Here is a 288,358-nt window from a genome sequence, read left to right as displayed (position 1 = left end):
CTAGGCAAAATGAGATCATTATTATTATACAATAGAAATTTATCCTTCTCAAAAAGGAGGACAATGAGCTGAAGCATAAGTTCCAAGAGCTAGAAAAGAGAGTAAAAGTGGCTAAGAGCAAACTGAAAAAGGCAAGTCCCATTGTAGCTTTAAATGATGAAGTTGTCTTTAGTCAAATGGAAGAGATGCATGAGAATCTCAAGGGAGCAATCCAAGACAAGATCAAATGAGAAGTAAAGAGCTCCTTAGATGCATAGATGTCTACTCATCTATAGAAGGAAGTTAAAGAGCAAGAAATAGACTGCACAACTCAAGACTCTCAGGCCTGGGGCGCCAACTCAATAGGTAATATATTACTACCCTCATCCAAAATCTAGGGTATGGGGGGGACAAGGTCCATATAGAATATGCATGGATTTCCTTTAAAATTTTCAAATATGCAAGGGAAAAATATGAAATTTTCATGTCCTCGCTCCCACAAATTATAAGGTATATACCTTGAAAAATATGCAAGATTTTAAGATTTGTACATATTTTTCATAATATGAGAGACCCAAGGGGGAGGGTCTTTTGAATGAAGGGAAGTAAAATAAAAAATACACTAAAATATGAAAACCCATCTCCTTTCAAATTAATGTAAGTTTTTCATGTGTTACCCAAATTTCAAGGTGTAAAGACATATTTGAAGCTCTTTTAGTGTAGAACACAACCACCTTAATTTGACTAATTTTTACTCATGGCATATTATTAAATTCATCTCATACTCAAGATTTTGATAAGTTTTCTTACTAAAGGAGTTGGTGCCCAAGGTTCTCAGGATCGGAGGTTTACTATACAACTGGTACATAGTATAAGACTCTTATAAAGAGACTCCTGAGAAAATCAGCAAAGCTTTACCAAGAGTTGAATGGGAAGACTTGGAGTTTAATATTGGGCTAAAAGGAGCACATGCAATCATTACTTTCGAGTCAAAAGCTAAAAGAACTTAGATTGTCGGACAATCTAATAAGCTGAAAGGATTAGGAGTGTGGATGGCAGAGGAACTCACAAAATATCAGCTAAAGACTAAGACCTCGAAGCTTACAAAGGTAAAGACAACAAAAAATGAAGGTAAATGGGCTGTCTTTTGAGATGGCAAGGCTTTGATCAAAGACTTTAAAGCCAAGTCTGAAGACTCTCAATCTATAGCTATCATCATGTGGATCCTCTTCATCACTATCCAACTCCTTGCCTATGTCTAAATAAGTGCACTCGAATGATCTGCACATGCAGCTGAAGTTTTTTGGCTCTCTTTCTTAGAATAGTTGTAAAAGTCAGACGACCCCTTCGTTTTCTTGTAGTTACATGTAACTACATCCATAGATAGTGTTGTTGTTGGTATATGTGCAATGCCCACCTCTCATATGTAACCACCAATGTTCCATATTGCCCTTAGGTCCCCATTATGAGGAGAAGCCATGGTGTGCACACTGGACATTGGTAGGATCCTAGTTTTGACACTAGAAGAGGTCTCATGGTGACCGCTTGATGGTTAGGAGATGGTAGAAGGAACAACGTACTCCTTGGGGATTCGGAGGTAGCACCCTTGATCCTGGGGGTTTGAGGGCAACGATCTCCGTAGTGGGATTTGAGGTCTACCAGTAGGCCTTGACCCGTGATGATATGACATTTGTTGCATGTGCACGAGCATTCGCATGTGAATTTGCTTACGCACGCATGGTCGATGGTCAATGGTCAATGGTCTTTGGCCGGTGGTGAAATTCAAGCAAACATGTGCCACCGTCCTCACACTTAGTCACACAATGTGCTAAGTCAATATGCACGTGCCACCGCTAGCCCACCAGTGTGGTGGAATCGGTCTACTACGAAGGGCTATATAAGGAGGCCACTTCTCAAGCCTCAACATCAAATCCACCGCTAGTCCACCAGTGTCACTGTAATCGGTCTACTACGAAGGGCTATATAAGGAGGCCACTTCTCAAGCCTCAACATCAAATGCCAATACCCCTATCTCAAGTCCTTCTTCATCTAGAGTCTGCATAAATTCCCATCTAAGAGAGCGAGAGTCTATCTAGATTCCCATCTAAGAGAGCGCACGAGTGGATAGCACCATCAATTTTGTAACTTATTTGGTGATATGAAATTTTATTTTGCTCTATTGTGTCTATTCTTTGGTTATTGTACTGTCATTGTTGTCAAACGATCTCTTCATTGCGTCATATTTCTATAGTCGTTATAGCCATAGATGGTGTAACTACATTCATAGATGGTGTACTAACAGTCGTAGATATTGTAGTTACAGCCAAAGATGCTATTGGGGATACAACCTCAAAGCAAGATGCTATCAGTGGCGTACTATCCCATATTTTTCAAAGTGATTCCAAGGCATTAAGAGATCCTTTTTTTTTTTGTGAGAAGAACACAAAAATTTTATTAAGGGTAAGATTTTTACAGAGGAAATAAAGAGGTGCCTTAAGAAAGGATAAACTAGTGCCATAACCGGCTGATCAAACTACAAGACTCATTTTGAATTCCAAAAAACTGCTCTTCTAATCTCTTGAAGTTTACTGTCAACCAGTATCCTTTGAACAGAGACATCATTTATGAAATTCCATAAATGCATCAGTGCTAGCGATCTGAGAGCTTGCAACATTTTGTATATGAGATCATTTTGTCCACCCTTGTCCCCAAGCAATGCAACGTTCCACTTCAGCTTCATCCTGATATTCGAGAGATATTAAGACTATTTAGTTTGTTTTCCAGGCTTGACCAAAGTTCTTTAGACACTGGGCACTCCAAAAAATGATGCATGTGGGCTTCTCTGAAACCTTTGCACAGTGCACATGAAGGTGGTACTTTGGGGTTCCACCTTGCAATTTTGGACTTCAATGGCATTTTGCCAATCAAGACTCTCCACAATAGGAAGTTCAGCCTAAATGGTGGGGTTGCTTGCCAAAATTTGGAGAACCTGAACCACCAAGTCACGAGTCTAAACATGGGCACAAAAGACTTCCATTGATTCTTGGTGCTCAGAATTGCAGCTGGTCTTGGGTCATCCCTTAAGTCTTTAAGCGTCAATTTGGAAAAAGTCTTGCCATTACAGCAGATAAAACCTTTAAAATCAGGCGCCTCTCTGTAGATATAACTGGTCAGTCAATCCACCTTAACCCTGCTCAAGATATCTCTAATCAGCTGCGTCTTTGACGTACTAAGATCAAACAATTCTACCACTTGTTGTGGCATCCTCCATTTGCATCCTCGTGGGTCCCATACTTGCCTGAAAGTCTTCAGTCCTTTCTTATAGAGTCTAACTACCATCCTCATGTGTGTCTTAGTTATTTTTTGGTCCTTGTTTGAAAGCCCAGTCTGCTAGCCGTAGTGACCTTTCTAGAGAGGCATCTCCATACAAGTTTCTTGAGCCACCCCATTTAATACCTTTTAGCTTGCTCTTCCAGATCTGCACGAGTTTGGAGAGAAGTTTTGACTAAGGTATTATGATTTTACTCTCAGACAGAAGGACATCTTACCAGGGGTCCAAAATACCTTTCAGGGCATTTCTAGAGATTAGTTAACGAGCAATGATGGCCCATGGTTGATTGCTTCCAAGCTGGAATAGACTCTTAAAGCAAAGAGCTTCATTCTTTAATTTCATACTAGACAACCCAATGCCTCCCGCTTGTTTGCAAGTGAATAACATATCTGATTTAAATGAATGCCATCTCCCCTCCCAAATGAAATCAGTGATTTTCCTGTCAGCCTTTCTCAGGCAAGCATTAGAGAATGGCATCATAGATCAAACATACACTAGAAGTGACTCAAGCACATGCTTTGATGTAGTGATCCTCCCTATTAGAGGGATTGTCTTGCCAATCCATTTGTCGATTTTGGAAGTAATCCTCTAAAAGTACCAATCAAACTTGCTCTTAAGTCATATGGCTACCCCTACAAGGCATCCCAAATAGCAAATAAATTGCCCAGCACGTATCCAATTGGTCAGTAGGCTCTCTGCCCCCAGTCTGGTTTCAGCCCCAAGTCCAGCCATAATGCCTCAGTCTTGCAGCTATTGACTTTTGAGTCTGAAGGCATAGCAAACTCATTGAAGGTCTCTAGGGACTTGCCAATGTTTTCCTTCATTCCTTCCAGAATACTAGTGTTGTCATCCACGAAAAAACTGTGCACGAAACACTGAATTGTCTGGCATTCTCAGCCCTTTTATGCAGCCTCTATTTAGCTGATGGTCAATTTGACATAGAAGTGGCTCTATCACTACAACAAAGAGGAGGGGGCTAATGGGCAACCCTACCTCACTGACCTTTGCAGAGTGAAGCTCTGGTATTGGCGAATAGGATTTTGATCATGTTGCAGAATTTACTATTTTATCCGATTTTCAAGTATCTTGGCTACTATTGTATAGATGGTGTTAAGCATGGTCAATGGTCTCCAGTGGTCTAGTCTACTCCTGTCATGGCTCTTTGGAATTAGCTTAATGGTTCCAATATTTAATTCCCTCGGCATCTCTTTTCTATCGCAAATGCACTGGATTAAGCATACCAGTTCTCTCTGCTTCCAATAATGTTGGTAAAATTCCACCAAAATGCCATCGGGCCCAGGTGATTTATCCTCAGGCATTTACATTACTACAAACTTGATCTCATCCTCCAAGATGCGTCTCTGCATGTGGCATTACCCTTCTAGGCATACCTCTGACAAAATATGAAGAGGGGAGAGGAGAAGAGTGGAGATGAGGAGAGAGGGCACAGCTAGAGAGCACACCACAAATGACTAAATGTACACTAGATTTAGTTGAAAAAATAGAATATATACAAACCCTTTTAGGGTTAGGGTTAGGGGATCTAACCCTTTCCTTTATAGCACTCTATAAGGTTAGTGCTATGCACATATGATCACGTGATGGTGCTATGCACACATGATCACATGATGTTGAGCGTGAACACTCAACACCTTCCCTCAAGATCAACATCATGAAGTAGCCTTCCCTCAAGATGATGATTCTGGGGAATCGAAGAAGGACTGAGCATTACATTCCATTACACCCCTTTAATGGGAATGTCCTTCCTCTGCGTCAAACCAAGAGCTAGTCGGTGTTTCTCGAATAGCTCTTTACCGAGTGGTTTGGTAAAGATATCCGCAACATTTTCTTAGCTATCACAATGCTGCAGTGTGATGTCACCAAGTAACACTCTTTCTTTGATGAAGTGCTCTCTGACATCGATATGCTTTGTCCTGGAGTGATATACTGGATTTTTGGCCAATGCTTGAGCCGATTGATTATCACAGTATATTGTTGTTGGCTTTGACTCATCAAAGTAATCTGTTTCTGACAATAGTCTTCTGAGCCATATAGCCTCACATGCACCTGTAGTGAGTGCTCTATATTCTGCTTCAGTCGAAGACAAAGAAACAGTTGGCTGTTTGTTGGACAACCATGATATAGCACCTTGACCAGGGAAAAATGCATATCCCTGTGTCGATCTCCTGGTCTCATGATCTCCGGCATAGTCATTGTCACAGTATCCATGCAACCGTGGATGACTTCCTCTGTATTCTATCCCAAACTGTCTCGTTTCTCTGAGGTATCTCAAGACTCTTTTGGCTGCATTCCAGTGAGACTGTTTTGGATTTGCCATAAACTATGCTAGTGAGCTTACTGCATAACAAATATCTGGCCGTGTGATTGTCAGATATATAAGAGATCCGATGAGTTGCATGTAGTATCTGTTTTTAACTGTAGGATTTTCTGGACTTTAGTAAGTTTTAAACTCTGTTCCATGGGAGTGGCTGCAATCTTGCAATCTGCCATATGAAACTTCTTCAAAAGACTGTCAACATACTTGAGTAACTCATGAATGTGCTATCTGAATCTCTCCAGAACTCAATTTCAAGATAATAGTGCATAAGTCCAAGATCTTTCATGTCGAACTCTGCAAATAAGTCTTGTTTTAATTTTCTGATGAAGCTATCCTTGCTTCCTGTCACAATCAGATCATCTACGTACAAAAGTGCAATAGTAATGTCTTCCCCTTGAACTTTGTAGTAGAGAGTATGATCTGCATTGGACTTCATGTATCCCATATCAGCAAAATACTTGTCAATTCTGCTGTACCAACTTCTGGGTGCTTGTTTTAAGCCGTAGAGACTTTTCTTGAGATGGCAAACCTTGTTCTCATTTCCTGGTTCAACATAACCTGCTGGTTGTTGCATGTAGACTTCCTTGTCTAGATAACCGTTGAGAAATGCATTCTTGACATCGAGCTGATATACATTCCATTTACTAAGTGTCACTCGTGCCTTTCTGAGCATATGTCAATCTGGCTGGTGGCCTGCTTTCCCTAGTAGACCGTCTGAGCTGCTGTGGCACTGCTTGGGATGTTGCTGGCAATTCTTGCTCTTCTTCATCAACTTGTTCTGTAGATGACTGTGAAGTCGATGCTTCTATCTCCTGTGTAGGTGAGGTTTTCCATTCTGATTCCTCATCAAAGATTACATCTCTGGAGATAATGACTTTGCGGTTGATGGGATCATACAATTTGTATGCTTTGCTTTCTTCACTGTAGCCAACCATGATGCATTTGCGTGACTTCGCATCCAATTTTCTGCAATGATCATCATGTATGTGGGCATATGCTATGCAACCAAATATGCGGGGATGCCCAATGCGTGGCTTGTGTCCAGTGAATGCTTCATAAGGAGTCATACCTTGTATCGGTTCAGCCGATTAAGCAAATAGTTAGTTGTAGCTATTGATTCTGCCCAATACTGATTCGGAAGATGCTTTTCACTAAGCATTGCTCTAGCACTGTCTGCTAAAGTCCCATTCTTCCTTTCAGCTCTTGCATTTTGCTGAGGAGTATCTGCACATGTGAATTGTCTTCGAATGCCATGATGTCTGCAAAAGTTCATGAATGCTGAAGACATGTATTCACCTTCTCTGTCTGATCTCATGACCTTGATCTTTCTGCCTGTTTGGTTTTCTACCATGGTTTTGAATTCTTGAAATCTGGAAAACACTTCAGATTTCTCTTTCAGAAAGTAGACCCAACAATATCTGCTGTAGTCGTCGATGAACGTCAAGTAATAAAGTGAACCATTGATGCTGCGGATCTGGGCATAACCCCATACATCTGTATGTATTAAATCGAGAATACCTCGTGCACGAGAGGTACTTTTGACGAAGTTGGTTCGCTTTTGTTTGCCAAAGCAGCATGCTTCGCAAACCTTTCCAAGAAACTGTAGCTTCGGAATCCCAATTGCCATATTCTGATTCCTGAGATCTAACAAGTACTTGAAATTGACATGACCATATCTCTTGTGCCATTTTGTAGATAGTGGCATCTGTTGCATTTGAGGTGACATGGCATGCTTATCAAGTACTGTAGCTAGCATTCTGTATAAGTGTCCTTCCTTGACACCTTTTGCTACTAGCTGACATCTTTTGGATTTGTCTTTGATAATGCATTCATCACCGTCAAAGATGACTTTGTAGTTGTGTTCTATCATTTGACCTACTGACAAAAGGTTCTTACTGAGCTTCGGAACATAGAGCACATCTTTGACTAATCCTTTTGTACCAGTGAAATTGTTCATAGGGATAACACCTGTCCCTTGAACTGGATTCGGTGTATTGTCTGTTGTGTAGATGACATTCTTCTGTCCTTCTAATGGTTTCATTTCTGTGAACCATTCTTGATGATTTGTCATATGAGATGATGCACCACTGTCTATGTATCAAGGATCCTGTTCCACTTGGTCGACTTGATAGCTGAAATCCTCTTTGGGATTGAAATCAGTGTCTAGGTGCATTGTATCAGTTTGATGCAATTCCTCGCTTGCAAGAAACATATTTCCATGTTCATTTGCAAAATGACTGTGACTAGAATGTCCACCACGATGATTTCCTCTTCCTCGGGAATTCCCTCGATTACTACTGAATTGACCGCCTTGGTGACACATCCCAGCACTCCTGAAACCCCTGATCTGCAAAAACAACCACACACAACATCAGAACAGAGCAGGCTGCTCACCACCCAACCGTGACATCTACGGGATGTGATCCCGAATCAGAAGATGTCCCCTCCGAGCCACGAGCTGAGCTACTGGCACGAACTTCCAATCAGATCCAAACCAACCTGGTGTCCCATACCACCAGGTGGTGTTGTGAAGCCCTGGATCTGTCACTGGGCCTTGGGCTACGCTAAGATGCAGGCGCGCGTCCGCGACTCAATCCAGGATCAGACCTAGCACCTGGAAACGAGACTTGCTCCCAACTGCATACTGAGAACTGAACCCCCTGGGCCTCTTTTATAGACTTGGGCCCCGGCGCCAAAAATAGCGAAGACCTATAAATAGTTCGTACCCTTGCCACTCAACCCGAGAATCAAGCCTGCCTAGCTCTAAGCCTCCCTAGGCTAACCTGAGCTAGTTCTGTGTACCTAGTACACGTCAGATACCAATCCGTGCACATGACATACTCCCCCTCCTCTAAGAACTCACTCCTGAGTTCGCTAAGAAATCCGGAAATGTTCTTTGGAGGTTTTGTAATGTCTCCCATGTTGCATCCTCCTCAACACGATCCTTCCACTTAATCTTGTATTCCGTGATAGTACGATTTCGAATCTGTCTTTCACGAAATTCAAGAATAGATTCAGGTTCGTAAGGAATAAAAGTCAAATCTGTAACTTCTATAATCTCATGAGGAGAAACAAGTTGATCATCTGCACCCAATACTTCTTTCAGTCTACTGACATGAAAGCTTGGATGTACTTTAACATCAGGAGGCAATGCTAGTCGATATGCAACTGGTCCAATTCTTTTAATGACCTTGAATGGGCCACAGTATCTGGGGGATAATTTCGGAACCAAACCAGTACTTAGGCTCTTGGATTCCTTAGGAATTCTCAAATATACCATCGTTCCTTCAGAGAACTCTCTGGGTGAACGATGTCTATTAGCATAAAATCTGTCCCGATCTTGGGCACTTCTAATAGACTCCTTGGCAAACTGCAACATTTCTTGCATATCTAGCAAGAAATTCTTAGCAGCATCATTTTGAATCCCTTTTAATCCAACCATAACTGGTGACTTAGGTTGAAACCCGTACATAAGCATAAAAGAACTGTAACCTGTACTAGAATGCTTTGCACTGTTGTAAGCAAATTCAATCATGGGTAGATAATCTTCCCATGAAGACTGTCTCTTAGATACATTTGCCCGAAGCATGTCTTCAACCAACTGGTTGACCTTTTCTGTACTGCCATCAGATTGTGCATGATCCGAGGAACTCATACTTAGAGTAGTTTCCAACTTCTCAAATACAAGTGTCCAAAAGTTACTTGTAAACTTTGAGTCCCTGTCACTGACTATGTCAGATGGCAAACCATATAGCTTGAACAAGTGGTCCACAAACTCGTGAGCCAACTGAACAGCTGAAATAGTTGTTCTTGTAGGTAAGAATCTAGCCATTTTTGTCAAACGGTCGACTATGACCCAAATAGAGTCATGACCCTTGCGCGTGCGAGGCAAACCAGTAATAAAATCCATGGAAATACTTTCCCATTTATTACCTGGAATCTGTAAAGGCTGTAATAAGCCCGCGCTTCTAAGGCGTTCAGCCTTAGTAACCTGACAAACCCAGCAACCTACTACATAGTTCTCTATAAATGCACGCATCTTAGGCCAATAAAAGGTATGCTTCACAAGAGACAGAGTCCTATGTATACCTGGATGTCCCGCACTAGGAGCATCATGACACTCCCAGAGAATCTTGGATTTAAGGTCCAGAACATCAGGCACACAAATCTTTTCATTCCGGAACAGCAAGCCGTTCCTAATCATCCAACCACTGACCTCCCGCCGCCTGTATCCTAGGTGGCACAATCCCTGAGTCCTGGTTAACCATGGAGCTCCCATCCTGGACTCTCTGCCAATAAGAACTGAAATGACTATCAGTTGCGTATAGCCCTCTCAAGGATTGAAATAGGTCTGAGGATATTTCCGTAAATGACAAAGCATTTACAAACTTAACTCGACTTAAGGCATCCGCCACACTATTCAACGAACCCTTACGATAACGTATTTCGAAATCAAAATCCTGCATTAGCTCTTCCCATCTAGCTTTCCTTCCTCTCAATTCTGAGCCATCACACACATACTTAATTGACTGGTGATCAGTCAATATAAGGAACTTTGAACCATACAAGTAGTGTCTCCAAACCTTGAGAGCATACACTACAGCATAAAGTTCCTTCTCAAGTGTGGGCCAACGATACTGAGTGTCATCTAGCTTCTTACTCTCGAAAGCTACAGGTCTGCCCTCTTGGAATAGAGCTGCCCCAATCGCATAATCACTCGCATCGGCCTCCAAAACATAAGGCCGGGTAGGATCAGGTAATGCAAGAACGGGTGCTTCCTTGATAGAAAACTTCAAGGTTTCAAAAGCCTTGTTCATTGCATCATTCCAAGAAATCGGCTGGGTAGACCTGCGTCCACGGCCTTTCAATATGTTGGTCAAGGGTGCCGTGATATGTGAATAATCACGCACTGACTTCCGAAGAAATACCGTAAATCCTAGGAAAGAACGAAGTTGTTTCACAGTCTGAGGGATAGGCCATTCGAAAACCTTCTGGATACGATCCAGATCAATGCTAATACCTTCAGAAGAAATCTTGTGTCCTAAGTAAATGATCTCCTTCATAAAGAAGTCACATTTACTCATCTTGGCATAAAGCTTATGCTGTCTTAGAACAACTAAGACAACCCGGAGATGTCCTATGTGATCCTCAAGCGTTTTACTATATACCAAGATATCATCTAAGAACACTACAACAAATTTGCCCAGAAAATCCCTGAACAAATCGTTCATCATCTGCTGAAAAGTAGCAGGAGCATTGGTCAAACCAAAAGGTAATACGAGGAACTCGTAATGACCATACCTAGTCCGGAATACGGTCCTATCTATGTGTTTAACATAGATACGGATTTGATGATAACCCGTGCGCAAATCAATCTTAGTGAAATACTTCGCTCCGGCCAAACGGTCTATCAAATCATCAGAACGAGGTAAAGGATAGCGGTTCTTAATTGTAACTTTATTTAATCGTTTATAATCTATACACATGCTCCAGGAAGAATCTTTCTTCTTTCTTAAGAGAACAGGTGCACCCCAAGGTGATTTACTTGGGCGGATATAGCCCATACTTAGGTAATCCTGAAGCTGGATAGCTAACTCATCCTCCTCTACCTGGCTCATCCTATAAGGTGGTACACTAATAGGTTGAGCCCCTGGGACTAAGTCTATGCGATGATCTACTGCCCGTTCTGGAGGTAAACCTTCCGGCAGTTGAGCTGGGAATACGTCCTTAAAATTATCTAACAACATTCTCAATTCCCGGTGTTCAAACACACTTAATTCATTCTTGTTAATTACCGAAACAACAAATGAAGAAAGTGGAATCAAAACACACTGATAGACATCATAATGAGAATTGTTTAATATATTCCGAAGCTGCATCGCAGATACAATAGGCCCCTGAGAAGGGGGGATTTGATCACACTGAATACAAAATTGGGTGTCCTTATCTACAAAAGAAAGCGTATGCTCCGTCCATCCGATCTGAATATTGTGGGTTTTAAACCACTCTATCCCAATCAACAAGTCTACATGCTCTAGATGCATAACATAACATGTAAGAGCTCCCGTGTAGGCCTGAATCCGGATAGGAAGCGCTTCAACCTTGCGATCCCAAAACTGCTTCCCAGCTGGAAGCTGCACCTCATAGGTGTGGTCGCTAGGTACTGTGGACAGCCCCATCTTCTGCACAAATTTGTAATTAACAAAATTGTGAGAGCTGCCCGGATCAAAGAGAATGTGAACCTGTTGGTCCCTAACTTCTCCATAAACTCGGAAAAGATCATGGGAACCAAACAACGAAGTATTGAAAGTACAATTACAAGAAAGGGGGCAGGTAATGACATTTACTGAAATACTTGTCATCGTGACTTGGTTTGCTCCCTTGGCTGCGGTACGTGGACCCGCCTGGAGCTCGGTCCTAGCACCAATTTTTGGTTCTTCCGCTTAGGACACTCATTCTTTGTGTGGCCCCGCTCCTCGTAATAGAAACATTGGCCTTCTTTCTTGAGCCTAAGAGTGCGAAGGAAACGGACCTTACCATTCTTTGCTGGAGTTAAGCTTTTCCTGGAGGCGTTGTCCGTAGACTTCGTCTCCGCAATACCAATCGTATGCTGAAAGAACTTGCGTTTGTTCTTTCCACTCGTATCGGTAACTGTGGTTGCCTTGGTACCGGCCATGGTATCATCATATATGCGCGCATATGTCATGGCCTCCTACAACGTTGTGCACTTGTTGTTCTTTATCTGCAACTTATAGGAGTCTGGCAAATCATCCACGAAGAAACCTAACAAGGTCAATGGATCCATTTTAGTGACCCTCGTTTGCAGATCCCTAAATCTTTGAAGATAAACTTTAAAGGTCAAGTTCAATTTTGACATATCGAGGGCCTTGAGCTTGCCAACGATATCGTAGTTATCCTCCTTCTTCAGGAACTCCTTCCTGAAGATGCCCTCAAAATCTGTCCAAGTATCAGGCTTAGGCTGGAGTTCTTTCCACCATAGCAAGGCTTTACCTGACATAAACCCTGCTGCAAGCTGAATCTTTTTCTCATCTGGATAGGGGTGAAATTGGAAGTGTACCTGCCACTTGTGCAACCAAGTGTCAACTACCTCCTTTGTTCTTGACTTTTGGTCACCCGGAAAAGGATCTGGAGTTATATTCGGGCCTAGCACAAAAGCCATGGCATCCACATGCGTGAGTGCCTGTACAGTGCTAGCCAGAAGAGTGAGAGTTGCTTGTATCCCCTGGAGTTGCTGTGTCAACCCCGATTGATTAGTATTGACCTGCTCGAATTTGCCATCAAGAGCAGTCGTAAATTCACTGAAGGCTTTTTTAGTTATCAGGTCGTCATAGAGACCCTGATCGTCCTCTCCCACAGGAGTGTAATCCAAGTCCTACTCTCCCATGGTGAACTCGGGATTTTGAGCATCAGACATGGCTGAAATCTGATTTGAATACAAACGGAGAGAAATAACTGACTGCAACAAAGCACAGAGGAGGATGGAGTAGAAGAAAACCGTCCCGAAAGATGCTGACGGAAGGAGATGCTGAAATCTGGCGAATCGGAAGCCCGCGAATCCCGAGGCTTCCCCGAACCCGCAACCCGGATGCACGTGCTGCTGGAGTAACTGTACGGTCTGCTGACGCAGGCCGTACAAAGGCTGACGGAGGCCGTACAGTGCTGACGTAACTGTACGGCGTCCGTACAGTGCGTCAGGTACAGGGCGCAGTCGAGTTTTGAAGCAGCAGCAGGTAAAGGGGCTGGCAAAAGCAGTCCGTACAGGCTGTACGGGCTGATGCAGGGCCTTCGATGGCTGCGTAGGCTGACGCAAGCAGGGGGTGGATGCAGGAGACTGCACGAGGCAGGGCGGTGCTGGCGCAGGCAGGGTACGGACGAGGCTGACTGGCTGGCGTAGAATTCGAGGTGAAGGCTCAAAGCTTGAGGCTGCTTGTGGGGAGACTAGCACCCTGCCCTCACCTATATAGGGTGCAGGGCAGCCTTATTTGGAAGCTGGGCTTCCAAAAAAGGCCAAGCCCCTCCAGCTTTGGAGGGGTGCTTTTTCGGAAAAAGCACCCCCCTGCGCAGGCTGCACGCAGCCCTGTGCGCAGGCTGTACTCAGCCTATTGCGCAGGCTGTTGACAGCCTGTTGCGCAGGCTGTTAAGCCTCTCCTTGCCCCGTCTACTCCGTACCATCCTAAACGCTACATCCCCGCCTCCCTTGCTGCCTTTTTCCTGCCCATCTCTCCTGCTTTTCTGCTCTCTTTCTCCTTCCTCTAGTCTTCTCTCACAAGCCTTCAGAGATCTCGATTTTCTCTCTCTCCTATTCTTCTTTCTTTTCCAGATATCTCTCCACCCCTCCTATCCCAGGTAGCCAGCAAAAACGCAGCAAGGAATTTCGAAATTTAGGGCATACCTGGAAGAGAAATCCGTCAAAATTCTCGCATCAGAAGTTCCTACCTCAGGAGTTGGCTCTGATACCAACTGACACATCCCAGCACTCCTGAAACCCCTGATCTGCAAAAACAACCACACACAACATCAGAACAGAGCAGGCTGCTCACCACCCAACCGTGACATCTACGAGATGTGATCCCGAATCAGAAGATGTCCCCTACGAGCCACGAGCTGAGCTACTGGCACGAACTCCCAATCAGATCCAAACCAGCCTGGTGTCCCATACCACCAGGTGGCGCTGTGAAGCCCTGGATCTGTCACTGGGCCTTGGGCTACGCTAAGATGCAGGCGCGCGTCCGCGACTCAATCCAGGATCAGACCTAGCACCTGGGAACGAGACTTGCTCCCAACTGCATACTGAGAACTGAACCCCCTGGGCCTCTTTTATACTGACATCATCTGTGCCACCTCAGCACTGCCACCTCAGCAGTCCAATTAGCACTGACCCTCTGCAGGCACAGTCTCGTGCCTAGCATCATCCTCAGCAACATCAAAATCAGCAAAGAGGAAATCATTCCAATCGAGGAAGATTCCAAGGACAAGGGAATGCATCCACCAATGTGTCAAACATTCAGTGCAACTACTGTCACAAGTTTGGACACTATGAAAGAGATTGTCGCAAGAAGTAGTACGACCAAGTGTCATGTGCACGGATTGGTATCTGACGTGTACTAGGTACACAGAACTAGCTCAGGTTAGCCTGGGGAGGCTTAGAGCCAGGCAGGCTTGATTCTCGGGTTGAGTGGCAAGGGTACGAACTATTTATAGGTCTTTGCTATTTTTGGCGCCAGGGCCCGACATGGCAATGCTGACGTGGCAGCTGATGTGGCAATGATGACGTGTCAACTGATGTGGCAGTCGATGGTGACGTGGTAATCGGAGATAAGATGACACGTGGCTGGTCCTTGACCAAGTCCTGTGGTGTGGTTGAGTAAACTCCTTGAAGATAAAAAGAAGGCCACGTGTCCAAAGGTGACCACTTTATCTAGTATTGACCTAGGGTTAACAGTACCTGCGTCAAGTTAACCAATCTCACACCCACGGTTAACTATCCCAACCTTGATTAGATCTTATCTTCCACCTGTCATCTCCTAAGGTCTGAGAACCTTGGAGATGTGTTATAGAAAAAAAGTGATGGCGGAGACGGTCGGCGACGAATTTGAGAAGAACAAAGTCGGTTGCCCCGGAGACTTGCGGTCGCGACTTTCTCCACTCCTCATGTTCAGGGCGCCGTTGGCGATGGCGAAGGAGCTGTAGGAGCCTTAGGTGGTGAGACCGTTGCTGGATCCTTAGTCCAGCCAAGGCATAATGAAGCTATTGCTTTGGACCTTTTGGAGTGAGGCGGCTTTTCTTCTTCATCTTCTCATCAGAGCTGCTACCATCGCCATAGCCTTTGGCGAGGCCGAGATTCCTCTCCTGCGCAGCTATGGTGCACGTTAGCTTCTATCGCAATTATGGAAAAACATTCAAAATATGAAGAGGGGAGAGGAGAAGAGTGGAGATGAGGAGAGAGGACACAGCTAGAGAGCACACCACAATGACTAACTGTACACTAGATTTAGTTGAAAAAATAGAATATATACAAACCCTTTTAGGGTTAGGGTTAAGGGATCTAACCCTTTCCTTTATAGCACTCTATAAGGTTAGTGCTATGCAGATATGATCACGTGATGGTGCTATGCACACATGATCACATGATGTTGAGCGTGAACTCTCAACAACCTCTTAGGTAGTCATTCATTTTGTCCTCATAGTTCATGGGGAGAGAGGTTTTGAGCCTGCAATACGCCCGAAATATTCAGCAAATGCCTTAGCAATTTGCCTATCTCCTGTAATCAGCCCCCCATGTTCCTCTTTTATTACCGTAATCATACTCTCTCTCTTTCTTTAGCCTTATAGCTCTGAAGAAAAAAGAGTTTGGTTTGTCCCCGTCTTCAAGCCATAATAGTCTTTTTTGAACCTTTGCAGCCTTGAGCCTTTCGTGTTGCTGGAGTCTCAGAAACTTTTCCACTTCCGATAAGAAGGGTTGAAAGAACATTGTCCTTGGGATTCTCTTGAATTGCTTCGAAATAGAAAGCCTGGCCTCTCTTTCCAAACTTACTGAGAGCCTTAGGTTTCTCGTTGTCTGTTGTAATCCTTCGCAAAGGCAACTGCTGCATTTATACAATTCCGCCATTTCCTGAGCAGCATCACTGGCTTCCCTGCTTCCCTGCTCCATGCAGAACGTATTCCTGTGTCAAACTCACTTTTGCCAAGAATAGATGTGTTTAGCTTAAACGGTAATGGGCCCTTTTTGCCTTGATCAACTTCCTGCAAGTCAAAGCATACCAGCAACAGAGAGTGGTCTGAGTCAAGCGTATCTCTCGAAATCTCGCCTTGTATGATAGGCACGATCCAAGCGCCCAGTTTGGTGAAGTAAATTCTATCTAATCGAGCTGCCCTCCACAAAGTATCTGAGTGTCTGTTGTGCCATGTGAAGCATTTCAAGTCTTGCATCCCATCAAAATAGGTCCAATCGACTAGTTCGCAGCTTGACTCAAGGTCCCTCCAAGCTATCTTCTCTTGATACAGCATCTCAACTCCCTCATGGGATCTATCGTGCACACTTACAACGTTGTTCCAGTCCCCTAAAAGGATTGTATTCTTGTCCTCGGTTGCATGCCTTAGTCTTTCCCACAGTTTTACTCTCTGCATCAATGTAGTTTTACTCTCTGCACCAATGTGTTCAGAGCATACACTAATGCAGCTGGAGAGAACGTGATACCTTGGAACGAGACGTCTGCTAGAATGGACCCCCTCGCAAAGTATGTAATTGACTGTGAGGGTGCCATTCACTAAGAGGGTTGTTCCCCCATTACCGTTTAGGGGCAGTTGCTGAAAAGGGAGTAACCCGTAGTCTGAAGGGCTTCAATGCTACACGAGCCCAATTTGAGCTCTTGTAACACAAAAAATTTTGGTCTATATCTCCTCGTGAGCTTTCTAACTACATCTTGTTTCCAGTGGGCACATATTCCTCTTACATTCCAGGACATGAAGGCTAGTGCGGGCCTTCGACCGCTCCTTTTATATGCTCTCATTTTCCGAATCTTGATGCATATCAACTGCCAGAGGCGCGTAAGTATTGACAAAAGAAAATCCTTTACGAGCCTTACCTTTGGACAATCTAAGAGAATTCGCTTTTCTTGCAGATGCTAGAGATTCAAGGTCTGCATGAGTCGGAGGAGGAGAACCAGAGGTTGCCCGCATCAGAGACTTGTCCTTCTTAGCTTTTCGCAAACTCTCGTTGAATTTGGTGTTCCAGGCCCCACTTCCTTAGTGGCTTTTGTTTGCACTGTGTTGGTGCTCGAGGCTAGTTGTTCTGCTTGTAGGAGGGGCTCTTCCCCCTTCTGGGGATTTTCTCTCCATGGGAGGAGTAGGTCCGCTTGATGACTTTTGCCTTTCATGGAGAGTAGTTTGCCGCGTCAAAGTGTCTTCCACTCCATCCACCTGTACCACCAAACTTCCCGCTCCTTCTTTCTCATTTGCATTCCTGTCTGGGCACTCCCTAGCAAAGTGCCCACTGCGTTTATAGAAGTAGCACGCATCGGGAAAGATCCCAAAGCGGACTTCAGCAAATACCGTGCAACCATTCGGAAGAACCAGGTCAAGGGCTTCAAGAGTTTCCTTACGTCTGTCTCACAATAGGCTTGTAGAGGACCTTGCCGAGGACTGAGGCAATCGTGCTGAGCTCAGGTAGAAGAATCTCGTAGGGCCTTGGGAAGTGGATCCAGATAGGGCATTCGTGATGCAAAACTTCCTCAGAGGTGAAGCATGCGCTCCACGGTATAGCATAGACAAGGTTGCCCCTATAGCCCACCGCGCTCAAGACCAACTACTCTCTCTGTCCCGTGCTAAGCAATGTTGCTTGGTAGAATCCTTTCCCCACAAATCAAAAATCAGTAAGGGTCGCTTTACCTTGATAGGCAGCTTGAAACCATTTTGGAAGCTGGTCTTCTATTGGTTCTCTTCCCAGGAAGAGCATGATGATTATGTCACAAGGACACCTAATTTTCTGTCAGAAGTCCTATCTCCTCATCTGTTCTCTGAACCTTACGGCCCAAGGTTGGGTGTGTACCCAAGCTGCTGCACAAATCTGATTTGTGCAATAGGTTGGGGGTGCATATAACATGTTGCACAAATCATCAAAATTTCTTGATTCGTTCAATAGGTTAGGGGTGCACCCAACCTCTTGCACGTGAAATAGGTTGGGGGTGCACCCAACCTATTGCACGTGCAACAAATTGAGGGTGCACCCAACCTGTTGCACATGCTACTAATTGAGTGTGCACCCAACTTGTTGCATAAATCATCAAAATTTATTGATTTGTGCAACAGGTTGGGTGCACCCTCAACTTGTTGCACATACAACAGGTTGGGGGTGCACCCAATCTATTGCACAAATCAATAAATTTTCTTAATTTTTGCAATAGGTTGGGGGTGCACCCCCAACCTGTTGCACAAACTAAGATATTTTCCAAATTATTAATTGCAATTTAGGGGTTAGGTAGGGTTTAGGATCTTAGTTTAGGATTTAAGGTCTAAGGCTTAGGATTGAGCTCATAGGATCTAAGATCTAGGTTTTAGGGTCTTAGAAGTAGCGGCAAGGGTCTAGGGTCTAGGATCAAGGGTCAACGGCAAGGGTATAGGGTCTAGGATCAAGGGTCAAGGGTCTGGGGTCTCGGGTCAAGGGTCTACGGTTTAGGGTTTAGGGCTAGAATTTGGTCTAGGGTTTAAGATGTACGATTTAAGATCCAGGCTTTAGGGTTTATAGTTTAGGATTTAGGTTTGGGGATGTTTTATTTGCTCAATTTGTCATAAAATTTAAGTGTTTCTAATGTTAATAATTATAAGTATGAGATTTTTGGGAGCTTTTTTAAGTTACTAATCTATTTCTTCTAAAGCATGTATTCACCCTTACAGAGGGCATGGATATGGTGTTATACAAGAAGAATGAAGTGGTTGCCTTTGGGCAAATTCATATTCTTGATTTTATGAATGTGTGTCATTTCCAATGTTGTGGTGAGAGAAGATGCGTAGCAAAAATCACCAATGTGATTGTCCCTAATGTATACTTAAAATATCCACATGGGGACTTTGAAACTTTGGGTGATATCTTGCAATGTGACATTTTGGATATGCAAGTGCATAGAGCTCTTTGGGATTGAGATGAAATTGTTCCAAGATATACTTTCAAGATATTAAGAAAATTTATTTTAAAGGGAAAAATAAATATAGAAACTGGGACATTTTAGTACTATGCTCAAAATTTTATTTGCATAGTGGAGATAATTAAGCTGAATAGCACAGGTGTCATTGGAAATCCAATGCATAGTATGTCACATCTATAGGTCCATAATGCTAAATCTCATCCTACAAGTTCATAATACTATCAAATGTAGATTAGCTTTCTTAAAATAAAACTTTTCTAAGACAATTTCCTTCAATTTGGTGGAAGACACAACAACGTATTATCATAAGAAAAGAATAGTAACACAAATGGGCTCCAAATTGAAAAGCAATCATAGAAGCTATGAAGATTACCATAGTCACATGCTCACAAGTATTGAGGATATTATAACAAGTGATGTTGACAATGAAAATATTTCTTGTATTACAAGTGACTTGAATATGCTCATTGGTATAGAAGAATTGACTTGTGTTAAGAGACTCGAACATGCTCATTGGTATACAAGACTTGTCTTATGTTGCAAGTGACTCGAACATGCTTACCTGTATCGAATACTTGTCTTGTGTCAAGAATGATACTTAGATAGGACCACAAAGAAAAATAAATGAAATGATTGATGGGATAGGCGATGCATAACATAAATTGATTATATTAGTGATAATGGTCATGATGTTCCCACTGATGGTAGAACATATAAGACTTGTGATGTTATCCCTAATGTTCTTAGTAGTGTAAATCAACTAGATGGAAAAATATATAATTATGAAGGAGATATAATTCAACCACACCATTCAAGAGGCATTGGTAATAACAGAGTGACAGATTCAATGAACTTGTCTACCAAATTGCCAAATTTTCCAAGATATCATAGAGCATCAAATAATTTGCAAAACCACTCAACATTTGAATTTGCAGATGAAGATTCAAGAGAAATGGATTCAATGGGTAATGGTCTTACAATTGGGAATGTAAGACACTGTTAACAAAAAGAAAGTATGTGAGTGTGAAGAGGCAACGAATCATGGCACTGATTCCAAAACCCAAGGGACATGTAATGTTATCTAAAGAGAATATGGAAAGGGCTCTTATGCAAGTTTGCTACTTCAAGAAATTTTGAATTAGAAGATTTAAAAAAGACAATTGTGTAGCCATACATCTTGGTATTTGGAGTAAGATACGGACCAATAGACATAACCATCTTCTGCAATTTTTTTCTTGCTTTCTTCATCAAGGCAATCATGATTTGAGGTCAAGTCTCTATAAAGCTAGGTTGAAACCCATGGTTAATGGGAGAACCATTTGCAATTGCGGATATCAATGGTTAACTAGACTATCACATGGCACATACTAGACTATCTTGACAGAGGTGAAAAAGTGATTTATACAATTCATGGAAATGTTGACAAGATGAAACACCATGGAAGTACTATAAATGTAGTTGCAACATTAAATCATGTCCGTGTAGCCCATGCATTGCCATAGCCTCATCTTCACCAAAGAATGCTAGATAAAAGTGTGGAATGTCAACACCATCTTCCTTTGGGAATGACAAAGAAGGTTGTCCTAGAAATTGTCAATAAAGCTTTACAAGACAGAGATGAGAGCATCATTTCAAGGTCAGCCCTATATAAAATTTGGCATGGACAGTTTTGCCATGTTAAGACACCATAAAAGAAAAGTATGTCAAATCTAAGACATGCGATGAATAGAAAAATGCTGCTCAACATAGTAAATGTGAACTACAGCGAGGAAAATATATGAAATGGTAAATAATCCATTTACGTCATGTGCAGGATGCTAGAATGTTGTATGCTTCTTGGAGCTCTCTTGGAGAGAAGAAGCTATTTCACATGTTGATAACTCCATGTGCATCACCATTGATGGCATGGATCAAAACACAACAACTTTTCCAAGCTACAGACATACTCCACCACCGTTGGAGGGTAAACGTGGATTAAAAACACATGTGCGTGGGGTATTAGTACATGGATACCGACTCTTTTGTAGCGCATGGACTGATAATTTTGAATTCCCTCCCTCCTTCTCTCTCCTCCCTCCCTCCCTCCCCCTCCCTTCCTCCCCCTCTCCCTCCCCCTCCCCACTCCCTCCTCCTCCTCCCCCTCCCCCTCCCCCTCCCCCTCCTCACTCCCTCCTCCTCCCCCTTGCTCCCTCCTCCACACCTGCTCCTCCTCCCTTCCCCCTCCCTCTCTCCCCCATGCCTACTCCTCCTCCCCTCCCCCTCCCTCCTCCTCCACACTTGCTCCTCCTCTCCCATCCCTCCTGTTCCTCCCTCCCTCCTCCTCCATGCCTACTCCTCCTCACCCTCCACACGTGCTGGTCCTTCCCCCTTCCCTCCTCCTCTAGTCCTCCCCCTCCATCCCTCCTGTTCAACTGCTCCCTCATCCCTCCTCCTCCTCGCCCTCTCCCTTCCTACGTGCTGCTCCTTCAAGCCTCCTTCTCTACACCTTCTCCTTCTCTACACTCCTTTACTCATTGCACCACTCGAGAACGTCTCCAACAAGTACTAGGTTCTCTTAGAGTTGGAGGCTGAATATGCAAGCACACACAGTCTGGGATTGAGGGGAGCTTCTAAAATCCATAGTCTTCGTTTGCAAGGAAAGAAGCATCTCGACATTTGGGTAGAAGGATCCTTGTATCCTTTAGATCCTTCCAACCAAAAGAGCCCTTCTTTTCATACAATGCATGAGCTAGTCTGGTTTGTTGGAAATAGACATGCGGGGTTGCTTGGTTATTGCAATTGGAGATGCGCAGAGCCCAAGCAGAGCAGCTAGCACATTTAGGAAATAGCACCATTGTTGCAATGCTTGACTCTCTATAGGAGGTTCAAAGGCAGAACAAGGATCTTCATGATAAAGCCAAAGCATTGGACTTAGAGCAAAATGCATTGGACTTGGAGCGACATAAATTAGAAGAGTCACTCTGTAAGCTAGCTGAAACCAAAAAAGGCTTGGAAAGATCTATATATAATTAAGTTCAACGAGCCATAGAGAAGGAATGAGATAAGGCAGGAGAATGAGTGCAAAAGATGAAAGAAACACCTTTGGGATTGAAAAGAAGGTACTTAACATGGATGCATTGCCTCCCACTAGTGGTGCTAGAAAGAGAAGAATCTGGGCTACAAGGTTGGTTATCAAATGTTCCAATGAAATTACACTCTTTTGTGCTAAACTATTTGTGACTAAGTTTTGCTTGTGTTCTTCTTTAGGAACTTCATGGAAGATATGATGGGACGAATGGATGGGGATGATATTGGCTGTTCATATGCTCTAGCTAGTTTTTTGAAGTCAAGCAATGTCATTGAGATACTAAGGGACCCAAGACACAAGCACCTACGTGTGCAAGTTATTAAAGAGGTGATGAAGGACTTCAAGGACATTGTGGACACAAAGGAGATTCTGCAGCCTATTATACTACCAGTGTAAGTCGTGAAGCTTACACATCTGTTTTCAAAATTTTCAAGTCTGCTATTTTGGGAAAGTTATAAGAAGTCTACAGTGCCCCTACCCACACCTTGGTCTGTGAGACGTGCATGGTCAGAAACAAACCAACGTGCAAGGGAAATGCTTGGAGGGTACCATTGTGTAAGGGGCACAATGACTTGGAAGAGTAAAAAGAAATCTGGTTTGCAAACCTTTGAGATGAATGCTTTTAACATTGTCTACTTAGATGTTGAGAAATTGCAACAAGAAATGGTCAAATTCTATGGCATGAGAGAAGATGGTAAGAGGAAATCCATTACAACATTGCACTTTACTAAGTCCATTTCCTATATTGTGTTTATCCAAATGATTTCTCTCTTTTGTTGTACAAAATGCAATGGAAAGCTCATATTTGTCATCAAAATGGATGAAGCTCAATTGGTGAAAGAACACAAGTCAGAGAGATTGAGCATCTACATTATGAATAAAGCCTTAGCCTTTGTTCAAGGGAACAAGGAAGTAGAGGAATATTTCTTAGTGCAATTAGAGATATATATGGTGGCATGTAGCATTTGAGACTCCGAAAGAGTGCCATGAGACATTGAAGTGGGTTCTAGATAGAACATGAATCCCATCGATGATACAAAGATAAGAGGAAGGGCAAACACTAACAGTGGATGGACATGGAATATTTCGAGTTGAATAGCATCTTGCTGGTGATTTGGAAACCCTCAAGTGCTTGCATGGTTGTGATACAAGGGAAAATGCAATGTTCACATGTCTTTATTGCATGTGTTTGCAATGTAAGCAAAAGGCTCGATTACAATGGGAGAATGGCCTTCTATCTTGTAGCCAAACGTAAGCTCCCAATCACGACAAGAAGGATCCAAAGTGGGATCCCATCTTGCCCATCCCCCTAGATAGAGTAAACATATGTACTTTACATGCAGAATTGCACGTACTTGATAAGCTGTTGTATTTGCATCTTGTTTATGCTTGGAATTTAATTCCACAAGAAGTATCTGCACGGTGCATTGCAAAAGCTGAGAAGTTGTTATCAAAGATGGGATTCCATGGAGGACATGTCAAACTTAAGGAGGATAAGAAAATGTATGGGGCAATGCAGAATCTTCTTATCAAAGTGTCCATGGGTGGATCAAAGGCAAGGAGATTCCTATCTAACCACAATCTCGACAAAGACAAACATACATTGTCTCAAAGCAGCTTAGATTGGGAATACTAGAAAGTAGTGTGTGAACGCACGACAAATAAGGCTTCTCACCCTCAAGTAGCAACTTTGAGAGCTAAAGTATGGACAAAGGTAGATGCATTGATAAAATTTCTTTGCCAAGTTCAAATCGATGAGATGCATTATGAAAGGTTCAAGATGGCTCTGAAAAAGTTTATGCAATTAATGGTGAAAGCATGGGGGGAGTCATACATTATGCATTACATGGTAATCTTGTCACCATGGTAATATTTAGCACTTGCTTTATTAAAAGCTTTTGTTGCTGAAATGATGCTCGTCATGTTTGCAACATATTCTCTATGCACACGGACCACGGTTTGTACAGAATTGAGGCCCTTTGTCCATTTGGAATACACAAGGCATGGATAAGTTGCACTATAGAGCCAAGGCATCCTACTTCAAGAACTCGAGGAATGGTGGTGGTGTCACTCATAGCAATGCATTGCATGAGATGTTTGACTAGTTTTTTAGATGTTTACTTGGCAGGACTTTGAAGTGTGAAAAGGCAAAGGCATCAGAACTTGCAAAAGTAGTTCAAATTGTATCAAGAATAGAAGGCATAGTGCTTAGAAAGCATCCATAGGGAGATGAGGAGTCACATGTTGGTTGCAAGCTAGAGTGAGACAAGGGAACAGATAGGTCCAACCAGCAACATAAGCTATGGTGTAATTGTATACAATTATCAAATGAATAAATTGCCTATTTTGACCACAATTTGTGTACTCACTCTTGGAGTCTAGGGTCTGTGTGAGGTAAGGAGCTTGGGGAATGTGGGGACAGGGTGAGGGAGGGCGAAGAGAAGGGAGGAGCATGGGGAAGAACAGGGGGGGGAGTGGTGGTGGCAAGGGTGGGGGGGAGGGGGTGTTGAGATATCGAGCTCCACTCGTGATATGCCAGGGTGACCGTTGTGCATTTATGTCACCGACTTGTTAGCTGCAGATACGGTTGGTACACCGCCCACAAATAATAGTTGGATGACAGCTATCCTTATCTACTCTAGTTTGTGGCTTAGTTAGTATGCCACCTTAGTTAATTAAGTTTGGTTTGAGACCCACATATAGGGTTCTTCTATTTCTTTGTACTAGAGTTCTTTTGGCTTTCACAACTAAGAAGAGGAAAACTGTTTTCAGCCTCCACCTGTGTGTGTATTCCCCCATTATGTATGTGAGAAAGCCGCAAGTGAGACTCCTTCCCTCTCTCCCACTATCTTCACATGGTATCAGAGCCTTGTTCGTGGTAAGGAGCTCAAGAAAGCAAACCAACAGAGCCTTGTTCGTGGTGTCCTGGTAAGAGGACCAGTGTTGCTTTCCTATTTCGAGTTTGGGAGAAAATCTCTGTAGGTAGCACAGCCAGAAGTGCAAGAGTACACTGTCTCAGATTGAGACGCCCTTCGCGGTGTGGCGAGAGGGCAGTATATGCTGCGGGCACAGGCAAAGCCCTCGGTGACTTTATTTTTCTAATTCGAGGCCATTTCGGGGCCCGTTTTGAAGGTGGAAGTTCTTTGCAGGCACTCAGAAAAAGGCCCTGTTTTTGCTGTGCGACCACTGCTCGACTGGTCGGTGAAAAGTTGTCGCAGAAATTGCATCGTATGCCTGTGTGCAGAGATATTGGGAGTTGCAGAATCATGCTTGTTGCCTGTTGATGTAAAATCGTCACTAGGAAGTGACTGTGTGGTCAAATACCACTTTCGTCAGTTTTGCAGATCTGCCCGTGTGAGGCAAAAGCTATGTTTTTCGCAGTGAGAGAATATTTTGTAGTGTTCTGTAATGGCGTCTGATTCTCTTTCATAGATTGTCACAGAAAAGCTTGACAAGAACAACTTCCAGGCATGGAAGTTTAGAATGACGAATTTCCTTATGGGAAAAGGCTATTGGGAGTTTATTACAGGAAATGAAGAAGAACTAGTTCTTCCTAATGTTCCCAATCAACAGGAAATGCAGGCATTTAAAGGATGGCATGAGAGAGCCAGAAAAGTTATGTACTAGCTGTCTATCAGTATTTCGGATTCTATGATTGTGCATATTCAGGATGCAAGTACGCCAAAGGAGGCATGGGATACTTTGGCAAAAATGTACAGCACAAATACGCAAGCCAGGAAAATGCAGCTCAAACAGGAGTTGCACAATGTGCAGAGAGAAAATTTGAGCATCAACGACTACCACATGAAGGTGAAGAAAATTGCAGATGCACTTGCTTCCATTGGGTCGCCACTGGAAGATGATGATCTAGTTTCTGTGACCTTGAATGGTCTAGGAAAGGATTATGCACAGTTCTGGACATCCATTGCTATCCGTGAAAAATTTCCTGATTTTGAAGAGTTGTTTGCTCTTCTAATTTTTGAAGAGTAGAGAAATGGGGGTGCATCTTCTTCAGGAGGAACTTCAAAAGAAACTGTCTTCTACTTAAATTCTGGAAGAGGTAGAGGCAGAGGTAGAGGAGGCCGATCTGCAGGCCGTGGTAGAAATCAAAATATGCAGCAAACTCAAGAAAGCTAGTCCTATGGAGGAGGACGTGGTAACTCTAGAGGCAGGTGGAGCCAAAGAGGCCGTGGTGGATGGCAGAGAGGCCAAAATGTAAACAACAATGTTGAATGCTACTACTGTGGTAAAATGGGTCATATGGCTAAGGACTGCTACAAAAAGCAGAATGACATTATGAATGAAAATTGCAGCAAGGCAATTATGCATCTTCTAGTAGACAGGGCGATGACAGAAATGAGCATCTATTTATGGTGCAGCACATGACCAATTCTGTGACAACTGCAGAAGAACGAAATGATGTGTGGTATGTTGACTCAGGTGCGTCAAACCACATGACAGGTCATGCAGAGTGGATGCAGGATGCAAGGAAAATGGAAAAACCAAGATTTGTGGAGACTGGTGATGATACTGCACATCCTATTGTGCAGATTGGTAAAATTCCTTTGTCTATGCAGGATGGGAAAAAGAAATACCTGTCTGATGTATTTCATGTCCCGAACATCACCAAGAACCTGGTTTCTATTGGTCAAATTGTTGAGCAGGGCTTGCAGGTCAGATTTAATCCTCATGGATGCTTTGTTGAGGATATGAAAAATAACGGTCGCTTGATAGCAAAAGGAAAGAAGAAGGGCAGGATGTTTACGTTGGATGTGGACATGCCTGAATTGAGTGCAGCAATGTTTGCACATGGGACCGGTGTAGTTGCAGATATTGATATCTGGCATAAACGCATTGGTCATGTTAATATACAGCGACTTAAATCAATGCAAGCCCAAAATATTGTTGCAGGATTGCCTAAATTCAAGGTTGCAGAAATGCATAAGGTTTGTGAAGCCTGTCAATTTGGAAAACAGGCAAGGAAACCATTTCCTAGGCATGTTCAAGAGGAGGCTATCACTATTTTGTCACTTTTATTGATGACTTCAGCAGAAAAGTTTGGGTGTATTTTATGAAAAAGAAAAGTGAAGTGTTTGGGCACTTCAAAGCTTTTAAAGCTATGGTTGAAAAAGAAACAGGCCTGCAAATAAAATGCCTAAGGTCAGATGGAGGGGGAGAGTACCTCTCAAATGAGTTTGCAAGGTTCCTGCAGGAGCATGCCATAAAGCAGCAATATTCATGCAGTCATACCCCACAGCAAAATGGACTTGCAGAAAGGAAAAACAGGCATATTGGAGAGGTATCTAGGGCCATGCTAAATGAGAAAGATCTACCAGATTATTATTGGGCTGAAGCAGTTGCTATAGCAGTTTACATATTGAACAGGACTTCCACTGCAGCAATACATGGCATGACGCCAGAGGAGATGTATACTGGTAGGAAACCAGACATTTCTCATTTGAAAATTTTTGGTTGCATTGCCTATGTTCATGTGCCAGATGAGTTGAGGTCCAAGTTCGATCCAAAAGCTGAGAAGTGCATCTTTATTGGTTATTCTCTACAGCAGAAAGGGTATAGATGCTATAACCCTTCTACTCGTAAGTTTACAGTGAGCAGAGATGTTGTTTTTGATGAGATGAGCAGCTGGTATAAACCAGTAAATGTGATGATTGATGTAGATGCACAAAATGGTAATGCTGCACAGAATTCACAACAGCAATCACAAAATATCAGTGGACCTAGAGTGTCCTCTAGCAGTGGTTCACATACTTCGCCATGGACAGGCAGATTGAGATCAGGAGAATCTCCTCAAAGCAATGCAGATAGTGGTATGCAAGTATCACGAAAAGGAAAAGAGAAGGTAGATCAGCCCATGTTTGATGTGAATGCAGGTCACTCTTATGTGGATGGTGAATCCAGTGGCTCAAAACAGAGCATTGATGATGAGTTGGGTATTCCTTCTGTTGTTACACCTGGAGTAAGGAAGACCAGGGATGTTTTGAGAGCACCTGGAAGTGAGCCTATTTTGCGCAGGTCTACCACAGCTAGGTATCCTATGGATAGGCTGAAATATGATGGATTTATAGCCATTCACTATGCCTATATGGTCAAAGTGATACAGGAACCAGAACCCACTTCTTTTGAGCAAGCCATGGGAAATGAAAAATGAGAGAAAGCCATGGATGAAGAAATGGATGCCTTGGAAGCCAATGCTACATGGGAATTGGTGCCTTTGCCTTAAAACAGGAATGCAGTGGGTTTATAAGATCAAGCATAATGCAGATGGTTCTGTGAATAGATACAAGGCAAGATTAGTTGTCAAGGGGTATGCACAGACATATGGCATTGATTATGAAGAAACATTCAGTCCGGTTGCAAGGATGGCAATTATAAGAGCAGTCATTGCTATGGCTGCGTCAAAGGAATGGTCTTTACATCAGATGGATGTAAAGAATGCCTTCTTGCATGGTGATTTGCAAGAAGAGGTCTTTATGGAGCAGCCAGCAGGTTATGTTCATGCTTTTCATCCTGAGTTTGTTTGCAGGTTGAAGAAAGCCTTGTATGGCTTGAAGCAAGCACCTAGAGCATGGTATGACAAGATAGGAAAATATCTTGTCACTATTGGCTTTCAGATTTCCAAGGCAGATTTCTCACTCTATGTGAGAAAAACAGAGAAAGGGATTATGTTGCTTGTCATTTATGTTGATGATTTGATCATCACAGGTGATAGTGATGAAGATATCCTTCATGTGAAAATGCTATTGAAGCAGAAGTTTGAGATGAAGGATTTGGGAGAGCTACGTTATTTCTTGGGCATTGAGGTGATTAGATCACTAAGTGGGATACAGCTCTTGCAAAGGCAGTATGGATTGGACATGCTGTCCAAATATGGGATGACAGGCTGTAAGCCTATTTCAGTTCCTTTGGAGCAGAATGTGAAGCTAAGCACAGATGCAGGTGAGCTTCTGGAAGACCCTACTATGTACAGACACATAGTAGGAAGTTTGATTTATATGACTATTACCAGGCCAGATTTAAGCTATGCTATTGGATTGGTAACTTAGTTTATGCAGGCTCCAAGGAAACCGCATTTGGATGCGGCTAGATGCATACTCAGGTATGTGAAGTCCACATTGTAGTATGGACTATTTTATGAGGCTGGGGTTCAGATATAGTTGCATGGATACACTAATGCTGATTGGGCTGGTAGTATTTTTGATAGACGATCTACCAGTGGATATGTGTTCTCTTTTGGGAGTGTTGCAGTCACCTGGAGCAGCAAGAAATAGCCTACAGTTGCCTTGTCGAGCATAGAGGCTGAGTACAGGGGTGCAGCAATGGTTGCATGTGAGGTAGCTTGGTTGCATAAGCTACTCTATGATATGCATCAGTCTACAGATGGGCCAGTTGTCATTTATTGTGACAACATGAGCAGTATACACTTAGCAAATGACCCAGTCTATCATGCTAGAACAAAGCACATTGAGGTGCATTATCACTATGTGCAGGAGAAGGTTTTACTAGGTCTTATTGATCTAGTTTATGTTAGCACAGAGGATCAGGTAGCTGACATATTCACGAAGGCATTGGGCGCAGAGAAGCTGCGCAAGTTCAGAGACCTGCTTGGTGTGCAAGGATTGGGATTGAGCTCAAGGGGGAGTGTTGAGATATCGAGCTCCACTCGTGATATGCCAGGGTGATCGTTGTGCATTTATGTCACCGACTTGTTAGCTGCAGATGCGGTTGGTACACCGCCCACGAATAATAGCTGGATGATAGCTATCCTTATCTACTCTAGTTTGTGGCTCAGTTAGTATGCCACCTTAGTTAGTTGAGTTTGGTTTGAGACCCACATATAGGGTTCTTCTATTTCTTTGTACTAGAGTTATTTTGGCTTTCACAACTAAGAAGAGGAAAACTATTTTCAGCCTCCACCTGTGTGTGTATTCCCCCATTGTGTATGTGAGAAAGCTGCAAGTGAGACTCCTTCCCTCTCTCCCACTATCTTCACAGGGGGAGGGGGGAGGGAGGCAATGGTGGGAGGGCGACAGGGGTGGGGGGGATTGGAGGGGTTAGGGCGAGGGCGAGAGGCATGATGAAACCCTAACGTAATTAAAAGGGGTGTAAAAAGATGATGGGCCTACATAAAAAGTTTTTAAAAGCCCTAACTCTCATTATTTTGGCACAAGTGAAGAACACTCCTAGACCCATAGGACGCCGCATCCACCCTTTCTCCAACTCCACCACCTCCATGGCATCTCCACACACAAACCTCTTTGGGTGTTGTGGCACCTCATCAAACTCTTGTGAGCCCTCCCACAACTCTCCTGAGCCCTCCCTAACTCTTGTGAGCCCTCCCCCAACTCTCAAGAGCGTGATCCTTACCCTAGGTCCTATGAGCCCTCCCCCAACTCTCGTGAGCCCTCCCTCGAGTCTAATGAAAGTCTTGTGAGCCCTCTCTCAAGTCCCGTGAGCCCTCTCCCAAGTCTCGTGAGCCTTCTCCTCCACATGAGCCTTGCCCTCTCCACATTAGGGGAGAATTGGGGTCTCAAAAGGGCCTCCAATTAGTGTTTCCTAATTTCAAGGGATTAGAGAGTGATTTGAGTTGTACCAATGAGAGTATTAGAAGGTGTGGGGCAATGGTATGTTGAGGTGGAGGGTGGGCAAGCCTACAGAGAGCCCCTATTGGTTGCTCCCCTTACACTAGGGACCACCCAAACCATCCCCCCCTCTTAACCCATGTTTAACCCTCCTACTAGGTGCACCTCCCCCAGATGAGCCCAAAACTACCTTCAATGGGATGGTAGGCCCTTGTGGCAAATTTTTCTTCTCCCCTCCCTCTTTATAGGGCCTCTACCCCCCACTGTTCTGGTCCAGCCTGCCAAATCACTCAGATTTGAACAAAATCCCATGCACTTTCCCTCTTCCCCCTCTTTCTCTTCTCCCTCCTGCTTTGGCCTGCTTGCTACAGCTCCTCTCTCTCTCTCTCTCCCCTCTCCCTCTCCTGTGCCTCTGTTGGAGTTGCTCCATCCCTCTTCTTCTCCCTCTCCTGTGCCTCTATTGTTGTTGCTCTGTCCCTCTCCTTCTCCCTCTCCTGTTCCTCTGTTGCTACTCCTCTGTCCCTCTCCTTCTCCCTCTCATGTGCCTCTGTTACTGCTGCTCTATCCCTCTCCTTCTCCCTCTTTTGTGCCTCTGTTGGAGTTGCATTGCCTTGTGTAGGAGTCCCATTCTTGTTGTTGCAAACTTTGTAAGCATGGTGAGGAGAAAGGCTACAAGACCACGCAATGTTGTGACCTCTTGTGTCTTCCACAACACCAAAAATGCATTGGATGAGTGGATCCCTTGCACCTATAGCTTAAATGACTGGATAGTGATGAAAGGATCGGCCAACGGTCCACATAAGCTTCCCAAGAGCAAGAGAGGTGACATCTTGCATGAGTGGAAGGGGCGCATCTTGAAGTTCAAGTTTGGGAAGAAAGGATGGCTCGCAAAAGTGCAACATGTTTACATGGGAAAAGATATGCGGCTTCCTCCATTCAATCAATCTAGGATACCATCACACTGTGAGCCTTTCTATCTATGTACCTTTTTCACCTGTAAGTGTAATGAGTCCATTTGGAAATTTTGTGTTTGGTTTCTAAGAGCTCTTATTCATGGTGGCAGATGTTTTCCCTTCGGACCTTGATGAGTGGGAACTAGTTGAATCATTCATAGGCAAGTTCACTGCGATTCATGAGGATTTAGGTAAGCAAATGCATGCCGGGGAGAAGTTGGCCTCTTTGCGGATGAAGAATGTGTATTGGGATAATGCAACATACATCACTCCAACGACATCATCAAGCTATGGCTGTCTGCAAACCATTGCACCACCACAACTTCAACACATGGATTGCAGCAATGTGGACTTGAGGACATTGCAATCGTACAAGGACAAGATTGCAAAGGATGTGGCCATGGCCATGAAGTCTACATTTGGATCCAGATCCAAATGGGCAAGGTTATCTTGGTTTATTCCTCTGCACATTTTTGCTTCTTTATTTCAAAATATACATATGCATAGAACAAAAACTATGTGGTCCTGCACGCGTGTAGATGAAAATGCTCTTGAAGATTTACTTGGGATGAATTGGGGAACCAGGTCAAGTGACCAAAAGGGTGATGTGTTTCAATGTCATGCATATAAAGACAATGTGATTATTAGATACCATTTGTCATGCCAAACATTGTATTTAGCTTTTTAGTACAGGCGCTGGAAGAAAACAAATGGCTGGTAGCTTCCCCTAGACTCTAATGATGAAGAAAATATGGGAGTAAGTTTGTCTATTGATGTTGAAGAGGGAGATGTCAAGAATGTGAATGTCACATCACAATGGACTCTAAGGGATGTGCGAGAACACCTATTGGTCATGGAGGATGGCATGTCAGAGTCCTTCTACTTTACCTTAAATGGTGGTAAGATCAACCGCCATGTGGAGAAGTGCATGCATAGTGCCAATTCCATTCCTCCTGCAACTTTGAAGATTGCTAACAATGTGTTTGACTAGTGCAGCGTTTAATTTTTTTGTCTATCAAATCCTAGTTATTGCTTCAAAAGATGATGGAAAATTAAATTAAAATGTTATTTCTTTTAACGTTTTATCCTTTCAGTTCATAGCAACGGTTATGTCTTTGGCAACAGGAGAGGAAGATGTTAGTGTTGTTGCCTAGATTTATATCTAGGGATCCACTAGGGGATTCAAAGACCCCTATTCTCTATGAACTCAAACTAGCCACGAAGAAAGATAGCCTGTGACACCTTTTGTATATATAAACATATATTTAAATGGATACATGACTACATGTCTTTATTATTTGTTTTAAGTTATCATTGCTCATCATAAATTCCATTGTATTTTGTTCAAGTCTTTGATGAGATATTTTCTCCATCATTTTAATTGTGTCAATTTAATACATTTCTAGGCACAACACGAATTTGGGCATTCAGGCAAGTCTGCTGCTGCAAGTGACACCACCACCATGCCATGTGTTCATTGCATTTGCCCCTGTATCACAACCATGGAAGCACTTGAGGGTTTTCAAATCACCATCAAGATGCCATTCAACTTGAAAGGTTCCATGGCCATCGACTGTCAATGTTTTCCCTTCCTCTTGTCTTTGGATCATTGATGGTATTCCTGTTCTATCTAGAACCCACTTCAATGTCTCATGGCACTCTTTCAGAGTCTCAAATGCTGGAAGCCACCATATATCTTTCTCTGATTGCACTGATAAATTTTGCTCTACTTCTTCGTCCCCTTGAACAAAGGCTAAGGCTTTATTCATAATGTAGATGCTGACTCTCTCTAACTTGTGTTCTTTCACCAATTGAACTTCATCCATTTTGATGACAAATATGAGCTTTCCATTGCAATCTGTACAACAAAAGAGAAAAATCGTTAGGATAAACATGATATAGGAAATGAACTAAGTAAAGTGCAATGCTATAATGGATTTCCTCTTACCATCTTCTCTCATGCCATAGAATTTGACCATTGCTTGTTGCAGTTTCTCAACATCTAAGTAGATATTGTTGAAAGCATTCACCTCAAAGGTTTGCAAGCCAGATTTCTTTTAACTCTTCCAAGTCATTATGCCCCTTACGCAATGGTACCCTCCAAGCATTTCTCTTGCACATTGGTTTGTTTCGCACCGTGCACGTCTCACAGACCAAGGTGTGGGTAGGGGCACTGTAGACTTCTTATACTTTCCCAAAATAGTAGACTTGAAAATTTTGAAAAAAGATGTGTAAGCTTCATGACTTACACTGGCAGTATCACAAGCTGCAAGCATCTCCTTTGCATCCACAATATCCTTGAAGTCCTTCATCAGCTCTGTAACAACTTGCACATGTATGCGCTTGTGTCTTGGGTCCCTTAGTATCCCAATGACATTGCTTGACTTCAATAAACTAGCTAGAGCATATGAACAGTCAATATCATCCTCGTCCATTCTTTGCATCACATCTTCCATGAAGTTCCTAAAGAAGAACACAATAAAAACTTAGTCACAAACAGTGTAGCACAAAAGAGTGTAATCTCATTGGAACATTTGATAACCAACCTTGTAGCCCAGACTCTCCTCTTTCTAGTACCACCAGTGGGTGCCAATGCATCCATGTTATGTAAGTACCTTCTTTTCCTCTCCTTCAATCCCAAAGGTGTTTCTTTCATCTTTTGCACTCGTTCTTCTGCCTTCTCTCATTCCTTCTCTACGGCTCGTCGAACTTGATTGTATATAGGTCTTTCCAATCCTTTTTTGGATTGAGCTAGCTTACAGAGTGACTCTTCTAATTTATGTCGCTCCAAGTCCAATGCATTTCACTCTAAGTCCAATGCTTTGGCTTTATCATGAAGATCCTGGTTCTTCCTTTGAAGATCTTGCATAGAGTTATGCATTGAAACAATGGTCCTATTTTCTAAATGTGCTAGCATCTCTGCTTGGGCTCTACGCATCTCGCTTGCTTGCATAGCCATTGACTGAGCATTGTTTAACCGATTGCAATAACCAAGCAACCCCACATGTCCATTTCCAACAAACCAAACTAGCTCATACATTGTATAGAAAGGAGGGCTCTTTTGGTTGGCAAGATCTAAAGGATACAAGGATCCTTCTACCCAAAGGTCGAGATGCTTCTTTCCTTGTGAACGAAGACTGTGGATTTTGGAAGCTCCCCTCAATCCTAGACTACATGTGCTTGCATATTCAGCCTCTAACTCTAAGTGAACCTGGTACTTGTTGGAGACATCCTCGAATGGTGCCGTGACTAAAGGAGTGTAGAGAAGCAGAAGGTGTGGAGATGCAAGCTTGAAGGAGCAGCATGCAGGAACAGGGAGGGCAAGGAGGAGGAGGGATGGGGGAGGGAGGACCAATAGTTAAAGAGGAGGAAAGGGGGGCAGACTAGCAGGTGTGGAGGGTGAGGAGGAGTAGGCATGGAGGAGGAGGGAGGGAGGAGGGAGGAGCAGGAGGGAGGGGGGAGGAGGAGGGAGGGGGAGGGGAGGAGGAGCAGGCATGGAGGAGGGAGGGAGGGGGAGGGCAGGAGGAGCATGCATGGAGGAGGGAGGGAGGGAGGAGGAGGAGGAGGAAGGGGGAGGAGGGAGTGAGGAGGGGGAGGGGGAGGGGAGGAGAGGGGAGGGGGAGGAAGGAGGGAGGGAGGGAGGGGGAGGAGGAGGGAGGGGGCGGAGGGAGTGAGGAGGGGGAGGGAGGGAGGGGAAGAGAGGAGGGGGAGGGAGGGAGGGAGGAGAGAGAAGGAGGGAGGGAACCAAAAAAATTTTGAATTTTTTGGTTCCCACCTAGGAGTAAGAGTTGTGTAAGAGGTGGGGTCACTTTTGGGCTTAACCCACCTAGGTGAGAGGGGGTTAGGACTTTTTGGGACCTACCTTGGCCCTTTCATTAGGACTAATCCATTTCTTAATCCATTCCTTATGAGGCCCTTTTGAGACCCCAATTCTCCCCTAATGTCTAGAAGATCTAAAGAACTTAGGTAGCAAGCCTAGAATTGAGAGGTCATTGAAAGGTTCATGTTGACCCATGACAAAGTGAAACAATTGTGGGGAAGTGTGGGCTATTACAACAAATTTCATCGAGTAACTCCATACGAGTGGCGTAGTTTGGTGGTGTCCTTGAAGACAGGTGTGTGGGATACACAATGTATTTAGATATCTACTCGTATTCTTTCTACCTTAGTCAATGGCTAACATGTTTTTGGAAAGAAGATGAAGATACACATCCTAGCACAAATAGTTCTTGAAACAAAGGAATTGGCTACACCTTACCATGAGAACTGGTGTGGTCTCAAAAGTAGAGTTCAATGCCCAAAGGTGACTAGGAGAAGTGTCAACCATCCAACAAGGGCAAAGAGTGCGAGGAGAGAGACTCAATCATGCTACCTTAGGGCTTGAAGGTAATTACTATGTAGAGCTAGAACGACAAAATGCTGGTCTTGGGTTGAGGTGTTATGACGCCAAATTTTGATATTTTTAATTTGGCATTGGTATTGTTTCTCTCTATGTTTGATAAGAGTTTGAGTATCAAGTGATAGCCTAGTGGCTCTCACTTATTTCTATTTTCTATGATATTGTATGGGATTGAGAGGATGAGTGGAATGGCTCATTGTAAATACCATAGGTATGAATTATAAATACCTTGGTATGGGGTGAGAGTTATTTGTGTATTGGATATTATGGAGTTTTTAGAAAATAGGAAGAGTGAGTCATATAAAGAGGTGGGCTCATGTCCATGTGTTCCAATAATATAAGAGAGGCCACATGCCAAGCGTGTGGAAGGCATGTGGAGGAGGGTGAAGTCAAGAGGAATCCTTCTAGAATTCCTATATGGAATAAGGAGGATTTGGACATGTGGAAAAGAGAGGGTCCCTATGGGCTCCATGTGAGGAGACTCTTGACTTTCTCAATATTTTAAGAGTGTTGAGCATCTTGTGATGGGACACATGGCAAGAGTAGCCAAAAAGGACATGGATGGTGACATACAGGCTTATGTGATTGATGGGGAAAGGAATCTACAGGCAGCAATTGTAAATGGGTGAAGGAGGGTAACACAATCTCTATAAAAGGAGCCCTCCTCTCCCTTGTTCATCAATCTCTTCCACCATTAGGCCTCATGTTGCTATAGCTCTAGTCTCCTCGAGCCTCTTCCATGAGCCTTCTCTCCCTCTTATAGATATTCTCTTATGTAGACTCTTGAGTCCATCTTTCTCTAGTTTATTCTCTCTCTATGAGTAGTCTTAGAGCTTCCGCTCCCTCTTATATGTATGAAACCTCTTCTTCTCCCTTGTGTTTGTAGTGTTGGAGTGGATTCTCACTCTATTGGTAATGAAGGTCACTTTAGGTTCTCTCTCTCTTGAGTGTCTCTTCCCTTTTCTTTCTTTCAAAGCCTTAAAAGTTCTTTCTATTCGGCCGCTCATTGTACACACATGGTCCATTCAAAGCCTTAAAAGTTCTTTCTATTCGGCTGCTCATTGTACACACATGGTCCATCGGTTTCCCAAGCCACTATGCAAACTTCTTACCCTCTTCTAGGCGAAATCTATGAGGGGAGGATCATTGATGAAGGTGCAGTCTTGAGGGAGCATCCTGCTCAGGCGAAATTAGCATGGGTGGAGGGCAGTTTTTATGATAGTTTGACCCCCTGTTAGTGTTTTGCTCATAACTTTCTGCTTGTTAGTCCAATTTTAATGAAATTTATATCAACGCAAAGCTCTCTTTAAGGAACATGTTTCTATGTGATCAGATCTTGAATCAGATACTGCTGCAAAAAGTTATGAGTCTCTGTGTTTAACAATCTATTTTTATGATAGTTTTTACCCCCGTCTAGTAAGTTGTCCGTATCTCTTCAACCGTCTATCTGTTTTCAATGAAACTTATATCAGCACGAAGCCCATCTCAAGGCACATTTCTTTGTGTTTGAATCTCTGATATCATGTCTCCACTGAAAGTTATAGGCCTCTGTGTCTAATGATAGTTTGTAGAGTGTTTTGAGCTGTGTAAAGGTGTCTATGGAGGTGCAATGTTTCCTCGGAATCTACCCATCCAACCCAATCAGCCCCTTCAAACTCCACGATATATATCAGTTCATGTCATATTGAGCTGCAAGATCTTCTTTCAACAATGTATCGCTCTTCTCTTTGGCACAGACTGACTCGTTGAGATTATGGCCTCTGTTGATCCTTTCCTTCTCCCTATGCTTGAGTAGAACATCACTTGGGATGTTACCATCTTCATTCTCATCTGAGGGAGGAAAGTATGGTGTGGTATCTTGGCATAAAAGCTTATTTTTAATGTCCCATTCTCAATGATAAATATCTTTGTCAGTCAGTTCGGAAGCAGCAGGAAGTGAAGAGGTGCGTGAAGTTTATTACCCCCAACTTCATGTCACATCTTCTGGTGGAGACGCCGGGTACATTTGGTATTGGATTCATCCCACCTTACTTAATGGTCTCAGGTGTACTTGATTGCATGTTATGCCTAGTATAGGCATGTGTTTCTGATGAGATAAAGAAGATGCCTGGAAGAACTCCATTAGAAGAGATTGTAGCCCGTTTAAGAGAACTTGAAGATTGCGAAGGTGATGCTTAAGCTATTCGCACAGTCACCATGATCATATCCTTTATGTTTGCACTATTGAATATGTTGGTGAATCAACAACACTGGCATCAGGCACAATGATAGATTGGGGATTGTTCCATGCATTGGTAGCTTGGTGTGAAGAAGAGTTGAGTCTTTGGGTAGTTTTTGACTATAACGTGGACTGATTTTCAATGCTTTCAACTTCTTTTGCTATGAAAATGATGAAGAGTACAATATCTTGAAGCTTTTATGTGCACTTCCTATTGTGAGAAGGGTGATTCTAGAATGCATGTATACACAATGTTTTCATGGTGCTGATTGGTCACTTATTTTTGAAGATTTTGTTGAGGATCACATTGTGGAGGGTTTTCAACAAATGGTTGTGCATAATAAGTTGGTCTTGGTATACTAAGGCTTTGTGGGATCTTGTTTGGATCTTATTTGGAATATTATTTAGATCTTGGTGTTTCCTTTTTGTGTTTCATCATGGTGAAGATTCCAGTGTTTCAAGGGATCCAAGGGGAAGACCCGGAGTCTTATCTTCAGGATTTTGTTTGAGGATGCCGGCTTTTTGGATGGTCCATGAAGGATCGGGCGGAGATTTTGCCTGATTTTCTTGAAGGTAGCCTTGAGTTGGCATGAGACCTTGCCAGACTCTACCAAGGAGGACTGGGACCAAGTGGTGGCAGTAATGAAGCAGAGATTTGGGGGCAGTGGAGTCGCCAAATGCTTTAATGTTGTAGTTGGACCGGTTCTATCAAGGAGAGGGTGAGATGGTCTCTGCGTTGGCAATCCGATATGAAACTTAATGGACAAAGTATGAAAGGGTAGTTTTGCGAGCTGTGGCATCTGCATCATCGGCCCCTCAAAGTCTCTCAGGGATGGAGCACTTAAAGATGAGCAAATTTGTTATGGCTTTGGAGCCTCGTCTTCACTCAAAAGTAATGAGTAAAGATCCAACAACATACATGGAGGCACTTTGCGTTGTGACCAAGAAAGAAGCTTCTCTAAAGATCGAATCCTCTTTTGTGTCTTCAACAGTTTCAACTTCTAAGGTGTAGGTAATGGGCACTCCTCAAGTACCAAAGTCCTCTGAGTTAGATTATAATATCTCCCAATTGATGGCAGAGTTTGCTGATTTGAAATTGCATTTGGTTAATGCACGACAACCTAGAGCACCAAAGAGTGAAGATAGGCCTTAAGATAAGAGTGGGGTCACTTGCTATGAATGTAATGAAAAAGGTCACTATCGCCCCGAGTGTCCTAGATTGAGAAAGAAAGAAGAAAAACAAGTATCCTTGTTAGAAGCTTCTTCAGGGGATGAGGAAAGAGAGGTAATGATGGCTAAACGGGGGCGTGGTAAAACAAAAGAAGAAGAAGAAAGCAAGGAAGAAGTAGATGAGGAACATCAGGGAGAGAAACACCGTAGTAAGAAAAAGAAGGCATCTAGAAGGAGAATTAGCCAGTCTGAATTTCCTTTAGGACAAGGAATTGGAAGCTATGACTTGTTGTCCGACCTTAAAGAAAAGGAAGCTCATATCATGTTTGATCAATTACTTGCTTTGTCTCCAAAGCTACAGAAGGAATGGGGAAAGCTAGCAAGCACAAGAGTGTCAAAGAAGAAAAAGAAAAGTGCCATTCCTATTGTTCAAAAGGTAGATATAGATGTTGGTGATGATGTACCTGTGGTTGATGTGATCATTGATGGTCAAGTAATTTCTAATGTGTACATTGATGGAGGTGCATCGATTAATGTCATGAGTGAGAAGACCATGATAGATGCTGATTTAAAATACTCTAGTACTACCTCTCCTTATTGCATCAAATTGGCTAACAACACTAGGGTTAAGACCTTGGGAGTTGTGAAGAATCTAGAAGTGGATGTATGTGGAATTTCTGTGACGAATACTTTTCACGTGATCCCTACCAAGCCAGATGCATGTGCCTATCCATTGATTTTGGGAAGGCGTTGGCTATGCAAGGTAAAGGCTATTCAAAAGTGGGATACTGGAGAATTGATTTTGTAGGGAAATGATAAGAAGGTGCACTACAACATCAGAAGCCGCAAAAAGGAAGTTGTCAAGGAGGAGTCTTCAACATCATAGAGTTCAAGCTCTGACTTAACCGATGAAGAAGAAGAGATAGGATGTAGCTCCGAGGAGTCCAACTCAAAGGGTGAGGTGGAAGGAGTGGCCTTTGGTCTTTGTCTTAGTGCTGATTGGGATGAGTCAGGAAGGAACAAGGTGGTGGTGCAAGAAGATCCTGTAGAGACACTTCATGTGGAGGATGTGGAGCACACTAAGCCACGCCAACACAATGAAGAGCTTCTTGGTGATTCTCTATCAGGTAGTGAGAAGCTCAAATACTTGGATATGTTAGATGATTTTCCATGTCTCTTTGCAACAAGCTATTCACAGGTTCGACTAGTCTCTCTTGTGGAGCACAAGATTGAGTTGAAGCTAGAAAGCAAGCCAGTTGTGCAACGCTTAAGGCGATTGGGGTTGATCCAAGCTGAGGCACTAAAGAAAGAGGTAACACAACTACTTGAGGCAGGATTCACCTTTCCTATCGATGATTTCGGAATGGATATCTCCTATAGTTGTCACAAGAAAATAAGTGGCAGGTTTGTGTGGACTTTCATCCTTTGAATGCATGCACTAAGAGGGATCATTTTCCTTTGCCATTCCAAGATGAAATACTAGACCAAGTAGCAGGGCATGAGATGTATTATGTATGTGATGGGTATTCTGGGTACTTTATTGTATTCGGGAGGAAGATCAAAAGAAAACATCATTCGTCACACCTTGGGGAGTTTTTGCTTACAGAGTGATGCCTTTTGGGTTGACCAATGCACCAGCTACATTTCAAAGGTTCATGAGTCAAGTCCTGGAGTCTTACTTGGGAAAGTTCATAAGGGTGTTTTTGGATGATTTTTGCATTTATTCTCGGCGGATAGGTCACATGGAGAAGTTAAAGATGGCCTTAGCTAGGATTGATGAAGCAAAAGGGTGTCTAAATCCTAGCAAGTGTCATTTGGCTTAAATAAAAGTAGTCTTGTTGGGGCATATTGTGTCTAAAGAAGGCTTGCAAATGGATCATGACAAGGTTCAAGCAATCATGGCATTGCCAAGTCCTGAGAGTGTCACTGGTGTTCGCAAAATTCTAGGAAAGAGCAAGTATTATCAACGCTTTTGTGATGATTTCATAGAGATAGTGCATCCCATGAACTTGTTGACAAGAAAAGGAGTTTCTTTCCAATGGGGTGTGGAGCAACAAGAGTCTTTTGAGCAACTTAAGGAGGCCATGAGTAAGGGCCCAATATTGAATCCCCCTGGTTGGTCTCAAGACTTTTATGTAAATCCAAGTGTATCTTTGCATTCAGTTGTTGCTGTATTACTACAAAAAGGAGAGGCAAGTAGAATGCAACCCATCTATTATGCCAGCCGACAGCATACAGATGTGGAAACAAGGTATGAAGAAATGGAGAAGCAAGCTCTCTCTTTGGTGTTTTCAGTCAGAAAGTTTCACTCCTATTTATTACCTCGACCATTTTTCTTCTTTACCTCTCAGTCTATATTAGCATATCTAGTTCACAAGCCTAATCCTTGGGGGGGATTTGAAAAATGGTTGTCAGACTTCAAGAGTTCTCTTTCTCTTTTGTCACTGAAAATACCACTAGGTCCACTATGGTAGATTTGCTCACAGGACGGGAGGATCTAGGAGAAGAAAAGAAATGTAAGGAGAACATTAAAGATAAAAGAGATATACCACCAACAGCTTTTGTTTTGTATTTTGATGGGGCTTTTAGTCCTTCACACCAACAAGGAGCCGAGGGGATGGTCTTGATGAATTCTAAAGGTCAAGAAGTATGGGCAAGAGGACAAGAGCTTCCAGGTATCACAACTAACAATGCGGCTGAGTATAATGCTTTGATTCTTGGTCTGGAGGGTTGTCTTCAAAGTCAATTTAAAGAATTGGAAGTAAGAGGAGATTCTTAGCTTATTATAAAGCAAATGCAAGGGCATTACAAGACAAGAAGTCCTCATTTGAAGGAGCTTAATCAAAAGGCTATGGCACTATGTAGTCAATTTGATTTTTGCAAGTTTATTCATATAAATAGAAAAGAAAATCAAAGGGCAGATGAGTTAGCTACTCAAGCCATTGTAGTACAAGATCGGGGGGTGGTTTCTTTGGTAGACACTGGTGGATGGCCAGAACTGCAAGATGTTCAGCAATATGTGGAAGAAGGCATGTTTCCTCGAGGGTTAACTCCACAACAGAAGTAGAGATTGGTAAGGAAGGCTTGTCCCTATACTATTGTTGATGACATTCTTTATAAATTGGGAAAAGACAAGGTGCTCCATTGGGTGGTTCATCCCATGGATACTAGGAGAATCCTAGAAATGTGTCATGAATGCTCTGGTCTTTTTGCTTCAACAAGCACAGCTAGGAGAATTCTTAATGCAGGTTACTTTTGGCCATGCCTCCATAAGGATGTATATGAATGGTGTCGAAGTTGTAAAGTATGCCAAAAGTTTGGAAGGTGACAGTTGATTCCTGGGCCCTTAAAGCCTATTCCAGCATATGGACCATTTGAGAGGTGGGAATCGGACTTTGTGGGACCACTCCCTCGCTCATCTCAAGGCAAGCATTATTTATTGGTGGCCATAGATTATGCGACTTGGTGGGCAGAGGCCAAGGCCACAATCAATAGCAAGGCAAACACAGTTGCAAAATTTCTCTTTGATCAAATTTGTTCATGCTTTGGTTGTCCTTTGGAAATTCTCACCGATTGAGGAACCTCTTTTAGAAATGAACTAATTGAAGATGTGGTGCATAAGCTAAAGATAAATCATAGCATGTCCATGCCATACTATCCCCAATGTAATGGTTTGGTTGAGAAAACAAATGGATTGTTGTTGTGCAATTCAATAGGAAAGCTTGTAGACACCAAGAAAAGGCATTGGGATAGGCACTTGGCAGAAGTTTTATGGGCTTATAGAACCACACACAAGCTAGCTATTGGGTTTACACCATTCCAACTAGTGTATGGAATAGAAGCCATTTTACCTATTGAATTGGAGATACATAGTCTTCGCATAGTTGTTGCAAGAATAGAAGGACAGGAGGATACCTATGCTCAATGCTTGGTACAGCTACAAGCCTTGGATGAATGCAGATTATAGGCCTTACAAAACTTGGAATCTTCTCAAAAAAGGCGCAAGGCCCGTTTTAACACCAAATTACGCAAGAAGAAAGATATTGCAGAAGGAGATTTGGTAATGACATTTGATAGCTGTCTGGACAAGCGGCTAGACAAAAAGTTTATCGGTCGATGGGAGGGACCATATCGAGTCAAAAAGAAGTTCACGAATGGAACCTATCAGCTTGAGGATGTTGATGGCATGGTGATACTCGGATGCACTAATGAGTATCGCCTTAAATTCTTCTATGCTCGACCACCTTGAGGGCTAGCAAACCCTCTCTGTCATTAGAGAGGATCTGCTAGGGGGGAAAGATGTGATGCCAAAAATTGATATTTTTAATTCGGCATTGGCATTGTTTTTCTCTATGTTTAATAAGAGTTTGAGTATCAAGTGATAGCCTAGCGGCTCTCACTTGTTTCTATTTTCTATGATATTATATGGGATTGAGAGGATGAGTGAATGGCTCATTGTAAATACCATAGGTATGAATTATAAATACCTTGGTATGGGGTGAGAGTTATTTGTGTATTGGATATTATGGAGTTTTTAGAAAATAGGAAGAGTGAGTCATATAAAGAGGTGGGCTCATGTCCATGTGTTCCAATAATATAAAAGAGGCCACATGCCAAGCGTGTGGAAGGCATGTGGAGAAGTGTGAAGTCAAGAGGAATCCTTCTAGAATTCCTATGTGGAATAAGGAGGATGTGGACATGTGGAAAAGAGAGGGTCCCTATGGGCTCCATGTGAGGAGACTCTTGACTTTCTCAATATTTTAAGAGTCTTGAGCATCTTGTGATGGGACACATGGCAAGAGTAGCCAAAAAGGACATGGATGGTGACATACAGGCTTATGTGATTGATGGGAAAAGGAATCTACAGGCAGCAATTGTAAATGGGTGAAGGAGGGTAACAAAATCTCTATAAAAGGAGCCCTCCTCTCCCTTGTTCATCAATCTTTTCCACCATTAGGCCTCATGTTGCTGTAGCTCTAGTCTCCTCAAGCCTCTTCCATGAGCCTTCTCTCCCTCTTGTAGATATTCTCTTATGTAGACTCTTGAGTCCATCTCTCTCTAGTTTATTCTCTCTCTATGAGTAGTCTTGGAGCTTCCGCTCCCTCTTGTATGTATGAAACCTCTTCTTCTCCCTTGTGTTTGTAGTGTTGGACTGGATTCTCACTCTATTGGTAATGAAGGTCACTTCAGGTTCACTCTCTCTTGAGTGTCTCTTCCCTTTTCTTTCTTTTAAAGCCTTAAAAATTCTTTCTATTCGGCCGCTCATTGTACACACATGGTCCATCAATTTCCCGAGCCACCATGCAAACTTCTTCTCCTCTTCTAGCAAAATCTATGAGGGGTGGATCGTTGATGAAGGTGGAGTCTTGAGGGAGCATCTTGCTCAGGCAAAATTAGCATCGGTGGAGGGCAATTTTCATGACAGTTTGACCCCCTGTTAGTGTTTTGCTCATAGCTTTTTGCTCGATAGTCCGATTTTAATAAAATTTATATCAGCACAAAGCTCTCTTTAAGAGCATGTTCCTATGTGATCAAATATTGAATCAAATACTGCTGCAAAAAGTTATGAGTCTCTGTGTCTGATAGTTTGTTTTTATGACAATTTTTACCCCCGTCTAGTAAACTGTCCATATCTCTTCAACCGTCTATCGTGCTTGAATCTCTAATATCATGTCTCTACTAAAAGTTATAGGCCTCTGTATCTAATGATAGTTTGTAGAGTGTTTTGAGCTAAGTGTAAAGGTGTCTATGAAGGAGGTGCAATGTTTCCTTGGAATCTATCCATCCGACCCAATCAGCCCCTTCAAACTCCTTGATATATATCAATTCATGTCATGTTGAGCCGCAAGATCTTCTTTCAACAACGTATCGCTCTTCTCTTTGGCGCAGACCGGCTCGGTGAGATTATGGCCTCTGTTGATCCTTTCCTTCTCCCTATGCTTGAGTCTCAAGGATGTCACACATCATATGTAACCCTATCACGTGAGTTCAATAGAGGGAGATTTTATATTTCTAAATTTAACAAAAATTATTATACATAAGGGAGTATTTAAAATAGTTTTGGGAAAAAATTACATATTTGTATAGAAAAAGGGTACATTTTATTAATGAAAAATTCACAAATAAGGGATTTTAAAAATGGGTCTTGAACGCATGTGATATAGAAGGTTTATACATAGTGACCCCCCCGAGGCTTGAGTACAACATCACTTGGGATGTTACCATCTTCATTCTCATCTGAGGGAGGAAAGTATGGTGTGGTATGTTGGCATAAAAGATTCTTTTTAATGTCCCATTCTCAATGATAAATATCTTTGTCAGTCAGTTCAAAAGCAGCATGAAGTGAAGAGGTGCGTGAAGCTTATTACCCCCAACTTCATGTCACAGTGTCCAAGAGGATTGGCAAACAAAGGCCCATCATGGTAGGTGGAGTTTGAGAATTCTTCTACATCTTGGATTTCGATCAGTTGGCCATTTCCTTTGTTGAACATCAAAATGAGCGTGAGGATCATGCTAAAAATGAAGAGAATGACTTTGACAATACTCGACTAGTATTCTAGAGGAACTATGTCGAGAAAGATATGAATGAAGAAGGCCAGCCACAACAAATGGCCAAAGAATCAATTGACAGAAAGAGGAACATGCCTTTGATGGAGAAAGATGCCACATAATACTTGAAGAAGTGAATGTGGGAGTAGCTTAGGAGATTTGCCCAAGTTCCCCTAATATGGATAGAAGTTTTACTTGGCTTGTAGATGTACAATGATCTATACCCCTAAGGCTTGAATATAGATGCACAATGATATGTACCCCTAAGGCCTGAATATAGTGTAATGAAGTGAGTGTGGGACGGTTGGCAGCATGAAGGTAGATATGATAGGTGGTGAACCAATGACTTGGTCCTGCTAACCAATACCTACCTACCCTGGGTATGGAGCAAGTAGAATGGAACAACCTCTAGAATGAGTAGAGAAATCTAAGTCAAGCACCAACATCAAGGTAAAATTTTAGAACTTCAAAGGTACTGATGAGATGAAGACCCATATAGTCATTCGCAAAGTTTCTTGTGCAAGTTTGCCACATCAATAGTACCATGACAGACGAGGAATACATGGACTATTTCCCATGTTCTCTAATAAAAAGTGCTTAAAGATGGTTCAAGTAGTCCCCAGTTGGGTTTTTTTTTGTTTGGTATATGATTATAAAGCATTCCTATGGAGATTTAGATAGGAGATTAATGAAGAAGATGTTCACATAAAGCTAAGTGAGCTGAAGCAAAATAAAGGAGAGTCCATCCAAGAATTTTGTACTTAGGATGCAAGCTCTTATCAATTAGTTAAGTATTGTATAGGACGATAAGTCTATGTTAGCCGCCTTGCTGATCACAGGATTCCTCTGGTAGATTTGTGTAAGCCGGAGATCTAACTAAGACTTATGAAGATCAAGCTATTGGTCTGGAAAAGAGTGAAGGCTTAAAGATAAGGCCAATAAGAATGATGTTGCTAGAGACACTAGAGAGATACCAGCATAGCAAAGAAAGATAAGCTCAAGACTGAGCTAAAGAAGGCCTTGAAGGAATTGTGCATTCAAGGAAAACTAAATAATAATGAGAAATGGTGTAACAGATGTTATAGAATCTAGGGGGGGACACTTGGAAGAAGAATAAAAAACCAAGTATTGCAATACTTGTACCAAGTTTGGGCACGATGACTCAAAATGTTGGTGCAATGTAAAAATTGCCAAGTGTTCGCAAACCAACTGACAACTGATGTATCCCTTTGACTATCACTAAACAACTAACTGGCATTCATGTTGGCATAAAAATCACCAAGGCATTATCAACAACCAAGTAACTTGTTGATCCCAAGTTTTACATGAATGAGGAACCCGCTTCTTGGTAGGGCTTTATTTTACTCCCATTAAACAACATTGAGAATACATTCCCTTGTAGATCTTCGAGTAGAAAAAATTGGTTAACTGGTAGGGACCCTTCCAACATAGTTTGAAATTTGTTTTGAGGGGTCCCAACATGGCATTATATAATAGTATGAACATACCCTTCTTAAAATGCTTAGGCACATATCATGCCATGCCTTTCTCTTATGCTCTATCACCCTAATATGACCAAGCTACTAGGAATCTGTGTCTACAAAAGTTCCAACTAAACCTTTTGACATGGTAACCACTTGGGCATCAACTACACCTGGTAGCTTAGCTACAGCTGCTTGTCATTCTGGATCCACTTCTTTCCTTTCCATGTTAGTTTTGAGAGATTTCAAATGTTCCCCAAAGGACAATCAAACATAGATGATTTTCTCCACCACAAAACACTTAGCCTTGGATGGATCTATTTTCTCTTTACCATTTTTACCTTTGTCCTTCCACTCGAGATGTAGTGGCTTACCATTCAATGGCATGCCAACACGTGGCATTTTGAATGTTATGGGGGCATTAATTCAAGATAATCATATCCAAGAAAGGGATAATCCACTTGATCATGCAGACATTCATGTGATGGGACATCCAATTTTAGATCCTGTTTGAATACATTTGGTTTTGGGTTTACACCGTCTTTGTCATTTGCTATTGTAATTTTTACAGCTCTATTTCCTTTGCCACTTACAACAGCCCTTTCATTTCTATCATGGGCCAACAAATCTCTTTGTTTTTTGCTCTTTCCCATGATTTCCAATTTCAATCAACATCTATGTAGTGTTTGTGGTCATGGAGGAGTGTAGAGACTGCACAGATCACTAAAAGAAGTGCAAGGCACCTTCCTGTGTGTCGCCCCCACATCCCATTGAAGATTTTAGCAATGAGATTCTAAGGGGGATTTTGAGGAGCAACAAGCTTGTAAAGTTTTCTCATCTAGCATGTAAGAAGTCATGGGATGAAACTATGGTAGAAGAAATACTAGATTCCCACAACAGACTGCCTCTCACCTCCTCACCTCCTTGCTTCCTCACCTCCTCACCTCCTTGCTTCTTTGCCTTCTCACCTCCTTGCATCATGCTTGTTGCTAGGGCAACCATCCCTCCCCTCATTGGCCAGCTCCTCTACTCCTCATGTCATCCTTCCCCTCATTTTGGTGTCTCTGGGGGTCTTGTTTTTGGAGGGGGGAAGCATAAGAATGGCAACACGTTAATGCGCTGTCATTTTTGGGCCTCTGCCACCCAAAAACAAGACTTGCAAAGCCCTTCCTTAAGCTTGAAAGAGCCTCTTGATTTTGGGAGTGTAATGGTCGAAAATGGCAGCGATTTTTGACCAGTATACCCCCAAAATCAAGAGGCTCATTCAAGCTTAAGCAAGGGCTTTGCAAGCATTGCAAGTCCAGTAAATGAAATTAATCAGACTAGGAATTGGCAAACTCGATTTGGGAATGGTCAGAAATACTTTGTCTTTGAATAATGCCTTGGATCATGGGATGGGGTCCATTTTCTCCATATATCAAAATTGTATGCATCAATATATACATATATGCATCAACATATACATACATACATACATACATATATATATGTATGTATGTACATACATATAGACATACATACATACATACAAACATCAAAAGAAGGACCCCATTGGTTGCCTGTGTCACGCATTTTGTTGTCTCATGAGCATAAGAACAAGCACTTGTGTTCCTTACCTTTCTTTGCATTGGGGGTCTTGATTTGGGGGGGTATGCCAAAAATTGATCAACAACATCATTTGATGCATATAGTTTTAGTAGTTTTAATACACACACATGCATACATACATACATACATACATACATACATACATACATATATATATATATGTGTGTGTGTGTGTGTGTGTGTGTGTGTGTGTGTGTATGTATGTATGTATGTACATACATACATGGATGCATGCATGCATGCATACATACATACATACATACATACATACATATATCTATACATACATATTTGATGCATATAGTTTTACTAGATGGGGAAAATAGGCCCCACTCCGATTTTCATGGAGAGACTCAACTAGACAAATAGAGCAAGTCCAAGGGGTCACTAGGGACACCCCCCGGCAAATGGAGATGCCTAGTCTACAATTTTAGCACCAATTTTGGGATGTAAGCTGCATAGTCATGTCCAAAAAAAGTTGGTGTGATAAAGTGTTGGTTTCTTCGTTTAGGGGCCTAGCCCCTCCCTTCATGTTGCTTCCTCTTTCCTTGCTTTGAGCTCCCTGGTTGCAGGCTTGGCCCTTCTTGCTCCTTTCCTGAAGGGGGATAGTTCCTTCCTTAATGCTCCTTTTCTTTTGCAGTTAGGTAGGGCCCTATTAAATTCAAGCTCCTTGTATTTAGAATTTTTTGCCCAAATGGAAAATTGAGCTACAGCATCTACTTTCTTTCTATAGATAGCTGTAGGAGGTAGGCACATTTGATATGTCCATGATATGGGCAATGGCACATTACATAGTCTACATATCGAGCTTGCATGCACAAACACCCCAAAGTAGAAAACATGCACAAGGTGGTAGCATAGAGGCCATCGAATCATGCAGTCATCATCTATGATGGGGTATGGCAGACCATGCATTTTGGACCCTGCTGCATAACATGATAGACATCCACCAATTGAACTATTGTGGCCATCCATATCATAGTGTGACTCTGTACATGAATAAGTTGCTTCTTTATTTCTTCCTACCTCATCCCAAGGTTGCGGATGTTCTCCTTCAACTCCTCCAATCTTTGCTTACTCTGTGCAATAGTTTCATGTGATTCCCTCGCCATCTCTTGAAGCTGCTAGAATTGATCAATAATGTCAAGATGGGCCATTTCTAAGATCTCAACTCTAGATTGGAAATGTTTAATGATGACAAATTTATTTTCAAAACTTTTGAAAGCCACTGCAAGATTATGCACAACCTTGTTGTCTTTTTTTTACAGCCTTCTTGTGCTTAACTTTCCAAAATTACAAAAGGGATTCTACATAACAAGTACTGTGGCTACTGCAACTTTCTCCACCATGGCTGCTCTCTGCATCCTTCCTAGCCTTGAGAATTGTCTCATTGTCTCCTCCATCATGGCTACTATCTGCCCCATCCTTCCTAGCCTTGAAGCTCTCTCGTATCTCCTGCCATCAGTGGTCTAGTTTTTGCATTCTCCCTTTTCAGTTCCTCCATTACCTGGTCTTTCTAAATGTTCAATGTGTTATGCATGTTGTAGATCCATTTGTAAAGAGCCTCCTTTTTGGCTCTAAGATCTTCAAGATGCTTTTGCATCATTGCTAGCTCCTTCTCTACAATGTCCCTATCCATTCTAACGTTTTCAAGCCTATTCTAGAGCTCCTTGATGTGCTTCTTATGCCTTTCCATGTAGAACATTTTTGTAGTGACCTCAGCTTGCTCTTATGCTTGCAAGGCCTTGATGCAAGGAAGAGCATGTCTATAGCAAGGTGTGGAAGAGAGGTAGGGAGGGGAAGGGAAAGAAGTAAGAGAAGAGATAGGGAAGGAGTGGCGGCTAGCTGGGAAGACTGGAGGAAGGCAAGGAGGTGGAATATGATACTGAAAGTTGACGATGCAATAGCGTAATCTTTTGGAAGATATACAATGCTCTAGTGCATGCACACCTATGGCCTCTATATGGTTGTGCTCTATGAATTCCCTAGAGAATTTAATGAAGGGCTAAGTATTTTCACAGCAAAATACTCTTGTCTTGTTAGGGGGGGCATATTCTGAGTCCTGCATTTGTGCAATGTGCATGGTCTTTGGCTGCTCCATTGTCTCCTTGATCGTCTCCCCAAAAAATTAAAATGCCTCTATATAGGTAATATTGATGTGTGTGTAAAGTGGCACACCCATCCAATAAATAATTGTTCGTATAACACACCTAGGAGCATGTTTTTGGATGGTTGTGCATAACACTCGGGGAATAACAATGTTTAATGCATGATCAACCATGCAAAGCATACCAGATGGACATGAGACTTTGCACATGCTTCAAAGTATGTGATATTAAGACCTGTGAAAAGTGGCTCTCCCATCCAATAGATACTTGTTTGGATAACACACGTAGGAGTATTTTTTTAAACAGTTTTGCATGACACTAGAGGAAAAACGGTTTAATGCATGATCGACCAAGAAAAGCATATCCGATGGGCACAATACTTTGCACGTGCCTCAATATAGATGGTATTTACTTGTGTACAAAGTGGCGCACCCATACAATAATTACTTGTTCGGATAACACACCTAAGAGCATGTTTTTTTATGGTTGTGCGTCATACTCGGGGAAAAACGGTATTTAATGTGTGATCAACCATGCGAAACATATCTGATGCACACCATACTTTGCACACAACTCAAAGTAGGTGTGATTTCATTATGTGCAAAGTGGAGCTCCCATCTAATAAGTACTTGCTTAGATAACACACCTGGGAGCGTGTTTTTTAACGGTTGTGCATAACACTAGGGAAAAACAGTGTATAATTCGTGATTGACCATGCAAAGCATGTTCGATGGACAAGATACTTTTAATTTGCCTCAATGTAGGTGGTATTGAGTCCTATGCGAAGTGGCGAACTCATCTGATAAGTACTTTTTTGAGTAACACACCTAGGAGCATATTTTTTTACGGTTGTGCAAGACACTGACGAAAAAATAGTGTTTAATGCTTGATTGACCATGCGAATCATATCCGATGGGAACAATACTTTTCACACACCTCAATCTAAATGCTATTGAGTTTTATGCAAAGTGTTATGCCCATCCGATAAGTACTTCTTTGGATAACACACCGAGGAGTGTGTGTTTTGACGGTTGTGCATCACACTCAAGAAAAAATGGTGTGTAATGCATGATCGACCATGCAAAGCATATCTAATGGACATGGTAATTTGCACGCTCCTTTGAGTAAGTGGGATTCATGTGTGTGCCAAGTGGCACACCCATCCGATAAGTACTTGTTTGTATAACACACCTAGGAGCATGTTTTTTGACGGTTGTGCGTCACACTCGGGGATAAAGGTTGTTTAATGTGTGATCAACCATGCAAATCATATTCGATGGGCATGATAATTTGAATGCACCTCAATGTAGGTAATATTTATGTGTGTGCAAAGTGGCACCCCCATCCGATAAATACTTGTTCGGATTGAGTTACCACCCCAGGATATTAGCGCACCAAGGAAAATGTATTTCCTTATGCAACCAAGGAAAATTCAATTGTTGATATGGCACTTGAGGGGTCTCCTTTATGGGCAAGGGCCATATTGACATGCCATATCTGTCCAGTGGCATCATGGATATTGTATAATGCATGTCGATATGGCCTTTCCCCTAGAGGAACCCCCTCAAGGGCTATATCATAAAGTTGCATTTTCTAAAAGTTTAATTCAATTATTGTTATAGATGTATCTCCATACAACCATTGCAGTGGGTTGTTGGAGCTATTTTAGCACTTTTTTGGTCCTAAACTAAGGAAAATGTAGTTCTTTACTGGTATTTTTGTCCTTTTTAAAATAAATCCTAAATGAGGGAAAAGTATTCTGAGCCACCATGGTGACGGGAGGCCTGGTGGTACCATCCAGATAATCAACTACAACTCATCAAGTAAAAATTGAGAAAAATAGATTACATCTACATCTAATAATAGGTTATATAAAAATTAACAACAATTTATAATAAGAGCCTCATGGAGTGAAAATTATACAAAAGATCTTACATTTATAAAAACTTATCAATTGCTGAGTGCCTTAGAGGCCAAAAGATTACATCTAGTGAAATTGGTCTTATTAGTCAAATCCATACCACCAATTTAGTGCCCTATGCAATTGTAAGCAAGGCTCTAACACTACAAACTAGCTACCATACATTGTTAGCTAGAACACTTCTAACACTATCATACACTGTTAACTTCTAACAATGTCATACAGATTAGTAGCATATTGTTAAATGTGTGTGTTTCAAGAATTTTCATTTGAACAATAACTAAATTACATTTAATTCATGTGTGTGTGTGTGAAGGAAAGAATGGAGGAAGCATGCCTTCTCTACCTTGGCTTCTACACCCTCCCTGAGAATTTTCTCATGTAGCACTGCCTTTGCTGCATAGGTGGCTTTCTCTTGTAGAAAAACTGAACTGACAATTTGGATTTGCCATCCATCCAATTCTTCAAGTTTGTTATCATGCTCTTGGATATCTCCCTTGAGATAGAGACATCACGTCTTTTTAGTTGCTCCATTGCTAATTGAACCTACCAAAACTTCACGGTTCCTCTCATATAAGGAAAGAAGTGCATTGTCTTCTTCAGCACATCCTAGAGGTCTATGCCAAGCTAGAAAGCTTGGCTCCACCATCTTTACTAATCTCAGTGTTGCGGTATACATCTAGAATATCATGTCTCTTATATTGCTTCTCCAAGAAGTGTGCTTAGAAATTGCCTCCATGAATGCCTAGTGCATTTTCAATCATGCTTTCAGTGATAGTAATATTTTGACCTTGACAGACTATTTGTCCCTCCTTCACATTCACCCCCTGTACCAACTTGGTGAAATTGCTACTTAAGAGCATCCAAATTGCTCTTTTGAAGATCAAGTGAGGAGCTCCCATATGTCGCGATTTCCAAATCATGGGAGGAGAGGGTCTCGCACTTTGCTGCAGAGGGGGAGAAATGATTGTGTGATGAGATCTCGACGGATATGCAAGGGGGAGGAAAGATTATGTATGGAGCTTTCAAATTGTGCAGACACATTTTGGATCTTGGTGCATCCAATGGGGGGCCATTATGAGAGGGGATTGAAGTTTTCAGCAAGAGTGCAAGGGAGAAAGAAACGGTAGGGATAGAAGAAAAAACCATGAAGGAAATGGAATAGTGGAGACTTAAGTTTGCAGTCCAAGTGCAAGGGAGAAATAAATGGTTGAGAGGGATAGAATATGAGATAGTGAAGGGAATGGAATAGTGGAGGCTTAAGTTTGTAGCCTAATTGCTGCAAGGGATAAAGAAACAGTCAAGATGGATATCAAACAAAACAATGAAGGGAATGGAACTATCAAGATGAGAGCCACCATGGTGGTTGGCCCAAATTTGGATTAATTCAAGGTAGCAGTACTACCTTGCATGGTAATGAGTGATGAGAGGTGATTAGGCTTCATGATTTATGTATGTGGTAAGTAATGCTACCATCCATTAGTGGTGGTGGCCAGTGGTGACGTCTGTGGTGGCTACTAATATCCCATGGGGTTGGCAGTCAATTATCAACAAACGCAGTGGCCCACAATTACTCACCTACAAATTACCACCAGTGGGCCAGTTATCGCCACCAGGATTGCATGATCAGTAGAGTGTAGCTAATTACTAGTCATTGGGCTTGCATGCTTAGAGTACATGGTAATGAGTGATTAGGCTTCATGATTTACGCTTGTGTTAGTTACTGCCACCTTTCATCGATGGTGGTGGCCGATGGTGGTGGATCTTGCCTAGGATTACCAGCGACATTTGTGGTGGCAACTAAGATTCCATCAGGCTGGTAGTTAATTACTAACCACCACAGTGGCCTGCAATTACTCACCTACCAGTTACCACCACCAGGATTGCATGATCAGTAGAGTGCAGTTAATATCCAGTCACCAAGCTTGCATGCTCAGTATAGTGTAGTTACTTTACCACAATTAATTGCCACAATTAATTACTAGCTAATTACCAAGATGATGGCATCTGCTTCATGATTACTGGCCATTTCATAATTAATTGCCATTGTCGTTGGTGGTGATGTGTCATCTCGACTGGTGCCTAAGATTCCATTGGGCTGGTAGTAGTTAGTTACCAGCGATGGCTCATGATAAACTTTGGATGGCACCCTCCTCGGATTTTTATTAATTAAGGCAGTGGTTTAAATTGGCTCATGATTATTTAGATGGCACACCAGGCCTGAAGGTGAAATTGGAGAAGAAGTAGATGATCCTAGATTTCCTAAGCTTTGATTAATATAAGGTCCATGGCATTTGGCATTTGGCTACTTTACTTAAAAATGTCTCATGATTATTTGGATGGCACACTGGGCCTCTAGTCACCATAGTGGCTCAAACTTTGTAATATATAAGGTCCGTGGCATTTGGAATTTGGCATTTGGCTACTTTGCTCTCATCCTCCCCTACTCTACTACTTTTCTCCATGCACCCTCCTCCATCTCTCCTTTTCCCTTGCTCTACTTTGATCCATACTCCCTCCTCCAACTCTCATCACTCATCTTATCCCCTGCTCATCTGCTCCACTGGTCACCCACATTGTTCACCATGACTATTACTACTCTCACCCCTCAAAAAAATGTGATCCCAATCTTGTCTACCTTCTTGTATAGTCTATATAAAAATTAACAACATTTTATATAGAGAGCCTCATGGATTGTTGAGAGATTTAGAGACCAAAATATTACATCAAGTGAGCCAAAAGATTACTAAGAGCCTTAGATGATGGAGAGGCTATGAAAATCCTTAGCCCTTTGTCAACCTCTCTAGGGAATCCATAGAGCACAACAATATAGAGGCCAGAGGTGTGCATACCATTCAAGGTCGTAACATGTGGATGCGGGTGAAATCAATCGAGGGAATGAAGAGATTCCACATGAGCGATCATGAGTGGTTTACATAAAAATTAACAACATTTTATACTGAGAGCTTCATGGAGAAAACATTGAACAAAATAGATTACATTAAAAAAAACTCAGCAATTGTTGAGAGCCTTAGAGGCCAAAAGATTACATCTAGTGAGCCAAAATATTGTTGAGAGCCTTGAGGCCAAGAGATTACATCCAGCCCTTGCTGAGTGGTTATGAGCCTCATTGAGCAAGAGGATATTTGTACAACTTAGTATTGCCAATTGTTGATGGCAAGAGGATATTGGTACAACTCAATATTGCTGCCATACTCATTTGTTAAGGTCATGTGTGGCAAATTGAAGTTTCCTCTCCAAAATCCTCAATCATTTCCAAATACACCACATGACTAATTATATTTTTCTCTGCAATGATCATCTTCTGCAAAAGCACAGAAGTAGAGGAATACAACCTCATGTGAAGGCAAACTAAGAAAAATGATGCCCATTTGCATATAGTTCAACAATGGGAAATTGGATAGGTGTGATGGTAATGGGTTCAAAAGGGCTTCATTGATTTTCTTGTGGCATTTAAATCTTTGTATATTATAAAATTCGTGTGATACTAAGTCAAATCCATCACTTGCATGTGTTTTTGTTCATCAAAGCCAGAGTACATGGCTAATGACAGCTATGTAGATAGTTTATAGAGTAATAAACTTCCATGGCATGCATGTACATATACATTTTCTCTAAATTTAAACTTTTTAAAAAGATAATGTACGTATATGCATGTGTGCCTACCTATGTGGTGTCTGTGTATATGTGATGTGGTAAATTATGGCATAGCCACCTTGGAAAAGGGGAGGAACCCCAATAAGAGTTATCAGGGTTTTCATTAATCTTCCTCACGTTGATGGAAGAAATCTAATCATCCTATAAATCTTGTTGCATCACAAGCACCCAAATTGCACATGTTTGTTCAAAACCATCAAGTATTTTCCCCACACAAAGTTGCACGGTTGTGAGATAGAACATAGAAGATATGAAATGTGTATTTTCATGTGCCTCAGTTTTCTCAATCTGAAGCATTGGATTTTTCAAAATGATTAAGTTACATGGAGATATTTTCTTGGCATGGCAATGTAGGTGAACCCATGTTGGGCAATGTAAGGCATGATGATGGTAATGGGCATTTTTGAAGCTCTATTATGTGATGAAATTTGTGAGATACTAAACAATGGCATGTGCTTTTTCTGATCAAGCTTGAGTACATGGCTAATGGCAGCCTTGCGAATTGTTTATACAATAACAAACTCCCATGGCATGCACGTACACATGCATTTGCTCGTAATTTTTTAAAAAAAAGGCAATGTAAAATTCTTTTTGCCAAACACGTTGGATAATCATTAGGCTATGCTCGTGGAATGTGGGAGGCTACTGCAATAAGGATAAGCAGAAAGGATGTCTCATGGAGCTCCAAAAGGCCTGATCTGAGGTGGTTTTACTTCACAAGGTAAAATGTGGACAAGATGATAGGTTTTGGTTTTGTGCTTGCCATTTGGGGTTCAAGGAACACCATATTAGAGAATTTGGGAAAATCCTGATAATTTGGGAACTTTTGAGGGGTTGTAATTATGTAACATTCAATGTTTTTCATTGATTTTTCCATAGATTTGGGAGTCCATCCAAATCTTGCAAATGTGCATGGTTTGCATCAACATAAATAAAATGTCAAATGTTGAGGTTTTGACCAATGCATGGTATTTTTTGAGGGGTTACAATTACAATGCATTGAGTGCACTCCATTGACTTTCTCCTTGGATTTGGCCGTGTATATGAAATTCACAATTTGGGGTGTGCCTGTTCTGCATTAGCCGAGAAAAAAACATCATATGTTTGAGTTTAACGAAGCATTTTTTGCCTCTTCTCAAAAAAAGGTGGTGTTCAAAAACACCATTTTAGTTTAGTTGGAGAAAAAGTAAGAATGCAACACTAGTCCTTGATATTTTGTCGAGTGTGCAAAACTTGCAACCACAAAGCAATGGTCTGTAAAAAAAAAGATAAAGAAAAAAGATCAATGTCATACCTTCCAAATATTTGTTAGTATTCAAATAAATTATTGTTGTGCAAGGAAAAAAAAGTCATGCTTTTCAAGTACCTTCACTCCATTGTGGAGTCAGCATCAGAGTCGGAATCTGTTCTATGAGCCAAATTGGATAAAGCTCGCTTGCGTGCAATGGTTGGTATCTTCACCTTGATGGGGAGGTTGCTGCTCTTCGAGGAAACCTTCTTTGAGAGGTTACATTTTGGAACCCATGACCATACAATAGCATCAACAGATTCCCAACGTGGAGGATCACCTTTATTGCACATCCAAATCTTGTTCCAACAATCTGCATACACCTCCTCAATTTCTGCATTGTGTCTTTTGCATATAGGTGCCCAATATTGTATGAAAACCTTCTTGAAATTTTTAGATTTATTATCCTTTTGTACATCAGTTTGAGCAATGCCTAGCCAAATTGGGTAAATTTTTTCTGCTGGTCGGACCAAAAGAAAGTGTCCTTTTTGTACATCAACCATTAGATCAAATGATTGTTTTGGCTTTTTCCTTTGAGGTCCACAATAATGATCATTCAACTCTTCAATTCCTTGAAACTCATTGTTTTCATTATCAAATACCTACACACAATCAATATGTTGCGTCTTTGGCCAAAATCTCTCATACATGCCCTCTACACTATTGTTTGGTTTATCAAGCTCATCAATCATGTTCTTCCAGTACTTCACTACTGGCTTGTAAAACTTTGTAAAAGATGCATCTGGACCTTGCAGGTGTGCCCATTTTTCCCAAAAGCGTACATACTCCTTGATACCAAGTATCACATCTAAGTGATCCTTCACATACTTGAACATGGTTACATAAGGCGGCTCTCCACTTGGTAGCATTGGATGACCATCCGGATGTCTCTTCCACAACTCAATGCCACCTTCACTTGGTTGCCAATCTAATGATCGTGGATGCACTTTATATTGCATGATAGGAACTTCATTTCGCATAAAGAACCGAAATTGGAGAGGCTTTGAGTGTCCCACTAAAGAATCTTTCCCATCGCATAGGCATCCATCAACATAGCTCTCTTCCGTTACCAAAAATGGTGTTGGAGAAGACTCCTCACATTGTCTAAAAGTATCCATGAGATGTGCAAATGTCAATGTTTGGCTAGTTCTTAACCTCTCTGAAAACCTGCTAAACATTGCATCAATATCCTCATGTGTATGCCCAACCATCAAGAATCCCAATTGAATTGACTTGAAAATCCCTCGAGCAACAAGTAATGATAGGTATGCAAACAAGTACCTATTCTTGTTTTCAGAACCACAATTATCCAACTGCAACAATAGGTGTTCGGGTAGTTTCTTGTAAGGATTTTCTTGATGAGAACTTCCAAGTCCAAGGTCTTTGAATGTTCCACCCACTGCTCCAAGATGAAGTTGTTGCTTGCCATTAGAAACATAGTGAGAATCCAATGCTTCTCTTGAGGTTACTGCATTTAGCAGAGCGTTGTCAGACCTTGGCATCCCATCATGTACTAAATCTCCAAGTGCATGGTTATCAAATCTTTCAAGATTTCTCAAACACAAAGCCAATGAACCAATCGTGAAGTTAGGATCCGACGGCCACAAGGATAAAGAAAAGTGACCATAACGTCCTTGACCATGTCCATGTGTTATCATGCCAGTCAAAGCCACTAGGAGCTGAAAGGACGTGTCTGTGTCCTTTGAACGATTGCATAATCTAGGGATGGCTGTCTTCTTTTGGTCCATCTTATCATGGATAATGCACAAGTATGTCTGAGGATACATTTCAGAAAATCTGCGCCAAGTGTAGTACACATTTCTACAACTTTTTTGTTGTAACATGTGTTTTCTTCTATCTTCCATCAACTTATTACGTTCATTTTGGCATTTTGTCGCTGCAAGCTGAGCCTTGATTGCACTACATAAACCACACTTAGAGAATTCACTTGTTTTTGACAAAGTTACATGCTTGAATTCAGAGTTCCATATGCGGTTGAGTGTGGAAGTTGACATCTCTTTACAACCCAAACTATGCTTTAATTGCATGTTAACTTTATATAGAATATCAACCTGCTTGTATACATCTGGTATCACCAACTGTGTTTCCCTTGATCCATCCTGAAGTGTTCTACTTTTGTGTGGCATACGCTCAGAATTGTTATCCACAAAATCTTGGATTATGGCTCTACCCAGTTCTGTGTGGTCCCAACCTCTCCGCACGATTCCTTTATTACCATGTATGCACCTTCGTATACCAATTTCAAATTGCTCCCTGTATCGATAAAATGTTGTTTTTGGAATACCATGCATTTCATACCATGCTCTACAACAAACTTGAATACCATTCAATGAAAAGACATATTTGAACTGCCCATTGTCATCTTTTCGACAAGCAACCCCAAGAGTGTCATATACATAATTGGTGCGAGCCTCCAAACTTTGGCCCCAATACTCTATGCGTAATTTGGATATCATTTGACGATCGGCAAATTGACAACAATTTTGTTTACAACAATCAATCATAGATACTTTTATGACTGCATCCCTTGTGAGTCTAGATGATGCTAATGGCATGCCATGTTTTTTAGCTTTTCTCTTTATCATGCAGTAACGCCTCTTTTTTGTGGATTTTTCCATTGGGTCCTCATCTTCCATGTGCTTTTTCCCAAAACCACTTGAAGAATTCATGGTGTCATCGATTCTTAATGAAGTTCCATCTAAAAAGGTTATTTGTGCAATGGGCCATTTTATTAAGTGGATGGTATCGATGCCTGATACATCACTATGATACTTTTCAATTCCCACACCTAGATTACCTTCACCAAGCATCTCAAAATTTATAGGTTCAAATGGGTAGACATACAAAACAACACCCTCTGCAATGCTCTTGGTTTTCTGCTCATCCCATATTAAGACTTTCTTGTCCTTCCATGATTCTCGAATGGAAAACTCATCATATTCACATAGAGGTTCGACGTCAATGGTATCTGATGTTATATCATTCATTGGTACAATAGCTCCATTGACATTGTCCACACAACTCATTGATCGTGCTTTCCAACGAACAACACTACCCAAAGCCTCATAGACTAAGAATGCATCCATTGTAGGAAATGGAAGAAGTGCACTTTCATCCATACAAATATCGATCGCCACCGATACATTGTTTTCTCCCAAGGGCACACCTTGGCACATGTCATCATGTGATGTATGAATATTGTCCCAATGGCAACAATCTTTCCACTGACAAGCAAGTTGACTTTAACCCCCACTTTCAATGTGGCACCTGCATAGTACATAGCATTTGTTATAGTTCAATATTGATATCTGATGGTGTGACTTAGGATGAAAATGCTTTACAAGATTTCATTGCAAGACTAAATCTTCCTAATCCTTGGTGCTTTGAATTTTAGGTAGCAAAATTTGGCTACATGGCCAAATCTTCACAAACCATGGTGCTTTGAAAGGGAGATAGCAAGATTTGTCCACACAAACAAATCTCCCGAGATGCTGGTGCTTTCAAGAAGCCATCAAGATTTATCCACACATCCAAATCTACTTAGACCTTGGTGCTTTGAAAGAAGCCCACAAGATTTGGCCACATGGTCAAATCTCCCCAGACCCTGGTGCTTTGAAAGGAGCCAACAAGATTTGGCCACATGGCCAAATCTCCTAAGACAGTAGTGCTTTGAAAGAAGCAATAAGATTTGGCCACACGGCCAAATCTGCTCAGACCTTGGTGCTTTCAAAGAAGCTAGCAAGATTTGGATGCACGGCCAAATCCTTCGAGACCTTGGTTTCAAAGCACTGAGAAGATTTGTATGTGGCGTTCTTTGAAACTTGGGGAGATTTGGTCGTGTGGCCAAATCTTGTAGGCTTCTTTCAAAGCACTAGGGTATGGAGAGTTTTGGCCGTGCAACCTCCTCTTGCATGCTTCTTTCAAATCACCAGGTTCTTTCAAAGCATTAGGGTTTGGGAAGATTTTGCCGTGCTGCCAAACGTTGCTAGCTTCTTTGAAATCACTAGGAAGATTTGGCCACATGGCCAAATCTTCTTTCAAATCACTAGGAAGATTTGGCCACATGGATAAATCTTCAAACGTTAAATTTAAAAATTGAAAATCCAGATTTTAAATTTTAAAATTTAAAGTTCAAAATTCAAAATTCAAAATTTAAAATAAAAAATTCAAATTTCAAGTTTCAAGTTTCAAATTTTGAAATTCAAATCTAGAGATCCTACTTTCAAAAAAATCGTACATGCTTTTCATGATTCACACTATTACACTTTAAAATCATACTATTACTTTAAAAGCAAACTAGAAAATCTAAAACTATTAAAAAACCAAAACTTTAAAAGGCAAAGCTAAACAACCCTTTTAAACCAAGCATAAAAAGTAAACCTATGAGAAGGAATTGAATTTGTCTTCATGGGGGATCAAGTGTTAGGCTCACCTTGTTCTCTCCCTTCCTAGATCTCCAATGTGTACGTAGGGTGGTTTGAGAGCTTTAGGACAACGTCTTAGATGGGGTAGCTCTTGGAAAACACTCCTCCACCCTTGCTTAGCTAATTGCAAGCAAAAAAGTTCAAAACTATGTCAAAATGAGAGGTCCCGGGAGGCTCCCCATCCCAGTTTGTTCCTAACAATGTGTACTTAACTATGTAGGTTTTAAACTTCCATTACCAATTCAACTCTCCATAGATTCCACACACAATAGTTGGATTAGAAAGAGGTCTTTTTTTTTTTTTTTTTTTTTTTTTCTCTTCATGCTTTTGGGTGGATTGCTCCTTCCCCCCAAAACATGCTTTTGGGTGGAATTGCTCCTTCCCCCCAAACTCTGCTTCTTTGGGGGCATGCTTCTTTTGCCTACCTTCTCCCTTCCTTCCTCTCCCTCGACGCTACTCCTTTCTCCTCCCTCGACGCTGCTCCTCCCAGTCCTTTCTCCTCCCTCGTCGCTGCTCCTCCCAATACCTCTCTCCCTCGCTGCTCCTCCCAGTACCTCTCTACCTCTTGCAGCCATTTTCTCGAAAGTGTACCTAATTCATGCATGTTCTCCATTTTCTCCATTTCAGAACACCACAATTTGAAAGAAAGACTCTTGTAAAAGTAGGAATCTCGAAGTGTGATTTGAAAGTAGGGTCTTTAGTATATGATTTGACTTTCAGATCTTTAAATTTGAAATTTGAATTTTGTATCTAAGATTTTGAATTTTGAATTTTGAATTTTAAATTTTAAATTTTGAATCTAGGATTTTGAATTCTTTAGATTTGAAATTTGAATCTTAAGATTTGAATTTTAAATTTTAAATGGGGAGATTTGGCCATGCGGCCAAATCTTCTGGCTTCTTTCAAAACATATAAGATTTGGCCGTACGGCCAAATCTCCCTAGACCTTGGTGATTTCAAAGAAGCTATAAAGATTTGGCATCACAACTAAATCTTCCTAAACCTTGCTGCTTTGAAAAGATTTAGCCATACAACCAAATCTTCCTCAACACTCGTGATTAGAAAGAAGCTAGCAAGATTTGGCCGCACGGCCAAATCTCCCTAAACTTGGTGCTCTGAAAAGATTTGGCTGCACGGCCAAATCTCCCTAAACCTGGTGCTTTGAAAAGAATTGTCCGTACGGCCAAATCTCCCTAAACCTGGTGCTTTGAAAAGAATTGGCTGCACGGCCAAATCTCCATAGACCCTTGTCATTGGAAAGAAGCTAGCAAGATTTGACCGCACACAAATCTCCCCAAACCCTGGTGCTTTGAAAAGATTTGGCCGCACGACCAAATCTCCATAGACCCTCATGATTAGAAAGAAGCTAGCAAGATTTGGCTGCACAGCCAAATCTCCCTAAACACAAGTGATTTAAAAGAAGCTAGAAAGATTTGACTGATTTGAAAGAAGCTAGCAAGATTTGGTTGCACAGCCAAATCTCTTCAGACCCTAGTGCTTTGAAAGAAGCCCACAAGATCTGGACACAAGGCCAAATCTCCCCAAACTTTGGTGCTTTGAAAGAAGCCCATATGATTTGGCCACACATCCAAACCTCCCCTTCCAGTGCTTTAAAAGAAGCCCATAAGATTTGGCCGCACGGCCAAATCTCCCTAGTGCGGCCAAATCTCCCTAGAATCTAGTGTTTTCCAAATCTACTACTATGTCTAGTGTCGATTCTAGATTCTATTTCAGATATGTTTATCGATAATGTGTTTTGTCTAACATTAAAGATTATAAAGATGATAGTTTGTATATTGCTTGGGTTTTTTTACAGGAAAGACACAAATGTGAAGAAGGTTGAGAAAGTTGTAAGTGGATTTGCAGAAAAAAGCATACCTTGGTACTTTGACATATATAGTATTGAGGGAGCACAGTTGACACGAGTTCACTTATTTGTTTTGTTACCTAATAAAAGTGCATACACTTGTGTTGGATCGGTACATCAAATCACTGAAGATGTGGTTGGAAAAGAGGGAGATATTGGATTGTTGATCATTATAAATCAAAATAAGAAGTTTCTCTTGGATCCCAGCGATTATGAAGCATCTCGTATGAAGTCTGATGTAGATGACAACATGCACTCAAGAGGCTGGATAAGTGTTGAATCAATTGATGGAAATGAAATTGACACAGTGACAACAATCATTGAATCATATCACAAAGTTTCAGCAACATTAAAGAAGCGTAAGAGTGGGGAAGATAGTGGGGAAGGAACAAAGAAAGGAAAATCGACTGTGGTTCAAGCACCAGGTGGTAGCGGAGAAGGGGCAAAGAAAGGAAAGCTAACTATAGTTGATGTACCACAAGAAGGAACACCTCCAGAGGGTATGCTAGCAGTTGTGGAAAGAAGCAGTGGTAGTGAATTGGAGCGAAGTGGAAAGGTCATAGGAAAAAAAGGGCAAAAGAAACCATCAGGCTTGGTGGAATATGAAAAATACTACCCATTCGGGTTGCATGCAACATTTTCAATTCCAGTTACAAGATGTCAAAAAGCTCCTCCAAGCTATGTATATAGAGGGTTGAACAAAGAGCATGTGGAGAAGCTTGCTGCAGACTTCGGTTATAACTCTAGGCCTCCTGTTGCTGTAGCGGATTTAATGCCTTTCAATCCTGAAATAAAGCAGCCCCTGGAAAGGGTAGATAAAAAGGATTTAACCAAGTGCCACTACTGGATATACTATCTGGACAACATTCAATATATGCTGCTAAAATATTCACATCTAATGATGATAACAGCACGGCCCAAAGAAAGAACTACTACCGCACCCACCAGGCGAGGATTGTAGTGAATTGTCCCGCACGCTTTTGTGTCGAGATATCAAAGATGGCAAACCTGGAGTCTCAAAATATCTTGAGACAATCTCCATACATTGATATACTTAAGCAGGTGAGGGGACAATGGATTCTCTTTAACAGACCCAAGAAAGCACAACAAGGGCTTGCAAAAGGACATCCAGATCGTGAGAATTGGGATGTAAGTACACATTTTAATTTGAATCATTTTTTACAAGTCGGTTTTCGTAATTATTGCATTCTAATGGATTCATATATTTTGCAGGCTTTCATTGACACTGGCAAGGTAACATTGGGCAATAGCTTTGCCACAAAGGATGTACATATGATAATCACAAGCGATGCCATTTATGATGGTTGGATCTCCATCCTTGAGGATTACATTGCAGGCAAATATTCACAAGATGGAAAATGTCGTAGGCAACCCACTGTCTCAATGTTTAGATGCTTGCGTGGATTGAGTGATGATCAAATTGGTCAAATTCAAAATGACATTAAAGAAGGTAGAGTAGTCATAGCTAAAACAAAGACTGATGCCATGATTCTTGATATTGAAGGACGAGCTATGCAGATCAAGAGAGATGCTGCACTACAAGAAGAACTTTATATGTTTATATCCGCAGAACGGCCTTCTTTAATGTTAAAAAATTGGGATGAGTGCAGATTACATTTTAAAATTACTCCAGAATTGTATCATCGGATTCGTGGCTCTGACTCATGGTTAAAAGTGAAGCTTCAACAGGGCAAGGAAACTCCACCATTGCCTGATGCTGCAAAGGGGTATCTGAGGTGGATTATGGGACAAAGTGAAGGTGCAAGTCATGGACCGAATTCCACCCAGCCTTGGAGGTTCTACACAGTTGGTTCAAACATGAAGGGAATGGAATTTATACATAATGTGTACCAAGAGCCAATGGCAATAGGGGTTGCCTTTTTTGATGTAATGTATGGACCAAGCAGAAGTAGAAATTGGAATGAGGATCGCTTTGAGTGTTTGTTGAAAAGCTTGATGACAATCGCTTCTCCCCAAGTGCAATTCCTTCTTGTGGTTTTCTTGACCATGGATCATGTATCATGTTTGAAGAATGCATTAAATAAGACATGCGGACAATATAAAATACACTTCGGTTGCCTTAATTTTGAAACTACAGATATATTTGTCACTGGATCTATGGATGGCTTAATTGCCTGTGTATTGGTAAGCAAGGAAAAGCATTTCAATGATATTGAGCACTATACCAATGCACAATGTAAGCCATTCAATATATGTTGCAGATGAAAAATATGAAAAATCAAGTGGTGCAGAAGAATCAAGTGATGAGGATGATGATGACGAGGATGATGATGATGAATTTGACATTGAATTGTCCTTGAAAAGAAAACGTTCAAGTATCATGAAAGACATGATCATGGGTTTCTGTCGAGAAGATGAGTATGTATTGGACTTGTTCTCTGAGGGGCTTGCTGCAATAGAGTCTCTTTCTTGTAAGAGGCGTGTTGTTTCAATTGTTGAGACTTATGAGGAGTTGGCAAAGGTTGAAAGTATATGTTGCACGTATGCTTACAGTAATCATGAAATTCGACAATGGGCTGGCTTGCAAGAACCAATATTGGCAATAGAGGGGGTGCCAAAAGAAGATGACACATTTGAAGGTGGAGGGGATAAAGAAATTGATACCATACCAGGATAAAAAGAGCTTCAACCCTTCAATGAAGAGCAGCGTGAGCATTTACAAAAACACGCTTCAAAGCTTTGGGAAACAGAAGAGGAAGCAACAGGTCCTTGAAATTGTCCTTTTATATGGTGTTCGTGTTTTCCATATGTTATCTTGCTATATTCTCCATATGATGTATTAATTTTGTTCCAAAGATCTTTTAATATTTCTTGGAAATTCCTTCTATCTCATTGCCATAGTTCAAACATTCATATGTATTCTTGAATATGTTTAATTTTCTATATTTCATGAAAAGATGTGTTTGCATGTTGTAATACCTTCGGAGTGTGATACACATCCAAATTTATTTATGAGTTCATAAATGTTAAAAAGTGTGTTGAGTCTTAATCGTGATGAATGAATTAGTGTAAATTGTTGTTTCTATCCTTATTCACTTCATATGAATGCTCAAATATGTTTTGGCCGCTTGGCCAAATATTTTCTTAGTGGGAACACTTGGGCAATGCTAGATAATGTTGGACTCCACTCTATCTATTACGCAAAGGTTTTTGGCATTGTAAGGATATGTAGTTTTGGGGATTAAAATAACTTGAAAGGGTATAGATTCAACAACTTTAGGGGTATACTAAGCATATGAACATGAATGCTTTGTTTTTTTTAGTATTCCAATTTTGTTTTGAAAAAGAAAAACATGAATGCTTTCACACAAACAAATTGCATTGAGAGCACACAACCTAAAGTTTGACAATTTGGTTTTCCATCTCAATCTTCAGTTTGTTTCTACTTATGAATTTCATTTCCTTGTTTATCAACAGATATTGGCCATCTCAATTTCACATCACTAGAAGCATTGCCTGTACATGTGACACCTGATCCAATGATTCATTATGTGCCTAATTTGAACATTAGCATGCAAGTTCCAAGCTCAACATGGTTGCTTGAAAATGTTGAGGATGCAATGTCTGCAGTCAATGTTCCATTGACAAATGTGAATGCAAGCTAGGAAGGTAAAGGAGAAGATGCAATGTCATTGTATGAAGCCAAGGTGCAGGAAGAAATCTTAGAAGGTAAAGGAGAAGACATAATGTCACCCTCAGAAATAATATCAAAAGAGGTGATAACAAAAATAAGACTAGCAGTGATAATAGATTTGAAAGGGTTATTGCTCGAGCATTGTTTTTCAAAGTCAAATAAACATATGAGCTTGCACAATGGGAAGCATTGGCTTGTTCTCCGTCCTGGGTGTTTAGAGTTTCTACAATGGTTGCTCGATCACTACCATGTTGGCATTTGGTCCACTGGAGGAGAAAAGGGCATGGTGCAACACATGCTGGACACTTTGGAGCATCATGTTAACAGAAAGTTACATTTCTTCATGGTTTGGGGTGCGATGGCATGCCACAAGCATACAAAGAGTAGAATCATTCGACCAGATAGGATGAATGTGGAAGCGGAGTTTAAACCATTAATGAGAGTGTGGTGTTGTTTTAAAGAGGAATGCAAACTAGCAAGAACAGTGTTCATTGATGTTTCGCCTTACACGGGTTGTGTTAATCCGGCAGAAAATTGCATTTTTCCTACAAAATTTGATATAGATTGTGGTGATTCTATTTTGCTTCATGAGTTATTACCGTACCTATAGATGCTAGATGATGCAGTAGATGTGTGCAGTGCCATCTCTTCTAACAGATTTGGTCAAGCTCCGATTGTCGAAGGGCATGATATGTTCTATTATTTTCAACCAGTGATCCTTGAATTCAAAGAAAAAAACAAAGAAGTTCTCGAAAGGATGAATGTCGAATCTCATATGTCTACTCATAGTTCAAAAAAAGACACAGAGAAAGGTATTACTTCACCTATAACCAAAACTAGAGTGAGAGGGACTTGTCCTACTACAAGAAGTATGGTGCATGCTCAACATGTTATATTGAATGAAGAGGAAGAATGCATGCTAGGAAAAATTTCCAAAATGGGGCCATTGAAAGATAGTGAGGCAAAACGCTTTGCTATGGTTCTTGGATGCAAGGAAAGGGGAATCATTGCCGATGCTGCAAGGGCATTCTTAGCCAACTTGATTCGATTTCATTGCATAGACAACCCTTAGGGAATGTGAGTGATCTTGTTAATTAGAGTTGCAAACACAAATGCTCAACTAAAACATTTGTACCTACATTCTGATTTATATTTGGACACTATTTGGTTAGATTCGATTTGCAAAACATTATGTTTCAATTTGTTTTGTGAAAGAATTAATAGACATTTAGTACCTTGTTCAAAAAATGCTATGTGCTTTATGATGTGAGTTTGTATTCCTCCACTAAAAGAATGATTCTTTGATTTTAAACATATGATAGGTGTTGCAGATTGTCCTGAAAAGTTGAAGAGCTATCTTATTACAAATTTTGATCCTGCATCCAATGGCTTATGGAAACATAAATTGCCCATACCCATTGAGCACGTGTTCGAAATGAATGGCATCCATTATGAAGTAAAGAAATCAACAATACCTGGGGCAGGATATGGTCTTTTTGTACATACGAGCATCAAGAAAAAACAAGATTTGATGATATATAATGGTCCAAAGTATGATTATGATACTTGGAGATCTCTCCTCAAGTTTTTCCCAAGGATGAAGACTTATGGAATGTTTGAAGATCCATTCATTGAGCCATTGATAGATGTGAAATGTATTGTGGGAGATGTATTGTATGGAAACATTGCTGGATATATAAATAGCTCAATGTATTATAAAGAAAGAACAAATGTTATATTTGTATACATCCCTAAACTACCACCTTGGGCTCAAAAGTCACAAGGAAATTTGAGTGCCCATGGCTACATTACTGTGCAAACCATAAAGGATATCTCCTTCGGAGATGAGCTACTTTGTGAGTATGAATACTAGTATGGAATTGTTAATGATTATGTTAAATGATGTGGTGCAAAATTGGCTATGTGTCAATGGTTTTGATTATATTTAGTACAAGAAAGCAATTTAAAAAAAGGTTTTTATCAAGACCATGTCTCTGAGTTTCATGAGCTCTATTGTGATGGAGAGTTTCATGAGCTCTATTGTGATGGAACGGTGTTTTTGAACACCACATTTATATGATGGATGTCAAAGCTCTACCATAATCCTAGTGCATATGTCAATACTGCAATTTATCAACATAGAAACATATGAATTTGACATTAATTTGATACATCTAATATACCAAATAAAAATTGACAGTTGTTGCAAGTTTAATTTTGTTTTTGAAGACCACATTTATATGATGGATGTCAAAGATCTATAACAATCCTATTGCATATATCAATACTCCAATTTAATTTACTCCAATGAATCTTCCTAAGGCAACATCTATAAATTGGCTTTTGTTTGTGGTTTCGATGGATACGAAACAACAAACATCTTTCTTTCACTAGCAAATCAACAAATGTTTTGGCCATGGAGCCATGTTCACATCTATTAAGGCCTTTTTCCATAGCAACATTTGCTTGGGTTTCTAGGAATTGGGAAAGTATTGTGCATGGTCTAGTCTCCCCCAACATAATTGAAACTTGGGTCCTCAATGGAGCTAATGTTTCAATAAAAAACATCAAATTTTACTTTTGAAGTGACTATATTTTATTTCGTGGGAATTGGGATTTTCCCAAATTCTCTAATATAGTGTTAAGGTGTTTGTTAATTTCCTAGTAAGATGTAGGCAGGGTTTGTGATTCTCATTAAGGATACGCTGACATCTCAAGAATTTTGCAGAAGTTTGATAAGGTTTTGGGGTGAGGATTGTTGAGTTCCATGTCTTATGTGTCTATGCTCAAATTTGTCTACTAAGAGGAGTGTTGGAGGGAAATTATCCTCAGGGTAAGGGCTAGGACATGATAGAATGCGTCCAAGATAGTTCCAATAGCAAGAGAGGCATAGGGGGTGCTGAGCTTGATCTTTGGGAGGAGCTTTGCCTTGAGAAGGGTCAAGTTGACTACTAGGATCTCCACCAAAATTGTCTTGGGAGTCTAGGGTAGGTCAGATAGATAGGTTCTATGCAATAGGGAAAGGATGGGGGATGGCTGCCCCTTTGAATGAGGAGTACTTACCAGTATTTGGGCTATTAGAGCATGTGCCAATCATCTAGCAATTCATCGCTCCTGTGCAAATAGGCAGATAATGTGATATCCCCTTCTCAGGGGCTTCACCTAAAATTGTTTAGTGTACCACGTGAATTCAAAAGGAAGGGTATTTTAATTCAGTTTTTGGGAAAATTTTAACAGGATTAAAATAACAGGAGGGTTTTTTTAATTCAATTTTAGAAAAAAATTCGTTAATTCATAAGTAAAGAGGGGTGGTTTTATTAGAAGAAACATCTTAGTTGAGGGGGTTTTTTAATACCCCTTGAGCGCACGTGATACACAAGTTTTCTTTTAGTAGTGCACCCCCCGAGATCCCCTTCAAGTTTTGTAGTGAAATCTGCCAAGCATTGATGAAGCCAGAGAAGGAGTGGTTGACCCACTTAATAGATGGCCATCAGAGCGATACTAAAGGATGGCTCTCAAGTAGGTTGTCGAATGTGCTCCTGGGGATAACAAAGAAGAAGCTTTAGCCATCTGGGTTCAACTTGAGCAAGCAAAAGAATGGAGAATGAAGAGTAGACAACTATGGTTTCATGTGGTTAAATTGAAACATGAGTGTGAGGTAGTGGACAGAGTTTTGAACGGTGATGGTTAGGTAATCACTGACTTCTGGCACATAGCAGCAATCTTTCTAACAAAGTTGTACAAGATTGTGGGCAAACTTGGTGTATAAGATAAGAAATGGCAGGATGCATTGCAGCGGGTCAAGGTGAATGTAGATTGTAGAATCTCTAATGCTCAAAGGGAAAGAATAGCCTAGAAGAAGAACTCTGGAATCTTTGCAGAAAGATATGTCCCCTGAGCTTGATGGTTTGACACCCAAATTCTAGCCATGAAGAGGATCACTCTCTGAAGATTTAAATAGTGGCCTGGTAAATTGTTTCCTAAGAGATAAAATAGAATTAATGTGGGCATAAGTAGATGGCCAAGGATATGTTTAATAAGGCCGGGACACTATATAAATGTACACACACGCACACTCATACACACTTTTATATATTTATATATATTTATTATTCATTTATTTATATATATGTTTATTCATACATACATACATGCATGCATGCATGCATACACCCACGAGCGCACACACACACACACATGCACACACATATACACATATATGTCTACATATACATACATACACATATATGCGGATATATATATATATATATATATATATATATATAGAGAGAGAGAGAGAGAGAGAGAGAGATGTGAAGTATGCTCTATGCCCGCCTTGGTCAGCAGTGCACATGCCACATCACCCCACATGTCATGCCATGTGCCATGTTACGCCACATGTGGAATGCGTGACGATTCAAGGTGCCATGTCTAGTGCCGCGTGTTTGAATTCTATCACGTGGCTATTGTCTGTTGGAGTGGCAGTGGTAGCACTCCTTGTGCTCCTCGTGGCACGTGGCACTTATGCCCTCCACGTGGAAGGCGTGGGACGAGCCTCCTTAAGATAAGATCCTAAGGCCTTTAAAATCAAATTTGAAAATTAAACTCCATAAGAGGCCGTCAAATATAGAGATTAATAAATAAGACCAAAATGTTATTCCTTTGAAACTCATGCAGTCGTAGAGCTCGTTCAGACGCAGCAACAACAATAGGCACGACACAGAGCTGCCGCCCCTTGTCCCAATCTCCTCTTCGCCTTCTCATCATAGGCCTTCTTTCGGGGCTCTTACCTCCGCAGAAGCATTCCAACGTCATCGGCTCAGGCAGTTTCAAGCTGTTTCCACTGCGCAGCAGGCCAGCTTTGGCTATGGCTTCTTCTCCATCTTCCTCTCCCTCCATATTCAGGCTTCATGACTTCCTCCTGCTTGCCATTACCATCAGCCTCTTCTTCCTCCTCCGCCTTCCCACTTCCGAGTCGTTCATGCACCATCGTATTAGGAAGCTGCACAGCGAGCGATTTCAAGCTCTCTCCACGCTGACTACCTCTACTTATTACATGAATCAGACTGTCGATCACTTCGATCCTCAGGTTCTCCCTCCTCTCTTGTCTTCTCTCTCTCCTCGGGGGGGTCACTATGCATAAACCCTCTATATCACGTGCGTTCAAGGCCTATATTTAAAATCCCTTATATGTAAAATTTTCATTAATAAAATGTACCCCTTTTCTATACAAATCTGTAAATTTTTTCCAAAACTATTTAAAATAGTCCCTTATGTATATTTATTTCTATAAATTTTAGAAATAAAAAATATCCTTTTGTTGAACTCACGTGACAGGGTTACATATGATGAGTGACCGCCCCGAGTCTCTCTCTCGTTTCTCATAATGGCTCAATGGTTTTCCTCTCCTCATGTGTAAGGTTTGCATGAACAACCATGAAAGCTTGGAGCCTCTCCTTCACTTATTACATAATCTTCCTAATACTTCCTCTTACTTCATGGCTAATATTAGAACGACAACTACTATGACACAAGAAGTGGCTCAAGTTCAGATGTGACTATGTCTGAAGGTGACAGTTGTCAAGCTTCCAATGAGACACATTAAACTGACATCTTGTCCCTTCACATCTCTTATTTGTCAATAAAGGGTTCAGTCTGATGCTTTGAGAGAAGACAAAGTTTCTGAGTGATACTGGTCATGAAGTGCTTACTGGAATAGATGATATTGATGTTGTTTGTGGGACAAATGATGCAGTAACAAGACTCAATGATAAACTTACTGATACTAGTCATGAAGCACTTACAAGAGTAGAGGATATCGATGCCATTTCTAGGATAAGCGAGGCAATAATTGGGTTCGATGGCATAATAGGTGCACTTAGCTAGAGGCTTTGCAAAAAAAAAAACTTTGTCTTGCAAAGTGTAGCTCCAATGTGGAGCTTTGTAGCATAAAATGTAAGTCTCTCCCCTTTCAAATCGAGGAATAGTTGGTTAAGAAAGTGCTGAAATGTATGACGTAGTACTACAACCTAAAAATTTAAGCCTTCAGATGTAGTTTAGATTTGTGCTGCTATATATAAGCTATAAAAATAATGATGTCTCCCTAATAGTAGCCTTCAAGGCATTTCGCTCTAAGGCTAAATGAAAGCTCTAGAAGAGCATAACAAGTGGCACCTATGGCTGCTCTGTAAAAATCGAAGCTATTGAGCAACTATGGCTGCTCACAAGATGAAGTGACAAGCTTCATGCAATAGCCACCATGTGTGCAGACACCACACTATGATGTTGAGAGAAGTGGTGTGAGAGAGAGGGATTAAGAAAGGAATTGATGAAATAGAACTCCAACACATGAGTGTTATACAACAAGCAAAATCATATCCAAGAAGGTGCATTGCTTTTTGAGAAGCCATTTCAACTACTTCTTCTCTTTGCAAATTATCTCAATGATCAACTTGGAAAAACTTCAGCCACTTCCTTTTTCCTCCGCTGCTCTCATTAAGTATCACCTTTGGACACAATAGGGTATTCTAGAAACATAGTATTGGACAAGGTTGGCTGATAGAGACCATCATCATTTTGATTTAGATACAAGATTTCCAGTAAACTGTTACCACTAGGCAACTTATTGGCTACCATGTGGGTAGCAAACTAAGGAAAAAAGAGAAGAGAGGAGGATGGCACATGGGTAGAACACACTTGGCAAGGCGAGCTCTTCTTGGAGGCCAATGATAGGACAGATCTGCCATGCAATTGATTGGAGGACTGCAACAACTGTAGGGAGCAGAGAATTATGTGTTACCGGCCTAGGATAGATGTCTACAAGCTAGAGTTCGCTCTAGGAAAAAAGGCACACATGTGGTGGGCTATATGGAGAAGATCTAATTGTCCCGGAGGATAGAAGCTTGGGCCAAGTAAGGGAGGTAAAGTGGCTGCAATGGGAAGTCCCCTTGCCCTTAAATAGGGCCCTAGCTCAGTGGTTGGCTGACCGACCACGCCGACCAAACCGTAGACCTCGAGCTCAACATAGCCCCAAACATGGGCTTGTGGGTTCGTTAACAAACCAGAAGTAGGTCAGCCTACTATGGCCGACCAGTTGACTATTTTGGGGGGGCTTCCAGTGCCTATAAAAGGGGCCCCTTAGGGCCTCATTATTCATGCATAAGGGCATCACATTTAGCAACACTTTGTAGCAGCAAGATCTGGGCCACCAACTAGGGGATCTAGTGGGGTTAAAGAGCAGTAGACTTAGCTCAACAAGGGGCTGCAATAACCTTGGCCATCTTCTAGGGCAGCAAGGAGTAGGGATCAAAGAAAAGACTCAAAGTATACTAAAGCAACATGAGAGAGATGAACAGACCTCTGACCTTTGAGGAGTTGGGTCCCTTATTACTATAGAAGAGTCCTCTGGAGAAGCTTTATGACAAAAGAGATTACAAGAGCATTGCTAGCCAAAGACAAGGTTGGCAAAAGGAAGGGAAAGCCTAGCATTGGCAAGTCCAAGGATGATTTGGAGGACACTTTAGAAAACTCAAAAAAGCGAAAGCATGAGAAGTGTTTTTATGATCTACCAAGCCATTTTGTAAAGGATTGCAGAAAGAAGAAGGCACATCAGAAGAATAAGAAGGGATCTATTTTATATTCATGGTAGTCAGATATTGTCAATGTGTTCCACAATGGAGAATTATTCTTAGTGACATCTTCAAGTTTCGCAAAGATTAGATATGCAAACCCAAAGTCACAGTGAATATGTCTGATATTGAGATTGGCCAGACAAGGAGATCGAAAATTTTGTGAAGGTTAGGGACAAATCTCGGGACAATGGTAAGTGCTTGAAGTCATCCATGTGCTTTGCTGGTATTGTTGACATGAGAGAGGATTCCATGGAGTGGCCTAAGGCTTTAGGGTCAAACGGATGCTGTGGTTTAGAAGAAGGCATTATAGGATTACACAGGGGAGTGGAATGTGCCTTTATGAGGTGCATGATTTGCTTTAGAGCAAGCACTCAAATAGGACGATTACATTTTCTAACAAAATTATGCTTTTGTAGGGGCTTGTAAATTTTGTTTTTTTGAAAAAAAGATTGTGAAGAATTACCATAAAAAACACCATGTAAAATAGGCTCTTTATACTAGCCCTTTGGATGCATGTGCTATCCAAGACTCTTACATGGTGAACCCCTCTCCATACAAAAAAGTAATATCCACACTCGTGCAAGATTTGTCAAGTGTGGCTTCACTAAGCTTATCTATTCATTTTCCCAATGAATTTAATTAGTAAGAAACAAATTATATTTACACTCTATGGATCTCTTTCAATTGGTATAGAAAACTTTTCATCCAAGACCTCATGTTACTCAATGTCTAGTGTGCTTTCATTATTGATCACTTCACATTTCTTCTACTTTCATATGTAGTAATTTTGAGATGTCCTTCTCATATTATAGGTTTTCCAATTTGTTTCTATTTTCCCTATAATGATTCTACTACTTGGTATATGTGATAATATTATACCTTCATTTCATAATCGCACCAAATACTATGCAATTAATATCTAGAAGATATATCATAAGAATTCCTATAAAGAAATTAACATACTATGTATTTGTGTGGACAATCTGTCTATTTCTAAACAACTATGAAAAATATGATATTGCCTGTATTACTTTACAATGAGACAAATATACAAGACAACTATGAAAAATACGATATTGCTTGTATTACTTTACAATGAGAATCTATATTGGATACGTTTAATCCATCCATTTTGATTAGATATTTCTCAATCATGTTAGTCAACATTAGAATGTTAAAAAAGTTGTTAAATCAAGGTGAAAAAAAAATCATTGAACACTTCAAAAAAATGTCGACCATGAACAATTGCACTTTAGATTCATGAAATGATGATAGTTACCATTATTATTTATCATCTAACCCCTCCATGTATAGATCATTTGATATTTGTTTTAAGGGAAACTATAAGTGATTTCATGAACAATTCTACTCTAGATTCATGAAAGATATAGTTATCACTATCATTTGCACTAATCCCTCCATGTACACATCATTTAATATCTTTTTTAAATGAATCTATAATTGAATGATAATTTTTTAAACGAAACTATAATTGAATGGTAATTCTTTCATTTAATATATTTGAACATTCCCTTTTAAGGAACTCATGCCTATATGGTATTTGTTGTTAGATGCTCTCTCTCTCTCTCTCTCTCTCTCTCTCACATGTTAATGAGTGCCATCCATGTGTTTGTCTATCAAAACATAGGCTCATTCCTACATGCCCAAAAGTGTATAAGTGCATATGAGTGTGTGTGTGTGTGTGCGTGTGTGTGTGTGTGTGTGTTTGTGATGATATCTTACTGTCATTGGGGGGCCATATCACTTACGAGACACATGTGGGAGCATGTTTGTGTATATGTGAACGTGCACGTATGTATGTATGTGTAGTTTGCACACAGATAGATAGAGAGAGAGAGAGAGAGAGAGAGAGAGAGAGATAGAGAGATAAACTAATGCACAACTTAAATTTATTTGAGAAGTGCATAAGCAATGCCACATGAACTTATGTACAATTTAAATATTATTTTTGCTTCTTCTCCTCCATATCAAGATTGATTGTCATATCAAATTCAAGATGGGAGTTTCAACTTGACGACAGAATGTGGGTTAAAAAGGATCTTTTGAAGAATTTTTTAGAAGTCTTTTATATAATGTAAGGGAACCCTTTAAGTCTACATATATGAAATTTCCACGTAAGATTGATTGTCTTTTAACAAATTTCATGTTTTTTTTTTTCAACCATGACAGGATTCTCAAACATTTCAACAACGTTATTATGAGGCTTTAGAATTCTTTGTTGATCCCAAAGGTCCTATATTTTTGGAGGTTTGTGGTGAAGCAACTTGTGGTGGAATCTATTTTGACTACTATGCAGTAAGTGCTATCCACCTAACATAAGTGTCCACATATTGTAGCATCATTAAAACAAAGAGGTGTTTTACATGAATTCGGTTACTCAAGTGCAAAGTATGTATTTAGGCATTTGGTGGTGATGGTATATGTGCACATAACACACATGAAAGTGTGTGCACATGTGTACACATGCAGGCACACAGATTATGCGCTTTGCTTGCTTGGGGCATTTGTTATAGGCCGTAATTGAATCTTTGATATGTTAATATTAGGGTTCAACATTTGCCAAACTCTTGCTCAAGCTGCACCAACATGGTTTTAATCTCCTTTTTTGTTTGTGCTAATGGCGACAATTGTTGCCCATCCATCTGGAGAATGAGGTCTCATTGTATTCAACTAGAAGTTTGAAACAGTTTGAAAATTTCCATATCCTTTAGATTTGATACCCAATGCATCTTGTAGTGATAAGTCCTTCATCATCTTTAGGTCCGAAATAGATTAGTGGTGGTCCGTGCCTCCTACAATCACCCAATGTTATGATGGTTTGTGGCCACCTCCCAAATATTCTTTGTCTTTCAATCCACAACTTGATTGATCTATGCCATGTTCACTAATGATCCATTCAAAGGTAGCTTCTTGGGTGGCTTTGTTCTCTTCTTCTTAAGCCCTTTATTGGTCTTGGCCCCCGTCTTCATGTTTGATTTAGTACTTGCTTCTTAGTCACTAAGAGTTTCCTTTGAGGAAGCTCCTTGCTTCATCAAGATGCCTACACTCCTCTCATACTCATGCTTCCTTCATCCTTGGGGTCCTTTCATCATTTGGGCTTCTTTTGCTTAGTCCTTTCATGGCTCGGGCTTCTTTGCCTCCAATAGTTGGATGAGTAGTTGTAGTAGCACTTGCAGCATGTCATCCCTTTGTTTCCAGCTATGTTTAAAAGTGTTGGAGACCTCGCTTGTAACCTAGCCTAACCTTTTATTTTGAGATTAGAATTGTATTTTGGCTCAGTTTGTCGACTCGTGCCTTTAACATGTGGACTCAGGTCCTCAACCTGATATTCTCTTTGTCAATGTGATGGTTGTGTGATTGGATTCCTTGACTTGGTTCTTTGGTACTTTCTATAATGTTTAATTCATCCATGCTCTTTGCTCTATGCCTCCCTCTTTGCTTTGTTGGGTTCATCGGAGGTTGTTACTCATACCTCTATTGTTAGCACATTAGCATATTTGGCCCTTCCTCCATGGCATGTGAATTATTGAAGTGTAGATGCTAATTAGCCTCATGATAGCACTGAATGACACATGGACTTGGGGGATGTTAAGCCCATATGAAAAGTGGCATATTAAATATCCTTGAATATATGGGAAATTTAAAATGCCCTCTAGGATATCCCTCTCGAGACTTTTCGAGAGGCTCTAGAGGTTACATGGCTATGGCACGGGAGTTGGGGCACCCACACCAAACATTGACACATGGCAACCCTTAGCTACTTTCTTTGACATGGTATCAAATATGGTGATAGTTTCGACCGATGTGTGACTTGCTAATGTACTTGGCTATTCGACTACTAGATTTGACTGTTGGTAGTGGTGGATGATCACTAATGGCTAGCTATGTGTTGTTTATGGTAGGGCATGTTATTTGTCTTGGTTTCTTAATTGTAGTCTTTGATTTATGGTGTACTGTCAATTTGATTTGTGCAATTTGTTGGCCTGGCCCTTCGACTATTCCTCGTGAGCCTTTGTGTTGTGTTGACTAGCCTTATTTGTAGATCATCAACGTTGTCTAATTTGGAGCTTGGACAAAGGGAGGGAAGGGGGGGTGTATTGGCACATTATTGGAAAATTTGGACCTCTCCCAAACTATTGATGGTATTCTACCCTCAACCCTCCATTGGCCGACACTTGATGCTTGATGTGGTGCTTGTGCCACCAAAATGCAAGAGTATGTCTTCTCTTGCACGCCTTCGATACCCTAATGTTCTACTGGTGCTTCATTGCAACAAAACAAGAACCTCATTGCCTACTCACCTTGGTTTGTTGTATTGTGGTCAAAACCATATGGAGACATGGGAATGAGCAAACAATAGTATGGGAGAGAAGTGCAAGATAAAACTTCTATTACTCAGAAAATGGGCTTGTAGCCCATTACAATAGACATGGTTGCAATAGTACTCATGCAACACAAGTGACATTGATCACGTCTCCTCTCGCCTCTACTCTTATCAAAGCCTATATCACCACTATGTTATAATCTGAGCAATCACCAACACAATAGTAGCAAGTGAATGGCAAGTACATTAATCCATTATACCTTGGGTTTTTTTGTTATGAAAAGAGAAGATATCAAGCATGACTCGGCTACTCTTGCTTCCCGTCTTCCATGATTATCTTGGCATTATGTGTCCACTTGCCTTGCCACTCAACGCCCATGATCTTTGACTTTTGATTGCCATTGCGACCTCGCTTTGGCAAATGTGCTTCGCTACGTGAAGTCTTGGGGTTACTTGTATAGTCGTCATTACTCGAGGTCAACGTTACACCTTGGCTCTTAAGTCAACCGAGTCCTCATGGTAGGTACAAGTCGGGACTCAAAACTTAGAGGCTAGGTGTTGTGCCTACTACAGGGATGATTGGGTCCTAGTAAGCGACATTTGCTTTTGCATCAACCCGTTATTGTTGGAGGGAGAGGGGAGTGCTCGAAGTAGAGGATAAGAGGATGGTTTGGGCACTTCATAGGATTCGACAGCACATAGTGTACAATTGGATCCACATCCTAGAAGTGATCTTAGGAGTTGCCAGAACCTCATTGGCATGGAGGCACCAAGCTTCCTTCCATTGTTCAATGACATGGACCATGTCGAGGTTCAAAAGGCCAAGATGTGCAAACTTATCTATAAGCCGCTTATGTGCAAACTATGCGACATGGTTCAAAAGTTGGGAAAAATAGATTTGCAGTAGGTACTCTTTCCATCGTGAAGCAAGTAACCACTATCTTATCAATTGTTTAGGAAAAAAAGAGGATGAGTAAAATAGTGGACATGAGACGCAACACAAGGTCCATTAGGACTCGATTCTTCCTGCAAATGTCAGGGATGGTGATTTATTATTGATTTTGTGATGTCTATATTTTGGAAGCTGAAGTCCAATAAATACATGAATAATGTGACATAATAATTGATCCTCATTGCAATTTTCACAATATTGTCACATGGACTACAACCATATGAACAAAGGTGTAGCCATCCTTCAATCTTGCATCCTTTTGGATTTTCTTGTTCCCTCACATCGATAACATGCATTAAACGAGAGGAATGTTGTAAGAAGAATGACAACAAGAAATTTTGAATGGACCAGTAATTGAAAATATTTATATTATAATATATAATATATAATTATTATAACCACACAGTGTGTGAGTAAGGAGGCCGCATGCTTCCTTCCCCAAAGAGTTATAATCCCAGGGAACGGGCCCTTCCATGGGTTTCGAGATAACACCAAGAATATTAGCGCTGAGGATAAGTCTTGCGAATGGATAAGAAACTGGCATATCACGTGAATGTCAATAGTCGTAATCGTAGTCGAATGCGGAGAGATAATATCCGAAAAACTTGCCAATGTGACCGTGAGATGATTTGATTTTGTCCTTGAGCAAGATGATTCCAATGTTCTCAGATCGTTTAATAGACTTTGGATAGCACAAAAGAACAACTATCATTAGAGAAAGTCTGAAGTAGAGCAACTGAAGTAGAGCAAGTAACATTCTCACTCTCCGCTTAGCCAGTGTCACGTGCCTCTTCAACCTCGAGAAAATGGGAGTTTGATCACTATAGTAAGTCGATATTTTAGGCTTGTGAGAGTAGAGCACGAGGCTCTCCAAAGTGAGAAAGATCCAATATATGATCGCCACTAAGCTTAGTGCACACAAGATCAGCATAAGAACTAAGGAGGCTCAAAGCACACTAAATAAGACATGAGAGGGAGATAGCAAATCTATATCTCTTGCAATGTGTGTTCAACAATACATGATAGGCTTCTTATATAGAGAGAGCCTTTAGAATAGTCAAACCATGTGGGATCCTCTCATCCACATCTCTCCTTATGGATATCCTCAATCCACATCTCCACATCGTGTAGTCCACATCCTAGTGTGGCTACTTTAATTCTTTCCTATACCATACCTTAGCCCTTTAATCTATGTGCTCATGGCACCATATCTCAACACCTCCCCTTGGTGCCATGATCCTTTGGCTACTGCAAGGTGGTCAGATGTGAGTTACAAATCCATCACCTCCCCTTAATGCATGCATTGCTACTTAAGGTGGTCAAGTGTGGCTTTTTACATGTCAATACCTCCCCTGGGTGCTTTTATAGCTACTCTCAGGTGGTCAGGCTTGATTACAATATATAGGCAAGGTTGGCAAGGTTTTTGTTTCTCAATACATTCCATTGATGTCACCTTTTGGCTCATGGCTTGATGACGATGGCGTTTGCTTCTTTGCTTGGTGTATATTCATGCATGATGCTTTGTTCTTCCATGTGCTTTGATGCTTTGTGTGTGGATGCCATGCTTTATGCTATGGTCATCTCATGCACTTGAGCTTTTGGCATGCTTATGACAATGATGTGTGCATTCATGCTTTGCTTTTCCATTTGTTGCAAAGGTCTTACCAATTGATTTCTTTCAATATTGGCAGTGTCTGATTGCTAACAATGATTTTGACTTGATAGACACATAGAGCTCAAAAAGATTATCACTTTTCCTTTTTGGAGTGTGTCCAAATTCTTTTTGGATTGCAAGTTATGGCTTGTCGAATTTTTTGTGAAGAAGAGGGGGCCTTGATGATGTGGCAGAGGCTATTCACATGCTGCACTCACATTGTGCTTAACAAGGGGCTCTGTGCTTAAGTGGCACTTAACTAATCCTACCCCTAACCATGGTTATTTTGAATTGACCCTTCAGGGGTTGGCTTGACCAACCCTATCTACTTGCTGACCAAGGTTAATTCTACCTCAATTCTACCCAAGTTAAGTTAACCAGCAATCAATGACCACACCCAACTAACCAAGGTTAACTGTGGTTGGATTAACTTAACCACAGTTTAGCCTTATCCTACCACATGGCTTTTTGTGGGAGCCTTAGCAATGAAGACTTTGAAGAAATCTCTGAGGCGTGAGCGTGATGGCAGCAATGTCCATGAAGATGAGAAGCGACATGAGGAAGACAACCACGGGTGTTTGCAGCGGAGGGGTCCTCGATTTGTTGCAGGAGCTACCATCGATCGAGGTTATGGGAAAAGTACCTGGAAAATGGATCTGCCTCAACAGATCTCAGAATCACATGCATATCATAGGAAACATCGACAGAGAATTGTATTGTAATTCATTGCCGACTGCGTAGCTGAGCTAGCATTCCTCCTCCCAAAACACACCACGCTTGCTACAAGCTCTATTGATCGTGAAGTCCTTTTAACTGTCAATGATATCTGCTTCCACACATGATCGATGTTTTGATCAAAATCTTGCGCTCACAGTTGTTGCAGCTTCTTTAGACCCGTTTGGTAGCCTTTTACCAAACTATCCCAAAAGAGCTTTACGCGCCGTTTGGAGCCGCGGGCTAGCAGAGAAGCGACGTTTTGGTGCTGTGGGCGATGGAGGAGGCTGAGCGTGGAGACTAGAGCCTTCGCTTGTGACTGTTGTAGACGTCGAGACCACTTCCCGACTCCCTTACTGAGTTGCTTGGAGGCTCGTGGCTCTTTGCTTCAAGCTCTTCTCAGCTATGCTATGAATAGCAATACACAGAGGCAGCAAACCTATGGTTGATGAAGTCGTAGAAGCCGCTAAAGCTCGCTATGCTTGTTGTAAGGCTGAGGCTTGTTGTTGCAAGCTGCTTTTGCAAAGGTTGCTGAAGCTATTGCTGTGGCGATGCCTCTTGTATGCTTGGCACAACTACTACAAGAGTCGTTTGTTGAAGGATGGTTGTAGATAGAGCTTCGGGCTCTCTCTCCCTCTCTATTACTCAATGACAGAAAACTCTCTCTCTCTTACTCAATGGATGGAATTGTATCAAAATGGATGAAAATTCTCACAAGTAATGCGGAAGTTTTCTCTCAATGTGGAAGTGAATGAAATGCGCTCACAATCACTCAACAACTCTCAATCAATCACTCATCTACCTAGGCTTTGTGGGCAACCTATGCTCTGATACCATGACAAAGATCCAATATATGATCGCCACTAAGCCTAATGCACACAAGATCAGCGGAAGAACTAAGGAGGCTCAAAGCACACTAAATAAGACATGAGAGGGAGATAGCAAATCTATATCTCTTGCAATGTGTGTTCAACAATACATGATAGGCTTCTTATATAGAGAGAGCCTTTAGAATAGCCAAACCATGTGGGATCCTCTCATCCAAATCTCTCCTTGTGGATATCCTCAATCCACATCTCCACATCATGTAGTCCACATCCTAGGGTGGCTACTTTAATTCTTTCCTATACCATACCTTAGCCCTTTAATCTATGTGCTCATGGCACCATATCTCAACAAGCTTCACATGCCAACAAGCCAAAACTTGCAAATCAAGTAGACCATCTCTTGAAATTGAATAGGTTTAAAAACATTTATATAGTCTTTTTATTGTGAAAAGCACCTATATGCTTTTAGTGCTTTAGTCAAAAGCTTAGCTTTTACATCAAATGAAATCAAGGGCATAAGATGAAACCAGATCAAGGGCTTAGATTCATGACACGTGGCTCAAGGGGGTGTGAGAAATCCCAAACATCTCCCTAGGCTGCCTGTCGTAAATAAGCTGACAGGGTCTGAAAGGTCAACTTGGAAAGAGGCACAATGTTGCTCACGACTACCCATCTCTCTGCCTTGTAGGAATGCTTTGATGCTGAGACTTAGCCATATCAAACTCGTGGCTGGACATATCGATCAAGCACATCTTGGCTAGAAGATAGTCATTGGGGATGACACAGCTAGTACATCTAGGGGATCGGTGCCTCAAATTAGTTTGGATTGGAAATCTCTTGTCCGAGGATGGTGCGCAGGATATTAGCTAGAATATGTATAATAGAGAGTAAAACTTTAGATGTTAAAAGGGGCTCTGCATGAAGAATGAGAGATGTCTGCATGGCCACATCGACCCAATACCCAAAGGACAAAGGCATGGCTGGAAAGAGAGGAGGCGAGGCACAAAATTTTTTACACAAAAGGGATCAAAAGTAGGAATGGATGAGAAAATGGAAGGGGGTTTCTGGCAGATAGAAGGAGAAAATGGAAGGTGAAGATAGAAGGAGATAATGGAAGGGTGAGACGGGTCAAGCAGGAGAGGAAGGTGAAAGCGGAGCATCCAGTTGGCGAACAAGTTTGAGCAAAAGGACTGTGCAGGAAATGGATTCGTCATTAGAAAATGTAGTGAGGGCCATGCCTTGTTTTGTTCCAACCTTAACAGAAGCAGTTGTAGAGCTAGCAGAGGTTTTACTCGTATTAGTGGGAGCTTGTCGCATTGGAATACTACCATTTAAGTAGGCCACCAAATCTCACAGGACCCTGTTAGTTGTTTGGGCCTTGATGTCATGGTGACTTGGCAAGATGCTTGTGGTGCACATGGATCTTTATTATGACATCCTGAATGTATGCAAAGGGGAACCATGTTCAGCTCTAAGGGCATCCAGCTCAACTCGGCAAGCTACATGTTCAAGTCAGCTTCCAAAATGGTCAAACTTGTTAGAGGTCATTGTAGGAAACCAGGAGGGTGGCTTGGGCCTGCTCTTGTTGTAGTGAAAGTATACTTGCAAGGTGGCATGCTTAGCCTTGCAAATGAGTTTTGAGAAAGTTAGTCTCAGAGATTGTGAGAGTAGAGTAATTATCGGTAATTTAGATGCTGCTTGCACTCTCAAGCCTTCATGGTCTAGTACCCAATGTTCAACCATGTATCCAGGGTGTAAAGTGATGAAGCACACCCTCTTCCTTGAGTGTGTACCAATTATGATGGATGTCCAACCGATCACAGGTACTCTCATCAAAGGAAAATAGGCTATCCACACCGTCACATTCTGGTATGTTTGTAGATTGCCCCGATGGTGGTTGGTAGTCGAGCAAGTTGAGCACAAATGAGGGCAGATAGGATTGAGCCATTTGGCTCCCCTCAAACTCCTTGAGTGCTTGGGCTATTGCAATCTTCTTGGTCCTTTGGCCTGCTTGGATACTCCCTTAGCCTCTGTGTCACTGAGCTGCTTCGTTGGTGTATTTATTGGGGAGCCACAATCCTAGCTTCCTCGAGGCCCTCGGCCTGTAGCTTTCTCCTTGGGCATGTTCAAGATTGTATCTGGATGTGTATTTATTGGGGAGCCACAATTCAAGCTTCCTCGGGGCCCTCAGCCCATAGCTTTCTCCTTGGGCATGTTCAAGATTGTATCTGGGTGTCAAAGGGAGGGATAGTGGCTTGGTGGCAGGAGCTGAGCTTGCAGTACTAAAGAGGGAAACCATGACTTTGCTTGGCTTCTTGTTGGATTGGGGCTTGGGTATCGAGACCTTTCCTAAGAAAAGTCAGTGTCTCAACACCACAAATGTGCACCAAGCTTGCAATTCACTTGGCCACTTAAAGCTAGCTTTCGAAAGCTTTTGTGAAGATCCTGAGTCAATCGGCCTTATTCTTGTTCTTGTAGGCCATCATTAGCTTTGCCACCAAAGTGTAAGGTACATTACTTGCACTCTTCTTGAGTCCAATGTACTCTAAAAGGAAGTGGAAGAAAGGCCAGATGTTCTCTCCCAAGATCCTGCTGATCAATGAATAGGTAGCTATTCTCTTGGAAATAGGTATCGGAATGTTTTCCATCCAATACCAAAGCAGGCTTGGAAGCTGACGCAGGCAAATTCCTCTATTAGTTGCTTGCTAATAATGACGACGCATCCATCGAGGAAAGGCTATGCTATGCAGTGTGCAAGGATGTTAGTGCTCAGGATTGCATCGGCATCAAATGAATCAATCCATGAGACCTACGTGAAAGCATGGAGACAATTTCTTTGGAGCATGTGTTGAGTCAACATGAGAGACCTTCCCTCCACTATAGTTGATTAGAGCTCAAGACTCTCGTTGATTAGAGCTCGAGACTCTAGTTGATTAGAGCTAAGATAAGTAGCCATGTGGTAGGGTTCACTCAACTACCATTAAAGCACTTGACAAAATATGAAGAGGGGAGAGGAGAAGAGTGGAGATGAGGAGAGAGGGCACAGCTAGAGAGCACACCACAAATGACTAACTGTACACTAGAATTAGTTGAAAAAATAGAATATATACAAACCCTTTTAGGGTTAGGGTTAGGGGATCTAACCCTTTCCTTTATAGCACTCTATAAGGTTAGTGCTATGCACATATGATCACGTGATGGTGCTATGCACACATGATCACATGATGTTGAGCATGAACTCTCAACACCTTCCCTCAAGATCAACATCATGAAGTAGGCCTTCCCTCAAGATGATGATTCTGGGGAATCGAAGAAGGACTGAGCATTACATTCCATCACACCCCTTTAATGGGAATGTCCTTCCTCTGCATCAAACCAAGAGCTAGTCGGTGTTTCTCGAATAGCTCTTTACCGAGTGGTTTGGTAAAGATGTCTGCAACATTTTCTTTGCTATCACAATGCTGCAGTGTGATGTCACCAAGTAACACTCTTTCTCTGATGAAGTGCTCTCTGACATCAATGTGCTTTGTTCTGGAGTGATATACTGGATTTTTAGCCAATGCTTGAGCCGATTGATTATCACAGTATATTGTTGTTGGCTTTGACTCATCAAAGTAATCTGTTTCTGACAATAGTCTTCTGAGCCATATAGCCTCACATGCACCTGTAGTGAGTGCTCTATATTCTGCTTCAGTCGAAGACAAAGAAACACTTGGCTGTTTGTTTGACAACCATGATATAGCACCTTGACCAAGGAAAAATGCATATCCCTGTGTCGATCTCCTAGTCTCATGATCTCCAGCATAGTCACTGTCACAGTATCCATGCAACCGTGGATGACTTCCTCTGTATTCTATCCCAAATTGTCTTGTACCTCTGATGTATCTCAAGACTCTTTTGGCTGCATTCCAGTGAGACTGTTTTGGATTTGCCATAAACTGTGCTAGTGAGCTTACTGCATAACAAATATCTGGCCGTGTGATTATCAGATATATAAGAGATCCAATGAGTTGCCTGTAGTATCTGTCATTGACTGTAGGCTTTTCTGAATCTTTAGTAAGTTTCAAACTTTGTTCCATGGGAGTGGCTGCAATCTTGCAATCTGCCATATGAAACTTCTTCAGGAGACTGTCAACATATTTGAGCTGACTCATGAATGTGCTATCTGAATCTCTCCAGAACTCAATTCCAAGACAATAGTGCATAAGTCCAAGATCTTTCATGTCGAACTCTGCAGATAAGTCTTGTTTTAGCTTTCTGATGAAGCTATCCTTGCTTCCTGTCACATCTACGTACAAAAGTGCAATAGTAATATCTTCCCCTTGAACTTTGTAGTAGAGAGTATGATCTGCATTGGACTTCATGTATCCCAGATCAGCAAAATACTTGTCAATTCTGCTGTACCAACTTCTAGGTGCTTGCTTTAAGCCATAAAGACTTTTCTTGAGATGGCAAACCTTGTTCTCCTGTCCTGGTTCAACATAACCGGCTGGTTGTTGCATGTAGACTTCCTCGTCTAGATAACCATTGAGAAATGCATTCTTGACATCGAGCTGATACACATTCCATGCACTGAGTGTCGCTAGTGATATCAAGAACCGTATGGAATCCATCTTTGCTACTGGAGCATAAGTCTCATCATGATCTTGGCCATATTGTTGTGCAAATCCTTTTGCAACTAATCTGGCTTTGTATCTCTGAATACTGCCATCTGGATTGTACTTCACTTTGTATACCCATTTGTTGGCTATGGCCTTCTTTCCTGGTGGAAGGTCGCATAATTCCCAAGTGTGGTTTTTATACAAAGCATCCATTTCTTCATTCATTGCAGTTTGCCATTCTGGCTGATCTACTGCGTCTTCGAAGTACACTGGCTCTTCTGTAGCCATGATGGTAGTCATAAGAGCATAGTTGGTGGTTTCCACCTGAATTGCTTTGCCTTTCTGAGCATATGTCAATCTGGCTGGTGGTCTGCTTTCCCTAGTAGACCGTCTGAGCTGCTGTGACGCTGATTGGGGTGTTGCTGGCAATTCTTGCTCTTCTTCATCAACCTGTTCTGTAGATGACTGTGAAGTCGATGCTTCTATCTCCTGTGTAGGTGAGGTTTTCCATTCTGATTCCTCATCGAAGATTACGTCTCTGGAGATAATGACTTTGCGGTTGATGGGATCATACAATTTGTATGCTTTACTTTCTTCACTGTAGCCAACCATGATGCATTTGCGTGACTTAGCATCCAATTTCCTGCGATGATCATCATGTATGTGGGCATATGCTATGCAACCAAATATGCGGAGATGCCCAATGCGTGGCTTGTGTCCAGTGAATGCTTCATAAGGAGTCATACCTTGTATCGGTTCGGTAGGAAGCCGATTAAGCAAGTAGTTAGCTGTAGCTATTGCTTCTGCCCAATACTGATTCGGAAGATGCTTTTCACTAAGCATTGCTCTAGCACTGTCTGCTAAAGTCCCATTCTTCCTTTCAGCTATTGCATTTTGCTGAGGAGTATCTGCACATGTGAATTGTCTTTGAATGTCGTGAGTTTTGCAAAAGTTCATGAATGCTGAAGACATGTATTCACCTCCTCTGTCTGATCTCATGACCTTGATCTTTGTGCCTGTTTGGTTTTCTACCATGGCTTTGAATTCTTGAAATCTGGCAAACACTTCAGATTTCTCTTTTATAGACCCAACAATATCTGCTGTAGTCGTCGATGAAGGTCAAGTAATAAAGTGAACCATTGATGCTGCGGGTCTGGGCATAACCCCATACATCTGTATGAATTAAATCAAGAATACCTCGTGCACGAGAGGTACTTCTGACAAAGTTGGTTCGCTTTTGTTTGCCGAAGCAGCATGCTTCACAAACCTTTCCAAGAAACTGTAGCTTCGGAATCCCAATTGCCATATTTTGATTCCTTAGATCTAACAAGTACTTGAAGTTGACATGACCATATCTCTTATGCCATTTTGCAGATAGTGGCATCTGTTGCATTTGAGCTGACATGGCATGTTTATCTGGTACTGTAGCTAGCATCCTGTATAAGCGTCCTTCCTTGACACCTTTTGCTACTAGCTGACCTCTTTTGGATTTGTCTCTGATAGTGCATTCATCACCGTCGAAGATGACTTTGTAGTTGTGTTCCGTCATTTGACCTACTGACAAAAGGTTCTTGCTGAGCTTCGGAACATAGAGCACATCTTTGACTAATCCTTTTGTACCAGTGAAATTGTTCATAGGGATAACACCTGTCTCTTGAACCGGATTCGGTGTATTGTCTGCTGTGTAGATGACATTCTTTTGACCTTCTAATGGCTTCATTTCTGTGAACCATTCCTGATGATTTGTCATATGAGATGATGCACCGCTGTCGATGTACCAAGGATCCTGTTCCACTTGGTCGACTTGATAACTGAAATCTTCTTTGGGATTGAAATCAGTGTCTAGGTGCATTGTATCAGTCTGATGCAATTCCTCACTTGCAAGAAACATATTGCCATGTTCATTTGCAAAATGACTGTGACTAGAATGTCCACCACGATGATTTCCTCTTCCTCGGGAATTCCCTCTATTACTGTTGGATTGACCGCCTTGGTCATACTGCTTCTTGCGGCAATCTCTTTCATAGTGTCCAAACTTGTGACAATAGTTGCATTGAATGTTTGACACATTGGTGGATGCATTCCCTCGTCCTTGGAATCTTCCTCTGTTGGAATGATTTCCTCTTTGCTGATTTTGATGTTGCTGAGGATGCTGCTGATGCTGATGCTGATTCTGACTTTGATTTTGACCACTTTTCTGATATGATCTTCCTCTGTTTCTGCCTTTGCCTCTGCTTCTGTCTGAAGCTGTGAATGCCTGATCATTAGAATGAACTTTACGTGCTTGAATGGCCTGAGTCCTGAGTTCTTCACCAAGTAGAACTGACTGAAGTTCTTCAAGTGTTGGAATTTGCCGTTGGATGGCAATACTCTGGACCAGATTCTCATATCCTTCTCCTAGTCCATTCAGGATTACTTGAACCATTTCTGCGGGATTCATAGTCTCTCCTGCTGCTGCAAGTTGATTGTTGTAGTCTTTGATGCGGAGTACATAAGCATGACCAGTTTCATTGCTATTGCGGTAACTCTGGTTGATCTGGTTTCTCAAGTTGAGAATCCTGGATGTGTTCTTGGACTCGTAGAGAGCTGCGAACATATCCCATGCTTCTTTTGATGTCTTGACTGTGTTGAGCTGTCCTAGCATGACATCTTGCACATTCTGCTTGATCAGGTGATAGGCATACTTGTCTTTCTTATCCCATTCTGCTTGAGCTCGGGCAATGGCAGGATCTGCTACTGATGCGGAAACTGTTTGTGTAGATGTAGATCCCGATGTAGATCCCGTTGCTGGTGCTGTGACAACAGATGGAGTAGAGCTACTGGTGGCTGGATCGGCCAATGGTCTAGGTATGGATCCATCAACATACTCCCATTTGTCCTGAAGCACAAGAATGGTCTCCATTCGGTATTTCCATGTACCGTAATTGGAGTTGTCTAACTTAGCAGATGCCTCCAGATTGAGGTTGCTAGTCGACATGGTGCAAACAATGTACTCAAAAAGTGTCCTGGAAAACTCTGTATGAATCAACTGCAAATACACTGAAGATGCCAAGTGAAATCTCTGTACCGTCGGTGAAGATAGAACTGCAGTAAATAAGATCTGACCTGTGTTACAAGGCTTGTGGCAATGATGCCGGGAATAGCCAAGAGGCTTTACAAGGCTGAAAAATGATGTGCACGATGCCGTGAGATAGCCAAATAGGCTTTATAATGGTGGCATGTGTGTGTGAAATCAAGTGCTATCTGCCCACTGAATCAATCTGCAATGCCTCTGAACTCTGAAGTCTGCTCACTGAACTGATGAATGTATGGTTTCAGGTAATGCAATGATGTGAAATCGGATGTGAGCGTATGGACTGTCCGAGTAGGTACTAGTCGGGAATTTCGGGCATGGCTTAGATTGGCAACTTGGGGAATTCAAAGCGTCCCCTCTATGGCGATCTAGTCTACTCTGATCTAGATCTAAACCAACCGTCGATCGATGAAAGAGCAGCAAATAATTCCTTTTCTTTTGTTCTTTTTAAGTGCTGGGTCAGATGCGTCGATGTAGAGGCAAATGTGCGTGAAGGAAGTGGTTTTGTCGGCGAGGCTCAAATGTGAGTGTAACTTGCGCCAAAATGTGCGCGTGATGTAACGAGCGCGTAGAGCACAAAAAATCGAGCGACTTTCCTTTTTGGAGCACCCTCAAATTCTTCCTGGATCAAGAGATATGACTTGATCTAGGTGGAGGGGCAAAAGGAGTGCAAATGGTGCTCAATGATGATGTGTCACTGTGAGTCACATGCAGTGATGATGTGGCACTGTGCTTAGCAAGAGGTGTGCCAGTGAAGCTCTGTGCTGAGGTGGTAGTGCTGAGGTGTCACTGATGATGTGGCACTGATGATGTGGTAATGATGATGTGGCACAGATGATGTGGCACAAGTGACATGGCAAATGACATGGCAGATGATGTGGCTAATGATGTGTCACTGATGATGTGGCAGGTGACGTGGCTGATGACGTGTCACTAATGACGTGGCAAGTGATGTGGCTGATGACATGTCAGATAAGGATTGCCACGTGTCAGTTGATTGACCACACCTGTGTGTGGTGACCCTTATGATAAGGTAGATGCCACGTGTCGATAGAACGCCTACCGGAATCAAAAAAAGATTCGTCGGAATCTTGATTTCGTCGAAGACGCCGATGCCGTCGCGGAGGGCTGAGAAGCACGTTGGCTCGTGGAGGTGCGCGGTTACCATGCTGGAGGCGAGCTCGCAGAAGGGGTAGAACGTAAGGGATGACTTGCATGGGAGCTTGCTACTACCATGCCTTATTTCTGGGCGTGCTGCTTGTGATGGGCACCTGGGTGGTCGACGCGGAAGCTCAAGTGGCGTGTGGGACGGTCACCGGCGCCCTTGTTCCTTGCCTGAATTACCTCAAAAAAGGGATCTCCCAAGCCCATCGCCGCTTCCACTTGCTGCGCGGGCGTCAAGATAGCAGCCAGGCTGCTCGCCAGGCCATCTGCAAATGCTTGGAGGCTTCCGCAAGCCAGGTCAAGCCCCTTGCTTCTTCAGTCTCCGCCCTCCCGAGCATTTGCGGGGTTGCCTTTCCCTACTCCTTCTCTACCACCCAGGACTGCTCCAAGATTGCTTGAAGCTGCAGCCATTCCGCGTAGCCGTAATGCTCACTGGAGCTAAGGCACCGTGAGAGTTGGCTGTGGGCGCGCAGTTGGAGATCGTTGGTCGGCCGTGAGAGTCGTATGTGGCGCGTTGGTCGTAGGTGAGCCGTAGGAGATCGTTGGCACTGCCACAGTCCGCGAAGGCTTGAAAGTCATGCGAAGGAAGGTAGCGTAGGAGCCAGTGGTCAGCCAGCCACATCGAAGCTCCTAATCACTGGAGGGCCTTAGATGTCGATGGAGTAGTTGCACCTGTAGTAGCCTTTGAAGAAGCCCGAGAGCTGGGAGTGCACGTTTGGATGGATCCTCCCATCTATCTCTCTCTCAGAGATCTCGAAATGAACCTTACAAAGAACTCTTCTAAAGAAGAAAACACCTCTCTCACTCTCAAATCACAATGGAAAGAATAGATGTTCTTTCAAACAAACGGAAATCTCTGATGAATGAAATCTCACAATGAACGGAATAATCTCTCAAGTGAACGGAAGTTTCTCTCAACGGAAGAGAAGATCACTCAAGAAAAAACTCTCAAATCTCACAATCTCTCTCACACTCTCAAGAATCTCAATGTCTCAACGGAAGACAAGGGAGCTCTGATACCATGACAAAATATGAAGAGGGGAGAGGAGAAGAGTGGAGATGAGGAGAGAGGGCACAGCTAGAGAGCACACCACAAATGACTAACTGTACACTAGAATTAGTTGAAAAAATAGAATATATACAAACCCTTTTAGGGTTAGGGTTAGGGGATCTAACCCTTTCCTTTATAGCACTCTATAAGGTTAGTGCTATGCACATATGATCACGTGATGGTGCTATGCACACATGATCACATGATGTTGAGCATGAACTCTCAACAGCACTGAGGGATGATGTGGCCCAGGGCATAAGTGAGTGACTTGGATTGTTTTGTTGGTGAAGAGCTTTGTGAGTTTGTAAGGCCATTCATCCCAATTGGGTCAAAGATTGGCATTGTACAAAAGAACAAGAATGCCCTTTTTTGGATTCTTCTTTACAATGTGCCTATCATACCAAGATTTTCTTCATGTTGGATTACCTATTATTGGGAGAGCTTAATCTTAGAGTTCATTGAGCTCTATAAGTTTGTGAAGGTGCTTGGTGGACCCTCTATGTGCCTCAATTAAAATGATTTCCCATGCATGTAGAAGGACCCAATCCCATAGGACCCCATGTGCTCCTTGGTAGTAGAGTTGGCCTCTAATCAAGCTATATCACAAGCTCTTAATGCAAGCTATTTGTGCTTATCTCGGTGCATGTTCTCAGGAAAAGTGACCTATGAGGTAGGTACTCAAGCATGTCCTCACACTCGGTCTCGTGGATATATATTGTAGATAATTGATAATCTAGGGAGAGTAAGTAGTGGATCTTTGTTCTTTGTCTGGAATGGGTATGTGTGGTAAGTAGCCTGCACCTACATGGGACTTTCCTAGTTTGTTGATGATTTTAAAACTTAAGTCCTATAACAACATCTAGTGTAAAATCATTCTTCGATGACGATTTTGGAAATGGAATACAATAATTCTTGGCAATCAAAATAGTAAATAAAATGATTGCTAAGCAAATAGTATCACAAAATTTCAACAATGTAGAACTAGTTTGTGGATGAATTTAAAATTGAAGTCCTGTAACAACATCTAGTATATCAATCATTCTTTAATGACAATTTTGGGAATGGAATACAATAATTCTTGGCTATAAAAATAGTAAATAAAGGGATTTCCAAGCAAATAGTGTCTAAAATTTTCAACATGTAAAGCATTTTGAGGGCTTCATGCTTGGTGATACTATAGTTGCACTTGCAAGGGTCATGAGGTGACTCGCATAGTATGCTGGATAGTCCAATCTACCATTCGGTTGTGCCAAAAAGATGCCAATTATGTACCTCAAGACATCAACATGAACATCAAAGTTTACATCCCACCTTGGGCATTGACACAAATAGTTGTCATGGTTACTCGTTTTAGGGTCTAGGATGCTACTGATAGGTTCTCATTCTAGTGCTTTTTGGTAAGCTCATGAAGAGGTGCACCAATTTTAGCAAAGTCCTTCACAAACCATTTGTCTAAGCTGATAAACCTAGCGAATTATTGCAATTGCACCAAGCTCTTTGGTTTTGGTATTTTTTTGATTGCTCAAATTGTGGATGGCTCTATTTTGATGCCATCTTTGGATATGATGCGTCCAAGTAAAATACCTAATCTGATGCAAAAGACACACTTGGATGAATTCAAATTGATTCTCACCTTTCTTAGCAATGAAATTGGTAAGGTTCTCCTTGAAAGTCTTGACCATAAATAGTTGGAAGATGGGTAGGGCATTCCTCAAGACAATGGGATGAACTTGCATGCATACATGCCCTATTTAGTAGTGAATACTATCTTTTTAAGGCACCAAGGAGATTTGGTTGTATCCATTGTACCCATCCATGAAGGAGGACATCTTTGTGACTTGCCAATTGATCTAAGATATTCATGAAGGGTATTTGAAATGGATCTGGTATTTTCTTGGTCATCCACCACAGTTGGGAGCAGCCAATCACTCAAGCCAATTGCCTTGCCTTGATCAATTGGTAAAGCTAAACTTCGACTTGCTTGGAGTAATTGGGATTCATCTATTACCTCTATTGCTGGACCATATTTGCATCAAGTATCAAGAAGTTCTAGTGCTGATAGACTTTGGGAGGCATAACACACAAATCAATGTACCTCCAACCAAACACATCCTTATATTGCATAAATAAAATTTTGTTTCAGGAAGTTGGGTAGTAGACATATTTTGGCTTACCTACATTGTGCGGAGCACCTAATCTATGCTCAAGTTTAGTTTTTGGTTGGTTTGGGAACCAAGGTTGTTTTTATCAAAGCTATGCTTTTATATTAATATAAAATCTTGACGAAAGTTTTCAAGATTAGTTTTTTAGTTTCACAATATGAGTAGAATGTAGTAATTTTTTATATATTCTCTTTTGAGTTTTGAAGGGAAAAATGTAAATCCTAGCGAAACTTTAAATTTTTTTGCATAAAAGTATCTTCTTGGTCACCACCACAATTGGGAAAGCGAATCGCTCAAGTCGATTGCATATATGAACCGTGCCTTGATCAATTGGTAAAGCTCGACTTTGACTTGCTTGGAATCATTAGGATTCATCTAATACCTCTATTGGTGGACCATATTGGCATCAAGTATCAAGAAGTTCTAGTGTTAACATACCTTGGGAGGCAGAGGGGAGGCATCACACACAAATCAATGTGAATCCTAGTCATGAAGCACTTTTGCACGCTTGAGCTAAGGTCTACCCAATAACAATGGGTATGCATTCTCCTCCATGGGAATTACTATTAAGCTCATTTGTACTGTGTTTGCAGCATGGCAATCACTACATCTAACCACATGCCCTTGGGATCCATAGGTCTTTGGTCTGCCGTGTGTACCCAAAATGGACATGGCTTCAAATTATTTAGTTTTAGCCATTTTAGTAAGGTCTCAAATTGATGTCTACACCCCACCCACAATGAATCCTTGAATATGCTACTTCTTGATCTTACTATGATGACAAGGATTTGCCTCATCAACTATGGGAGTATCAATCACCAAGATCATGACCAGTGACTTGTGAGTCAATCATTAGTATCCTTCCATTGCACTAGAATAAACTATATTGGCTAATTATAAGAGATCGACCTTAGGTATGATTACCTTCATAATGTAGAATAAATTCCATACTTTCATTACCTCAAAGCTTGACCCATTCCATTAGCTTGGGCTTAGGTTAGATGTGCTTAATGACACTTCTTTTTGTTGATTTCTCTCTTTGGAATAAGGGTTGGTTTGCCTTGCTTCTTATGAGGTTAGGTCTTCTCAGCCTTCATGCTCTTTGTATGGGAGTGTATGGGAGCCACTAACTACTCCCCCTCTAGGTTGTCAATCATCCATCCCTAGCTTTGAGCTAAGATCAAGTATTGGATCAACCTAGTTCGGCCACATCCTCCCACATTGGTGTAGATGTTTTTCTTGCCTAGCCACATACCTTTTATTTATGTTCTAGGCATGTGTTAGACGTTGGTGAGGGCTTTAAGTACTCTCCGAAGGACTTGGTCACACTCCACCATCCAAATACTTGTAGATGTGCATGTATTTACAAACCTCAAGCCTTTTCTACTACTTAGAGTTCAATCACTTGAAGAATTATGATACTTCATGAAACTATCATAACTCATTGCTCTTTAGCATCAACTGATGCTCTTGGTGAGTGTGATCTCCTATGACCGGTGATTGATAATGATCATCCCACTCACTTATAGCACTAGCATTTATAGTGTCTCCCACTGTGATCACCAAAGGTTGATGATCTTTTTTTCTCAACCTTCAATGGACACTCGGTGCTTGATGAAAATTATGTGCTACCAAGATGAGCTCTCTTGCACTCCTTGGAGAGTCGAACATTCTATTGGTGCTTAGTTGTAGGAAAACAAGCATCTACTCACCTACTTGCCTTGCATTTCAGTGTCATAATTAGAATCATAAGTAGATGGGGGAACGTGTAGAGAACTGTTAGAGAAGACAACTTTGATTACTTAGAAAAAGGGCTTGGATCCCCTTACAATAGCCATGGTGGCTACAATAGTGCACATGCAACACAATAAATAGTGCTCAACTGTCAACTCACTCCTCCTGCTTTGACTCTTAGCAAAAGCCATATCACCACACTGAGCTACAATCTAAGCAATCACCAACACAATTGAAGCAAGTGACTAGAACATAAATTGGCTCATTCTAACTCGAGATTTTGCATTTTGGAAAGAGAGGTATCAGTCTCATCATCGACTCTGATTCCACATACTTCTTGCCTCTCATGATTATCTCAAACTTATGTGCCCCTTTTCCATGCTACTCTGTGCCCATGATCTCTAATTCTTGTGCTACCATTACCACCTTACTAGCTCCACTATGACTAGTTACTTGGACTCCTCAGGTTATGCAGGTAGTCATCGTTACCTAGGGTTAACACCATGGCATGCATTGATTCTATGAATTAATGAAACCAATTAACCTCATGTTGGCACTATATGACACATGGACTTGGGGGGATATTTAAAGTTAAATTAAAATACCCCTCCTTTTGAATGCACGTGGTACACTAAATTGTTTTTTAGGTGAACCCCCGAGTTTAGGTTTTAGCATCCCAATGGCCTATAAACTATTAGACAACCACCTTCTTCATGCCTATATTTTCCATTATGAGGCCCTTCCTCATTATCGAATTATGGCTACTTGATGTTGAGTTAATGCTACACTCCACTAGGAGTTTGTCACTTCCCTCCATCATGACCTCACCTAAAGGCAATTTAATGTTGTATTGTATGGGAGTTTATAAATTTGGGGCCATTTTGGGGCTGCAAAGTGATGCGTTGATGGTTGAGATTTTGAATTTTGCATGGCCCTACAGTCTCATCAGAAGTTTTCCTAGCATCATGATTGCCACACTAGCATAATAATGAGACAATCTTATATCATTGTCAAGAGTGCAGAGCTCGACACATGGCACTACATGCATTTACTCATGAGCATAGAGAATATTGCTCTACTTCCTTCGCATAGTGTAGTCTTTGGCCTGACCAAGGAAAATGTAGTCCTATTTTCGAGCTATTTTATTCCTTATGCACAATTGCCTGTGCAACAATCGCACTGGTTGCACTAGTTGTAGTAAATCCTAAATGAGGGCATTTGTGAACCATTTTCACTATAGTAATAACAATTTTCTCAATAGCATGCCTCCTCTGCTGTGGTGACATGTTGAATCAACGCCATGACAAAATCACTTACACTGCAAACAATAGAACATAGCGCATCTACATTTCTTCTTGTCCACGCAAGAATCTCATCCGCAGTTGGTACTATCTGTTGTCCTGCATTGGTTGGATTCGGTCTCGCAACTAGCTTCACGTTCACCCCAGTAGCAGTATCCCAAAGCTCGTATGCACTTAGGATGGTCTTCATCTTGAACTTTTAGAGTGGATAGTTAGTGCCGTCCAACTTTTCACTTTCGCCGAATAGTGCGACGATTCACAGTCTTGCGAGCTGGGCCATCTCTCACAATTTGCTTGCAAACAGAAACACACTACCAAATCTTCTTGCTAGAGCCCAAGCTCTGATACCATGTAAGAAAACAATAGAACGTTTGTGCTCAACAGATAACAAGATCTCATATGCAAGAGAGAAAAGCAGATAGTATGGAAAATTAAAAATTTGGTTACTATAGAATTGATACAATAGATGGTGCTGCCTCCCAGCCGTGCGCTCCTGTGTGAGAAGCTTTGATGGCATGTTGGAAATAGTAGAGGACGGAGGCTGGATGCTAAGGAATCAGGGTTGCTGTAGCCAGTGATGATTATGGGCTTCACGAGCTTGCTCTTATATAGCCACTAGTTGTAGTCAGTTAGACTCGATCGGGAGACTAACTCAGTCGACCCAAAATGGCCGACTGGAGGTCAGTCCAGGCCACCGACCACACGTTAGAACCGTGGCATAGAATAGAGCAACTAACCTATGGTTCAGCCCAGAGCCATCCGGGATCATTTGGGGCTCCAAACGGGCCCCACAACCCGAGAGTGGGCTGCCCTGGGAAATGCTCTGTCTACCCTTAGTGTGGTCAGTCATGGGATGCCTTCTCGCACTTGCATGTAGCCTAGTTGGCAGTGTGCCAAATCTATCTGAAGCCATCCAGCCATCAGGCCACACATGGCCCCCATCTGGTGTCCAGCAAACCAGGACCTATTGGATAACCGAGCTACTCAAATGCCTTCTACTCATATGGGGGGCTTACAAGTAGAGTTAGCTAGTTCCCACGTAGTTACATGAGAGTGGAGCATTGATATCTAGCAATAATTACCCTACATGGGGAATTTGAAAGCCTTGAAAAGCATATGAGAGGACCTCTCTAGTCAATGACTCGCTTGGATCCAAAGATATGTCTTACATCAAATGGTAAGCGGCCAAATTTCCTTTATTATGAGGAACTTGGCAAGGGCTATGCATAGTCCCCATCTAACTCAACAACTCTTCTGTGCATGCCTCCCTCCTTGTAACTTCCTCTCCACTTTCTTATCCCCTCTCTTACTTGCAAGCTCTGTGAAGATAGTGGGAGAGATGGAAGGAGTCTCACTTGCGGCTTTCTCACATGCACAATGGGGGAATACACACAAAGGTGGAGGTTGAAAACAGTTTTCCTCTTCTTAGTTGTGAAAGCCAAAAGAACTCAAGTACAAAGAAAATAGAAGAACCCTATATGTGGGTCTCAAACCAAACTCAACTAACTAAGGTGGCATACTAACTGAGCCACAAACTAGAGTAGATAAGGATAGCTGTCATCCAGCTATTATTCGTGGGTGGTGTACCAACCGCATCTCTAGCTAACAAGTTGGTGACATAAATACACAATGGTCACCCTAGCATATCGCGAGTGGAGCTCGATATCTCAACACTCCCCCTCGAGCTCAATCCCAATTCCTGCACACCAAGCAGGTCTCTGAACTTGCACAGCTTCTCTGCGCCCAATGCTTTCGTGAATATGTCAGCTACCTGATCCTCTGTGCTGACATAAACTAGATCAATAAGACCTAGTAAAACCTTCTCTCGCACATAGTGATAATGCACCTCAATGTGCTTTGTTCTAGCATGAAAGACTGGGTTCTTTGCCAAGTGTATGCTGCTCATGTTGGCATATCATAGAGTAGCTTATGCAACCAAGCTACCTCACATGCAGCCATTGTTGCACCCCTGTACTCAGCCTCTGTGCTCGACAAGGCAACTGTAGGTTGTTTCTTGCTTTTCCAAGTGACTGCAGCACTCCCAAAAGAGAACACATATCCACTGGTAGATCGTCTATCAGAAATACTACCAGCCCAATCAGCATCAGTGTATCCATGCAACTGTATTTGAACCCCAGCCTCATAAAATAGTCCATACTGCAATGTGGACTTCACATACCTGAGTATGCGTCTAGCTGCATCCAAATGCGGTTTCCTTGGAGCCTGCATAAACTGACTTACCAACCCAACAGCATAGCTCAAATCTAGCCTGGTAATAGTCATGTAAATCAAACTTCCTACTATGCGTCTGTACATAGTAGGTCTTCTAGAAGCTCACCTACATCTACGCTCAACTTCACATTTTGCTCCAAAGGAACTGAAATAGGCTTACAGCTTGTCATCCCATATTTGGACAGCATGTCCAATCCATACTGCCTCTGCAAGAGCAGTATCCCACTTGGTGATCTAATCACCTCAATGCCCAAGAAATAACGCAGCTCTCCCAAATCCTTCATCTCAAACTTCTGCCTCAATAGCATTTTCACATGAAGGATATCTTCATCACTATCACCTGTGATGATCAAATCATCAACATAAATGACAAGCAGCATAATCCCTTTCTCTGTTTTTCTCACATAAAGTGAGAAATCTGCCTTGGAAATCTGAAAGCCAATAGTGACAAGATACTGTCCTATCTTGTCAGACCATGCTCTAGGTGCTTGCTTCAAGCTGTACAAGGATTTCTTTAACTTGCAAACAAACTCAGGATGAATAGCATGAACATAACCTGTTGGCTGCTCCATAAAGACCTCTTCTTGCAAATCACCATGCAAGAAGGCATTCTTTACATCCATCTGATGTAAAGACCATCCCTTTGATGCGGCCATAGCAATGGCTGCTCTTACGGTTGCCATCCTTGCAACCGGGATGAAAGCTTCTTCATAATCAATGCCATATGTCTGTGCATACCCCTTGACAACTAATCTTGCCTTGTATCTATTCACAGAACCATCTGCTTTTTGCTTGATCTTATAAACCCACTTACAGCCAATTGCATTCTTGTCTTTAGGCAAAGGCACCAATTCCCATGTAGCATTTGCATCCAAGGCATCCATTTCTTCATCCATGGCTTTCTCCCATTTTTCATTTCCCATGGCTTGCTCAAAAGAAGTGGGTTCTGGTTCCTGTATTACTTTGACCATATAGGCATAGTGAATGGCTATAAATCCATCATACTTCAGCCTATCCATAGGATACCTAACCCTGGTAGACCTGCGCAAAGTAGGCTCACTTCCAGGTGCTCTAAAAACATCCCTGGTCTTCCTTACTCTAGGTGTAACAACAGAAGGAATACCTAACTCATCATCAATGCTCTGTTCTGAGCCACTGGATTCACCATCCACACAAGAGTGACCTGCATTCACCTCAAACCTGGGCTGATCTACCTTCTCTTTTCCTTTTCGTGATACGTGCATACCACTCTCTACATTGCTTTGAGGAGATTCTCCTGATCTCAATCCGCCTGTCTATGGTGAGGTATGTGAACCACTGCTAGACGACACTACAGGTCCACTGATATTTTGTGATTGCTGCTGTGAATTCTGTGCAGCATTACCATTTTGTGCATCTACATCAATCATCACATTTACTGGTTTATACCAGCTGCTCATCTCATCAAAAACAACATCTCTACTCACTGTAAACTTACGAGTAGAAGGGTTATAGCATCTATATCCTTTCTGCTGCAGAGAATAACCAATAAAGACGCACTTCTCAGCTTTTGGATCCAACTTGGACCTCAACTCATCTGGCACATGAACATAGGCAATGCAACCAAAAATTTTCAAATGAGAAATATCTTGTTTCCTACCAGTATACATCTCCTCTGGCATCATGCCATGTATTGCTGCAGTTGGAGTCCTGTTCATTATATAGACTGCTGTAGCAACTGCTTCAGCCCAATAATAATCTGGTAGATCTTTTTCATTTAGCATAGCCCGAGATACCTCTCCAATATGCATGTTTTTCCTTTCTGCAATTCCATTTTGCTATGGGGTATGACTGCATGAATATTGCTGCTTTATACCATGCTCCTGCAAGAACCTTGCAAACTCATTTGAGAGGTACTCTCCCCCTCCATCTAACCTTAGGCATTTTATTTACAGGCCTGTTTCTTTTTCAACCATAGCTTTGAAAGCTTTGAAGTGCCCAAACAGTTCACTTTTCTTTTTCATGAAATACACCCAAAGTTTTCTGCTGAAGTCATCAATAAATGTGACAAAATAGTGACAGCCACCAATAGATGCAGCTTTAGTAGTCCACACATCAGAGTGGATTAATTCCAATGGCTTTTTACTCTCTTAAACATGCCTAGGAAAAGGTTTCCTTGCCTGTTTCCCAAATTGACAGGCTTCACAAACCTTGTGCATTTCTGCAACCTTGAATTTAGGCAATCCTACAACAATATTTTGGGCTTGCATTGATTTAAGTCGCTGTATATTAACATGACCAATGCGTTTGTGCCAGATATCAATATCTGCAACTACACCGGTCCCATGTGCAAACATTGCTGCACTCAATTCAAGCATGTCCGCATCCAACGTAAACATCCTGCCCTTCTTCTTTCCTTTTGCTATCAAGCAACCATTATTTTTCATATCCTCAACAAAGCATCCATGAGGATTAAATCTGACCTGCAAGCCGTGCTCAACCAGCTGACCAACAGAAACCAGGTTCTTGGTGATGTTCGGGACATGAAATACATCAAACAAGTATTTCTTTTTCCCATCCTGCATAGATAAAGGAATTTTGCCAATCTGCACAATAGGATGTGCAGTATCATCACCAGTCTCCACAAATCCTGGTTTTTCCATTTTCCTTGCATCCTGCATCCATTCAGCATGACCTGTCATGTGGTTTGATGCACCTAAGTCAACATACCACACATCATTGCTTTCTTCTGCACTTGTCACAGAATTTGTCATATGCTGCACCATAAATAAATGCTCATTTCTGTCATCACCCTGTCTACTAGAGGATGCATAATTGCCTTGCTGCAATTTTCCATTCATAATGTCATTCTGCTTTTTGTAGCAGTCTTTAGCCATATGCCCCATTTTACCACAGTAGTAGCATTCAACATTGCTGTTTGCATTTTGGCCTCTCTGCCATCCACCATGACCTCTTTGGCTCCCCCTGCCTCTAGAGTTACCACGTCCTCCTACATAGGACTGGTTTTCTTGCATTTGCTGCATATTCTGATTTCTACCACGGCCTACAGATCAGCCTCCTCTACCTCTGCCTCTACCTCTGCCAGCATTTGAGTAGAAGACAGTTTCTTTTGAAGTTCCTGCTGAAGAAGATGCACCACCATTTCTCTGCTCTTCAGAAATTAGAAGAGCAATCAACTCCTCAAAATCAGGAAATTTTTCACGGACGGCAATGGATGTCCGAAACTGTGCATAATCCTTTCCTAGACCATTCAAGGTCACAAAAACTAAATCGTCATCATCCACTGGCAACCCAATGGAAGCAAGTGCATCCGCAATTTTCTTCACCTTCATGTGGTAGTCATTGATGCTCATATTTTCTCTCTACACATTGTGCAGCTCCTGCTTGAGTTGCATTTTCCTGGCTTGCGTATTTGTGCTGTACATTTTTGCCAAAGTATCCCATGCCTCCTTTGGCGTACTTGCATCCTGAATATGCACAATCATGGAGTCCGAAATACTGATAGATAGCTAGTACATAACTTTCCTGGCTCTCTCATGCCATCCTTTAAATGCCTGCATTTCCTGTTGATTGGGAACATTAGGAAGAATAGGTTCTTCTTCATTTCCTATAATGAACTCCCAATAGCCCTTTCCCATAAGGAAATTCGTCATTCTAAACTTCCATGCTTGGAAGTTGTTCTTGTCAAGCTTTTCAGTGACAATCTGTGAAAGAGAATCAGATGTCATTTTAGAACACCGCAAAATATTCTGTCACTGCAAAAAACACAGCTTTTGCCTCACACGGGCAGATCTGCAAAACTGACGAAAGTGGTATTTCACCACACAGTCACTTCCTAGTGACGATTTTGCATCAACAGGCAACAAGCATGAATCTGCAACTCCCAATATCTCTGCACACAGGCATACAATGCAATTTCTGTGGCAACTTTTCACCGACTAGCCGAGCAGTGGTCGCACAACCAAAACAGGGCCTTTTTCTGAGTGCCTGCAAAGAACTTCCGCCTTCAAAACGGGCCCCGAAATGGCCTCGAATCAAAAAAATAAAGTCACTAAGGGCTTCGCCTACTCCCGTAGCATATACTGCGCTCTCGCCACACCGCGAAGGGCGTCTCAATTTGAGACAGTGCACTCTTGCACTTCTGGCTGTGCTACCTGCAGAGATTTGCTCCCAAACTCGAAAAAGGAAAGCAACACTGGTCCTCTTACCAGGACACCGCGAACTTGGTTTGCTTTCTTGAGCTCCTTACCACGAACAAGGCTCTGATACCATGTGAAGATAGTGGGAGAGAGGGAAGGAGTCTCACTTGCGGCTTTCTCACATGCACAATGGGGGAATACACACAAAGGTGGAGGCTGAAAACAGTTTTCCTCTTCTTAGTTGTGAAAGCCAAAAGAACTCAAGTACAAAGAAAATAGAAGAACCCTATATGTCGGTCTCAAACCAAACTCAACTAACTAAGGTGGCATACTAACTGAGCCACAAACTAGAGTAGATAAGGATAGCTATCATCCAGCTATTATTCGTGGGCGGTGTACCAACCGCATCTCCAGCTAACAAGTCGGTGACATAAATACACAATGGTCACCCTGGCATATCGCGAGTGGAGCTCGATATCTCAACAAGCTCTTGAATTCCTCATACGAGGTCTCCTCCTCCCTCCATTCCTTATGGGCTTTGAGCCTCCTCCTACATAACCTCACCTATGGGCTCATTGATGGACTACTACTGTCTGATTTCCTTAGCATTGCCACTCTCTTTATCCACACTCTCACCAAACAAGATCTCTCCTGCAAGCCTTCTCCTCTGGTGAAACTTCATTTCCTCTTCCCCCTTACATAGCTGAGGCCTTTCTGCCCATTGTGATCCTTTCATTCTTGATGGCAATCTACCCTTCTTCCCTCTATGCAAAGATCCACTATCTACTCCATCTTGCTCATCCTCTCCCATCCTCTCCCACCCCTATCTTCATCCATTTTCTTTATTAAAATATCTCACAAGTAGTTTTTTCCTTCCTCATCTCAGGTACCTAATGCCTAACTTCCCCCTCCTTGCATGGTTTCTCAATCACATAATTGCTGTTGGAAGGCTGAAAGGAAAGGAAAGAGTGGACATAAACTCAGAATACTTGCATTACTTGCTTGTAGAATGAAGAAAAGTGAGGTCCTTAAGTAGGCACCTCATACATGCTCACTGACATCACTGATGACCTCAAAGCTCCACAATCATCTCCTCAATCTACTCCTAGATTCTCTCAATCATCCTATGTGGCTCTCCACCACCTAACTGTGCTTGTGGGCACCTAACTGTGCCTTTAGCACTCACACATAGAAACATAAGGTGTGCCTGAGGCATACACCTTGAGATATCCCAACAAACCCCCCCTTAAGGAAATGCCTCAGGCTATGTCAAGGATACATCTAGTCTCATAGTTTCTCATGCCATCTCATGGTGGTCAAGGATAAATCTATGGCTAGGTTCTCATGCTAGCAAGGGTTCCCTTGGGTGTAAGGTAAACAAAAGGGATACAAAAAGACCTTCCAATGGTTATCTCCCCTGCATGTACATGCACACAATGTCTGCAGGAGGTACCATGGAACAAAACATACACATGGCCTACATCATAAGGTGACCAGAGGTGTTTACAAAACACACAAAACACAATAGTTTATTTTCATTCATTTTGGAGGACTATCCAGGCTGAGTACCTTGACATAAAAAGAGAGATCTGGAGCATACATAGAGATGTGTTTAAAATGCATAATCTTCAAAGGATGCCTCATCTTGTGGAGGCTCATTAACTGAAAGTAGATTTGCATTTTCTGTCTTTGCTTTGGCTCTGAAAAACTTCTCATTATGGTTGTTCTTGCCACAGTGCTTGCATGGATTAATTTTGAAGCAGTCCTTTGAAAGGTGATTTGTCTTTCCACAGTGATTGCAAGGGGTATACTTGCCCTTCTAGACTTTTACAGCATAAGCAGTGTCATTGCCTTTCTTGAGCTCCATATGCCTTTCTTCTTCTTGGAGAGCAGAGATAATACCTTCAAGATTAGGATTAGGAAGATTTTTCAAAGTGCTAACAATGTGATCATAATCTTCAGGCATACTCTTAAGTAACACTGCCATAGCATCATCTGGATAGGAGAGTTGATAGAAGCTAATTGAGTCATAAGACTCCACATATAGTTGACATGAGCTGCTAAAGTAGTACCACTAGCCATCTTCAATTCAAAGAAAGAGATTTTAAGTGATAGTTTAGAGATGTGAGAGCTAGCACCAAAAATCATGTCAAGCTTCTGCCAAGCTTCCGAAGGAGACTCCAAGCTCGGGGCGGTCACTCATCATATGTAACCCTGTCACGTGAGTTCAACAAAAGGATATTTTTTATTTCTAAAATTTATAGAAATAAATATACAGGCTGAAACTGAGTTTTGACGATTTCTCCCTCGTTACTGAACCAAATGACCTGAAAAATGGCTCAAAATATTCTTCTTGAGGTCGCCCATCCACTCCTAAGAGGGCTCAGGCAATGGCGGAGCAAGCAGGGAGTATTGAGCAACAGAAGAAATTCGCTGTTTGGAGAATGGCAGCCACCACAGACGTTTTTTCTTCAATTGCTTGCAGGTGGAAGTTCGCCCATACTAGAGGAGTTTCCAGCTCAAAGGGTTTGGGCAATGGTCGTTTGTAGGTGGAGAATCAAGCTCTCAAAGATTTTGGGAAGAAAGAGGAAAATGGAGAAGAAGAAGATGATGATGTGGCAGAAATGGGCTCAAAGGGGATCAAAGGGCTCTGATACCATGTTGGAAGGCTGAAAGGAAAGGAAAGAGTGGACACAAACTCAGAATACTTGCATTACTTGCTTGTAGAATGAAGAAGAGTGAGGTCCTTAAGTAGGCACCTCATACATGCTCACTGACATCACTGATGACCTCAGAGCTCCACAATCATCTCCTCAATCTGCTCCTAGATTCTCTCCATCATCCTATGTGGCTCTCCATCACCTAAATGTGCTTGTGGGCACCTAACTGTGCCTTTAGCACTCACACATAGAAACATAAGGTGTGCCTGAGGCATACACCTTGAGATATCCCAACAATTGCATGCTCGCATGGGTTTTCATACACATCACATTTACACACATGAACATGCATGAATGCCTATCTAAATGTTTGGATGTGTAGAAATGTGCATGCACACACAAGGGCACACGTGTGCAACATGCACACACTCGTATTTTTTATTTTTTCACACAACATTGCACATGGTTTTTGATAAAAATAATTTGTCAGCCCTCCCTCCCTTAATAATTGAATATATGTATAGGTTCATGCATGTAAAATTTCCATGCCCATGGATTGGGCACATGTATGCATGCTAACACCCATGAAATATAAACTAATTCATAAGCGTAGAGAGAAATGATTGACTTATCTCATTCATACTTTCTTTGTTCTTGCATCGTTCTTTGTAGGTTTTGGCAAGTGAAGTGAATGCTGCAATTGTAACGCTTGAGCATCGATACTATGGAGATAGTGTTCCCACCCCAGATTTGAAAATAGAGAACCTTAAATACCTTACCACAAAACAAGCACTTTTTGATCTAGCTACTTTTCAAAACTACTACCAGGTATGAGTTATGGTACTGCACAAACTATTTGAACACACACACACACATACACACACAAATGCTCATGTCTAGCACAACAATGTGGTGTGAAGGTTGTATGTCTCTACCAAGAGTGATAATTGATTGAGTGATTTATTGGTTTGTGAAGAATTTTGAGAGGTGATATGCAATCATGTGTGTAATCTTCCACAATATCATTAGATAATCATTACCTTGAGAGAACCCATAACATGTTTTGGATGGTAATCTTTTCACCCTTTGGATGAGGACCAGTTTTTCCTTGATTTTTTTTTGAATCACAGTGACACATAGCATGATGTTTCCAAGTGACATAACCAAAGCACTTACAAGTAATGCATTGCATTTTAGTAAGTATTTTGATGTCAAAATGCATATATGTGAGAGTAAGGATTATGATTGGCTCCAAGAGTTAGGGATGCACTCAATTGGCTAGATGTGTGGTTCACATATCATGTGAGCGCAAAGGATTAATAGCTTAATACTGTGGATTCTTTGTGATCTATAAGTTCTAGGTCGAGGTTGGCATGAATTCATGGTGGACGATGAAATGATTTGTGTACTTTGAGGTCTTATCAAATATAGAAACGTATTGTTCCATCATGGAACTTCAAATTTAAGATTGTCTAAATCTTAGTTGATGGCCCTAGAAGAGGATGTGCACAGTTTCCGAGCAAAAACCTACGAGCAAAAAAGTCAGAACGATAGTTTTTGACACCAACCACAAATATGGGAAGGCAAGGTAGGGATTTTAAAAATATTCCCAATTCTCTAAACCTAAGTACTTTTAAGGAAATGTGATCTCTACTGAACTCCTTCCTACATGATATGAATTAGGGAGAAGTTGTAACTCTCATATACATCTTGAAATTTTTAATTTTTCTCTTTTATAACTATATAAAAAGTATAATTTTAAGCCTACCATTTCATAGATTATTAAATTTTGAACATTTTTCCTTTTTATAGCTCCTTAATTTGAGCTAATGAGAAAAAGTTATGACCCCTTCTACGTAGCCTCTCCAAGGGTATTTCGTCGGCAGAATAGGGTTGGGGCAAGCTCTTCAAACCATATTCCTTTGGCAAAATACACTTAGAGGGTCTATTAAAAAGGTACTATTTATTTTTCTTAGGTCATCCCGAGGAACCGTAAAGAGGATATTTGCTCAAAATTTCATGATCCAAGCAATGGTGAAAGGAAAAGAAAGAATTTTTGAAAGTCATAATATAAGTCACCACTTGGACATTATATATGTATATTATATAAAGGTATATTTATATCTATATCTATTTATCAATGTTTCATATTTACTTACATATTCCTTGAAATAATTTGGAATTTTTTGCTCCCCAAAAATGACTTGAGCCTATATATTTTGACCCCTCCCACCTTTTGTCCGCTCGTCGCGCTCGAGGGTTTTTGCTCGGAAAATGGAAACCCCCAAAAGTGTTAGATATCAATGCTCCACTCTCATGTAACTACGCGGGAACTAGCTAACTCTACTTGTAAGCCCCCCATATGAGGAGAAGGCATTTGAGTAGCTCGGTTATCCAGTAGGTCCTGGTTTGGACACCAGATGGGGGCCATGTGTGGCCTGATGGCTGGATGGCTTCAGATAGAGTTGGCACACCGCCAACTAGGCTACATGCAAGTGCAGGAAGGCATCTCTTGACTGAACGCACTGTAGACGGAGCATTTCTTAGGCCAGCTCACTCTCGGGTTGCGGGGCCCGTTTGGAGCCTCAGATGACCCCAGATGGCTCTGGGCCGAACAGAGACTGTATGTTAGTTGCTCTATTTTGCGCACCGGTTCTATTGTATGATCGGTGGCCTATTTCAGGACCGACCCCCAGTCGACCGTTTTGGGTGGACTAGGTCGGTCACCCAATTGAGCCTAAGCGACTACAACTGGTGGCTATGTAAGAGCAAGCCCGTAAAGCCCATTTCATCACTGGCTACAGCAACCCCGATTCCTTAGCATCTAGCCTCCGTCTTCTACTGTTTCCAGCATGCCATCAAGCTTCTTTCACAAGAGTGCACGGTTGGGAGGTAGTGCCATCTATTGTATCAGTTCTACAGTAATCAAATTGATTCTCCATACTATCTTGTTTTCTCTCTTGCATACGAGATCCTATTATCTGTTGAGCACAGACGTTGTATTATTTTCTTACATGGTATCAGAGCCTAGACTCTAGCAAGAAGATTTGGTAGTGTGTTTTCTATTTGCGAGCAGATTGTGAGAGATAGCCCAGCCCGCAAGACTGCGAATCGCACCGTTCGGCGAAAGCAAAAAGTTGGACGGCTCTAACTATCCACTCTGGAAGCTCAAGATGAAGACCATCCTAAGTGCATACTAGCTTTGGGACACCGCTACGAGGTGGACGTGAGGCCGGTTGCGAGACCGGATCTAGCCAATGCAGGACAACAGATAGTACCAACTGGGGATGAGAATCTCACGTGGACAAGAAGAAATGCAGATGCACTATGTTCTATTGTCTGCAGTGTTAGTGATTGTGTCATGGCGTTAATTCAATATGTCACCATAGTGGAGGAGGCATGGACGGTATTGAAAAATTAGTACGAGACCATGAATCAGACGCGGATTCAAAATCTAGAGACTCAACTCATGAATGAGAAGTTGTCTGAGTCTAAAGCGGCAGAGAAGTGCATCACCAGGGTAAAGAATCTCCACGATCAGATGACTGCAATTGGCATCACCATCACCAACGAGAATCTAGCACGAAGGTGCATACGGATTCTCCCACCAAAGTACCATGGTCTTGTTATGGCACTGAATATGCAGAATGGAAATCTGCCCCTCAACTTTGAAGATTTCAAGGCGATGCTTCTGGAGGAGGAGATGAGTCAAAAGACGAGGACTAGAGAAGATTCGGCTTTCTGGACCGGATCAAAGAAAGGTAAGGGTAAGGACTCTGGTAACCCATCTTCTTCTGATGATAAAAAGAGAAACAAGAAGATCAAGTGCTTCTATTGCGACAAGGCAGGGCACAAGGAGAATGAGTGCCAAAAGAAGATTGTAGATGAGAAGAACGGAGTAAAGAACGAGTCCAGCAACAATGCGCAGGCAGTACCAGTAGAGCTATTCATTGCAATTGAGGAGATTTGCATGGAGGCAGTTCATGTACCTGTGGATGAACCGTGGATCATTGATAGTGGTGCATCACGCCACATGACCAGTTGGAAGGATTGGTATACCTCTCTACAACCGGTAGGGAATGACATCTTGGTAGCAGTCGGCGATGATGCAAACCGCCACCGGTAGCGCGAACTCCCCCAACGGTGCTTGGGAGGATTCAAGACAAAGAAGATGAAGAAGAGCCTGTAGAACTACAATGGCAACGACCATACCTGAAGTGGGTAAAGCAGCTTTTGGATGGCAGAGAACCTCTAGCCATTGAGGAGGAACCATCCAAACACCGCCGGTTCAAGAGATTAGAGGAGCAAAGAAGGGCGGAGGAACACTTGGTCAACTATGCTTTGATGACAGAAGTGATCCATGTTGATGAACCCAAGTGTCTTGAAGAGGCACAGGGCGATGATAGGTGGATGGAGGCTATGCAGTCGGAGTATGGCTCCATCATGAAGAACAACACTTGGGACCTTGTGGATCGACCACCAAAGCACAAGGTAATCGGAACCAAGTGGGTGTACAAGACCAAGTACAAATCTGACGGCACGTTAGATAAGTATAAGGCTTGGCTCATGGCAAAAGGATTTGCACAGGTACATGGTTTTGATTATCAAGATACTTTTGCTCCCACAGCTCGACTAACCACAATTCGCAGTGTTTTGGCTTTAGCTACACAGGGAAGTTGGCCCGTGTTTCAGATGGATGTGAAATCTGCCTTTCTGAATGGAGATCTCAAGGAGGAGGTATATGTGGAACAACCACCAGGTTTTGAGATCCCCAATTCAGAAGGTAAAGTCTGCAAATTGAAGAAGGCACTTTACGGGCTGAAAGAGGCCCCATGAGCTGGTACCAGCGAATTGATGCCTACTTTCTTCAAAACGGGTTTAGGACGAGCCCATCTGATGCAAATTTGTATATCTTCAGAGAAGGAGGTAGGTGTACGATTGTGGTCCTTTATGTGGATGACCTTGTCATAACAGGGAACCATGAAGAGAAGATCTCACAAACGAAGCATTTGCTAGGAAGAGAGTTGGAAATGACAGACCTCGGATTGATGCATTTTTGTTTGGGGATTGAAGTTTGGTAGGAGCCGAAACAGATCATCTCATACCTGAAGTATGCTGGAGAGATACTGAAGGCATTTGGCATGGCCAACTGGTACCCCTATGGAGGTTGATGTGAAGCTCTCAAATGAGGATTCATCACCACTGGTGGATGAAGCGAAGTTCAGAAGGCTTGTGGGTAGCTTGATCTACCTGTGCAACACACGGCCGAAAATCAGTTTTGCGACTGGTGTACTAAACAGGTTCAGAAGGAGCCCATTTGATGCAAATTTGTATATCTTCAGAGAAGGAGGCAAGTGTATGATCGTGGTCCTTTATGTGGATGACCTTGTCATAACAAGGAACCATGAAGAGAAGATTGTTAGATATAAATGCTCCACTCTCGTGTAACTACGCGGGAACCAGCTAACTCTACTTGTAACCCCCCCATATGAGAAGGCATTTGAGTAGCTCGATTATCCGGTAGGTCTTGGTTTGGACACCAGATCGGGGCCATGTGTGGCCTGATGGTTGGACGGCTTTAGATAGAGTTGGCACATCGCCAACTAGGCTACATGCAAGTGCGGGAAGGCATCCCTTGACTGACCGCACTGAGGGTAGATGGAGCATTGTTCGGGGCAGCCCACTCTTAGGTTGCGGGGCCCGTTTGGAGCCTTAGATGATCTCGGATGGCTGTGGGCCGAACGGACACCGTAGGTTAGTTGCTCTGTTTTGCACACCGATCCTATCGTATGATCGGTGGCCTATTTCGGGACCCACCCCCAATCGACCGTTTTGGGCAGACTGGGTCGATCACTGAATTGAGCCTAGCCGACTATGACTGGTGGCTATATAAGAGCAAGCCCGTGAAGCCCATTTCATCAGTGGCTACAGCAACCCTAATTCCTTAGCATGTAGCCTCCGTCTTCTAGTGTTTCCGGCATGCCATCAAAGCTTCTTTCACAGGAGCGCACGGCTGGGAGGCATCAGCGCCATCTATTGTATCAGCTCTACAGTAATCAAAATTTTGATTCTCCATACTATCTTGTTTTCTCTCTTGCGTACGAGATCCTGTTATCTGTTGAGCATCGGCGTTGTATTATTTTCTTACAAAGATCTCACAGACGAAGCATTTGCTAGGAAGAGAGTTTGAAATGATAGACCTCGGATTGATGCATTTCTGTTTGGGGATTGAAGTTTGGCAAGAGCCGAAATAGATCTTCATTTTCACAGTTGAAGTATGATCGAGAGAGACTGAAGGCATTTGGCATGGCTGAGTGCAAGATAGTTGGTACCTCTATGGAGGTTGATGCGAAGCTCTCAAACGAGGATTCATCACCACTGGTGGAGGAAGCGAAGTACATAAGGCTTGTGGGCAGCTTGATTTACCTGTGAAACACACGGCCGGACATCATTTTGCAACTGGTGTACTAAGCAATTTTCCAATAAGCCCCAAGAGAACCATTGGAGGACAGGGATGCGGGAGAGGGATGCGAGTGCTGAAATACATCAAAGGCACACTTGATGATGGCATCACCTATACCAAGGGCAACATCTTGACCGGATTATGTGACTCGGATTGGGCAGGAGACGTGGACAGCAGGAGATCAGTGACAGGGTACTATTTCTCACTTGGATTTAGACAGTTGTCATGGGTCAGCAGGAAGCAACCCACAGTTGCTCTTTCTTCTACTGAGGCCGATCAGTACAAATCTACATGCTTTGCTTCTTGCAAGGCAGTGTGGTTGAGGAGGATTTTGGGGGACATGGGTGCAGTGCAGAACAAACCTACACAGTTATCATGTGAACATCAAAGTTGCATGGTGATTGCAAAGAACCCGGTGTTCCACGCTCGCACAAAACACATTGAGATTCAATATCACTTTGTACGCGAGCTCATCATGGATGGAGAGCTCGCCTTGGTGTACTATCTGACTACAGAGAATGTTGTGGACATCTTCACAAACACTCTTGGAAGAGACTTGCTAGAGAGGCATCTTCATCGACTTGGCATTGGGCCAAAAAAGTAAGTTCACTTGCGGGTGGACATTGAGGGGGGGTGTTAGATATCAATGCTCCACTCTCATGTAACTACGCAGGAACCAACCAACTCTACTTGTAAGCCCCCCATATGAGGAGAAGCCATTTGAGTAGCTCGGTTATACATCCCTTTGTTTGCCCCTTCTCTCACCATCTCGCCTCCCTTTGTCTCGTGCCTTCACTCACCTCTCCCCATCTTGCCTACCTACTCCCTCCCCTTTCCAATGCCTTCATTCCCCTTTGTCTCGGGTTTTCTTTGCCTCTTCTCCCGTTCTCCTCACAATGGTGTTCCCCTCTCCCCTCTTGTTGTTGGCTCTCTCTCCCTGTCCTCAACTTTTGCCCCTCTGTCTCAACTCATCACCTCTTTCCCCCTCCCACCTGCCCCTACATCTTTCTCCCCATCTTGTTTGCTATGTCTCCCTCCCCCTCATATTGCTGCTTCCCTCCCCTCCCTATCATTTCGGCTCTCCTTGCTCGCCACTCTCCCACCTTGCAATTCTTGCTCGTAGAGCACCCATCTTCTTGCTCTCAAGATAGATTGGATGTTGCCATATCCATAACCTTTTTGTGCTCATCTAAATCATTGTAACGTCCTGGTTTGGACACCAGATGGGGGCCATGTGTGGCCTGATGGCGGGACGGCTTCAGATAGAGTTGGGAAACTGCCAACTAGGCTACATGCAAGTGCGGGAAGGCATCCCTTGATTGAATGCACTGAGGGTAGATGAAGCATTTCTCGGGGCAGCCCACTCTCGGGTTACAGGGCCCATTTGGAGCCTCAGATGATCTCGGATGGCTTTGGGCTGAATGGAGACTGTAGGTTAGTTGCTCTGTTTTACACACTGGTTCTATCGTATGGTCGGTGACCTATTTTGGGACACCGCTACGAGGTGGACGTGAGACCGGATCCAGCCAATGCAGCACAACAAATAGTACCAACTGGGGATGAGATTCTCGTGTGGACAAGAAGAAATGCAGATGCACTGTGTTCTATTGTCTACAGTATTAGTGATTTCATCATGGCGTTAATTCAACATGTCACCACAACGGAGGAGGCATGGATGGTCTTCAAAAATCAGTATGAGACCATGAATCAGATGCAGATTCAGAATCTAGAGACTCAACTTGTGAACGAGAAGTTGTTTGAGTCTGAAGCGGCAGAGAAGTTTATCACCAGGGTGAAGAATCTGCACGATCAGATGACTATGATTGGCATCACCATCACCAGCGAGAATCTAGCACCAAGGTGCATACGGATTCTCCCACCAAAGTACGACGGTCTTGTTACAGCACTAAATACGCAGAATATAAATCCGCCCCTCAAATTTGAGGATTTCAACACGATGCTTCTGGAGGAGGAGATGAGTCAAAAGACGAGGACTGGACAAGATTCAGCTTTCTGGACTGGATCAAAGAAAGGTAAGGGTAAGGACTCTAGTAACCCATCTTCTTCTGATGATAAAAAGAAAAAGAACAAGATCAAGTGCTTCTATTGCAACAAGGCAGGGCACAAGCAGAATGAGTGCCAAAAGAAGATTGCAGATGAGAAGAACGGAGTAAAGAAAGAGTCTAGCAACAGCACGCAAGTAGTACCAGTAGAGCTGTTCAACGCAATTGAGGAGATTTGTACGGAGCTAGTTCATGTACCTACGGATGAGGACCATGGATCATTGAGAGTGGTGCATCATGCCACATGACCAGCCGGAAGGATTGGTATACCTCTCTACAACCGGTAGGGAATGACATCCTAATAGCAGTCAGCAATGATGCAAAATGTCTAGGAAAAGGAAAAGGTACAATTGCTCTCAAGTCAGATGGAGTTGTAAAACAGTTGTCCGATGTTCTTTATGTGCCAGATATCAAGAGGAACTTGTTGTCTGTTTCTGTGATCACGGATCGGGACCTCAAAGTTCAATTCCATAAGAATGGTGCACAGATTCTGGATCTTCTAGGAAAGGTTGTTGATAAAGGTATACGGCACAACAACATTTACAAACTCTCAGCTTTCAATGCTCGAGCGAATGTGAAGAACACTAAGCTGTGGCATGAGAGGTTTGGTCATCTAAACCTTAGTTCTTTGAAGGAGATGCATAAAAGTGGGGTGATTGCAGACCTACCAAAAATTCCGGATTGACCCGATGTATGTGAAGCTTGCATGATGGGCAAGCAGCATCGGCAACCCTTTCCTAAAGAGGCCAGCAGGGCAAAGGCTCCTCTAGAGCTTGTTCACATGGACCTCTGCAAAAAGATGGAGACAGGAGCTTTGGGTGGTTCCTACTACTTCATGACGCTGATCGACGACTATAGTACAAGGATATGGATATACTTCCTAATGACAGAAGTGATCCGTGCTGATGAACCCAAGTGTCTTGAAGAGGCAAAGGGTGATGATAGGTGGATGGAGGCTATGCAGTCAGAGAATGGCTCCATAGAACAACACTTGGGACCTTATGGATCGACCACCACAAAACACAAGGTAATCAGAACCAAGTGGGTGTACAAGACCGAGTACAAGTCTGATGGCACATTGGATCAGTACAAGGCTCGGCTCGTGGCAAAAGGATTTGCACCGGTACATGGTTTTGATTATCAAGATACTTTTGCTCCCACAGCTCGACTAACCACAATTCGCAGTGTTTTGGCTTTAGCTGCCCAGGGAAGTTGGCCCGTGTTTCAGATGGATGTGAAATCTGCCTTTCTGAATGGAGATCTCAAAGAGGAGGTATACATGGAACAACCACCAGGTTTTGAGATTCCCGATTCAGAAGGTAAAGTCTGCAAACTGAAGAAGGCACTTTAGGGCTGAAACAAGCCCCACGAGCATGGTACCGGCAAATTGATGCCTACTTTCTACAAAACAGGTTCAGGAGGAGCCCATCTGATGCAAATTTGTATATCTTCAGAGAAGGAGGCAGGTGTATGATCGTGGTCCTTTATGTGGACGACCTTGTCGTAACAAGGAACCATGAAGAGAAGATCATGCAAGCGAAGCATTTGCTAGGAAGAGAGTTTGAAATGATAGACCTCGAACAGATGCATTTCTATTTGGGGATTGAAGTTTGGCAGGAGCCGAAATAGATCTTCATTTCATAGCTAAAGTATGCTGGAGAGATACTGAAGGCATTTGGCATGGCTGAGTACAAGACAGTTGGTACCCCTATGGAGGTTGACGTGAATCTCTCAAACGAGGATTCATCACCACTGGTGGATGAAGCGAAGTACAGAAGACTTGTGGGCAGCTTGATTTACCTGTGCAACACACAGCCGGACATCATTTTGCAACTGGTGTACTAAGCAAGTTTTCCAATAAGCCCCAAGAGAACCATTGGAGGGCAAGGATGCGGGTGCTGCAATACATCACTTGATTTTGGCATCACCTATACCAAGGGCAACATCTTGATCGGATTCTATGACTCGGATTGGTGGGCAAGAGATGTGGACAACAGGAGATCAGTGACAGGGTACTGTTTCTCACTTGGATCTAGAGAGTTGTCATGGTTCAACAAGAAGCAACCCATAGTTGCTCTTTCTTCTACCGAGGTCGAGTACAAATCTGCATGCTTTGATTCTTGCGAGGTAGTGTGGTTGAGGAGGATTTTGGGGGACATGGGTGCAGTGCAGAACAACCCTACGTAGTTATCATCTGATAATTAGAGTTGCATGGTGATTGCAAAGAACCAGTGTTCCACGCTCGGACAAAACACATTGAGATTCAATATCACTTTGTACGCGAGCTCATCATGGATGGAGAGGTCAACTTGGTGTACTATCCAACTACAGAGAATGCTCCGGACATCTTCACGAAGGCTCTCGGAAGAGACTTGCTGGAGAGGCATCTTCATCGACTTGGCATTGGGCCGAAAGAGTAAGTTCACTTGCGGGTGGATATTGAGGGGGGTGTTAGATATCAATGCTCTACTCTCGTATAACTATGCGGGAACCACCTAACTCTATTTGTAAGCCCCCCATATGAGGAGAAGGCATTTGAGTAGCTCGGTTATCCGGTAGTTCCTAGTTTAGACACCAGATGGGGGCCATGTGTGGCCTGATGGTTGGACGGCTTCAAATAGAGTTGGCACACCGCCAACTAGGCTACATGCAAGTGCGGGAAGGCATCCCTTGACTAACCGCACTGAGGGTAGACGGAGCATTTCCTGGGGTAGCCCACTCTTGGGTTGCGGGGCCCATTTGGAGCCTCAGATGATCCCAGATGGGAATGGAGACTGTCGATTAGTTGCTCTATTTTGCACACCGGTTCTATCGTATGGTCGGTGGCCTATTTTGGGATCGACCCCCAGTCGACCGTTTTGGGCGGACTAGGTCGATCACACAATTGAGCCTAACCGACTATGATTGGTGGCCTCGGGGGGGTCACTCATCATATGTAACCCTATCACGTGAGTTCAACAGAAGGATTTTTTTTATTTCTAAAATTTACATAAATAAATATACATAAGGGACTATTTAAAATAGTTTTGGAAAAATTTTACAGATTTGTATAGAAAAGGGGTACATTTTATTAATGAAATTTTTTACGGATAGGGACTTTAAATATAGGCCTTGAATGCACTGATATAGAGGGTTTATACATAGTGACCCCCCCGAGTTGGTGGCTATATAACAGCAAGCCTGTGAAGCCCATTTCATCACTAGCTACAACAACCCTGATTCCTTAGCATCCAACGTCCGTTCTACTGTTTGTAGCATGCCATCGAAGCTTCTTTCACAGAAGCGCCCAGTTGGGAGGTAGCACCATCTATTGTATTAGTTCTACAGTAATCAAATTTTTGATTCTCCATACTATCTTGTTTTCTCTCTTGCGTACGAGATCCTATTATCTATTGAGCACAGATGTTGTATTATTTTCTTACATGGTATCAAAGCCTAGACCCTAGCAAGAAGATTTGGTAGTGTGTTTTCTATTTGGGAGCAGATTGTGAGAGATAACCCAGCCCGCAAGACTGCGAATCCCACCGTTTGGTGAAAGCGAAAAGTTGGACAGCTCTAACTATCCACTCTGGAAGTTCAAGATGAAGACCATCCTAAGTGCATACTAGCTTTGGGACACTGCTACTAGGGTGGACGTGAGGCCGGTTACCGGATTCAGCCAATGCAAGACAACAGATAGTACCAACTGCGGACGAGATTCTCACGTGGACAAGAAGAAATGCAGATGTGTTGTGTTCTATTGTCTAGAGTGTTGGTGATTCTGTCATGGCATTAATTCAACATGTCACCACAGCGGAGGAGGCATGGATGGTATTGAAAAATTAGTACGAGACCATGAATCAGACGTGGATTCAGAATTTGGAGACTCAACTCGCGAACGAGAAGTTGTCTAAGTCTGAAGCGGCAGAGAAGTTCATCACTAGGGTGAAGAGTCTATGCAATCAGATGACTGCGATTGGCATCACCATCACCAGCGAGAATCTAGCACAAAGGTGCATATGGATTCTCCCACTAAAGTACGACGGTCTTGTTACGGCACTGAATACGCAAAATAGAAATCCACCCCTCAACGTTGAGGATTTCAACGTGATGCTTCTGGAGGAGGAGATGAGTCAAAAGACAAGGACTAGAGAAGATTCAGCTTTCTGGACCGGCGGATCAAAGAAAGGTTAGGGTAAGGACTCTTGTAACCCATATTTTTCTGATGATAAAAAGAGAAAGAAGAAGATCAAGTGCTTCTATTGCAACAAGGCAGGGCACAAGCAGAATGAGTGCTGAAAGAAGATTGCAGATGAGAAGAACGGAGTAAAGAAAGAGTCCAGCAACAGCGCGTAGGCAGTACCAGTAGAGCTATTCGTCGCAATTGAGGAGACTTGCATAGAGGCAGAGTATGTACCTGCAGATGAACCGTGGATCAGTGACAGTGGTGCATCGCACCACATGACCAGTCAGAAGAATTGGTATACCTCTCTACAGCCGGTAGGAAATGACATCCTGGTAGCAATCGGAAATGATGCAAAATGTCCAGCAAAAGGAAAAGGTACGATTGCTCTCAAGCCAGATGGAGTTGTAAAACAATTGTCCGATGTTCTTTATGTGCCAGATATCAAGAGGAACTTGTTGTCTGTTTCCGCGATCACGGATCGGGACCTCAAAGTTCAATTCGATAAGAATGGTGCACAAATTCTGGATCTTCAAGGGAAGGTCATTGGTAAAGGTACACGGCGCAACAACATTTACGAACGCGCTTTTAGTGCTCAAGTAGATGTGAAGAACACTAAGCTATGGCATGAGAGGTTTGGTCATCTAAATATTAGTTCTTTGAAGGAGATGCATAAAAGTGGAATGATTGTAGACCTACCAAAAATTTGAGATCTGCCCGATGTATGTGAAGCTTGCATGATGGGCAAACAGCATTGGCATCCCTTTCCTAAAGAGGTTAGCAGGGCAAAGGCTCCTCTAGAGCTCGTTCACACAGACCTCTGTGGAAAGATGGAGACGGAATCTTTGGGTGGTTCCTACTACTTCATGACGTTGGTTGACAACTACAGTAGAAGGATATGGATATACTTCCTAAAGACTAAAGACGAGGCTTTTAGTAGGTTCAAGGAATGGCATGTAATGGTTGAGAAAGAAACGAGGAGGAAGGTGAAGAAGTTGAGATCAGATAGAGGTGGAGAGTTCACATCAACTGAATTCGAAAGTTACTGTAAAACTCACAGAATCAAGAGGCAGAAACCCCCGCCACATACATTACAACAAAATGCAGTAGATGAACGCAAGATGCACGTCATCTGCGAAATGGGCCAGAGTATGATGAAAGGGAAAGATTTGCCAAAGACTTTCTGGGCTGAATCATGTAACACTGCAGTTTACATCCTGAATCATAGCTACACGAATGCTGTGAACGGGATGGCTCCACTGCAAGCCTTTTCTGGTAAGAAACCTTCAGATGCAATTTTCAGATTTTTTGGATGTGACTATTTTGTGCATGTCCCTGATGCTACTAGGACCAAGGGGGAACCGAAGAGCCGGAAGTGTATTTTCTTGGGCTACAGTGAAGAGGCAAAGGGTTACCATCTCTACAACCCTATTACCAAGAAGATAATTGTAAGTCGCGATGTGGTCTTCTCAGAATAGCCGCATCAATTGGAGGAGGATGCTTCCTTCCTAGACAACCAGGACCAAGATATCCATACAGTACCACCACCAGTAGCAGACCGAACTCCCCCAATGGTGCTTGGGAGGATTCAAGACAAAGAAGATAAAGAACAGCCTATAGAACCACAATGGCAATGGCCATTCCCGAAGTGGGTAAAGTAGCTTTTGGATGGTAGAGAACCTCCAGCCATTGAGGAGGAACCATCCAAACACCGCCGGTTCAAGAGATTAGAGGAGCAAAGAAGGGCGCAGGAACACTTGGTCAACTATGCTTTGATGACAGATTCAGTGATCCGTGCTGATGAACCCAAGTGTCTTGAAGAGGCACAGGGCGATGATAGGTGGATGGAGGCTATGCAGTTGGAGTATAGCTCCATAATGAAAAACAACACTTGGGACCTTGTGGATCGACCACCAAAATGCAAGGCAATCCGAACCAAGTGGGTGTACAAGACCAAGTACAAGTCCGACAGCACATTGGATCAGTACAAGGCTCGGCTCGTGGCAAAAGGATTTGCACAGGTACATGGTTTTGATTATCAAGATACTTTTGCTCCCATAGCTCGACTAACCACAATTCGTAGTGTTTTGGCTTTAACTGCCTAGGGAAGTTGGCCCGTGATTCAGATGGATGTGAAATTCGTTTTTCTAAATGGAGATCTCAAAGAGGAGGTATACATGGAACAACCACCAGGTTTTGAGATTCCCAGTTCAAAAGGTAAAGTCTGCAAATTGAAGAAGGCACTTTATGGGCTGAAAGAGGCCCCACGAGCATGGTACCGACAAATTGATGCCTACTTTCTACAAAACAGGTTCAGGAGGAGCCCATCTGATGCAAATTTGTATATCTTCAGAGAAGGACGCAGGTGTATGATCATGGCCTTTATGTGGATGACCTTGTCATAACAAGGAACCATGAAGAGAAGATCTCACAGACGAAGCATTTGCTAGGAAGAGAGTTTGAAATGATAGACCCTGATGCATTTCTATTTGGGGATTGAAGTTTGGAAGGAGTCCAAATAGATCTTCATTTCACAGCTGAAGTATGCTGGAGAGATACTGAAGGCATTTGGCATGGCTAAGTGCAAGAGAGTTGGTACCCCTATGGAGGTTGACGTGAAGCTGTCAAACACCACTGGTGGAGGAAGCAAAGTATAGAAGGCTTGTGGGCAACTTGATTTACCTGTGCAACACATGACCAGACATCATTTTGTGATTGGTGTACTAACCAGGTTTTCCAATAAGCCTCGGGAGAACCATTGGAGGGTAGGGATGTAGGTGCTACAATACATCAAAGGCACACTTGATTATGGCATCACCTGTACCAAGGCAACATCTTGACTAGATTCTATGACTCGGATTGGGCAAGAGACGTGGACAGCAGGAGATCAGTGATAGGGTACTGTCTCTCACTTGGATATGGAGAGTTGTCATGGGTCAGCAAGAAGCAACCCATAGTTGCTCTTTCTTCTACCGAGGCCGAGTACAAATCTGCATGCTTTGCTTCTTGCGAGGTAGTGTGGTTGAGGAGGATTTTGGGGGACATGGGTGCAGTGCAGAACAAGCCTACACAGTTATCATGTGACAATCAGAGTTGCATGGCAATTGCAAAGAACCTAGTGTTCCACGCTCGCACAAAACACATTGAGATTCAATATCACTTTGTACACGAGCTCATCATGGATGGAGAGGTCAACTTGGTGTACTATCCGACTACAGAGAATGCTACGGACATCTTCACGAAGGCTTTGGAAGAGACTTGCTGGAGAGGCATCTTCATCGACTTGGCATTGGACCGAAAAAGTAAGTTCACTTGGGGGATTACCAAAAAGCGAGCGAAGAAAAGCGAGCGAGGCCAAATAAGCGAGCGTGGACAAACAACAATGCAGATTGTTATGTGTTTAATAACAGCCACATCATATTCATTCAACACAGCCAATTACCATGCAATAATCACAATTTATGTTCAAAGAAAACTTACCCACTTGCCTGCATCTTGGCTACCATGTTTCTAGAAGTACATGTTCAAATAATGTTTCCATTTCTATGAAAAAGTAATGAGAAAATAAAACATTGAATGCTTTCAATACTGAGACTATATAGTGACATATTACATTAAATGCTCTTCATGTTGTCACAAGACACCTTTTTTCTAAAAGTTATTAACTCCATAGCACAAAAAACATATGTCATACAAAAAAAAATTTAACATAAAAATTGAGTAAAAATTTTGATGCTTCAAAATATCTTCTAGCCCTTGGAATGATTTTACAAAATGTTTTTTGTGCATTGCCAAAACATGGAAGCACACCTATGTATATCATCCACTTCCAAAAGAAATATAAAAAAAGTACATCTAGGCTGCCCACTACATGCTTGATGGGTTTCTTCCACCTTCAAAAAATACAACTTAGTGCAGCTTCATGCATGGAAGCACACCTACATATATTATCCGCTTCTGAAGGAAATGCAAAAAAAGGACATCCAAGCCATACACTATATACTTGATGGGTTTCTTCTACCACCTAGAGCTTGAAACAATTCAACTTTTGTCGTTGCAGCCTGCTGCATAAACTGATGCACCGTTTCAGCCAAGCCCAAGACACAAATAAACACAAAGTATATGTGCTTGCAAGGCATGTAGGGACTTTTTCTTGCTTCCCTTTCTATGAAATCAAGGAATGTGCAACGTGGGAACTCTGAAATCGAGACACTATATGTTGGCCCCTTGGACATTGATCCTGCTGTACGAACATGGAATACATGCACCTCATGTGGAATAATGATGTTCTCTCTCACCACCTCCCCATTTTCCGTAACTACCTTGCGTATCCTTTCCTTGAAATCTTTATTCAACTTACTTCTCCATGAAACAAGATTTCCATCACAACGAGAAGGGCGGACATGGCTAGGTGTATGGATCTGCTGCGCACAAGGAGGCCCCATCACACCAATAGAATCATCACTATCAAATACAAACCCTGCCCTTACAAGAGCACCCCTCTCATCTATAGTCATTGATGTCCCACTTGCAACCTTCCATACACCTAGAGAGACCCCAGGAACACCTTGAATGGATTTATCCACATTCCATGTATGGGTGACAAAAGTATTACAAAACCATACAAACTGCTCTGTCACTCCATGAGAATGTTGCCTTCTTCCCTTAAAACAAGGGGCTGGCACACCATAACTTGCAGTTCTACCAAGTGCATTGATTAGTGCCCCACATCATCTCCGACTCTCTGCCAAGTAGCCAAAGCATGTGACAACGCTATGTGGTTCAGTTCTCCTGATGGCCCAATTGGCTTCATGACAGCCGGGGGTAGCAAATGAGGCAGCGCGTTAACTTCTGAATTGCACTTAGCGGCAAACTAGTTTTCTGTAACGGAGGCTTCAGACCATTTGAGCACTCACATGGGAGGGAGACTCTTGGACTGCCTGGGGCAGCAAAAGAGGCAGCGCGTTAACGCGCTCGTTAACGCGCTGCCTCTTTTGCTGCCCCAGGCAGTCCAAGAGTCTCCCTCCCATGTGAGTGCTCAAATGGTCTGAAGCCTCCGTTACAGAAAACTAGTTTGCCGCTAAGTGCAATTCAGAAGGCTCAGCATACGCAATGTCACCTCCTGCCATAATGAAGAGATACGGCAGAATGGACTGCTGCATGAGTATTAGTAGAGAGTGGTGCCTTTGGCATGGGAAGCCACCAAAGGCATCCAAAGGTTTTTAGTATAATAGGGGAAAATGGGCAGAAATCAAGCAGATGGCGGTGAGACGTGGTAGAGATGGAAGTTGCAAAGACGGGTAGTGAAAAGATGGGTTGCAAGCGTGGAAGTTGCAGAGACGGGTAGCATGAATGGCAAAGACGGGGAAGTTGCAGAGACGAAAGGCGTGCTGGTAGCGAAATTTTGCGAGGTGGAGTAGAATGGCGTGCTCGAGACTGTAGATTGAGCGGAGGTTTTTGGGGGGAGGCTGTGATGGAACGGAGGCTGTAGATTGAGCGGAGGTAAAACGAGTCTTTGTAAGATCATGCCAGGTAAAGATCATTTCATTTGACGGTTGAAGGATTTCCGTAGCTGATTAACAACGCCAAGGAGCTGATTTCTGTAGCTGATCTGTGCCAATTGCTCCAATTGCTCCATAGCTCGCCAAGTCTCCCTTGCTTGTGCCATAGACATGGCAATGGATAGTCAGCATGCTCTACGTCATCGCTGTGGCTGTCATCTGGATCGTTGCTAGCTTCGTAGTTCAATCCATCGTTGAAAGTGGCGTCTCCCTTTTCCTCATCACCTACGTTTGTGATACACTCTTCGTTCTCTACATTCCCATTGTTGAAACCGCACGGTCGTTTCAGTCTTGCTCTTGGCGACTATCGTCTAGGCATCCTGAGGGCGATGTGCCGACGAGTAATTCAGGAGTGAAAGCATTTGAAACGGAAAATCGTCTTGAGGGTGGGGCTTGCAAAAGTGAAGGGACTGAAGCTTTGCTGGAGGTTGCAAAAGTGAAGGGCCTGAAGCTTTGCTGGAAGTTTTGGACGACAATCAACTCACCATACAAGCGATCATGGCTATGCATACAAGCGATCATGGCCTTGGCGATATTGAAAATACTAGCATTGGATATGAGAAACTAAAATACTAGCATTGGAGGAAGAAGCTTCGAAATTGCTTGGGCAAGCTTGATTGTATTCCCATTTCGGTTCCTAGCACAGTATACATTCAACATGTCCCTCAAATACACATCAGCGGCGAGATTTTGCACAGAACCTTAGAAGTAACAAACAAATCCTCCCGTCACAAACCTCTAATGATGATAGCCAACCTCTAATGCGGCTCGCACTGCGGCTGCCAAGAATTTTTGCTCTTGTGTTCAGGATGAAATGCGTAAGAGGATGCGCTTTCCTGTCATTCATGATATAAGTGGAAATTTGCTTCAGGCGTCCATGAGTCTTTGAAGTGAGTCTTTGAAGCGGACGACAAAAATCTTTGAAGCAAGTCTTTGAACGAGTCTTTGAAGGGAGTCTTTGAAGCGACAACAGAAATCCTTGGAAAGCCATTCAACATCTCTTGGACACTTTTTTTCCCCATGCCTCAACTCTGTTTCCATTCAACTCCGTTCCAGTCAACTTGGTCGCCGGAGGAATGTTTGAGTATGTCTTTCGACTTCTCATGTGCATCGTTTTTCCTCTCCATTGCTGGTTGTTGAGGCAGTGCCTGTGAATTCAACCAAATAGATGAGAGAAGCTGCTAATTCCCCCTCTGCTAAGCTCACCCACGCCTTCTTTGTCAAAGGCCTCGGCTTCTCCCCCACCCTCCCCTCCAGGGGAGGGACTCTTGGACAAAATCCATGCAAGGGAGGGACTCTTAGACTGCTGCCTGGGGTAGCAAAAGAGGCAGCGCGTTAACGCGCTGCCTCTTTTTCTACCCCAAGCAGTCCAAGTGCCCTCCCCCCCATGCGAGATATTCAAGCAATAATAGGGGTAGATGTAGTGAAACAATGACATGCAAAGTACTACCTACCCATTCTGCATAGTTGTTTCCATATCCACCTGACCTACCTTCCACTGCCGGTAGCGAGCATGGTAAAGAAGGTCAAATTCAAAGACAATCCCGCATATGCTCTAGGATTGCATGACGGACCAAAATAGGCAGCGCGTTAACGCGCTGTCTATTTTGGCCCCTCGGGTAGTCCAATAGCCCCTCCTTGCTTACAAATTGTTGCATTTAAGATCAAGTGCATGTACACTAGTGCATGTCTTTGTTTTGTGTCTAGAGTCTGAACCCCTCATGAAAAGACACCTTGAGAGGTCAAAAAGGACAATGCATTAATCAAGTGCATGTACACTAGTGCATGGCTTTGTTTTGTGTCTAGAGTATGAACCCCTCATGAAAAGACACCTTGAGAGGTCAAAAAGGACAGCGCATTAACGCGCTGTCCTTTTTGTCCTCTTTGGGTGTCTTTTCATGAGGGTAAGGGATAGGCATACAAGTGCATAGAAATGCATATATACCACTGCAATTCCATATATACAAGTGTATAGATAGGACTACAAGTTGATACACTATGTGCATTGCTTTGTCTTGATTCTTCAGTCTTAACCCCTTGTTTCTTCAGTCTTGACAATGCATGTAATCATGTACTTGTAGATATAATTTTAGGTATATCCTTCTTATGAAATTCTTTTTTATAATATGTATTTCTATCAATGCACTTGTCTATAAGTATTTGTGTATCTGTAACAATTTATATCAAGGACATGTAATATCTTCAAGAAATTTGTATTGCAATCTTAATGTCTTGGCATCAACAATTGAATTCCTTATTCTGTTAATTCTATTTCAATCAATTCAATGTGTGTGCATGAGAGATGAACCTTTTTCTTTTAGCACATAAGTGGATATATGTTCCCTAAACTGGAAATCAATTGCATTGGTAGATATATGAAAGGAAGAAAAGTTCAAGTGGCACATGCTACAAAGGCAACAAGAGGAACAAAAGAAGATCACAATGTTGAATCATCAATAGGTGGAATAGAAGAACCAAAAAGCGTGGTGGGTCTAGAGGTTGAAACATCATCAACTCAAAGAGATGAAGGTCCAAGAGTGGAGGAGGATGAGTTGGATGACAATGAAGTTCAGGTGGGAGGAGGAGGTGATGTGATTGGCAAATGTAGGATGCTTGATTCAGATCGGTGTCCTCGCATACCATTGTGTAGGTTGATACCCTATGCAAGAGTGAGAGGACTTCGTGATGATGTATCTTCACTCAAAAGTACATTCCAAGTGGAGGGCTATCTCCCAAAGAAAGGGTCTTTCATTGTATCTGTTTGCAAGAGTGATGGAGAGGAGATAGTTGTGACAGATGATATGAGGGAGAGTTGGTCTCCCACTTGGAGAGAGGTGGGATGAAGAGTTTGAGAAAGATGTGATGTCTAACACTGACTTTCATTTTATGTCACAAAAGATGCTATTTGTTTGGGAGGGCAATCATAGGACTACTGCATGGATGAGTGTTATCAAGGACATCTTTTTTACAAACAAGAAAAGACATGTACAAGTGGTATGCACAATAATTGACCCAAGGAAAATTAGTGAGATTTCTCTCTTGGCAATGCTACAATGAATGAATTCGTAAGTACATGTGCTCTTTGAAGCTTCTTGACATTTGTGTTTTGTGCTACTTTGCATTTATTGATTGGGTTGTACTTTGCTCTTTGTTTTGTAGTATGAATGAACATGCCATTATCAAACCCAGTCTGAGGGACATACTCATAAATGCACACAACATTTGTGAGTGTGACCCTTTGGTGTTTATGAGAACATTGTCTTCGAGTGAGATCAAATCAATAGAGAATTGGAGGGCTCAAGAGAGTAAAGGGAAGAAGCCATGGTTTCCATTGACAAGAGGTTATCTAGCAAGGCTTTCTTCCAGGTAGAATATCACACTCATATTGACTCTTATTTCTTTATCACTCCTTTTCTTTCTCTAATTGGAACTTATGGATGTAGGTGGAGTACAATACAGAGCTTAAAAAGGCAATTGACAAAATATCTACAAAGCTACCTTTAGATCAAAGGGGAGAGGTAGAAGGAAAGCAACGTACCATAATTCAAAAGAGAATTGCTGATAGGATGGGAAAGGTGTGAATTGAATTTTCTATACTTTGTTGCATTTATTTTGAAGTTAAGTGACTAACATGTCATCTTTGGATAGGTGTTGAATTGTATAGATCCTGGTCTTGGAGAGGCTTGGTTGGAAAAGTTGTTTGCCTTGTGCTTTGATGGTACAGACTCTTGCATGACATTGGAGAAGCTCCAACTCATTGCAAAGTCTGATTTGAGATTAGAAAAGAAAAATATATTCCTTTCTTTGTTAGAAGCCACTAAACCTATGCGAGACATGTACTTCATGCCTGTGGGCAACCTTGAGTACGAAGGGTGTGTTTCTACTACTAATACAAACCAACTTTCATGGTTTTTGTATGTTTCTTACCAATGGCATGACTCTTATTTTTTATTATAAAATTACATCAACTTTTACTGTTTAGGTGGATTAGTAGAGAAATATTTTTGGAGAAGGTGGAGACACAATCATTGAAAGTGCTTGAAGATTTGAGGGTGATCACAACAATGGGCACTCCTTTGGATACCCCTAAGGATTACACATTGCAGCAATACATGGAGGATATAAAATTGGAGGGGAGAAAACATATGTTTGTGGTGCTAAGATCAAAGGAAACAAAGATGGAGAATAAGGGTGGAAAAAAAGGAGATGGACTATCTGAGTTGGACATGGCTACCCATAGGGTGCTTTATAGGTATGATTTCAATTCAAATCCAATGTTTATTTTGTATTTCTCTATGTTTGTGCTATTGATTCATGTAATTACACAATCATTGATGGTTGTTCCACCTGATTTCTTGACCTTTTAATGGTTTGGGACATCCAAAATTTTTTTGTTTCTTGGTTGATAGATATCTCTCCCACTTAGCAACAGAGAAAAGGATCTTTGACATTCCAAATTTGTGCAAGAGTTGGGTGGAGATTGGTCATGCTGCATGCATGTATCCACCTGGAATGCATTGTCTCTCTCAATGGGAATTAGCACATTGCCCCTGGTGGATAGATTTCTCTAAAGGACAAGTACTGGTGCGGGAAAGAGACTTGTACAACACTTATGCTTCATAGAAAGCTAGTGAAGCAAGTAAGGACAAAGTGGAGGGAAGCTCAAGGAGAGATAAGAAAGAGAAAGAGAAAGAGAAACAAGAACATGCTACAAAAAAAGGTAAGGAAGATACACTATGATTGTTTATTGTTGTTTTCTTCAATTCGTTTTGACATTGCGTTAATAAGTTTATGATTGTTCTCTTTCTAGATGAGGGACCATCTAGTCCTATGCATCATGAAATCGATCACACAAAGAGTGCAAGTAAGGGTGTGGTGGTGTTTTACTTATGGAGTTGTTCTTTTATCACTAGTTTTGCTTGTAATTGATTTGCTTTTGCATATAGGTGGAGAATCAATCTCAAGACTTTTGAAGCAATATGTGTTCCATCAATCATAGTCACCTGACATTTCCTTGGCCCGTGGCATCACACCTTTGTTTGCTTGTACGGTTGGTGATTACATTGCCATGGGCAAAGACTTTGCTGACTCTAAAAGAAATGATAAGTATGCTATTTTGCATGAGTTTTTCATTATAGTGGCTAGTCGAGATCAAGACTACAAGAGGATGAGTAAGAAGGTGAAGTGGGCTTTAGATTTTATATTGCTCAATTTTCCATCTGGCTATCTAATTGATGAGAGAGGACCGACTCCTACTTGGAATGTCTTGCTCAAGGACCATGTGCGGCATGGGCTTGCAGTTGCATCAGTTTCTTTGTCTGATAGTGGTTTGTTGGCATGCATATGTCCTTTGGCAGGTAAGGCACAATACCACAAGTGACATTTCACATTTTTTGTTTCCATTCTACTAGTTTTAAATAAAAGTAATTGCTTGCAGGACAATGTATTGGTTGGATGGAATGGTTTGCATATGTCCAAGGCTTGGAGGTTGTTAGACGTGTGATCATTCATGACAAGCTTCCATATGGATTTTGTAGAGAACATGGTAAAAGTGTTAAGGTAAGCTACCATTCCATGCATTCTATGTTTGTCAGTTGTATTGAGTCCTTTTTTGTTTCTCCTTTGGGGTCTTTGACAAATGTCTCCTCGTGAATCCTATGCATGCTATGTTTGGAAGGATAAGTCACCTTTTCTTTACAATTTGTTGATGGGAAAGTGCCTTCTTTCATGCTATAATGCTTGCTAGTTGAAGTCAATATATTGTGCACGTTTTTCTCCATGTGGTTCCGAGATGCAATCTTCGGTATTAGCTCTCATACGTAGAGCAAAGAAGAATCCAATAGTTTTTTGGGAGGAGAGCTTTCCACTTTTCCAACGGCTATTGATTGATCCACATGAAGATATCTAGACTCACTACATACCTCCCTCTGCAAGGACAATCATGCTGATGTCTTCTCAGCTAGCACGAGGTGGACTAGAGAGGAGTAGTTTTTTTGTAGGTTGCATTATGTCTCTTCTCTGTGTTCCTAGAGGGCTGGTTCTAGAGATGGGTTGTGGTACAGCCCCTCTTATGCGTGCTTGTCAGGCCACTGGCAGGCCTTGTTTTTCATTTGATTCAGACAGTGGTATTGTGGCTAGCATTGTTGAGCCACTTGTGGCAAATCATTCTAGAAAACAGATCAGGTCATAGCATGATGGAGAGGGGGAAGAAGAGAGAGTGGAGCTTGTCACAGATCCATTTGATGAGTAGTATGCTACTGGCCCTGGGTTTTTTCCTATATATTTTGAATGCTGAAATTGAGGACTTTGAAAATGTTATTTAGCATCTTTATAATATGGTAGATAGTGAACATTTACGGATGCCTTTGAATTAAGAAAGTACAAATTTTGATCATTTGGATATTGTTTGTAAGGCCTTGATCTAGCTTTTTTTTTCTTTTTGTTGGTAGCGAATTTAAGGATGGCAAGTTCTTCTTATTGGAAATTATTTTCATGGTTCCACTTTGACTTACTTTGCTTTGAAATGTATGTTTTGTTGTAGTTTGTCTCGGGGGGGTCACTCATCATATGTAACCCTATCACATGAGTTCAACAGAAGGATTTTTTTTATTTCTAAAATTTACAGAAATAAATATACATAAGGGACTATTTAAAATAGTTTTGTAAAAAATTTATAGATTTGTATAGAAAAGGGGTACATTTCATTAATGAAATTTTTTACAGATAAGGGACTTTAAATATAGGCCTTGAACGCACGTGATATAGAGTGTTTATACATAGTGACCCCCCCGAGTAGTTTGTTGCCTACTATGCAGAAAAAATGGCAAGATTCATGTCAGCCGACACGAGATATGATGAGTGCCAATTAGATAATCCACGTGCGCGCAACTACTTTCTTGATGATGAATGTCAGGAGGATTAGAACATGGTTTTAAACACCAATTTTTTCATAGATTGATAACTGTTGTGGTGAACCCTGGACACATTTGGAAAGTGGTAGTGTTAGTTTGGTACATTTTGCGGGTGAAGTGGTGTTTCAATAGTCATTTATGTTATGAGTTTAGTAATTAGTTTTGAATATGGTACCATTGTTCTATGTATGATGCTATCCGATGCTTTATAATGAGACTAGAGCTTTTTAGACATATGGATGAAGTGATATTGTTCAATGTTACCAGACTGAGTAATGTTTATGTTCTTCAATTGAAAGATAGGGTGGATTGTAAGTTTGAATATTGGTATACTTATTATGACAACATCTTGCTATAGTAAGTTGGGTTTCAAATTTGTTCTCATAAGAGGAATTGTGGAAAAACTCGCTCACTTCATTCGGCCCGCTTGCTTTTTCTTGCTCGCTCTATTGACTACCTCGTTCACTTGCAAGTGGACATTGAGGGGGGGTGCTAGATATCAATGCTCCACTCTCGTGTAACTACGCGGGAACCAGCTAACTCTACTTGTAAGCCCCCCAAATGAGGAGAAGGCATTTGAGTAGCTCAATTATTTGGTAGGTCCTCGTTTGGACACCAGATGGGGACCATGTGTGGCCTGATGGCTGGATGGCTTTAGATAGAGTTGGCACACCACCAACTAGGCTACATGCAAGTTTGTGAAGGCATCCCTTGACTGACCGCACTGAGGGTAGACAGAGCATTTCCCGGGGCAACCCACTCTTGGGTTGCGGGGCCCGTTTGGAACCTCAGATGATCCTGGATGGCTCTGGGCCGAGAGACTGTATGTTAGTTGCTCTGTTTTGTGCACCGGTTCTATCGTATGTCGGTGGCCTATTTCAGGAGCGACCCCAATCGACTGTTTTGGGCGGACTGGGTCAGTCACCCAATTGAGCCTAAGTGACTATGACTGGTGGCTATATAAGAGCAAGCCCGTGAAGCCCATTTCATCAATGGCTACAGCAACCCTGATTCCTTAGCATCCAGCCTCCGTCTTCTACTGTTTCCAGCACGCCATCAAAGCTTCTTTCACAGGAGCGCATGGTTGGTTGGGAGGCAGCGCCATCTATTGTATCAGTTCTATAGTAATCAAATTTTTGATTCTCCATACTATCTTGTTTTCTCTCTTGCATATGAGATCCTATTATCTGTTGAGCACAGACGTATTATTTTCTTATAGAAGATGTCTAGGTTGTGATTAATCTACATGTGCAAGAAAATAATGGAGGCCATTTTTAAAGGGTTTGATTAATAACATGAGTTTTCCAAACAAGGAATCAATGCCACTAATGAGCCTTAGCTAATAAATTGATAGTTAAAACTAGAAAATGTGAACAATATGAGGGTGAGAACATGCTTTGAAAAGTTTCTTTCCCAAAATCATTTCACTAGAAGTGCACGATATGTACATATAAGGATTAATACACGGGATTATATTCTAGTTATTTAGTAAAAGAATTGGAATGGTAGGAGTTGGATTGCATTGGTTCCTATTCATGACCAAGTAGGAATTTATCACCACTTGAGCTCCTTATATGATTAAGGAATACAAGGTAATTGGATTACCTATACAAGAACTACTTAAATAGAATCTACCATTTGGTTGCTATCAAAAAACACACGCTACAAATGCATGTACAATTTATTAACTAAAGTTTCCTAGCTTATTTTCTTGTGCTAACATTAGAGATACTATGTAACTCACTACATAAGGTTTGCAACACAATACCATAGTTATGTCTTGAGATTCAAAAACATTATATTTGGAGGTGGTGTAGGTTTGAAAATTCTTTACCTTTCCTTCAAATGATTGGAGGTCTATTGCATTTGATTTATTTAGGTCCTCAATACCAATCTATAAAAGAGTAGTTGATATCATGGACAAAATGAAATCCTAACAATCAGCCAATTTGAAAGTGAGCATTGTTCAAATAATTTTCTAACCAAGAAAGGGTTACCATATCACCAAGATGATAAATGGTGGATGATTGTATTCTAAATGTAGAAAAAACATAATTTTGTTTAATGATTTTGGAGACTATTATACTCCTATTATGGAGGGGAAAAGTAACAAAAGAGATGGGATGTAACCACTTATCAAAAAATGTCTATTGTCATTAGTATTAATTTATCATATCAAGACAAAATATTCATAGTGTAAAAATATTTGAAAGTCCATATTTAAATTGGGATATTAAATTATCTCTAGATTGTACGTGGTATGCAAAATGCATATATATTGAAGTCCCCCCTCCCCTAAACCCAAGATGTATGATTTGGATTCAACGTCCAAAGGGACATGGATGCATTAGGCATCACCATCCAAGCATAAGTGTAGTCTTTTCCTTTGCGTTGTTGAAATAAAAATTTCCCATTAGGTTGCTATCGCTTGAAGCCCACATTCTACAAACCAATGTGTATGGCATTGCATATATATTGTTATAGGGTCTTGGTAAATATGTTAGATAGTATTAGATGCTACATGGGTCCTTCAAAGAGTTAAATATACAAACTCCTTACACCATCTAGGGATTTAGAGAGAATTTGGACAATGATATCAATACCACCTTGACTTCCACATTATCATATGGCTGACATAATGGATGAGATATTATACATAGATTCCCTAATTCATCTATGTTGACAATCTTTTCCACTATCTTTTGAGTTGATTAACGAGCTACCCAATGATTGAGCTCGATATGATGTGCATGCACTGGTGAGGAAAGATGTCACTACTCAATGCGGGGTGAGTGAAATTAAGCGTCAACATAAATTTGACAAGGGGTGGCATGCTGCATGCGTGAATAGTACCAGGATAGGTGGGGGATAGGTACATTAAGTATGTTAGAAGAAGAGATTTATCATAAAAAAAATGCAATCACTATTCATATTTTAAAGGAGGCACATATGCTACAATAGCTCATAGCTGCACAAGATCATGATAGCTTTATGTAAGCTCACCTCCACTCACCTTGACTTGGGCTTGAAGCTCTATGAGCCAACAACCTTATTGGAATCTCAAGGGCCTAGCTCTATGCTACTCTCTATCTTACACAAATCATCCTATTCCTAGTTCCTATTTCTACCTCTAAGTAGGTAAGCTCACCACCTCAGCTAGGGAGAGCTCACCGCCTTTTATTCCTATTCCTTCCTAATAAGGTGGACGATGATCCACCATTGGCATAGCTACTAGTGTTCAGACAATCTTGCCTTATTGGAATCTCAAGGTCCTAGCTCTATGCTACTCTCTGTCTTACACAACTCATCCTCTTCCTAGTTCCAATTTCTAGCTCTAAGTAGGTAAGCTCACTGCCTCAACTAGGGAGAGCTCACTACCTTTTATTCCTATTCCTTCCTAATGAGGTGGACCATGCTCCACCATTGGCATAGCTACTAGTGTTCACGCAATCTCCCTTATACTGCGTTATTCAACCAAACCTGAGCTTCCTATTAAGCAGAGGTTAACACTCTCATTGCCTAAATATGAGATGTGACCTTATAGCTCACCTCTAACACCCCACTCTAGCCATTGTTTCAAAGAAGAGAGTATAATTGACTATCGGTGTCTCTATTGTGCTTCTTGGGTGGGGCTTGGTGTGGTTGATGCTACTCTTGTGGCTGCTACATTGGAGGGGCTTTTCTCTTGAGTTGGCTCTTGAGGTCCTATTTTCCACATGAGTTCCTCCATGGTTGCCAGTACAGCATATCCCCTAGCATTAGTACGTGAAGGAAAAAATTGATGGTGTAGTCTATGGTGGGGTATTCCTGTTAGCATAAGTTGAGTCAATGTTCCATGGGGACACTCCTGGTATCTACCACTCATCTTCACATTGATAACTTGGGGATATAGGGTCCATGGATGTTAACTTGTGAGACTTCAAGTGCCATTTTCCATGCATCAATTGAACCTCACACTAATTGGCCAAGGTCTAGGTGCATCCATGCTCAGGATTTGAGCATGTTGTTATATTGGCACACGACTCTGCAGTCATGTTTAATAAGATTTTGGTAGGAGGGTGAGAAAATATGCTTAATATGATTAAAATATGTCTCTGACTCCATTAAAGCATTCCCAAGAAATTGTTCCACCAATCAGACAAGTTGGGTGGAGTGTGAATGCCTATGAGACATGGTCAGGGGCAACTTATTGATTAAGTGATGTGCAATAGCACCTCTCTGTTATACAAAAGGCTTCTATTATTTTGATCTTTGAATAGTTCTTGTGTTAGGTTTTAAAAATGGGCAAAAAAAAAAGGTGGAATTAGTGGTATACCCAACTAGTATCAATGGTAGGAAAAATATTGCAACTTCCTCAAGCTAACTTGTCATGATAAAAAACAACTAAACTAAGTAAACACCCTCTATAACCTCTCCTAATCAAATCAAGTAAAGGACATCATAGAAACAATTTCCAAAAGTAGTATATAATGGAGGTCTTCCTACAATGGTATTAGCCAATGAGTGTCAATAAAAAATGGGTGGAGCTACTATAACAACAAAAATATCATCCCCAAACAAAAACATAAATGCAAATATGGACCCCCACATGGTAGAATATGCATGTTGTACTCTTAAATGATGAAATACTATTGAGGTATTCACATATTAATGTATGGATGCAAGGTACAACAAATATCTCTTATGTGTAAATTTAAGTTGGATGCTATGGATGAATTTCACAAGTCCTATTTCTCCTAATATAGGTTCTTGAAATGATACCTAGTGTGATAACTTATATGACTAGATGTCCACATCCTAACAATAGTTTCACAATTTCTATTAGAAAACATACGTCAACAAGGTATATAATTCTAAATTAAGTTTCATGTGGGGCACACATCCAAGTTTGGATAAAGATTCATGTGGGAAACATATCCAACTCCATATTGTGACTTAATCTCTAACACATTATTTTTGTGAATATAAAGAAATTACAACGTGGACATTCCTCATGGTTACATTTTAGAATTTAAAGACTTTATAAATTACATGAAGCCCATTATGTTTTCCAACTTTTGGTACTAGGTTCTAAGTCTTTATAAATTCTAAACAATATAAAGCTCATTTAAGTGTAGTTATTTAGTTTCCTTAAATGGTTCTATTTTCTCCAAAGGGCATCAAGCTAGGGTGAGAGATTTATTTATGTGAAAATATCAACCCATATATTATTTTTTTAAATGTCTTTATTTATCAAAATTGAAATTAAATGCTAAAATGACAGATTCTTTTTGGTACAGGATCAAATAAGAAAGAGATTCAACCTCTCAGCAAGCTTTGAAAATGCATGGATTGTTTTGGGAGGATCTTACTCAGGGGCAATGAGTGCTTGGTTTAGACTAAAGTTTCCACACCTTGTGCGTGGAAGTATATCAAGCTCTGGTGTTGTAAACACAATAGAAGATTATCAAGAATATGATATACAGGTGATACATTGATAATTTACTATGGGTGATACATTCATGCATTCAAACTAGTTTTTGTTTAAATGTAAGGAGGAAAGGAATTTATAAATAGATTAGTGGAACATAAAGAATTTTATATGGGTGATACATTCATGCATTCGAACTAGTTTTTTCTTTAATGTACAGAGGAAAGGAATTTATACACAAATTAGTGGAACACCAAAAATTTCAGCAAAAATGTACAATAAATGCTTTTTACAAAACATAATAAAGCTAAGAATAAGTAGCTGATATAATTCAATGTAGATGATACATAATAGAAGTAAAATAGGAAAATATATGTTTTGCATGCATGATTACTTTTGGTGATAAATATATAGCTAGATTTTGATAGACAAGCACATTATAAAGACACATACATAAATATGGAGACTATTGGATCATTAAAAAGTGTTTTCTATACAAAAAGCAAACTCATAGAAATGTATAGAAAATCAAGTGGATGAATTCCTCCAAGTACTCCTCATTGTAAGTCTTGTAGATGATGAAAAAAAGTGCATATCGAAATATAGCTTCATGTATATTTTTTTCTAAAAATTGCCAGTTTCTAAAACTAATCAATAAAGCACTAAACTATTGTTCACACTTCAACATGAAATTACCAAGATTTCTCTAAGATGCATAAAAAATACTATAAACATTTTGAGAATGAATCAATGCTTTGTTGTCCTTGAATAAGAGTGAATGATGATATGGTGTGGTATAATACTTAAACTTGATTTATCGATAAAATATGACTCTTACTAATTGTAAGCATTAGGTTATATTTGTAGCTTCGAGATTGCACCCCCCACGGTCCCAACAACCACCCTTTTTCCCCAACACATGCAACCACACACACATCACAGATTTAGTCTCTCATGTGTGTGCGTGCATGCATGTGTGTGTGTGTGTGAGAGACTCGGGGGGGGGGGGGCGGGGGGGCGGGGGGGGGGGTCACTCATCATGTGTAACCCTATCACGTGAGTTCAACAGAGGGATATTTTATATTTCTAAATTTAACAAAAATTAACATACATAAGGGAGTATTTAAATTAGTTTTTGGAAATACATATTTGTATAGAAAAAGGGTGCATTTAATTAATGAAAAATTCACAGATAAGGTATTTTAAAAATGGGCCTTGAATGCACATGATATAGAGGGTTTGTACATAGTGACCCCCTTGAGGTGAGAGAGAGAGAGAGAGAGAGAGAGAGAGAGAGAGAGAGATGTGTTGGATTTGATTAAAAACATGGTCTCCACCATTTTAAGTGCAGCTTGGCATATCTCTAGGTCCAATCTGTGGTGGTGCATACAAAGAAATAACTAGACCGATAGAGGAAGGACTTGCAAAGAATGCAACATACATCAAATCACTTTTCAATGCTGTTCAGGGTACTAGATGATCTCTTGTACTTATACAATATCATAGCTAGCTCCAAAAAATTTTCCATGAGACTTTTTTAAAGAATAAATCCATATCCATAAAATATATCTCATTCGGTATTTCTTTTTCTTTAATTGATGTTCACTTGAATGGATCCATGAAAATTTTTCTATGTGTATGTGTGTGTAAGCTTGCGTGCGTGCATGCATGCACTCATGTGCGCATGCATACATGCATACATGAATGCATGCATGTGTGTTGTGTGTGTGTGTGTGTGTGTGTGTGAGGGATGTTTTTATCGAAGCTATGCTTATATATTAATATAAAATCTTGGCAAAAGTTTTCAAGATAAAATTTTTAGTTTCGCAATATTAGTAGAATGTAGTACTTGTTTGTATATTTTCTTTTGAATTTTGAAGGAAAAAATGCAAATCCTAGCAAAAGTTTAAATTTTTTTGCATAAAAGTTTCAAATCATGGCGAATGTTTCAAACATTTATTTTTATTAGGACATACAAACTTTCGATGCCAATATAAAACTTTAGCTTCTTAATGAAAGTAACTTGAAAAAATCATCCATGGTGTGTGTGCACGTGCGCACACACAAATGTGCACATGTGCCTGTGTGTGCATGTGTGTGATGTGGGGGTTAAAGTTCATTGTGCCTTAACCCCAGTTATGTACAATACTCAAACACATATATAAATGAATGAAAAAGAAGATTAGGGTGGTTCTGCACCCACCAAACTTGTGTGGCTCTCTGTCTCTCTCTCTCCTTCTTCCGTTCTTGCTTCCGTTGAGAGCACTCTCAACTGGTATCAGAGCCCGGGTGATCTAGCTGAGTGTGCGTGAATGCTTGAAGCTCAGCAGCTCTGTGGGAGGAAGGAGAAGCTTTGTGGGAAGCTTTGTGGGGGACTTTACTTGCATCCGAGTGTGCAGAGACCTTGGAGGAACCTTTGGAAAAGTTACTTTGGCTTTGCGAAGTTTTTTTTTGAGAGCCTGTTAAGTGGTTTCAAAAAAAAAAAGTCGTTTTTTGAGCTTTTCCCTGTTCCGTTCGATGACAGAGACTCCATATTGACTTGTAGAGGCAACTATTGCTTGCTTTTGGTGTCCACATTACTTCAGGAGCTTGGAAACACCTTCATTCTTGAATCTGGGATCATTTTAGTGGATTTCTGACTCACTGTGTCAGTTCCTGCGTTTTTTGCCCGGGTATTGGAACTCAAGTTTGGAGCAACCATTTGCAGATCTGTCAGTTCCGGTGGACTCAGGAGGTCCTAAAACTTCTATGTTGCTCATCATTCGCACTCCGGTGGAGTTTACAGATAGCTCTGTTTCCAAAAACGTTTTTCAGTCCGTGTGTTGGACCCAGTGATTGAGACCACGGTTTCCAAAACCGTCTGTCCCATTGCGTTCCGGACGCCCAAAAACCCCTACCTATCAGTTCTTGCGTGATTCGGTGGAGGATTTTCAGAGTTATAAATCTCTGTGTATTTGATTTCGTCTCTCTGTTATGCATTTTTCATACTAAGGTTTTGAAACCTTAGATTTATGCCACATGGCAGTGGATAAGTATTGACTCCCATTTCTCACTCATCGGTTGGGATTTTGGAGTTCTGGCAGAAGAGAGATATTTGCAGATTTTCTTGCTGGTTCCGATTATGCAATGGCGCCCATGTTTTGAGGCATCTCAGGTTCTATTTTCAGTAGCGCTCATTACCGTGGGACTATGATTTCTTGAGCATACCTTATGCAGATCACTCTGGTTGCAGTTTGAGCAGTGTACGCTCATTCGTGGTGTGCATTGGGTTGCAGTGGATGATTTATAGGCCATTTGGATGCATTGCGGTCCTTATTGGATGCGCTGATAGGCCCGAATTGCCTTGTGGGATGCTATTTTTATGGACGCTTTGCACATGGATGCTATTTTATGCTGAGGGACAGCTTTGACACATTGCAGGTGATGCATTGATAGTGCTATGCTCTCTTGGATGAGACATTATTGATGCATATGCCAGTGGACAGTGTTTATGCTTGAGTCATTTGGCACTTATTGGCATTTTCTTTTGGGCCAGATTTGCTCATATGGATGCATAGTATATGCACATGAGTCAGATGCTTTGAGCTTTGAGTTTTAGTGATATTTCACTCTATTGTGGCATACACATTTGGGTGCACCTGGTATTTGGTGTGATTCTCTCTTGCAGGCACTAGCATTTGGGATTTTGCTTTATTTGCATCATGGCATCCTCTTCCATGCCTGAAAAGGAGTTTTTCAGCATTAAAAAGTTTGATGGGACAAACTTTTCTTTGTGGAAAGAACAGATAAGGGATGTGCTTATTCAAAAGAAGCAGATTAAACCCTTGGCAGGGATTGAAGCTAAGCCTGCAAATATGTCTGAGGATGATTGGAATGAGTTGGATGCATTAGTAAAGTCTACTATTAGACTTCATCTTGCAGAGTCAGTTTATTTCAGAGTAGTAAATGAGCAGACTACGGAAGATTTGTGGAAGAAACTGTGTGCCACTTATGAAAAGGAAACTACCTCTAATAAAGTTTACCTCATGAAGAGGTTATTTGAGCTGCAAATGAAGGAAGGGGTCTCCATTGCTTCTCATTTGAATGAATTCAATATTATTTTCAGCCAGCTTCAGGCTCAGAAAATGAATTTTGATGCGGAGACTAAGGCAATATTTCTCTTATGTTCATTGCCATCCTCATGGGATACCTTCCGTACAGCTGTCAGTAACTCTGCACCTGGTGGAGTACTGAAATTTGATGATGTTGTGGGTAGCTTGTTGGCCGAGGAGATTAGACGGAAGTCTATGGATGGAAACAAGCAGGATGCAGCCTTAAATGTGCAAAGGGGCAGATCACAGTTCAGGGGGAAGTCCCAAGAAAGAGGGAAGTCTCGTAGCAAATCCAGGGCACGAAACATTGAGTGTTACCATTGTGGCAAGAAGGGCCATATGAAAAAGGATTGCTACAAGCTGAAAAGAGAGCAAAAGGATAAGAAAAAGAATGCAAATTGGGGTGCAAATCAAAAGGAAGAGAGTCCAAGGGAGGACAAAGGAAAAGTGAAGATCGAGGAGATCAATGCAGTCACACGTGATAGTGACAATGATGTTCTATTCATGTCTAGTTTATCTACAGAGTTGCTTACCACTTCAGATGATGCATATTCCCAGGATTGGATTTTGGATTCTGGTGCTTCATTCCATGTTACTCCCCATAGGGAATGGTTCTCCACTTATGACAGTGGAAAGACAGGTTGTGTGCATCTTGGAAATGACTATGCATGTGACATAGTGGGAGCAGGTGACATAAAGTTTTCTTTTGCAAATGGGTCTGCATTTGTTTTGAAACATGTGAGACATGTGCCTAAGCTGACCAAGAGTCTTATTTCAGTGGGTCAGCTAGATGATGCTGGTTTTCACACCACTTTTGGCTTTCAGAGTTGGAAAATTAAGAAGGGCTCTATGCTTTTGGCCAGGGGTGCCAAGTGTGGGACTTTGTATCCCTTATATGTATCAGGGGTATTTGATCATGTTGTTGCAATAACCGAGCAGCCAAGCACTTCTTTGTGGCATTGCAGGTTGGGGCACATGAGCCAGAATGGAATGAAACTCTTATGCCATTTGGGTTATGTACCACATTTGAGTTTCTCTGATTTTGAATTTTGTGAGCATTGTCTCTATGGAAAGCAGACTAAATCAGCCCATAAAAGAAGGGGAAAGAAAGAGTTTGAAATGCTTGATTTGGTGCATTCAGACGTATGTGGTCCCATGCCTACACGGTCATTAGGCGGGGCTGAATACTATGTGACATTCATTGATGATGCAACTAGGAAAGTGTGGGCTTATGCTATAGCTCGGAAGAGTGATGTGTTCCAGGTATTTCAGAAATGGCTGGCCTTGGTTGAGAATCAGTCAGGTAGAACGCTTAAATGCCTACGGACTGATAATGGTGGAGAGTATCTCTCTCATGACTTTCAGCATTTCTGTGATACACGTGGGATTAAGAGGGAGCTCACATCCCCTCGTACTCCAGAGCAAAATCCAGTTGCAGAAAAGATGAATCGTACCATTCAAGAAAGGTTGCAATGCATGCTTTCCAATGCAAGTCTTTCTGGTGGTTTTTGGGCTGAGGCAATGAAGACTGCAGTGCATGTGATCAATAGATCACCTAGTAAGAGTTTGGATGGTGGTATTCCTGAAGAGGCATGGAGTGGAAAGAAGCCCTCTTACTCTCATTTGCGTATATTTGGGTGTGAGGCATATGCACATGTGCCAAAAGAGCTTCGAAAGAAGCTAGATCCTAAGTCTAGGAAATGCATCTTTCTAGGTTATGGTGAAAGTGGAGAGATGGGCTATCGTCTCTGGGATCCAGAAGCAAAGAAGATCATACGCAGCCATGATGTGGTCTTCAATGAGAAGAAGATGCATAAGGCACCCATGAGGGATGTGGAAATGAGGAGAATCACTTTCCAGGATGTGAATCCACCTGCATATGTTGATAGACAGCAAGCTGTCCATGCACCAAATGTGCAAGAAATGGTACAACCAAGTACTCCCACAGGTATACAATCAAGGGTAGATGATGGATCATCTATTGGTGGAAATGATGAGCCAAATGTGGCTGATATGCAAGTGGGACAGCAAGCTGAAATGCCCTTGAGAAGATCATCTAGAGTGTCTAGACCGCCTGATAGGTTTGTTCCAGGGGTAGACTATGTGATGCTTACTGATTGCGGGGAGCCTTCTTGCTACAGAGAGGCTATGATGCGTGAGGATCAACGCAAGTGGGAGTATGCTATGCAATCAGAGATGAGTTCACTTATGAAGAATAAGACTTGGGACTTGGTTTCGTTGCCACATGGAAAGAAAGCATTGCCATGTAAATGGGTCTACAAAATGAAGGTCACAGGTGATGATGTGCCTAGGTACAAGGCCCGTTTGGTTGCTAAAGGGTTCAAGCAAGAGAAGGGTGTGGACTTTGATGAGATATTCTCTCCGGTTGTAAAGATGACCACACTTAGATGCATGCTTGGACTAGTGGCATTAGAGGATATGGAGCTTATGCAGATGGAAAGACAGCTTTCTTGCATGGGGATTTGCATGAGGAAATTTACATGGTGCAGCCGGAAGGCTTTGAAGAAAAGGGCAAAGAGCATTTAGTTTGCAAGCTGAAGAAGAGTCTCTATGGTCTTAAGCAAGCACCTAGAGAATGGTATCAGAAGTTTGATGCTTTCATTTGGTCCCAGGGTTTTAGAAGGAGTGAAATTGATCACTGCCTCTACACTAAAAGGGCTAAGGATAGTAGCCTGATAATCCTGGCACTATATGTGGATGATATGCTATTGGCTAGCAAGAATACTTATGAGCTAGATGCATTAAAGGCCCAGTTGCATGAGGCCTTTGATATGAAGGATTTGGGACTTGCAGGTCATATTCTTGGTATGCGCATCACGCGTGATTGGAGTAGGAAACTCCTTTGGCTTTCACAAAAAGAGTATGTTACAAAAGTATTGCAGCGTTTCAATATGGAGGGGGGGAAGGCAGTGAGTACTCCATTGCCTCCATATGTGAAACTGAGTCATACAGATAGTCCCAAATCAGATGAGGAGAGGGCCATGATGGCCAAGGTTCCTTATGCATCAGCAGTTGGGAGTCTTATGTATGCTATGATAGCTACTAGACCAGACATTGCATTTGCAGTGGGAGTTGTTAGCCGGTATATGGCTAATCCAGGAAAGAGGCATTGGGAGGCAGTTAAGTGCATCATGAGGTACATGAAGGGTACCAAGGAGATGTGCATCTGCTTTGGTAAAGGAGACATGCGTGTACTTGGGTACACAGATTCAGACTATGCAGGGCATGTGGATAGTAGGAGATCAACTTCTGGTTATGTGTTCACCTTTGCAGGTGGTGCAGTGTCGTGGATGTCTCGCGCATAGAAGTGCGTTGCTTTGTCTACCACAGAGGCTGAGTATGTTTTGTAGCCACAGAGGGTTGCAAGGAGGCTATATGGCTTGATCGGCTAGTGGGAGATTTGGGGATTCATACAGGTGTACCGACATTGCATAGTGATTCCATGAGTGCTATTCAGCTAGCACGGAATCCGGTCTTTCATGCAAAGACCAAACACATTGAGGTCAGGTACCATTTCATCAGGGAGGTACTTGAGGACAAGCGCATAGAGCTTGTCAAGGTTCATACAGATGATAACCCTGCAGATATGCTGACGAAGAGTCTACCTAGTCAGCGGTTTGAGTATTGTCGTGTATTGATGGGCATTGGATAGTATGCTCACTGGTTGTTCTCCCTTAAAGGCACATTGTCCTTTAAGTGGGAGGTTGTGGGGGTTAAAGGTCACTGTGCCTTAACCCCAGTTATGTACAATACTCAAACACATATATAAATGAATGAAAAAGAAGATTAGGGTGGTTCTGCACCCACCAAACTTGTGTGGCTCTCTGTCTCTCTCTCTCCTTCTTCCGTTCTTGCTTCCGTTGAGAGCACTCTCATGTGAGCACATGAATTCGTGTTCACACATGATTGAAGATGATTATTTGATACAGTTAGTGATTATATTCATATATATCCAAAAATGTATTATATGTATATAAATTAATTTAGCTATGTGTGAGAAAATCAAAAGCCATTACTCAAAATCCACCATACATGTAACTATATATAAATAAATAAGAGAGAGAGAGAGAGAGAGAGAGAGATGCTCACATGGATTCATGGAATCATACTAAGCTAGGAAAATTTGCAACAGCTATCTGATGGTGACTTTGCCAAGCTCCTTGGAGTTTTCCCTGCTGAGGCGGTAAGACCTAAGATGAACTTTGTAAATTTTAAGAAGAGATTGTATTTATTTCACTAATGAATCCATTTAAGTCTTTTCTTCTTTAAAAAAATGGAATAAATTGTGCAATTTGAAACTAATTGATTTGCTTAAACTAAGCATACTATACGACATTTTCTTAGACATACTAGCCATCAATGAGATTTGTGTTTCTTAGATCATTAAAATCAGTAATAATTTAAATATGTAGGACACTCTATTAGGATAGGTCAAATTATATTCCCATGGTAGCTATCAAATATCAATAGGTATATCTTTTGATGCCATGTGCAAGTTGAAAATATCATAAACTGTACTATTTTGTAGCTAGATTTTATTTGATTTCATATAGATACATGATAAGAAAGTGCTAGAAGCATGGAACACTAGTCTATAAGTGGGTCAATTTATATAAGCCATTATTTCTTCATGCTATAAATTTTGTAAAAGATCAAGTTTAGGTCTCATATTCTCACATTGTCTTCATTCTAGCCATATTTTTTTGTGTGTGTGTGTGTGTGCATGCATGCGCATGTGTGTGTGTGTGTGTGTGCAAGTGCATGCATGCACATATGCACATGTGCATGCATTCATGTGTGTGTGCACATGGGCATGCATGCATCAATGTGTGTGTGTGTGTGCGCGTGTGCATGCATGTGCGCACACACATAAAGGACTAGGTTAAGAGGCATATAATCACCTTATCAGACCAATACTAGAGTCATATAGTCACATTATTAGACCAATACTAGCTACCTATAGGAGAGTAGATACCCTACGTAATCAAGAATGTTAGTAAAATTAATTGTGAATGAGTATAGTTGTGTGTGCATAAGCTCAAGTATATTGTATGAGTGTATGTGAGTATGTGTGCATGTTTATAATTATATATAGCTACTAACATGCTAGTGTGTGTGTCTATGTGTCTCTATGTGTGTACACGTGCATGCGTGCATGTGTGTGTGAGTATGTGTGTGTGCATGTACGTGTGTGTGTGTGCGCACATGTGCATGCACATGTGTGTGTGCATGTGTGTGTGTGTGTGTTTGTTTGTGCATCTGTGCACTTCTATTGACCAAGGGATTAGAAATGTACCATGGAGTGTACTCCTCTATGTGGGACACTTGTATGTTGTGTTGTACAATAGGACTTATTGAGAATTTATGGGTGAGGAGACCTCTTTGTTAGCCCTCTCTACTCTGAAGACTAACTCGAAACGCACTACTGCGACAGATTTACATGCGTAATCGAACTTCAGAACTGCGTATGAAAATTCATAGAGTAGAACAGTGATCGACAGAATCATTCATGATAAAACAATAAGATAGATGCAATAGAATATCTGTATTACACTTCTCCGAGCAGTACAACACCGTACTCTCTGATACATAACAATGTTCCTCTTCTGATCATACTGATCCTTGCTCCGATCCTCATCAATGAGCCCCCTGAATGATCGCTCTCTTCTCTTTTATCTAACCGGCACACATAACTCCTTCACGGTTGCCGTGACGGTTGCCGTGCCTCGTCAGTTCTCCGCCTGGTCCTAGAACTTCCGTCTTTTCATATCTCACTATAAACTAGATACAACGTATTAATGATAATAATCTAAGGACTCCCCCCCTAGTTCCTCTTTGCTGTTGCTGCTTTTGCCCTTAACACTTGGCACTCCCGGTGAATCGGATTCCGGATCCGCATCCGAACCCACCGGTTCTCCGCTACGGTTCATCCTCGACGTCGCCACCGTCATTGTCCGCCACCGCCGCTGCTGCCGCTGCCGCCGCCGGAACTACTGGAGCCGCCGGCGCCAGTACTTGTACTGCCGGAGCCGCTTGCGCCGGTCGAAGTAAAGGTAGCTGCTGCGGGTTGAGAGCATGGGCATCCACAAAAATTTGGAGCTGTCCATAGAAAGGTGGTGCCGCCGCCCCCGCCTGCTGAGCTACTGCCGCCATCCGATGAATATAGCGGCATGCTGTCCGCAGGTCGACCAACATAGCTGCTCTCTCAACATGACTCGTTCTCCGCAGCTGTTGTAGCTCCTCTTCATGCAGTCGGGTCTTCTCAGATAGAGCGAGTTCGAGATCGGTTACCTGCATACTGCGATCTGCTTTCTTCGCCACACCATCCAGTCGTTTCATTACCCGCCCCAATTCCTTGGTTTGGGCACCTGTTGATTGTTCTGTCGTAGTAGCTCTGATCTTCAGCAGATCTGCCATGAGGCTCTTCACCTCAACTTCATGTTGATGGTGCTCTTCTTTCCGGGCGAGCTTGAGTGCCAACAGCTGAGATCTCGCATCGTCACACTGCTGTTGCACCACCGCGACGTGTTCTTTCAGCTGCAAAAAGTGCCTTGCGTCAAAGGATTCCCCGTCCGCTGGCTCCGGAAAAGCTGCCACAAAAGCGGCTGCTGTGTCCGCTTGGGGTCGTGGCTTCATTGCGGGAACCTGTGCGATCTCGGGTCTTTTTCCTCTGGCCTTCACTCGTCGGAGGGCTTCTTCCAGTTCGGCGATCCGTTTGACATAGCCTTCGGAAGAATCCACCGGTCCCGCCGCTGTCTGCTTCCCGAGAGTATTTGCCGATGTAGAACTTCCACCCTCCAGTTGTGCCGCAGTTTCCGTCACCGGTACTGGTGGTAAAAATGCTGTTCCTGCGCCCCCTCCCGCCGGATCATCCTCATCCCTCTGGGCCAACCGTCGATCGAGAGGCCTGCAAGCCCGCTCCAGCTCTACTCGCAATTGACGTTGATGATCAAGAAAAATACCCTGCATCTCTGCGACGAAGGCTTCTGATAAATCCAACAAAAGTGCCTCGTCCAGCATGCGTGTAGAGCTAGAGGGTTGCCGGTACCCCATCACTTCCGCTTCCAACAACTGCACCCTGGCGGTCGTAGTTGTAGCCTTCTCCGTCAATTGTTCCGTCAGCCGCAGGTGTTCTTGAGTTTGGGCAACAATCGCCGTCCTTGCTTCCTCCATATCCTGCTGTCGCCGTGCATCCATCTGTTGGAATTGTAACAACTGCTCCTGCAGCTGTCTCAGGGGGGTCACTATGTATAAACCCTCTATATCACGTGCGTTCAAGGCCTATATTTAAAATCCCTTATCTGTAAATTTTTTCATTAATAAAATGTACCCCTTTTCTATACAAATCTGTAAATTTTTTCCAAAACTATTTTAAATAGTCCCTTATGTATATTTATTTCTGTAAATTTTAGAAATAAAAAATATCCTTCTGTTGAACTCACGTGATAGGGTTACATATGATAAGTGACCCCCCCAAGGCAGCTGTTGATTGCGTTCGAGCAGCCTGGCATTTTCCTGGCGCAACCTCGCCTCATTCTCCTCCAGCTGCCCCTTCTGAAAACATTGGAGCAAGCGCTCCGCCAACCGTCGTGCCGTGACCAGATCATATGTCTCCACCGGCGGAGATAGCTGCAGCTCACCACCCTTTTGCTTCCAAATTGCCTTTTGGATGCCCTGGTGAACTCCTTGTTTGCATGCAACGATCAAGTGTCCCATCATCCTGATAAAAGCCCCACTTCGAAGATTCAGTAGATTGCATGGCGGCGTCCTCGCTCCGCAACACGAAGCTTTGCTCCCACCGTTTCTCGGAATAAAGTGAGTGATACCACACGTGCGTACTAATAGCCCCCATCATCGGTTTCTCCATCGAAATGGCTACAAATGCATTTGAAATGATCTTCACAGGTGGTATCTCCGGAAATGGGTAAGGTGGCATGGGCCCTGTATATGGTCGGAGACGAAATCCATTTACCGGCTTCTGCAACAGCTCCCCCTGTAGTGTTCCTAATCGGAACGTGCCGTCACCATAACGCTCCACCACCCAATACGGACCTCCCCACCGTAACTTCAGCTTACCCGGATGCGGACCCATCCGAGTGTTAAACAATATCACGGCATCTCTCCGTTTGAAGGTCTTCTTCTTTGAATGACGGTCCACCCAGACCTTCCGTCTGTCCTGGACTACCTGTGCAAGATACGCACTGTTGAACCGCTCCTCACCCAGCCGATCCAGCTGTTCAATCCTCTGGTCTACGGACTCGTCCCAGCCCAATTTCTCTACCGCTGCAATCCGCAGACTCGGTACTAGGAATTCCATGGGGACCACTGCTTCAACTCCGTAAACCAACTTGAATGGCGTGAACCCCGTCGCAACCTTATAGGAAGTCCGGAACGCCCATAATGCGGAGTAAAGTTTTTCATCCCAATCTATCCGATTTTCATTGACCAGCTTTTTCAGAATGACTAGCAACACCTTATTCGAGGACTCCGCCTGTCCGTTTGCCTGAGGGTAATACACTGTGGACTTCTTATGAATGATTAGGTGCCGGGTAACCAGTTCTCGTAACACCGCATTAAGGAAATGCCCACCTTGATCCGTGCCGAGCTCAACCGGATATCCGTACCGTGTCATAATGGCTTCATAAAGGAATCTGGCCACAGCCTTTGCCGAATTATCCTTCAGTGCTCTGGCCTCCACCCATTTGGTACAGTAATCCGTCGCCACCAGGATATACCGGTTACCTGTCCTCCTCGCCGGCGACGAAAACGGACCTACAAAGTCCAGCCCCCACTTCATGAATGGTTCGAGGGCCAGTATGGGATTATGCGGCATCCGGTCCCGACCTGATGGCTGGCCCAACCTCTGGCACACATCGCATCTTTTGACGAACCTATGCGCATCCCCCATTAATGTTGGCCACCACAGACCTCCTTGGAGTACCTTCCGTCCGGTTACTTCTCCTGCGAAGTGTCCACCGCTGATTCCTTGGTGAGCCTCTTCCAGGATGACCTCCTGCTCATGTGGGTACACACACCGTCGCAACACACCATCTAGCCCCTGCTTATACAATTGGTCAGCAATGATCCGGAAGTCTCTGCTCTTGAGCGCGAGCCGTTTCCGCTGGTCTCGCGACATTCCGTCGCGCATCTGGCCCGTGTCGACAAAGTGAAACATGTCGTCGTACCACGTCTTTGGAGCTGCCGGTACCACCGCCTCCAGTTCGAACAGCTGGGCATCCAGAAAATCGTCTTCCACACCCATCGGGTCTTTGCCAGATTCCAACCGGGAAAGGTAATCCGCTACGGCATGTGTACTTCCTGGTCGATGGACCACCGTGAAGTCGAACTCCTGTAAAAGCAGCATCCACCGGGCCAACTTTCCAGTGAGCTCGGGCTTGTGTACCAAATACAACAAGGCGGAATGATCCACATGAAACGTGAACCGATTCCCCAACAGGTAGTGACGAAACTTTGTGACGGAATAAATCATCCCCAATGCTTCCCGCTCCGTCGTAGAGTAATTCCGTTCGGCTTTTGACAACCTGCGACTTGCATAATACACCGGTCGGAACCACTTGCTTGTCGCTTCCTGCATGAGGACACTACCAATAGCCACGTCCGAGGCATCCACGAAGACATGAAACATCTTCGTCCAATCTGGCGGCTGAACCACCGGTGCTGTCGCCAACATCAGTTTGAGCCGTCGAAAAGCTAAGTCACAAGCAGGAGACCAGACTACCGGTACTTTGTTGAGTTGGTCATACAGTGGTGTCGCCACATCCGCCAGATACCGCAGCATTCGGCTGTGCCATTTAACCTGCCCTAGGAATCTCCCGAGCTGCTTACCGTTGCCAGGAACCTTGGCCTGCCGAATCGCTTCAACCTTCGCCGGATCTACCGCAATGCCTTCCGCCGAGACAATGCAACCCAGCAGCATACCGCTGCCCATGGCGAATGCACATTTCATAGGGTTCAGACACAACCGTGCCTCCCTACACCGGGTTAAGCATTTCTTCAGATGCTCAAGGTGCTGCTCGCGACTCCCGAAAACACTGAAATCGTCCAGAAATACCTGCATAAAGATTAGTAAATAATCATCAAATATTTCTTGGACCATGCGTTGAAATGTTGCCGGAGCATTCTTTAGCCCAAATGCCATCACCAGGAAAACAAATGCTCCCCACTCCGTGATGAAGGCTGTTTTCTCTCGATCTTCTGGTGCCATCTGCACTTGGTTATACCCATTGAAGCCATCCAGAAAAGAATACATCTCGTGACCTGCCACTATATCCAGCATAGTATCATTAAACGGCAAGGGAAACGGATCCGTAATTGTCGCCGCGTTAAGCTTTCTGTAGTCAACACAGACCCGCAACTTCAAATTCTTTTTCGGAACAATCACTATTGGCGAAAGCCACGTTGCACGGTCAACCGGATAGATAAACCCGACCTTTAGCAGCCTGTCCAGCTCCTCCTTCACCCTCTGGGCATAGTTTGGGTTCATTCTATACCGTTGTTGCCGAACCGGTATCGCATCCTTCTGCAGATTGATCCTGTGCTGATAAAATTTGGGATCGATGCCGAGCAAATCTGTGTAGTCCCAGGCGAACACGTCTTTGAAGGATTTCAGCAATGTCTCCAATTTTCCCCGAAATCCTTTATCGAGCTTCGCACTGACACGGACGTTCTTTGGCTCCTCCTCCGTCCCGAGGTTAAGATCCAGTAGCTCGTCTTCTTTGACCCTCCGCGAGCGACGGAGTTCCTGCTCGAAAACTCTTTCCGCCTCCGCCACTCCCGCTTCGTCCGGCATGTCTCCTCTGTGCCTTCCGGTAGACTCCCTTCGACTGGTTCTTTCGTGGAACTGGATGACTCCTGCGTAGCCGAGGGAATCTGATGCTGATATTGCTTTAAAACGGCAACCACATCGACCTCGAACAAGCTTACCAGCTCCGTATTCCTACTGAAGTAGTCATCCTCCTCTTCGACCCCCATTCCGTCCATCATATGGATACCTTCCGCCATCGTCGGTCGGAATGGTGTCCTCAGCCCTTGTTTGGTATGTACCGAGAGCTTCAGCTTCTTTTTTCCTTTCCGAATGGTGATGCGGTCTGATTGCCAGTCTTGTTTCACACGGGCCTGCCGCAACCACGGTCTTCCGAGCAATAACGGGTATGACCCGCTAATATCCTCCATCCGGAGAATCACCGCAACGATTTCGAACTTCACGCCGCAAACCTCCATTTTCAATCCACGGAGCAATCCTAACGGCTGCACTCTCCGTTGGTCTGCCATCCGAACGGCGAAGGGTGCTGATTCCCATTTTGTGATACCCAATGGCACCAGCATTTGTTCGGACAGGATGTTGACCCCAGACCCTCCGTCCAGCAACACCCCTCCCACACGGCTGTTCTCCAATGTTACGGAAATTACCGGGACCGCTTCGTCAAAAACAGGAGGCTGTACTTCCGCTTTAGGCTTTGCAGATCCGTCTGACGACACTTCCATTGTTACCGCTTCCATCTCCGACTCCATCGCCCTGACTGGTTCCGTCAATTGTTTGACGAGAGAACTCCGGAAATTGGGTACCAATGCTAACAATTGCTCCATTGTCATGTGTATTTGCTGTTTCCGCAAATCCTGCCATAAATCATATGGTTCAACACCCTCCTCGCCGGTCATCAGGGTGTCCTTCTGACTGGTAGGTAGACAAGTCGCTTCTGGGTGCTCTCCTTGCAGGCGCCTTGCCACCGTCGTACCATTCTCCGTCACCGAGACTGCCTTTTCCGTGCTCGGCCTAGGTAACACCGTTGGGGTTTTCTGGACCCATTCACCGACCGTCGACCGCACCTTTTGTTGTGCCTGCCAGTCCACCGCCGTAGGTCTCCCCTTCTCTTGCTGGGCCTTGTATTCCTGCACCTTTTCCTGGGATCGTGTGACCACGAGCACATCTCCGCTCGCACTTCCTCCCACTTTGCCTTCAACAGGGACACCCGCCGGTACTTCCGGTACTTCTTCGGACTTCGGACTAGGCTCCTTGCTATCCTGTTGCTGCTGGCATCATCGCATTCGATAATCAGAACCGCATTCACTGCTGGTGCGGACTTGCCTTCTCCGGATCCCCGGGTTGCTTCCCTTTCCGCCTTGTGGCGCTTAAATAATTCGCAATCTACCTTTCGATGTCCGGGTTGATTGCAATAAAAACATAGGAATGTCCATTCCCCTGCTGGTTCATCTGCACCTGTTCCAGCCGTTCTCGGCCACCAAGGTCTTTTCGCCGGTGCGGCTGGTACCGCGGCTGGTGCTGCGGCTGGTGCCGCAACTACCGCCGCCACCGCTGGTGTCGGGGCTATTCGTGCATTATAGCGGCAGATCTTCGTGGTATGCGTCGCTGTTTGGCAAATCGCACACCACTGCTCATTCAAACCGCATTCCTCTGCTAAGTGTCCTGCATTCCGGCACCGATTACACCAAGTATCCTTGCGAACTTTTGAAGAGGACCCTATTCCACTATCCCGGCTTTTGGCTCCGGCAGCAGATCCTTCCGGAAATGACTTCCCTGCCGTTTTTCCAGCCTTCCGCCTCATGGAACGTTTGTCCTCCTCCTCATCCGACTGATCCGACTCCTCCTCATTATCAGTATCGGAGTCTCCCTCAGCCTCCTCATACTTCACTTTTCCTTTCCTTCCCTTGGAAGTAAACAGAACTTGTTCCGCCCTCACCGCTGCTTGGACGACTTCTTCCAATGAAAGAGCTTCCAGATCCAACGATGCCAGGGACCTTTTCAATCCTTTATTCAGCCCCTCCATGAAGTAAGCATTTTGGATGGGGACTGCCGGGGTAGTTGCTGCATCGAGGCGGCAGATCAACGACCGAAACCTGGCCGCATACGCCTCCACTTCTTGGTTCTTCTGTTCCAGTTTCCCCAGTTTGGCCAGGACATGAACACGGGTCTTGTCCTCCCGAAACCGGAGCAAAAAAGCATCCCGCAGTAGATCAAACGTGGCGAAATGGGTAGCTCCATATTGCGCGATCCATACTGCCGCCTGCTTCTATAGTGTCGGGATGAAAGTCGCCATCTTCATAAGATCTATCGCCTGCACTGGTGGAGCCGTATTCACCATCCATGCCATCTCAAATGACAGTATATGTGCATCCGCATCCTCCTTATCCCGTCCCGAAAACTTGGGGTACTTCACCGTCATCCTGGGTACCAGTGGTGGAACAGCCGCGCTACTTACCGCCGGAACTCCACCCCCGCCTCCGCCTCCACCGCCTCCACCTCCCCTACCGGGATCTGGTGACGGACCTGGGGCTCCGCTTCCTGCAGGCACACCACCCCCCCGTCTCCTGGGACTCGGTGGTGGGGAATTCCGCAACGGTGACGCTTCGTCTTCCGGAGGAGTACTTGTTAAATCGAATGGGCTACTGCGTCCGGAGGATTCGCCTTCCTCCTGAACACCGGAAACGACTGGACCTTCCTCTCCTGGGATCAGCGGAGGTGTGTCAGAGCGGCTACTACTCTCACTATCTGTGAAGAAGCCGAAGAGAAGATCACGTTGAGCCACATATCTGTCATGCCGTTCCTCGCGGGTTGTACGTGCCGATACTGGAGTTGCAGGCTCCCGAGGCCGTGCCGGAGAGCGCGATGTTCCCCCTGGCTCACTCCCAGCGTCATTCATGCGCTAGTCCACGCACCGAGGAATCAGAGTATTACAGATGGGGAGCATCCAACCTCTCCGGGGTATCCACCGCGACGAACATGGAAATCTTCCGTGGTCGCCAAAGTGTTAGCCCTCTCTACTCTGAAGACTAACTCAAAACGCACTACTGCGACAGATTTACATGCGTAATCGAACTTTAGAACTGCGTATGAAAATTCATAGAGTAGAACAGTGATCGACAGAATCATTCATGATAAAACAATAAGATAGATGCAATAGAATATCTGTATTACACTTCTCCGAGCAGTACAACACCGTACTCTCTGATACATAACAATGTTCCTCTTCTGATCATACTGATCCTTGCTCCGATCCTCATCAATGAGCCCCCTGAATGATCGCTCTCTTCTCTTTTATCTAACCGGCACACATAACTCCTTCACGGTTGCCGTGACGGTTGCCGTGACTCGTCAGTTCTCCGCCTGGTCCTAGAACTTCCGTCTTTTCATATCTCACTATAAACTAGATACAACGTATTAATGATAATAATCTAAGGACTCCCCCCCTAGTTCCTCTTTGCTGTTGCTGCTTTTGCCCTTAACACTCTTATGCATAGGTTGAGACACATGGTCCTCACTCCTAGCCATTTATATGATCTCCAATCCAAGGGTCAAGTTTGAATTCATGGTAGAGCACTCCTAACCATCAAATCAAGGGGTACATCCAAGGGAGGGGATGAGTGCTAAATGTGCTTCAATCTAGGCCATAGATCAATGATTGATCCAAGGGAGGAGGTGAGAGAAAATGGTGCTTGAATCTTGGCCATCAAAATATATGCTTCAATCCAGGCCCTTGATCTTCGAGATCTCCAATGTCCAAAATGTGCCTTCATCCTAACCCTCCAATTAGCCTGCAAGTGCTTCCCAAATTAGCCATTGATCTTGGATCTAGATCAAGGGTGCACATTCAAAGGTGCCTTTTCCTTCTTAATGAGGCCTCCCCAAAGTCAAACCTTGGCCTCCCCTTATTAGGTCTCACAACTTGGGTATCCTAGGCCTTTTATCCATCCACCAACCATCTCGATCCAAAGGCCTTGAAGGTTGATCAATTTTAAATAAATGTTGTCAGTTGAGTAAATGTTAAGGGGTCCTTAGCCCATGGGTTACCATAGTGGTTCAGTTGTAATTAACTTAATCCATTACCTATGAGGCCCTTTTGAGATCCAATTCTCCCTAATGTATTCGCGCACGTGCACGTGCACGTGTGTGTGTGTGTGTGCATGCATCCATGCATCTACACATGTGTACACATGTGTACACATGCCTTCATATGCAAGCACGTGCATGCACATACATGCTTTGATTTTTGGAGAAACCCTCGTGGAATCTATGGACAATGATTGCAACTCTCCACATCTTTTAGGCAAGATATATATCCAAAGGTTGACCTTGTCTAAGGCTTTTTCCCTATTTCTATAGAGAATCTATATATATTTGCTGAGTGAATGCCATATTGCTGGCAATGACTAGTCCCCAAACCCCCCTTTTGATCACTTTTTAGGTGACCACCATATGTCTTCAACTTCATCCAACATTCTTAAGAATATTCCTCGTAAGAACATTTGATAGCCAAAATTTATACCATTGGCCAAGGAAGGAAAACACGTGTGTGTGTGTGTGTGTGCTCACACATGCGCATATGCATGCACGTGGATGCACATGTGTTGGTGTATGCACAAACACACATACATGCTAGTGTGTGGTGGGTGCATACGCATAAGTGCATGAACACCAGATGTGTGCATGTTTGGATGTGTAGGAATGCATGTGTGTGCATGTGCATTGGTGTGTGGATGTATGTGTATGTGCTTGTTTGTGTGTCTGTGGTATGAGTGTGGTATAGAGGCATGCATTTTGGCCACTATCATTTAAATGGGATTAAAGACTCCTAAATTTCAGAAAATATGTCCAATATCCTTGAGAGAACGTTTTTAAAGAAGGAATTGATATGGGCATCATGGTTTAGGGAATGTGCATCCTTAAGATGTTAAGCTCTTGATATATGATCTTAAAGGAGATAGAAGAGCCTCTTTTCTCTTTGTGCAAGGAACATTTCAAGGAAAATGCAAGATAGGACAAAATAAGAGGAGAGAAGAAGTTACCACAAGCATCAACATACTCACAATAAAATCTCTCTACCAAAAAACTAGATTACTAGAGAACATCAACATACACACAATAAAATCTATCTACTAGAAAACTGGATTTCTTGAGGGTTACATATCAAAACTTATAACCCTTTTTAACCAATTACTTATAATCTTATGAGTTTGTGACATGACCTTTTATGAATCTATGCTGTAGTTGGATATGTGGAAATGCATATCTCCACACTCCCTTGTAAATCACAATGAAACAAATCATGGATTACACATCTCCACACTCCACATCTACACACTCACTTTTAAATTACAAAGAAATAAATGGTGGATTACAATGGAAGAGAGTTCTTTTGAGTGCCAATTTGACAAAACTCAAAACCTAATTTGTTACTAGTATCATTGAAGAATTTTGTAAAAACTTTTAAGATTTCTAAAATCAAAGCTACTTGTCATCATAAGTCAATCCTTAGTTTTAAAAGGGTTTGAGAGACTCCAAGTCAACTTCAATGAAAGCAAAATAAAACATATCCCAAAATATCCTCTCCTCTTCAAAGGTAGGTAGATTTGATAGTTTTGTGTGAGAACTAGTTATTTTCATCACACTAATCAAAGTATATCTAAGGGGTTCCTAATTCTATTTTTCTACTTGCTCATGTTTTTAACAATATACAAGTTCCATGTTTCAATTTAGTAGCTTCTCTTAGATGATGTATAGTGACAAAAATGAAAATTGGGGTACCTTGGAAGGTGTAAACTGCATATGTCTTAGATTGTGAGAATGAATGGGAGATAGATCCCTTGAAAAGAAATCAAGTCAGGAAAAATTTTCTAAAACCATATCATTTCACTATGAAAATTGATGATGTGGGAGAATTATGTGCCATATGTCATTTCTCAGTCCATTATCTACTTCTTTTGAATGGGAATGTTTTTGTTGATTAACCCACCACTAGCTTGTCAATAGCCATTAGCAACAATCAATCGGCTTCATGTCATGGGACTTATCTATTTCTTTGAGCTTCCATGGAATATTTCCAATTGTGAAATGGTGATTGAAATAATCAAATCATATGATGGAAAATTGGACAACTTCCATACAAAGGGGAAGTAGGTGGCTATTAGTGTATCCAAAGCTACCTTAGCCTTGACACTCCCTATCATCAATTGAGGATGATAGAGCCCTTGGTAGTCAAATATGGTCTACTATTCATTGATGACAAGTGGTCTCAAAGGTAGGGATATGTCATGAGAAATGAAAACCTATTGGGATGCAAATATTTATTTTGATCCCACTTAGCTAAAGATCCTCGACATCTTTGTGAATATGTTGATTGTGTAGAACTTGGCACTAAAAGGAGTGTGATAAGTGAAGTTAAATAGGTGCAATATTATGGCCAATAGATAAATTCTCAAGTCAAAAGGATAAAGTCAAAAAACCAGCCAGTGAGGCACATCGAGTCACATCTATGACTCCTTACATGAAGACACAAACAAATCCATAGCTAATGTCACCCCTATTGAGGCAACATAGCATTAAGATGAAGAACATATCAAGAAGGGGGGAGAGGGAGACTTGCAAAAGATGTGCAATAATGTTTATCATGGAGGATCTCCCAAGTACGAGCATAACTCGCACACTAGGTATATTTTTCTAAACCAAAATTGAGGATACAATATATAAGTGGATAGATCATTCCAAAATTCATCTTAATGGCTCTCAATGCCCGCTTGAGATTGGGCTACCTCTCTAAACTCTCACACCATGTATATCTTTCTACACAAAAAGCTTCCATACAATGTAGAAGTGGATATATCTTTCCAATTTTCATCTTAATGGTCCTCAAATGTCTACATGCAAGTGAGCTATCTCTCTGCACTCTCACACCATATATAAGTGAGAATCAACTCTCACACCATGTATATCTCTCTAAATGAAAAGTGGGCATACAATATATAATTGGCTAGATCCTTACAACATTTATCTTAATGGCTCTTAGGTGTCCATCTACAAGGGGGATACCACTCATAAATCCCAATATTCCTTCTAAAATTTCATTCTATGTGCCTCATCCACCAATCACTCACTCTATGTCTAACCACGATGGCCAACCCATCCATGGGGTCAAAGAATTGTGAGTGGGAATCTTTCCATGTCAAAAAGGCTTTTGGAGAATTGGCACTACTACAAACCCCAAAGATAAATGTGCTAGAAGGGTTGTTTTATATATCCCCCAAACCAAATCTCGAGCACCTAGTAGAGCCTCTAAATGAATCGATGGTGCATGCCTAGCACCAACTGAATGAACAAGAATCTCCCTCACCCCCTCAATAGCCTTAGCATCTAGTAGATCCTATAGTTTAATGGATGGGGTAGGTTCAACAACCGCAACCCAAGGAGAAAGAATCCACTTCACACCTCAATAACCTTAGCAAACCTCCCAACAATAGCCTCAAAGTAAATGGAAGGGATCAACAAAGTTAAGCAACCAACCTGGCTCTCCCACACTGAAAAGTTTATTCCCTAGAGAAAGTATTGATGCCCCTCCTTCCATGATTTGATGTGACAAATAGTACAAGGACTATGGCTTCGCTTTCCAACTAGCCCTAAACATACTCTATCAAATACATAAAAGCATGCGCCCTCTTGGAGAGAGGGAGTACAAGGCTAAGTGAACCATCAAAGAGAAGAATGTATATGAGTGACCAAGACCTCATCCAAATAAGATCAAACAAAATGGCCGAGGGAGATAGTAAAACAGTCAAAGAAGAGAAAAGAACAAGTTTGGATGAAAGTTAAGGAAACGTGGAAGGTGACCCCTTTGTATAGGTCAAAATTCTCTTCACTACATCAAATCCAGGGTAGCCATGGTTGCAAGATGACAACAAGGACATGGTGGGGGACACACAACTTTATAAGACTTGGTGGGCACCAAAAGTGTGGTTAGCAATCCCATTCTATGTGATGCTATAAGAATTTAAAAAAATATCACGTGTCAAGGCTATTTTTGTGTTGAAGTAATGGTACTAACCCTTCTAACAGGTAAGTGTGGAGGATACATTTAATGTGGGTATGAGGTTAGTAACTGCTGGCTGCTCCATAAAGACCTCTTCTTGCAAATCACCATGAAAGAAGGCATTCTTTACATCCATCTGATGTAAAGACCATCCCTTTGATGCAGCCATAGCAATGGCTGCTCTTACGGTTGCCATCCTTGCAACCGGGCTGAAAGTTTCTTCATAATCAATGCCATATGTCTGTGCATACCCCTTGACAACTAATCTTGCCTTGTATCTATTCACAGAACCATCTGCATTGTGCTTGATCTTATAAACCCACTTACAACCAATTGCATTCTTGCCTTTAGGCAAAGGCACCAATTCCCATGTAGCATTAGCATCCAAGGCATCCATTTCTTCATCCATGGCTTTCTCCCATTTTTCATTTCCCATGGCTTGCTCAAAAGACGTGGGTTCTGGTTCCTGTATCACTTTGACCATATAGGCATAGTGAATGGCTGTAAATCCATCATATTTCAGCCTATCCACAGGATACCTAACCCTGGTAAACCTGCGCAAAATAGGCTCACTTCCAGGTGCTCTCAAAACATCCCTGGTCTTCCTTACTCCAGGTGTAACAACAGAAGGAATACCCAACTCATCATCAATGCTCTGTTCTGAGCCACTGGATTCACCATCCACACAAGAGTGACCTACATTCACATCATACATGGGCTGATCTACCTTCTCTTTTCCTTTTCGTGATACCTGCGTACCACTCTCTATATTGCTTTGAGGGGATTCTCCTGATCTCAATCTGCCTGTCCATGGCAAAGTATGTGAACCACTGGTAGAGGACACTCCAGGTCCACTGATATTTTGTGATTGCTGTTGTGCATTCTGTGCAGCATTGCCATTTTGTGCATCTACATCAATCATCACATTTACTGGTTTATACCAGCTGCTCATCTCATCAACAAAAACAACATCTCTGCTCACTGTGAACTTACGTGTAGAAGGGTTATAGCATCTATACACTTTCTGCTGTAGAGAATAACCAATAAAGACGCACTTCTCAGCTTTTGGATCCAACTTGGACCTCAACTCATCTAGCACATGGACATAGGCAATGCAACCAAAAATCTTCAAATGAGAAATATCTAGTTTCCTACCAGTATACATCTCCTCTGGCGTCATGCCATGTATTGCTGCAGTGGGAGTCCTGTTCATTATATAGACTACTGTAGCAACTGCTTCAGCCCAATAATAATCTGGTAGATCTTTTTCATTTAGCATAGCCCGAGATACCTCTCCAATATGCCTGTTTTTTCTTTCTGCAATTCCATTTTGCTGTGGAGTATGACTGCATGAATATTGCTGCTTTATATCATGCTCCTGTAAGAACCTTGCAAACTCATTTGAGAGGTACTTGTAAAGAAGAAGGGAGAGAGATAGGAGACTCAAGTTCAGCTTTCTTCACAACACACAAAAGAGAGAGGACACAAGGTTGGAGGGTGAAGCCTTTCTTCACTTTTGCACACAACAACTATACAATAGAAGAGGGAAATACCCTATATGTCAAAACCTAGAATACGTGGTTCATATGTGAACCCAAACCAAAAACATACGTGGTAGTCTAACTACACCACGAGTACAACTAACATAGGCGGTGACATAAATGATAGTCATCCAGGAGATATGTCGGGGATAGAGCTTGATATCTCAACACTCCCCCTCAAGCTCAAATCCATCTCACGTACACCAAGCAAGCTCCTAAATCTGCGAAGCTTCTCGGTACCCAATGCCTTCGTAAAGATATCAGCCACCTGCTCCTCAGTGCTGACATAGACAAGATCAATCTCACCAGCTAGAACCTTCTCTCTCACAAAGTGATAATGCACCTCAATGTGCTTCGTTCTAGCATGATAAACTGGGTTATTAGCAAGCATGATGCTGCTAATGTTGTCACAATGAATGACAACTGCTGCATGAACTGACTGTCCCATATCTGCAAGTAGCTTCCGTAACCAAGCTACCTCACATGCAGCCATTGCTGCACCCCTGTACTCAGCCTCTGTGCTCAACAAGGCAACTGTTGGCTGCTTCTTGCTGCTCCAACTGATGGCACCACTCCCAAGGGAAAACATAAAACCACTAGTAGATCTCCTGTCTGAGACACTACCAGCCCAGTCAGCATCTGTGTATCCATGTACCTGTAATGCACAGCCAGCTTCATAAAACAGTCCATAATGCAATGTGGACTTCACATACCGCAGTATGCGCCTAGCCGCATCCAAATGTGGCTTCCTCGGTGCCTGCATAAACTGACTCACCAGCCCCACAGCATAGCTCAAATCTGGTCTGGTTATAGTCATGTAAATCAAGCTACCTACTATGCGCCTGTACATAGTAATATCTTCAAGAAGCTCACCTGTTTCTGCATTGAGCTTCACATTCTGCTCCAATGGAACAGAAATAGGCTTACAGCCTGTCATCCCATATTTGGACAGCATGTCCAAACCGTATTGCCTTTGCAACAGCCATATCCCACTCGGGGATCTAATAACCTCAATGTCCAAGAAGTAACGCAGCTCTCCCAAATCCTTCATCTCAAATTTCTGTTTCAACAGCAGCTTCACTTCATTAATGTCTGCATCACTATCACCTGTAATAATCAAGTCATCAACATAGATGACCAGAAGCACAATCCCTCTGTTTGTCCTTTTCACATAAAGTGAAAAATCTGAATTGGAAATCTGAAATCCAATAGTGACAAGATATTGCCCTATCTTGTCTGACCATGCCCTCGGCGCCTGTTTTAAGCCATACAAGGCTTTGCGCAACCTGCATACAAAATTGGGGTGTGCATTATCCTCATAACCTTCTGGCTGCATCATATAAACCTCTTCCTGCAAGTCACCATGCAAGAAGGCATTTTTCACATCCATCTGATGCAAAGACCATCCCTTTGCAGCAGCCATAGCAATTACTGCTCTCACGGTTGCCATCCTTGCAACTGGGCTGAAAGTTTCCTCATAGTCAATTCCATATGTTTGTGCAAAACCTTTGGCAACCAATCTTGCCTTGTACCTGCTAACAGACCCATCAGCATTGTGCTTTACTTTGTAAACCCACTTGCAGCCAATAGCCTTCTTATCATGAGGCAAAGGCATCAAATCCCAAGTGTGGTTTGCATCCAAGGCAACCATCTCTTCATCCATAGCTGCTTCCCAATTTTTATGCCCTGCTGCATCCTCAAAACATGTGGGCTCTGGCTCCTCTAGAACCTTGACCATATAAGCATAGTGATGTGCTGTATACCCATCATATCTCAGCCTGTCAACTGGATACTTAATACGAGTGGACCTCCGTACAACTGGATCAGTTGCAGGAGTCTTTAAATCATGCCTGCTTTTCCTTGCACCAGGTGTAACAACAGAAGGAATCCCAAGTTCCTCATCAAGGCTCATTTCAGAGCCGCTTGACTCTCCATCAACATGAGAGCTACCAGCAGACACATCAAACACTGGAGCATGGTCCACTTTTTCTTTTCCCTTATGTGATACCTGCACAACACTATCAGGGCTGCCATGTGACGATTCACTAGATCTCAATCTCCCTGTCCATGCATTAGATCCACTAGTAGAGGACTCTCTGGGTCCACTCAAGGCTTGAGATTGCTGCTCTGCATTTATTGCAGCATTCCCATTTCCTGCATCTGCATCTCCTACCATAACAGTTGGTGCATACCAGCTGCTCATTTCATCAAAAACAACATCTCTGCTCACTTGCATTTTGCGGGTGGAAGGGTTATAACAGCGATACCCTTTCTGGTGCTGAGCATATCCAATAAAGATGCATTTTTCTGCCTTTGGATCCAGCTTTGTTCTCTTCTCATCAGGAACATGAACATAAGCTATGCAACCAAATACCTTCAAGTGAGAAATATCTGGTTTTTGGCCTGTATACATTTCTTCAGGCGTCATGCCATGGACAGCTGCAGTGGGGGTTCTGTTCATAATATAAACAGCAGTTGCTACTGCTTCAGCCCAAAAATAATCAGGCATGTTTTTCTCATTTAGGATCGCCCGTCCTACTTCTGCAATATGCCTGTTCTTCCTTTCTGCAACCCCATTCTGCTGAGGGGTAGACCTGCATGAGTACTTCCTTTGAATTCCCTGTTCTTTCAGATATTCACAAAATTCTTCTGAAAAGTACTCTCCCCCTCCATCAGATCTTAGCACTTTAATATGCACACCTTTCTCTTTTTCAACCATGGCCTTAAAAGCCTTGAAGTGGCTGAACACTTCACTTTTGTGCTTCATAAAATAAATCCACACCTTCCTAGTGTAGTCATCAATAAACGTCACATAATAATGGCATCCACCAATAGAAGCAGCTTTGGTTGTCCAAACATCTGAATGGATCACTTCCAAAGGTCTTTTGCTCACCTTAGCATTTTTGGGAAATGCATGTCTGGCCTGCTTACCCATTTGGCATGCTTCACATACCTTTTGCATTCCCTCAACTCTGAATTTAGGCAAACCTGCAACAATGTTTTTCGTTTGCATAGATTTCAGCCTTTGTATATTCACATGCCCAATGCGCTTGTGCCATATCTCAATATCTGCAATAACACCTCTCCCATGCGCGAACATAGCAGCTTTCACCTCAGGCATATCAACATCCAAGGTGAACATTCTTCCATTTTTGTTGCCTTTCGCAACCAAGCGGCATTTATTTTTCAGGTCTTCAACGAAGCATCCATCAGGATTAAATCTAACCTGCAGACCTTGCTCAACCATTTGGCCAACTGAAACCAGGTTCTTAGTGATTTTTGGAACATGAAGTACATCTGCCAAGTACTTTGTTTTGCCATCCTGCATAGCCAATGGCACTTTACCAACCTGCGTAATTGGGTGCGCAGTATCATCACCTGTTTCAACATAACCTGGCTTATCCAAATTTCTAACATCATGAAACCACTCACCATGACTGGTCATGTGATTAGAGGCACCTGAATCAACATACCAAACATCATTGCAAGCTGCAGCATCTCCTGACATGGAGTTAACCATATGCTGCATCACAAAAAGGTGCTCATTTCTGTCGTCACCATGCCCACTTGATGATGCATAGTTGCTTTGCTGCAACTTCCCACTTTTGATGTCATTCTGTTTTTTATAGCATGTATTCTCCTTGTGTCCAGGCTTTCCACAATAATAGCATTCTGTGCTGCTATTTACTTGCTGGTTCCTTTGCCATGAACCACGGCCTCTTTGGCTCCCCCTGCCTCTAGAACTACCACGTCCTCCTCCATAGGACTGGTTTTCCTGTTGTTGCTGCTGGTTCTGATTTCCTGCACGGCCACCAAAACGGCCTCTTCCTCTACCCCTGCCTCTACCTGTATTTGAGTAGAAAGCAGTCTCTTGAGAAGCTGAGGTGGCTGAACCACCATTCCTTTGCTCTTCACTCAGCAAGAGAGCAATAAGTTCCTGAAAATCAAGAAATGTTTCACGGACTCCAATGGATGTCCGAAACTGTGCATAATCTTTCCCAAGACCATTCAAGGTCATGGACACTAAGTCCTCATCATCAACAGGTGCTCCAATGGAGGCAAGAGAATCTGCAAGGCCTTTCACCTTCAAGGAATACTCATTTATATTCAGATTTTTCCTTTGCACATTGTGCAACTCCTGCTTTAGCTGCATCTTTCGTGCTTTGGTATTTGTGCTATACAGCTTCACCAATGTATCCCATGCCTCCTTAGGCGTCTCTAGATCCTGTATATGCACAATCATAGAATCTGAAATGCTAACGGACAGCCAATACAGGCATTTTCTGGCTTTTTCATGCCATTCTTTAAAGGCCTTCAATTCAGCAGGAGTGGGAGCAGCACCCAAAACTGGTTCTGTAGTTTCACCACTGATGTAATCCCAAACTCCCTTTCCCATAAAGAAGTTTGTCATCCTAAACTTCCATGCTTGGAAGTTGTTCTTGTCCAGCTTCTCACTGACAATGGTAGACAGATTCTCAGACATTTTACAAATCACGAATTGCAACAGCAACCTGTAAACACAGCAAATGCCTCAGAAGGGCAAATAGCAAAACTTCTGCAAAGAGCCTCACAGGGGCAGATCTGCAACACTGACGAAAGTGGTATTTCACCACACAGTCACTTCCTAGTGACGATTTTGCATCAACAGGCAACAGGCATGAATCTGCAACTCCCAATATCTCTGCACACAGGCATACGACGCAGTTTCTGTGGCACCTTTCCACCGACTGGCCGCGCACAGTGGTCGCACAGCAAAAACAGGGCCTTTTTCTGAGTGCCTGCGAAGAACTTCCGCCCTCAAAACGGGCCCCGAAACGGCCTCAAATCAAAAAAATAAAGTCACCAAGGGCTTTGCCCTCCCCCGCAGCATATACTGCGCTCTCGCCGCACCGCGAAGGGCCTCTCAATCTGAAGCAGTGCACTCCTGCACTTCTGGCTGTGCTACCTGCAAAGATTTGCTCCCAAACTCGAAGTAGGAAAGCAACACTGGTCCTCTTACTAGGACACCACAAACTTGGCTTTCTTTCTTGAGCTCCTTACCACGAACAAGGCTCTGATACCATGTAAAGAAGAAGGGAGAGAGATAGGAGACTCAAGTTCAGCTTTCTTCACAACACACAAAAGAGAGAGGACACAAGGTTGGAGGGTGAAGCCTTTCTTCACTTTTGCACACAACAACTATACAATAGAAGAGGGAAATACCCTATATGTCAAAACCTAGAATACGTGGTTCATATGTGAACCCAAACCAAAAACATACGTGGTAGTCTAACTACACCACGAGTACAACTAACATAGGCGGTGACATAAATGATAGTCATCCAGGAGATATGTCGGGGATAGAGCTTGAAATCTCAACAGTACTCTCCCCCTCCATCTGACCTTAGGCATTTTATTTGCAGGCCTGTTTCTTTTTGAACCATAGCTTTGAAAGCTTTGAAGTGCCCAAACACTTCACTTTTCTTTTTCATAAAATACACCCACAGTTTTCTGCTGAAGTCATTAATAAATGTGACAAAATAGTGACAGCCTCCAATAGATGCAGCTTTTGTAGTCCACACATCAGAGTGGATTAATTCCAATGGCTTTTTACTCTCTTGAACATGCCTAGGAAAAGATTTCCTTGTCTGTTTCCCAAATTGACAGGCTTCACAAACCTTGTGCATTTCTGCAACCTTGAATTTAGGCAATCCTACAACAATATTTTGGGCTTGCATTGATTTAAGTCGCTGTATATTAACATGACCAATGCGTTTGTGCCAGATATCAATATCTGCAACTACACCGGTCCCATGTGCAAACATTGCTGCACTCAATTCAGGCATGTCTGCATCCAACGTAAACATCCTGCCCTTCTTCTTTCCTTTTGCTATCAAGCGACCATTATTTTTCATATCCTCAACAAAGCATCCATGAGGATTAAATCTGACCTGCAAGCCCTGCTCAACCATCTGACCAACAGAAACCAGGTTCTTGGTGATGTTCGGGACATGAAATACATCAGACAAGTATTTCTTTTTCCCATCCTGCATAGACAAAGGAATTTTGCCAATCTGCACAATAGGATGTGTAGTATCATCACCAGTCTCCACAAATCCTGGTTTTTCCATTTTTCTTGCATCCTGCATCCATTCACAGCATGACCTGTCATGTGGTTTGACGCACCTGAGTCAACATACCACACATCATTTTGTTCTTCTACACTTGTCACAAAATTGGTCATATGCTGCACCATAAATAGATGCTCATTTCTGTCATCACGTCGCCTGCTAGAAGATGCATAATTGCCTTGCTGCAATTTTCCATTCATAATGTCATTCTACTTTTTATAGGAGTCCTTAGCCATATGACCCATTTTGCCACAATAGTAGCATTCAATATTGCTGTTTGCATTTTGGCCTCTCTGCCATCCACCACGGCCTCTTTGGCTCCCCCTGCCTCTAGAGTTACCACGTCCTCCTGCATAGGACTGGTTTTCTTGCGTTTGCTGCATATTCTGATTTCTACCACGGCTTGCAGATCGGCCTCCTCTACCTCTGCCTCTACCTCTGCCAGCATTTGAGTAGAAGACAGTTTCTTTTGAAGTTCCTGCTGAAGAAGATGCACCCCCATTTCTGTGCTCTTCGGAAATTAGAAGAGCAATCAACTCCTCAAAATCAGGAAATTTTTCATGGACGGCAATGGATGTCCGGAACTGTGCATAATCCTTTCCTAGACCATTCAAGGTCACAGAGACCAAATCGTCATCATCCACTGGCGACCCAATGGAAGCAAGTGCATCTGCAATTTTCTTCACTTTCATGTGGTAGTCATTTATGCTCAAATTTTCTCTCTGCACATTGTGCAACTCCTGTTTGAGTTGCATTTTCCTGGCTTGCGTATTTGTGCTCTGTACATTTTTGCCAAAGTATCCCATGCCTCCTTTGGCGTATTTGCATCCTGAATATGCACAATCATGGAGTCCGAAATACTGATAGACAGCCAGTACATAACTTTCCTGGCTCTCTCATGCCATCCTTTAAATGCCTGCATTTCCTGTTGACTGGGAACATTAGGAAGAACAAGTTCTTCTTCATTTCCTGTAATGAATTCCCAATAGCCTTTTCCCATCAAGAAATTCGTCATTCTAAACTTCCATGCCTGGAAGTTGTTCTTGTCAAGCTTTTCAGTGACAATCTGTGAAAGAGAATCAGATGCCATTACAGAACACTGCAAAATATTCTGTCACTGCAAAAAACACAGCTTTTGCCTCACACGGGCAGATCTGTAAAACTGACGAAAGTGGTATTTCACCACACAGTCACTTCCTAGTGACGATTTTGCATGAACAGGCAACAGGCATGAATCTGCAACTCCCAATATCTCTGCACACAGGCATACGATGCAATTTCTGCGGCACCTTTCCACCGACTAGCCGCGCAGTGGTGGCACAGCAAAAAACAGGGCCTTTTTCTGAGTGCCTGCGAAGAACTTCCACCTTCAAAACGGACCTCGAAACGGCCTCAAATCTTGCCACACCGCGAAGGGCATCTCAATCTGAGACAGTGCACTCTTGCACTTCTGGTTGTGCTACCTGTAGAGATTTGCTCCCAAACTCGAAATAGGAAAGCAACACTGGTCCTCTTACCAGGACACCACGAACTTGGCTTGCTTCCTTGAGCTCCTTACCATGAACAAGGCTCTGATACCATGTGAAGATAGTGGGAGAGAGGGAAGGAGTCTCACTTACGACTTTCTCACATGCACAAATGGGGGAAATACACACAAAGGTGGAAGTTGAAAACAGTTTTCCTCTTCTTAGTTGTGAAAGCCAAAAGAACTCTAGTACAAAGAAATAGAAGAACCCTATATGTGGGTCTCAAACCAAACTCAACTGACTAAGGTGGCATACTAACTGAGCCACGAACTAGTGTAGATAAGGATAGCTATCATCCAGCTATTATTCGTGGGCAGTGTACCAACCGCATCTCCAGCTAACAAGTCGGTGACATAAATGCACAACAGTCACCCTGGCATATCGCGAGTGGAGCTCGATATCTCAACAGCCTTATCAACAATAGTATCAATGATGTTGAAATTGATCCTCCATATCTTATGGCTAGTCTGCGGTTATACTATTTTTGAATTGTGTATCTATTTGACCTACTTTGCAAGGCATCAACTCTTTTGTTTCCGAAAATTCTTTGAAGTGTTGATTTGATAACGTACATTTTTGTGTTAAATATTTCCTTCAAAAAGGTTATCTTTTAGATGAGAATATGTGGTGAGCTAAAGTTTAGTACAAAGGTATTCACAAATTGTTTTTTCTTTTCCTTTCAAAAGAAAGAGGGTTTTATATCACTTCCAGCATATACAACTTGTTCAACTAATAAAGATGAAAAAAAGAAAACTGAGATAGAAAGAAAAACAAATCATACATTAGTTATAGATTGAGGGTCTTTGATCTTGGATTTGAAGTCTTAAATCAAAGCCTTGCGATCTTGAAAGATAGCCTGTTTTCCTTATTTGTTGGTTGCCTTTAACTTTGCAAGCTCTGAGGTGTTAGTCAAAGCATATCATCTTTCCATCTCTTAGTCATAGAATATCATCTTTCCATCTCCAGCCATCCATACACATGCTCTCTTTACTATATATATTAAAGGTTCTTTGCACTATCTATGTTAAATTAACTTTCATAGAGTTTTCAATAAAATAATTTTCCTAAATACATTCTTGTAAAATAGTATGCAATACAAGGAAATCATTCCCTTTTCCCTTCTTAGAGTTTAATTTATATTATAACCTTACATGCCCTTCTTAGAGTTTGATTTATATTATAATCTTACATATACCATAAATTCAAATTATTTCAATATCTCCTTAAAAGAATATACGTTAAATATAACATTTTCTATGCTCTCAAAAGCCTTTTCAGTTCTCAAATTTCCAAGACATAAGTTCCCCACCATTGATTCTTTCTCATCTATATTAGTCGATTGAACATTTAAATACTTGGATTATACAATTTCTTGGCTTCATCCCAAGGTACTTGTACATGATGATTTGATAGTGTATGGTGTACGTAATGAACCAATGGTGTATCCAATGTTATAGGAGCTACTATGGCAATGATCCAATGGGCATGTAAATGCCACAAAGAATCAAGCAGTGACATTCAAATGAGTATTGTCCTTCAACATGTCGTGGGGTGATAAGAACTTATAGGATTTTCCTTCAGCTTTTAGTGTGATGGAAAGTACTTAAGTCTCATTAGGTTTGAAGGTTGTCCCAATTGTGATACCTCTCATACACAATGTCATTCTCTTCAAAACTTGGTGTTTTTGGGAGTTTTGTTACGCAAAAAAGTATTTTTTTATGTAAAATAGGTTACCTTTTCACAAATGACTCTCAAGTGTCCACCTACAAAGGGGGATATCACTCATAAATGCCAATATTCCCTCTAAAATTTCATTCTATGCCTGGTCAACCAATCTCTCTCTCTGTCTTACCATGGTTGCCACTCCATCTGTGGGGTCAAGGAATTGAGAGTGCCACTCTTTTTCTGTCAAAAAGGATTTTGGAGCATTGGACCTACTACAAACCCCAAAGATAGATTCTTTGGAAAAACAAACCAAACCCCAAAGATAAATGTGCTAGAAGGATTATTTGATATATCCCACAAACCAAATTTTGAGCACCTAGTAGAGCCTCTTAATGAATTTATGGTGCATGCCTGGCAACAAATCAATGAACAAGAATCTCCCTCATCCCCTCAATAGTCTTAGCAGCTAGTAGATCCTATAGTATAATGGATAGGGTAGGTTTAGCAAGAACCCAAAGAACAAGAAGCCGCTTGACCCCTGAATAACCTGAGCAACCCCCCAAACAATACCCTCAAATTAAATTAAAGGGATCAATTGATTTAAGCAACCAACTTGACTCTCCACCATTGAGGAATTTCTTCCCTAGAGAAAGTGTTGATGCCCCGCTTCCATGATTTGATCTAACAAATAGTACAAGGACTATGGCTTCACTTTCCAACTAGCCCTAAACCTACTCTATCAAATACACAAAAGCTTTATCCCTCCTAGAGAGAGAGGGTACAAGGCTAGGTAAACCGTAAAAGAAAACAATGTCTATGAATGAGCTACACCTCCTCCAAATAAGATCAAACACAATGGCCGTGGGAGATAGTAAAACAACCAAAGGAATGAGCAACTCATGAGCAATAAGAATTCAAAAAGTGGTAAAATCCCAAAAGATGGCAAAAGGACTAAAAGATAACTTGGGTACAAGAACTATTAAAGATTCCATCATGAAGCATGAGCACGTAGAGAAAGAAACACTAAAATGAAAACCCAAGTTAGCATATTGGAAGGTGAATTCCTTAGACAAGGTCTCCATTTCTAGTTTAAAATTGATGGGTGTCTATGCATGAATTATGAGGAATTGAACATGCATATTTGAGGGGATTCAATGCCAACACAATGATTCCAAGGAAGCATAGCAGAGATCCTATCTAGCTATTGACCTTCATAATGGAGCCTAGTGGCTTGAAACTCCATTAAAAAGATGACCTCAAAGATGACTGTAGAGTGGGAATGATAGGAAGGGTGAGTAGAAAAAGGCAAATAGAGGAGAAAAGAATCAGTTTGGGTGAAAGATAAGGAAAAGTAGTGTAAAGAGAGTGGGAGAGACGGAAGGAGTCTCACTTGCAGCTTTCTCACATACACAATGGGGGAATATACACAAAGGTGGAAGCTGAAAACAGTTTTCCTCTTCTTAGTTGTGAAAGCCGAAAGTACTCTAAGTACAAAAGAATAGGTGAAACCTATATGTGGGTCTCAAACCAAACTCAGCTAACTAAGGCTGCATACTAACTGAGCCACTAACTAGAATACACAAAGATAGCTGTCATCCAGCTATTATTCATGGGCGATGTACCAACCGCATCTGCGGCTAACAAGTCGGTGACAAATGCACAACAGTCACCCTGGCATATCATGGAGCTCGATATCTCAACACTCCCCCTTGAGCTCAATCCCAATTCCTGCACACCAAGTAGGTCTCTGAACTTGCGCAGCAGCTTCTCTGCACCCAATGCCTTCGTGAATATGTCAGCTACCTAATCCTCTGTGCTGACATAAACTAGATCAATAAGACCTACTAGAATCTTCTCCTGCACATAGTGATAATGCACCTCAATGCGCTTTGTTCTAGCATAATAGACTGGGTTATTTGCCAAGTGTATACTGCTCATGTGGTCACAATAAATGACAACTGGCCCATCTGTAGACTGATGCATATCATAAAGCAGCTTATGCAGCCAAGCTGGCTCACATGCAGCCACTGCTGCACCCTTGTACTCAGCCTTTGTGCTCGACAAGGCAACTGTATGCTATTTCTTGCTACTCCAAGTGATTGTAGCACTCCCAAAAGAGAACACATATCCATTGGTAGATCGTCTATCAGAAATACTACCAGCCCAATCAACATCAAGGATGATTTTTTTCTCTTACTTTCGTTAAGAGGCGAAACTTTTATATTGTTGTCGAAAGTTTATATGGCCTAATAAAAATAAAGGTTGGAAACATTCACCAAGGTTTGAAACTTTAATGATTAAAATCTTGAAATTTCGCCAGGATTTGCAACTTTTTCTTCAAATTTTAAAAGACAATATAAAAAAATATAAGATGTTCTATCAAAATTACGAAACTAAAAAAACAAGCTCGATAAACTTTCGCCAAGATTTTATATTAATATATACATATAGCTTCACTAAAAACATCCCTGATTAGCATCAGTGTATCCGTGCAACTGTATCTAAACCCCAATCTCATAAAATATTCCATACTACAATGTGGACTTCACATACCTCAGTATGCATCTAGCCGCATCCAAAAGCGATTTTCTTGGAGCCTGCATAAACTGACTTACCAACCCAACATCATAGCTCAAATCTGGCCTGGTAATAGTCATATAAATCAAACTTTCTACTATGCATCTGTACATAGTGTTGAGATATCAAGCTCTATCCCCGACATATCTCCTGGATGACTATCATTTATGTCACCGCCTATGTTAGTTGTACTCGTGGTGTAGTTAGACTACCACGTATGTTTTTGGTTTGGGTTCACATATGAACCACGTATTCTAGGTTTTGACATATAGGGTATTTCCCTCTTCTATTGTATGGTTGTTGTGTGCAAAAGTGAAGAAAGGCTTCACCCTCCAACCTTGTGTCCTCTCTCTTTTGTGTGTTGTGAAGAAAGCTGAACTTGAGTCTCCTATCTCTCTCCCTTATTCTTTACATGGTATCAGAGCCTTGTTCGTGGTAAGGAGCTGAAGAAAGCTAGCCAAGTTTGTGGTGTCCTGGTAAGAGGACCAGTGTAGCTTCCCTATTTCGAGTTTGGGAGCAAATCTCTGCAGGTAGCACAGCCAGAAGTGCAGGAGTGCACTGCTTCAGATTGAGAGGCCCTTCGCGGTGCGGCGAGAGCGCAGTATATGCTGATTTGAGGCTGTTTCGGGGCCCGTTTTGAAGGCGGAAGTTCTTCGCAGGCACTCAGAAAAAGGCCCTGTTTTTGCTGTGCGACCACCACACGCGGCTAGTCGGTGGAAAGGTGCCACAGAAATTGCATCGTATGCCTATGTGCAGAGATATTGGGAGTTGCAGATTCATGCCTGTTGCCTATTGATGCAAAATCGTCACGAGGAAGTGACTGTGTGGTGAAATACCACTTTCGTCAGTGTTGCAGATCCGCCCCTGTGAGGCTTTTCGCAGAAGTTTTGCTATTTGCCCTTGTGAGGCATTTGCTGTGTTTACAGGTTGCTGTTGCAATTTGTGATTTGTAAAATGTCTGAGAATCTGTCTACCATTGTCAGTGAGAAGCTTGACAAGAACAACTTCCAAGCATGGAAGTTCAGGATGACAAACTTCTTTATGGGAAAGGGAGTTTGGGATTACATCAGTGGTGAAACTGCAGAACCAGTTTTGGGTGCTGCTCCCACTCCTGCTGAATTGAAGGCCTTTAAAGAATGGCATGAAAAAGCCAGAAAATGCCTGTATTGGCTGTCTGTTAGCATTTCAGATTCTATGATTGTGCATATACAGGATCTAGAGACGCCTAAGGAGGCATGGGATACATTGGTGAAGCTGTATAGCACAAATACCAAAGCACGAAAGATGCAGCTAAAGCAGGAGTTGCACAATGTGCAAAGGAAAAATCTGAATATAAATGAGTATTCCTTGAAGGTGAAAGGCCTTGCAGATTCTCTTGCCTCCATTGGAGCACCTGTTGATGATGAGGACTTAGTGTCCGTGACCTTGAATGGTCTTGGGAAAGATTATGCACAATTTCGGACATCCATTGGAGTCCGTGAAACATTTCCTGATTTTCAGGAACTTATTGCTCTCTTGCTGAGTGAAGAGCAAAGGAATGGTGGTTCAGCCACCTCAACTTCTCAAGAGACTGCTTTCTACTCGAATACAGGTAGAGGCAGGGGTAGAGGAAGAGGCCGTTCTGGTGACCGTGCAAGAAATCAGAACCAACGGCAACAACAGGAAAACCAGTCCTATGGAGGAGGACGTGGTAGTTCTAGAGGCAGGGGGAGCCAAAGAGGCCGTGGTTCATGGCAAAGGAACCAGCAAGTAAATAGCAGCACAGAATGCTATTATTGTGGAAAGCCTGGACACAAGGAGAATACATGCTATAAAAAGCAGAATGACATCAAAAGTGGGAAGTTGCAGCAAAGCAACTATGCATCATCAAGTGGGCATGGTGACGACAGAAATGAGCACCTTTTTGTGATGCAGCATATGGTTAACTCCATGTCAGGAGATGCTGCAGCTTGCAATGATGTTTGGTATGTTGATTTAGGTGCCTCTAACCACATGACCAGTCATGGTGAGTGGTTTCATGATGTCAGAAATTTGGATAAGCCAGGTTATGTTGAAACAGGTGATGATACTGCGCACCCAATTACGCAGGTTGGTAAAGTGCCATTGGCTATGCAGGATGGCAAAACAAAGTACTTGGCAGATGTACTTCATGTTCCAAAAATCACTAAGAACCTGGTTTCAGTTGGCCAGATGGTTGAGCAACGTCTGCAGGTTAGATTTAATCTTGATGGATGCTTCGTTGAGGACTTGAAAAATAAGTGCCGCTTGGTTGCGAAAGGCAACAAAAATGGCAGAATGTTCACCTTGGATGTTGATATGCCTGAGGTGAAAGCTGCTATGTTTGCGCATGGGAGAGGTGTCATTGCAGATATTGAGATATGGCACAAGCGTATTGGGCACGTGAATATACAAAGGCTGAAATCTATGCAAACAAAAAACATTGTTGCAGGTTTGCCTAAATTCAGAGTTGAGGGAATGCAAAAGGTATGTGAAGCATGCCAAATGGGTAAGCAGGCCAGACATGCATTTCCCAAAAATGCTAAGGTGAGCAAAAGACCTTTGGAAGTGATCCATTCAGATGTTTGGACAACCAAAGCTGCTTCTATTGGTGGATGCCATTATTATGTGACGTTTATTGATGACTACACTAGGAAGGTGTGGATTTATTTTATGAAGCACAAAAGTGAAGTGTTCAGCCACTTCAAGGCTTTTAAGGCCATGGTTGAAAAAGAGAAAGGTGTGCATATTAAAGTGCTAAGATCTGATGGAGGGGGAGAGTACTTTTCAGAAGAATTTTGTGAATATCTGAAAGAACAGGGAATTCAAAGGAAGTACTCATGCAGGTCTACCCCTCAGCAGAATGGGGTTGCAGAAAGGAAGAACAGGCATATTGCAGAAGTAGGACGGGCGATCCTAAATGAGAAAAACATGCCTGATTATTTTTGGGCTGAAGCAGTAGCAACTGCTGTTTATATTATGAACAGAACCCCCACTGCAGCTGTCCATGGCATGACGCCTGAAGAAATGTATACAGGCCAAAAACCAGATATTTCTCACTTGAAGGTATTTGGTTGCATAGCTTATGTTCATGTTCCTGATGAGAAGAGAACAAAGCTGGATCCAAAGGCAGAAAAATGCATCTTTATTGGATATGCTCAGCACCAGAAAGGGTATCGCTGTTATAACCCTTCCACCCGCAAAATGCAAGTGAGCAGAGATGTTGTTTTTGATGAAATGAGCAGCTGGTATGCACCAACTGTTATGGTAGGAGATGCAGATGCAGGAAATGGGAATGCTGCAATAAATGCAGAGCAGCAATCTCAAGCCTTGAGTGGACCCAGAGAGTCCTCTACTAGTGGATCTAATGCATGGACAGGGAGATTGAGATCTAGTGAATCGTCACATGGCAGCCCTGATAGTGTTGTGCAGGTATCACATAAGGGAAAAGAAAAAGTGGACCATGCTCCAGTGTTTGATGTGTCTGCTGGTAGCTCTCATGTTGATGGAGAGTCAAGCGGCTCTGAAATGAGCCTTGATGAGGAACTTGGGATTCCTTCTGTTGTTACACCTGGTGCAAGGAAAAGCAGGCATGATTTAAAGACTCCTGCAACTGATCCAGTTGTACGGAGGTCCACTCGTATTAAGTATCCAGTTGACAGGCTGAGATATGATGGGTATACAGCACATCACTATGCTTATATGGTCAAGGTTCTAGAGGAGCCAGAGCCCACATGTTTTGAGGATGCAGCAGCAGGGCATAAAAATTGGGAAGCAGCTATGGATGAAGAGATGGCTGCCTTGGATGCAAACCACACTTGGGATTTGATGCCTTTGCCTCATGATAAGAAGGCTATTGGCTGCAAGTGGGTTTACAAAGTAAAGCACAATGCTGATGGGTCTGTTAGCAGGTACAAGGCAAGATTGGTTGCCAAAGGTTTTGCACAGACATATGGAATTGACTATGAGGAAACTTTCAGCCCAGTTGCAAGGATGGCAACCGTGAGAGCAGTAATTGCTATGGCTACTGCAAAGGGATGGTCTTTGCATCAGATGGATGTGAAAAATGCCTTCTTGCATGGTGACTTGCAGGAAGAGGTTTATATGATGCAGCCAGAAGGTTATGAGGATAAAGCACACCCCGATTTTGTATGCAGGTTGCGCAAAGCCTTGTATGGCTTAAAACAGGCGCCGAGGGCATGGTCAGACAAGATAGGGCAATATCTTGTCACTATTGGATTTCAGATTTCCAATTCAGATTTTTCACTTTATGTGAAAAGGACAAACAGAGGGATTGTGCTTATAGTCATCTATGTTGATGACTTGATTATTACAGGTGATAGTGATGCAGACATTAATGAAGTGAAGCTGCTGTTGAAGCAAAAATTTGAGATGAAGGATTTGGGAGAGCTGCGTTACTTCTTGGGCATTGAGGTTATTAGATCCCCGAGTGGGATATGGCTGTTGCAAAGGCAATACGGTTTGGACATGCTGTCCAAATATGGTATGACAGGCTGTAAGCCTATCTCTGTTCCATTGGAGCAAAATGTGAAGCTCAATGCAGAGTCAGGTGAGCTTCTTGAAGATATTACTATGTACAAGCGCATAGTAGGTAGCTTGATTTACATGACTATAACCACACCAGATTTGAGCTATGCTGTGGGGCTGGTGAGTCAGTTTATGCAGGCACCGAGGAAGCCACATTTGGATGCGGCTAGGCGCATACTGCGGTATGTGAAGTCCACATTGCATTATGGACTGTTTTATGAAGCTGGGTGTGCATTACAGGTACATGGATACACAGATGCTGACTGGGCTGGTAGTGTCTCAGACAGGAGATCTACTAGTGGTTTTATGTTTTCCCTTGGGAGTGGTGCCATCAGGTGGAGCAGCAAGAAGCAGCCAACAGTTGCCTTGTCGAGCACAGAGGCTGAGTACAGGGGTGCAGCAATGGCTGCATGTGAGGTAGCTTGGTTACAGAAGCTACTTGCAGATATGGGACAGTCAGTTCATGCAGCAGTTGTCATTCATTGTGACAACATTAGCAGCATCATGCTTGCTAATAACCCAGTTTATCATGCTAGAACGAAGCACATTGAGGTGCATTATCACTTTGTGAGAGAGAAGGTTCTAGCTGGTGAGATTGATCTTGTCTATGTCAGCACTGAGGAGCAGGTGGCTGATATCTTTACGAAGGCATTGGGTACCGAGAAGCTTCGTAGATTTAGGAGCTTGCTTGGTGTACGTGAGATGGATTTGAGCTTGAGGGGGAGTGTTGAGATATCAAGCTCTATCCCCGACATATCTCCTGGATGACTATCATTTATGTCACCGCCTATGTTAGTTGTACTCGTGGTGTAGTTAGACTACCACGTATGTTTTTGGTTTGGGTTTGTTAAGGGCAAAAGCAGCAACAGCAAAGAGGAACTAGGGGGGGAGTCCTTAGATTATTATCATTAATACGTTGTATCTAGTTTATAGTGAGATATGAAAAGACGGAAGTTCTAGGACCAGGCGGAGAACTGACGAGGCACGGCAACCGTCACGGCAACCGTGAAGGAGTTATGTGTGCCGGTTAGATAAAAGAGAAGAGAGCGATCATTCAGGGGGCTCATTGATGAGGATCGGAGCAAGGATCAGTGTGATCAGAAGAGGAACATTGTTATGTATCAGAGAGTACGGTGTTGTACTGCTCGGAGAAGTGTAATACAGATATTCTATTGCATCTATCTTATTGTTTTATCATGAATGATTCTGTCGATCACTGTTCTACTCTATGAATTTTCATACGCAGTTCTGAAGTTTGATTACGCATGTAAATCTGTCGCAGTAGTGCGTTTCGAGTTAGTCTTCAGAGTAGAGAGGGCTAACACTTTGGCGACCACGGAAGATTTCCATGTTCGTCGCGGTGGATACCCCGGAGAGGTTGGATGCTCCCCATCTGTAATACTCTGATTCCTCGGTGCGTGGACTAGCGCATGAATGACGCTGGGAGTGAGCCAGGGGGAACATCGCGCTCTCCGGCACGGCCTCGGGAGCCTGCAACTCCAGTATCGGCACGTACAACCCGCGAGGAACGGCATGACAGATATGTGGCTCAACGTGATCTTCTCTTCGGCTTCTTCACGGATAGTGAGAGTAGTAGCCGCTCTGACACACCTCCGCTGATCCCAGGAGAGGAAGGTCCAGTCGTTTCCGGTGTTCAGGAGGAAGGCGAATCCTCCGGACGCAGTAGCCCGTTCGATTTAACAAGTACTCCTCCGGAAGACGAAGCGTCACCGTTGCGGAATTCCCCACCACCGAGTCCCAGGAGACGGAGGGGTGGTGTGCCTGCAGGAAGCGGAGCCCCAGGTCCGTCACCAGATCCCGGTAGGGGAGGTGGAGGCGGTGGAGGCGGAGGCAGGGGTGGAGTTCCGGCGGTAAGTAGCGCGGCTATTCCACCACTGGTACCCAGGATGACGGTGAAGTACCCCAAGTTTTCGGGACGGGATAAGGAGGATGCGGATGCACATATACTGTCATTTGAGATGGCATGGATGGTGAATACGGCTCCACCAGTGTAGGCGACAGATCTTATGAAGATGGCGACTTTCATCCCGACACTGCAGAAGCAGGCGGCAGTATGGATCGCGCAATATGGAGCTACCCATTTCGCCACGTTTGATCTACTGCGGGATGCTTTTTTGCTCCGGTTTCGAGAGGACAAGACCCGTGTTCATGTCCTGGCCAAACTGGGGAAACTGGAACAGAAGAACCAAGAAGTGGAGGCGTATGCGGCCAGGTTTCGGTCGTTGATCCGCCGCCTCGATGCAGCAACTACCCCGGCAGTCCCCATCCAAAATGCTTACTTCATGGAGGGGCTGAATAAAGGATTGAAAAGGTCCCTGGCATCGTTGGATCTGGAAGCTCTTTCATTGGAAGAAGTCGTCCAAGCAGCGGTGAGGGCGGAACAAGTTCTGTTTACTTCCAAGGGAAGGAAAGGAAAAGTGAAGTATGAGGAGGCTGAGGGAGACTCCGATACCGATAATGAGGAGGAGTCGGATCAGTCGGATGAGGAGGAGGACAAACGTTCCATGAGGCGGAAGGCTGGAAAAGCGGCAGGGAAGTTATTTCCGGAAGGATCTGCTGCCGGAGCCAAAAGCCGGGATAGTGGAATAGGGTCCTCTTCAAAAGTTCGCAAGGATACTTGGTGTAATCGGTGCCGGAATGCAGGACACTTAGCAGAGGAATGCGGTTTGAATGAGCGGTGGTGTGCGATTTGCCAAACAGCGACGCATACCACGGAGATCTGCCGCTATAACGCACGAATAGCCCCGACACCAGCGGTGGCGGCGGTAGTTGCGGCACCAGCCGCAGCACCAGCCGCGGTACCAGCCGCACCAGCGAAAAGACCTTGGCGGCCGAGAACGGCTGGAACAGGTGCATATGAACCAGCAGGGGAACGGACGTTCCTATGTTTTTATTGCAATCAACCCGGACATCGAAAGGTAGATTGCAAATTATTCAAGCGCCACAAGGCGGAAAAGGAAGCAATCCGGGGATCCGGAGAAGGCAAGTCCACACCAGCAGTGAATGTGGTTCTGATTATCGAATGCGATGATGCCAGTCAGCAACAGGATAGCAAGGAGCCTAGTCCGACGTCCGAAGAAGTACCGGAAGTACCGGCGGGTGTCCCTGTTGAAGGCAAAGTGGGAGGAAGTGCGAGCGGAGATGTGCTCGTGGTCACACGATCCCAGGAAAAGGTGCGGGAATACAAGGCCCCGCAAGAGAAGGGGAGACGTACGGCGTTGGACTGGCAGGCACAACAAAAGGTGCGGTCGACGGTCGGTGAATGGGTCCAGAAAACCCCAACGGTGTTACCTAGGCCGAGCGCGGACAAGGCAGTCTCGGTGATGGAGAATGGTGCGAAGGTGGCAAGGCGCCTGCAAGGAGAGCAGCCAGAAGCGACTTGTCTACCTACCAGTCAGAAGGACAGCCTGATGACCGGCGAGGAGGGTGTTGAACCATATGATCTATGGCAGGATTTGCGGAAACAGCAAATACACATGACAATGGAGCAATTGTTAGCATTGGTACCCAATTTCCGGAGTTCTCTCATCAAACAATTGACGGAACCAGTCAGGGTGATGGAGTCGGAGATGGAAGCGGTAACAATGGAAGTGTCGTCAGACGGATCTGCAAAGCCTGAAGCGGAAGTACAGCCTCCTATTTTTGACAAAGCGGTCCCGGTAATTTCCGTAACACTGGAGAACAGTCGTGTGGGAGGGGTGTTGCTGGACGGAGGGTCTGGGGTCAACATCCTGTCCGAACAAATGCTGGTGCCATTGGGTATCACAAAATGGGAATCAGCACCCTTCGCCGTTCGGATGGCAGACCAACGGAGAGTGCAGCCGTTAGGATTGCTCCGTGGATTGAAAATGGAGGTTTGCGGCGTGAAGTTCGAAATCGCTGCGGTGATTCTCCGGATGGAGGATATTAGCGGGTCATACCCGTTATTGCTCGGAAGACCGTGGTTGCGGCAGGCCCGTGTGAAACAAGACTGGCAATCAGACCGCATCACCATTCGGAAAGGAAAAAAGAAGCTGAAGCTCTCGGTACATACCAAACAAGGGCTGAGGACACCATTCCGACCGACGATGGCGGAAGGTATCCATATGATGGACGGAATGGGGGTCGAAGAGGAGGATGACTACTTCAGTAGGAATACGGAGCTGGTAAGCTTGTTCGAGGTCGATGTGGTTGCCGTTTTAAAGCAATATCAGCATCAGATTCCCTCGGCTACGCAGGAGTCATCCAGTTCCACGAAAGAACCAGTCGAAGGGAGTCTACCGGAAGGCACAGGAGACATGCCGGACGAAGCAGGAGTGGCGGAGGCGGAAAGAGTTTTCGAGCAGGAACTCCGTCGCTCGCGGAGGGTCAAAGAAGACGAGCTGCTGGATCTTAACCTCGGGACGGAGGAGGAGCCAAAGAACGTCCGTGTCAGTGCGAAGCTCGATAAAGGATTTCGGGGAAAATTGGAGACATTGCTGAAATCCTTCAAAGACGTGTTCGCCTGGGACTACACAGATTTGCTCGGCATCGATCCCAAATTCTATCAGCACAGGATCAATCTGCAGAAGGATGCGATACCGGTTCGGCAACAACGGTATAGAATGAACCCGAACTATGCCCAGAGGGTGAAGGAGGAGCTGGACAGGCTGCTAAAGGTCGGGTTTATCTATCCGGTTGACCGTGCAACGTGGCTTTCGCCAATAGTGATTGTTCCGAAAAAGAATTTGAAGTTGCGGGTCTGTGTTGACTACAGAAAGCTTAACGCGGCGACAATCACGGATCCGTTTCCCTTGCCGTTTAATGATACTATGCTGGATACAGTGGCAGGTCACGAGATGTATTCTTTTCTGGATGGCTTCAGTGGGTATAACCAGGTGCAGATGGCACCAGAAGATCGAGAGAAAACAGCCTTCATCACGGAGTGGGAAGCATTTGTTTTCCTGGTGATGGCATTTGGGCTAAAGAATGCTCCGGCAACATTTCAACGCATGGTCCAAGAAATATTTGATGATTATTTACTAATCTTTATGCAGGTATTTCTGGACGATTTCAGTGTTTTCGGGAGTCGCAAGCAGCACCTTGAGCATCTGAAGAAATGCTTAACCCGGTGTAGGGAGGCACGGTTGTGTCTGAACCCTATGAAATGTGCATTCGCCGTGGGCAGCGGTATGCTGCTGGGTTGCATTATCTCGGCGGAAGGCATTGCGGTAGATCCGGCGAAGGTCGAAGCGATTCGGCAGGCCAAGGTTCCTGGCAACGGTAAGCAGCTCGGGAGATTCCTAGGGCAGGTTAAATGGCACAGCCGAATGCTGCGGTATCTGGCGGATGTGGCGACACCACTGTATGACCAACTCAACAAAGTACCGGTCGTCTGGTATCCTGCTTGTGACTTAGCTTTTCGACGGCTCAAACTGATGTTGGCGACAGCACCGGTGGTTCAGCCGCCAGATTGGACGAAGATGTTTCATGTCTTCGTGGATGCCTCGGACGTGGCTATTGGTAGTGTCCTCATGCAGGAAGCGACAAGCAAGTGGTTCCGACCGGTGTATTATGCAAGTCGCAGGTTGTCAAAAGCCGAACGGAATTACTCTACGACGGAGCGGGAAGCATTGGGGATGATTTATTCCGTCACAAAGTTTCGTCACTACCTGTTGGGGAATCGGTTCACGTTTCATGTGGATCATTCCGCCTTGTTGTATTTGGTACACAAGCCCGAGCTCACTGGAAAGTTGGCCCGGTGGATGCTGCTTTTACAGGAGTTCGACTTCACGGTGGTCCATCGACCAGGAAGTACACATGCCGTAGCGGATTACCTTTCGCGGTTGGAATCTGGCAAAGACCCGATGGGTGTGGAAGACGATTTTCCGGATGCCCAGCTGTTCGAACTGGAGGCGGTGGTACCGGCAGCTCCAAAGACGTGGTACGACGACATGTTTCACTTTGTCGACACGGGCCAGATGCGCGACGGAATGTCGCGAGACCAGTGGAAACGGCTCGCGCTCAAGAGCAGAGACTTCCGGATCATTGCTGACCAATTGTATAAGCAGGGGCTAGATGGTGTGTTGCGACGGTGTGTGTACCCACATGAGCAGGAGGTCATCCTGGAAGAGGCTCACCAAGGAATCAGCGGTGGACACTTCGCAGGAGAAGTAACCGGACGGAAGGTACTCCAAGGAGGTCTGTGGTGGCCAACATTAATGGGGGATGCGCATAGGTTCGTCAAAAGATGCGATGTGTGCCAGAGGTTGGGCCAGCCACCATCAGGTCGGGACCGGATGCCACATAATCCCATACTGGCCCTCGAACCGTTCATGAAGTGGGGGCTGGACTTTGTAGGTCCGTTTTCGCCGCCAGCGAGGAGGACAGGTAACCGGTATATCCTGGTGGCGACGGATTACTGTACCAAATGGGTGGAGGCCAGAGCACTGAAGGATAATTCGGCAAAGGCTGTGGCCAGATTCCTTTATGAAGCCATTATGACACGGTACGGATGTCCGGTTGAGCTCGTCACGGATCAAGGTGGGCATTTCCTTAATGCGGTGTTACGGGAACTGGTTACCCGGCACCTAATCATTCATAAGAAGTCCACAGTGTATTATCCTCAGGCAAACGGACAGGCGGAGTCCTCGAATAAGGTGTTGCTAGTCATTCTGAAAAAGCTGGTCAATGAAAATCGGACAGATTGGGATGAAAAACTTTACTCCGCATTATGGGCGTTCCGGACTTCCTATAAGGTTGCGACGGGGTTCACGCCATTCAAGTTGGTTTACGGAGTTGAAGCAGTGGTCCCCATGGAATTCCTAGTACCGAGTCTGCGGATTGCAGCGGCAGAGAAATTGGGCTGGGACGAGTCCGTAGACCGGAGGATTGAACAGCTGGATCGGCTGGGTGAGGAGCGGTTCAACAGTGCGTATCTTGCACAGGTAGTCCAGGACAGACGGAAGGTCTGGGTGGACCGTCATTCAAAGAAGAAGACCTTCAAACGGAGAGATGCCGTGATATTGTTTAACACTCGGATGGGTCCGCATCCGGGTAAGCTGAAGTTACGGTGGGGAGGTCCGTATTGGGTGGTGGAGCGTTATGGTGACGGCACGTTCCGATTAGGAACACTACAGGGGGAGCTGTTGCAGAAGCCGGTAAATGGATTTCGTCTCCGACCATATACAGGGCCCATGCCACCTTACCCATTTCCGGAGATACCACCTGTGAAGATCATTTCAAATGCATTTGTAGCCATTTCGGTGGAGAAACCGATGATGGGGGCTATTAGTACGCACGTGTGGTATCACTCACTTTATTCCGAGAAACGGTGGGAGCAAAGCTTCGTGTTGCGGAGCGAGGACGCCGCCATGCAATCTACTGAATCTTCGAAGTGGGGCTTTTATCAGGATGATGGGACACTTGATCGTTGCATGCAAACAAGGAGTTCACCAGGGCATCCAAAAGGCAATTTGGAAGCAAAAGGGGGCTTATTTCCGACTCTTTGTTTTCCAGAACTCTTCTCCCTCGCATCCCAGCTTCTCGCCGTTATGGTGGTCTTCCATCTGATCAATCCGTTACCTGTTGGGGATGAGGCTGTGCAGTCTTGGCTGACACGAACTCGTCTGGTGGAGTTCGCGGGTTTGCCATGGGCTACGACACCAGTTCATCCATTGGCGCAAGATATCTTGGCGTAGCTTGCACGTGGGCGCAAGGTCGTGGTGTATGGAAAGACTTTCACCTTGTGCAAGGAGCTGGTAGCGGCCCGGTTGCACTTGCCGGTGGATGGTCCATGCAAAGTCACGAAGCTTACCAGCAGTGCCATGGAGGCAGCTCTCGGCGCAGGTTGCAAGGGGGAGTACAACATGAAGAAGCTGGATGCTTCGCAGAAGACATGCTACAAGTTTATTGCGGAGGCACTCTGGCAGAAGGTGAAAGCAGAGCTACTGGGACAGGCCCAGTTTACCTATTTCCAGAGGGCGGAGCAAGGGAAACCGGTTCCCTGGGCGAAGCTGATGGCGGACAGAATTCTGGAGGTGGCCAAGAAGCTCTTGAAGCCAACGGCAACATCCCGGATGGGGCAAGTCTTATTTCTTTTGTTCGAACCAGATGCGGAACCGGTAGTCCCAGGGTCGTATGTGGAGGTGGAGGAGTCCACAGACGATGCTTCGGACAAGGAGTCCAAGGAGGTGGAACTAGCAAGATCAACAACGGAGGGAGCTCTGATGCCAAGGAACCAGGTGACTCCGGTAGTACCTGCGGTGGAGGTTGCGGCGATAGTACCTGCGGTGGTGGTTCCGGCAGAAGTTCCACAGGGCAGCTAGAGGAGTAGGCCCGCGGTCTCAGCAACATCGAGCCGCATGGCCAGTTTATTGAAAAGAAAGTTGGCTCTTGTGCCGGAAGGAGCAATGTTGAAGAAAACCCGCCCGAAAGCGGAGGCCTTGCAAGGGGTAAGCTCAGTCCACACTCGGGAGGACAGTTCGGGGAGACAGGCATGTCAGGAGGAAACCCGTGTAGTCCCAAGGGGGAGTGGTGAGCTGCAGCTATCTCCGCCGGTGGAGACATATGATCTGGTCACGGCACGACGGTTGGCGGAGCGCTTGCTCCAATGTTTTCAGAAGGGGCAGCTGGAGGAGAATGAGGCGCGGTTGCGCCAGGAAAATGCCAGGCTGCTCGAACGCAATCAACAGCTGCAGGAGCGGTTGTTACAATTCCAACAGATGGATGCACGGCGACAGCAGGATATGGAGGAAGCAAGGACGGCGATTGTCGCCCAAACTCAAGAACACCTGCGGCTGACGGAACAATTGACGGAGAAGGCTACAACTACGACCGCCAGGGTGCAGTTGTTGGAAGCGGCAGTGATGGGGTACCAGCAACCCTCTAGCTCTACACGCATGCTGGACGAGGCACTTTTGTTGGATTTATCGGAAGCCTTCGTCGCAGAGATGCAGGGTATTTTTCTTGATCATCAAGGTCAATTGCGAGTAGAGCTGGAGCGGGCTTGCAGGCCTCTTGATCGACGGTTGGCCCAGAGGGATGAGGATGATCCGGCGGGAGGGGGCGCAGGAACAGCATTTTTACCACCAGTACCGGTGACGGAAACTGCGGCACAACCGGAGGGTGGAAGTTCTACATCGGCAAATACTCTCGGGAAGCAGACAGCGGCGAGACTGGTGGATTCTTCCGAAGGCTATGTCAAACGGATCGCCGAACTGGAAGAAGCCCTCCGAAGAGCGAAGGCCAGAGGAAAAAGACCCGAGATCGCACAGGTTCCCGCAATGAAGCCACGACCCCAAGCGGACACAGCAGCCGCTTTTGTGGCAGCTTTTCCGGAGCCAGCGGACGGGGAATCCTTTGACGCAAGGCACTTTTTGCAGCTGAAAGAACACGTCGCGGTGGTGCAACAGCAGTGTGACAATGCCAGATCTCAGCTGTTGGCACTTAAGCTCGCCCGGAAAGAAGAGCACCATCAACATGAAGTTGAGGTGAAGAGCCTCATGGCAGATCTGCTGAAGATCAGAGCTACTACAGCAGAACAATCAACAGGTGCCCAAACCAAGGAATTGGGGCGGGTAATGAAACGACTGGATGGTGTGGCGAAGAAAGCAGATCGCAGTATGCGGGTAACCGATCTCGAACTCACTCTATTTGAGAAGACCCGACTGCATGAAGAGGAGCTACAACAGCTGCAGAGAACGAGTCATGTTGAGAGAGCAGCTATGTTGGTCGACCTGCGGACAGCATGCCGCTATATACATCGGATGGCGGCAGTAGCTCAGCAGGCGGGGGCGACGGCACCACCTTTCTATGGACAGCTCCAAATTTTTGTGGATGCCCATGCTCTCAACCCGCAGCAGCTACCTTTACTTCGACCGGCGCAAGCGGCTCCGGCAGTACAAGTACCGGCGCCGGCGGCTCCAGCAGTTCCGGCGGCGGCAGCGGCAGCAGCGGCGGTGGCGGACGATGACGGTGGCGACGTCGAGGATGAACCGTAGCGGAGAACCGGTGGGTTCGGATGCGGATCCGGAATCCGATTCACCGGGAGTGCCAAGTGTTAAGGGCAAAAGCAGCAACAGCAAAGAGGAACTAGGGGGGGAGTCCTTAGATTATTATCATTAATACGTTGTATCTAGTTTATAGTGAGATATGAAAAGACGGAAGTTCTAGGACCAGGCGGAGAACTGACGAGGCACGGCAACCGTCACGGCAACCGTGAAGGAGTTATGTGTGCCGGTTAGATAAAAGAGAAGAGAGCGATCATTCAGGGGGCTCATTGATGAGGATCGGAGCAAGGATCAGTGTGATCAGAAGAGGAACATTGTTATGTATCAGAGAGTACGGTGTTGTACTGCTCGGAGAAGTGTAATACAGATATTCTATTGCATCTATCTTATTGTTTTATCATGAATGATTCTGTCGATCACTGTTCTACTCTATGAATTTTCATACGCAGTTCTGAAGTTCGATTACGCATGTAAATCTGTCGCAGTAGTGCGTTTCGAGTTAGTCTTCAGAGTAGAGAGGGCTAACAGGGTTCACATATGAACCACGTATTCTAGGTTTTGACATATAGGGTATTTCCCTCTTCTATTGTATGGTTGTTGTGTGCAAAAGTGAAGAAAGGCTTCACCCTCCAACCTTGTGTCCTCTCTCTTTTGTGTGTTGTGAAGAAAGCTGAACTTGAGTCTCCTATCTCTCTCCCTTATTCTTTACACATAGTAGGGTCTTTTAGAAGCTCCCCTGCATCTGTGCTCAACTTCACATTCTGCTCCAAAGGAACTAAAATAGGCTTACAGCCTATCATCCCATATTTGGACAGCATGTCCAATCCATACTGCCTCTTCAAGATGATGAATGTAATGCTCAGTCCTTCTTCGATTCCCCAGAATCATCATCTTGAGGGAAGGCCTACTTCATGATGCTGATCTTGAGGGAAGGTGTTGAGAGTTCACGCTCAACATCATGTGATCATGTGTGCATAGCACCATCACGTGATCATATGTGCATAGCACTAACCTGGGAGTTCATGCTCAACATCATGTGATCATGTGTGCATAGAACCATCACGTGATCATATGTGCATAGCACTAACCTTATAGAGTGCTATAAAGGAAAGGGTTAGATCCCCTAACCCTAACCCTAAAAGGGTTTGTATATATTCTATTTTTTCAACTAAATCTAGGGTACAGTTAGTCATTTGTGGTGTGCTCTCTAGTTGTTCCCTCTCTCCTCATCTCCACTCTTCTCCTCTCCTCTCTTCATATTTTGTCATGGTATCAGAGCTCCCTTGCCTTCCGCTGAGGCATTGCTCTGTATGAGAGAGTGTGAGAGAGATTGAGAGATTGAGAGTTTGTGTTCATTCTTTCACTTCCGTTGAGTGATAGAATTTCCGTCCATGTGAGAGAGATTTTTGTTCTTTCTATGAGAAAAAGAGGAGTCTATTCCCTTGTGAGAGATATTCGAAGAGGAAGAGAGGTTGTGAAAACCACAAGAAGGAGAGAGACCTTTTCAAGACTCTACAGCAAGCAGGTTCAATGAATGGCTCAACAAGCATCTTTGATTTGAGGAGTTCTTTGTGAAAGGTTCGGTTCTCTTCTACATCTACCCAAATTTGGTTTGGTTCTTTGAGAGAGGGTGCTTATCTTCTTCATGAAGCTTCTGTGAGGTGGCAATGAAGAAGGTTCCATGAGGTTGCAGACTCAAAAGCCTCCATCTACTAGCCGGCTATACACCTATTGCCTCCAATGCAACACATCAGCTGCTCTAGCAGCCTTGGCCATGCTCCAACCTCCTGCAAGCTCAAACAACCTCATGCTCACAAGGATCTCGGGCAGCCAACACTCGGATGGTAGCTCGTAGCAGCTCATTCCATAGCCTTAGCCAAGCTCATAGCTCTAAAGAAAAGGCTCCTACTATAAGCGCAACTCCACCGATGGACTCCACTACAAGCTCTCGCCTACTCCAGTGCTCACAGCTCTACAACAGCGCCGAGGAGACCTCCTAGCCAAAGCAGCAACCTCCTTGAGTGAATCTACTACTCATGGGCGGCCAAGACAATCCCAATGCCATCACACAACTGGCTCAGCCATCTCAAATAGCTGCCTCCAGCAGCAAACGCCTCGTAGATGAATCTCCCAGGGCCAACGAGCCGCTCCTCTAGCAAAGTCACCATGCTCCAATGTTCCAATAGGGTCCTTGCAATGCATCCAATAACTTAGCGGTTCCAACGACCTCTACGGCCGTCAACAGGATCCATCGAGCCCCCAGTGATGGCTCCTCCAACGAGCTGCATCTTCAACAGCGTGACTCAATAGGCCCTCGTCCACCGCTCCTACATCCAGCAAACTGTAGCAAGCTCGCAGCGCCACGCCCTCTCCAACGAAGCGGACGGCTCCTACGACAGCCCACAGCGGGCAGCTTCCAGGCTTCAACGCCCTCGAGTGACACTCCATCGACTTGGCAGCATTGCTCCACAGGCCAGAAAGCTCCAGTGAGACCTCGTAGCAAGCCAACCGTGCTCTCCAACGAGCTCCAACGGAAATGACGATGGAATCACCAAAGTCTGTCAAAATCTTCCAAAGATTCCATCACTCCAACTTTCGACACGTGAGGCATCTATCCTCACACCCAAGGTCACCCAACCTTATCACCAAGTGTTGTCAATTTGTTGACACATGGCAGATAGGATTTAATCTCGGGTTGGTCAACCTAGTTAACCAGATAAGGTTGGCCCCTAACTGTGGCTAAACAATTGTGGTTAAGTCAAGTGGACCACGGTTAAATCAGTTGGTTAGATTTGTGCCACGTGGTACCCTTATCTCCAAGTGCCACATCACCATTACCATGTCATCATCGGCTGCCACGTAAGCAGGCCATGTCATCCTGCCACATCACCACCGATTGCCACATCAGTTGCCATGTCATTCTACCACATCATCCAACCACATCATCAGGCCACATCATCATTGACTGCCACATCATCAGCCACATCACTTGTGCCATGTCATCAAGGACATGTCATCAGCAACATCAGCAGTGCCACATCAGCAGTGCCACCTCAGCACTGACCTCCGCAGACACAGTCCCTTGCCAGGCACACTGTGCACACTCTTGCCACCTCAGCACAGAGCTTCACAGGCACACCTCTTGCTAGGCACAGTGCCACATCATCACTGCATGTGACTCACAGTGACTCATCATCATTGAGCACCATTTGCACTCCTTTTGCCCCTCCACCTAGATCAAGTCGTATCTCTTTATCCAGGAAGAATTTGAGGGCGCTCCAAAAAGAAAAGTCGCTCGTTTTTTTGTGCTCTACGCACTCGTCACATCACGCACACATTTAGGTGCAAGTTACACTCACATTTGGGCCTCGCCGACAAAACCACTTCCTTCACGCACATTTTCCTCTACATCGACGCATCTGACCCAGCACTTAAAAAGAATAAAAGAAAAGGAATTATTTGTTGTTCTTTCATTAATCGACGGTTGGTTTAGATCTAGATTAGAGTAGACTAGATCGCCATAGAGGGGACACTTTGAATTTCCCCAAGTTGCCAATCTAAGCCATGCTCGAAATTCTCGACTAGTACCTACTCGGAGTCAGTCCATACACTCATATTGCATTACCTGAAACCTTACGTTCATCAGTTCAGTGAGCAGACTTCAGAGTTCAGAGGCATTGCAGATTGATTCAATGGGTAGATAGCATTTGATTTCACACACACATGCCACCATTGTAAAGCCTATTCGACTATCTCATGGCATCATGCACATCATTTTTAGCCTTGTAAAGCCTCTTGGCTATTCCCAGCATCATTGCCACAAGCCTTGTAACATAGATCAAATTTTATATATTGCAGTTTTATCTTCACCGACGGTATAGAGATTTCACTTGGCATCTTTAGTGTATTTGCAGTTGATTCATACAAAGATCTTCACGACACTTTTGAGTACATTTCTTGCACCATGTCGACTAGCAACCTCAATCTAGAGGCATCTGTTAAGTTAGACAACTCCAATTATGGTACATGGAAATACCGAATGGAGACCATTCTTGTGCTTTAGGACAAATGGGAGTATGTCGATGGGTCTACACCTAGACCATTGGCCGATCCAGTCACCAGTAGCTCTACTCCATCTGTTGTCACAGCACCAGCAACGGAATCTACATCGAGATCTACATCTACACAAACAGTTTCTGCACCAGTAGCAGATCCTGCCATTGCCCGAGCTCAAGCAGAATGGGATAAAAAAGACAAGTATGCTTATCACCTGATCAAGCAGAATGTGCAAGATGTCATACTAGGATAACTCAACACAGTCAAGACATCAAAAGAAGCAAGGGATATGTTTGCTGCTCTCTACGAGTCCAAGAACACATCCAGCATTCTCACCCTGAGAAACCAGATCAACCAGAGTTTCCGCAACAGCAGTGAAATTGGTTATGCTTATGTACTCCGCATTAAAGACTACAACAATCAACTTGTAGCAGCAAGAGAGACTATGAACCCTGCAGAAATGGTTCAAGTAATCATGAATGGACTAGGAGAGGGATATGAGAATCTAGTCCCCAGAGTATTGCCATCCAACAGTAAATTCCGACACTGGAAGAACTTCAGTCAGTCCTACTTGGTAAAGAACTCAAGACTCAGGCCATTCAAGCACATAAAGGTCATTCTAATGATCAGGCATTCACAGCTTCAGATAGAAGCAGAGGCAAAGGCAGAAACAGAGGTAGATCATATCAGAAAAGTGGTCATCATCAACAAAATCAAAGTCAGAATCAGCATCAGCATCAACATCATCCTCAGCAACATCAAAATCAGCAAAGAGGAAATCATTCCAATCGAGGAAGATTTCAAGGTTGAGGGAATGCATCCACCAATGTGTCAAACATTCAGTGCAACTACTGTCACAAGTTTGGACACTATGAAAGAGATTGCCGCAAGAAGCAGTACGACCAAGGCGGTCAATTCAACAATAATCGAGGGAATTCTCGAGGAAGAGGAAATCATCGTGGTGGACATTCTAGTCACATCATTTTGCAAATGAACATGGAAATATGTTTCTTGCAAGTGAGGAATTGCATCAGACTGATCCAATGCACCTAGACACTGATTTCAATCCCAAAGAGGATTACAGTTATCAAGTCGACCAAGTGGAACAGGATCCTTGGTACATTGACAGCGGTACATCATCTCATATGACAAATTGTCAAGAATGGTTCACAGAGATGAAACCATTAGAAGGTCAGAAGAATGTCATCTACATAGCAGACAATACACCGTAAGGGACAGGTGTTATCCCTATGAACAATTTTACTGGTACAAAAGGATTAGTCAAAGATGTGCTCTATGTTTCGAAGCTTAGCAAGAACCTTTTGTCAGTAGGTCAAATGACAGAACACAATTACAAAGTCATCTTCGACGGTGATGAATGCACTATCAGAGACAAATCTAAAAGATGTCAGCTAGTCGCAAAAGGTGTCAAGGAAGGACGCTTATATAGAATGCTAGCTACAGCACCATATAAGCATGCCATGTTAGCTCAAATGCAACATATGCCACTATCTACAAAATGGCACAAGAGATACGGTCATGTCAATTTCAAGTACTTGTTAGATCTAAGGAATCAGAATATGGCAATTGGGATTCCGAAGCTACAGTTTCTTGAAAAGGTTTGTGAAGCATGCTACTTCGGCAAACAAAAGAAAACCAACTTTGTCAGAAGTACCTCTCGTGCATGAGGTATTCTTGATTTGATTCATACATATGTATGGGGTTATGCCCAGACCCGCAGCATCAATGGTTCACTTTACTACTTGACCTTCATCGACGACTACAGTAGATATTGTTGGGTCTACTTTCTGAAAGAGAAATCTGAAGTGTTTTCCAGATTTCAAGAATTCAAAGCCATGGTAGAAAACCAAATAGCTAGAAGATCAAGGTCATGAGCTCACACAGAGGAGGTGAATACATGTCTTTAGCATTCGTGAACTTTTGCAAAAATCACGGCATTCGAAGACAATTCACATGTGTAGATACTCCTCAGCAAAATGCAAGAGCTGAAAGGAAGAATGGGACTTTAGCAGACAGTGCTAGAGTAATGCTTAGTGAAAAGCATCTTCTGAATCAGTATTGGACAGAAGCAATAGCTACAGCTAACTATTTGCTTAATTGGCTTCGTATCGAACCAATACAAGGTATGACTCCTTATGAAGCATTCACTGGACACAAGCCATGGCATCTCCACATATTTGGTTGCATAGCATATGCCCACATACATGATGATCATCGCAGGAAATCAGATGCGAAGTCACGCAAATGCATCATGGTTGGCTACAGTGAAGAAAGCAAAGCATACAAATTGTATGATCCCATCAACCGCAAAGTCATTATCTCTAGAGATGTAATCTTTGATGAGGAATCAGAATGGAAAACCTCACCTACACAGGAGATAGAAGCATCGACTTCACAATCATCTACAGAACAGGTTGATGAAGAAGAGCAAGAATTGCCAGCAACACCCCAAGCAGCACCATAGCAGCTCAGACAGTCTACTAGGGAAAGCAAACCACCAACTAGATTGACATATGCTCAAAAAGGCAAAGCAATTCAGGTGGAAACCACCAACTATGCTCTTATGACTACCATCATGGCTACAGAAGAGCCAGTGTACTTCGAAGATGCAGCAGACAAGCCAGAATGGCAAACTACTATGAATGAAGAAATGGATGCTTTGCATAAAAATAACACTTGGGAATTATGCGACCTTTCCTTAGGGGGGTCACTATGTATAAACCCTCTATACCACGTGCATTCAAGGCCTATTTCTAAAATCCCTTATCTGTAAAATTTTCATTAATAAAATGTACCCCTTTTCTATACAAATCTGTAAATTTTTCCCAAAACTATTTTAAATAGTCCCTTATGTATATTTATTTTTGTAAATTTTAGAAATAAAAAATATCCTTCTGTTGAACTCACGTGATAGGGTTACATATGATGAGTGACCCCCCCGAGGACCTTTCACCAAGAAAGAAGGCCATAGCCAACAAATGGGTATACAAAGTGAAGTACAATCCAGATGGCAGTATTCAGAGATACAAAGCTAGACTAGTTGCAAAAGGATTTGCACAACAATATGGTCAAGACTATGATGAGACTTATGCTCCAGTAGCAAAGATGGATTCCATATGGTTCTTGATATCACTAGCGACACTTAGCAAATGGAATGTGTATCAGCTCGATGTCAAGAATGCATTTCTCAATGGTTATCTAGATAAGGAATTCTACATGCAACAACCAGCAGGTTATGTTGAACCAGGAAAGGAGAACAAGGTTTTCCATCTCAAGAAAAGTCTCTACGGCTTAAAGCAAGCACCCAAAAGTTGGTACAGTAGAATTGACAAGTATTTTTCTGATCTAGGATACATGAAATCCAATGCAGATCATACTCTCTACTACAAAGTTCAAGGGGAAAACATTACTATTGCACTTTTGTACGTAGATGATCTGATTGTGACAGGAAGCAAGGATAGCTTCATCAGAAAATTAAAACAAGACTTATCTGCAAAGTTCGACATGAAAGATCTTGGACTTATGCACTATTGTCTTGGAATTGAGTTCTGGAGAGATTCAGATAGCACATTTATGAGTCAGCTCAAGTATGTTGACAGTCTCCTAAAGAAGTTTCATATGGCAGATTGCAAGATTGCAACCACTCCCATGGAACAGAGTTTGAAACTTACTAAAGATTCAGAAAAGCCTACAGTCAATGACAGATACTACAAGCAACTCATCAGATCTCTTATATATCTAACAATCACACGGCTAGATATTTGTTATGCAATAAGCTCACTAGCACAGTTTATGGCAAATCCAAAACAGTCTCATTGGAATGCAGCCAAAAGAGTCTTGAGATACATCAGAGTAACAAGACAGTTTGGGATAGAATAAAGAGGAAGTCATCCACGGTTGCATGGATACTGTGACAGTGACTATGCCGGAGATCATGAGACCAGGAGATCGACACAGGGATATGCATTTTTCCTTGGTCAAGGTGCTATATCATGGTTGTCAAACAAACAGCCAACTATTTCTTTGTCTTCGACTAAAGCATAATATAGAGCACTCACTACAGGTGCATGTGAGGCTATATGGCTCAGAAGACTATTGTCAGAAACAGATTACTTTGATGAGTCAAAGCCAACAACAATATACTGTGATAATCAATCGGCTCAAGCATTGGCCAAAAATCTAGTATATCACTCCAGGACAAAGCACATTGATGTCAGAGAGCACTTCATCAGAGAAAGAGTGTTACTTGGTGACATCACACACTACAGCATTGTGATAGCAAAGAAAATGTTGCAGACATCTTTACCAAACCACTCGGTAAAGAGCTATTTGAGAAACACCGACTAGCTCTTGGTTTGACACAGAGTAAGGACATTCCCATTAAAGGGGTGTGATGAATGTAATGCTCAGTCCTTCTTCGATTTCCCAAAATCATCGTCTTGAGGGAAGGCCTACTTCATGATGTTGATCTTGAGGGAAGGTGTTGAGAGTTCATTCTCAACATCATGTGATCATGTGTGCATAGCACCATCACGTGATCATATGTGCATAGCACTAACCTTATAGAGTGCTATAAAGGAAAGGGTTAGATCCCCTAACCCTAACCCTAGAAGGGTTTGTATATATTATATTTTTTCAACTAAATCTAGGGTACAGTTAGTCATTTGTAGTGTGCTCTCTAGCTGTGCCCTCTCTCCTCATCTCCACTCTTCTCCTCTCCCCTCTTCATCACCGTCGAAGATGACTTTGTAGTTGTGTTCCGTCATTTGACCTACTGACAAAAGGTTCTTGCTGAGCTTCGGAACATAGAGCACATCTTTGACTAATCCTTTTGTACCAGTGAAATTGTTCATAGGGATAACCCCTGTCCCTTGAACCGGATTCGGTGTATTGTCTGCTATGTAGATGACATTCTTTTGTCCTTCTAATGGCTTCATTTCTGTGAACCATTCCTGATGATTTGTCATATGAGATAATGCACCGCTATCGATGTACCAAGGATCCTGTTCCACTTGGTCGACTTGATAATTGAAATCCTCTTTATGATTGAAATCGATGTCTAGGTGCATTGTATCAGTCTGATGCAATTCCTCACTTGCAAGAAACATATTTCCATGTTCATTTGCAAAATGACTGTGACTAGAATATCCACCACGATGATTTCCTCTTTCTCGGGAATTCCCTCGATTACTGCTGGATTGACCGCCTTGGTCATACTGCTTCTTGCGGCAATCTCTTTCATAGTGTCCAAACTTGTGACAATAGTTGCATTGAATGTTTGACACATTGGTGGATGCATTCCCTCGTCCTTGGAATCTTCCTCGGTTGGAATGATTTCCTCTTTGCTGATTTTGGTGTTGCTGAGGATGATGCTGATGCTGATGCTGATTTTGACTTTGTTGATGATGACCACTTTTCTGATATGATCTACCTCTGTTTTCTGCCTTTGCCTCTGCTTCTATCTGAAGCTGTGAATGCCTGATCATTAGAATGACCTTTACGTGCTTGAATGGCCTGAGTCCTGAGTTCTTCACCAAGTAGAACTGACTGAAGTTCTTCCAGTGTTGGAATTTGCCGTTGGATGGCAATACTCTGGACTAGATTCTCATATCCTTCTCCTAGTCCATTCAAGATTACTTGAACCATTTCTGCGGGATTCATAGTCTCTCCTCCTGCTGCAAGTTGATTGTTGTAGTCTTTGATGCGGAGTACATAAGCATGACCGGTTTCACTGCTGTTGCGGAAACTCTGGTTGATCTGGTTTCTCAGGGTGAGAATCCTAGATGTGTTCTTGGACTCGTAGAGAGCTGCGAACATATCCCATGCTTCTTTTGATGTCTTGACTGTGTTGAGCTGTCCTAGCATGACATCTTGCACATTCTGCTTGATCAGGTGATAGGCATACTTGTCTTTCTTATCCCATTCTGCTTGAGCTCGGGCAGTGGCAGGATCTGCTACTGGTGTGGAAACTGTTTGTGTAGATGTAGATCCCGATGTAGATCCCGTTGCTGGTGCTGTGACAGCAGATGGAGTAGAGCTATTGGTGGCTGGATCAGCCAATGGTCTAGGTATGGATCCATCGCATTTGTCCTGAAGCACAAGAATGGTCTCCATTCGGTATTTCCATGTACCGTAATTGGAGTTGTCTAACTTAGCAGATGCCTCCAGATTGAGGTTGCTAGTCGACATGGTGCAAACAATGTACTCAAAAGTGTCCTGAAAAACTCTGTATGAATCAACTGCAAATACATTGAAGATGCCAAGTGAAATCTCTGTACCGTCGGTGAAGATAGAACTGCAGTATATAAGATCTGATCTGTATTACAAGGCTTGTGGCAATGATGCCGGGAATAGCCAAGAGGCTTTACAAGGCTGAAAAATGATGTGCACGATGCCGTGAGATAGCCAAATAGGCTTTACAATGGTGGCATGTGTGTGTGAAATCAAGTGCTATCTGCCCACTGAATCAATCTGCAATGCCTCTGAACTCTGAAGTCTGCTCACTGAATTAATGAACGTAAGGTTTCAGGTAATGTAATGATGTGAAATCGGATGTGAGCGTATGGACTGACTCCGAGTAGGTACTAGTCGGGAATTTCGGGCATGGCTTAGATTGGCAACTTGGGGAATTCAAAGCGTCCCCTCTATGGCGATCTAGTCTACTCTGATCTAGATCTAAACCAACCGTCGATCGATGAAAGAGCAGCAAATAATTCCTTTTCTTTTGTTCTTTTTAAGTGCTGGGTCAGATGCGTCGATGTAGAGGCAAATGTGCGTGAAGGAAGTGGTTTTGTCGGTGAGGCTCAAATGTGAGTGTAACTTGCGCCGAAATGTGCGTGTGATGTAACGAGCGCGTACAGCACGAAAAATCGAGCGACTTTCTTTTTTGGAGCACCCTCAAATTCTTCCTGGATCAAGAGATATGACTTGATCTAAGTGGAGGGGCAAAAGGAGTGCAAATGGTGCTCAATGATGATGTGTCACTGTGAGTCACATGCAATGATGATGTGGCACTGTGCTTAGCAAGAGGTGTGCCAGTGAAGCTCTGTGCTGAGGTGGTAGGAGTGTGCACATGCAGTGTGTGCACAGTGTGCCTGGCAAGAGACTGTGCCTGCAGGGGTCAGTGCTGACTGGACTGCTGAGGTGGCAGTGCTGAGGTGGCACAGATGATGTCAGCAGGGTGACGTGGCAATGCTGACATGGCACTGATGACATGGCACAGGTGACATGGCACTGATGATGTGGCCTGATGATGTGGCCTAGTGATGTGGCATAGATGATGTGGCAGTCGGTGATGATGTGGACTGCTTACGTGGCCGATGACGTGGTGCGAATGACGTGGCACTGTGGATAAGGTTGCCACGTGTCAGATTCATGAGGCGCTTATCTCCCACGTGGTAGATAAGATAACGTGGCAGTTGTGGCTAAGGCTATCTGCCACGTGTCGACCAATGGCTTCATCGGAATCTAAAAGATTCCGAGGGAATCTAAGAAGATTTTGTCTGCCTATGGATTTCCATCACAGCAATTCGTTGGAGTCTTGCGTCAGAGCCTTAGAGGCTTCGGAGATGGCAGTTGTGGCGGTCGTGCTGCTGGGGAGCTGATTGAAAGAGCCGCGTAGGTGCTGGCTTTATGGAGAGGTGCTGGAGGCGAGCTCGCAGGAGGGGTAGCCGTAATGCTCACTGGAGCTAAGGCACCGTGAGAGTTGGCTGTGGGCGCAGTTGGAGATCGTTGGAGAGGCATAGCCAGCAGCTTGATTGTTCAGAGTCGGATGCTTCTGGAGAAGTTTGCAACCCTGCAGCCTGCCATCCTTCCTACAGACGACAGTCATGAGGCTCAGCCGCTTATAGATGAAGTAGTTCGTGTGCTACTGGAGTCTGTGGAGCAGCCCGAGGATGGAGCTACTGATGCAAGACTATGGCATCATTGTCTTGTAGAAGGCTGCAGTTGGAGCATTGAGTTGGAGCATTGACGAGAGCTGCTGGAAGAGCTAGTGCTGGGGCTGCAGCCGTTGGAGACTCTGTGTAAGGCGATCGCTGAAGGGCTTGGTTGACGACTGATTGAAGGTCGGCTGGCAGAGCTGAGCCGTTTGGAGGCATAGGAGCTCAAAGCTAGGCTGTTGGAGACTAGTCCATAGCGTGGTAGAACAGGGCACTGGAGTCTTGGATGTGCCTTGGCGCTGTGCTAGCCTTCGATTGATTCCTTTGGCTGAAGTCGCTGCAGTCCGCTATGGCTTGAGAGTCGTTGAAGCATGCACCTTAGTGTGTGAGCGGACGATGAATGTAGGAGGGTGCTGTTGGACGGCGACGGCTAGTGATGCTGGCCTTATATGTTGGCTTAGTTGTGGGTGCGCCGTGAGCTCCATGAGCTCAAAGTAGCGTTAGTTGGAGCTGTTGTAGAAGGAGCTTTTGATAGGGACGGCCATCAAAGGAGACTTGTTGGAGAGGCTTAGCTTTGGAATCAACCTTTCTTTCTCTTTCTCACAGATCTCTCAAAACCTCTCTCTCAAAGACTAAGATCTAGATATCTCTCTCTCTCATAAACAAGAAATACTCTCTTTCTCAAGAATGAAATCTCTCAAGAACTCAAAGAAAGAATAATGGACGGAAATTTCCTCTCAATGGACAGAAATTTCTTCTTAACATGGATGGAATTCTCTCTACGGAAGTGAAGGGAAGGAACTCACGATCACTCGAGAACTCTCAGACTCTTAATCACTCTCACTCTCTCAAGAAGGATGGCGCCTCAGCAGAAGGCAGAACCAAGCTCTGATACCATGACAAAATATGAAGAGGGGAGAGGAGAAGAGTGGAGATGAGGAGAGAGGGCACAGCTAGAGAGCACACCACAAATGACTAACTGTACATTAGAATTAGTTGAAAAAATAGAATATATACAAACCCTTTTAGGGTTAGGGTTAGGGGATCTAACCCTTTCCTTTATAGCACTCTATAAGGTTGGTGCTATGCACATATGATCACGTGATGGTGCTATGCACACATGATCACATGATGTTGAGCGTGAACTCTCAACACCATCCCTTTGATGTAGCCATAGCAATGACTGCTCTGACGGTTGCCATCCTTGCAACCGGACTGAATGTTTCTTCATAATCAATGCTTGTGCATACCCCTTGACAAATAATCTTGCCTTCTATCTGTTCACAGAACCATCTGCATTGTGCTTCACCCTATAAACCCACTTGCATCCAATTTCATTCTTGTCTTTAGGCAAAGGAACCAATTCCCATGCAGCAATTGCTTCCAAGGCATCCATTTCTTCATCCATGGCTTTCTCCCATTTTTCTTTTCCCATGACTGGCTCAAAAGAAGTGGGTTCTGGTTCATGTATCACTTTGACCATATAAGCATAGTGAATGGCTGTAAATCCATCATATTTCAGCCTATCCATAGGATACCTAGCTCTAGTAGACCTGTGCAAAATAGGCTCACTACCAGGTGCTCTCAAAACATCCCTTGTCTTCCTTACTCCAGGTGTAACAATAGAAGGAATACCCAACTCATCATCAAGGCTATGTTCAGGCTATGTTCTGAGCCATTGGATTCACCATCCACATAGGAGTGACCTGCATTCACATCAACCATGATCTGATCTACTTTCCCTTTTCCTTTTTGTGATACTTGCATACCACTATCTGCATTGCTTTGAGGAGATCCTCCTGATCTCAATCTGCTTGTCCATGGTGAAATACGTGAACCATTGCTAGAGGACACTTCAGGTCCACTAATATTTTGTGATTGCTGCTGTGAATTCTGTGCAGCATTACCATTTTGTGCATCTACATCAGCAATCACATTTACTGGTTTATACCAGCTGCTCATCTCATCAAAAACAACATCTCTGCTCACTGTAAACTTACGAATAGAAGGGTTATAGCATCTATACCCTTTTTGCTGTAGAGAATAACCAATAAAGATGCACTTCTCAGCTTTTGTATCCAACTTGGATCTCAACTCATTTGGCACATGAACATAGGCAATGCAACCAAAAAGCTTTGAAATGAGAAATATCTGGTTTCCTACCAGTGTACCTCTCCTCTAGCGTCATGCCATGTATTGCTGTAGTGGGAGTCCTATTCATTATGTAGACTGCTGTAGCAACTGCTTCAGCCCAATAATAATCTAGCTCTTCTTTTTCATTGAGCATGGCACAAGATACCTCTCCAATATGCATGTTTTTCCTTTTTGCAAGCCCATTTCTACAACCCTGAACTTAGGCAATCCTGCAACAATATTTAAGGCCTGCATTAATTTAAGTTGCTGTACATTAACATGACCAATGCGTTTATGCTGGATATCAATATCTGCAACTACACCGGTCCCATGTGCAAACATTGTTGCACTCAATTCAGGCATGTCCGCATCCAACGTAAACATCTTGCCCTTCTTCTTCCCTTTTGCTATCAAGCGACCTTTATTTTTCATATCCTCAACAAAGCATCCATGAGGATTAAATCTGACCTGTAAGCCCTGCTCAACCATTTGACCAACAGAAACTAGGTTCTTGGTGATATTTGGGACATGAAATACATTAGACAAGTATTTCTTTTTTCCTTCCTACATAGACAAAGGAATTTTACCAATCTGCACAATAGGATGTGCAGTATCATCACTAGTCTCCACAAATCCTGGTCTTTCCATTTTCCTTGCATCCTGCATCCATTTTGCATGACCTATCATGTGGTTTGACACTTCTGAGTCAACATACCACACATCATTGCTTTCTTCTGCACTTGTCACAGAATTGGTCATGTGCTGCACCATAAATAGATGCTCATTTTTGTCATCACCCTGTCTACTAGGATGCATAATTGCCTTATTGCAATTTTGCAATCATGATGTCATTCTACTTTTTATAGCAGTTTTTAACCATATGACCCATTTTACCATAGTAGTAGCATTCAACATTGTTGTTTGCATTTTGGCCTCTCTGCCATCCACCATGACCTCTTTGGCTCCCCTTGCCTCTAGAGTTACCACGTCCTCCTCCATAGGACTGGTTTTCTTGAATTTGCTACATATTCTAATTTCGGCCACGGCCTCCAAATCGGCCTGCTCTACTAGCTCTACCTCTACCTCTTCCAGCATTTGAGTAGAAGACAGCTTCTTTTGAAGTTCCTCCTGAAGAAGATGCACCACCATTTCTCTGCTCTTCAGAAATTAGAAGAGCAATCAACTCCTCAAAATCAGGGAAATTCTCACGAACGGAAATGGATGTCCAGAGTTGTGCATAATCCTTTCCTAGACCATTCAAGGTCATAGAAACTAGATCATCATCTTCCACTAGAGACCCAATAGAAGCAAGTGCATCTGCAATCTTCTTCACCTTCATGTGGTAGTCATTGATGCTCATATTTTCTCTTTGCACATTATGCAACTCTTGCTTGAGCTGCATTTTCCTAGCTTGCATATTTGTGCTATACATTTTTGTCAAAATATCCCACACCTCCTTCGGCATGCTTGCATCTTGAATATGCACAATCATAGAATCTGAAATACTGATAAACAGCCAGTACAAAACTTTTCTAGCTCTCTCATGCCATCCTTTAAAAGCATGCAACTCCTGTTGATTGGGAAGATTAGGAATAACTGGTTCTTGTTTAGCTCTAGTAATGAACTCCCAATAGCCTTTTCCCTTAAGGAAATTCATCATTCTAAACTTCCATGCTTGGAAGTTGTTCTTGTCAAGATTTTCACTGACAATTTGTGAAAGAGCATCAGATGCAAATACAGAACACTATAAAATATTCTGTCACTGCAAAAAAGCACAACTTCTGCCTCACAAGGGCAAATCTGCAAAACTGACGAGAGTGGTATTTGACCACACAGTCACTTCCTCATGATGATTATGCATCAAGAGGCAATAAGAATGATTCTGTCACTCCCCATATCTATGCGCATAGGCATATGATGTAATTTCTGTGATAACTTTTCAATGACCTACAGAACAGTGGTCGCACAACAAAAACAGGGCACTTTCTTGAGTGCTTGCGAAAAACTTTCGCCACCAAAACGGGCCCCGAAATGGCCTCAAATCAAAAAAAAAAAATCACCGTGGGCTTTGCCCTCACCCGTAGCATATACTATCCTTTCTCCACACCGCGAAGGGCATCCCAATCTAAGACAGTGCACTCTTGCACTTTTCGACTGTGCTACCTGTAGGGATTTGCTCCCAAACGTCAAAAAAAAGGAAAGCAACACTGATCCTCTTACTAGGACACCGCAAACCATGTGAAGAGAGTGAGAGAGAAGGAAGGAATCTCACTTGCAACTTTCTCACATACACAATGGGGGAATATACACAAAGGTGGAGGCTAAAAACAGTTTTCCTCTTCTAAGTTGTGAAATCCAAAAGAAATCTAAGTACAATAGAATAGGTAAACCCTATATGTGGGTCTCAAACCAAGCTCAACTAACTAAGGTGGCATACTAACTGAGCCACTAACTAGAGTACATAAAGATAGCTATCATCTAGCTATTATTCATGGGCGGTGTACCAACCGCATCTGCAGCTAACAAGTCGATGACATAAATGCACAATGGTCACCCTGGCATATCACGAGTGGAGCTTTATATCTCAACAAGTAGAAGGTGGCCCCTTCCTATATGTCACAATTCTCTTCACTACATCAAATCTAGGGTAGCCATGACTGCAAGATGACAACATGGACATGGTGGGGGACACACAACTTTTAGAAGACTTGGTGGGCACCAAAAGTGCGGTTAGCAATCCCATTCAATGTGATTAGAATAAGAATTAAAACTATCACAAGGGTCAATGCTATTTTGGTGTTGAAGTAATGGTGTAGACCCTTCCAATTGGTAATTGTGGAAAACACACTATCTACGTCCCCCTCCCCCACATTGATTTTCACTCTCCAACCTCTTTATGGATGCTAGCATTGAATAAGGCCTTTCTACTCCTATCTTGCAATGTGAGTGTTTTGGCCTTATACATTATAGTTTGTAACTACTGTGTTAATGCTAGGATCACCCAACCTCTAGCATGTGCCAAAAATGTCTTGCCAAAAAATAAGATTCAAATTGCCATGGTGTAGGTTCAAACTATAAAAAATAGTTTTAGACTACATGAAGCTCTCATGAAGTAGTTTCAAAATAGTCAAGAACTTTGATGCCAACAATGTGTGCACTTTATATCTCAAGCTAAAGGTAGCTTTCAACTATATAACGAATACTAGCATCACATGAGCTCTTTAGATATTGTTTAGTATTGCTTATTGAAGTAGGTCAGACACCTTGGATGTTGTTGCTAGCATCACCCAACATCTTGATGCATTTCCAAAAGAGGTGTAGGTAGTATTAATGTTGATAAATCTCAATGGATAGGTGCAATTAAGCCCAAGAAAGTGTGGATTTTGGCTCTTTCTAATGAATCTTACAATTTTAAAATTATCATGTTTTTCATGCAAACTTGAAATTCTCATACACAATCTCATTCTCTTCAAAATTTAGCATTTTCGGGAGTTTTGTTAGGCAAAGAAGTATTTTTTGGTGTCAAATAGGTTACCTTTTGACAACATTTAAGGAATCTATTGAAAATATACCTTTTGGTTGGCCATTTTAATGTCTCATTTCAAATGTAGCATTATCTACAATGTCCATCAAGATTCACAAAATACATTTATATGTACCATAATTTTCACGCTATAAAGGCAAAAGATAAGGTAGGTTTTTACCTCTAATGATGAAATTTTCATTGATTGATTTATGAATAAAATACATTTTAATATTATTGAAAGTTTTAATGTAACAACATTTTGTAGGATCCATAATTTTAAGAAAATCAAAACTTTGCATAGAATGTATTTTTTTGAATCTGTGTAAAAAATGAAAAGAAACAAATGTCTGTGCTCTCATCAAATGAAAATAAAAAATTAGTTTATCTTAATCTTTGATAGTTCCTTGCAATATTATATAAGCATATATATAATAAACATGCCATGAATGACTTTTCTAGAACAAACTATTATAATTTATATTCATATAGATGTTTTGAGGAATCTAATTACTCTTTTACTATTTTTAGGTTCAATATGGACATCCTTATACTTCGTGTACACCCTTGCTAGAGGCGATAAAAAATGGAACAGATATCATGGTCAGTATGTGCTCAAATAGTGTTTAACCATGCATCCAAAATTCTATTTTTCTAGTGAAAACTTGATATTGGATGTGAATCTGTTAATTTCATTGATGTTTTTGCTTACAAAGGTAGTTTGTAAGAGAAAGTATATGGGATTTCATTGAAACTTTTATTTTTTAATAAAATATTAAACTACATGCCTCCTTTTCCATATTTCTAACACTACATTTAATGATTGTCTAAAAAATTATCTAGTGAACCTATCTATAAGACTTATAGAGAAATTTTATGGAGAGGAATTGATTGTGTGACTACTCGAGGGAGAAGGGGGGGGGGTGGCACATAAAAATAATGTGACTATATGCGAGTTCAACATAAAGAAAATCTTGAATTATGTTTTGAAAAAAATAATTATAAAGAAGTATCATGGAATTTTTTTAAAAAAAAAGTTAGACTTGTATAAAAAGTGGATATCTTTTAATCATACATTTTTATAGATAATTTTTTTAAAAGTAGGCCAAGATTAAAGAATGTGATATATGGGGTCTACACCTTGTGAACCCATGAGTTTGGCTATAATACCGTACCTATATTAATCACAATGTGAAATACTATAGAAGTATTTGTGATCCCATAGGCCAGAAGTATGGACTCATCTCCCAAGATTAGTAGACCTATGCATTGAAAAATAAAGGTGAAATTGCAATACTCATAAAATGACTTCTTTAAGGCATAACTATTTATCAACCACACCTAGATGGGGTATTTTGATCTTTAATGAATTATTATCTTTTAATTATGATAAATGCACAAAGAATTTAGCTAGTTATAAGTGGAAGATATCGTGAAGAGTCTCTGAGTACATAATTTCATGCATAATCTAATATAATAGCAATGACACTATCACATGATCATCTTGTTTATAAGACCTCGACTAGAGCTTTATGATGATGTGGTTATAGTGATCCAGCTATAGGATAATTGATATGAATTGCCTCTTGAATTTGGTGATTGGATATAATAATTATTCACCTCAAGGACTTGTTATTGCACATCTCCATGTGCATGGACCTATGTAGCTTAAAATCAGATGCTCCAAGCATTGGAATTCTTTAATTCCCAACCTTAAGTTTATAAAAGCACCAACAAACCCTTGTGATGTTTCTTTTTAAAGGTATAAAAGTCATGCTAGGCCTTTCTAATTCATAAAATATCTATTTAACCCATACACTTTGGTCACAAAGATTGTCTACTTTCTTCATGAGGCTCTAGTCTTTATCAAAATCCTTGTCTAGGTTCACATTCATCAGAATCCTTTTCTAGGTTCACATTCATTAGCATGCTTCCTTGAAAATCCTAGATTCCATTGTTTGCCTCATGACCCTCATATTGGGGATAACATGTGGGAGATGATATCTAGCACACCTCTCACTGGCTCATTGAGGTCTTATTCCAAATCATTAAAGGAAATACTCCAGTTGCTCAAAAGAAATAGCTTTTTCAAAGATATCAATGTTTATTTTCTCTAATGGCTATTAAACTAGCTTTTGTTGATCAAAACCTTGATGAAGTGGTAAAGAAACTAGATGCATTTTGTCCTATCCCTTCATGATCACCAAACATCTCTTATTGTTGCAGCATATCTCTATCATGCCTCCCCATTGGAAGACATTCATGTCTTCCAATTTCCAATGTAGCTACAACTCCTAAAACAATCCCATGCAAGCTACTAGATCAATCTTCTATCATTGTTAGGGGATCCAAAACTAGATATTTAAATATCCACACCTATAGCCCAATTTGAACAATAGTCCCCACAAAATTCCATCTTCCACTCTAGCATGTGATTGTAAGTGGGATTTATAGTGTGTCTCCCTTAGTGTATATTCAAGATGATAGAGCATCTTGATTGAGAAGGCAATGTCAAGTTGAGTATTGGGCAAGTACAATAGTAAACCCCACTAGTTGTCAATACCAGATTGCATTCACTGCTGGTGTTTTGATAACTCCATGATGGTAAGCTTGGATTTAACTTCCACTAGTGGAGTGATTAATCGCTTGTATTTCTCCATCAAAAAATTATTCAACAATATTTCTCTTATCGGATTAACATCTTTGTTAACATCCAATATCGATCGAGAGGTGAGTTTGTTTGTTCATCTAGGCATGTCAATGCATTTAAATTATCTCTAGGTGTTGTAAGGTAGATTGTTTTTCAAAATGTCCAAGCGAAGCATGAGTTGATTGGAACGAGGGGTTACATGCATTTCAAAGAGTGGATGAATCATTGAATTAAAAGAAAGTAGCCATGTTTCTATTGAGATATCAAGCTCCACTCGTGATATGCCACGATGACCGTTGTGCATTTATGTCACCGACTTGTTAGCTGTAGATGCGGTTGGTACATTGCCCATGAATAATAGCTGGATGACAGTTATCTTTGCAGTCCTTTGCAGTGTCTCGAGAGGGCATTATATCCTTCGGTGACATTATTTTTTTGATTCAAGGCCATTTCAAGGCCCATTTTGGTGGTGCAAATTTTTCGCAGGCACTCAGAATAGTGCCCTATTTTTGTTGTGCGACCACTGTTTTGCAGGTTAGTGAAAAGTTGCCATAGAAATTGCATCTTATGCCTGTGCGCAGAGATATTGGGAGTGACAGAATCATTCTTATTGCCTGTTGATGCAAAATCGTCACTAGGAAGTGACTATGTGGTCAAATACCACTTTCGTTAGTTTTGTAGATTTGACCTTATGAGGCAGAAGTTGTGTTTTTTGCAATGACAGAATATTTTTGCATTGTTCTGTAATGGCGTCTGATGCTCTTTCATAGATAGTCACTAAAAAGCTTGACAAGAACAACTTCCCAGCATGGAAGTTTAGAATGATGAATTTCCTTAAGGGAAAAGGCTATTGGGAGTTCATTATTGGAGCTGAACAAGAACCAGTTATTCCTAATGTTCCTAATCAACAGGAGTTGCACGCATTTAAAGGCTAGCATGAGAGGGCTAGAAAAGTTATGTACTAGCTGTCTATCAATATTTCAGATTCTATGCTTGTGCATATTCAGGATGCAAGCACCTCAAAGGAGGCATGGGATACTTTGACAAAATTGTATAGCACAAATACGCAAGCCAGGAAAATGCAACTCAAGCAGGAGTTTCATAATGTGGAGAGAGAAAATATGAAGATTGCAGATGCACTTGCTTCTATTGGGTCACCAATGGAAGATGATGATTTAGTTTCTGTGACTTAGAATGGTCTAGGAAAGGATTGTGTACAGTTCGGACATCCATTGCCGTCCGTGAGAATTTTCCTGATTTTGGGGAGTTGATTGCTCTTCTAATTTCTGAAAGAGCAGAGAAATGGTGGTGCATCTTCTTCAGGAGGAACTTCAAAAGAAACTGTCTTCTACTCAAATGCTGGAAGAGGTAGAGGCAAAGGTAGAGCAGGCCAATCTGGAGGCCATGGCAGAAATCAGAATATGTAGCAAATTCAAGAAAACCAGTCCTATGGAGGAGGACATGGTAACTTTAGAGGCAGGGGGAGCCAAAGAGGACGTGGTGGATGGTAGAGAGGCCAAAATGCAAACAGCAATGTTGAATGCTACTATTGTGGTAAAATGGGTCATATGGCTAAAGACTGCTACAAAAAGTAGAATGACATCATGAATGGAAAATTGTAGCAAGGCAATTATGCATCCTCTAGTAGACAGGGTGATGATAGAAATGAGCATTTGTTTATGGTGCAGCACATGACCAATTCTGTGACAAGTGCAGAAGAAAGCAATGATGTGTGGTATGTTGACTCAAGTGGTGCATCAAACCACATGACAGGTCATGCAGAATGGATGCAAGATGCAAGGAAAATGGAAAGACCAGGATTTGTGGAGACTGGTGATGATACTGCACATCCTATTGTGCATATTGGTAAAATTTCTCTATCTATGCAGGATGGGAAAAAGAAATACATGTCTGATGTATTTCATGTCCCGAATATCACCACATAGATGATCTACAAGTGGATATGTGTTCTCTTTTGGGAGTGCTGTAGTCACTTCGAGCAACAAGAAATAGCCTACAGTTGCCTTGTCGAGCAAAGAGGTTGAGTATAGGGGTGCAGCAATGGCTGCATGTGAGGCAGCTTGGCTGCATAAGCTACTTTATGATATGCATCAGGGCCAGTTGTCATTTATTGTGACAACATGAGCAGTATACACTTGCAAATAACCGAGTCTATCATGCTAGAACAAAGCACATTGAGGTGCATTATCACTATGTGCAGGAGAAGGTTCTAGTAGGTTTTATTGATCTAGTTTATGTCAGCACAGAGGATCAGGTAGCTGACATATTCACGAAGGCATTGGGTGCAGAGAAGCTGCGCAAGTTCAAAGACCTGCTTGGTGTGCAAGAATCGGGATTGAGCTCAAGGGGGAGTGTTGAGATATCGAGCTCCACTCGTGATATGCCAGGGTAACCATTGTGCATTTATGTCACCGACTTGTTAGCTGTAGATGCAGTTGGTACACCGCCCATGAATAATAGTTGGATGACAGCTATCTTTATGTACTCTAGTTAGTGGCTCAGTTAGTATGCCACATAGGTTAGCTGAGCTTGGTTTGAGACCCACATATAGGGTTAATCTATTCCTTTTATACTAGGAGAGAGTTCTTTTGGCTTTCACAACTAAGAAGAGAAAAATTGTTTTCAGCCTCCACTTTTGTGCGTATTCCCCCATTGTGTATGTGAGAAAGCTACAAGTGAGACTCCTTACCTCTCTCCCACTCTCTTCATTGTTTCTTGAAATGGATGGAAAGAGACAAGAACATGAAATGAAAGTACTCAAGAGGTGAATGAAATTAGACAAGAAAGTAACCATGTTGCTTGAAATGGATGGAAAGAGACAAGACGATGAAATTAAAGTACTCAAGAGGTGGATGATAGAATATTTCATCATATTAAGATCTTGGAATAGAATTACAACTAGCTCTTTCATTGAGCACTATGCACTTAGTACATTGCATTAGAAATAACAATGATCTTATCTACCTCTAGTTCACTCCCTTAAATACATCCCAATTTGTTCAAGAATGGAAGGTACGACCAATCCATATTTTTAGTTAATTTGCAACTATCTATGGAAGGGGTAGGTGCCAAAGAGGTCAGCATCAAAATTCTCTAACATAGGGACCCCCCTCCCTGCTTATATATTGGCATGCTCTAATATAAATCATCTAGTTTTAGAGAATCTAATGATGTTGACTTGGGTAACAGTGAATATTTAGTATAATTGGCATGTAATGGCATGAGTGATTGCAATGGCAAGACGTTGTGTGGATGGAGTATAGCTGAGTACTTGTGACCTTTCAAAGAAAGAAAGAGAAAAATATAAGGTGTAACTTGTAAGTTCATAAGGAGAAGGTGTTATAAGGGATTGATGTAAGATCCTTTCGATGTTATTATTCATAGAGTCATTATAGTATATTCCTAGGCTCCTCCTCAAATCCTATTTTTTAATGTATTGGGAAATTTATTTAATTCTCATCAAGGCTATGTCTTTGACATGCCATGTTTGTGTAAGTTCAAAGTTTTGCATGACATTTTGTCTTGCTCCTTTGCAAAGAGCTTTGTTCTTTGCAAGTTGGAGCTTTATTTGTTTGAGTCATCAAATTGAGAGGAGTCTGATAATACAACATACAATCTCCCAAAATGAGGAATATGGTTGAAGGGGTATAGAGCATGGGTTCTGGGAAAGCTTTTTAAATTAAAGCTGATATCACCTTGGGAGGCTCAAATGGTTAAATAGGTACTAATATTAAGCATCAAAAAAGAATAATAAGAAGAAATAAAAAGAGGAGGGAGAATTGGAATTAGCTAATGAGGGTTACTACATGAAAGTGACAATAGATAGTTGAGGATCACAAGAATCTCATCAAGACCCATTTTGATTACACCCAACTCACCCTGCAATTAGACTCATCTTGTAGATCTATTGGTGTAGCACAACTTATTGCCCCTTATGTGGTGGAGTGCCTTGGGATACTAGGGGTTGATGTGTCTTTGCTTGGCCCTAGAGCTTGATGAAGGGTTGTGCACCCTTTGTTGCTGAATATCTTCTTTCCATTGTAGAAACATTTTGTTAAGGTTTTTGGTATCTTTTATTGTAGCATGTGCTTGTGGATCTAATCCATTTTTAGGAGTACGTTCTCATGGTTTGACTTGCTATGGAGTTTACTGAATGCCATACTGAAGGAGCGGGTTCATATTTCTTCATGGGAAATTTTATGAAGGCCTTAATCTAGCATTGCATTGCCCTTTATGGACCTTGTAGTCTAAGGTTCTTGTACTATTGCTCCCTTTTTAGAAGTAGGTTTTTGCGTAGCTACAACCAATGAATGATTCATTGTTGGTGTTGTAAAATCAAACCTTTCACGTCACTCCTCTTATTTTTGTGGCTCTAGAGGGGTGAAGATGACCATGAAACAAGCACGAGAAGGTGGGTTGCCATGTTGATGACACTTAGTGATCCACATTGCCATCATAAAATCCTTGAGTTTGCACTAGGTCCTTCCTAACCTTATATTTATGGTGCCTTTGTCAATTACATTCTCTAGCATGTTCAACTTCATTGTTTCATTATAATAAAGTGAGATATGTCCTCTAGAGAAAATGTGAGTAGGCCCCTATTGTCTCAAAGATCGTTTGTTTTTGTTGAGCCCAAGTTGCTCCTGAGAAAGTTGCCAATGAATAATTTCATCATTCTCATTGGAAGGTTCTTGTGTGACTCTCATTGTGTCTAGGATGGTTGGTGTGACATTATACCTATGAAAAAGATTGATGTTGAATCTCTTACTAAGGAGGTTCTTGTGTAGCTTCCAAAGTAGCTTCCATTCTTTCATGGTAGGTTCTTATGTTACTATATCTTTTTTGGAGATAGGTTCTTGTGTAACTTCCATTTTCCTTAAAGATGATGCAGTGAATATGGCAGTAGGTTTATCCTTGTCAAGGTGAGTTCCTTTAGCACTTGGCAGATCTATTGCACCCAGTATATGCATACAATTTAGTGATTCTTCTAACTCAAGTATCAAATCACACCAAGATTATTCAAGACTCTTTTCTTTTCCCTCTTCTTTATAAGCTTTAAACGCATTTATTGATGTTGACCTATTGGTGTGTCCGATTCAGTTGCTACTGCAAATAGATTCCTTGGCATAGGGTAAGCCTTCCAAGTGTGGAGCTCTCATGACTTGCTCATATTTATGCTCCAATCATGTGACCAATCCTATAGGTCGCATGAAAGGTCTACCCAATATGAGGTTATAGCTGTCTGGTTGGTTGGAAAAGTCCATTACAACAAACTACACTTGGTAGATTTGACAGATGGTCTTAATCTTGATGTCCCTTACAATTCCTATAGGTTGGGCTATTCTCCATCAACCAATATGATTATTATATTTGTGCTATCCATTTTAGGTTTTCCCCACTTGGCCCAACACTGATTAGTGACTACTTACACTAGCTCCTCCAACCAAGATTGGAATCACAATCTTACCTTGGTAGGAGATGGGAAGTAAGGTGTTGGTGTCATCACCCTCAAAGTGCTGGCCCAACTTGTTAACTGGCACTTTGCTAAAGTGTTGGGGGTCATTTGCAGGATCGATTATCTCACGAGATTAGTGGACTCAAGAGCTATGATTTGTCCATTCATCCAATCGAAGAGGTCTCTCCTTAGAGTGGGATTACATCATAGCAGTGCCATGATGGGCATCTTGATCTCAGTGGATAGGAATAAGGCTAATCCTGTGATCTCTAGAGGGCCAGTGATAGGCTCATTGCCTATAAATTTTGAATCTTTTAAGCAATATAATGTCATGACATTGTCATACTCCTTTAATTGTTGCAAGGCGGGGTCTTCTTCAAACATCCCTTGTATTAGTGTGGACCCGTTCATTGAAGAGCATGAGGTAACTTCATCTTCCACTCTTTCGGGCACTTGCAAGGATCTAGAGGCTCTATTGGTTTCCTTGTTCCTTGAATAGATCATGTTAGCTCCCTTAATTTCCTTGAGTCTTTCCTCAAACTTTTCTTAGCACTCTTCTACCAAGTTTTGCACCTCGATAAGGAATTATTTCTCTAGCAAGAGGTTTAGATATTCATCCTGCATTTTGGGCACTATGGCACTACCTTGGATGGAGGTCCTTAGAGATTCCTTGACTGCTTTGAGATGAGGATTGATCTCGGATTGATCAAGCCTTCATTTGAAGAAGTACTGCTAGAAGAAGATGATGTGGCCATGGTGTCAGTGTCTCATTAGACCCATCCTTGATGGTGAACCTATCATGGCCCTTCCCAATCTTAGTAGCTCGTTTAGCATTTCCACATGTAGATGCAGTTTCATCTCTAAGTTGTGATGTGCTAGCCTTATCTCTTTTGGATTGCTTTCAAAGTTCCTTGTTGAAGGCCTTACCCTGAGCCCTTGTAATTACAGTTAAGAGTATTGAGGACACTTTTCCTCTTTCAATGTTGAGAAGATTATGACTTGCATTCTTAGGTGTAGTAGCTGGCACTTCTGGTCTCTACCTTGAGCAATCATTAAAAAGGTAGTTAACTTCACACCCAGCACACAATGGTTCTTCCTAATGACTTGGTATAGTGGTGGGGGCTAAGGTCCCAATATGGGTGCAAGTAATAGGGGATTTTTTATCCCTAAATTGCCCTTGGTTGGAAAAGGTGGCTCCTTGGATAGGTAATTGAGATGGATTTGGTGCTACAAGTGAGGTAAGAGGTGGACTCTACCAGTACATCAATTGGGAAATAAGCTTAGGATATCAACATCATGACATCATGATTGCCCCATCGTGCACAATGGGCACAATAGAGTGTTGTACTTGGCTTCCCGTACTTGGCTTGAAGGAAGCGAGGGAAATCATTGGTGGAATGGTTCCCGATACACATCCCACACCACATATTATCATGACTTGCGAGTAGGTGGAAACTACTAGGGGATTCCTTGGCCATCCCTCCTTCCAATTGCTAGCTTACATGATTTAATAAATTAGAAGCCAATTCCTCCATATTCACACCCTTGGTGGGAGGTGTTTTCTCATTGAATTCACTTGAATTAGTGGGCTTGAAGGTCTAGGATACTTCTGGGGAGGTAGATGTGGTGTTCCCTCCTTGGGATTTTTCTTTCATGTTGTCATCTAAACAAATATGAGCCTTGCAAACAAATCAAACAAGGTGGGATTCATGATAAAAATATGGCCACAAATATTACAATCCCACAAACCTATGAGGAAGCATGGCAATAGTTCTGCATCACATTCTCTCATGAGGTTCACAATGGGAGTTCAAGTGTTTGATTTTAGCAATATAATCTCAAAGAGACTCGTTCTCTTTTTGCTTGACCTCATAAGGCTGAGTGAGTGGACTCCACTTGGGTCCACTTGGGTACACGAGGGGCAAACCCCATTGTGAAGGACCTTAGCAACATGTCCCAATCAATTTTCTTCTTCAGACTCAATGCTTGAAACCATTGTCTAGATTTTCCATCAAGGCTTAAGCCAAAAACATTGACATTGTCTAGATCCTCAATACCATCGAATGTCTCACAGATTTGTTCAAAATGCTCGACACTGGAGATTGGGTCTCCTTCCCTAAGAACTTGGTGATTCACTTGGATATTGCAACGGGTTTACTTCTAGAGGTATTTTGGTCTCTCTCCATCAATATTAGAGGCGTGGCCCCCCTTCCTAATGCTTGGACCAGGATCCTCATTGCCTCATCTCAGTAAGTACCATTTGTGGAGTGGGCACAGCTTCAGGACATGGTGACCGTATTCTATACTTTGGCGAAACTGATGGAGGGCACAATGAATTCTCGAGGTAGAAGATTGATTATGGCAGAAACACTATATTAGGGAATTTTCAAATAGTTTGGGACTTTCCAATATGATTAAGATTTGGCCACATGGTCAAATCCAAACCCATTACTTGAAAGTGGAATCCATCCAAAACACCATATTAGGGAATTCTCCCAAGTCCCACTTTCAAATAAGGATTCAAGTTTTGGCCACATGGTCAAATCTTAACCCCTTACTTGAAAGTGGGACTTGGGAGATTCCCAAATTCTCCAATATAGTGTTCAGAGCAAATATGGGGAAGATGAAGAGGGGTCCCCCTGATGATCCAGGTACAACAATGCACAAAAATCCCACAAATTCTTTTAAAGGAAGTGCATCCAAGCTTAGGGAGAGTATTTCATGGGAATAGGGGAAAGATAGGGAATTGAGAGAGTAGTTATGTACATGAGAGAAAAGGAGGAGCATGCAGGAGTTAGCCAAGAGAAGAGAAGTGGAAGAAAGTAGAGGAAGAAGTGGGGAGAATTCAGAAGGGAAAGATGAGGAAAAAGAAGAAGGGCAAGGAGTTACGGGTAACTTGATTCATGAATTCCTTGAATGAGGGCTATTTAGGAAGGGTTGAATAATTGAGTAGGATGGAAATCAACTATGAGCATTAGAACTATAGCGAAAGGGCATGAAGAAGGTATTTACCTAGAATATGGCAAGCAGAAGGAGGTTGCAAGAAAAATTTTGAGAACTTTCCACCCAGGAAAGTCAGACTTTAGCCCCTTACCCAACAATAAAGGCCAAAGGGAGGGGTTAGGGATTAACCAAGGGTGAGGTTTCTTGGTTGTGAAATCTAACTTGAGTATAAGCTATCTTAAATATGGGTGGGTTAGAAAGGGGGGGTTGGAATCCTCTCTATGAAACCATCATTGGCTACTTAAGTTTAAATCTGAGATGACATTAGAACTTTACGTTTAGATCATATTTCCACAATGGTATATTTGTCTTGGATAATGTTCTGCTTCAAACCATTCCTACCATATCACCCCCGTTTTCTTGGTACCAAATATTGGGAGTCTATGCCCTCTTGTTGGAGATGGGAAAATTCCATTTTTTCCTAGGCCTTTAGGGGATTCACCTCCATGGACCCCAACCTCAAGAAAATATGTCGACCCAACATGGAAAACTTGCTATTAGGTGGTCAATATCTATTAGGATGGGAATCCAATGGCTAAGAATATGCTAAGATATGGGAGGGGCTTTTCACACCAAACTGACAATCTACTAAATTACCATTTTGGACAAATAGTCAAACACCAACTAGAGTTAACATGGATGACCAATTTGAACCTAAAGAAGGGGAAATCCAAGGGAGGGATATCCTCACTATTGAAGGCTATTTGGACTTATCTCTCCTTGTGCACTACCCTAGTTACCAACAGCGAAAGACCGAAATTAGGACTAAGAGGATTGAATTATCAAGGAAATTTTTGCTTCATTTGTACCATGAAATTTGTCATAGAGGGGTCCATTATTAATATTATTATTCCATTAATAGTCCTAAAATGTTTGTTGAATCATATCAAGGACAACTATGTGATTTAATGTAGGTCATCAAAGATAATGGTCAACTCATAACAAAGACATGGCCATGGTGGGATTAAGTATGTATTGAGAATTATTATTGTAACCGATCATGTGTGCTAACTAGGCTAAGAAATTAAGAGAGTGTCGGAGAGAGTGCATGCATGCAGGCATGTGTGTGTGTGTGTGTGCACGTGCATTCATGAGTGCATGTGTGTGTGCATGTGCATGCATGTGTGTGTGTGTGTTTGTTTGCATGCACACCCATGTGCACGTGCATACTTGTGCACACGTGATATCATGCCACGTGCATATATGTATGTATGTATGCATGTATGTGATTAAACAGGTGTGTGTGGGGGGGTGGGAGGAGAGAGAGAGAGAGGCAGGAGGAGGAGAGAGAATGGGGGGGGACTAGGTAATGGAAAATTTATTATTGGTACTCCTTGCTCATGTAGGCAACTTATGTGGACATGATAAATTTATGGACAAGTCAATTCAACATCAGCGATTTTAGTAATGATACAATGAAGAACACCAACCATACTGCAGATGTTGGTAAGTGTTAATTCTAAGATGTTCTTGTAATTATCTCTCTAGATTCAATGTTCAAATGTGACCCTTTTTGTTATCCCCCTAAACTCCAAAGTAGTTGCATAAAACACTAAGAAAATAGTTGACAATTACGTATCTCACTTGCACATGTTTAGTGCCTACTCTCTCTCTCCCTCTCTCTCTATGTGTGTGTGTGTGTGTAATTGTATGTGTGCATGTGTGTGTGTGTGCATGCACACATGCACGTGTGTGCATGTCTATGTGTGCATGTGTACATGTGTGTGTTTGTATTTGTGAATGAGTGGTAACTAGGCTAAGAAAATAAGAGAGCGATGGAGTGAGTGCATGCATGCATGCATGTGTGTGTGTGTGTGTGTGTGTGTGTGTTTGTTTGTATTTAAGACATAAAACTTTCAAAGACATGGCACATGAAGATCAAATAAGGGGGTTGGATAAGAAAATTTTCATCATATGGGTGTATATTCGATATGTATAAAATCGTACAAGATCTATTGAATCCGATAGGTAGTCCAGGCTCTAAGGTTAGGGTCCACTTACTTGCCACCATCCAAATAAACCATACATTAAAACAATATAGATTAATTTGGGAAGAAAGGTTATGCATGTGCTCCCTGGCATATTTAGGAACGAAAGCATACACCTGAGTGAAATGAATAAAATTATTAAGGGGGATAAACCACACCCATGAGTAGAAGTACGCTAGAGAAACACAATGATATTGGGGGGTAGTCCATTCCCAACAATAAAACACTCATGAGAAAAAATCCCAAAGGGTGTGGTCCACACCCTAAAGTGAGGGAAATCATGGAGGTATTCCACACCTTCACAAGGTCCGTCCTAGAGAATGAAAAATGTTCTAAACCACTTCATTATAGAGGAGAAGAGAAGGCCCCAAGGTACAACATGTGCACATACTGTGTAATTGATAAGAGGAAAATACCTCAATGGCTACCAAGAGCCTCAAGAGAAAGTCCAACAACCAGATCATGAACTCTCGCATGTAAGTTTTTGTCATAGACCAAGATATGAAGAATGAAGTTGCAAGTTCTACCAAAAAGTCATGGACTGTAGCATTATCAAGTGCCTTAGGAGTTGAGATAAATGAGTGGTGATGTGCAAGATCATGGAGCAGAGAGTTCAGTAAAAGAAACTCTATGAAGTGGTACAAGTTCGTAAAGTTTGTTGCCTATCATCCATTAATGTGATTTCTTTTTCCACACCAAGAAGGTTTTCCATAGATTCATCTCCCTAGGAGCTGTACCCAAGATCACGGTGGCAGTAATGAATCAAAAGAAGATGCGTATCACTAAAGTAGCAATTGGAGGAGGATCAAGAGGTAGAGATAAGAAACCAAGCAACATCCAAACATAGTAGGTCATAGGAAAGGTGACAAGTGAGGAGTAGCAAAGCAACTTAAGGAGAAGAGATTTGACTAGTCAACATGGACGGTAGCCAGAACATAAGTAGTTGACAACAAGTAAGACTACCAGGAAATGAACACATGCAAGGGAGGGTGCATTGACCTGAGCATTTGAAGTGTCCATAGAAGTAGGGTAATCATAAGGAAAGGCGGCGTCATCTCCCATGGAGCATGGAAATGTAAGGTATATAGTAGGGGAGAGAATAACATTACCAAGAAAACCTTCATGCAAGAGCATGGGTAGTGGCATGAGTGGGAGTTTAGAGTTGACTTTGCTCGATGGTCCTTGTAGTTTTAGTGCATTTCGGGAGGGTTAGGGATTTTTTTGATTGAGTTTAGGGGGGCTATCTATTATACCAGAGAAATTAGAGGGTTTTTTTTCCAGGTCCAGTATATGAAGAAGTTAATATGAGGGACAAAAACTAAAAAATAACGGGGGATTGGACTTAATATACTTATAAGGAATTAAATGAGAGGGATGATAGAATTCTAAATGAAGAGGGCCTTACTCAAGGGTATTATTGAGGGGGCTCTTTAGTATAGATATAACTAAATAGGAAGTATGTGAAGTGTCATATAATTCTTCCACTTATCAATACGTAGCTTCACTACCATACTATTAATAAGATTAAATAAAAAAGGTCACTTAGACGCTTATAGGTACACAGAATCGTAGAACAAGGGGAAATTAAGATTGACCATTTCTTAACATATGAATATCCATCACCAACAACATTCCTAGAAAAAAAGGGGGGGTATATTTTATTACCAATGCTCATATGTGAACCACAAACTTTTGGGAGATCTTGGAACAAGGGGGGTAAATGTATAAAGGACGATGTGCATGTGTGTGTATGTGGTTGTGTGGTTGATGGGATAAGCGTATCTGCGTAGAGTATAAGTTGTTGAGATATTGAGCTCCACTCGTGATATGCCAGGGTGACCATTGTGCATTTATGTCACCGACTTGTTAGCTGTAGATGCGGTTGGTACACCGCCCATGAATAATAGCTAGATGATAGCTATCTTTATGTACTCTAGTTAGTGGCTCAGTTAGTATGCCACCTTACTTAGTTGAGTTTGGTTTGAGACCCACATATAGGGTTCATGTATTCTTTTGTACTTAGAGTTCTTTTGCTTTCACAACTAAGAAGAGGGAAACTGTTTTCAGCCTCCACCTTTGTGCATATTCCCCCATTGTGTATGTGAGAAAGCTACAAGTGAGACTCCTTCCTTCTCTCCCACTCTCTTCACATGGTATCAGAGCTCGGTTCGTGGTAAGGAGCTTAAGAAAGCAAACCAAGTTCACGGTGTCCTAGTAAGAGGATTAGTGTTTCTTTCCTTTTTTTTCGAGTTTGGAAGCAAATCTCTGCAGGTAGCACAGCCGGGAAGTGCAAGAGTGCACTATCTTAGATTAGCACGCCCTTTGCAGTGTGGCGAGAGGGCAGTATATGCTCAGAATAGTGCCCTGTTTTTGCTCTGTGACCACTGTTCTGTAGGTCGGTGAAAAGTTATCGTAGAAATTACATAAGGAAAAACAGGCATATTGGAGAGGTATCTCGTGCCATGCTCAACAAAAAAGACCTGCCATATTATTATTCGGCTGAAATAGTTGCTACAACAATCTACATAATGAATAAGACTCCCATTGCAGCAATACATGGCATGATGCCAGAGGAGAGGTATACTGGTAGGAAACCAGATATTTCTCATTTGAAAGTTTTTGGTTGCATCGCCTATGTTCATGTGACAAACGAGTTGAGATCCAAGTTGGATCCAAAAGCTGAGAAGTGCATCTTTATTGGTTATTCTCTGCAGTAAAAAGGGTATAGATGCTATAACCCTTCTGCTCATAAGTTTACAGTGAGCAGAGATGTTGTTTTTGATGAGATGAGTAGCTGGTATAAACTAGTAAATGTAATTGATGATGTAGATGCACAAAATGCTAATTCTCCATAGAATTCACAGCAACAATCACAAAATATTAGTGGATCTGAGTGTCCTCTAGCAGTGGTTCACATACTTTGCCATCGACAGGTAGATTGAGATCAGGAGGATCTCCTCAAAGCAATGCAGATAGTGGTATGCAAGTATCATGAAAAGGAAAAGAGAAAGTAGATCAGCCCATGGTTGATGTGAATGCAGGTCACTCTTATGTGGATGGTGAATCCCATGGCTTAGAACAGAGCCTTGATGATGAATTGGGTATTCCTTCTCTTGTTACACCTAGAGTAAGGAAGACAAGGGATGTTTTGAGAGCACCTGGTAGTGAGCCTATTTTGCGTAGGTCCACAGAGCTAGGTATCCTATGGATAGGCTAAAATATGATGGATTTATAGCCATTCACTATGCCTATATGGTCAAAGTGATACGAGAACCAAAACCCACTTCTTTTGAGCAAGCCATGGCAAAAGAAAAATGGGAGAAAGCTGTTGGCTCTTTCCTACTGCTTTTGTACGAAGAGTTGGGTATTCTATGTTTGCATGGTTCCAAGGCTTTTTGTCACCTACAGATATATTGGGATTGTCGGTTGTAGTAGATGTGTAGCTTAGGACCTTGAGTCGTGTTCCGGTGAGAGACGTAGGCTTAAGTGTGGTAAGCAAACAAAGTGCATGCATGTGTAAAAGGAACGCGTATCATCATGATTGAGGTAATGAAGGCTTTCACCTTCATTGGGGGTTGTAGGGTTTGTTGAGATATCAAGCTCTACTATCCCCGACATATCTCCTGGATGACTATCATTTATGTCACCGCCTATGTTAGTTGTACTCGTGGTGTAGTTAGACTACCACGTATGTTTTTGGTTTGGGTTCACATATGAACCACGTATTCTAGGTTTTGATATATAGGGTATTTCCCTCTTCTATTGTATTGTTGTTGTGTGCAAAAGTGAAGAAAGGCTTCACCCTCCAACCTTGTGTCCTCTCTCTTTTGTGTGTTGTGAAGAAAGCTGAACTTGAGTCTCCTATCTCTCTCCCTCTTTCTTTACATGGTATCAGAGCCTTGTTCGTGGTAAGGAGCTCAAGAAAGAAAGCCAAGTTTGTGGTGTCCTGGTAAGAGGACCAGTGTTGCTTTCCTACTTCGAGTTTGGGAGCAAATCTTTGCAGGTAGCACAGCCAGAAGTGCAGGAGTGCACTGCTTCAGATTGAGAGGCCCTTCGCGGTGCGGCGAGAGCGCAGTATATGCTGCGGGGGGGGGCGAAGCCCTTGGTGACTTTATTTTTCTGATTTGAGGCCGTTTTGGGGCCCGTTTTGAAGGCGGAAGTTCTTCGCAGGCACTCAGAAAAAGGCCCTGTTTTTGCTGCAAACGTTGAAATCTATGCAAACGAAAAACATTGTTGCAGGTTTGCCTAAATTCAGAGTTGAGGGAATGCAAAAGGTATGTGAAGCATGCCAAATGGGTAAGCAGGCCAGACATGCATTTCCCAAAAATGCTAAGGTGAGCAAAAGACCTTTGGAAGTGATCCATTTAGATGTTTGGACAACCAAAGCTGCTTCTATTGGTGGATGCCATTATTATGTGACGTTTATTGATGACTACACTAGGAAGGTGTGGATTTATTTTATGAAGCACAAAAGTGAAGTGTTCAGCCACTTCAAGGCTTTTAAGGCCATGGTTGAAAAAGAGAAAGGTGTGCATATTAAAGTGCTAAGATCTGATGGAGGGGGAGAGTACTTTTCAGAAGAATTTTGTGAATATCTGAAAGAACAGGGAATTCAAAGGAAGTACTCATGCAGGTCTACCCCTCAGCAGAATGGGGTTGCAGAAAGGAAGAACACGCATATTGCAGAAGTAGGACGGGCGATCCTAAATGAGAAAAACATGCCTGATTATTTTTGGGCTGAAGCAGTAGCAACTGCTGTTTATATTATGAACAGAACCCCCACTGCAGTTGTCCATGGCATGACGCCTGAAGAAATGTATACAGGCCAAAAACCAGATATTTCTCACTTGAAGGTATTTGGTTGCATAGCTTATGTTCATGTTCCTGATGAGAAGAGAACAAAGCTGGATCCAAAGGCAGAAAAATGCATCTTTATTGGATATGCTCAGCACCAGAAAGGGTATCGCTGTTATAACCCTTCCACCCGCAAAATGCAAGTGAGCAGAGATGTTGTTTTTGATGAAATGAGCAGCTGGTATGCACCAACTGTTATGGTAGGAGATGCAGATGCAGGAAATGGGAATGCTGCAATAAATGCAGAGCAGCAATCTCAAGCCTTGAGTGGACCCAGAGAGTCCTCTACTAGCGGATCTAATGCATGGACAGGGAGATTGAGATCTAGTGAATCGTCACATGGCAGTCCTGATAGTGTTGTGCAGGTATCACATAAGGGAAAAGAAAAAGTGGACCATGCTCCAGTATTTGATGTGTCTGCTGGTAGCTCTCATGTTGATGGAGAGTCAAGCGGCTCTGAAATGAGCCTTGATGAGGAACTTGGGATTCCTTCTGTTGTTACACCTGGTGCAAGGAAAAGCAGGCATGATTTAAAGACTCCTGCAACTGATCCAGTTGTACGGAGGTCCACTCGTATTAAGTATCCAGTTGACAGGCTGAGATATGATGGGTATACAGCACATCACTATGCTTATATGGTCAAGGTTCTAGAGGAGCCAGAGCCCACATGTTTTGAGGATGCAGCAGGGCATAAAAATTGGGAAGCAGCTATGGATGAAGAGATGGCTGCCTTGGATGCAAACCACACTTGGGATTTGATGCCTTTGCCTCATGATAAGAAGGCTATTGGCTGCAAGTGGGTTTACAAAGTAAAGCACAATGCTGATGGGTCTGTTAGCAGGTACAAGGCAAGATTGGTTGCCAAAGGTTTTGCACAGACATATGGAATTGACTATGAGGAAACTTTCAGCCCAGTTGCAAGGATGGCAACCGTGAGAGCAGTAATTGCTATGGCTGCTGCAAAGGGATGGTCTTTGCATTAGATGGATGTGAAAAATGCCTTCTTGCATGGTGACTTGCAGGAAGAGGTTTATATGATGCAGCCAGAAGGTTATGAGGATAATGCACACCCCGATTTTGTATGCAGGTTGCGCAAAGCCTTGTATGGCTTAAAACAGGCGCCGAGGGCATGGTCAGACAAGATAGGGCAATATCTTGTCACTATTGGATTTCAGATTTCCAATTCAGATTTTTCACTTTATGTGAAAAGGACAAACAGAGGGATTGTGCTTATAGTCATCTATGTTGATGACTTGATTATTACAGGTGATAGTGATGCAGACATTAATGAAGTGAAGCTGCTGTTGAAGCAGAAATTTGAGATGAAGGATTTGGGAGAGCTGCGTTACTTCTTGGGCATTGAGGTTATTAGATCCCCGAGTGGGATATGGCTGTTGCAAAGGCAATACGGTTTGGACATGCTGTCCAAATATGGGATGACAGGCTGTAAGCCTATTTCTGTTCCATTGGAGCAGAATGTGAAGCTCAATGCAGAAACATGTGAGCTTCTTGAAGATATTACTATGTACAGGCGCATAGTAGGTAGCTTGATCTACATGACTATAACCAGACCAGATTTGAGCTATGCTGTGGGGCTGGTGAGTCAGTTTATGCAGGCACCGAGGAAGCCACATTTGGATGCGGCTAGGCGCATACTGCGGTATGTGAAGTCCACATTGCATTATGGACTGTTTTATGAAGCTGGCTGTGCATTACAGGTACATGGATACACAGATGCTGACTGGGCTGGTAGTGTCTCAGACAGGAGATCTACTAGTGGTTTTATGTTTTCCCTTGGGAGTGGTGCCATCAGTTGGAGCAGCAAGAAGCAGCCAACAGTTGCCTTGTCGAGCACAGAGGCTGAGTACAGGGGTGCAGCAATGGCTGCATGTGAGGTAGCTTGGTTACGGAAGCTACTTGCAGATATGGGACAGTCAGTTCATGCAGTAGTTGTCATTCATTGTGACAACATTAGCAGCATCATGCTTGCTAATAACCCAGTTTATCATGCTAGAACGAAGCACATTGAGGTGCATTATCACTTTGTGAGAGAGAAGGTTCTAGCTGGTGAGATTGATCTTGTCTATGTCAGCACTGAGGAGCAGGTGGCTGATATCTTTACAAAGGCATTGGGTACCGAGAAGCTTCGCAGATTTAGGAGCTTGCTTGGTGTACGTGAGATGGATTTGAGCTTGAGGGGGAGTGTTGAGATATCAAGCTCTATCCCCGACATATCTCCTGGATGACTATCATTTATGTCACCGCCTATGTTAGTTGTACTCGTGGTGTAGTTAGACTACCACGTATGTTTTTGGTTTGGGTTCACATATGAACCACGTATTCTAGGTTTTGATATATAGGGTATTTCCCTCTTCTATTGTATTGTTGTTGTGTGCAAAAGTGAAGAAAGGCTTCACCCTCCAACCTTGTGTCCTCTCTCTTTTGTGTGTTGTGAAGAAAGCTGAACTTGAGTCTCCTATCTCTCTCCCTCTTTCTTTACAGGGTTTAGGAGGAGTTCCAGGGTTAGAAGGAGGTTCCAGGGTTAGAAGGAGGCTCCAAGGTTCAGAAGGACGTTCCAGGGTTTAGAAGGAGTCCATGGTTCAGAAGGAGGTTCCAGGGTTCAGAAGGAGGTTCCAGGGTTTACAAGGAGTATCCAAGGTTCAGAGTAGAGTACATGGTGGAGAACTCATCTCCCTCATAGATCATGGAGTTTAAGGGTTGAGGAACAAAGGGTTTAGGGGAGCATAGGAGTGGGAGAGGAAGAAGGTGTAAGAGCATGGGGGAAAGAAGAGAGAGGAGGAAGGAGGAGGAGGGAGGAGGAGGAGAGAGGAGGAGGAGGAGGGAGGAGGAGGAGGAAGGAGGAGAGGGAGAGGATGGAGATGGAGGGCGAGGGGAGAGGGGGAGGTGGAGATGGAGATGGAGGGGGAGGGGGAAGGGGGAGGTGGAAATGGAGATGGAGGGGGGAGGGGGAGGTGGAAATGGAGGGGGGAGGGGGGAGGGGTGGTGGAGATGGGAGGGGAAAAAACTTGATGGACAGAAATCGAAAAGGAGGGAGGAGTGGTCACCTGAACGCTCTCCAAGTCTTTTTTGATGTAACGGGATTGTTGTGGAACAATGGACGGTGGGTGGATGGCTAGGACATCACTGTGAGATGGGCTCGAAGTCACTTACAATGTGAGGATGGGAGTAAGGTGGTGGTTGATGGAGAGGGAGGAGTGTCTTACGTGGGGCTCGAAATGAAGAAGAGAATGGAGGCAAAAAGTGAAAGATGAAGAATGAGGGGGTGGAGTTGGTTTTTATAGGTTTTGATTTTAGGTTTAGAGCCATAACTTCCTATGGATAGCTCGGTTTGCTTTTCTGAAAAAAGGTAAAATGATCGAAATTGCAAGCTCTATGCTTTGTGTCCACTACCTAGCCTAATTGTATATCATGTGGCTTCTATTTAATAAATAAAGAAAATTTCTTAAGGTAGTAACCCACCAAGGTTGAGTCTTGGGGTTGATATGTTTGGCTAGAAATGGAAAAAAATTTTACTCTCCTTGCCCTTGAGTGTTATGTTCATGAAAGTTCGAAATAGTGTGTTGTTTTACACATACCTAGGTATGTTTACTCACTACTTGAGATGCTAGTTTCCCCGGAAGCGATGCCAAATGTTGGCTCTTTCCTACTGCTTTCATAGGAAGAGCTGGGTATTCTATGTTTGTAAGGTTCCGAGGCTTTTTTTCACCTACAGATATATTGGGATTGTTGGTTGTAGTACATGTGTAGCTTAGGACCTCGAGTCGTGTTTCGGTGAGAGATGTAGGCTTAAGTGTGGTAAGCAAACAAAGTGCATGCATGTGTAAAAGGAACGTGTATCATCATGATTGAGGTAATGAAGGCTTTTGCCTTCATTGGGGGTTGTAGGGTTTAGGAGGAGTTCCACGGTTAGAAGGAGGTTCCAGGGTTAGAAGGAGGTTCTAGGGTTCAGAAGGAGGTTCCAGGGTTTAGAAGGAGTTCCAAGGTTTAGAAGGAGTCCAAGGTTCAGAAGGAGGTTCCAGGGTTCAGAAGGAGGTTCCAGGGTTTAGGAGTATCCAAGGTTCAGAGTAGAGTACATGGTGGAGAACTCGTCTCCCTCATAGATCATGGAGTTTAAGGGTTGAGGAACAAAGGTTTTAGGGGAGTATAGGAGTGGGAGAGGAAGAAGGTGTAAGAGCATGGGGAAAAGAAGAGAGAGGAGGAAGGAGGAGGAGGGAGGAGGAGGAGGAGGAGGAGGGAGGAGGAGGAGGGAGGAGGAGAGGGAGAGGATGGGTTGCAAGGTTGGAGGAGAGGGGAGGAGGAGTTGCAAGGTTAGGACATGCTTTTGGATGAGCAGTGCAAGGGAGCATGGACACTTGAGACAAAGTCTTGGAATACCAAAGTAGACTCAACACAATGCCCCAAAGAGTGTGGGCTTCATTCCATTCCCCAAAGAGTGTGGGCTTCATTCCATTATGGGGTATTTATACAAGTTGGAGAGCTTCTCTCTCTGCATGTAACTCAAAGTTGTAACACAAAGTCGTAACACAAAGTCATAACACAAAGTTGTATCACAAAGTTGTAGCATAAAGTTGTAACACAAAGTTGTAACACAAAGTTGTTACACAAAGTTGTAACACAAAGTTGTAACACAAAGTTGTAACACAAAGTTGTATCACAAAGTTGTATCACAAAGTTGTATCACAAAGTTGTAACACAAAGTTATAACACATTCTCTCTCTACATGTACAAGTTGTAACACAAAGTTGTATCACATTCCCTTTCTACATAAGTTCATGTTGGCATAGAGTCAACAAAAGCCATGGATGCCTTGGAAGCAAATGCTACATGGGAATTGGTGCCTTTGCCTAAAGAAAAGAATGCAATTGGCTACAAGTGGGTTTATAAGGTGAAGCACAATGCAGATGGTTCTGTGAACAGATACAAGGCAAGATTAGTTGTCAAGGGGTATGCACAAACATATGGCATTGATTATGAAGAAACATTCACTACGGTTGCAAGGATGGCAACCGTAAGAGCAGTCATTGCTATGGCTGCATCAAAGGGATGGTCTTTACATCAAATGGATGTAAAGAATGCTTTCTTGCATGGTGATTTGCAAGAAGAGGTCTATATGGAGCAGCCACCAGGTTATGTTTATGATGTTTGTTTGTAGGTTGAAGAAAGCCTTATATGGGTTGAAGCAAGCACCCAAAGCATGATCTGACAAGATAGGACAATATCTTTTCACTATTGGATTTTTGATTTCCAAGGCAAATTTCTCACTTTATGTGAGAAAAACAGAGAAAGGCATTATGCTGTTTGTCATTTATGTTGATGATTTGATCATCACAGGTGATAGTGATGAAGATATCCTTCATGCGAAAATGCTATTGAAGCAAAAGTTTGAGATGAAGGATTTGTAAAGAGAGTGCGAGAGAAGTAAGGAGTCTCACTTGCAGCTTTCTCACATACACAATGGGGGAATACACACAAAGGTGGAGGTTGAAAATAGTTTTCCTCTTCTTTTTTGTGAAAGCCAAAAGAACTCTCTCTCTAAGTATAAAAGGAATAGATGAACCCTATATGTGGGTCTCAAACAAAACTTAGCTAACTTAGGTGGCATACTAACTGAGCCACTAACTAGTGTACAGAAAGATAGCTGTCATCCAGCTATTATTCATGGGCGGTGTACCAACCACATCTGTAGCTAACAAGTCGGTGACATAAATGCATAACAATCACCCTGGCATATGGAGCTCGATATCTCAACACTCCCCCTCGAGCTCAATCCCAATTCTTGCACACCAAGCAGGTCTTTGAAATTGCACAGCTTCTCTGTGCCCAATGCCTTCATGAATATGTGAGCTACCTGATCCTCTATGCTGACATAAACTAGATCAATAAAACCTACTAGAACCTTCTCCCGCACATAGTGATAATGCACCTCAATGTGCTTTGTTCTAGCATGATAGACTGGGTTATTTGCCAAGTTTATACTGCTCATGTTGTCACAATAAATGACAACTGGCCCATCTGATGCATATCATAAAGTAGCTTATGCAACCAAGCTGCCTCACATGCAGCCATTGCTACACCCCTGTACTCAACCTCTGTGCTCGACAAGGCAACCGTAGGCTGTTTCTTGCTGCTGCAAGTGACTGTAGCACTCCCAAAAGAGAACACATATCCACTGGTAGATCGTCTATCAAAAATACTACCAGCCCAATTAGCATCAATGTATCCATGCAACTGTATCCGAAGCCCAGTCTCATAAAATAGTCCATCCTGCAATGTGGACTTCACATACCTCACTATGCATCTAGCCGCATCCAAATGCGATCGCCTTGGAGCCTGCATAAACTGACTTACCAACCCAACAACATAGCTCAAATTTGGCTTGATGATAGTCATATAAATCAAACCTCCTACTATGCGTCTGTACATAGCAAGGGTCTTCCAGAAGCTCAGCTGCATCTGTGCTCAACTCCACATTCTACTCCAAAGGAACTGAAATAGGCTTACAGCCTGTCATCCCATATTTGGATAGCATGTCCAATCCATACTGCCTCTGCAAGAGCCATATCCCACTTGTGGATCTAATCACCTCAATGCCCAAGAAGTAACACGGATCTCCCAAATCCTTCATCTCAAACTTCTACTTCAATAGCATTTTCACATGAAGGATATCTTCATCACTATCACCTATGATGATCAAATCATCAACATAAATGACAAGCAGCATAATGCCTTTCTCTATTTTTCTCACATAAAGTGAGAAATCTGCCTTGGAAATCTGAAAGCCAATAGTGACAAGATATTGTCCTATCTTGTCAGACCATGCTTTGGGTGCTTGCTTCAAGCCATACAAGGCTTTCTTCAACCTACAAACAAACTGAGGATGAACAGCAGGAACATAACCTGGTGGCTACTCCATATAGACCTCTTCTTGCAAATCACCATGCAAGAAAGCATTCTTTACATCCATTTGATGTAAAGACCATCCCTTTGATGTAGCCATAGTAATGACTTCTCTTACGATTGCCATCCTTGCAGCCGGATTGAATGTTTCTTCATAATCAATGTCATATGTCTGTGCATACCCCTTGACAACTAATCTTGCCTTGTATCCGTTCACAGAACCATCTGCATTGTGCTTCACCTTATAAACCCACTTGCAACCAATTGCAATCTTGTCTTTAGGCAAAGGCACCAATTCCCATGTAGAATTGGCTTCCAAGGCATCCATTTCTTCATCCATGGCTTTCTCCCATATTTCTTTACCCATGGCTTGCTCAAAAGAAGTGGGTTCTGGTTCATGTATCACTTTGACCTTATAGGCATAGTGAATGGCTGTAAATCCATCATATTTCAGCCTATCCATAGGATACACAACTATGGTAGACCTATGCAAAATAGGCTCACTACCAGGTGCTCTCAAAACATCCCTTGTCTTCCTTACTCCAGGTGTAACAACAGAAGGAATATCCAACTCATCATCAAGGCTCTGTTTTGAGCCACTGGATTCACCATCCACATAAGAGTGGCCTGCATTCACATCAAACATGGGCTGTTCTACTTTCTCTTTTCCTTTTTGTGATACATGCATACCACTATCTACATTGCTTTGAGGAGATCCTCCTGATCTCAATCTGCCTGTCCATGGTGAAGTATGTGAACCATTGCTAGAGGACACTACAAGTCCACTAATATTTTGTGAATGCTGCTATGAATTCTGTGCATCTACATCATCAATCACATCTATTGGTTTATACCAGCTGCTCATCTCATAAAAAACATCCCTACTTACTGTAAACTTATGAGTAGAAGGGTTATAGCATCTGTACCCTTTCTACTGGAGAGAATAACCAATAAAGACACACTTCTCAGCTTTTGGATCCAACTTGGATCTCAACTCATCTGGCACATGAACATAGGCAATGCAACCAAAAACTTTCAAATGAGAAATATCTGGTTTCCTACCAGTATACCTCTCCTCTGGCATCATGCCATGTATTGCTATAGTGGGAGTCTTGTTCATTATGTAGACTACTGTAGCAACTGCTTCAGCCCAATAATAATATGGCAGGTCTTTTTTGTTGAGCATGGCACGAGATACCTCTCGAATATGCCTGTTTTTCCTTTCTGCAAGTCCATTTTGCTTTGGGGTATGACTGCATGAATATTGCTGCTTTACGCCATGCTCCTGCAAGAACCTTGCAAACTCATTTAAGAGGTACTCTCCCCCTCCATCTAACCTTAGGCATTTTTTTTGTAGGCCTGTTTCTTTCTCAACCATAGCTTTAAAAGCTTTTAAATGCCCAAACACTTCACTTTTCTTTTTCATAAAATACACCCAAACTTTTCTGCTGTAGTCATCAATAAAAGTGACAAAATAATGACAGCCTCCAATAGATGTAGCTTTAGTAGTCCACACATCAGAGTGGATTAATCCCAATGGCCTCTTACGCTCTTGAACATGTCTCAAAAATGGCTTCCTTGCCTGCTTTCCAAATTGACAGGCTTCACATACCTTATGCATTTCTGCAACCTTGAACTTAGGCAATCCTGCAACAATATTTTGGGCCTGCATTAATTTAAGTCGCTGTACATTAACATGACCAATGCGTTTATGCCAGATATCAATATTTACAAGTACACTGGTCCCATGTGCAAACATTACTGCACTCAATTCAGGCATGCCTGCATCCAACATAAACATCCTACCCTTCTTCTTTCCTTTTGCTATCAAGCGACCTTTATTTTTCATATCCTCAACAAAGCATCCATGAGGATTAAATTTGACCCTGCAAGCCTTGCTCAACCATTCGACCAATAGAAACCAAGTTCTTGGTGATACTTGGGACATGAAATACATCAGACAGGTATTTCTTTTTCCCATCCTGCATAGACAAAGGAATTTTACCAATCTGCACAATAGGATGTGCAGTATCATCACTAGTCTCCACAAATCCTAGTCTTTCCATTTTCCTTGCATCCTGCATCCAGTCTACATGACCTGTCATGTGATTTGACGCACCTGAGTCAACATACCACACATCATTGCTTTCTTCTGCACTTATCACAGAATTGGTCATGTGCTGCACCATAAACAAATGCTCATTTCTGTCATCACCCTGTCTACTAGAGGATGCATAATTGCCTTGCTGCAATTTTCCAGTCATGATGTAATTTTGCTTTTTATAGCAATCTTTAACCATATGACCCATTTTACCACAATAGTAGCATTCAACATTGCTGTTTGCATTTTGGCCTCTCTGCCATCCACCATGACCTCTTTGGCTCCCCCTGCCTCTAAAGTTACCAATCCTCCTCCATAGGACTAGTTTTCTTGAATTTGCTACATATTCTAATTTCTACCACGGCCTCCAGATCGGCTTTCTCTACCTCTGCCTCTGTAAAGAATAAGGGAGAGAGATAGGAGACTCAAGTTCAGCTTTCTTCACAACACACAAAAGAGAGAGGACACAAGGTTGGAGGGTGAAGCCTTTCTTCACTTTTGCACACAACAACGATACAATAGAAGAGGGAAATACCCTATATGTCAAAACCTAGAATACGTGGTTCATATGTGAACCCAAACCAAAAACATACGTGGTAGTCTAACTACACCACGAGTACAACTAACATAGGCGGTGACATAAATGATAGTCATCCAGGAGATATGTCGGGGATAGAGCTTGATATCTCAACACTCCCCCTCAAGCTCAAATCCATCTCACGTACACCAAGCAAGCTCCTAAATCTGCGAAGCTTCTCGGTACCCAATGCCTTCGTAAAGATATCAGCCACCTGCTCCTCAGTGCTGACATAGACAAGATCAATCTCACCAGCTAGAACCTTCTCTCTCACAAAGTGATAATGCACCTCAATGTGCTTCGTTCTAGCATGATAAACTGGGTTATTAGCAAGCATGATGCTGCTAATGTTGTCACAATGAATGACAACTGCTGCATGAACTGACTGTCCCATATCTGCAAGTAGCTTCCGTAACCAAGCTACCTCACATGCAGCCATTGCTGCACCCCTGTACTCAGCCTCTGTGCTCGACAAGGCAACTGTTGGCTGCTTCTTGCTGCTCCAACTGATGGCACCACTTCCAAGGGAAAACATAAAACCACTAGTAGATCTCCTGTCTGAGACACTACCAGCCCAGTCAGCATCTGTGTATCCATGTACCTGTAATGCACAGCCAGCTTCATAAAACAGTCCATAATGCAATGTGGACTTCACATACCGTAGTATGCGCCTAGCCACATCCAAATGTGGCTTCCTCGGTGCCTGCATAAACTGACTCACCAGCCCCATAGCATAGCTCAAATCTGGTCTGGTTATAGTCATGTAAATCAAGCTACCTACTATGCGCCTGTACATAGTAATATCTTCAAGAAGCTCACTTGTTTCTGCATTGAGCTTCACATTCTGCTCCAATGGAACAGAAATAGGCTTACAGCCTGTCATCCCATATTTGGACAGCATGTCCAAACCGTATTGCCTTTGCAACAGCCATATCCCACTCGGGGATTTAATAACCTCAATGCCCAAGAAGTAACGCAGCTCTCCCAAATCCTTCATCTTAAATTTCTGCTTCAACAGCAGCTTCACTTCATTAATGTCTGCATCACTATCACCTGTAATAATCAAGTCATCAACATAGATGACTATAAGCACAATCCCTCTGTTTGTCCTTTTCACATAAAGTGAAAAATCTGAATTGGAAATCTGAAATCCAATAGTGACAAGATATTGCCCTATCTTGTCTGACCATGCCCTCGGCGCCTGTTTTAAGCCATACAAGGCTTTGCGCAACCTGCATACAAAATCGGGGTGTGCTTTATCCTCATAACCTTCTGGCTGCATCATATAAACCTCTTCCTGCAAGTCACCATGCAAGAAGGCATTTTTCACATCCATCTGATACAAAGACCATCCCTTTGCAGCAGCCATAGCAATTACTGCTCTCACGGTTGCCATCCTTGCAACTGGGCTGAAAGTTTCCTCATAGTCAATTCCATATGTCTGTGCAAAACCTTTGGCAACCAATCTTGCCTTGTACCTGCTAACAGACCCGTCAGCATTGTGCTTTACTTTGTAAACCCACTTGCAGCCAATAGCCTTCTTATCATGAGGCAAAGGCATCAAATCCCAAGTGTGGTTTGCATCCAAGGTAGCCATCTCTTCATCCATAGCTGTTTCCCAATTTTTATGCCCTGCTGCATCCTCAAAACATGTGGGCTCTGGCTCCTCTAGAACCTTGACCATATAAGCATAGTGATGTGCTGTATACCCATCATATCTCAGCCTGTCAACTGGATACTTAATACGAGTGGACCTCCGTACAACTGGATCAGTTGCAGGAGTCTTTAAATCATGCCTGCTTTTTCTTGCACCAGGTGTAACAACAGAAGGAATCCCAAGTTCCTCATCAAGGCTCATTTCAGAGCCACTTGACTCTCCATCAACATGAGAGCTACCAGCAGACACATCAAACACTGGAGCATGGTCCACTTTTTCTTTTCCCTTATGTGATACCTGCACAACACTATCAGGACTGCCATGTGACGATTCACTAGATCTCAATCTCCCTGTCCATGCATTAGATCCACTAGTAGAGGACTCTCTGGGTCCACTCAAGACTTGAGATTGTTGCTCTGCATTTATTGCAGCATTCCCATTTCCTGCATCTGCATCTCCTACCATAACAGTTGGTGCATACCAGCTGCTCATTTCATCAAAAACAACATCTCTGCTCACTTGCATTTTGCGGGTGGAAGGGTTATAACAGCGATACCCTTTCTGGTGCTGAGCATATCCAATAAAGATGCATTTTTCTGCCTTTGGATCCAGCTTTGTTCTCTTCTCATCAGGAACATGAACATAAGCTATGCAACCAAATACCTTCAAGTGAGAAATATCTGGTTTTTGGCCTGTATACATTTCTTCAGGCGTCATGCCATGGACAGCTGCAGTGGGGGTTCTGTTCATAATATAAACAGCAGTTGCTACTGCTTCAGCCCAAAAATAATCAGGCATGTTTTTCTCATTTAGGATCGCTCGTCCTACTTTTGCAATATGCCTGTTCTTCCTTTCTGCAACCCCATTCTGCTGAGGGGTAGACCTGCATGAGTACTTCCTTTGAATTCCCTGTTCTTTCAGATATTCACAAAATTCTTCTGAAAAGTACTCTCCCCCTCCATCAGATCTTAGCACTTTAATATGCACACCTTTCTCTTTTTCAACCATGGCCTTAAAAGCCTTGAAATGGCTGAACACTTCACTTTTGTGCTTCATAAAATAAATCCACACCTTCCTTGTGTAGTCATCAATAAACGTCACATAATAATGGCATCCACCAATAGAAGCAGCTTTGGTTGTCCAAACATCTGAATGGATCACTTCCAAAGGTCTTCTGCTCACCTTAGCATTTTTAGGAAATGCATGTCTGGCCTGCTTACCCATTTGGCATGCTTCACATACCTTTTGCATTCCCTCAACTCTGAATTTAGGCAAACCTGCAACAATGTTTTTCGTTTGCATAGATTTCAGCCTTTGTATATTCACGTGCCCAATGCGCTTGTGCCATATCTCAATATCTGCAATGACACCTCTCCCATGCGCAAACATAGCAGCTTTCACCTCAGGCATATCAACATCCAAGGTGAACATTCTACCATTTTTGTTGCCTTTTGCAACCAAGCGGCACTTATTTTTCAGGTCCTCAACAAAGCATCCATCAGGATTAAATCTAACTTGCAGACCTTGCTCAACCATCTGGCCAACTGAAACCAGGTTCTTAGTGATTTTTGGAACATGAAGTACATCTGCCAAGTACTTCGTTTTGCCATCCTGCATAGCCAATGGCACTTTACCAACCTGCGTCATTGGGTGCGCAGTATCATCACCTGTTTCAACATAACCTGGCTTATCCAAATTTCTGACATCATGAAACCACTCACCATGACTGGTCATGTGGTTAGAGGCACCTGAATCAACATACCAAACATCATTGCAAGCTGCAGCATCTCCTGACATGGAGTTAACCATATGCTGCATCACAAAAAGGTGCTCATTTCTGTCGTCACCATGCCCACTTGATGATGCATAGTTGCTTTGCTGCAACTTTCCACTTTTGACGTCATTCTGCTTTTTATAGCATGTATTCTCCTTGTGTCCAGGCTTTCCACAATAATAGCATTCTGTGCTGCTATTTACTTGCTGGTTCCTTTGCCATGAACCACGGCCTCTTTGGCTCCCCCTGCCTCTAGAACTACCACGTCCTCCTCCATAGGACTGGTTTTCCTGTTGTTGCTGTTGGTTCTGATTTCCTGCACGGCCACCAGAACGGCCTCTTCCTCTACCCCTGCCTCTACCTGTATTCGAGTAGAAAGCAGTCTCTTGAGAAGTTGAGGTGGCTGAACCACCATTCCTTTGCTCTTCACTCAGCAAGAGAGCAATAAGTTCCTGAAAATCAGGAAATGTTTCACGGACTCCAATGGATGTCCGAAATTGTGCATAATCTTTCCCAAGACCATTCAAGGTCACGGACACTAACTCCTCATCATCAACAGGTGCTCCAATGGAGGCAAGAGAATCTGCAAGGCCTTTCACCTTCAAGGAATACTCATTTATATTCAGATTTTTCCTTTGCACATTGTGCAACTCCTGCTTTAGCTGCATCTTTCGTGCTTTGGTATTTGTGCTATACAGCTTCACCAATGTATCCCATGCCTCCTTAGGCATCTCTAGATCCTGTATATGCACAATCATAGAATCTGAAATGCTAACGGACAGCCAATACAGGCATTTTCTGGCTTTTTCATGCCATTCTTTAAAGGCCTTCAATTCAGCAGGAGTGGGAGCAGCACCCAAAACTGGTTCTGCAGTTTCACCACTAATGTAATCCCAAACTCCCTTTCCCATAAAGAAGTTTGTCATCCTGAACTTCCATGCTTGGAAGTTGTTCTTGTCAAGCTTCTCACTGACAATGGTAGACAGATTCTCAGACATTTTACAAATCACGAATTGCAACAGCAACCTGTAAACACAGCAAATGCCTCAGAAGGGCAAATAGCAAAACTTCTGCAAAGAGCCTCACAGGGGCAGATCTGCAACACTGACGAAAGTGGTATTTCACCACACAGTCACTTCCTCGTGATGATTTTGCATCAACAGGCAACAGGCATGAATCTGCAACTCCCAATATCTCTGCACATAGGCATACGATGCAATTTCTGTGGCACCTTTCCACCGACTGGCCGCGCGCAGTGGTCGCACAGCAAAAACAAGGCCTTTTTCTGAGTGCCTGCGAAGAACTTTCGCCTTCAAAACGGGCCCCGAAACGGCCTCAAATCAAAAAAATAAAGTAGCCAAGGGCTTTGCCCTTTCCCGCCGCACCGCGAAGGGCCTCTCAATCTGAAGCAATGCACTCCTGCACTTCTGGCTGTGCTACCTGCAGAGATTTGCTCCCAAACTCGAAATAGGAAAGCTACACTGGTCCTCTTACCAGGACACCACAAACTTGGCTAGCTTTCTTGAGCTCCTTACCACGAACAAGGCTCTGATACCATGCAAAGAATAAGGGAGAGAGATAGGAGACTCAAGTTCAGCTTTCTTCACAACACACAAAAGAGAGAGGACACAAGGTTGGAGGGTGAAGCCTTTCTTCACTTTTGCACACAACAACGATACAATAGAAGAGGGAAATACCCTATATGTCAAAACCTAGAATACGTGGTTCATATGTGAACCCAAACCAAAAACATACGTGGTAGTCTAACTACACCACAAGTACAACTAACATAGGCGGTGACATAAATGATAGTCATCCAGGAGATATGTCGGGGATAGAGCTTGATATCTCAACAGCCTCTACCTCTTCCAGCATTTGAGTAGAAGACAGTTTCTTTTGAAGTTCCTCCTAAAGAAGATGCACCACCATTTCTTTGCTCTTCAAAAATTAGAAGAGCAATCAACTCCTCAAAATTAGGAAAATTCTCACGGACATCAATGGATGAATGGAATCCTTTCCTAGACCATTCAAGGTCATGGAAACTAAATCATCATCTTCCACTAGAGACCCAATCATCTCAATATCCTGCCAACCATTGCCATCCCAATATCCCAATGACCGTTGCCTTACACTATCCTAATGGCATGTACCATGTCCCCTCGAGTCATCACCATAGTAGTTACAACCAGATTGTCAACATTCTATCAAAAATCTCCTAGCCCCCTTCCCTCCTCCAAATAGCAATTCAACACTTAGTGCATGTCCTCATGCTCCTCCTATTCTACTGATTCCCTCCTCACTCAGTTGCCATCCTTTTTTCCTATGGACCCGGAAAACGAGTTTTTTGAGTTTGAGACAGGAGCTTGACCTCCACCCCCAACCCCCTATCTCGCAAGCCACCGGTCCCTCCAACTCACAGAGAATGCTCTCAGCCATGATCCGTATGCCTCCAACTTCCCAGCTGAATCTGCACATTATGCAACTCCTGCTTGAGCTACATTTTCCTAGCTTGCATATTTGTGCTATGTATTTTTGTCAAAGTATCCCATGCCTCCTTCGACATGCTTGCATCCTAAATATGCACAATCATAGAATCTAAAATATTGATAGACAGCCAGTACATAACTTTTCTGGCTCTCTCATGCCAACATTTAAATGCCTGCAACTCCTATTGATTGGGAACATTAGGATTAGCTGGTTCTGTTTAGCTCCAGTAATGAACTCCCAATAGCCTTTTCACTTAAGGAAATTTGTCATTTTAAACTTCCATGCTTGGAAGTTGTTCTTGTCAAGCTTTTCAGTGACTATCTATGAAAGAGCATCAGACGCCATTATAGAACACTGCAAAAATATCCTGTCACTGCAAAAAACACAACTTTTTCTCACAAGGGCAAATCTACAAAATTGATGAAAGTGGTATTTGACCACACAGTCACTTCCTAGTGATGATTTTGCATCAATAGGCAATAAGAATTATTTCATCACTCCTAATATCTCTATGCATAGGCATATAATGCAATTTCTGTGGCAACTTTTCACCGACCTACGGAACAGTGGTCGCACAGCAAAAACAGGGCACTTTTCTGAGTGCCTGCGGAAAACTTCCACCACCAAAACGGGCCCCGAAATGGCCTCAAATGAAAAAAATAATGTGCTGCCCTGTAGCATATATTGCCTTGTCATTGCATCGTGAAGGGCATCCCAATCTAAGACAGTGCACTCTTGCACTTTTCGGCTATGCTACCTGTAGAGATTTGCTCCCAAACTCGAAAAAGGAAATTAACACTGATCCTCTTACCAAGACACCGTGAACTTGGTTTGCTTTCTTGAGCTCCTTACCACAAACTGAGTTCTGATACCATGTGAAGAGAGTGGGAGAGAAGTAAGGAGTCTCACTTACAGCTTTCTCACATACACAATGGGGGAATACACACAAAGGTGGAGGCTGGGCTGAAAATAGTTTTCCTCTTTTTTTTTGTGAAAGCCAGAAGAAGTCTCTCTCTAAGTACAAAAGGAATAGGTGAACCCTATATGTGGGTCTCAAACCAAACTCAGCTAACCTAGGTGGCATACTAACTGAGCCACTAACTAGAGTACATAAAGATAGATGTCATCCAACTATTATTCATGGGCAATGTACCAACCTCATCTGCAGCTAACAAGTCGGTGACATAAATGCACAACGGTCACCCTGGCATATCATGAGTGGAGCTTGATATCTCAACAAGATTTGGGAGAGCTACGTTACTTCTTGGGCATTGAGATGATTAGATCCACCAGTAGGATATGGCTCTTGTAGAGACAGTATGGATTGGACATACTGTCCAAATATGGGATGACAGTCTGTAAGCCTATTTTAGTTCCTTTGGAGCAGAATGTGAAGTTGAGCATGGATGTAGGTGAGATTCTAGAAGACCCTACTATGTACAGACGCATAGTAGGAAGTTTGATTTATATGACTATTACCAGGCCAAATTTGAGCTATGTTGTTGGGTTGGTAAGTCAGTTTATGCAGGCTCCAAGGTTGGTATGTCCCAAGCTAGGGTTTTTAACATGGTGCCAACACAGCCCCAGTTCATAGACAAAGAAAATAAAGTTCAATATTATAATGAAAAGGCCTTAAGGGGATGAGATCATCACATGGCGATAGAATTTACAAAATGAGACTTTTGTAAATGAATTTTTTCTATTACTATGATTCTTACAAAAACATCATACTAGATAAAAGGAGACATTGTGCATGATGAGGAAACACATCTAATGGATCATTGAAACAAGTATGATGCTAAATATACAAATCATGATGTATGGAAGATGTAATCATATGTACATAATCTTGTGCAATGTCATGTTAGCCTTGTGATAGAATAGAAGGATTCCCCTCCTCGAAATTGTGTTTTACCACATATTTTGAAAATTCTTCTATATAAATAATTGTAAAATATTGGATAAAATAATTTAATTTAAAGTAATTCAAGTTGTGCAATGTGGTCCATTGAGAAAATCCACCTTTTTACTTTCCAAAAATTTAAAGAGACAACTAAGATTCATGTCCAAAATTTGTAAGTCAACATGCTATACTTTATGACATAATATTCAAGACTAATTAAAAGATTATCTAGGGGATGCCAATCCAAGTAAAATTCCTTTTTGTATAACTTCTCCTAAGCAACTAATAATCAGACCCTTAAATAAAAAATAGATAATCTTGATAAAGTAGATAATGTTAGATTATAAGAATTCATGTGTCCATTATATTACATAGATGGAGGAAAGAGAGAACAAGAAAAACAACAAAAATAAAAGTATAAGGGAGAGTTCTTATTGATACAAGGAAATCAAATTCATGACCCTCTTCTTATTGTGTGTGAGAGAGAAGGAGTGAGGGCGAGGTCAGGGGGCTTTCTAGTCTAGTTACATAGTAGATAATTTCACTTAAACGAAGCATAAGGAGAAACCTGTTGGGGTAAGTATGATCAAGGGCTTGCTCTATGGTGCATGTGTGCAAGATTAGGGGAGTCACATGTGTGTTTGTGTGTGTTGTAAAGGCACATCAACTGCTATGATGTGTCTAGTATGTGACCTAAGTGATGATGTAAGACAAAGGGAATCCCACTAATGTAGGGATTGATTCCCACTGATTGAGGAGATGATTGTGGAGCCTTGTTGGTCAAAGGTCATCAGTGATGTCAGTGATCATGTAAGAGGTGCCTACATATGGACTTCACCTTTCTTCATTCCAATAAGCAAGAATTCTCATTTTGTGTTCACTTCATGCTTTCCCTTCAGTTCTCCATCATGGTATCAGAGCACTATGATCCTCCTTGAGCCCATATGTGCCACATCATCTTCTTCTTCTCCATCTTCTTCTTCTTCTTCATCTTCACCATTTCTTCCCAAAAATTGCTAGAGCTTGTTCTCCCTCGTTTTTTTGCCATTCTCCAGATCCTTTGAGCTGGAGATACCCTTCGTATGGATGAACTTTCACCTGCAAGGAATTGAAGAAAGATCATCGCTATTGGTCGCAATTCCCCGAAGATCGTCGAAAATCCCTTTCACGTATTCTCTGTTTTTGCTCCACCTTTCTCTAATTCCTTTTATGGGAAGCTTCTCCATATCTTGGGCTATCTTGTGTTGAAATTTGAGAAGCAATGGCTATATATTCGAGGAGAACAAAGCCAAAAACCAGTCAATTTTGATGACATTCCAGCCAGCAACATTGCGTGAAATTTTGTCTGAACTCTGCACCAGAAATTCGACCATATGTGAGCTTTAATTTGAGCTAGAAAGCCCTATTTTCTTTGCTCTAAAGAAGGAGATACAAACCCTCCAAGATCAGGCCTCTGTTTTGGACAGCTTTTGACAAGGTTGTGAGTTTGATGCTACACTAGATGCTACTTTAGCATTTCTAATGTTTTAAAGTGTTGAATAGCATCAATACAACTGTGGCTATAGCTTTTCTTCAAGATGCTATACCTGGATTTGCTTAAAATACTTTCATTTAGTCACCTCTATGAAGCATGCAATTGAAAGCATCATTGATTTGTAGTATGGAATTTGATTACAAGCCTTTGCTACTCTAAATGCTTGTATTTTGAAGCTCTTCAATTTTTTCTAGCCTTGTAAGAGAGTAGACACTACCCATTTTGGGTTAGACCCTCTCATGGCTACCATCTTGAATATGGATAAGTTCAATGGTAAAGGCTTTCACACATGGCAGATGAAGGTTAACTTTGCATTGATGAGGGAAAACCTCTGGGGGCTTGTCAAACTAGCTTCAACTTCTTCTTCAAGAGCCTCTAATGCTAGAGAATCCTCAGCTCCGACACGCCCGGTAAGAGATCTTGCTAGAGAGGAGAAAGCCTATGGCATCATTGCTCTTGCCTTAGGAGATGACTATATTCATCACATCTCTGATTTAGAGTCTCCTTCAGAAGCTTGGCAGAAGCTTGACATTATTTTTGGTGCTAGCTCTCACATCCCAAAATTGTCACTTAAGATTGCTTTCTTTGAATTGAAGATGGTTAGTGGAACTCCTTTGGCTACTCATGTCAATCATATGCAGAGTCTCATGACTCAACTTGCTTCTATCAACTCTCCAATCACTACAGATGATGCAATGGCAGTGTTGCTCAAAAGTATGCCTGAAGATTATGATCATGTTGTTACCACTTTCAAAAATCTTCCTAATCCTAATCTTAAAGGTCTTATTTCTGCTCTTCAAGAAGAAGAAAGGCACATGGAACTCCAGAGAGGAAATGACACAGCATACCAGAGAGGCAATGACATAGCCTATGCCATAAAAATTCAAAAGGGCAATTTTTCACCTTGCAAACATTGTCGGAAGACTAATCACCTCTTAAAAGATTGCTTCAAGATCAATCCATGCAGACATTATGGCAAAAACAATCACCATGAAAAGTATTGTAGAGCCAAAAAGGAAGAAGCTACAAAGTCAGAAACTACCAATCTACTTTCATTTGATGAGTCTCCACATGATGAAAACTATGCTTTTTAGAAACTTTGTCTTTTTTGTTTATCATCACTTGGTCAAAATTTTGAGGTTCTCTACCTGGAGTAGTACTCCAAAAAGAATATGTTATGTAAATCACCTTTTTCACCATATGATGTAGACCATGTGATATGTGTTTTGACTATCCCATTTCTGTAAAACTCACACCCTTGGGAACCCTTGCTAGCATGAGATCCTAGCCATAGATTAATCCTTGACCACCATGAGATGGCATGAGAAACTATGAGACTAGATGAATCCTTGATACTGCAAGAGGAAATCCCTTGAGGGGGGTTTGTTGGGGTAAGTATGATCAAGGGCTTGTCTATGGTGCATGTGCACATCTAGGGGAGTCACATGTGTGTTTGTGTGTGTTGTAAAGGCACATCAAGTGCTATGATGTGTCTAGTGTGTGATCTAAGTGATGATGTAAGACAAAGGGAATCCCACTGATGTAGGGATTGATTCCCACTGATTGAGGAGATGATTGTGGAGCCTTGGTCAGAGGTCATCAGTGATGTCAGTGATCATGTAAGAGGTGCCTACATATGGACCTCACCTTTCTTCATTCCAATAAGTAAGAATTCTCATTTTGTGTTCACTTCATGCTTTCCCTTCAGTTCTCCATCAAAACCTAGTAAGGAATCCTTGACTCTACCAGACCCACTTGGAAGAGAAAAGTGGAGAGAGAGAGAGAGAGAGAGAGAGAGAGAGAGAGAGAGAGAGAGGGAGGGAGGGAGGGAGGGAGGGAGGGAGGGAGGGAGGGAGGGAGGGAGGGAAGGAGGGAGGGAGGGAGAGAGAGAGAGAGAGAGAGAGAGAGAGAGAGAGAGAGAGGGGGGGGGGGAGGGGGGATAGGGAATGCATATAAAGTAATATCTATATTATCTATAATTTCCTCATTGTTATTCAAGCATAAATATTTTAAAGACATTTTTCTATAAGTAGAAACTAGTACATATCTCTACATAGCTTCTATTAGGCAAAAAATGACACATGATGACAAATAGAACCTTTGCGGCTCTAAGGATACTAGATCTTCTTATGAAAATTTAGTGGCACATATAGACATTTGGTGATGTCCAAATTTGAGTAGTTTTCCATTGGAATGGATTGTCCTCCTTTAAGATCTACTAAACTATCTTTGTTTGTAGTAATAGAGTATACTGGTTTGAGTTATTGTTAGTAGGCTCACTAGCATAGATATGCGCCTATCACATAAGTGCAAGAAAATAAAAATTTTAAATTAATTGCCTTGTTATTGCATAACCATGTGGGTTAGCAGCAACAGTGACTCTGAGGGTTGTGTGAGGGTAGGTTAGCCATCGCAATGATTGGCGGTTCAGTCCTTCAAGTGGTTGAGTCTTCAATAGTCTCTAACCATCAGACGGTTCTTCTACGCATGCTATTACTAGTATTCCTACTCTGTTCTTTACACACTTGTTGAGAGAGCTCTTGGTCCAAAATACAAAGCTCTTCAATGTTGTCTCTATTCGCATTCTCTGTATTCTTTTTGTTGATATTGCGCGTATGATTTTATCTCTGTTTTCCATAGCATCTGCGCGAAGTTATGATGCTACACATTGGCGATCACCATGCGCATTCTTACCATCATGAAAGAGATTCACGATCCGGTGATAGATTTGCATCCAAAAAGGTGTTTTGGGCATGCTCATATCGTCCATTCCTTGCCGTCACTACGGAGGCACTTCACGTCAAGGTTTGCATGCAACAACATGCACTCTAACGGAGATTTAGGAGGAGATTGCTACAGTGAGGAGGCACATTCTTAGGTTTCAAGATGAACTCTAGGGGATGCGATCCAATCCCCAGCATCCTGCTTACAGTCAAGCAAGTGCAAGAATCCCAGTGAAGAACCTCATGCGGTGGTCTTGGCAATGCATTCTGTAGTTGCTAGCTTCCCAATAGGCTTGCATGTGCACACACTCGCAAGGCCCTCCTAATCCTTTGACACCAACAACGTGGTTGGGATGATGGAACAGTGATCCCGAGCATGGAAACATCATGTTGGAAGGCTCTTTGGGAGGAGTTGACTAGCATCAAAGTATGCCTTCTCATTCAATTTCACCACTATGGCTACAGTCAAGGTAACGAGTGTGGGTCTCATTGGATGGACGTCGAGTGTTGAGTATGTCCTCATCTTCAATAGTGATTTCAGTAGCTTCTCACAACCTCTTCGAGTAAGGACGGCCATCAAGAAGGGGAGCACCAAATGATGGAAGTGCCACGATCGGTGGGCCAAGTCAAGTATGCCAAGTTTTTGGGAAAAAAATCGAATGACCTGGATGCTCATGTCCGATAGTTTGAGAAGGTGTATGTGGTCAACAATCCACCACCCATGGTACCACTCCAATAAGAGGCAGTTTTTGAGTCAACTTTAGTAGGAAAAGCTTCACGATGGCTTGCAGAGTATGCAGGGGATCACTTCACCACGTATGATCTCATCCGCGATGTATTCTTGTAACGGTTTTGTTAGGAAAAAAGGATTCCACAAATTTTGGATAGATTGTGCTGCTTGGATTAGGGATATCAAGATGTGGAGGATAATGCGTCCAAATTCAACTTACTCATGTAGCATGTGCCACAAGCAAATCACCTTTCTCAAGAGGTACTCAACGACTACTTCATTTTGGGGTTGCTGTCACGGGATCTATAGACAATGTTGGCCACAGTAAATCGGACACAAACGACACTCCCGGTGGTCATGGCACAAGTGTCTTTGCATGGGAGGATAGCCAAGAACCGCAAATCCTCAAAAAGTAAAACCAAGAAGAAACTGGAAAAATCTAAGAAGTTGGATGATAGCAATGAAGATTTAGATGTGGCGAGCTATAATGAAAGCTCTAAAGAAACCAGTTTGGAGGAATCTGACTTGAAAGTGGAGATGAAAATCCAGCAAGCCTCTAAAGGGGGCAAGGGTGCTCTAGTGGCTTCTAGAGAAGGATCACTTTCTAAAGGTTTGAAAAGTATCTGGTGCACTCACTATCACAATCCTCGTCATTCCACAGCCGAGTGTTACCTTAATGCGAATTGGTGTGCAATTTACTTGACAAATACCCACAACATAGTGGGATGATGCTATAATGGGCATGGCCAAAGAGCAATCGGTCAGCAATAGTAGGATCCGGGTGCATCTTTTGTGCAAGAGGAGAAACCACATTAATCGTTCCAAACACAACAGTCGTTCCAACAAGGCAAGGGCAACGGTGGCCACAGATGTGGATGCGGAGATGGAGGTCGTGGTCAAAATCGACCGAAAACCTACCGATTTTGCTTGGACAAAGGCCATTGGTGGAACAAATGTCTGGATGCTTAGGAATGGGATTGGAAACGTGTGGAGCGGCAAAAGATGATAGGGAAAATGCCCAGCACTTTTGTGGTTGAGGATGATCCGTTGGTGTGCCCGGAGATTAGCATAATCACCCATGCGGGTACCAAGCTACAAGGGCCGACCCTCAAGTAAGGAGACAAGCTATTGGATTGGTCAACACAAGAGCAAGTATGATGATAAGTTTGTGATTTGGTGATGGAGGAGCCACCCTTGATGCAAATGTAGGAGTCCGCAAAGGCACCCAAGGTGTAGGTCGGAGCCGGTTGTTCAACCAGAGTCTAAGATAGCACAAGGCAAGTTCAAAATTCACTTATCCGGGAATGGCCCAAAGTCTATCAAAGCAGCTTCCTTATTGGTGGCTAACCAAGCCGAGAAGCGAGCAAATTCTTTGCGAAGGGAGCCGCGGTTGGAATGTATTCTAGAAGCACCAATCCAGATCTCATTGAGGAGATTACTTAAGTTGTTCCGGGATTCCACCAAAAATTGTTGCACTCCCTTCGCACAGAGTTGGAGCCAGAAGAGGTGGATCTATGCCAAGCAGATTCCTCTCCAGTACCGGCAGTCCCTTTGATGAACATGAGAATTCTGGTAATATCTGCAAAAGCACAAGGTCGGACTTTTGCACAGGTTCTAGTAGATGGAGGTTCGAGGGTCAATATAGTGACTCTCGAGGTTCAAGCAAGGCGGAAGCGGAGGGTGGATTTGGCTTCGAAGAAAAAATCTTTCAAGTGTAGGCAGCTGATGCTTCTGATCAACACTCAACTTGGGCAAATGCCAGGAAAGCTGAAATTGTGATGGTCTAGTCCATTCTAGATTTTTCATGATTGCGGGTCTACTTTGTTCTATCTAGTGGATTTGCAAGGGCACGTACTTTGACATACAGTTAATGGTTTTTGGCTGCATCCATATCATCATGATGGTAGTGTTTAGTGCCCATTTCCAATATCTAATGAGACGTAGATTTCTTAGGTTAAGGTGGAGGCAGCAGATCAATCACATGAGGACATTTGGTAGAAGGGTTCGAGGCATGAGGACATCAGTCTTCTGCGAGGTCCTATCATAGCCGCCATGCAACTACCTGTCCTCAAGGTGGGGTATTGGTAATCTGGATTGCAATTCTTGGGCATTTGTTTGCATGTACTAGTTGCTTACGTGTTCTTCCTCATTGCACTAGCAGTTCTCTTGAGCTCCTTTGACTTCCATCTTTTATCTGTATTCAGCACTCTTTGCTTCCTTCTACTTCATATCGCTATGGGGATGGCACGTGCATAGTTTCTTCCCTTCCTTCCATTAGTCTATATTGATGCGCAATCTACTGATGCTCATCTTCAACATTGATGCCTTCGGAGCTTCAGCAGCATTGATTGGCTGAGGGTGAATGTTCATCCAGCAGCATTGGCACTTTGCTAATAGTTGGCAATGGGGTTGGCGGTAGAGTTTTTGGGTGAGCATCGAGAGCTGACCATTTAGTTGATCCATCAGTGATTGTTTTTGCTAGTGGATGGCAGATTGATCATGTAGCCGACTTGTTCAGTGGAGGCTATGTTGGCTAAGTTTGGGACTCCTTCCAGAGAAGAGTACAAGCTCAGCTCATGCAAGGATGCTCAAGTGAGGGACCTATATCGCTGGATTCTGGAGTTTGTGTTTTTACAAGAAAAGACATACAATCACTCTCGGGACTTGAGGGATGATTGCAGTGGCTGAGTAGCAAGCAGTGCCATGGGCCCGTGTTCTAAAGGAGAATATACATGCAAAGGCTTAGAGGGTGGCGACATCGGTTGATAAAAGAAGCAGGATATGAACTCAAAGATTGGTCAGATTTTGGAGATCCTATTTCCTTTACATCTTGAGTCTATGGCGCCTCGATGGAATATGGCTATAACTATTACCCTTGAGCTTGAAGCACCTTTGTAGGAGGAGGCCGATCGTTCAGCTGGTCAAGCGCCCAAGAAGCAAAAATGTCAAGGGCCTCGTATCACTCAGAAGGATGTTTCTTCTCTTGCGCCCCTGACTCCTTCTCATGCAGGTGGGACAAGGAGTGTGTTCTATAGTGGGGTGACATCAACTGAAATCAGTGTTGTGCCTCCACTTCCACCATCAGTCATGGCAGAAAGGGTGATGGCATCATCCCTGTGTCCACTAAGATGGGTGTTCCCAAAAGCAGTCCTCTTGCTCGGGGGGGTCACTATGTATAAACCCTCTATATCACGTGCGTTCAAGGCCTATATTTAAAGTCCCTTATCTGTAAAAAATTTCATTAATAAAATGTACCCCTTTTCTATACAAATCTGTAAATTTTTCCCAAAACTATTTTAAATAGTCCCTTATGTATATTTATTTCTGTAAATTTTAGAAATAAAAAAAATCCTTCTGTTGAACTCACGTGATAGGGTTACATATGATGAGTGACCCCCCCGAGTCCTCTTGTGGGGGGATTACTCACTCAAAGATGGTTGGAGCAGCTTCAGTGCATAGCAAAACGACCACTACAGTGACCTCTGCGGGGGTGGTGGCGATGTCTGAAGCAGTGTGGGTGTCTACACAGTAGAGGAAATGGTGGTGGTCTCTAAGCCTGGGGTGGTCTCTTCAACTCCCTTGGTTGGATTTTCTTTTCGATCACAGCCAATGAATGTGCAATTGTATTTCTATGCGTAGTTACTCGCTCGCCTTCCAATGCAATGTTCTACGGGGAGCGATCAATCCAGAGTGACCAGTTTGAAATTTGAGGTCATTCAGTCAACAGGCACGGATGCAGCAACTAGAAGATAGGACTGCCATTCTCAAAGCACAGGTGTAGGTGGCAAAAGCTCACTTATAGGCCACTCAGTAGTTACATTCGGTACTGATGGACTGGCTGAGTATTTGCAGGCTTTTTTGAGAAATGTCAGTGTTAATATGGAGCATATGGGTTCACTCCTTGATGCTCTCCAAGGGGATGTTATTGTAGAATGGGACAGACAAGTTTCATGCTGGTGTGTAGCTATAGTTCCACAAACATGTCGGGAGATGGCTCCACAACAACGCTAGATGGGGATGTAGGTACTGGTGCGAGGTCTAGACTACAAAGTGTTCCGAGGGTGCGAACAGTATCTGGGATGATGGGTTCCAATAATTTCGTAGGGGAGACAGGAAGTGCAGATAAGGGGAAAGGAGTGCTAGCAGAGTCCGTGCTGACTAGGGAGAATTGGCATGAAAAGTATGAAAAGTTGGCTAAAGGCATTGTGGAGGATGTTGTGCGCTCTAGCAAAAGAGTTGAGGTGCTGAAGCAGCAAAGGTGTTCTCCGTGTTTTTGGTTAGAACTGTGTGCCTATTCTTTCAATTTGTCATTTCCTCCTTGCTCTCCTTGGTGAAAAGAAGCGGATTATTTTTTGGAAAGGTTCTATAATAAGCACACCTCATTTCTTGGGTTACCGGATCCTCCTTCATATGAGCCTATGGTAATTTAGCGAGATGAGCTACACAAGAGGTGTTGAGATATCGAGCTCCACTCGTGATATGCCAGGGTGACCGTTGTGCATTTATATCACCGACTTGTTAGCTGCAGATGTGGTTGGTACACCACCCATGAATAATAGCTAGATGACAGCTATCCTTATGTACTCTAGTTCGTGGCTCAATTAGTATGCCACCTTAGTTAGCTGAGTTTGGTTTGAGACCCACATATAGGGTTCTTCTATTTCTTTGTATGAGAGTTCTTTTGGCTTTTACAACTAAGAAGAGGAAAATTGTTTTCAGCCTCCACCTTTGTGTGTATTCCCCCATTGTGTATGTGAGAAAGCCGCAAGTGAGACTCCTTCCCTCTCTCCCACTATCTTCACATGGTATTAGAGCCTGGTTCATGGTAAGGAGCTCAAGAAAGCAAACCAAGTTTGTGGTGTCCTAGTAAGAGGACCAGTGTTGCTTTCCTTTTTCGAGTTTGGGAGAAAATCTCCGCAGGTAGCAGAGCCGGAAGTGCAAGAGTGCATGGTCTCAGATTGAGACGCCCTTCGCGGTGTGGCGAGAGGGCAGTATATGCTGTGGGTGACAGGTGAAGCCATCGGTGACTTTATTTTTATGATTCGAGGCCCGTTTTGAAGGCAGAAGTTCTTCACAGGCACTCAGAAAAAGGCCCTGTTTTTGCTATGCGACCGTTGCTCTGTAGGTCAGTGAAAAGTTGCCATAGAAATTGCATCGTATGCCTGTGTGCAAAGATATTGGGAGTTACTGAATCATCCTTATTGCTTGTTCATGCAAAATCATCACTAGGAAGTGACTGTGTGGCCAAATACCACTTTCGTCAGTTTTGCAGATTTGCCTGTGAGGTAGAAGCTGTGTTTTTTGCAGTGACAAAATTTTTTGCAGTGTTTTGTAATGGCATCTGATTCTCTTTCACAGATTGTCACTGAAAAGCTTGACAAGAACAACTTCCAAGCATGGAAGTTTAGAATGACAAATTTCCTTATGGGAAAAGGCTATTCAGAGTTCATTACAGGAAATGAAGAAGAACCAGTTCTTCCTAATGTTCCCAATCAACAGGAAATGTAGGCATTTAAAGGATGGAATGAGAGAGCCAGAAAAGTTATGTATTGGCTGTCTATCAGTATTTCAGATTCTATGATTGTGCATATTCAAGATGCAAGTAAGCCAAAGGAGGCATGGGATACTTTGGCAAAAATGTACACCACAAATATGCAAGCTAGGAAAATGCAGCTCAAGCAGGAGTTGCACAATATGCAGAGAGAAAATATGAGCATCAATGACTACCACATGAAGGTGAAGAAAATTGCAGATGCACTTACTTCCATTGGGTCGCCAGTGGAAGATGATGATCTAGTTTCTGTGACCTTGAATGGTCTAGGAAAGGATAATGCACAGTTCCGGACATCCATTGCCATCCATGAAAAATTTCCTGATTTTGAGGAGTTGTTTGCTCTTCTAATTTCTGAAGAGCAGAGAAATGGTGGTGCATCTTCTTCAGGAGGAACTTCAAAAGAAATTGTCTTCTACTCAAATGCTGGAAGAGGTAGAGGCAGAGGTAGAGGAGGCCAATCTGGAGGCCGTGATAGAAATCACAATATGCAGCAAACTCAAGAAAACCAGTCCTTTGGAGGACGTGGTAACTCTAGAGGCAGGGGGAGCCAAAGAGGACGTGGTGGATGGTAGAGAGGCCAAAATGCAAACAGCAATGTTGAATGCTACTACTATGGTAAAATGGGTCATATGGCTAAAGACTGCTACAAAAACCAGAATGACATTATGAATGGAAAATTGCAACAAGGCAATTATGCATCCTCTAGTAGACAGGGTGATGACATAAATGAGCATTTGTTTATGGTGCAGCACATGACCAATTCTGTGACAAGTGTAGAAGAAAGCAATGATGTGTGGTATGTTGACTTAGGTGCGTCAAACCACATGACAGGTCATGCAGAATGGATGCAGGATGCAAGGAAAATGGAAAAACTAGGATTTGTGGAGACTGGTGATGATACTGCACATCCTATTGTGCAAATTGGTAAAATTCCTTTGTCTATGCAGGATGGGAAAAAGAAATACCTGTCTGATGTATTTCATGTCCCGAATATCACCAAGAACCTGGTTTCTATTGGTTAAATGGTTGAGCAGGGCTTGCAGGTCAAATTTAATCCTCATGGATACTTTGTTGAGGATATGAAAAATAACGGTCACTTGATAGCAAAAGGAAAGAAGGGCACGATGTTTACGTTGGATGCGGACATGCCTAAATTGAGTGCAGCAATGTTTGCACATGGGACCGGTGTAGTTACAGATATTGATATTTGGCATCAACGCATTGGTCATGTTAATGTACAACGACTTAAATCAATGTAGGCCCAAAATGTTGTTGTAGGATTGCCTAAATTCAACGTTGCAGAAATGCATAAGGTATGTGAAGCCTGTCAATTTGGAAAACAGGCAAGGAAGCCATTTCCTAAGCATGTTCAAGAGAGTAAGAAGCCATTGGAATTAATCCACTCTGATGTGTGGACTACTAAAGTTGCATCTATTGGAGGCTATCATTATTTTGTCACTTTTATTGATGACTACAACAAAAAAGTTTGGGTGTATTTTATGAAAAAGAAAAGTGAAGTGTTTGGGAACTTCAAAGCTTTTCAAGCTATGATTGAAAAAGAAAGAGGCCTACAAATAAAATGCCTAAGGTCAGATGGAGGGGGGGAGTACCTCTCAAATGAGTTTGCAAGGTTCCCGTAGGAGCATGGCATAAAGAAGCAATATTCATGCAGTCATACCCCACATCAAAATGGACTTGCACAAAGGAAAAACATGCATATTGGAGAGGTAAAAGACCTACCAGATTATTATTGGGCTGAAGCAGTTGCTACAACAATTTACATAATGAACAGGACTCCCACTGTAGCAATACATGGCATGATGCCAGAGGAGATGTATACTAGTAGGAAACTAGATATTTCTCATTTGAAAATTTTTGGTTGCATTGCCTATGTTCATGTGCCAGATGAGTTGAGGTCCAAGTTAAATCCAAAAGCTGAGAAGTGCATCTTTATTAGTTATTCTCTGTAGCAGAAAGGGTATAGATGCTATAACCCTTCTACTCGTAAGTTTACAGTGAGCAGAGATGTTGTTTTTAATGAGATGAGCAGCTGGTATAAACCAGTAAATGTGATTGATGATGTAGATGCACAAAATGGTAATGCTACACAGAATTCACAACAGCAATCACAAAATATTAGTGGACCTGCAATGTCCTCTAGCAATGGTTCACATACTTCACCATGGACAGGCAGATTGAGATCAAGAGAATCTCTACAAAGCAATGTAGATAGTGGTATGCCGGTATCATGAAAAGGAAAAGAGAAGGTAGATCAGCCCATGTTTGATGTGAATTTAGGTCACTCTTATGTGGATGGTCAATCCAGTGGCTCAGAACAGAGCATTGATGATGAGTTGGGTATTCCTTCTATTGTTACACCTGGAGTAAGGAAGACCAGGGATGTCTTGAAAGCACCTGGAAGTGAGCCTATTTTGCACAGGTCTACCAGAGCTAGATATCCTGTGCATAGGCTGAAATATGATGGATTTATAGCCATTCACTATGCCTATATGGTCAAAGTGATATAGGAAACAGAACCCGCTTCTTTTGACCAAGTCATGGGAAAAGAAAAATGGGAGAAAGCCATGGATGAAGAAATGGATGCATTGGAAGCAAATGCTACATGGAAATTGGTGCCTTTGCCTAAAGACAAGAGTGCAATTGGTTGTAAGTGGGTTGATAAGGTGAAGCACAATGCAGATGGTTTTGTGAACAGATACAAGGCAAGATTTGTTGTCAAGGGGTATGCACAGACATACGCCATTGATTATGAAGAAACATTCAGTCCGTTGCAAGGATGGCAACCGTAAGAGCAGTCATTGCTATGGCTACATCAAAGGGATGGTCTTTACATCAGATGGATGTAAGAATGCCTTCTTGCATATGGTGATTTGCAAGAAGAGGTCTTTATGGAGCAGCCACCACGTTATGTTCATGCTGTTCATCCTGAGCTTGTTTGTAGGTTGAAGAAAGCCTTGTATGGCTTGAAGCAAGCACCTAGAGCATGGTCAAACAAGATAGGACAGTATCTTGTCACCATTGGCTTTTAGATTTCCAAGGCAGATTTCTCACTTTATGTGACAAAAACAGAGAAAGGTATTATGCTGCTTGTCATTTATGTTGATGATTTGATCATCACAGGTGATAGTGATGAAGATATCCTTCATGTGAAAATGCTATTGAAGCAGAAGTTTGAGATGAAGGATTTGGGAGAGCTGCGTTATTTCTTGGGCATTGAGGTGATTAGATCACCAAGTGGGATACGGCTCTTGCAGAGGCAATATGGATTGGACATGCTGTCCAAATATGGGATGATAGGCTGTAAGCCAATTTTAGTTCCTTTGGAGCAGAATGTGAAGCTGAGCGCAGATGCAAGTGAGCTTCTAGAAGACTCTACTATGTACAGACGCATAGTAGGAAGTTTGATTTATATGACTATTACCATGCCAGATTTGAACTATGCTATTGGATTGGTAAGTCAGTTTATGCAGTCTCCAACAAAACCGCATTTGGATGCGGCTAGACGCATACTCAAGTATGTGAAGTCCACATTGCAGTATGGACTATTTTATGAGGCTGGGGTTCGGATACAGTTGCATGGATACACTGATGCTGATTGGGCTGGTAGTATTTCAGATAGACGATCTACTAGTGGATATGTGTTCTCTTTTGGGAGTGCTGCAGTCACTTAGAGTAGCAAGAAACAGCCTACAGTTGCCTTGTCGAGCACAGAGGCTGAGTATAGGGGTGCAGCAATGGTTGCATGTGAGGTAGCTTGGTTGCATAAGCTACTCTATGATATGCATCAGATGGGCCAGTTGTCATTTATTGTGACAACATGAGCAGTATACACTTGGCAAATAACCCAGTCTATCATGCTGGAACAAAGCACATTGAGGTGCATTATCACTATGTGTGGGAGAAGGTTTTACTAGGTCTTATTGATCCAGTTTATGTCAGCACAAAGGATCAAGTAGCTGACATATTCACGAAGGCATTGGGCACAGAGAAGTTGCGCAAGTTCAGAGACCTACTTGGTGTGCAGGAATCAGGAATGAGCTTGAGGGGGAGTGTTGAGATATCGAGCTCCACTCGTGATATGCCAGGGTGACCGGGCTATAGCTACTTTGGAGGATCCCTGCATGCTCGCCCAGATGGCCATCAGTGTGTGTATAGTATCAGTCCATATACTGGCCATAGATTGGGACGGGTGAACCTATGAACCCTCCATCGCCTCCATACATCTAGCCCTCCAAATATGCCATGCTGCAATGCTAGCCAGAATCTCCCAACTTGTTAGCTGCAGATGTGGTTGGTACACCGCCCACGAATAATAGCTAGATGACAGCTATCCTTATGTACTCTAGTTGGTGGCTCAGTTAGTATGCCACCTTAGTTAGCTGAGTTTGGTTTGAGACCCACATATAGGGTTCTTCTATTTCTTTGTATGAGAGTTCTTTTGGCTTTCACAACTAAGAAGAGGAAAACTGTTTTCAGCCTCCACCTTTGTGTTTATTCCCCCATTGTGTTTGTGAGAAAGCCGCAAGTGAGACTCCTTCCCTCTCTCCCACTATCTTCATAAAAGGAGCACTAGGAACAACAATTGCCATAGGGTGCATGGATTGATGAGGTGTTGCCTACTAAACAGTGGCTTGGGCATCAATCGGTTGATTGGTCAAAGCCGTATCCTTTGCAGTGTGGCTGATGGATATGGAGTAGGATCAGAGGTTGAAGATTTGGTTGCAAAAGAGGCAATTGGGAAACTACTAGTGCAAGTGTGAGTAGAGCGGAACTTGCAAAGCAATTGCGAAAGGAATGTCATGAAAGCAATGATGCGAGACTGAGCACGGTGGGAGTAACTGATGCACCTATTCAATGCATTTCCAGTTTGGATGAAGAGTAGAGATCTGACGATGGATTTTGGGTGGCCTTGCAGGATAAATAGCACCCGGAGTGCGGGATGCTTTTGGACAGGCAAGGGTAAGAAGTATTCAGAGTGTTGTGCACTATTGCATAGGTAGAGTAAAAGATGTTCGGACACTGTGTGCTATCGCTCAAGCAAGTGATGACAACAAAGGATGTTCTCAGATAGGCATTCATAATTGATGATAGTGATGTTTTTGGCTTTCAATTTCGGATAGATTTGGAAAAGAGATGCTTTTGTTCATGTGTACAGTGAGTGAAGGATTGAAATTAACTTACTGCACATGGTTCTCTGCCTAGGCTATACCCAAAATGATTGTTGCACTGATGCACATACACTATATGTATCTATCATAGGGGATGGGTATCTAATGTGGATTTGCACTGTCCACTGTGAGTGCCATGTGTTATTGCATAACCATGCGGGTTAGCAATAGTGACTCTGAGGGTTGTGCAAGGGTAGGTTAGCACAGTCCTCCAAGCAGTTGAGTCTTCAACAGTCTCGAACTATTAGATGGTTCTTGTATGCATGCTATTACTAGCATTTTGACTATGTTCTTTACATAGTTGTTGAGAGAGATCTTGCTCTGAAATACAGAGTTCTTCATACTTAAAAATCCATTGGACATAGAGACATAGAAGAAACCTATAACAACTCAAGATACTAGCACTAGCACTTAGAATTCAACCTCTAACATAGAATCTGGTAAAAGTTTCCATGTATAGTAGGATCCATAACATGGGATCTAACTCCCAAGATCTAGACTCCAAGCTCTAGGAATCATTTTGCCAAAATTTTGAATCACTATATGTCATCTATAATATGTAGATTTTGATTGAAAATCAACTAATCTCAAAATTAGGAATGAGTATATATATTACACAAAAACGAGTAATTTGTCACCAAAAGTAGTGCATTTCAAATTTAAAATAAAATTATTTGATTGTATCAAAGCTAGCCACATAAATTAAGGTAGCTTTCAAGGGAGTTTTGCAAGCCTTCCAAATTCGTGGAAGTTAAAGCAAGCATAAAAAATTTGGAAATAAGTAAGTTCCAATCCTACCACATAAGTACTTTCAAAATTAACAAACCCAAAATCAAGATTTAATTTGTAGTTTCTTCACAAACTTATAGTTTTCAAACCACAACAATACCCAAAGCTAATTGTGTGATGGATTTTCCTTTACATTCCTAAGAAAATATATGCATATCAAAGTGAAAGTACATAATACTTTGTGTGTGTGTGTGTGTGCGCATGTGTGCATGTGTGTGTGTGTGTGTGTGCATGTGTGCATGTGTGAATGTGCGTATGTGAATGTGTGTGTGTGTGTGTGTGTGTGTGTGTGTGTGTGTGTGTGTGTGTGTGTGTGTGTGTGTGAGAGAGAGAGAGAGAGAGAGGAGGGGGGGGGAGGGGGAGATGATCTCTGAATTTTCTTGTGTGGAAGGTACTACTTAGATGTATGTGCAAACATTTTTGAATCTGCTATCTCCCCACCAACTGACATCACGAATTTATACTATGGAGCAACAAAAATTGCAGGTATTATTGAATAAAACCTAATATCTATCAAAATTTGTTGGCTTTTACAAATTAAGAAGATTATCATCAAAGTACAAAAGATTGGGAATTCATATATGTGGTAATGATGTCCAATAAAGGAGGTTATTCGTCAACACTTGAAGACATTGAACACATTGGTCAAATTATAAGAGAGGGTGCATAAGAGAGAGAGAGAGAGAGAGAGAGAGAGAGAGAGAGAGAGAGAGAGAGAGAGAGAGAGAGAGAGAGAGAGAGAGAGAGAGAGAGAGAGAGAAAGAGAGAGAGAGAGAGCTTATTATAGGTTATTGTTTTCCATTAGATTCATAATAGTATCTATGACAAAGAAAATTTTGACAAGATTTTCATTCATATTTTTTTAAATGTAATAATGCCCATCATAAACATTACTACAGAGGATCCCCCACCCAAGATTTCACTTCAGTCTCTAACCACATCCATAGGAGTGCTCCTTTATACTATAGCATTTTTATTTTTAATGTAGGGCACTACCATTTTATAGCCCAGAGAGGCTATTGAAAGTGTAAATGCTGAGAGAGCTACCCTGAGTGATTATATGCCTATAAATGCAATAGAATACCCTTTGACTTGAAATATAATAATAGGACAAAAGGAGGGGGGTATGGAGTTAAGAAATGATAAAGGAACCCCTTCCCCATATTTCTAATCCCTTAATAATATTGATTCATTCCAAGCTAGTGGAATGATCTTAAAAAGAACAAAGCTCTCCTAAACTCTCTTCCATGGGTGAGATTAGTTACAATACTACTCTCCTTCATCAATGAGATCATTATGATAATTTGTCCTTATTGAAGATATCATAACAAAAAGGGTATGTATTAGGGGATATGAGATGTATGAGTTATATTTAATGGGTCCTCCGAATTGTCAAGGGCCCAAATTTGAAGAAAAAATGGGGAACAAAAAAAGCCCTCTTTTTTTTTGGGGGGGGCAAAAAAAAAGTAGTTTTCTATTATGTCTCAAGAGATTGATAATCACATAAAGTTCCAATTACAACTGGTTCCACCAGTACATCTGAGAAAACAAAATAGAAAAACGAGAGAAAATGAAGATCATACATTAGTTATAGACTGAGGGTCTATTGGTTTTGCTTTGAAGTCTTTGATCAATGTCTTGCCATCTTGGTAGATAGCCCATTTGCCTTCCTTTCTAGCTGCCTTCACCTTTGCAAGCTCTGAAGCTTTACTCTTCAGCTGAGTTTTTGTAAGTTCTTCTGCAATCCACATTGGTGGAAGTCCTTTCAACTTGTTAGATTGTCTAAGGATCTATATTTTTTCCTCTCTTGTTCCAAAAGTGAGAATTGCGTGATCTCCTTCCTATCCAATGTCAAATTCTACATCTCCCCAATCAATTCCTGGTAGGGATTTGATGAGTTTTTTGAAGGTCTCACTCCCACTGTCTTCTGCTACATTCCAGTTGTCTGGTAGTCCTCCAATCCTTAGTTTCTTTGAGTTGAGCTGCCTTTCAGCTTGCTCCTTTACTTCCTTCTGAACCTGTGTACCTAAAGAGCTCTTTATCTCTCCTTTGAAATTCTCTTGAATCTCTCCCATAAGCTTCTTGTGCAACTCTTCTATCTCATTAGAGACTAGCTCCTCATCTAAAACTACATTAGGGATAGGATTGTTGAGTTTGAGCTCAATAGTTTTCACTCTATCTTCTAGCTTCTGGAACCTATCTTTTAGCTCACTATTCTCCTTCTTGAGAAGGAGAACCTGCTGTTGAAGAAGGAGTATGACTTCATTCTGCCTAGTATTGGGCAAAGATGATGCTACTGTTGTAGCATAGGGAGGCTGCTTTCTGCTTTTTTGTCACTCATTGAAAAAATGACAGATTACTAGGGCCCCCTATTTGTGATGCTGATATCATGCAAATGAAATAGAATCTGACTTTGACTCAGAAGAAACAAATGTAGCTTAGCTTCTAAGGAACAAAATTTCTTATTATTTCAAAGTAATCTGAGCAAACCTCGAAAAGCTATGCTTGATTCTTTGTCTGTGAAAAAAGCCCTCTTATTAGTGAGGTTAACATAATCGACTCCATTGAGTTAAAGAAAAACTATTCAAGGGAATTAAATTCCCATGTGTATCCATTATGTTATCCACTAAGTGATATTTCCCTTCTAAAAATTCCTTAAGGTAACTCTTTTAGAGAGGCTAAATTTACAAGCATTTTTAACAACCCATTAAGTTATTTAAGTTAACTAGACTCTTTAAATCCCAATGGGAAAGCACTTACGTGAGCACCCCATGAAGAGCCTTAGCTAGTGTGCCCTAAATAGTAGTGGGATAGCCCCCATAGATTATGGAATTTTTAAAATGGGGGGAACACTTATGAAATTATAGTTGGGGAGGAAGAGGAGGGCTTCATTTATGAGTGGCACAATGGGGAATAGTTTGATAATGCCATACTATGGTACTGTTGGATTTAGGGCCCTTTCCCAATTAAATTTAGGTTGTGTTGGGGAGCTTAGCATAACCAATTTTTATAGGTTAGAGATATCCTCAACACAAGAATTACATTCCCATTGGTACCCATCACTAGGTTATGCACTTAAGTCGCCTTGAGTAAAGCTTTTAGGTTTACTCCATACCAAATGTTTTATTTCATGAATCAAAAGCTTGTCATTTAAAGTTCACATCACTTCAAAACAAGTACCCACGCTCCATAGTTTTGAATTGATCTTGACCATGAATTTTTTTAATAAGAATATTTCTTAAAGAGGAATCCACACTAGTCATTCTTAACTCAATTACCATTAAATTCCTACATTCTAACTTATTTCTCTTCATAGAAGTCCTTAAATTCTCTCTTTTGGAGGTGGTTATTTACAAACATTTTTCACAATTAATTAAGATATTTCAATTCACCAAGTCTTTAGAAACCACTATGAATTCACACAAGTATGTGAAAACTCCATGAAGATCCTTTACTATTGCTCTTTAGTTAGTAGTAGGAATAGTCCCTTATTAGATTGATCCCCCCTTCCATGTTCCTTGTATGATGTATCCCTTTTGTATTTCTACGATGAGCTACCACCTCATAAATGAATACCTTTGTTTTCTCCCTCGCCTCATAAATGAAGCCCTTCCTTTTCTCTCCCACCATCCCTTCATTAATAATCCCGCCTCCCCCCTTGCCCTTTCTTCCTGACCCCTTTTACACATTGCTAATGAATGTCACCCAAGAGGGTCCAAGGGGAGAAAATATCAATTTCAAGACCCCAATGAGGGAATGTTTTTCCCAAACACATGGGGAGGAAAAAAACAATGCCCCCCCCCCTTCCCCACACTACACAATCTTCATTGATATTAGTGAGATTGCATTGGGAGGTCTCTTTTTTACCTCAAAGACCCCAAAGAAGGAATTTTTTTCCCAAACCACTGGGGACAAAAAAAATTAATGAGATTGCATTTGGGAGGCCTCCTTTTTACCTCAAAGACCCCAAAGAAGGATTTTTTTTCCTAAACCAATGGGGAGGAAAGAAAGGGTTCTCCCCCCCCTCCCCTCCTTCCCTGCATTTGGGAAAAATCTTATCCAATGATGTTAGTGAGATTGCATGTGAGAGGTCTCTTTTGGTTTTAAATTTTGGACCCTTGATAATTTGGAGGACCCTAAATCCCCATTTAAAAATAAATCCTTCATCTCACCTCCCAACTTCATACTCACAGTATCATCATCCAAAAAATTAGTTTTCAATAAGAACTAAAGAATTTCCCCTTCTGCTAGCTCTCATTGTGTAAGTGAGAAATTGACAAAATGGGAGTTTTGAAAAGATGTTTTTCGAAGTGAGGCTATTGATGAGTAGAAGAATTTACTAGGATTCATTGACTAAAAAAAATTAAATTAACTTATAAGAAAGTTTTAAGTTAAAGCTAATAGGAAAAGCTATAAGATAAAGAGAAGAGGAAAAATCAACTGGTATTTCATGACGTAGTGGACTTGAATATTTTTTAAGCATGATCTAAATGGGTGAATTTTTCATGTCACTTCTGTGATTCCTATAAAAATAATAACCCTTCTTTGAAAAGTATCCCTTTTAAAAGAACTTTTGGCGGAATATTAAATAGGTACCAATGTTGCATACCCAAAATAGATGCTACACTATTCAACTAGAATGGCATATGGACATTTTCTCTTAGTTCTCCACTCTCCTTTTAGAAATATTGTCTAAAACCTCTCTACTCTACTCCAATATTTTTTGGAAATTCCTAACCTTAAGGATAATACTAAACTTTCAAGCATGACTCCAATAGTGAATCTTGGTCTCTATGATTTCTATGTGCCAACTCCAAACTATGATCTTTTGCTTCTACTGAAAACAATAAATGCCAGGTTGAATTCTTTCTAGAATTTTTCTCTCATGATGCACATTTCCTATTTGTAGTTATTACTAAGTTGAAGAGTCAAGAATTTGTATGACTCTAGTATTTGAGTTTAAGGCTTGAAAATTTGTATGACAAAATAATTGTTACAAACACCTTTTTCTACAATTGGAAGTTGCCTGCTTAGTTCTAGAGTCCTCCTTGGATGCCAGAAATCTGGTGGGACCGAGAGACTTTCCCTCCCAGGAGCCCCTCGGTATGTGTGAGTAATCAATTTTGGCTGTGCTTGTCCCTTAGCTTGTTCAAAGCAAATCTTTCCTCTAGGTTTTCCGCTTGCAATGATACCCAAGGTTCTTCGTAGGTTTCTGGTCTATAACCATGCAACACATGCAATTGTCCAATGATCAATCTAAGGTGAATTTCATATATATAGTCAAAGTAGTACCCCTTATCTATAATGGTGGATCCCAATAATACTATAAAGAGCATCTATATTCATTCTTAAAATGTTTATAAGCCATGATATAAAGTATTGTCACATTTCCCTTTTCATGTACCCCTTATCTATGTCTAATAAATTTGTTGCTATACAACTTCCCAATCCTCAGTATATACACATCCGGTTTTCCTAACTCGTATAGATATACCAGGGTCAAATGCAAAAATCTCCTTGTTATATAATTATTACTCATCTCTTAATCTCTATAGAGTTTACAAAATATTTTGTCAAAATCGGGAAACAAAATATTGGGTTTGTGAAAGAAACCACAAGTTTGGTAAAAAAGATTTGAATCCATTTGGTAGTCTAGGCTTTAAGGTCAGGGTGCATGTGCATGTGTGTGGGTGTGGGTTCATGCCATGTGCATGCACACTTGTGCGTGCATGCATGTGTGTGCACGTGTGTGTGTGTGTGGTGGGTGGCTGTAATTTTCTTTCTTATATTATCTTGAGAAAATAATGTTCTAAATTTTGAATAATATAGGCTCCAAAATACTATTTCTAAATGGCTCACAAGATCCATATCGACATGCATCCAAGCAGACGTCTTCACCAAATGGTATGAGAAATATTTAGTGTTTTCATAATGATTTTATGCTTTAAATTTGATTATACTCTCTCATTATTTTTGTTTACGTCACAGAGAAATCCATCATGATCACATGTGAAAATTGTGGCCATTGTGTTGATATTTATGGATGTCAACCATATTTACCAAGAGGTTAGTCAAATTTGATTAGTGCATCTCCTACTAGAATTCCTCCTCTACATCCTACAGCTCCCCTCCACCCCCCCCGTTGGGCGCCCGACCAAAACTCTCTCTCTCTCTCTCTCTCTCTCTCTCTCTCTCTCTCTCTCTCTCTCTCCCCCCCCTCCCTCTCTCCCTCCCTCCCTCCCTCCCTCCCTCCGTCTCTCTCTCTCTCTCTCTCTCTCTCTCTCTCTCTCTTCTCTCTCTCTCTCTCTCTCTCTCTCTCTCTCTCTCTCTCTCCCACTCTCTCTCTCTCTCTCTCCCCCCCCCTCTCTTCCTCTTTGTCTCTCCCCCTACCCCCATTATCTTGGTCATGAAAACAAATATTTAGGATCACTATAGTTTGCTTGCCGTTATAGTGTCATACACAATTTATCCTCTTTATTGTTTTTATTGTGACATTTTTTGTTTTTTTTTGGTGGCTTACAAAGACAAAACCAATAAAGCAACAAGAAATCACAACTAAGAACATGTTCATAACATATATGTAAAGACATAGTACCTTCCCCAAGTTAGGATGTTATTGTTAAGGATAATGGGGCAATTTATTTCTAAGAAATAGACATTTTCATAGAAGTACAAGTGATGATGACAACTTAGTGAAAACTAAGTAACAAATTCTTCCCTATGATAGGGCCTTGATCATGTTAGGTTTAAGCATTTTGTTAACTTTGTATTTCCTCTTAATGGTCTAGTAATATGAGTCTAGGAAAGTAGTATGAGTCTAGGCTCCAAACCTAACAAGTGCAATTAGGCTGTGTAGACTATGGCTTAACATTGGTCATATCTTGATCACCAATTGGAAATTTAGTAATAGAAGCATATTATTTACAATTTATTGTGCGGAACTCTTATCATTCTCTTTCAGTTTCTTTCTAAGTTGTCTTCTCTTGCCTCCTATGCTTCTTTTAATACACCCTGTCCCCTTGCACTCATTTTGTTTTAAAGTCAACCATCACCTCATCATCTTAAAATGGATCTTCATCCCACATACCTATAGAAAACAAAAATGTGGAGGACCTATGATATGAACTAAAGAACTAATTGTTGAGATATCGAGCTCCACTCGCGATATGCCAGGCATCAGTCTACAGATGGGCTAGTTGTCATTTATTGTGACAACGCAAGCAACATACACTTGGCAAATAACCCAGTCTATCATACTAGAACAAAGCACATTGAGGTGCATTATCACCATGTGCGGGAGAAGGTTTTACTAGGTCTTATTGATCTAGTTTATGTCAGCACAGAGGATCAGGTAGCTGACATATTCATGAAAGCATTGGGCGCAGATAAGCTACGCAAGTTTAGAGACCTGCTTGGTGTGCAGGAATTGGGATTGAGCTCGAGAGGGAGAGTTGAGATATTGAGCTCCACTCACGATATGCCAGGGTGACCGTTGTGCATTTATGTCACCGACTTGTTAGCTGCAGACGCGGTTGTTACACCGCCCACGAATAATAGCTAGATGACAGCTATCCTTATCTACTCTAGTTTGTGGCTCAGTTAGTATGCCACCTTAGTTAGTTGAGTTTGGTTTGAGACCCACATATAGGGTTCTTCTATTTCTTTGTACTTGAGTTCTTTTGGCTTTCACAACTAAGAAGAGGAAAACTGTTTTCAGCCTCCACCTTTGTGTGTATTCCCCCATTGTGCATGTGAGAAAGCCGCAAGTGAGACTCCTTCCCTCTCTCCTACTATCTTCACACTAATAACCAAGACCACAATTTGACGTCAACCTTTTGGTGATCCTTCTAGGAAATGATTTGCTTTGCACTAGAGAAAAGTCTAGTAATGGGAGCAGTGCAAGTCTACCCACATGAATGATAAAACATTAGATGCAAGGATGTGATGCTAGAAAAGATATCAATATCAATGAGAAGAGTGTATATCTACAATTTAATCATAGGAAAAAGAAATTTGGATGGTGATCGAAAAAATGACCTATACTAAAAGAAGCGAGAAGGCTATGTAGGTCACAAAAAAAGATGCTAAACCAGTTGAGCAAGAAGGGAATAGCCAAGGAGTCCAGGATCCCCACCTCTAGCAAATTTGGGTGAGATTTGGAAAGAACAAAGAAATATAATTGCATAAATATCATAAGGGCAAAGTCCAAGTCCAAGGATATGAGCTACAATGGATACATTTGGAGCAAGTCCAGTAATACAAGCCATGATGGATACATTTGGAGCAAGTTTACCAAGATATGTGGAGGTGAAAAGAAGATCAAAAGTATGAAGTACACTCCAAAAGTGCATGGGAGGGAGAATAATACTTTCTCTTGTGTGCAAAGTCTTCTTTGAATGATGGTTATATTTCAAGCCAATTTGAAGAGTACCTAACATAGCCAACCATGTTTGTAGAAAAAGCCAGTAAGCCATATGATCAATCCACAGTGATAAGTTCATCCTAGGGGATGAGTTGAAGGTTCCATTCTTTAAAACGATCTAGTGAAAATTTAGCAAGGAGGACATTTTGGTGAGCCTTTATTAGCTAATAGGTAGTTTGACTTTTGTGGCCCAAGTGAGTAATAACATGTAAGACAAAATGGCATTAAGACATTAATAACTAAGTGGATTTACCAATGGTCTAGAGTTGCACATCATGGACATCACCACCTACTCATGTTTGAGAAAGGACATAAACATTGATGGGAGAAGAAGGTATTGTTTCAAGAAGTGGATAACAAGAAAGAATAAAAGGATGAAATGGTGATTAAAAATAGTCACCATGCTTAGAAAAGAGGATTTAAAAAAGTCACTAATGGATATGGGAATCAACACAACCAATAGAAGGGTGAAGTATGGTGTCATGTATAAGGTGGATGGCCATATGGCATATGAGTATAAGCCAAGCAAGTATTGCAGCATTTACAATTGCTTTGGCCACATGATTTCAAGATTGCTATTTCAACAAGCAAAAAAAGATGAATGGCTTAAAGCCCGTGGAAAGAGAATCTAAAAGCTCCTCCCAAGGTGACCAATCAAAGAGCACAATCATACGCATGGTACTTCCATGGCAAACAAGGCTACAAGAATAGTAAATGCAAATTGTGGAAGAACTCAACATGCTACAAAAACCTTGTGAGCAAGATGACCTTGCATGATGTTGGGAGTAGTTCTAGTAGACGTGGATACAAATGTTGTCACCAAATTATAAGGGTCTAGACTAGATGAGTCCCAAGTAGCCAAATGAGCCATGAGTTTCTTGAAGAAAATGAAATCTGCTAAGGATATCATCCATAACCCCAAACAAAAACAACCTTCATCCTTATAGGGGGGACACTGAGTCCGTAAGTGAAAAACATAGTTGACTAAAGAAACCAAAAAAAGGAATGAATGATGGGTGTGAGTAAGAGATGAAAGGCAAGAGGTCTAGTGTCATAGAATGAGATCACCATGGTTTGGGAGAAATTTTCAAATCTCAATCTAACAATCTCCACCAACCAGCTACTGGAACACAATATCACTATGTTAGGTATGCTTGATTTTGATGATTTTACTTTATTGATCTATTATGAAAACATTCTATATAGAATATGATTATAGGTGTTTGATTCTTTCCAATAACTATCATAGATATTTGCGCGAGCATGATAATGATCTAAATTTTCTCTTATGTATGTGCAGGTAATTCAAGCTCTTGTACTTCACCTAACAATGTTGATTATGCACGATCCATTATGAGTCAATCCATCAAATATTGGGTGTCCCATAAATATAAATAAGTTCTATTCTATGGGAAATGTTTTATCATTAATTGCTTTATTGTGCTACACCTATACAAACAAATATACAACATTCAATTTATTTATGGCATGTCCTAGATGCCATTGAATTTGACAAAATGAGAGAATAGTAAAGCCAAAATTTTGAAATTTGATTATTTACTTTTCAAGTACTTTACCACAAAGTGTGCACACATTTATTACATCCCCAAGTTCTTCAATAAAAATCTTGTGCCAAACTACTTATTGTAGTGCAGTGGATATTCTTTTTTAAACATAAACTTTGGGAATACAAAAATCCTTCACAAAAAATAGCCCAATCATTTGAGGAAATAAATATAATTATTACAAACACATATATAGGCATGCATGAACAGACACATGCGTATACAAATGCGCATGCAACCCCCCCCACCAGCACACACACACACATGCGCTTGCTCATGCTCACACACATGCATGCACACACATGAATGCATGCACATACACAAATGCAAACATGCACACACATGCATGCAAGTGCATGTCATACATGTGCATAATAACATGAGTGCACAAATGAACATGTGCATGCATGCATTACATGAAGATGCACACACATATGCAAATATGCACATGCACATGTAGGCGCACATGCTCACATGTGCATGCATTCACTCACACACATATGCATGCATGTGGATACATGTACACAAATGTAGTTATGCATAATTCACACTAACACTTGTACTACAATAACATTCCAAAAGGTAGGGCTTTGGAGGGATTCCCACCTTGTTAATGCATATGCCCTTTCTCGATTATAAGCCCTCTCTATCAAGCATCTTCTTCTCTTGGAAAGATCTACTTGTAAAAATACTTTCACTCTTTTTTTCAATTCAAAAAGTGCTCCATTTCATTTTTGTGGATCTTTAGTTATATGCTTTCTTGAAAATTATGAATGTTCATTTATTTATAAAGGGATTTCTAACGTAAGGTCTTTGTGAGGCTCTTCATTATTGATTTTTTAAGGCTCTTGCATTAGGTATCTATGTTCTTGGAGGTTTAGCTATGTTAGTGTAGCAAAAGTATCAACATGACACTTCTCAAATGAGCTTTGGCAAGGTTAAGGTCCAATCACGGTAGACTATAACCATTCAAGAAATCCACCAAAAAAGACCAACAACTCATATAGCTTAGGCAAAGACAAAACACAAGCTATCAACCTCAACATGCAACAAGCATTCAAGAAATCCACCAACAAAGACCAACAATTCATACAGCTTAGGAAAAAACAAAACACAAGCTATCAACCTCAACATGCAACAAGCATGACAAACATGCATGGTAGCAACAACATAAAGAAATACTATGACTACCTAAGTGATGCCTATAGTAGCACAGTTGTGACCTATAGCAAAAACAATGTGCACAAACCATGGCAACATGTAGGTTCAAGCAACAATAGCAGCAAAGCCAAGCTCCAAGGCAAGAACTACTATCAATGTGCGACGGTGAAATTCCTTCAGGATTTGACAGAAATGAACTCTTGATACCCAAAATTGGTGGAAATGATTCTAAATTGGCTAGAAATTTATTAAATTAAAACAAGAGAAAATATATCATCAACGACTTAAGCAAAATACAATGGAATTCATGACAAGAAATGATAACTTAAAACAAATAATAGACATGTAGTCATGTATCCATTGAAATATCCATTTAAATATATGTTTATATATACAAAAGGCCTCACAGGCTATCTTTCTTCTTAGCTAGTTCGAGTACATTAGGAATAGGGGTCTTTGAATCCCCTATTGTATTCCTAGATATAAATCTAGCCGCAACAGCACTAACATCCTCCTCTCCTGCTGCGAAAGACATAGCCGTTGCCATCAATGCCCTGCCATGAATGTTCGATCCAAAGGCATTGATAGCAGCTAGGCAGTGTACCAAAATGACTTTGTTGGCATTCCGAGTAATGTTGGAGAACCCGATAGTGCATGATAATGCCTTGCACTTCAACAGCTCTGAAGGACCTCGAGGAGAAAATTTGCTATGAAAGACCACGATATGCTCTTGACTTTGCCAAGGTAATGGTCTAAAGAATGATCTCGCCCAAATGTGCTGCGAACATTACCCCATTGAGATGAGAATTCATCAAGCTCAAATGCATCCTGCAACAATTCAACAAACATTAAAAGACCGACAAAACAAATTATACTGAAAGAACATCAAAATAAAAAATATTGTTCGAACTTACCACTACAGTGTCGTCGGCTTATATCCCTTCCTCAATTGCAATGTTGATGGAACCAGGTGCTGTGTGATGTTCCATTTGGGAGGTGGACACTTTCTCCTAACCTATGTTGGAGGTGGAAGCTTTTGCATGAGAGGGTTGTGCAACGTATACGGACATGTCTGCATCCCTCATTGAAACCAGCGTCGTCAAGAGAAAGTCTTCCATTGTTTGGTCTTTGGTACCTAAAACCCCAAGATCTTTGACACTTGTGTTAACATCGAACCCCGATAGGACTCCAAGTGCCTCATCCTCTCATAGTCCAAAAAGAATCTCTATGTCATGGAGGATATGTACTCTTCTCCATTGATAATTAGGGGGGACAAGGACCATAATTCTGAGTCTGGGTCAATGGTCTCTAATGAAGATTCTTGCTCTATTGGGGGCTCTTGAAGTAGGCTCAATGCTTGAGCTACTTCCATCTCCTCTATTGGATCATCAAGACTCTCTTCCATGTAGATGTCAAAGTCTAGTCTAGGGACGACCAGATCAACAGTTCTACTAGAGGGGGTGCTAGACGATGAGGCTTCTTCCTCTAAATTTCCTTCTTGGAGAAGGAAGATGAATGTCATCTCCCATGAAAGGAATTTGGTGCTTGAAAGATATTGAAGAGACACTGCAGTGGTACTTCTGCATTTTGAATATTCAGCATAAAGAGGAACCAGAACTTGAAGATTGGATTAAAGTTCTAATTCAAAACAGATCATGTGCTACCAAGAGAAGACTATTTGTAGTTTATGAAGAGGAGATGCAAATGCAAAAGTAAAAGAGAAGCATACGTAAGAGAAAGAGACAAGAGAGGATCCAGAAGAGGACTTCTGTCCATTCAAGCAAGAGGGAGTGTATGACAAGAGAAATCACTAATTTGTGATTAGTAGACATTAAAACATTAGTATATATTATACACCAATGGTGTTGAGACATTGTCTTGCATGTGAAGGATGAGATTAGAGAAGTCATCCTTGGCTTGCATATATGTGCCTAGGACATTTAAAGTCCTATCAAACACTAAAAATAGCTCTTTCTCACAATCTGCAAATGCAGTTCATGAGATGAAGTCATGGAATGCAGTTCTAGCTAAATCCATGGCAAACAGCAATTGATGGAGGGAGTAACTTCTGCAGACAGGAGTTTCTATGGCTCTCTAAATGTGAAAGTGAGAATGTGATGTAAAAAGGGCTCTTACCCCTTAATATATATCAAAATCCTAAAATTTAAAATTAATCATAAAATCCCCAAATTTTTTTAAAAACATTTACCATGAACTGAAAGGAGAAAACATTAAAAGAAATAACATTTTAATTTAATTGTCCATCATCTTTTGGAGCAATAACTAGGATTTGACAGACAAAAAATTAAATGTTGCACTAGTCAAACACATTGTTAAACACACTATTCAAAATTTTTGGACTTGTGTAAAGTCCAATTTGAGAAATGGACTAAAAAACAGTCCAAAAATTTTGAATATACTAGTAATGTTGTTTTTTAAACTAGATTTGACAACTCAAAACAAAAGATTTGATGATTAAGTACTAAGAACATCAATGCATAACCAAATCTCTTACAAAGGTGGTCTACATAAACGTCTTCATAACTTAACAAAAATCTCTTACAAAGGTGGTCTACATAAACATCTTCATAACTTCTTGTGAATTGAGCTACTATCACCTAAGAACATCAATAGATGACCAACAATAGATAACCAATTCTCTTAGAAAGATAGTGTAAATAAACACCTTTATGTATAAGTGGTGTGCACACACCTTTATGACCATTTCTTTTAGAAAGGTGGTGTACATAAACCCCTTAGAAAGGTAGTGTAGATAAATCCTTTTATGTGTAAGTGGTGTACATATACACCTCACTTGGTATTAAAAAACACCCTTAACTATAAAAATACATTTGACATAAAGTTTAAAATACACCATTAAGAATAAAATGGACCTCATAAATAATCTTTATACACAATAATGAGAGTAAAGAAATAAAAAAAGTATTAAACTTTTTATTAGATATTCGCTTTACATAGAAGTTCAAAACTTGTGATTACAAAGCCGTCAGCCATCATGTTACTCAGTACCAATGTCCTCAATGCCAAGCCCTTGACTACCAGGGTCCTAACTAATAGGTTGCTCTAAGACTGGAGTCTCAGTAGCAAGGTCCTCAGTAGTTTGCTCTTCAGTTCCAAGCACCTGACTAGTAGGTTGCTCTAGAGTCTCATGACCAAGTTCTTGGTGAGTACGGACCTGGCTACTAGGTTCCTGACTAGTAGGCTGCTCTGGAGTCTGTAACGTCATGGTTGAAGAACCATCTATGCCTCCTAGTAACTCCTCCTAGTCATGTTTTGCCTCGTCCATACCTTCTTTGAGTAAAACTTCCTTGCTTGATCCACTTGCATGTCCTTCAACCAAGATCAAGGGTGCCTTCCTCACTTTTAATTTCAAGGGAAGTGCTTCCACCTCTTTAGCCTTACCTTTTCCTGTGACATGTTGTTACTACTACTTCTTGCTGCCGCGAGCCTTCCCATATGATGAGTGGAACCTCCTTGACTCTAGTTGACAATTGATCACCCTTATTCTTTGTGCGGATTTCTTCTTGGCATAAGTCATCGGATGCAGAGCTTTCATCCTCATCATCACCTGAGCTAGAATCATCACCCTCAGACTCACTACCCTCGTCTTCGACATTTTCCTCACTACCCTCTTCTTTGACATTTTCCTCTTCAAAGAAGGTAGTGCAACTGTAATTTGTGTCAAAGAACTCAATTTGATGGGGGGTATCAATGACATTTACATTTCTACCTTGGCATAGCAATTTCTCAACAGCAAAACCCATCCGATACAATGCTACTTCCCATCCATCATTCAGTAAATTCTTTGTCATCTCTAGTATCACATCAGGATCCATCGGCTTTCTGTAATCCACCATTGCTGCATCAAGCTTAACCTTATTGTCCTCAAAGTAATGAAACTCGAGAGTCCTTAAAGGAATTTTGATTAGATTGCCACCACCCCTGGATAAGAAGCACATCAAGAAAGGCTGCAAGACTTGAATCGCAGTGCCTTCCAAGACAGTCATATGATTGAATAGGACTATACCATGGTATACTTTTGAAAGTAAATACCCAAATGCAGATGTCAAACTCGCATACAAGGCATCCCTTTGTGATTCTGTCACGAACAGGACCAACGTTGATCTTTTCTTATCTACCATAGGACCTTCTACGATAAACTGCACAAGTTCAACTATCCATGACACTGCAAGGTCTTGCAATTCATCTATGAAAAATACGCATGGCTTCTCCCAAGCATGACCGCTCATTGTTATGAAATGCTCTGTATCAATGCCATTGATGTGTGCAAATTTTGTATCATTCTCTGATAGCAGGATATCATAGGAGAAGCTGAATAGAGAACCATCATCTAAACGAGATCTAAACCACCAATTGCTCTACCTTGGGCAGTGGACTGCAAGGCCTTTTTCTTGATGTCTAGTATATTTTGTCTCAACAACCTTCGGCATTTTAGCTCTTAGATCCTTTGTTGGTGTGGCATTTGCGTCCATTGAAGCCAACCACTTTCTAGCCCATGTCTTATCCAGGAGTTGACCTAGGCTAAGTGCTTTCTTATTATCCACATCAATTGACTTGCCAGCTAACTCATCATCAGATTTCAATAAAAACAATAGTGCCAAGAGAGCAGCCTCACTTTGAATCATTCGGGTGACCACTTCATCCAAGTTGCTATGCTTGCTCTTCTTTCCAAAGAAGCAGTCACCACTTAGGATCTTCTTGCATACTTCTTCTATTATTGCATCTGGAACAAACCTTAATGCTCTCCACCAAACAATAGACATCGGTTTATTTATTTCTTTCCTTTGAGTTGCAGTGTGCTCTAGTGCCTCAAACGATATCTTCCCTGTTTCATATGCTTGGCAAACATCCACCATGCTCTGAAACACTGAGTCCTCGCGAAAGACAATGCAAGTAACATCCCTGTATCTTGCAACGGCAGTGTTCAAATCCTTTGCCTCAACCTTATTACTTGGTGTGCCTTGCATATTGCTTACAACACCTTTCAACCATCTATAGAACCGAGTCCTCTTTGCCATGTACTCAGATGTAGGTCTCCTGCCCTTCACTGTTTGTGGCTTTCCATAGCCCATCCATAACTCCCTTGCCTTTATCAAGATCTCTGAAAGAGAAGAGCTTTTTTTCAACCTAAATGGAGTAGAATTTAGCCTTTTTGATTCTAGAATGTACTTCGAGTCATCATTAAATATGCATACATGACAAATGACCCGTTGAAACTTTTCCATCCACTCAATCTGTGGCAAGTTTCCTTTTCTTCCCTCATCAAGGGGATCTTGCAAGCTTCACAAAAGTGTTGCCCATCAATGGGCTCAAACCTGCATCTTTCCAAGAATCTATTCTTTGCTAGCATGTATTTCTTCTTGATGGTAGTCCCATATCGGCTTTGGTACAAAGCCTCTCCACGAACAAAGTCACTCCAAAAGTTCTCAAAAGCATCAAGAAAGTCCATGTGCTTTTGAAATGTGACATCAGGCAATGTAGGATCATCTTCTTGAAGTCTCTTAAATGCCATAGGACAAAGAGTGATATCAGTGGCAACTGGAGTTGTTGTTTTCCTCGTATCTTCATACAATTTGCATGCAAATGTCTTATCTAGGTTTCTTTGATTTGTGAACAATGAAGCATTGTGGCCACGCTGAATTGTGAAAATCCCCAAATGTACCCCTCATCCTCTGGAGGATGTTAGTCTGCCACACTTATAGAAAAGTCTTCGAGACTTGTATCTTCTTCTTGCGAGTCCTCCTGTTCATCGCTATCCAATTTTTTGCCTGGTTTTAAATAACCTACACTTGAACGATCTGCATGTGGAGTAGGAGTTATTTTTGCTCTCTTTTTGGGAATAGCTGTAGAACTTAAATCTACTCCACGATCACTCCTTCTTGTTCCTGTAGTTGCAGCAGTCGATGGTGTAGGTACAATTGGAGATACTATAGTTACTGCCACAAATATTATAGTTACTCTTGCTGGAGTTACCGTAGTTATCACCACAGATATTGGCGGTACAACTTGAGGGTTACATGTTATAGATGGCATACTTACTACTGCACTTACTACTGCTGAAGGTACAACACCACCACTTGGAAATGCATCCCACATTTTCTTCAATGCTTCTAAGGCACTAAGTAATTCTTGGGATCCCTCAATTGAATCTGGTAAGGGCTTCAAGAAGTGCTTGAGCGTAACTCGTAACTTTGTAAACCACCTCGTCATTCTTTCCTTTGCACAAACTTCTATCAAATTGTTTTCTTTAATGTTGATGTTTGAGACCATGCCACCATTTCTTACTGCCTCTGGAGAATATTTCACGCTTGTCACATTCTCTGCAGTGATCACCAAAAAATACTTTGATTTGCACTCCATCAAATACCAAGCATGTTCAAGGTATTTGAAAGACACCTCGGAACCAAAACTGGAAGCCATAGTTTTCTCAAAAACAATCAAAAATAAAAAATGAGAATTACAATGATTTCAAACTCAAAATATTAAATAAATTTCTAATTAAATATTATTTTAAGTTTTATTTATTTTTTATTTTTAAAATTTTTAAAATTAAATTAAATTAATTTATTTTTTTGGTCTTTTTTTAATTATTTTATTTTGTTTTATTTTAATTAATTAATTAATTTTTATATTTAAAATTTAATTTAATTTTTTAAAATTTTTTAAGTTTTATTTATTTTAGCTTTTTTTATTTTTTAAAAATAAATTAAGTTAATTACTTTTTTTTATCTTTTTTTTAATTAAATTAAATTAATTTTTTTGTCTTTAAAAATAAAATAAAAATTTAAAGTCCTTTGGGGACTTAGGGTAGGGGAGGGGATTAAAACCCCCAACCTGTTGCGTGCGCAATAGGTTGGGGGTTAACCCCCTCCTCTCCTCCCGCCTCCCCACCATCCCGCCTCTCCCTTCCTCTTTCCAGCCTCCCCCTCTAGTCTGCGCTCTCCTGTCAATCCCCTCTCCTCCCTCCCGCCTCCTCGCCTACCTTCTCTCCCTGCTCCCTCCCACCTCCCTGCCTGCCTCCTCCCTCCTGCTTCCTTGCCTGCCTCCTCCCTCCCGATTGCCCTCTCCTCTCCCTCCTCCCTCCCCTCCCGTCCTCATCACCGCTCCCTGCCTTAAAAAAGAGGGAGAAGAGGGGGGGAAGCGAGAGGAGAGGGGAAAGGAGCGGAGGGAGGAAGGGAGGGGGCCGACGGGAGGGGAGGTGGGGAAGGGGGAGGGGGTGACGGGAGGGCAGGAGGAGAGGAGGGAGGGGGGGTTAGCGGTCGGGGAAGGGGGAGGGGAGGCGGGGAAGGGAGGGCGGGGCACCCCACTTGTTGCGCACGCAACAGGTGGGAGGGGGGGGTAATAATACCCCCCCCCAAACTTGTTGCGACAGGTGGAGGGGTATTATTACCCCCCCCGCCCCCACCTATTGTGCACGCAATAGGTGGGAGGGGATTATAATACCCCCCCCCCACCTGTTGCGCATGCAACAGGTGGGAGGAGAGGGGAAAGGAGCAGAGGGAGGAAGGGAGGGGGCCGACGGGAGGGGAGGCAGGGAAGGGGGAGGGGGCGATGGGAGGGCGGGAGGAGAGGAGGGAGGGGGGGTTAACGGTCGGGGAAGGGGGAGGGGAGGCGAGGAAAGGAGGGCGGGGCCCCCCGGGTTAACAGTTGGGGAAGGGGGAGGGGAGGTGAGGAAAGGAGGGCGGGGCCCCCCACCTATTGCGCATACCCCCCCCCAAACCTATTGCGACAGGTGGGGGGGTATTATTAACCCCCCCCGCCCCCACCTGTTGCGCATGCAATAGTTGGGGGGGATTATAATAGCCCCCCCCCACCTGTTGCGTGCTATTACCCCCCCTCCCTCCTCTCCTCCCCCCGCCCTTCTACCTCCCCTCCCCCTGGGGGTGACAGGAGGACGGGAGGAGAAGAGGGAGGGGGGGTTAATGGCCGGGGAAGGGGGAGGGGAGGCGGGAAAGGGAGGGTGGGACCCCCCACCTGTTGCACATGCAACAGGTGGGGGGGGTAATAATACCCCCCCCAAACCTATTGCGACAAGTGGGGGGGTATTATTACCCCCCCGCCCCCACCTATTACGCATGCGCAATAGGTTGCGGGGGTAATAATACCCCCCCCAAACCTGTTGCGACAGGTGGGGGGTATTATTACCCCCTCGCCCCCACCTATTGCGCACGCAATAGGTGAGGGGGGGATTATAATAACCCCCCCCCACCTGTTGCACACACAACAGCAGGTGGGAGGAGAGGGGAAAGGAGGGGAGGGAGGAAGGGAGGGGGCCGACGGGAGGGGAGGCAGGGAAGGGGGAGGGGGCGATGGGAGGGCGGTAGAAGAGGAGGGAGGGGGGTTAACGGTCGGGGAAGGGGGAGGGGAGGCAAGAAAAGGAGGGCGGGGCCCCCCACCTATTATGCACACAACAGGTGGGGGGGTAATAATACCCCCCCAAACCTGTTATGACAGGTGGGGGGGTATTATTACCCCCCCTGCCCCCACTTGTTGCGCATGCAATAGGTGGGGGGGATTATAATACCCCCCCCTCCCTCCTCTCCTCCTCCTGCCCTCTCGCCTCCCCTCCCCCTTCCCTGCCTCCCCCTCCCGAAGGCCCCCTCCCCACCTCCCCTCCCTCTTCCCTGCCTCCCTCCTCTCCTCCCGCCCTCCTGTTGGCCCCCTCCCCTCCCCCTTCCCCGCCTCCCCCTCCCGTCGCCGGCCCCCTCCCCTCCCTCCCTCTTGCCTGCGACGGGGAGGGGAGGCAGAGGGGGAGGCGGGGAAGGGAGGGGCCGACGGGAGGGGGAGGGGAAGGGATGGCTGGCGGGGAGGGGGAGGGGCCGGCGGGGAGGGGGAGGGGAAGGGAGGGCCAGTGAGGAAGGGAGGGGCCGACAGGGAGAGGGAGAGAGGGACGGCAAGGGAGGGAGGCAAGAAGGGAGGGGCCGGCGGGGAGGGGGAGGAGGAGGCAGGGAAGGGGAGGAGAGGGGAAGCGAGGGGAAGGGGAAGGGGGAGGAGAGGGGGAGGAGAGGAGGAAGGAAAGGGAGGAGAGGAAGCAGGAGGAGGGAGGGGAGGAGAGGGAAAGGGAGGTGAGAGAGGAAGTGGGAGAAGAAGGGGGAAGAGAGGGGAAGGGAGGGGGAGGGGAGGGCAAGGGAGGGGAGGGAGGAAGCGAGAGGAGAGGGGATGGGAAGCAGGAGAGGAGGGACGAGAGGGAGGGAGGAAGTACCTGGGTGGAGAGGTGGTAGAGGAGCTCCAGGAAAGTTGTGAGAGAGAATGAGGAGTAGAGTTTTATAGGAAATGGATAGCTTTTAGATCAAGTCAGCTTTTTTTAGTTTTTAAGGTTTTTTTAGTTCTTTTAGGTTCACTATAAGTAGAACATTCTTCATTCTCTCTTTCATTCAAAGATAATTCTTTTACACTCCACGCTTCTCTCTTCTCATCAACCTATTGCAGGATTCTCAAAAATTTTCAAAATGTTGTAAGAGGTGAGTTCATTTCTAACCTATTGCGTATGCAAGAACTTCTAAGAATCAAGTTTTTGTAAATTTGAATTTTTTTTCAAATCCAATTCTTTTCTCAAAAACTTGTATGTACGCAACAACTTCATTTTGCATTAAATCTTTTTTCCCACAAATTTTCCTCTTTACCTCAAACTCTCACAACCTATTTTAGGAAATTTCTCTCCTAGCCTATTGGGCACGCAACAATTTTTCAAAAAAAAAAATCTATTACAAATTTCTCTGTCAACCTCAAAACCACTCAAACCTCCCTACCTATTGCGTATGCAACAACTTCAAAACAAAATATAATCATAAATCTCTCCAAAAAACTCCTCAATTAAAAAAAAACAATGTATTACAAATTTCTCTCTCAACCTCAAAACCACTCAAACCTCCCTACCTATTGCGTACACAACAACTTCAAAACAAAATTTAATCATAAATCTCTCCAAAAAACTCCTTAACAAAAAAAAAAAAATCTATTATAAATTTCTCTCTCAACCTCAAAACCACTCAAACCTCCCTACCTATTGCGTACGCAACAACTTCAAAACAAAATTTAATCATAAATCTCTCCAAAAAACTCCTCAACAAAAAAAAACAATCTATTACAAATTTCTCTCTCAACCTCAAAACGACTCAAACCTCCCTACTTATTACGTACGCAACAACTTCAAAACAAAATTTAATCATAAATCTCTCCAAAAAACTCTTCTCATGCCACTTTATTACAAATTTCTCTCTTAACCTCAAAACCACTCAAACCTCCCTACCTATTGCGTATGCAACAACTTCAAAACAAAATTTAATCATAAATCTTTCCAAAAAACTCTTCTCACGACACTTTATTAATATAAGAAATCCAGTTATAATATTTTTACTCCATAATATAATAAATTTTTATTAACTAATGTTAAAATATAATTTTGCTTAAAATATATATTATTCGTCTATAAATTAATATAAATATTATATAATTATTATATAAATAAATATATAAATACATTAATTTAAAAAATATAACTTGAAAGGGAGGTCTTCTAGCATATGTGCTTTATATAATACTTATTCTTAAAACAATGAAGAATTAGTGAATATATTGCTATTCTATATATCATTAACTTAAAAACTAATATAAATATAAATTAATTATTATATAAATTTAAATAAGTATATAAATTATTAATATTATACATTAATAACATTTAAAATTATGTAGATTATATACTAATAACCTTTCAATTTTAAAAAGTAGTCAATCAAAGAATTGAATTAATTTAAAAAATAAGAAAATATTAAATTTTACACACGTACTTTAAGCATGTATGCTTTTCTTCCGTGTGTATAATACTTGTTAGTTAGTCGAAGAATGAAAAATTAGATAAGTAGGTATTTAAAACCATAGAATCTAGAAGAGGTTTAGCATACTTACTTATCTTTGTTACTATATGTAATACTTTGCAAAAGCCTAAGGCTTTGCACAAAACTACAGTATCATATCATTTTTTTACTTTAGCAACCACCAGATATCCATGGTATCCATGATATGGAATACATATTTCTTCTGAATATTTCTTATCACATACTTTTTCATTTCTTCTGATACACCATGCAGCATGAATGTAAGAAAATATGAATCGGTGTGCTTTTAGCCTATGTACTTCTCCCTAATCAGTAGGATACTTTGACTAGGTAGACTTATAATTACTTAAAGTAAAGCCTTTGCAAAGGATCGTACCTTCTGATACACCATGTAGCATGAATGTAAGAAAATATGAATCGGTGTGCTTTTAGCCTATGTGCTTATCCCTGATCAGTAGGATACTTTGACTAGGTAGACTTATATTTACTTAAAGTTTACTTAAAGTAAAGCCTTTGCAAAGGATCGTACCTATAAATAAAACACTTTGGAAAGCATATAACATATAGTCTATATATATATAAACTAAATACTTTGGAATGCATATTTATATAGTCTATATACCTTAAATCTTACACCCTAAATCTTAAATCCTAAAGTTTCCTAAATCTTAGGTTATATAATCTAAGCTCTTACACTTATATAATAGTTATAATCCCTAAACCCTAACCCCTATAACTTAAATTCTAAAATCTAATTTTCAATCCTAAACCCTAGATTCTAGACTCTAAGCTCATGATCTTATATACTAAACCCTAAATCCTAAAACCTAAAACGTAAATCCTAAATCCTAAACGCTAAAACAATAATCATAAACCCTAAGTGCTAAATCCTAAATCCTAAATCCTAGATTCTAAACCCTAAATCCTAAACCCTAAACCCTAAATCCTAAACCCTAAACCTTAAAAACATAATCATAAACCTGAAACCCTAAACACTAAGTCTTAAATCCTAAGCCCTAAATCCTTAACCCTAAATATTAAATCCTAAACCCTAACCCTAAAATACAATCAAAATTTAATGATTTTTTTCAATTTGTGCAATAGGTTTGATATATCCCCCAACCTATTGCAAGTGGAATAGGTTAATGGTGCGCTCAACCTATTGTAAAAATCAAGGAATTTTCAACAGGTTGGATATACCCCCCAACCTGTTGCTTGAGCAATAGGTTGGGGTCACCCCAACCGAGGCCTGTTGTTGGATATATCCCTCAAGCAACAGGTTGGGGTCACCCCAACCGAGGCCTGTTGTTGGATATATCCCCCAACCTATTGCTTGAGCAATAGGTTGGGGGGTATATCCAATCTATTGCACAAATCAAGAAAATTCTTGATTTGGGCAACAGGTTGGATATACCTCCCCAACCTATTGCACAAATCAAGAAAATTCTTGATTTGGGCAACACGTTGGATATACCCCAGGTTAGATATACTCCCCAACCTGTTGCTTGAGCAACAGGTTGGGGGGGTATATCCAACCTATTGCCCAAATCAAGAATTTGCAACAGGTTGGGGGGGTATATCCAACCTGTTGCCCAAATCAAGAAAATTCTTGATTTGGGCAACAGGTTGGATATACCCCCCCAACCTATTGCTCAAGCAACAGGTTTGGGGATATATCCAACAACGGTTGGGGTGACCCCAACCTGTTGCTCAAGCAAAGGTTGGGGGGTATATCCAACCTATTGCACAAGTCAAGAATTTTCTTGACTTGTGCAACAGGTTGGATATACCCCCCAATCCGTTGCTCGAGCAACAGGTTGGATATACCCCCAACCTGTTGCTCAAGCAATAGGTTGGGGATATATCCAACCTTGCACAAATCAAGAAAATTATTGAGTTGTGCAACAGGTTGGATATATTCCCCAATTGTATATCAAATTGTTGCACAAATAAGGAAAATTATTGATTTGTGCAACAGGTTGGATATATCCCCCAACCTGTTGCTCAAGCAACAGGTTGGGGGATATATCCAACACAACAACACAAAGCAACTATAGACACGCTTGATAGATGCGCAAAATAGTAGGCGTGTCTATAGGGATTGCTTGAATAAAGAAATCATGGGCGCGTCCAATAGCGCGTCTAATAGCTCGTCTATTTGCGCGTGTATTAACACATCTATTTACGCATCTACATTGAGAAAATACGGGCCCGTCTAACATTGCGTTTATCAATCCATCTATTTGCGCGTGTATTAGCACATTTATTAGCACGTTTACACTGGGAATTAGACGCGTATTTAGACGCAAAACAGAGAATACAAAAAGTGAGATTTTGGTGTACATCATTGCTTTCCAAACATTGCCCATGATTACCAAAGCACATAATTTTAACAAAAACATCAATGCTTTTTTACAAGCCTACATATACAAGAATTAAGTGAGGTGACGAGAATGAGACAATATGTAAAATAGTTTTGCCAATATCAATGATGGGCTACAGTTCAATCTCATCCTCAATGAGATCAACCCTTACCAAACTATCTACTTCAAAATCCAAACAAGTGTTTAGATCTACAAATACATTCAACCCACTACTGCTTGTACTACTCATGTGCTCATCGAAATCAGCATCACCAATGGTAGGCTCGTCCTCAGGGTAATGGCCTCAATATCAGTATCTCTTATCTCATGATCATCCTTCTCTCTCGTATCACTGTCATCATCACATCCATGGCCATGATCATTCTCCATACGCTCCATATTAGTAAATGTACTAATGCCACCATCTATTATTATCCACCATTGGTTGATAGACAACCTAATTCAAACATAAATACAATCATGTTATTTTCCTTGCATCAAATATTTAAAAGCGAGTATTTTTATATGTGTGCACAGTACCTGTTCACATTGTTGCGGTAGTACTGGTGTGTCCTTCTTACTTTGCCAAAACTTTATGGAGTTAATAGTTACAAAGCCACTTGCATGGCATTTGATTGTTGCATTTGGGCCTCTTTTCACCATGTCATTAAACCACTTTACATCCAAAACATACACAAAGAAGCATCGAAAGTCAAGCTTAATAATATCTTGGATTATGGCACAATAATCATCCATGGCTCCATTGGCTCCCTCAAAGCTAGCAATGACACCACAATCTTGTGTGTTTCTCTTATCATCAATCCATTGTGTTAAAAAATGCTTGCCCTCACATGATATAGCATTGAACATAGTGCACTACACCAAGAAAAAATCAATTAAATAAGCAATCTAAATTATTAAAAGCTCCTAACTTATGCATAACATTGTATATACCGACCTTGCTCATGCATCCCCAAGCATACTCCCATTATTCCATTGTGATATGCATCCCCTCATCTTTCTCTGCTTTCTCCATTTCATCAAGTAGCCAATCCACATGAATATCCTTTCGAAGTGCTCTTAGATACTGAGGGTATGGCACATGAGATCCGTGGTGTGTACGAAAGAGGGCCCTTTCTTCTTGTCTTCTTGCCTTTGCATCCTCATATCTTGTCACCCATCTTTTGCACAATAGAGGTCATCCTTAGGTCTTCATCATCTCTCCATAGTCATGGGAGAGAGCTATCTACATCAACAAGAAACTCAGAAATATATACAAGTGACTCTTGTACCAACCAACCCTTGGCCATGCTACCTTCGGGTCTTGCATTTTGTCTCATGAAGCCCTTCAAGGTCTTCATGAAGCGCTTAAGGAAGAACAACCATCGTGCATGTATAGTACCGCATATAGCAATCTCATCCACCAAATGCACTATAAGATGTAGTTGGCTTATGAGAATAGAACGTGGAAATGTCTCCTCCACTAAACAAACCACCTCCACTGACATAACTCGAGCATTCTCAAGCATGGTGGGATCTATTTCCTTTGAGCTCACATACCTAGAAATGAAAAAGTACACCATATTAGCAATATGAACACCTTGCATGGAGCATTGATACGCATCATATTTTGTATCATGTAAAGTACCTCACAAGCTCGCCCATCTTATAAATACAATCTTTCACGTCCTTCGATGCACTACATGAAATGCTAGTAGGTAGTATGAACTAAACCCACGAGAATAGAGAATGTGCACCCCTCAAACAGTGGAGTCGATGCTGTGGTAAAAAGATCATCTTGCTCCATGCTATCATCCCTCCCTTGATGGACATATAAATCCCGCACCATATCATCAAACACCTCCTCCTCCACGGCTTCATGAGGTAATGGCGGAGGGCTACTATCACCATCACTCCATGCATCCGTAATGGTCCCTCTTGAAGATCCCACCTCATATCACCGATGCTTCACCTCCTCACGGTGAGCGTAGGGCAACATATGCGGGTGTGGCACTAAATCCTATATCAAATTAAAATGGGATCATAACTCAAACATATGAACACCCATAGGTATCTCAATCAACCTTAACTCTTTAACACTTACTATGTTTACGGTCGCATCCCATTCTCCATACTTTGAGATGTGATTGAGTGTAATCCTGCGTGCACGATACATGTTTCCTCAACATCGATCACACATACATTTGATTTCTTGCTCCAACCACATTTCGCGATGGTGGATACGGAGGGATTCATCCTCACTGGAGCTACTTGTTGAAGATGAAGACATCCTATAAACAAACAACCCAAAAAAATTTGCTTTTCTTCAAATATTTAATTTTAAAACTCTGTGGCGTGTCTAAAACTGTGTCTGTCTATTCTGTGGTACACATCTACAAGCGCATCTAAAACCATATCTGCTCTACGTATCTAGATGCGCAATTACATGCATATTTAGACGCGTGTATAGATGCACTATTAGATGTGCTTATAGACGGTTTTTAAATCTGCTTTTAGCATGCTCGCTTTGCTTTTCTTCATATTACTTATACTTCATGCGGCTTGCTTGCTTTGCTATTAGCAGATCCACAGTTTCGATGCTTAAGAGGAAGGCACCCACAGTGTTACTTCCAAGCTTACACTTAAGAGGAAGGCACCCACACTTACTTCCAGGCTTAAAGGAGAAGAGGGTGAACAAGGAAGAGAAGCAACTTTGAAAAAGGAGAAGAAGCTTCCATACCTCTATCCAAGGTAAATCTTTTTACAGTTGATCTTTTTTAGAAGTTGCTCTCTTTGGATTTGTCCTTTGTCGTATCCAAGAAACGCATGATTTTGGTATCAGTGTTACGTTTTTGTATCGGGCGCATGTCCTTTTCTACTTTTTAGAATAGTCTGTCTGTCGGAGCGCATCTATAGACGCATCTCAGAGCACGTCTAAAACCACATCTATAGGTGGGTCTAGATGCGCGTCTAGCCTGTTTGCAGATGCAGACAGCCGCATCTATAGATGCACTGTTATACGTGAAAATAGACGCGCTTCTCAGAGCGTCTATAGATGCACTCCGATAGTAATCTTTTCTGATAGTAATCTTTTCTTCCCTTCCCCTTTCTTCTCAACTCATCAGTAATCGTCTTTTTTTTCTTTTTTCCAGTTCATCATGTGGCCAGGAACCTCTTCGGGCTCACCTGATCTTCGGGAGTCTATTTTTAGGGACTTACATAACCTTTTAGGGCACCCTCCTAGTCCTGCGGAGTTATACGGGTATATGACGGGTACTCTAAACACCCCCCAGGAGTCGGCACTACAGACTCCAAACCATCCCACACCAGCTGAGATTACCCCAGCGGAGTCAACACATCCCAGCTGGCTACACAGCCAAGGCCCTTCTCCCATGCCGTCTTATGCCCCTTCCCCCATGCCGTCTTATGCCCCTTCCCCCATGCCATCTTATGCCGCTTCCCCCATGCCGTCAGGAGCTGCTTCTGTCTTGCAGAGCCATCGGTGTACTCCTGTGCAGTCGAGACTCGGTTCTCCAGCTACGAGTGGTCCACATAGTCTCTTGTAGTCTCTAACTACGAGTGGCCGACGTACTAGCTCAACACGACATGGTAGCAGGCATAGTAGTAGGGAGAACGGTGGGGGATGCATGGCACAGTGCTTTGGGAGGGGTGGTGGTTGGGACAATTCAATGATTCAGATGATTTAGACGTGCCTCCGGGTGATGGTACGATCTTCTATGACATCACTCAAACAGGAGGCATCTTGATGGATGCAAGGGGGAAGGACATCGTGGCCTTCATGCGCTCTGTAATTGCTAACAATTACAGAGATTGCTTTATCCACTACAAAGACCAGCCAAAGAGGTTGGCTGATGAGACCCTCGCTGCTGTTCGCTCTAGGTATCCTAACCCCCCCAATCGTCAGTTCACGGATAAATGGGCCAAGTCAAAGATTGTTATGATACTTGGCAATAAAAGATCTTTGCTTAAGAGGCAGGCACTAGCGGAGCTTGCCAGGCTCGACAGAGGTCAACCACCTAGTGGAGCTTGCGAGGCTTGAGGGAGGTCAACCACCAAGCCGCTCGAGGGAGGTCAACCACCAAGGGAGGTCAACCACCAAGCGGGCCCCACACCGCTCACAAGTGTGAGTGGAAGAAAGCAATGAAGTCAACGAGGGAGGACCCCAGTTTGTAGCACGTGGAGGCACGAAGGATCCAAATGGAGCAATATGGAAGTGTGCATTTTGGAGCAGGGGGTGTTGAATCATGGGAGGCCCAATTTGTAAGTATCGATCTCAAATTATATTGCTTATGTAGTTTATTAGGAGGTTGTTTCTTTGTACTAACCCCTCCGCAAATTGTGTCGTCTTGCAGCTTGATATCGTGGATAGATACCCTAC

General features: G+C 42.3%; 1 protein-coding gene and 1 long non-coding RNA gene across 2 annotated transcripts; both read left to right on the top strand.

The window, feature by feature from the left end:
• Positions 1 to 73,204: 73,204 nt before the first annotated feature.
• On the top strand, positions 73,205 to 269,388 carry LOC147888780 (putative serine protease EDA2). The gene is made up of 13 exons (XM_087392365.1): positions 73,205 to 73,426; positions 78,159 to 78,284; positions 109,250 to 109,405; positions 139,017 to 139,202; positions 140,499 to 140,609; positions 143,424 to 143,429; positions 147,392 to 147,442; positions 208,193 to 208,264; positions 240,060 to 240,067; positions 259,960 to 260,054; positions 265,398 to 265,472; positions 265,557 to 265,634; positions 269,291 to 269,388. The coding sequence occupies exons 1-13, from the start codon at positions 73,205 to 73,207 to the stop codon at positions 269,386 to 269,388; spliced, it is 1,284 nt and encodes a 427-aa protein (XP_087248491.1).
• LOC147888781 (uncharacterized) lies at positions 130,277 to 131,046 on the top strand. Its single transcript, XR_015542996.1, has 3 exons — positions 130,277 to 130,401; positions 130,491 to 130,544; positions 130,809 to 131,046. It is a non-coding gene; the product is annotated as an uncharacterized LOC147888781 (long non-coding RNA).
• Positions 269,389 to 288,358: the final 18,970 nt, after the last annotated feature.

Source organism: Dipteris shenzhenensis, chromosome 21 (assembly GCF_047967505.1).
Source record: "Dipteris shenzhenensis isolate YYH24624 ecotype China chromosome 21, Dip_SZ_1.0, whole genome shotgun sequence".
In the NCBI taxonomy this organism is placed as follows: Eukaryota; Viridiplantae; Streptophyta; class Polypodiopsida; order Gleicheniales; family Dipteridaceae; genus Dipteris; species Dipteris shenzhenensis.
Note: the sequence above shows the minus strand (reverse complement) of the source record. Positions and strands in the feature narration are given on the sequence as shown.

Excerpts from the sequence above, each read along its gene's own strand:
- LOC147888780 (XM_087392365.1), top strand. The coding sequence starts at position 73,205 with ATGGCTTCTTCTCCATCTTCCTCTCCCTCCATATTCAGGCTTCATGAC. Across the intron at positions 78,285-109,249 it reads TCTATTTTGACTACTATGCA|GTTTTGGCAAGTGAAGTGAA; the intron begins GTAAGTGCTATC and ends CGTTCTTTGTAG. Across the intron at positions 265,635-269,290 it reads TCAACCATATTTACCAAGAG|GTAATTCAAGCTCTTGTACT; the intron begins GTTAGTCAAATT and ends ATGTATGTGCAG.